The following is a 259,605-nucleotide window of genomic DNA, read 5'->3' as shown; positions in this document are numbered from 1 at the left end:
CAAACAAAAATAGGCAAAAACAAAAAAACAGAATATCTTCTGAGTGGTTCTGGCTGTGAAAAGAACAACAAAAATAGTATCTTTTCATGTAGCTCATTGGTTTGCTATTGTGACCACAGCATAGCATGCCAAATGGTATGAATGACATACTAAAGTGAATAAGAAAGTAGTAACATCACATGCTTATAAATACCCATAAAGGTCTTTCCCTCTGCTAATATGTCAGAAAGGCATTTATATTTTTAAAAGCCAAAGATCTTAAAATGTTTTCAGACCATAGAGAATACCATAAAACTTTACTGAAGAATGTAGAAGTGCTATTCCAATCTCCATAAAGATCGAAAAACTCTAAAAAGTAAAAATGGAACTTTTTCTCAAATTAATTTATAGATTTCTTGAAATTACAATACAAATTCTAGGTATAACATGTTGCGAAAATTGGGGAGAATTAATAAAGTGATTCTAAATTTAATATGTTCAAAGAAATAGCCAAAACTATCCAATAATTTTTTTAAAAAATGAATAAGATTTTGTCTTACTAGCTATGAATATGTACTCTGAAACTATAATCATCAAAACAGTGATATTACTATAAGAAATGTCTCAGAAATCAGGAAATAAGAGAGCCCATGTAGTAGGTAAAAAAAATAGTATATGATGAAAATATCTTAAATTACTACCAAAAATTATTTTTTAATAGAATATTTGGAAAATAATTAAGTTTGATCCAAACAGCTGACCAAATATCAAAGTAAATTCCTAGAATATTAAAGGGTTAAATTCAAAAGTAATTAAATGAAAAAAATAGGCAAATATGGTGAATATTTAAATATTTTAAGAACTTCAAAAACAAAGCACATCAAAACAAAAGAACTCAGTAAGTTGGCTACACTAAAATTGAATATTTTTGAATGTGAAAAAATAAAACTAAAACACAAAGAAATAAAAACACTATGACAAAGGGTTAAAGAATTCTTAAATTTATATATAAAAAATTCTTTATATATAAAAAATTCTTAAATTTCAGAAAAATGCTAATGCCTTAATAAAAAGGGGCCAGGACTCAAAAAGGCAATGCAGAGAAAAAATTAAAATTTAGAATACATGTTCTTCACTGTTAAAATGATATAGAATCACATCATAGAAGGAAAGGATGGCAAAATACCTGGAAAAAATGAAACACTGGAAAAACTCTTACCAAAAGCAGTAGTTATCAAAGATACTCCACAAAATAAAAAAATTCTTTAGGAAGTAGATACAATTCCACAAAGTAAAGCAGCACTCTCAAAATAACTATACTTTTTCTTTTCTAGTAGATAAGAACTTCAACTATAATATTAAGTGTTATGTAAATAATGGTATTCTGAATATAAAAATATAATCCCTGTGGTGAATTTGGAAAATATAGAAAAGGATAAAAAAAAATTTATCCAGGAGTCTACCACGTGTAGAAAAATCTCTTATCAATAGTTTCCTACAGTCTTTATCATATCTACATTTATACAGGCACTCACAATTTCATATTGATTTTTCTCTTTAACATACATTAGCATTTCCTTATTATTAAAACAAAGAAAAAACTCTTCATTCATAAACATCATTTAGCATTACCATACTCTATTCTATAGATGTATCCTAATTTTCTTATCACTCCCATATTGTTAAGCATTCAGGTTTTTTTCCCAATATTTCACTATTAAAAGTGTCAAGGTGATGAATTTAAATATGTAAATTTTTATATCCTAACTTTTTAGTCATTTCATATTATGTGTTTAAGATACTGTTCAAAGGCCATGAGCAGCTTTAAAGCTTTTGATGTATATGGCAAAAAAAATTTTTCACTTGAATATTGAGTCTCCTAATGATAAATTAATTAGGCAATTGGCTATATGTTCCTCTTCTTTGCTTATCTCACAAGGTCTCCCAAAGAAAAAGCCAGCACTTCAAATACACACAGCATAACAAACTAAATCTGATGAAGAAAAAGAGAGATTGAGTAGAATGACATTCTAAAGGACAAGATTTCAAACGTGAAATTATTTTTGTATCTTTATTCATTCACCGAGAAATTTTTAAAAATCATCGTAGCCTTTAGCAAACATACATCAAGCTTTTAAAATCTAGTAAGATATATTGAAATTCTACTCTTTGACTATTTTCTAGGGATAATTCAAAAAATTCCCGTGTTATGTTCAAGGAGGTTTGTTACTCATGTACCAAATAAGCCTTGCATGCTCAGCTATAGGACAGTCTAGAAGCCTCTTGAGTAGCATTAGAGGATGCCTTCCAGTGCCAAAATGGTTTAAGAAATAAACGAGGAAAAAACACATTCAGTTTAAAATACACAGAACAAAATTTTACTGTTAAGTAAAATATTTCTAATAAAAAAACTAAATATATTCATGAAGTTAACTTTTATTTGACTAGGTTCTGTTAGAATAAAAGCTTAGTTTAGGAAATGAGTAAAAAATGAGCTAATATTTTAGTTAAAAGTGTTAAAATTGGCATATGTTACTCACTGAAGCAAAAAAATATTGTGTAAGATTAGATTAAAAAGACTTTATGGTACAATATTTCTAATGAGCATATTAGTTTTGGTAAGAATTTTTCTAGGAAAGGAAGAGTTCAGGCAGTTTTTTATTCAATAGATACATAGTTCCTTTACATATCACTATATATAATTTCTTTTAACTTGCAACAATGGGCTATACATCCGTCACATTATTTCTATGAGTTTCATATGGGGAAAAAAAGGTATCATTTTGTGCTTAACAAGGGAAAATTGAATTTTACTCATAGATAATTGTCATATAGCATATTCCCTTCCATCTTCCAGTCTACTACATATCAACCATTTATTCTCTGATGAAGTTTAGAATCATGATCACTGTAATTTTTTAAAAAGTAAATTGCATATTTTACTAGAACTATTTAATGAACATTAAGTGCTAAATTATCCACATTAATTTTGATTATGTGTATTATTTCCTTGAATTTAATCCTTAATGTGGAATTATGATGAATAATTATTGTGAATATTCCTCAAAATTACTGAACCAATTTAAAGTTCCATTAGAAATGTATTTGTGAATAACTGTTTCCCCAAACTCGCAAGTTCTGACTTTTAACATTAATGTTTTTAGTGCCTTACTCACATTATGGCACTTTAAAATTATGTCCATTTCGGTTTCCTTGCTTGCTAGCTAGTAAGGCTGTGTACTGATGTCCGATCTATAGTTCTTCATGACTTGCTACTTTGTTTTGATAACTTTTCAAATTAAAATGTCGATTCTGATCATATTTATTTGTAAATATCAATGTGTAACTAACCCTACAGAGAGTGCAAGACATATCTCTGTTTTTCTTTAGTTTTCTCTAATAGTTTTCAAGTAAGATCTCCTTAGTAGGATAAGGGGAGATAAGTTATCTTAGGGAGAATGCATGGAATGAGAAAATAAGTATAGAAGTATAGTGGACATTCTTTAGACATAAAAGCTTCCCTACTCCTGTAGATACATACACCTAGATAGCCCCAGGCAAAAAGGGTCTACTGCTACCTCTAAAAATAAACCCTGCTCAGTTATGTGCTTCAGTCAGAAATGCCCTTTGATATCTTATTTTCTAAGCTAATACTTGTGTAGGGTTCTAGTGAATGAAGAAATCTGGTTTACTTGCCTTTGTGGTGCAAGGCATTTTTGTTTTCAATCAATTTTGTTTCAAGAGCATTTTTGATGGGCCAATAACTTAAAATTTCCTCAGAAAACGTGATGAGGAAGAAATGAATAGTATTTACATTCTAAACTTACCCTCCAGCTTTGTGATCATCGGCTCAAAAAGAGCTAGCTTTTAAGAAACAAATACATCTATGCTCAAAGTTTTAGGACTCTGTAGAGTAACCAATTATCCCACTTTGCCCGGGACTGAGTGGGTTCCTGGGATCTGGGATTTTCAGTTTTAAAACTGGGACATTGACCACAGGTGGTCATATAGCTCTGCCTAGGAGCTGGAAAATAAAGGGAACAGAGAGAATATTTTGCTCAGTACTAATGTTTCTACCATAAATGTTCTCATACATATTTTACACTATATGCAATATAGTGTTGTCATTATTACATATAATCATTATTATTGGTAATATACATACATTACACTGGCTGGATGTGAAGATTGTAGTGAATAGAGATGAAGAAGGGAGACTGTTAGAAAGCTATTGTGTAAGTAGGTCAACAAAGAGGTTATTGTTGATTAATCTAAGTTTGTGCCATGGAAATTGAAGGAAGGGAGTGGATGGATTCAAGATAAACTTTAAAGGAAAAGCCGACAAGACTTCTATGAAAGGACATGGGAGTAGAGATAAAGAATAACTCCCAGATTTCTGGTTTGAGCACCTGGTGGTCTTTAATTTAGACAGAGAAGGAATAGCCTTGGCAAGGCTGTTTTTCGTTTGTTTGTTGGCAAGACTTTTTTTGGAAAAAGTCTTTATTTGAAGGCAAACCAGTCAAATACATGAGAAACAGTTAAGAGCACATGTTGACATTGTGTCCTGAGTCAGACATGGTTGAACAATTCACAGCTACAGGAAATCTAGAACAAAGCCAAATCTTTTTTACTGCATTGGGCTGAAAGGTATTGAGCATTTCATTTTTTAAAGTGGTAACATGTCATTTTAACCATTTTAAGTGTATAATTCATTGGCATTAACTACTTTTACAAAGTTGTGCTATCATCACCACCTTACATTACTAAAACATTTTTTATCACCCAGAACAAAAACTCTATACCCATTAAGCAGTAACTCCCCTGCCCCCCAGCCTGTGGTAACCTCTAATCTTCTGTCTTTGTGAATTTGTCTATTACGGATATTTCTTAAGTGGAACCAAACAATATTTATTCGATTGTGCTTGGTTTATTTCACTTAGTATAATGTTTTCAAGGTTTATCCTTATCGTAGTATGTATCAGAACTTCATTGCTTTTTATGGCTGAATAGTATTCCACTGAACATATGCACCACATGTTGTTTATCCATGTATCCGTTGATGGCACTTGCATTGTTTCTACCTTTCGGCTATTGTGAATAATACTGATACAAATATTGGTGTACAGGTTAGCATTTCATTGTTAACATATTAATACTGAGCTCCTCAAGAGATGTCATAACAGGATAAACAGTTGCTATGGAACTCAGAAAGGTCTGAACTGCAAGAATGACCTAGAGAGAGCCACTAGTAGAGACTCAGAAGACACAGCCAGTGAAGTAGAAGAAAACCAGAAGAATTAGGGGTCCTTGAAGCTGGAAGAATAGTGTTTGAAAAAATGAGGGCATGGTCAACTTGTCAGATACACTGAGGTTGGAGAAATAGCAGACATGATCTCTGCTTTCCAAAGTGATCTGGCCACTTGGAATTCTCATCGACCCTACTGAGCCATTTGTACAGAGTAGTGACACCTGAGCCCCACTAAAGTGGTTGTTTGAAAAATGAGTGAGAGGTCAAAGAAAAAAATGGAATGAGTGTAGCTCTTTGGAAAAATGTTAACTCTGAAGAAAAGAAAAAGGAAAAATGATGTAAAGTCACTAGAGGGTTTTCCTAAGTTATGAGAGTCTAGAAGATATGTGTCCAGAAGAATGAATTAGAATATAGAAAGAAATTAACGATGCAGCAGAAAGCTGGGATAACTGTAGGAGTTAAATCCTTGTGAAAGTGAGGAGATGGTATCCAGAGTACAGGTAGAGGAGCTGGTTTATTCCCAGGTTACCAGGGACATTCCTGCTTTTAGCACTGGAAGTCTTGTATCCCAGGAAACACCTCAGTTCCAGGCAAACAATCAATTAGGCTAATTGGCTCTTCCTTTGGCAGACTTCTTTTCTTTCATGAATCTTCTCAAATATCACCTCCTCAAGAAGTCTTCTTTGATCACCCATAAGTAGATCCTTTCCCCATTTTCCATGATCTAAACAATCACACATTCTGTAATTACTGTTAAAATTTATTTAGTGTATCTTCTGCATTAGAATAGAGGCCCCATAAGGACATATTAAAATCTTATTTTATTCACTGTTATATGCCTAGCCTATTGGCAAAGAGTAGATGTTCAGTAGATGTGTTAGAATGAATTAATGAATGGCAGAGTAATTTGGGCACACTCAAGTTGACTAAGATGAAGATGAATCTTATTTCAATTTAACAACTATTCAGCACCTACTATTTCCCAAGTAGTATGCTCAACACTAGAAATAGAAAAATGGGCAGACATGATCTCTGCTTTCCAAATGTTCAAAATAGTCAGACATGAAAATAAATGCACCTCAGTATAACAGGTATAAGGTATAGTAAGGCCAAAATTACAGGGCAATGAACCCAACTAAAGTAAGGAAAGGCTCTGAAGAATAATTGACACTTCACTAAGTCTTCAAGGATATGTGAAATACTAGGGAATCAAATGAAATAAGCAGATGCAATACCTAGTAGCCCACTTTTCAGTGCTAACAAGAACCCCGTGATAATTCTCTGAAATACAAAAAATTACCTGTCATATCTTGCATCTATTTTTTAGAATACATGCATATTAAATAGAAATTACCTTTAACTGCATACAACTGCTTCTCTTTTAAAGTGTAAGGTTTTCTGTCATAGTTCATTCCACTTATTTAAGTGTTAATTATTTTAAGTTCAATAGTTATATTTTTTTCTGAAGCAATTTAATAAATGGCAACTCTTTAAATTTTATAATAAAGTATAAATTATATACAAAAATGGACCCATTTTAAGTTTTGTGAGTTTTTACAAATACATGCACTCATGTAACCACTACAATTAAGATATAGAACATTCTTATCACTCCAAGATGTTGCCCATGTCCCTGTGTAGTCAATTCCTGTCCCCTAGCTCTGATCCTAAGCAACCACTGATCTGCTCATTCAAAATTAATTTTGACTGTTCTAGAATGTTACATAGATGATGAAATCACACAGTATGTGCCCTTTTCTGTCTGCTTTCATTCAGCACAATGTTTTTGAATTTGTTCATGCTGCATGATTCAGTTGTTTGTACCTTTTTATCGCTGATAAGTATTCCATTGTATGGAATGTATCTGTATTTATCTATACACCTCTTGTTGGATACATGTGTTGTTTCCAGTTTTGGGCTATGAATAAAGTTTGTATGAATATTAATGCACAAGACTTTTATGTATACATGCTTTCATTTTTCTTTAATAAATATGCAGAATTAAAACTGCTGGGTGAAATGGTAAGTTGTTTAACTTTAAAATAAAAAACCTGCCAAATGTTTTCCAAACTGCTTTATACCCCTTCCAGCAATTTATGAGAGTGCCAGTTACTCCACATATTTCCTCACACTTGGTATTGTAAGCTGTTTAATTTTATCCATTCTGGTGGAAGTGTAAAAGTAACTTACTGGGTTTTAATTTACATTTCTCTGATGAGCAACTTTCCGTATGTTTAATGGTTATTTGTCACCTTGTTTCCCTATCTATGGCTTCCCTTTTCATTTTGCCAACAGTATCTTCCAAAAAGCAGTACTTTTAAATTTTAATTAAATTCAATTTATTAATTTTTTTGTTACCATATTTTGTAGTCTCATCTAAGAAATCCTTGTAAATGAGATCACTTTTTAAAGTATAAATTTTAAATATTTTTAAAATAATTTCAAACTTACAGAAAAGTAGCAAAAATAATGGTATAAACATTGACATACCTCTTAGTCATATACACCTACTGTTAATATTGTCCCCCTTTGTCATTTGTCTTACCATTTTCTTTCTCCCCTTCTCACACACTCATCCTGGCCTTGCCTCTCTGCCTTACTCCAACTTACATAAATAATTACAAAATATTTTTTCAATAATTTGAGGATAAATTACATACAGTGGTGCTTTATCCCTAAAGACGCCAGTGTTCATTTCCTAAGAATAGTGATATTCTCTTATATATCCATAGTATTGTTACCAACTTCAGTAAACTTAACAGCAGTATAATATTTTATCCAATCTACCATCCATATTCCAATCGTGAAAAGGGCTCCAGTAATGTTCTTTATAGCATGTTCAGTAATGTTCTTTACAGCATGTTTGTAACTATAGTTATAACTTAGTTATTAAGGTATAGACATACAATAAACTGCACATAAAGTATGTAATAGTCAAAATCAAGATAATGAACATACCTATACCCTCCCCAAAGTTTCCTCATGCTTCTTTGTAATCCAACCCCTCTGTATTCCTAGGCAACCAATGATGACTATAAGTCAGTTTGTATAGAATTTTATGATTGTATTTACAGGGTATGTACTTTTAAATCTGAATTCTTTCACTGAACTTACTTTTGATTCGTACTCATTACTTTTTATTACTAAGTAGCAGTCCATTGTATGGATATAGCCCACTTTGTTTATCCACTCACGTGTTGATAGACGGTTGTGTTGTTTTAGTTTTGGGCTATTTCAAATAAAGCTGCCATGCATAACTGTCAAGGCCTATGTATGGGCATATGCTTTCATTTCCCTTCAATAAATACCTAGTAAGAGAATGGCTAGGTCTAATTGTAAGTGTATGTTTAACTGTTTAAGAAACTGGCAAAGTGTTTTCCAAAATGACTCTACCATTTTACATTCTCATCAGCAATGTCTGAGATTTCCAGTTGCTACAATCCTCACCAACACCTAGTATTGTCGGTCTTTAAAAGTTTATTCGGGAGAAGTAGGTATGTAGAGGTATCTCATTGTGCTTTTAACTTGCATTTCCCTAAAGACTAATGTTATTGAGCATCTTTTCAAGTGCTTTTTGACCATGAAATCTGTATATCTTCTTTGGTGAAATGTCTGTTCAAATCTTTTGTCTGTTCTAAATTGCAAGGGTTCTTTATATATTCTAAATAAATGATTTTTAAAATATTTTTTGCACTTATTCTCAGGTCTTACCTTTTGATTTTCATAATAGTGTCTTTTAAAGGACACAAGTTTTAAATTTTGATGAAGTCCAATTCATCAATTATTTTATGCTTTTTTTTGTCACATTAAAGGAATCCGCCCACTCTAAGGTCTCTAACATTGTTTTCTTCTAGAAGTTCTATAATTTTAGCTCTTACATTAGGTCAATGATCAATTTTGGGTTAACTTTTTTTACATGTTGAGATGTAAGTATCAAGGGAATTTTCTCTCCCTCTTTTTTTTTTTTTTTTTTGCATATACCTACTGAATTTTTGAGGCATAATTTGTTAGCACCTTTGCCAAAAATCAATCGACAATATAGATTAAACAAATTAACCATATTATATGTTGATTTATTTCTAGACTCTGTTCTTTTCCATTGGGCTATACATCTTTATGCTATCTTTATGCTAGCACAACGATGTCTCAATTACTTGAAATCAGTTAGTGTAAGTCCTCCAAATTTGCTCTTTTTTTTCAACATTTTTTGGCTACTTAAGGTCCTTTGTATTTCCATATAAATTTTTGAATCAGCTTATCGATATCTATTTAAAAAAACCATGTTGGCATTTTATTTGGAACTGAATTGAATCTATAGATCTATTTGGGAGAACTTTAACAATATGTAGTGGTTCTGTCCATGAATGTGGTATAATTGTCCATTTATTTAGATCTTCTTTAATTTCTCAGCAATGTTTTGTGGTTTCAAGTGTATGTCTTGCACAGCTTTTCTCAAATTTATCCCTACATATTTAATATCTTTATACTATTGTAAATGGCATTTTTATTTCATATCCTCTTATTAGATTTTAAATCATCATTGCTATGAACATATTACTGTGAATCCTTCAACACTGACAAATTCATGTGTTAGTTATAATAGCTATTTTTGGATGCCTTTTGATTTTCTACAGAGACAATCACGGCATCTATGAATAAAGATAGTTTTACTTCTTCCGTTTCAATCTGTACATCTTTTATTTTTCATCCATCAGTGTACTGTCTCAGGCCTCCAGTATAACATTGAATAGAAGTAGTAACAGTGGAAATCATTGCCTTGTTTCCAATCTTAAGATGAAAGCTGTCAGTTCTTCAGGTTTTTTTGTAGATGCCCTTTATTAGGTGGATGGATTTTCCTTCTATTCCTCAAGTGCTAAGCGTTTTAAATAATGAATGGATGTTGGATTTTGCCAAATGCTCTCTGTGCACCTATTGATATCATCATGATTATCTGGTTTTTATATTCTAGATTGTTAATATAGTGAATTAATCACATTGATTGAATTTCAAATGTTAAACCAAGCTCAAATTCACAGAATAAGCTTCACTTGGTCACTGTGTATTGCACAGTCCATATATTGTTGGACTTTGCTAAAATTTTGTTTAGCATTTTTGCATCAATGTTCATGAGAGGTGTTAGTCTATAATTTTATTTTCTTTTAAGATCTTTCTCCAGTTTTGGTACCAGACACTAAGCTGGGAAGTAAGGCTTCCCCTCCTATTTTTTGGAAGAGTTTGTGTAGAATTTATATTACTTCTTCCTTTATTGTGTTACAGAATTTACCTCAGAAACCATCTGGCCTGGAGTTTTTCTTGTGCCAAGGTTTTTACTAAAAATTCAATTTCTTCATAGATATAGGGATATTCACATTTTCTATTACTTCTTGAGTGAGCTTTGGTAGTTTGAATCTTTTAGGGTATTTGTCCATTTGTCCATTTCATCTAAATTGTTTAATTTAGTGGTCTAAAATTGTTCATAATATTCACTAAGTTCTTTTTTCTATCTTCTAGTACACGATTCAGTCTAGGTCAGGTCTTACATTTGGTTGTCTAGAGAACGGTATTTATCAAGTGCACAAATCCTTTAAGTTGTATCTCAAACTCTAGTCACAGCTAAAGTGTATATAGGATATTTAAATGTACAGAAGATCATATTGATTTAAATACTTCCTATTTATCATGGAAACCTTAGTACTCTCTATCACACTTAAAAATAAACAAATTATCGATATCATTTTCACTTGCATTTACAAACAACTTCCCAGACTTATTTTCTTTTCCTTTTTACCACTGCACAGCATTTCTGAAAAAAGTATCAAAGTCCACGTGTTAAAGAATAATATAAATTTTCCACTACCCAAAGGTTTATTGAAGTACTGAAACACAATTTTTATTTGAGAACTTTAACCTTCTTAAGGCTGGAAGAATCATCATAAACTCTAGCAGTTATATTTAACAACCATGGGATCCTAAGGAAGTTACTACCCATCTTAGTCTACTTATCCAAAGAGAGGGAGAGGGAGAGGAAGGGGGAGGGGAAGGGGGGATGGGGAGGAAGAGGAGAAAGAGAGGGAGAGGGAGAGGGAGGTCATCAGTCCCATTTCATGACTGAAATATTGTGGGAAGTAAATGAGACTATTTATGTCACCATACAAAAGAAAAGTATTAGCAGTACTAGAAACAGACAGATGATGATCCTCCCTGGATTTCGCAGAGTGCTTCATTAGACTTGGGAGTTTCAAGGTAGTTGATTCAGACAGTTCCATCAGTTCAATAGTTGTTTTGGTGGAGGGACATATTCCTGAAACTCCCTACTCAGCCATTTTCCTACAATGCTCACCTCTCCTACAATTTTTAAAGCTGCATTTTCTTGATTCAGCACTTGCTTAGTTACTGCAACCCTTTTTTTCCCAAAGTATTGAGGAAAATGGCACTGTCATTTTTTGCTAGTGTTTAAAGATTCTGTGGGGGAATGGCATCCTGGAGTGTCTTATGCCATGAACTTGGCCAACCAGAACTTTAGCTCCCTACTATTGGCATTTGTCTGATGTTTTGGTCATGATTAGACTAGGGTAATGGATTTAGGACAGAAAAGCTGTACATATAAAGTGCTATTACATGGTGATATAGTGTTTTTCAGGTTTATCTACTGTAATGTTAATTTTAGTTTCCTTCATCCATACTGAACTCTGTGGAAGGAAGTCACTAAGTGCAGCTAACACTTAAGGAGTTGGGAGTTATAATCCACATACTTGGACACATAGTAGCTACATAAATTATTTGAAATTCTTCAGCATGGGTGGATGTATAATTTTCAACTCAGTCAATTGTGTGATTAAACCCTATCTTTCCCAATTATTGTATAACCATCATCATTGCCACCCTTGCTTTTACCATCTTACTTGTACAGCATATTACATTTTTACCAGTGTAGATGCAAAGCCACTGAATGCCTTTTGTAAGCCTACTCTAGTCAGCGCTATCAAAAAAGCCGTACAAATTATCTCAAACATGAAGACATAAAGATATTGTATTATATAACTATATCCACAATTTATGTAGACATTTTCCTGCCAATAAACATTGTTGCCAATTGTCCCTACTACAACTATTGTTGCAATTAAGCACACTTCTTATGGTAAAATTGGGAGATTTTCAATGTGATAATATTTTTCAAACAGCAGAGCGGTGACCCATCACAAACTTAATTTGGTGGATTGTGACTAGGCCTTTCCTTTTTTATTTTAAAAATGAAACAGGATAGGATATAATAGGATGTGTCAGGCTAGACTAGGCTAGGATAGAGCATACATTACATTAAGTACATTAGAAGTAGTAAGCTAATTATTATTTTGAAAAATCATGTTTTCAGTTTTCCCTATGCGTGGGTACCCACATATATGCATGTGTGTATAGAGCAGGTTTTAATGAGAAATGTATTTCAAACTATTTTATAGACAAGTTTGAAAGCCACCTCTGTAAGTGGACTGCTAGAGTAAAAGGTATTTTCATTTTTATAAGATACTGGCAAAGTGGTCATACCAATTTAGATGCCCACCAGCAATATGAGAGTCATACATCTCTACATCCTCACCATTGCCTAATATTGTCAAAATTACCTTGTGCTAATTTTGTGAAATGGTATACAATTATTTTAACTTTTATTTCCCTAATTACTTTCATGATTTCATTACTTCTCACGATTTTATTAGATAAGATAATTAGGTTTCTTATCCTTTCAATTGTCTGTTTATATCATTTCGTCAGATAGGGTTGGTGTTACTGGCCTTTTTTGTTTCATCTGTACATTATGATAACATATATATATACAAAATATGCATATATATGGATGAACCTTGTTCATGGTTACTTTTGTTAAAAAAAAGTTTTAAAGTTTAGTACAGTACAGTTCATCAAACATCCTTTCTGGATTGAGCTTTTTGTGCCTTGTATATGAAAACTTTAATTATTCTTAGTTTCATGTGTTCCTCTAACAGTTTTAAAGTTTTGCTTTTCATCTCTCATTATTTAAAATTTATTCACAGAGGGTATGAGATAGTGATCTAATTATCTGGTCATTGACTTTTGGAATTACCCAAAGCTTGGTCCTAGACCCTCCTCTCTACTCAGTATATATTTTGTATCTAAGCATTGTAAATCACACTTTTGGCTTCAGTTTCCACCTCTATGCAAATGTCTCAACAATTTATAGCTTCAAATTACATATCTAACTCCAACCTTGACACTTAGATGTTTCAAAAGCACTCAACTTGAGAATGTCTAAATATTCATGATATCCTCCAGAAGGGTACTACCTTCCATCCAGAGATGTCAAGTCAGAGGACTAGGAATCGTTCATAAAGTTCTTTTTCCCCTACATTTAATACAACAATCTTGTATACTTTGCTTCTTGAATACTTCCACTTGTCTTAATCTCCACTGTCAACTGTGTAGTCCAAGATAAATCGTTTCTTACCTGAATTACTACAATGCACTAATAGATCTCATCTATTCACTTTCTGATATATTTCCCGCACTGTAGCCAAAGTATTACTGTTTTGTTTTGTTTTCAATATGCAGATCTGATCATTTCACTCCTTGTATAAAACTCTTCAATGTTCACTCCCACCCAATTCCATAATATTACTAACAAGGTCTTCCATGAACTGGCCTCCGCCTCCCTTTTGGGCCTCATATCACTCCCCCTGGCTTTATAACATATCATCACACTGGTCTCTTTCTTTCTTCAAGTGTCCCATGTGCCCTCCTGTTACATTTCATAGATACAGTTCCTCTGTGTAGGATGCTCTCCTAACCTATCCTCCACTCTTGATCACCCCACTGACTCCTAACATCTCCTTGAGCTTTCAAACATTACTTCCTCATGGGACGTTGCAGTCCAAGTTATAAATCAAGACTTTCATTTCGGTTTGTAAAATTATATAGGTATATATCTTTGACTGTTTGGATTAATGTCTGTCTCTGTTACTTTACCATAATTCCATGACAGCAGGACAGGACTTGTATCTTTTTTCTACCATCACTACATCTCTAGCACCAACCACAATCCTAGGCACTTAGTAAGGATTCTTATTTTTGCTTAATAAATTATTTAAGATTATGGCTTCTAAGGTATATCCAATTTGACCTGTAGCCTGTACAGGCTGTGTTGCTTCTCTTTTGTATTCCTCTGCAACACATACATGATCTGTGAAGATTCAAGATACTTTCATTTAAAAAAAAAAAAGTTTATAATTAAATTCTTAGCCATTTACTATACATAATATTTCCGTGATTCAACAATCACATACTACTTATTATTACCACACACATCTATATGAAGTAATATTATTTTTCTTTAAAGAGAATAACACTTTATTCAGATCTATTTAAAAAGAAAACTTCGAATTGTTTGTCATATTTGACCTGTCTGGAAACATCCAAAATAAATGTATAACTATTAAATTTAAAAGTAGACATATAGTCATGTACCAATAAAAATTATCTAGTTTACACTTGTGGAATGCTTATCACATATCGATATTATTAAAATTTTAAGTCAACTAAAAATTTACATTTAAAAGGTTATTTGTGGTTATTTTAAGATTACTAAAACACAAAATAATTTTTCAAACAAGAAAGTGTTTGAAGTGCTTGGGAAGAAAGCAATCTTTAGAGTTCTCATCTTTAATGTATAAATATCAACGACTATCCATTCAGATAAAATGTTAACTGTAAAGGCCTAGGTTAATGCAACTCATGCTAAATAGAAAGAAAAAATTCCAACATTACCAATAAATTATTATAAATAGAGATCAGCAATTTGAATAATTTAGTGTGCTACTTCTTAAACATTTTTAATTGATAAGTAAATTCTCTAAGTATAGTGTAAAAGATATGTACCTAATGGGAAGATTGGCCAGTTGATTTTTTATGGACTTAGAAGGTCACATAAACAAGTCCATAGTTACAGGAAGTAGAATCAGGAAACTACAGATTTGTATAGGAAGTCAGTCATGGAAGAACTTTTACACAGTTTCTTAAACTCCCTAAGGAAACATTATTTTAAACCTATTTTCAACTTGCATTTCAGATCTTAGCCCTAAATAAAAGCTACTCCATTTGGGCCCTACTTAATTGTTTTTTTCAGGCATTAGCTGCTAAAGGAGTTGCTACTTATTTTGTTTGATTTTAAAAAAAATTGTCAAGTGTCCTCAATATATACTAAAATTGCATTAATAACTGACTAGTAACTTTTATTGTGTACTACATACAAGGCACTGTTTCAAGCACTTCACAAATGGTATTCATCTTCCCAATTCTGTGTACTTTCATTATCCCCTTTGACAAATGAACACAAGTGAGGCTAAGAGAAGTTAAGTAACTTGTTACAGGACCCACAGCAAATAATTGGTAGGATGGCAGTTTGAATTCAGGGTCTTTGACCTAATAAGTACAATCTTCTTTAGGAATCCCTAGTACAACAGATTTCTAAAATTCCCACTACGGAGATGGAAATTTAGTATATAAACAATGCATTTCTAATCATGCCTTTCCATGCCATTCACTATTCCCTCCTATACCTCCATTTCTCAAATTGGTTCTATTTTCAATCCCTTAGGCACATTTAGTTAAGATAAGAATCAGCAATCCCTTTTGCTCAGAAAAATCTAACAGGATACAAAATTGGCTATTTTGATAATATTTTCCTATGACTATGGATTTTTTCTTCATGGATTTTCTTCAATATTTAGGAAACATTGAAAATATTTCAGAAAAATACATAGCATTAGAACATTAGGAGGTAATGTTCTATTAAAAAATACTTTTACATTCTTGATAACTCACTGCTAACGTTTTCTTGTAACAAAAATCTCCCACAACCTCATTCAAATGAACATTTTAGCTTACTGACCCTCGATAAACTGAAATTAATGCCGACACGTAACTGCTGGCATACCTTTACATGTAAACTGAAACCAATAACCTAAGGTTATGTAAGAATGTTCTGTTTTTATTTTTCCACAGAGCTAAAGGAGATACTTTACTGCTTCAATAGGATATGTAACTTGCCTAATAGTCATAATAACTTCTACCTATTTATTTTGGTGCTTATGGAATCTGTACAACCTAAACCTTGCAAAATTGGCAATTGGTGTGTGTGTGTGTGTGTGTGTGTGTGTGAATGTGTGTACGTACGTGTGAAGAAAATAGTATCAGGAACAGCACTCAAAAACTATTGATTGAACAGCCTCTTAAACACCTCGGATTGTAATCAAGGAATAAATAATAAACGTTGAACTGCCAAACTTAAAGAGTATACTTATTATATATACTAATGCTTGATAAGGAAATCAAAATTCTCTAAGCATCCATCTTTTAAAATAACTGAGTTTCACAATCAAAACTTGGTTTTCTTGGTTCCAGCCTAAATCGATTCATCAGAAAGCTGCAGGAATTCGTGGGAAAAGAATGTCTTTGGACCTAAGGACAGATGACTTTAGTTCCTCTCATGAAATACTTATTGCTGGGGTTGACTTCCCCAGGTCGTCCAAAGTCTCTAGGCTGCAGTTGACTTTCCTCTCTAGTGATAGGCTGCATTCGATATTTTCAAGGGCCCCTGTTGTGCGAATTGTGTATTAAATCCTAAGTGTTTATGGAGCACCTAATAGTTTGCAGGCCAAGTCGAGGCTACCCGGGTATTCACAGACCAACGACAAGCCAAACCTCAGGGCTCCATTTTCCTCGCTGTGCCCCCGCCAGCTCCCATCCCCACCTTATTACAGGGCTGACCCCGGGGCGGCAAGGCCTCTAGGGCGTCAGCCACATGGCTGAGAAAGAAAGCAAGAGGACGACAGCCAGGTTCTGTGTACTACGCCGGGTACTTGCTCCACGGGCGGAGAAAATGTCATCAGAACACAGTGAACAGCGAGAAAAAGCGAAGCGCCGGAGAGCAGCAGCGCGCCCGCGAGGTCAGTTTCGCGCCGCCGCACCTCAGCGCACAGCTCCCTGGACGCTACTTTGGGCTTATCCTGCTCAGGCCCGATCTCGGAAATAAGACTTCCTCAGCGCGGAAGGGAGGACCCAGAGCCTCTAAAGCTCTGGGGCAGGGCTCCCCAATTACCCATGAAACGAAAACCAAGAGGGTATCCCTAAGCCACCACAACCACGGAACGCCCCCAAACACCTACCGGTTACGCCAGTGCTCTTGCGATAATTCTAGAGCCACACCCCCTCAACTCCACGCCCCCTCCCCTCCACCGGCCAATCGTTGAGGAGTTGGGGTCTGGGCTTTACTTTTGAACGGGGAGCGGGGCTTTCAATCCTGGTTCTCTAGCTCTGGGAACCTGCGGAGCGGAGGCGTGGCTCCGGCAGGGGTGGGCGGGACTAGGGGGCGGGCAGGCGCCACCTCTCGCGATACCGGAGACCAGGAAGACGCCTGCAGAGCCCGGCTGCTGGTGCAGCGGCGGCTGAGGCGGCGTGTGCTTCTGCATCAGGACCTTCTGCCTCAGAGCCCTGGTAAACCACGCCTGGTTTTCGAGTAGGGAGGCGGGACGGGCCCGGCTTGGCCTGAGGAGGCGCGCAGGGCCCGCTGTGGTGAAGAAGGGATTCGGGCTGCGGCCTGTCAGACCCAGTTAGGGAGGCGCCCACATTCCTGACAGGATAAGATGGCGGCTGGAGGTAGTGGCATTGGTGGTGGCGGCGTGAATCCTTTCCTCAGCGATTCGGATGAAGACGACGACGAGGTAGCGGCGAGCGAAGAGCGGCGGTCAGGACTTCGGCTGGTTCCTGGGGGTGCCCTAGATCCCGGCTCCGCGGGCTCGCTGTCGCCTCAGGATCCCGTGGCCCTGGGGAGCAGTGCGAGGCCGGGGCTTCCTGGGGAGGCGGCGGCGCTGGGGGTCAGCGGGGAGACCCCAGCCCGATTGTCAGTAGATGCGATCGCTGCCCAGCTGTTGCGCGATCAATACTTGCTGACCGCCTTGGAGCTGCACACCGAGCTGTTGGAGAGCGGCCGCGAACTGCCTCGGCTGCGCGACTACTTCTCCAACCCAGGCAACTTCGAGAGGCAGAGTGGGACCCCGCCTGGGGTGGGAACGCCGGGTATCCCTGGAGCAGCCGGTGTCGGAGCCGCTGGAGGTCGGGAACCCAGTACGACGTCGGGCGGTGGACAGCTCAGTAAGCGCATGCAGCCTGGTGCACTCCGGCGGGATTGCTGGGATTGTAAGGAGTTATACTGGGGGAGAGTGGTAATTCTGGGCGGGGTACCCAGGGTAGAAACGTTTCAGGGAGCGAGAGAGTCGGGGTGCGGAATCTTTGCGGTGGAAGCAAAAGGATCTGGCAGTGACAGTTCTTCCTATCTCCAACCGTTGCCGGGAGTTGCACTTGCTCCTGGCTCCCCTGTTTGCGTTGGTGTTTATAAAATATCAAGAATCTAGTTCACTGGCTATTATGGGACTCCAGAAGGCGCTCTGAGTGTTTCCTTTTTCTCCGGTCTCCTGCATCACAGTACCAGGAAATAGTGATTCTTAAAATACATCTTCTCAGTAATTCAGTGATTCAGGTTCTTGTTTGTCTTGCTAGAGTGCGAGCTTCTTGAGGAAAGGTGCCTATTTTTCTTGGTGTCTCATTGGTATCGTAAAGAGAGACAAAAATAAAAAATGTGGATCCCTCTGCGAAATGAGATAAACCCTTAAGGAGCCTTTGTCTTTGGAATGACTTTCTTACTCAAAATACAGGTTTTCTGCTGCACAATTTCTGTTTAAATAAAGTCAACTTAATTCCATTTCCATTCCTGAATATCAGTAGTCTCCAAAATCACAGGAAATACAAGGAGCGAGGCAGACACGTTCCACCTGCAATCTGCCTCACGGTCCCACCACCCAAGAGGCTTTTTTTTCTGCATAAGTTACAGAATTTACTTTTTTACCTTGTTATAATCATTTTTAGGAGTATAGAATAATCGTTTCTCCCGTCATCATATTTGTTATGACTTGAAAATGTACTATCAACGATGTACCATAGGATTTCCAGTTTCTCCTACTGAGAGCTGTTTTATTTTCCCATACTGATGTTATGAGGTGTTTTAATGTGTGATATTAGGCCAGCTGCAAATGTTAAATACACAATTTTAAAACTGAAGCCTAACTGATCATTTTGTTGTTGTTGTTCTTTTTCTCTCTACTTTTGAATATTGCCAGAGACTTACATTGCCAAACTTAGATGTAGTCAAAGTGCAAAGAGTGCATTTGCTCTAAAGGTTAATCTTAAGCACATTTTCCTCTTGGCCATGGAATTTTCTCAGTAGGTATAACTTATTTACTCAGTAAGTAGGATAATCTTCCTTTTCAGAAAGATTTTCTCATTGCTGCCCTTTAAGACAATACAGTGTGACAAAGGACAATGTAGCAAACTTATGATGGTTTTTTTTTTTTTTTTTTAGATTTCTAAGTTATCTGATAATGATCTTATTAATTCATCAAGACCCAGCTCAAATAGCACCCCTGTAAAGGCTTCCCACATTCCCCAGGCCTAGTTAGGTGCTTGGTTCTTTTACTATACTGCTTTAAAACTTAGCCTTTACCTCTTTTGCATTTTATTTGTTGCTGGTTATCATTTTTCTTGGTTAGATGGTCTGTTTTTGAGGGACATTTTTACATTCCCACATTTGGCATGCTGTTGAACACAATTGAGTTGTGTCTGCCATATTTTCTACTCTGTTAATGTAATAAAATGAATTCTTCTTTACTTCTATTCATTTAATTTTAAAGAATTGCTTTACCTTTTCAGTCTACCTTATTGGCTTGATATTGTTTATGGTGAAAATTTCCTCGCAGTTATAAACTTTTTGTAATGAAAGTGTTTCAGTAATTTGGACTTACTATTTTAGCGGTGTTGTAGAGTGAAAATTGATTTCTAAATGCCTTTGCATTATATATTTTATAGCTTCTTGAAATAACGTATGTCCTGTGATTAAAAATTACAAATTTCTTTGAACTACCATTAAATGTTCATGTGTTCCTGTGCTTTTCCATTATCCTCATTTATTTGGACCTTCTTTCATATTGTAGATGGAAAGTTATTATTTTTTAAGCAGTTACAAAGCAAATTAAATTCAAGGCACAAAGTTATAAAATATAGATGAGCAGTAGGGGAAATGAAGGAAAATTATCCATCTTCTCACCACTGCCTGTAACTGTCTGCTGTTTCTTGTCTTTTCTATGCTTTTTTTTTTTTAATCATTTTATTGAGATATATTCACATACCACGCAGTCATACAAAACAAATCGTACTTTCGATTGTTTACAGTACCATTACATAGTTGTACATTCATCACCTAAATCAATCCCTGACACCTTCATTAGCACACACACAAAAATAACAAGAATAATAATTAGAGTGAAAAAGAGCAATTGAAGTAAAAAAGAACACTGGGTACCTTTGTCTGTTTGTTTCCTTCCCCTATTTTTCTACTCATCCATCCATAAACTAGACAAAGTGGAGTGTGGTCCTTATGGCTTTCCCAATCCCATTGTCACCCCTCATAAGCTACATTTTTATACATCTGTCTTCGAGATTCATGGGTTCTGGGTTGTAGTTTGATAGTTTCAGGTATCCACCACCAGCTACCCCAATTCTTTAGAACCTAAAAAGGGTTGTCTAAAGTGTGCGTAAGAGTGCCCACCAGAGTGACCTCTCGGCTCGTTTTGGAATCTCTCTGCCACTGAAGCTTATTTCATTTCCTTTCACATCCCCCTTTTGGTCAAGAAGATGTTCTCCGTCCCACGATGCCGGGTCTACATTCCTCCCCGGGAGTCATATTCCACGTTTCTATGCATTTATTTTTAAAAGCAAAAATTGGATTAAACTGTTTTACATAGTTTTATACTTACTCTATGACTATTTCTTCACTAAATAGTGAATATTATTCACTAAATAATTCATAATATAATTTTAAATTTCATAATGATATTGCATTATGTAAATGTTTATAATTTATTCAACAACCTTTTATTTTCAGGCATTTAGATTTCTCAAATTTGTAAACAGATTTGTGATGAGTATCCTGTTAGCTATATCTTATCGGCCATCCAGAATGATTATTTGAAATGGAATTTCTGGATCAGAGGTTATTAAAAAATTGAGATCTTCTTATAAGTACAGGCAGATTGCCTTCCAAAAATTATTTCACTGATTTTCCTGTCTTTCATCATTGTATGAAAATGTGCTTCAAAAGAACATTCCTGTTGCTGGCTATGAAGTGAACTTGTTTGGTGTGTCAGTGGTTTTAACTAAATGACTTTTCTAAAATTTCTTCCACCCTCCCTTCCTGGTTTCCTTCCCTAGCTCATCCTTGACTTGCTAATACCAGCCTTTGAGGCCTTTTTGCCAGTCTCATGTTTTAAATAATACGAGTGAGAATAAGTGTTTCAGAAATATATTGCTTATGTAAATGGACACCCAAAGCTTTTTATGTCCTTCATTTCATCGATTCTGACACTTTTTTTCACTTTATAACATCTCTGAAATTGGAATGTGGCTTATGATCACTCATGTTGTAGTTTTAGTAGCATTTTTTTTTTAGTGGTACATAAAATATTGTGCAAGTTGCAATTGATGGTATCTTAGATTGAATAATATTTAGGGTTTATGCTTTCTGGAGTGGAGGTTCAAATTGAGGTTTATAAAAAAAAGCCACTATTGGGGCATGTAATATGTCATCGTGAAAACACATTTCTGTTATTAAATTGAGAAAACTGGCAATATTAGAAATACAAAAATTTTTTGTTTCAAACATTTTATTATAATAATAATAAGTATATTTATTGAGAACCTTCCACATAGAAAGTTCTGTTTTATTTAGGCATTTTGGTATGTTATTTAATTCTTGTAATGACCTCATGTGTGATGTATTCCAAGTTAAAAGAAGTTGTGCAATCTTGAAACTTGTTTTTATAGATGTAACCTAAGTATATTATGAGCCTTTTTTTTAACCATCTCACAGGTTAAGAAAGAAAACCAGCAAATTGCTGTATGCTTTCTGTCTTCAAACTATTGTATGTTATAGGGAAAAAGAAAAATATGGAGGAAGTAGTGATTAAGTGGGTATTTACACATTGTCTCTTAATTTTCATAGTATCTTATATTGTAGATGTAGGTATCCCCATTGTACAGATGGCAGCACTAAGGCTTAGAGAATTTCTATAATTTGATCAAGTTCATAAAAGTTATTAAGGGGTATGGTTATGATTCAAAGCCAGATTTGTCTGGCTCCAAACCTTTTGATCTTTTCTTGATCATCATTGCCTCATAAAATAAGTTTTAAGATAGTCTGTTATCATACTGGTTGTTATTAGGTCATGTTTTCAGCAGTACTTGACATTCAGCTCAAAAGAAATAAGAAGTTTATTTTATTAGTCTGTGGTGCCCTGCTGTACCTGATCCCAAGTACAGTTCATTCTAACTGAAAAGTATCTCACAATGTTTTGAAAATCTGCCTTGATGGCAGGATAGTTAACCATTTGTAAATACTACTTGACAGACACTATATTTCGCATCAAATTTGAGGTAAAATTTACATACAATAAGATGCACCCATTTTAAGTGTACAGATCAGGGAGTTTTGACAAACGTATTCAACCATTTAACAAGTACCACAATTAAAATATAGAACATTGCCGTCATTCCCAGAATTCCTTCATGTTGCTTTATACTCAGTACCCCCCACTCTCATCCCTAGCTAAATATTGATCACTATACAACAGAATTTCTCAACCAGGGCACTAATGACATTTTGGGTCCAATAATTCCTCATTTGTGGGGGGCTGTCCTTTGCGTTATGGGATGTTTTGCATCCCTGGCCTCTACCCACTAGATACCATTAGTATGTCCCTCTCCCCCAACCCCAGTCCTGGTTGTGACAACCAGACTGTCTTCAGGATTACCAAATGTCCCTGGCCCAGCAGAGGGGCACAAAATTTCCCCTGGTTAAGAATAATTTCTATAGATTTTGCCTGTTATAAAATTTCATGTAAATGAAACCATAAAACATATATTCATTTGTGTCTGGCTTCTTTTACTCAGCATACTGTTTTTGAAATTCGTCCATGTTTGTATTAGAGCATTCCTTTCTATTGCTGAGTACTCAGCGTACATACCATAACTGGTTTATCCATTCACCTGTTGTTGGACATTTGTATTATTTTCAGCCATTTTAAATAAAGCTGCCATGAACATGCTTATACATATTTTTGCATGGACATGTGTTTTCATTTCTTTTGGGTAATAGGAGTAGAACTGCTGGGTCATATAGTTAGTATATGTTTAAATTTATAAGAAACTGCCAAATTATCTTCCAAAGTGGTTGTACCATTTTAAATTCTCACCAGTTGTGTATGAGAGTCTGAAATTGCTCCATATCCTCACAAACACTTGGTATTTTAAGCTTTTTAATCGAACTCATTCTAGTGAGGATGTAGTGGTATCTTGTTGTGGTTTTGGGGGTAGATTTTTAAAAGTTTTTATTTTGAAATATTTCAAACTTACAGGAAAGTTGCAAAAACAATGTAAAAATAATACAGTGAATTCCAATATACCCCCTACCTATTTTCACCGATGTTTGCTGTGGTTTTAATTTCTATTTCTCTGATGACTAATATTGAGCCTCTTTTGCTGTGCTCAGAATATCTTTCCTGAAGTGTCTGTTCACATCTTTTGCCCATTTTTAAAATTAGGATTTTTTAAGTGTGGTTTGTGTTATTTTTGTTTTTGTTTTTGTTTTTTTTGAGGGAGGATGTCATTATTAAGTTGTAAAAGTTGTTTATTCTGGGCCCAAGTCCTTTATCAAATATGAGTGTTGCAAATATATTCTCCCAGTTTTTGGTTTGCCTTTTCATCTTCTTAACAATGTCTTTTAAACAGAAGTTTTTAATTTCATGAAGTCGGGTTTTATCAATTGTTTTCTTTAATGGTTCATGCTCTTTGTTTCCTATATTTAAAAAATATTTGCCCACCCCAAGGTTGCAAAGATTTTCTCGTATATTTTCTTGTAGAACTTTTGTAGTTGAAAACTTTTATTTTTACGTCCGTGATGACAGGAACTATATTTTAATGAAGATATCATGAAAAGAAAGAGAAGAACAGTTCTTTAAGTTTGGGCCAGATATTTATAACACAAGCTTTAGTACAGTTCAAGTACAAATGTGTTGTATATGTCAAAATATCAATGCCTGTAAATTCCTTAATCAAGTCAGAAAATAGATAAAGGCTAAAATATTTCTCCTGTAAAACTGTGCTTAGTAACCATGTTCTGAAGATTATGATTAAGCTCCTGTTCACACAAATTGTATTTTAGGAATTCTGAGAATAAATCTTTATAACTAGGCCACAGCCCTTCTTAAAGGTCCTCTGTATTAATTCTAGCATGCTAATTATTGCTAGTGGGGTTGTGATTTTTTAGTAAAGGCTCAATAAGCTCTTATTGGTTGATTATAGACACATTAAAGATCAGTAGTATGGATTATCTAAAACATTAAATTATTTTTATTTGCTTTTGTTTACATTTTGATTGGTAGGTATCTCATCTGAAAATTCAAAATATACTTCAAAATAATAAATGTATAACCTAAAAGTACTAGTCTTTATTTAGTGAGGTTTAAAAAATTTAATTTTGCAAGACTTAGTGATTTATTGCCTTAAAAAATCTGCCAACTATTTAAGGTTAATATTGTAGTATAGTAGTGCTTTTAATACATTTAAAAGTCTCTATACTGTGTTTAATCCTGTTGTTGTTTTTTTTTTTTCTTGACTGAAATAATAATCCAGATCTACAAAACATTCAAACACTAAAAGGATTTTATAGCTTTATAAATTTGTGTGTTTTCAGTAGAAGAATATTTTTAAATGAATAGAATAACTTTTAATAAATATCCTAAGGAAGTCTCTGGGTTTGATAAATTGTTGTATCATTGTAATATTCCTACTAGATCTACTTGATGCACTAATTATATACATATATATATATATATATATACACTCACATATTATTTATATTTTTTCCTATTTTTACCAGTTAAGCCAGGATAATTTCCATTTAATAATTGTTTTGCTTTGCAGTTAGAATGCAGTATACACATTGTAACAATGTCATTGGGTGACACTGAGTAGACTGTAGTAACTTAGCCAGAAGAATGCTGGTTCCAGTTGAAGCCTTAGGACCCTAATCAAAATTGGGTGGTGATTTCTTAGGTTGAGCCCAGTTCTTTGCACAGTATAAATAGTAAATGGCCAAGTGGGGGGGGCAAGTGACTTATGCCTTTTAGTGATGGGTTTCTTTTCTTCTGTATTTTCCATGCCTTCAGATTTTTAAAAAGCAGCTATTCGGGAGAGAAAAATTCATGATTGAATGTAAACATTGCACTTGAGAGCCTGCAGCCTTCTTTAGTTATCTTCCTCCTTGTTCATAATCTTCTATCTAATGATCCTATCTTTTCTCAGAACTCCTTGAACATACATCTCTCACTATGCTGAGTGTTCCTTTCTTAGTTTCACCAGTGCTAAGATGACATGATTGCTTTATTCCAAAGTTCCCAACTCTTCTACATTAAAATTAGTTCCTCTCCTTTGGGGTGGAATTGGGTTCATTGCTTCCTCTGTGTTTTGAGAGAGGAAATATCAATAGAATATGTCTAAAATTTATTAAATTCACTGTTTTTAACTGAATGAGACTTCTCACCTTGTATGGACCATAGGCATTCTTAAAAATAGCAGTTGCATAACTCATTTTTCTTGCATATGCCTTTCCAATAGTTTGAAAATTATTAATTCTTGTGAAAATGTAATCAGATATTTTAAGTGCCTAGCACAGTGACTTGAATATAGTTGTTATTCAATATTTGTAGATTAATTGATATTATTAAACTGGGCAATTAGTTAAGAGTCATTAGGGATCCAGACAAGTTTAATGCATGTCCTTAGGCTACTAGTGACAGGGAGGCAAGACTAACACATGAAAGAACTATAGAATACTCTTCTGTGTTACTGTTAAAAGAATAAAAGTTCAAATAGAAAGAAAATTGTTGTCGCTTCTGGTAATGAAATGACCTTTGTGGAGAAAATAAAATTTAAATTTTACCCTCAAGGATGGGTAAATTTTGAATTAAATAGTAACCATATTATTTAACCCTATTTAGACTCTTTATCCTGTATGAGGAAAGGAAAATAAGTTAGGATATAGGAAAGATAATGTTTATTTTATATTTTGCTTTGCTTAAAGCACCATCTGGGAACATGAAGCTTTCCGATTACTACTATCTAGCTTACTGCTTGATGACTCTATTTGGGTAGTGGTAAAATTGCAGTATGACATTTTAAGCTGTTATGGTACTCTAAAAGGAGGCAAAATAAGGATATTAATAGGGAAAGCAGATGTTATTACTGGCAAAAGTTTAAATTACACTTCCTATTTTTTAAATTAAAAAATTGGGGATGATCTTCAGAATGTTGTGGGGTTTTTTTTAACTTTGGTTGGAAAAACCTTCCAGAATGGGTATAATTTTCAGTTTTGTTTGATATTTTTAAGGCCAAAAACTAAATTTGGTTAATTTGCTTTTCTATGACTTTTAACAGCCCTTCCCCCACACAACCACTGTGGGTTAATGGTCACCAACCGGAAAAGAACTTTTACCTTGGAATAAAAATGCAGTCCATTTAAATCTGAATTACAAATATGAATTGGGAAAGGTCTTAAATGTTAAGGGCCTATTTTTTTTTCCTCACAAGTAGTTTTTATTGGCTTCTGTATATAAACACTGTGAGATTTGATGATAAAATGTGTTGTTTTTTTAACTTATTTATATACCCAAAACATACTTGCTAATATTTTAATAACAAGTGTTTTGCTATTTGGCCATATTTTGAGCACAGTGCCTGTTTGATTGATTTTGGTGGGATTTGCTTTCACTTGGGGTGGATCTGCGTCAGCCCTCTTATATGAATATTTGTTTCAGTATTGCAATTAATTTGTAAAATGGTTGCTGGCCCCATTTCACTAGACCATGGGGCTTGTCAGGTCTTTCAGACCCCTCTTACAAATACAGTTTCTACCAACTAAGAAAATCTACCTACTCAGAAAATCTACACAGGAAAAACTGAACAAGTGGTGTGTAAATTGGATAGTTTAAGAATAGATTCCTCATAGATTTCTGAGAAATGAATTACCGAGTACGCTTGAATACAGCAATGATATCTACTTAGATTTAACAAAGATAACACCCAACTACAAGAAGGATCAAGAACAATGTTCTAGAGCTGATGTGTTTGGATTATAGCAGGATACACGACTGATCTCTCACATTGATGTGAACAAATAGAGAAATATAGGCTTTATAAAAGTAGCTGTGGGAAGATGTGCACCTGATAAGACAACAGTAGGTTGATGCCATACCAGCTATAGTTTTGAATTTGTTTGAAGACCGCTGCACTTGTAGTACCAATGACTGATCTTCGATTCTGCCTTTGCCGCTTACCAGCTCTGTAACCTTGGGTAAATCAATAACTTCCTTGAGCTTTTTTGTTTCTTATCCTTTGAAACAGGAGGGTTATAATTTTTGCCCACTATTAGTCACAGGGTCTTAATGAAGTTCACATGACAGTATATATGTGAAAGAACTTCAAAACTCATTTTATAATGATTTTCTTCTTTTATGAGAAAAATATGAAGTATTGAAGCAAGACTAAATCAAATTTGCTGATGATGAAAGGATAAGAAAGATAGGCGATGTCTAACAGTACCAATTAATAGAGTTAACCTGGGTTGATGGATATATAGTGTCCTAATTAAAAGAATAACAGCAAAACCATATTTCTTACTGAAAAAATAGTTTAAAAAGCAGATACTAGTAACAGCTGTGCTTGAAATTCACATGAGAAATTTGAAATTTGAATAGCTACCATAAGTTATACCAAAGACGGGCTGCTGATTCTAAAGGAAAGGTAGCACACAATAGTGGGTTAAGAGCAGAAACTTTGAAATGAGACTACCTTGCTTGTAGCCTGTTGCTGCTGCTTTTTTATCTGGTGTGACCTTGGACAATTGCTTAATCTCTCCATTCCTCAGTTTCTTCATCTGTAAAGTGAGGATAATAATACCTACCTCATGGGTTGCTGTGAAAGTCAGCTGTTCTGGTTTGCTAATGCTGCCATTATGTAAAATACCAGAAATTGATTGGCTTTCATAAAGGGGATTTATTTGGTTACAATGTTACAGTCTGAAGGCTATGAAAATGTCCATTAAGGCATCAACACAAGTATACCTTCACTGAAGGAAGGCCAATGGTGTCCAGAAAACCTCTTAGCTGGAAAGGTACCTGGCTGGTCTCTTCTGATCCCGGGTTGTGTTCCAACTCCTCTCTCAGCTGCTCTTTATTCTTAAAAATGTTGCGCTTGGGGCATTTTGTCCTCTCTTAGCTTCAGCAGCCATCTCCAAAATGTCTCTCTCAGCTGCTCTGAGGTCCTTCTGTTTTTTAGCTCTTTGTTAGGACTCCAGTGATGAAATCAAGACCCATCCTGAATGGGTGGGGTCCATATCACCATGGAAGTGATTCAATCAAATGTTTCACCCACAGCTTATTGAGTCACATCTCCATGGAAACACTCAATCAAAGGATTCCAACCCAATCAACACTGATGCATCTGCCCCACAAGATTGCATCAAAGAACATGGCGTTTTGGGGGACATAATACATCCAGACTGGCACATCAGCTGAGTAAAATTTGTAAGTCATTGGCAGAGAGTAAGACTATGAAGTGTAAAAGAAATTATTTAAAGGCGAACATTGTTAAGATTTTGTAATGGTTCATTAAAACCTATTACCATACAGTTAATGCATTGCATTTTATGTAGGTAAAGGCATTTTACCTACAATTTAGAGATATCTTCATTTACATTTATCTAAGTTATGTTTTAAATCTAAGTAACTAACCATTGCCTCAAAACAACACAATAAGAAGAAATTAGATTTAAAACATAACTTAGATTTCTTCTTATTGTGTTGTTTTGAGGCAATGGTTAGTTACTTAGATTTATAACTAACTGATGGATAGGAAAGGAGATTTGTCCTAAGCAGGCGAAGTAGGGCAGGCATGAGACAATAGAGAGTGATGAAGAGAGAGTGACAAAGACAGTGGCAAACTGTAGAACACATGTCTTTCTCAACCAGGCACTCATTCCTCAGGCTTTAATTGCCTTGAAGAACTTAAGACTCTATTTGGCCAGAAATAAAGATCTTACGCGACATCTCCCAGTCTTAAATGTTGGTATCTAACTTCTCTCTTTTTATTTCTGTTTCTTTTTGCTTCAATATCTTGCAGGCTAAATAAACACAATGGGCATGGGGGGTGGGGGTGGGGATTAATATTGCCCAAAGGCTACCAATTTGGAACTTTTCATGTAGGATTTAGTCTTGTAGATAAATTACAGTCTCTTTTCAGCAAGCTATCACCTCACCAGCTTTGTGTATGTTTAACGGAGTTATAAGGAAAGATAGATTAGCATTCAAGGAAATCAGCAGGGCTATACAAGGAGTTCAGACCAAATTTTGTCATACTTACAACTTTGTAGCCATATACCAGTAATCCTATCATAGCTATTTTTAGACTCCCTGCCACCATAGGTAATATTGTTTTCCTGGGCTGTACTCTTTTATTCTTTACAATCATGATGAGGATTGAAGCTGATTTTTTTATTTAGATGTGTGAGTGAAGAGAATTGACCAAAGAATGTAGGATGGAATAATGAGAGGGATGAATGTACCGCCAAATCTCTAGTCACATTTTATCATCATTCTTAATGATTAATTTAATATTTGTATTTCATACTATTTAATAAATCACAATGGTAAGGATACTGATTTTGGTTTCTAAACCTCTAAACAGGAAGCCCATATCAGAAAAGTATAAATAGGCAGTTTTTGAATCTACAGTCTTTGGACTCTTCCTGACAGATTTTCTCTGTAAGTACATCATCTTCTGAGTGTAATCTTGATCAAAATATGTGTGATAGAAAGGTTGTAAGATAGCATGAACTCTTGGTAGGACCTTCTTTTGAAGGTAATTTGGCAACATATGTCACATTTTTAAGTATACATGTCCTTTAATCTCCAATCCCATTTCTATAATTTATTATAGACATACTTGTTTGCATAAAAAATAAACCTATATTTTTTTAATAGCTTTTATAAGTAAAGGTAGTAAAGACTGAAAAACAACCTAAATGTTCAACAGGAAAGAATTGGTTAATTAAAACAGAATGATCTATATATGCTAATGTGGGATGATCACCAAGGTATATTATAAAGTAAATAGATTACAGTATGCTTCCATTTATGTACAAAAAGAAATTTGTATGCAGCTAACATATTTCTAAAAGAATACATACAGAAGATTAAACAATTGTTCCTGCAGAAGAGGATTGTGGTTTGTGGGTGGTGGGTTTAACTCTTCTTTATCTTTTATATCTTACCACATGCAAAACTGGATTCCAACCCAGATCACTGACTTCAAAGTCTTTCCACTACACCAAAACGATACTTCATGTCTGCTTTAAAAAATGGCTCAAAAAAAGTTCTTCAATTATTTCAGTATACGATCAGGCAAAGCATCTTAGCTCATTCAGAGTAGTCTTATTAATTCCTTCAGAGAAACTGATCTCCTTAATGCAGAAGACAAGCCAGGTAGTACAAAACTGATCATTTGAAAAATAATCAAAATGACAAACTATAGCACCACACTAAGGCAGAAGTGAATAATTGCCCTGAAGCATCATTTTAATCAAGGTGTTTGCACAGCATTAAACTTAATCCAAATCAGGACATACATTGTTCTTGGTGATCATAGGATATCTGGACCATAGACCAGGATCAATTAAGTCTGAAATTAGAGACAAATATAGTCCTCAATTGTTCTTCTGAAGGAAATTACCTAACAAGACCCAAGTTAGAAAAAAAGTATCTCTTTTGATCTTGAAGTTTTGCTGCTTTGTGACATCTAAGTTTCTGGTCTAGTCATGGAGCATGACTAAGCCTCAAGGAGTAAACCACAGTTGCGATCATGGGTGTAGCCTTCCACCACATGTTCCCACTATTATTTCAAAAGTCCAGCAGTCAGAAATGATGTTCTTTTGTTTTTAAAACCAGCTGGTCCTGTTGTAGTGGGTAAGATTGCTCAAGTAGTGTCATCAAGTTATATGTTATTTCTAGCTACCTATTGGTTCTTTCTTGTGTGGTGCCTTGGTTCAGGCCTTTAGCTCACATCTGGACCATCAGTTAGCCCTATAACTGGTACCCGTGGCTTTAATCTCTTCCTCCATCCCTACTCTTAATTGATTTTAAAAGCTATTTGTTCATATCTCTCTAGCTAAATGAAACATTTTAAAATTGCTTCCTCCTGTCCAAAAGCCTTTTTGTTGTTAGCAAAATTATATTTTACAGAAAAAAGAATTTGTAAACCTCTTTAAGAATTTTTTTCCCATTTTGTATAGTAAATGATAAAATGACTTTAAAATATGTTATTTTGGAAATGTATAATAAAGAAGTTTTCTCTATAATTTTGCTTCTTTCTGCCTTTTGAACTATGTTATCCATATATAGAAAACCTTTAGTCTACTCACAATTTTACTTAACATCCCTTGAACATGCCATATATTTTCCTGACTTGGTGCCTTTGTTCATATTATTTTTCCTTATCTTAGAATGCTTATCCTCTGTCACTCCTTTTCTGTTTTTCCAGATCCTGTACATCCTTAGTGGAAGGTCCGGTTTATATATTTCTTCCTTTCCCTGAAGCTTCCCCAGCTAGTAGTGATCTCTAAATCCTCTCAACTTGTGTATATTTTATGTCTTCCATTTATGGAAACTAATTATGTATAGGCTTGTGAATATAATGAGTTTCTAATGAAATCCCAATAGTATTATTGATTTTTTTGTGTTAATATTTTAGCCGACTAAATTATTTTTTTAAGCCATTAGGGTGGAGTTCACATCTTATATGTCTTTCACACCTGGAAGAAATACCTTACTTAATAATAAGCAATTTATAAATGTCTGTTTAACATGAGTATAGAGAAGAGACCATGTTTTATTTATCTTTGTATCTCCAGTGCTTAATATTATGCCTCACATAGACGTGTTGAATCAATGTTAATTTTAAAGAAATAGTCTTTAGGTAGTAGTATCCTATAAACTTAGAAGTTTGGAATATTTCCATGTGAAATTAGCCTTTATTTTATTTCCTCAACTTTGCCTGAGCAGGGTGGAGTCAAGGCTGTCTTCCTGAGGTCATTCACAGTATCAAGCCCACTTTACCTGGAATCTAGAAGATCTGACCCTAGATGTTCTTACATATTATTCAAGAGAACTAATGGTTAGAGCTGAGGCTTTCATGTCAGAGTTTGAGTTCATATTTCTATTCTGCCACTTCCTAGTTGTATGACTCTAGATAAGGTTCTGTTTCCTCTTCTGTAAATTCAGATAGTAATGACTCCTTCTGCATGGGGTTATTGTGAAAGTTAAATAAGGTTATCTGTGTAAAGTATCTGGCACAGAAAATGTTAATAATTTTAAAATAATAACAACTATTGTTGTTAAATAGTAATCATCTTCTTTTCCTAATAGCCTTTCATATGGTAAAATCACCTGGCCTCGTGAAGTTAAATTTTGAACCTTTGGAGAGATTTTTATTTCTCCCTTTTAAATCAAGTTTTGTTAGTTTTGCTCTTTGAATATCAGCTGAGAGGGTTTTTTGGTTTTTGGTTTTTGGTTTTTGTTTTGTGTAATCCTAATGGTCTGTATACACTCCTTTCTAGTTTTTTTGTAATCCGCAAACAAGGTATTAAAAGAAAAAAATCACCTGGCATTATAGAAAATAGTTAGGAAAATTTTAACTTGAGTAGTTAGTCAATAAAGTTTCAGCATTTAAATCTCTTCCTAAGTTTAAATCTTTAGACTTTGAGGTTTAGCTCATTTTGGGAACATGTGTCAAAGTGAAAAAGACAGTGAACTGCAAACTGGGAGATGTGAATTCTAATCCTAGCTTGTTCACAAATTAATTTTTTAAACCCTTAACATTTTATCTGATTGTATTATTGTTATCTGTGTACATGACTTAGTTCCAAAGGCTTATAAGTGTATTTAAAGATAAGTTTTAGTGAATTTTATCTTTATACCCTACCCTCTACCCCAACCACAGTGGGTTAGTAAATACTCATTGAATACGTAAATGTCTTCAGTTTTCTCACCTGTAAAAATGAGGGTGTTGGACTATCTTTAGGAGTCCCCCAAGTTCTCAAATATTGTGAACATTGGGATGAATGAAAATTAGCCCCAGCATTGGAGAATTGAGAATCAGGAAAATATAAATGTGACTGTTTTTGCAACTGATAGAAGTAAAAAGTGCCCCCCCACCCCCTTTTTTGTTTTGTTTTGTTTTGTTTTGTTTCGTTTCAAAAAATGATGTCTAGCTCCTGGTATACCCAGAAATTCACCTTTTCCCATTACTATAGTATGTTTGTTCTTAAGTATTTTAAATCCTTCCTATCTTTATCATTAAGGTTACTACTTTATCTGTGGCACTCCAAATCATTTCAAAACTGAGCTTGAGTAGTCAGAGATAGAATACCTTTGTGGTTTTACTCTGGCATGCATAAGTATTGACTGTGATTTTGCACTACTTCCAGTCTTAATAGGTTTTCTTTCTCAGGTATTAATCTCTAAGATCCTTCTTAATTTGAGAGAATAACATTAAAATAGTTATACATGATCTCAGGTTTAAATACAGTTACTTTTAAGATAAATTTATCTTAAATTCAAATGTCTTTCTATTTCTATTTATCACAACATAGACTGTTTTAGGCATGGTTCAGTAAATGACTTTTACTGAAAGAATTGTGATTTAAAGCTAATTGTTTAACATCATTTTTCTTCCTATCATTTAATTGTGAATTAGGTACCTTTGTGACTTTTGAATAATAAAATTCCCATACTATAAAAAGTAATAGATGTCTGTCTGTGGAAATAAAAACAAACATAAACAACAAAAAATTCACAGTACAGAGAGGGGTACATAGTGAAAATTTTTAATTCTCCTACTATTTATAATTTCTTGTGTGTATTTACAAGAATATTTAATCCATATGTAAGCACACACAAACACCCCTACATGCACTGATTTATCAATATATCCATGTCTTTTAAAAAACTACTCTTTAATATTTTATTTTATCTTCCTGCTGGTAACCTACTATACAGTAGTTTCTTAATAAATGTTTAATTGAATTAATCAATATTCTTACCATTCAGCAGCTAGGCAGTTTTTAAAGTGCTACATAATTTCCATGTAAGATAACTTTGCAAGGATCTGGAATGAATTTTTTTTATAGAACTTTTACTTTTATAGTAAAACTATATTCTGCCATCAGAGGTAAAATATGAAATGTAAATATAAATAAAACTATCTTTGTATGTAATTTATAAAATCAATCTGCATACCTTATAGTCACATTATGTATAATAGATTTAGTTCTCAGAACTTGATAAAACTTACTAACAGGTTTTTCTTGTTTGTCTACTGTGAAGAAAGTCCCTGGTCATTAAGTTCTAAGTTATAAAGTGAATTATTAAGAAGTTATACCACAGACATCCTGGTATTTGAAGAAATCCTTTGTGGTTTAAAACACATCATATTAAAATATGGTAGTAAAAGTAGTAAAAGAAGTTAATTTTTCCAAATTCTTCCACTTTTATATTAGAGCATTTTGAGCACTAAAGGCATTTGCTAGCCCTAGAATAGTAATTGTGGCTGAATCTGAAGAAGCAAGCTTATCTTGGAGATATAATATTACCTATCACTAAGCTTAAACTCCAAAATCCATTTTACTTATGAAATCTGTTATAGGTGAGTCCAATCAAAGTTAAAACTACTTTCTGACAAGATGGAATGGATTTTAATGAATTAGATTTTTACTTATGTGATATCATAGTTTTTACTTAAAAAGATATCAGATCTCTTCAACAAATGGTGGTGGGAACACTGGATATCTACATGCTAAAGAATGAAAGTGGACCCCCTGTCTCACACAGTATACAAAAATTAACTCAAAATGGATCAACAACCTAAATATAAGAGCTAAACTATAAAATTCTTAGAAGAAAACAGGACAATATTTTCAGGACCTTGTATCAGGCAAAGAACTCTTAGACTTCACACCAAAAGCATAAGCTACACAAGAAAAATTAGATAAATTGGACTAACTCAAAATTAAAAACTTGTACATCAAAGGACATTAATAAAGTGAAATTTGGAAGCCATATAACCAATAAGATTTTAATATCCAGTATAAAGAAATCCTACAATGCAACAACAAAAAGACAATCAATTAAAAAATGAGCAAAGGATTTGAATAGACATTTCTCCAAAGAAAATATGCAAATGGCCAAAAAGCACAGGAAAAGATGCTCATCTTATCATCCATTAGGGAAATGCAAATCAAAACCACAATGATATATCACTTTACACCCACTAGATTGGTTATTATTTAAAAAGGAGAAAATTAGCGTCAGAGAAAAGGTGGAGAAATAGGAACTCACACGTTGTGGGTGTGAATGTAAAATGGTGCAGCTACTGTGGAAAACATTTTGGTGGTTCTTCAAAAAGATAAGTATAGAATTACCGTATAACCCAGCAATCTCACACCTAGATATATACCCAAAGAATTGAAAGCAGGGACTCGAATAGACATTTGCACACAGATGATCATAGCAGCATTATTCACAATTGCCAAAAGATGGAAGCAACCTAGGAGTCCATCAGTGGAAGAACGGATAAACAAAATGTGATAAATAATATGGTGGAGTATTATTTCAGTCATAAAAAAGAATGAAGTTCTGATACATGCTACAACGTGGATGAATCTTGAAGATACCATGTGGAGTGAAATAAGCCAGGCACAAAGGACAGATATTGTATGATTATACTTACATGAAATAAATAAATTCATAGATACAGAAAATTAGGTTACAGGTTATGAGGGGCATGTGAAGGGCAGAGGGGAGGGGGATTGGGGAGTTAATGCTTGATGGGTGCAGTCTAGGGTGATATGAAGTTTGGTAATGGATGGTAGTTATGGTGGTATAACATTGTGAATGTAATTTATGCCATTAAGTTGTATAGTTGAAAGTGGTTAAAATGGGAAATTTTGTGTCATGTATGTTACCAAAATTCAGAAATTTTTTTCCTCAGAGAATATAAAATTGTTGACTTAGAACTAATAAAATATTTTGAATATATTTCTCAATTGCCGCAATAATACCAAGTTGAAAATTAAAATATATTTGTTTTCCCTAGAGACCATCCCTATTGTATAGATGAGTTCTCTGAAACTTTCAGAGAAATAGTAACAGTGTAATGGAAGAATAATGTATCATGGCCAAATAAATAGGCTCTAATCTAAGCATGTCATGTATGTATGATCATATATTAGGAGGGGAAAAAAAGGAGAACAATTTAGTAAACTAGCAGTAAGCAGATATATTTTTTTTTAATGAAAAACACAATATACTTTATTGTAAACTCCATATAACCAATCAGTTCTCACAGAATGCTTTCATTGATTCTGCTGGACTCATGTGTCCATAGCCATTGTTTGCAGTTGACGAACGAGTGTAGTTCTGTTATGAATATTGGTTGATAATTTTGTTTATGCTAAAGAGTGAAGTTCAAACAAGACATATATTGGAATTTAACCCATTCATCAAGTGAGTGACTTCTTCACTGATTTGGATAATAGTTTCTCAATACTAGGAGAATATTCTCTCAATTGTAATATTCACATTGCAGTGACAATATTCAAGACACACTTTAAAATTTTCTCAACATTTTTTCCCTCACTTTCTTAAGTATGGACAATAAAACAATAAATCAAGCCCTGATTTATAACCTTTGCCTATTTCTGTGATGAAATTCTCCTTCCATTGTTAGTTTCGAGCAACCACTGTGATCACTGAACTTGGAGTTGGGAAGAGGTGTGCAGTAGCAGACCATTACACGGCATTTCCATCATACAGATACAATGGACCTAAATAACCACAACAGCACAGATTAATAAAATGGAGTATAATAATTAGGAATTGATAAGCTTTGAGTATTTCCTTTGCTTTTAACACTGTTTACTGAATTGTATATTTATATATTTTGGTTTTTAATAACGGCTATGCTTAACAGCCAGCTCACAATATTCCTGAAAATTTAATATTTGGCACTCAAGAGCCAGTACATACCATCTCCAACACACCACTGGGTGCAATCCTTGTATTTCAGGTAATTTTACTATAAGAAAAATTGATGTGAGCCTGAAGGGGGAAGAAAACTATGAATAGGTGGATTTTTAACATAATAAAAAATATTTATCTGAAATCAATAGCTAACACCATACTTGAATTTTCATTAAAATTAGACATAAAAAGTAAGATCTGGTGTCACAATACCTGAATATTGGTTGAAAAAGTTCATCCTATTGGGACTACATGTTTTAATTCCCAGGTTGTGGATGTAAGTATAGCTGATGAGTAGCTGAGACATGTGACTAGGAGAAGAGGAATTTCTGGATAGGGCAGTAATAACTAGATAAACTAAAACATCAGGAAAATCTAGATATTAGAAAGATGGTCAAAGGATGTGAATCGAAAATTCTCAAACTCACACACACACAAAAAAAACGCACCAAGAAAAGATAGATGACCAGTATGTTTTTCAAAGCATATTCAGGTTCACCAGGAATCAGAGATGCATAATAAAACAAAATATGATTTTTTAGACTGCTTAATTGGTGAAGATTAAATATAAATATACTGAGATTGACAAATGGTATTATATACTGCTGATGGAATTCAAATTGTTATGTATGGTTATTTTGCATATAAATATGTGTATCTACATATATGTAGACATGGGAAAGAGTTTAAAAAAATGAATATCTAGAAATTGCAGAAAAAATTTAATGATATGGTTCTGGTTTTAGTGGTACTTGGGTAACATCAAGTCTTCTTTGTACCTTTATTTTTATAATTATATGTGTTATTTTTATAATTGCAGGGGGAAATTCTTATTTATGCTGTGGTACAAGACACTGGAGAAATGCACATAGATGAATTTTTTTGAAGAACTAGAAATTTTAGGTACCATATGTATATTGTGATCCAGGAACTCCATTTTTACATTATATGGTATTGGTTATTTATCCAGAAGTGTGTTTATAGGTCACTGGTATATTCCAGTTTAGCATTTTCTGTTTTCACCTACTACTTTGGAGTCCAAATCTATAAGTAAAAAAGCCTTATAAAGTTTATCCATTCTATTGTGGAATTTACTTCTTTTCTTAGTGACTGTCACTAAGAGTGAAGCTTTGCTTCAGTTTCACAGATGGGGGAAAACACAGTAAATGACCTTTTTTTATTTTAGTTTAGCACATTTTTTCTCTTTTGTGTATTTGTTTTAGTTTTTCCAATATTTTATTATAAAAATTACAAAACTTACCAAAAAGTTGAAAGAATTTATACCTATATATCTACCACTTATATTCTTCAATTGACATTTTACTATAATTGCTTTATCTCATATCTGTACATCTCTCCAACCCTTTATCCATTCAATAATCCATCTTATTTTTTGATTCATTTCAAAGTAAATTGTAGATATCAGTACATGTGACCCTAAATACTTCAGCATGTGTATCAGAAACTAGAGCCCAATATTATTTAGAACTCTTTTTTTCTTTTTTTTTGAGGTAGATTTACCAACAATGAAATACACAGGTCTTAAAAGTACTGTTTCATGAGTTTGACAAATGAATGCACTAGTGGTAACTCAAACTCCTATCAATTTATAGACCATTACCATCAACCCAGAAAGTTCTCTCATGCTCCCTCCCAGTCAGTTCCCACCCTACCTACACCCGTGCCTCAAGAACCACAATTATGATTTTTTTCCTACCATAAATTGTTATTTCTTGTTCTAAAGCTTTATATAAATGAAATTATTCATTATGTACTCTTGTGTAAGGCTTCTTTCATTCAGCATAAAGCATTTGAGATTCATTCATGTTGCTCCATGTATCAGTAGTTCTATTTTATTGCTGTGTAGTATTTCTGAGTCAACCCAATTTTAATATGAACTATTTGAGTCTTCTATGATTACTGTTGTTGTTCTGATATTTCCTGGACTATGCCAAAAGAAACTGTTGTAATGACAGGTACTGTAATCTTTGGTTCCTATCATTTTTGTTTATATTTTCTTAAAACCTAAGTAATAGCAATTTATAATTTATCAGGTATAATTAAACTGTAGGGAAATTAAGTACTTTTTCATGTAGAAACACGGTGTTTTAAGAGAACTGATATACATAGAATTTCACTTAGTTCTCCTTAGTAGGAAGTTGAAGATAAGTGGTAATTGATAATGTCATGGCCATATATGAAGAGTCAACCATTTTCAATTGTTGGTATGTATTAATTGCTTTAAAAGGAGGAGGGAGAGACTACTGTGGAGTCCAAATCTATATTCCTATAACTTCATCCATTTGTCCGGATTGTGCTTTCTGAACACAGATAATCTATTCCCTTGGATCATTATATAGAGCTTAAGTACTATGTAAACTAGCATGGTCTAAATTAGAGCTGACCTAGCCTCTAATTTGTGTCTTTTCTGAATTAGCTACTTATGTCACCCTGGGTAGCCCTTAACATGTCTGAGCTTTGATTTCTTCGTTGAAAATAAGAGTGGTTATATATTGTTTTCTGTTCGGTGAGACTTTTGAAAATGGCAAAAGCCAAGGACTCACCCCACTACCATCACTATGCACCTAAAACACAGAACCCCCAAAGCCCCTCCAGCCACCTTTTGCATCCCATATTACAGATTCAATAAATGAGGACTTTAGAAATCATCTTGTTTTCTTTCTTTTACTTATATCCACATCCAGTTGATTAGCAGGATATGTTAATTCTACATGAAAATAACCCAAATCTAACCACTTCTCATATTTTCACTGTCACTGTTGTAGTCCAAAACCAATCATTTCTCACCTAATACCTATAATAGCCTCTTAACTGGTCTCTCTATAAACTGCTTTCCATATAGCAGCCAAAATGAACTTCTAAACATGTTTGTGTTCTTGCTGTTTCCCATTGTACTTGGAATAAAATTCAAACTCTTTCCTATGGCCTTTACACTGATTACATTGCCCTCTTTTGTTCCCAGTTCAGGCTGTCTCATAATCCTTCTCCCTGAAACCTTTTACCCTCCTGATCTTTAAATGGTTAGTCTTTTTTTCATTCTGTTCTTGTCTTTTCAGAGGGCTTTCTTTCCCTGAGCACACTAATATTATACCCCAACCTACAACTGTATACTCTTCTGCCTTTGCCTTGTTTTATTTTCTTTATGGCATTTTGAGCATAATCTGATTTGTTTACTTAATTATTGATTTCCTTCCCACTAGAATGTGAGCTGCTTTCTCTTTGAACAGGGATGTCCTTGAATACAGGATGTATTTCATTTATTTAGGTCTTTAATTTTTTTCAGCAGTGTTTTGTAATTTTCAGCATATGAGTCTTTCACCTCCTTGGTAAAATTTGTTCTTAGGTATTTTATTCTTTTAGGTGATTTTGTAACCAGAATTGTTTTCTTAATTTCCATTTTGCGTCATTCATTGCTGGTGTATAGAAACACAACTCATTTTTGTATTCATCATGTACCCTACAATTTTGCTAATTTCGTTCATAGCTCCAGAAGTTTTTGTGGATTGTTTGTTGCTAATGTATAGAAATATAACTGATTCTTGTATCCTACAGCCTTGCTGAATCCATTTATTAGTTCTAATAGTTTTTTAGTTTTAGGGTTCCCTAGGGCTTTCCATATACAAGATCATGTCATCTATAGAGACAGCTTTACTTCTTCCTTTCCAATCTGATGCAGAAAGCTGCAGTCATTGAAATCATTGTTCCCCTGTCTGTAATGTGTTGTTTTTTCTCTGACTGCTTTTAATACAGTCTCTTTAGTTTTGGTTTTCAGCAGTTTACTTATGATGTGCCTTTTTGTTGTCCTCTTTTGCCCGTGTGGTGTTCTCTGGGCTTCTTGAATTTGTGCCTCCCCCATTTTTGTCCTCTCCTACTGTTAACTCTAATTGCACATATATTAGATCTTTTATTATTGTCCTATAGGTCACTGGGGCTCCGTTGATTTTAATCTTTTTTTCTCTTTGTTCTTCAGATTGGATAATTTCTGTTAATCTGTCTTGAAGATCACTGACTCCCTTGCCATTTCCATTCTGTTTTTAACCTAACCAATCCATTTTAAATTTCAGATATTGTATTTTTCAGTTCTAAATTTCTTTTTGGGAGTTTTTATATTCTCTATTTTCTGCAAAGATTTCCTCTCCATTCTTTGTGTACATATTTTCCTTTACTTCACTGAGCATAGTTATTATAGCTGATATAAAATCTTAGCCTACTAATTCCAACATCTGGATCATCTTGGAGTTGGTCAAGATTGATTGAAACTGGGTCACATTTTCCTGCTTTTTCCCTATCAAGTAATTTTGGATTGCACTGTGAGCAATATGAGTGTTATGTTGTGGAGACTGGATTCTTATATTTATTTGAAGAGTGTTGCTTTGTTTTGTTTAGTAAGAAATTATCTTGTTTGAATTCAAGCTGCTAACTGTCTCTTGGATAGCAGCTCAAATTTCAGTTCAGGTTTGTTTGTTTGTTTTTATCTAATCAGCTGGGCTATTTGCTATATTCTCTGTTTGCGTGACACAGATGTTAGCCAGAGATTTGGGCAGGAAACTTGGGTTATTTTAAAGTAGTTTAATTGATGTGAGCATTTTAATCTTATTTTATTATTGTAATGAAATTCTTCGATCTTAGAATCATAGTTTTAATAACTGGAAATAATCGTAGGTAACTGAATACCCATGTCATGTTTTGACAATTAAATAAAAATCTGTTTATTTAATTCTTTGAATTTTCTCTTTATTATAGATCGAGCTGGGAGCATCAGTACACTTGATTCCTTAGACTTTGCAAGATATTCAGATGATGGTAACAGGGAAACAGATGAGAGAGTGGCAGGTGAGTAAGATTGTAAAGGCAGATAGATCTGGATTCTTTGGCATTCCAGAAATAATGAAGTGGCTTGAGGAATTCTCTTCTACAATTTGGTATATGAGTATAATGTATACAGTTATTGTACAAAGTTCTGTTACTTACTTATTGGCCATAGGGAACATCCCACCCCCAACTTCCTTTTCCAGTGGTGTTGTGAATTTCTGGTTACGTATATGCACAATTTGCTGAGTTCCGCTTACAGCTAAAATTATACAGTTGTAATACTAGTGCCAGGTTTAAGTTAGCCGTGGTATAGTACAAAGTTAATTGGATCTTAGCCTCTTTCTTTTGATCTTGAGTTCTCTGTCCATCATAGCCTCTCTCCAAGAACAACTCCTCTTGACTTTCCTGTGATCCAAAAAATAAAGGGCTAATGCCTGGTATAGCAGGGGCTTGAGGGCCCTATCCATTCCAGTAAGCAGGCCAATATCCTTTCTTCTTATTGGTTGCACATTGCAGTCTCCTTATCACCCTGTCCTCCAAGTCTTGCTTTCTCTCCTTCATCATTGGATCTGTAGGGACTCCAGAGGACCAATTTGTATCCCATCTGCATTGCCCACACCAGATGAGCCCTGTTAAACTCTGCTGGGGCTCCATTCTGGAATTCACCAGTGTGGGAGCCCTGACTCCTTGTGTCAAATGTCTGGTACCTTTCTTGTTCCACAAGTCTGTGGCTCCCTGCCACTGAAGTCATTCTAGAGTGGCTTGTTAGAATTGTAGCTTTCATAAGACTTTGGCTATGAGAGAGATGAGGAAAGCAGACAGACAGTTAGGTATTTTGAACTACCAGATTGGCGAGCATTCCTGCAACAGGAGGAATGTTCCATAAAACAGATGGACCTTGTGGTTTTGTATATTAATTTGTATTATTGTACAAATTGTTGTATATTTGAAAATAACTCCTATCCAGAAATTGGCCAAATAATTATTTTCTTTCCTTTAATATCCATTTGAAAATTTGCATTTTAGATTTAGTCAAATTCAGGAATTTCATCAGTATTTCTGTTATTGAGGTATTTTAGTATTTGTCTTCTAGTTAAGTAAAATATTATTGATGAAAAGCAAAATATTTAGCTTAAATATGTAGTCATTAATTGCTTGGAATTATTCTTAGCAATATAGATAGAAAAGGATTAGAAAATAAAAGTTCCTCCATCCAAATTTCACTATTTATAACATTTTCATTCTCCATCCTTTTTATTACGACTTCATAATACAAAGACTGACGCCCTCTATCTGATCTAAACTCTTTAATAGACAGTGAGCTAATAAGCTAAATGAAAAAACAGGAAGAGAAGAGTGAAGAAAGAGTAGTGAACCTGGATAACCTACAGATTTGCATAACTAAGAATGATGATTTTGACCTTATATTTTTAACCCAAGGAATATACAATGTCTATAAATTTGGACAGATTAAGCAGGTTTTCAATTACTATAGTATGCTCATATAAAAATAATTGTTGTCTTTCATCTTCATTGGAAAAGGGAAGAAGAACATTTTATTCCAAGAGAATAACTCTTGTACCATAGCCTGTTACTGATCACATATAAACCTCACTAAGAATGAAGAGACATCTAAGAAAGAACAAAACCTCTCTTTATTTTCCTATGCCAGTCTTGGGCAGAAGGAGGGCAGGGATAACACAAGTAATGAGTCCATTGTCCCAATAGGCAAATATAGGGTCTTTAACCTTTAATCAGCTATTGTTGTCAGACATTACATTTGTTGTCAGACATTTCATTTGTTACATCTATTTCTTAAGTTTAAAAATCAGGATATTTTTTCACTTCTGAACAGATTTTCCTTAAAGAGGAAGGAATTTCCAAAGGAACAAATATTTATTAAACACCTGTTCTGGGCCGGGCAGTGTGCTGGGTGCCTTATGTACATAGTATTTTATTTAATCCTGTTAACAATCTTTATTATTAGCCATTTTCCTTTAAAATATGTGAAATTTTTAAAGCTTTTCATTTTAGATGTTTTCCATTTTTTATTTTCTTTTTCATATGAGGTGTAAATTTTTATTTAAACATGATTTTAGTAGCAAACACCAAACCAAAATGAGCTTAATCTAGCTGACTTTTTTTTAGTAAAGAACTTTCTGTATGTTATTAAATAAAGCTAGTATTATTGATACATTATACAATGTACTGCTTAAATTTTCAAGTTTTCTTAAAGGTAACAAGGAACATCTGTATTCTAAATATTGGGATGACCATTTAATTTATTTTAGGGAGTTTGAGAATCGGCTGGGTGTTAGTTACATATTGGGCACTAGGTAAACAAAAAAGAAATATAGATAAGGTTTCTCCCCTTAAGGAATTTGAACTGAAACATGTTCCCATGCTTTGATAACTACGATAGGAGTTTACTGATTTTGGGTAGGATAGCATCACGGAGAAGGACAAATTTGAACTGGGCCTTGATGGATGATGAATAGGAATTTTTTTATAGAGAGAAGAGGAGAGAGTTAGTCCAATTGGTAGAAACCACGAGGCCAAAGTCACAGACCTGTAAAAGGTCCTGGCATGTTTGAAGGATACAGTTTGGTGAAAGTATCAACTGTAGAGTAACAAATGACTAGACATTAATCTGGAAAGAGACTGGAATCATGTTGAATCAATGCTTATAGGTGGTTTGTAGGTATTTAGGAGCCATCAAAAATTTTAAGTAAGAGAATAAGTGGTAAGATTAGTATTTTAGAAAGATAACTTTGGCAATAGAGTGAAGAATGGATTCATGGGAGGGGATGGAGCAACAGGGAACCAGTTGGAAAAGGTTTGCCATTTGGTTAGGCAAGACATGACCAGAGCCTGTTGGTCAGTGATAGGAAATCAGGAGTGAAAGGGAGAGGGCAACAAAAAAGGAAATTCTGACCATTTTTTAGCATCCAGTTGAGTGTTGTCATTTTGAGTCAGCTATTTTTGTTAATTCATCTTTCTGGGGAAGTTCTTCCTTAAAATCTATTTTCTTACACCAGCACATAATTTTGCCATTTTTGTATTTTTTTCCTACAATCTTAATTATTTTTAAACTTTACCTATGTGATAATTTTATAACTTCACTTATGGCAGAAAACACCTCTTAATATTAGTCACTTCCATCATATATACATATGTTATGGTTGTCTAGTGTTGTTTAGGAAGAAAAGAGCAAGCTGATGAATCAGAGGTCTTTTGGTATTGATGTACAAAGATGCTTTTGCTAGGTATGTACACTAGACCTTTAAATCCATGCACGTTATAAGTCCTTGCTAAAAAATATGTTTAATTAGAAACCAGATAAAGTGTAATTTACTTTGGACAGTAATAAACAGTAGGGCATCTCTATAGAACCAAATATTTTTATCTTTTAAAAATATGTATATCCATGGAACTCTGGTTCTTTTTAGTGGAGAATGGTATTTAGAAATCAACATCTGGGGACTAGCATGCTCCTTGCAACTAGCTTGTTGTTGCTCCTAGTCCCAGTCAACAGACAGAGCTGGGAAACTTGTGTCTCTGTGTGTGTATTTCTATATCAATCCATCTATATCTATATTAAAAATAATTGAATTCAAAAAAAAAAAAATAGATTGGGGTGATGAATGCACAACTATATGATGGTGCTGTGAACAGCTGATTGTACACCATGAATGGTTGTATGGTATGTGAATATATCTCAATAAAACTGAATTTAAAAAAAAAATATGTATAAATGGGTCTTTGTACTTTTTTATTCCTGAGATATGACTAAAGGTAACATTTGTAATTAAAAAATGGTTCTATCATACAGGAAGATGAAGGCCACATTAGAACCACCTATATCACTGTCTCAAGTTCCCATGGACCATCTTTTACATCAGTGTCCCTGGCTTTATTTGTTCTCATATCTCCACCTGTGACTCTTACTTCTGTAGTTCACTCCTATATATACTGTTAATTATGCTTTCTAATTTGTAGGGAAAGACACTCCTGAAGGCTGGTAAGATCAGAAGGCTGTTTCAGATTTATTACATATGGCATCAGGAATTGGAATACTCATTCAAGCAAATATTTGCAGAGTGCTTATTTCATATTCTAGGGTATTATGCTGTCCTGAGAGCAACAATTAACAAAATAGTTACATGGAGCCTTTATTAAGCTTATATAATCTAAAATGGCATTCAGACTTTGCCTGTGATGATCATCTGCCCCTTGCCCCACTGTTTAGGAAGCTGCCATCAGTAGCTTTCAGCTCTTAGGTATGGGTTTGGCAGTATGTATATCCAGCTTTACTCAGATTAAATAAGCCTGTTTCTCTTCTTATTACATATTTGTCCCAGTACATATCTATCTGTTCCTGTCTATTAGCACTACTCTTTTGTTTTTCTTATTTTGGACCTTACCTAAATCTTATTTTATGATTTTGTATTATTTTAAAAAGGATAGATGCTCCAGCAAGACTATAAAGAGGGTAATTAGCATTTTGAACATAGATTTTTCTTCATTTGTTTCCCATGAAGTTAAAATACACTTAGAGAGAAAAAATATATATCATTATGGTAGGTTATTTTATGTAAGCTAAAAATAGAATGACTATGGATTCATTACATTTTTGTTTGTTGGTTTTGTCTTTACTTTAGATCAACATTTCCTAAAGTATATTTCATGACAATGTTAGTTTCATAGGGGGAAAGCAAAAGTGAAAACAAGAAAAGAGAATTTCATGGTCAGATAATTTTGGAAATCATGGTTTTCTGCAGGATTTTTCATGGACTTTGATATTGTGGTATGTTATTCTAATTTATGGGTGATCATAAAGATCTGAGCCATGGCAACTGCAGAGACAATTGAGATGCATGGTTATTTGGAGAATTATTAAAGGGTTGGATTCAATACAACTTAGACATAATTGATGAGGGTTAAAGCAAAGGATAAGTGAAGAGTGATTTCTAGGTTTCCTGTTCAGGCAGCCAGGTAGATTAGTGGTCCCACTAATGGAGAAACACCATAGGAGGAAGAGAGGGAGCAGATTTTAGAGGAAGATGATGAAATTCATTTAGTTAGGATCAAATTCAAAACTTATGCAGCATTCAAGTGGGCATGTTCAGGATTAATTCAGTAGCTCTTTATCTTGGGAAAGATTTCTGAGTCTTCAGGATACTTGTGATAGATAAAATTTCAGGATTGAATACCATGCCAGGGAAGTATATAGAGTAAAGCATATGTAGAATATGTAGAGTAAAGAAGAGATAAGGGCCAAGGATGGCACCCTGAGAAACACTACCCTTGAGGATAAGGGATTGAGGCGTCTCTAGAGAAGGTTGAGTAAAAGGAATGATAATGGGAGGAAATTTTTTATGACTGTGGGAAAGAGGATGCTTTTCTTCCAGTAAGATGAATAAAGAAAAAGAAATCTCTACATTCTATGGAGGTTGCATCTTGCTTTGATTTATCACTAACTACTAAGTCATGCCTATCAGTACTACACATTTCTTAAGTCTATAATTGGCAGGGAGAATTCTTTAAACCTAGTAGGCATGAGAATGGTAGTGTCACGGTTTTTAAACATTATTATTTTGGTATGAATTTTTATGCTAACTTGTATACTTCAGAGAACAGAAAGGAGATTATTTTCCTTTCCCTAAAACTGTCCCTGTAATACTAAATAAGTATGAAAGATGGGGAAATGATATTTTATTATGAAATGAAATCACCTTGTGTGATATTCATAAAAATATCCAGAAAACGCTGACTTGAAAGAAGACAGTTTCACGACTACTTTTTGATGGCACAGTGCTTGACACAGACCTATTGATTCATACTCTTCAATGGTGATTGGGAATGGGAGTGAAAAAATGCTGGACTCAGATCAATTTTATGGAAAAGATCTTACCAAAATAACTTTTTGAATTTCATGCTGAAGTGAAGTAAGACTGGAAAGTATCTCAAGATATTATTGGGATAAATTGCATTGTGGCAGCAAAGAATTGATCTATTACTTTATTTCTGCTTTGAATTTTAACTATTTACCTTTGGCGTCTCTACTTAGTTGTACCATCTCCCAAGTAAGTCATCAGAGCACAGTCTTTAAGCACTCAAGTGTCTCTGGTAGAAATACCAGTATTATCTAATCCTGGTTGGAGAATAGTCAGCCAATTTGGAGAGGCTTAAACTGACTTAATCATTAATTTTAGGGGATAAGATTGTAATGTGTAATATTAGTAAACACCTGCATCTTTGTGGTTATTACTTTCATTTAAGTAAAATTGCATTTAGCCCTGTTGGGTGAATGGAATGAGGAGGCTGAGGGTTGGTTCCTGCAGTGTGTTTTAAAAACTCACAAATCCTCAAACATTTTTAGGAAGAATTATAATATTTGAAAAATACTTGGAGGTTGTTCTGTGCAGTGTATCACTTTACAGGATAATTAATTTTGAGCTTTAATCAAATGTTTTTAATAAAAAGAGACAAATTCAAATATGTGTAAATGTAGTAGTGCTGTTCAGAATCTGTCTTGTGAAACTATCACGTAACTGCAATTACTTGATCATACTGTGCCTTAAAGATGTCCTAGAGCTTCAAAGATATGCCTTTGTCCTTTAAAATCTATATTATATAATAAGAAACATGCAGCAGAGTGAATTCATTTTGATATGCATTATCTTTTCAAAGCATTGGTAACTTTTAATGACCTTTGACAATGTATTTCTAGATGTGCATAAAAATATAAATTCTTGCCGTCTGACATGGGTTTTCTGGCTTTCTGTGCCTTAATTATTAAGTGTTTTGTTTTGGTCACCTAAACTTTCACCAATTGAATTTGAGTTTTTCCCCGTTTGTGTTTTAACCAGTTTTTTTTCCCCCTCATTCATTTTTTTCCATATTTCTATCATTCTGGTGCAGGGCATTTCTGATCTGCAATTGTTCTGTAATGTCTTAGTAAATTGTAAATGATATTGAAAAACATAAATATGTATATTCCATTTACTTAAAGTGTAGTTAAGTATTCTTAAATCAAAATCAATTACCTACAGTTTTGAAGTTAAAAAAGAAGTAAACCAACATGCTCTATCAACCCATTCTGTACTTAGGTTACACACTGAATGTGTGCAGTCTAATTTTGAAGACAAACTCTGAGTTTACAGAAGTGTGAGTTTTAGGAGAAATGTTTTAACTTTGTTGCACAGAAATGTTTGCAGATCAGCACTGCTGACTACCCAAAAAGAAATAGTATCATACAATATCATCTGATTTTTAGTTGTGCTTCCATGTTGCTGCAGTTAAATTCTGTGCATCAAAATAAGTGGCCTTCATGTACTAGATGTGATTCAGTTACATCTTAAGTTTTTAATGAAAAAAATGCAAACTGAGTGAATCCTAAATTTTCCATGTATTTTTATAGCTTTGTTGTTTCTGATAACATCTCATTTAACATATTTTTTCTGTCAAGAAAAGATTACATCTTTAAGATGAAACCTTAAATATCCTGATTTTTATGCAGAATTATTTACTATAATTGATTAATACCCAGTTGTTACAAAGATCACATAGTTTTCCCAGAGCTTTATTTCACTGATAATGGCTTTTTACCCCATGCCTGAGCTTGCATTTTTTTTCAGCTTGCATTTGCACAAAATTGATAACATTTTAAGGAAAATTCTCATGATTAAACACTTTAAAGAGCTTATTAATATGTTTCCCCAGTATTCGTGTTTATCCTATAATTGGACTATGTGGTAATAGAAGAAAACTCTGAGTTTCATTAGTACCTCTAAAAATAAAAAAACTTATTTGAAGATTAAATTAGAAACTTTCAAATTTTCCTTTACTTGGTAACCTTACATACCTACACAGAAATATATACAATCATTTGCTTTATATTTATCTTAATTAAAAATTAAAAGGGTAACTATTTCTACCCTTTGGATTTAAGTGAAACCTAAAATAAAAGCATTGGATCCTTTTTTTAAGGTATGTATTTAACATACATAATATGTTTGTTTCTAGAAAAATTTAAAGGCATCCAAAATTTGTTAACTATTTAAACTATATTCATTCATGAAGGGATTTATTCACTAACATCTCTATTGATTTGTAACATTATTCTAGATAAAGCAGTTAAAAATAATGTTTTTTTAATTGTAAGATTTTTTTTTTTTTTTTTTTTTTTAGTGTTTTTGCTTGGGCTTCATCTAATTTTTATCTTTTCCTCTAAAATTATGTCACTTGAAAACATTTCATTGCATATTATTCCCCAGACTGGGTGAAGCACAATGAAGCACCCAGATTAATAATATTTTTATTTACCTAAATTAACCTGTGCCATAGATTTTATTTTTAAATAGAGCTATTCCTTGTCAGACAGCTAGAACAATTAATCAATAGTCCCCTGAACACTATTAAAACTATGGAAAACATTCACCAGTTTGCTTGCAAATCAACTCTGCTGCATGCGTTCACAAGTTTCATGAAGATTGCATGCTTTCTGTTTTCAATACAAATTGTATTTTTTTTTCATACCCATCCTTGCTTTTTATTTTTTTATTTTTGTTTCCCTTTTCTTGGTGTGTGTATATTCCAAATCCCTGTCCAGTCCTGGAGTTTGAACTACGGAAAGCCAAGGAGACCATTCAGGCCCTCCGAGCCAACCTTACAAAGGCTGCAGGTGGTGTACATAAAACTTTTTTTGAGACTTATCTTCTTTGACAATGTAGAAGTAGCTGAGATATTTTCAAATGTAAAAGAGTAAAATATTATTTATATTTTCTTCCCTTAGAAAATGAAGTTCCATTACAGGAACGAAAAAATTACAAATCAAGTCCTGAAATTCAGGTGGGTGAATGACAGATCTTTAAGTAACTTCCACATAAAGTGGTAGCACAGGTACTGAAGGAGAAAAACTTAATGATATGGTATCTTTCTTTTATTTTGCCTCCAGGAGCCAATCAAACCTCTTGAAAAGAGAGCTCTAAACTTCTTAGTCAATGAATTTTTATTGAAGAATAACTACAAGCTTACATCAATAACCTTTTCAGATGAAAATGATGATCAGGTATCAAGTTACCTTGGTTTGCTTTTTTTTTTAAACAATGATGTATTTCCCATTTAATTTATAATTTATGTACTTTCTCTTTAATCTAGTTTCTCTTTTATCTAATTTGCATTAGAGTAATAGTGTTTTCATTAAGATGACTAAGTGTACTATTAGTTTTTCTTTCCTACAGAACATTATATTTTTCCTGAAATTAATTATTTTCTTTTTTCATTTGTTTTATTTTGCTTTATAAGTGCTTATCACTATTTTACCCCTGAATTCTGCTGGCAGGCCTTTTCTCACTAAGTTCATTCATATTCAATATTCTGTCATTTTCGTCTTGAAAAAAATCTCTTCTGGACCCTTCTGACCTACAGTCTGACCCGATGTTACTCTGTGTTTGATGCATTGCCTCTTCCTGGGAACACTCTTTACCATCATCCTCAGAATTCCTTTCCCTGCTTTTTGAGGTGGAGCTCCTGGTCTCTATACCATGGTCCTTCTTGCTTCATTTTCCATTTTAGTGGAGCATGTCTTCCAGTGGATTCCTGAGAGTGGATAGCATAGAAGATACCATTCTCATTCCTTTTCCTATATGTATGACCATATTTGTGTGTGTTTGTTTTGTTTTTTTTTTTTTCCAATTCTAGAGGCTTTTGTGCCCTTCTCTGTATTGCCATTTGAATTTCCTGATGATGTGCCTTGTTGTAGTTCTTATTTCATTGTTTTTCTGAGCACTCACATCCTTTTAATCTAGAATAATTCTCATCACTCAATTCTAGAAGATTATTTTGAATTATTTCTCTGATAATTTTCTTTCTTTTTCTGTTTGCTCTTTCTAGAACTCTTTATTTTAACTTAAACCTTCTATATTGCCCTTTTAATTTTCTTAACCTTTCCCTGCCATTTTCCCCTCTATGTTCTGAGCAATTCTTCATCTTCATCTTTCAATCCATCTGTTTAATGTTTATTTATTTTTACTTTTATTGATTGATATCTATCTTTCGTAATTGACACTTTTCTTGTTTGGGGACCATTAGTTGTTCACTCATAATTAAGATGGAACATTAAAACAATAAAGGAACACTGGTAGAGTTCATGTATTCTGGACTTCACTGTATGTTGATCTAACTAAGCTGTTTCCTTGTAGACTCCCCCATGTTTCAGTATCTTTAGGTCTTTCTTCTTTGGCTGCCCATATCCTAAAGGGAAGGATCTTCAGAATCTTCCTGGAGTGTGTGACTTTTGACATTTTAGGAGCTGAGTGGGAGAAAAGGGCTTGTGGAAGATGGAAGGGCAAGTCTGGACATAGAGAATTTATGAACTGTCACTTAATCTTCTAATTTTTGTATGGTTCTTGGCTGTATCTGGTATCACCCAGGCTAGTATTCTATTGGCTTATAGATTTCTTTTCTTTTTTCCTTGTATTTTTCCACATAAAAACTCTTCATTCTCCTCAAGTAACTTTTTACAACTCCTCAGTAACTATATAATCCAGTTATATTTGCATGTTTTCATAAAATGTACCTTTTTGACAATAACACATTTGCTTGCTGGTACAGATTAACTTATACTTGCAAGTCTAAAATGCTTCTCAAAAACCTTTCCTATAGCACTATAATAATTAAGATAATAAATAAGTAGATAGTAGTAACTAAGAGAGAGTCTTTTAAATAAGAGTGAGGTTTTAATTTGTGTATTTCCCTGAATCCCATTTTTTTTTTTTTTATAAAATCTTCTATACAAAGAAGTGATGACTTGTTTTAACATGTTATCACCCAACTTTGACATATTTTGACTTTTTGGAGCTAATGGATCGGTTTGAATCTTGGAACTTAGAAAAATAAATATCAAAGAGTTTATTACGTAGAAATTCGGAGGCCATGATTTTCAACAGTATTATTCCTTTGGTCCATAAAGTATTCTGTGGATCTTTTAGTAAAAATAGAAGTCCTCTAAAAGAGCTAACTGTTCAATTACTCTCTCAGTTATTGTAATGTATTTGTCAAAAGTTGAATGGAATAAAAAAATCTAGTAATTTTAATCAAATGGTGGTTTTACTTACATTTAATATGTATAAGACACTAAACTAATATTCAGCTAAAATAAATATATACTAAACTATGCTAATGATACATTTTAGGTGAAACATGTTTTGTAAATGGTCAACTAAACAATGAATAGGAAAAATGTTGAATATGTGAAAAATATTGATATGCTAAGACAGGAAAAAGAGGGAAAGAGTTAAAAATAAATGGGACTCAGAAAACTTATAGCAAGATGGAAAATTTAAATCCAACCACATTAATACATTAAACGTAAATGGTCTGTCTTTCACAATTAAAAGGGAGAAATTTCAACACGCCTTTCTCGATAATTGATAGAACAAAAAAACAGAAAATCAGTAAGAATATAGAAGACTTGTACACCACTAACAATCAATTTTACATAATTAACATTTATAAAATACTTCATCCTACAACAGGCAAATACACATTCTGCTCTTTGTCTCTGAAATGCTTAGTTCCCCTAACCTCTCATTGCCATGTGCCTAGTAAATATCTTTCTCTTTTCCAAGAGTTCACAGGTCATGACCTTTCAGAAACCTTTCCTTTCCCCCACCTCAACACGGAAATTGATTTATTTCTCTGAATTCTTGATAGTACTTCAATCATAGTACCAAAGATACTTTAGATTCCACCTATTTCTTTGAGTCCCTACTCTTAACTATGAAAGCTCCTGAATGGTGACAAGATTTTACTCCTGGTGCTAAGCACAGGATAAGTATATAATAAATAATAGATGAGTAATGACTATAAAATGAACATTTGAATAATATGCATAATAGTCATTTAGTATTTTTTTTAAAAGCTGTTATTTGTTTAGCTCTTATTGTTTGTCAAGCACTGTATTAAGCCCTTTATATACAGTATTTTATTTGATCCTTACATAAACCCTAAGAGGTAGGTAATATACTCACTTTACAGATGACAGTTTAAGCCTCAAATCAGTTTATAACAGTAAATGGGGAAAGATATGAATTTCATACTTAGGTGTGATTTTCTCTGAAGCTCCCACTTTTAATACCTATCTATTTAATCCACAATGATAACTTTTCATCATTCAAAGGATTGAGAGTAGCATATTTGAAAATATTCTAATGAATATGCCATAGTCTCTTAAAGGGAGTTTTATAAATAAATTATAAGAAATCAAATTATTACTAAATAATAATGATCAGAGGAAGATAGAATGGTAGGAAAATGTATTTGCTTGTGATTGGTTACTCTGAAGCTTCATAAAGTTCTTATAAAAATCTATGTCTGGAAACTACCAAACTCCAACCCAGCAGTCTGGACTCCTAAAGACAATTATATAATAATGTAGATTACAAGGGATGACAGTGTGATTGTGAAGACCTTGTGGATCACACCCCCTTTATCTAGTGTATGAATGAGTAGAAAAATGGGGATAAAAACTAAAGGACAAATGGGATGTGGGGATGATCTGGGTGTTCTTTTTTCACTTTTATTTTTTATTCTTGTTCTGGTTCTTTCTGATGTAAGGAAAATGTTCAGAGATAGATTGTGGTGATGAATGCATAACTATGTTATCATACTGTGGACAGTGGATTGTATACCATGGATGATTGTATGGTGTGTGAATGTATTTCAATAAAACTGAATTTAATAAAAAAAAAATTTTTTTTAATCTATGTCTATAGAATTCTTAAGGTGGCACACCTTTTTGTGCTTTAATGCTAAAATTGTATTAGATTCAACTCAAGAGAATGTTTCACACACAACAAATCAAAGAGCACCTATTTGGCTTCAAAAAATAGCCAGAAGCATTCTTGATAATACAGTTTAGAATCAAACAGGTACCTCAGGAAGCCAAGCTGATTAAATTGCTTTCTTACCCAATAAAGACTATACTAAGTGTATGTAAGTTGGAATAATAAAGAAAGAACAAAATCGATACCCTCACTGAGTTCATTTATAACCTATAAATAGTAGGTACAATGATGAACTAAGATTTTTCTAATCTATACATGTTTTATGACAATGCAAACATTTAAGCTTGATTTACAAGCTTAGAGTTAAGAATTTACATTTCTGAAAGATTAGAAAAATAAGATTGTATGTGCAACATCTTTACGTCTAAGAGTTAGACCTTTTACCTAGAATGTCAGGAAACTAGGTGGACCTGCAACTTACAAGAATATTGGACAGTGGAAGATATTAAATAAGTTTAAGAATGACATTTACTTACTTGGAACATATACATACTTTGACATTACAATAGAATTATGATTATGTTGGGTTTCCAAGATATTAGCAAAAAGGAATAAAATGAATCTAAAAAATACAGGATAAAATTGTCTCATAGATTTTTTTTTACATTATTATTTTTTATATTTTAGGATTTTGAATTATGGGATGATGTAGGATTAAATATTCCAAAACCTCCAGACTTACTGCAACTCTACCGAGATTTTGGAAATCATCAAATAACTGGGAAAGACCTTGTGGATGTGGCCAGTGGAGTAGAAGAAGATGAATTAGAGGCTCTTACACCCATTTCAGGCAGCCTTCCTCCAACTCTTGAAACTCCTCAGCCTAAAGAGGTGAGAAATATCAATTAACTAATCAAGTTCACAAAGTTTCCTTAAACTATATAAAAGCATACTGTGAGATCTTGAGTTTCTGTTTTTCTCCTGTTTTGATTTTAGAACTCCTTGCTAGTAGAGAAATTAGAAGATAAAATTAGTTTATTGAATAGTGAAAAATGGTCTTTGATGGAGCAAATCAGAGGACTTGAAAGGCAAGTACTTGATTATCATTTCTAAAGAACCTCTTAAAGTTTTTAAAGAAATTGGCAGATTAAATACACAAGACAGCACTTCAATTGTAATGCAATTTTTTTCACATATTAATATTTCTGAAAGTGAAATTCTTGAAATTGATTTATATGTTTAATATCATATAGTTTTTTTTTCCCCAAAAAAGTTATTAAGTCAATTGGTGGAGGTCTTATAATCAATTATGTCAAGGGAACTAAGGAATAAGATACCTTTGACTCTCCCTACGTTGTATCAGTATCAATAAAATAACTCCTTCACATCAGTGTTTACTTTTTCCCCATATATTGTTTCTTTAATATACTTATAATAATTCTGGGAGTTAGAAGGAATCATCCCCATTTTGCAAATGAAGAAAAGAAAGTTAAGTGCTAGAATTTGATTTTTTTTAATGTTAGGATTTTAGTATGGGAAGTAGTTACCACTAATTCAGAGCAGAGTTCGTAAAGTCATTTTTATGATTCATTGTTGAGAATTTCTAGCGACATTTTTAAGTACATGAAGCAACAGTGTATGTTGCAAAGAGAAGATTAATAATTTGCCAAAATATTTTTTATTAATGTATTACTCTTTTAAAGCATTAAAACCATTAAGAGATTTATGCTGTTACCAAAGTATTAAAAAATGCAGGTGTTTTTTTTTTTGGTAATTTCTTTCTTTTTACAGTGAAATCAGCTTCCTCAAAAATGAACACTTTGCCATCCCAGTAGTTTGTGATTCTCTTCAGCCTTCTTTGGATCAATCTCCCCACAAAGACTCTGAAGACAGTGGTCAGAATTCAGCTGTAAATAGTTCAGACACGGGAAAAAGCAAGGATTTTCATCTTTCAATATCAGATGAAGTTGATTCCACTATTCCTAAAGAGAATTTTCCAAATTCCTTCCCCAAGAGAGAAAGAGAAGGATTGTCATCTTCTCCATCAAGTAAAACCACAGTCCATTTTGATAAACCCAATAGGTTAGTATGTATCCCATGTTTTGAACTGCTTTCGCAAATCATATGAGTGAATTTTTTCCATTTGGTGTGAACCTTATACATAGTAAAGTACATGTCAGAAACATATGTCACAAAGTAGTTACTACATTAAATTACATCAAAGAGGAATAAACAGTCAACCACTTAGATTCTACCCCTTAGCGAAGTACTTAAACCTGTAAGTAATATATATGTTTCTATGTGCTGTAAACTCTTTTACCCAGTGCCTCTTACCTCTTCTGTATTCTTCAATTAACATGAAATTTTAGAAAAAGTCTTTGGAGTAGAGGTGACTGGAGGGTAGCAAGACTGGGGAAAGGAAGACTGATGGCATATCTATTGGAAGAATCCAAGTAAGAAATGATTGAGGCCTGTCCTATATTGGAGCATTGGCAGTGGGAATGGAGAAAGTGCACAGATTCATAAAATATTTAGAGGGTAAAAGATTGGTGGATTTGGAGTTAAAAGAAAGGGAAGGATCAAGGTGACTAAAAGATTGGTGGATTTGGAGTTAAAAGAAAGGGAAGGATCAAGGTGACTTGAAGTTTCTGGTTGGGCACTTAAATGAAATATGTCTCCACTGAGACAATATGAGAGGAGGAACGTAAATTAGCAAACAGACTCAATCTTTGGCATACCACTCTAATTCTAAGAATTCTATAATCATATAATCACACTTTGCATGTACTAGTATCTGGTATACTAAATAAGCTATTATGTTAGTCTCTTTGTAGGTTAAGCAAGTAAAATACTACTCATAGTCATAATTTATGAATATTACTACTTAGAGAATAATGTGTTAGAAATTTACATGGTGCTTTAATCTTTTTTTTTTTATTAAACATAAATTGGTTAATAGTTTCAATTGCAAAAAATAAGCTTTCTCCAGTTTAATCCTGTTGAGATTTACCTTTAAGGTCTGTTAGGTGGGGCCAGGGCAGCCTTTGGGGTAGGGCTAATACAACCCCGTTACTGAGGTCATATCCTTGGGGTACCCTACCTGAAGACCTGAATATTTGACTCCTAGGACTCTGGGCTCTGAGGATGGCTCTGCCTTCTGCTTTCTGCTGTTTCTTTCCCCAGCTTTGGGGAGTTTGCTATCATGCATGTGCTGATGAGAGTTGGACTGCAGGCTAGAGCCTGCCCCCACCCCCAACCCCCCAAAAAACTTCCTCTAAAAAGCAGTTTTTTTTCCCACTATATGATTTTCAAGTGAAGTATCATTCAATTCATTGGTGGCTGAGAAATCGGGTTAACATTTGGGGGGATAGGGTAATGCAGGAATGGGAATTGTAGCATGTAACTTACTTTCTCCTTAAATGTCAGTGGTAACTCTTTGATATCCTCTCTTTTTCATCCAATGTTTTCTTCTAGGAAATTGTCTCCTGCTTTCCACCAAGCCCTACTCTCTTTTTGTCGAATGTCAGCAGATAGTCGTCTAGGCTCAGAGGTAAATTTTACCAGATTACTGTTGCTGTTCTCTTAAAATGTTCTGATGTTTTTCTCTTTAGTATCTCATTCAGAAGCAGCTGTGATTAGCTTTTATTTCAAATACAAATCTATTATTTAAAGTAATGTTCTAAGAAGTTGTGCCTAAAATTTTAAACTTTAAGAAAGGTAGTTGATTATTTAGGTTCTTTAGAATAAAGCTTTGTTTATTAATATTACAGTGATCTTTTGCAATCTGTATTTTTAATTTGTTATATCTTCTGAAATATGGTACATGCCTCTCTTTGGTATAATTCAGAAAACTAATTTAAGTGTGCACTTTATATTTTAGTTATTTTTAGATTGTTCTATTATTTCATTTCATTGGAAATTATTGTCTTCGAGTTGCTGAGTTCGTTAGTTGTTTTTCTCAGATCAGTTTTCCTCAAGTGTTTTGTAATTGTAGTTGCAGGCTCATTCTGAGAGAGTTTTTTTTTTTAACAATTGTTTTTCCTCTCCCTTTGTACTTATTCCTCCCTTTCTAGCTGTTTTCTGGTTTATTCCACTTAGTCGCTTATGGGCTCTGTCCCACAGTGTCATTGACAATATCAAAAAGTTAAGAGGATGACTTGGATGCAGTTCTAGTAATGCTCATTGCAAGATGGGTCTGCTTCCTTGGGCTACCCCTAGATGCAGCTTTATTAAACTATTAGCTCTGGCATTAGTTGAAGCTTTCTAGGCACCTCTTCTAGGACAAAAGAAACCCCCATTGAGGGTGCCCCAGTCTGAGCTATCCCAATTTATTCCCATAACTGGAGCCTACCAGGCCTCCCTGGCTTCACCCTTGCTTGTTTACTTGTGTTTTTAATCCATTTCTGGCCACAGACATGTTTATCCATTTGGGGACGCAGTTACCATTGTTATTATTACTATTATTTTTGTTGTAATTTTGGAACGTATGTTTGGAGCAGAGGTGGAAGGGGTGGTTCCTAAAGCATGAACTTTAAGTGCTCTCATGCAATGACATTCTCCACTATCATTTATTAACCCCATGGTTTCTAGGTGTCTCGGATTGCAGACAGCGAAAAAAGCGTTATGTTAATGCTGGGACGCTGCTTGCCACACATCGTTCCTAATGTGCTGCTAGCAAAGAGAGAGGTGAGACATGTAAAAATATTTTCATGCCTCAGTTCTCATCATGTTGTCCATTTTTTGTCATTTTGAAGTTTAGTGTTATATTTTTATTTTGTTAAAGTCTATTACTTGCAATCATATTCTTACTTTTGTGCATGCATCTCTGCTCCTAGAGAATGGTTTTACACCTCTGTCAGGTGAGTTCAGTAAAACTGCATGGTATTCATGTTTTTCAAGTTTTGCTTAAAGCATTATTAGCTTCTGCAGCACTAACTATTACTGTAGGTCCATTTATGTGCCAGGAACACTGTCCATATTTGACATTACCAGTTAACTAGTTTATCTTTGCTCTTGATATGATCTGCTCAATATGTCTACAGAAATGGACACTCATTGGACTGAAAATTAACAGGGACTAATAATGTTACCCTTTTCTTAAATACTTGCAGTTTCCTATTATGAATGTTAGTTTTATTGGATTTGTTTGGCAATAAGTTATACTTATATTAAAATGGTAGTATAGTTACAATATTGACTAAAACAACTCTAAAAGTACATTGTTTTAATAGTTAACTTGTTGAAAGATGCTTTAAATATCCAAAATGCAGGTGCAAATATTTTTAGTACACATAGCTTATGTTATAAGCCATAAATACTATAGGAAGTCATCTTAATTGTTATATTTAGCCTATAATAGATTAATGACAAGTTATCTGTAATCTCCTTTAGATGAGTGGATGATTTGTTTGCAAAACAAGATAAATTTATTTGAATTATTCAATATATGAGATAAATTTCCAATTCACAAAATTTTTTATGACAAATGGTTTAAGAACATTTTAGAATATATCATATGAGTTTCCACTGTTATTTTATTAATATTTACCACTTACTTCAATTATAATTATCAGGGGACCTACAGTATGATAGGTACATAATGCATTGGCAAATTCCATTTAAAGCTTATCTTTAATTATCTGTTTAGCATAAGAAATTTGTACTGATTCCCCAAGCAAACATAGATAGAGCTGTTGGAAATTTTATTTCTTTAGGTATTTTTTTTTTCTTTAGGTATTTTTAATTTAAAAAAAAAGATAAAGACTGTTTTCTTACCAATTATTTTATTTTACCTAATTATTTAAAAAGAGGTGTAAGATATCAATAAATGTGGAAAATTTTCTATGTCTTGAGGGATCAGTGTCTAATTTCATATTGTTTTGCAGTTCTGCCTGGCAGAATGGTGTTTGAGCTTCTTTTCCTTTCTCAGCTTGTAACATAATCCATGTAATGCATTAATGTTTGCAGCCCTTTTACTATGTTTCCTTAATATAATCTTTAAAATATCACAGAAATTTAATTATCATGAGATGCAGTTTTAGCGCTTTCATTTTAATTTTCCATATTATCATAAAAGACTACAACTGAAATCTGATTATACTGCATGAAAAAATTTATAAAATTGCATCATCAGTAATTAGATAAGTATATATATAAATATATATATATTCATACACATATATATTTAGTTTGTGGTATGCTGTTGACTTTTCTGGCTGATTTTAAATTTCTTATATTTGAAAAAATTCTTTATATACTTAAAATTTCGTGAAGAACTGATCATTTATCTTTGTTTAGTGAATCATTTTTTACCTTTTTCTATTTTATCAGAAAAACTACCATTTATAGTGTCCCAAAGTAGTATTCCCTCAAAATTACATTGATAAATGATGAAGTATATCTTGGTTTGATTGGAAACCAATTCCTGGACATAAAGGGGATTGCATCCTTTGATATTTAATATTAATTATTTAATATTTATTTACTATTTCATCCTGGTCCTTAAAATCTATATTTTTAAAAAACTTTTGTGATTGAAGGATTAATATTTTGGTTTTCTTATGTAAGTTTTATATAATCTCATCTCAGTATAAACCTTTATGTTGGTGTGTAAATATAATAAAAATGTTCTTCAGTAAATTCATTGATCATAGTAATTTCCTAGCTGATTAAATAAAGCATTAGAAACAGTTTGCCTTTAAGGTTTTGACTAAGTAATACATTCATATGGCTTAAAATTTTTAAGATATAAAAAGAAATACAATGAAAACTCTTCTTCCTCTCTGTCCCTGAGCCACCGTCCCCCATACAATCAATTTTACTAGCTTCTAGTATATTCTATCAGATATGTTTTGTGCATGTGTAAACAAACACAAATATATGATCTTTTTCCATCATTTACACAAATGACACCATATTTTATGCACTTTTCTTCACTTTGCTTTTTTTCGTGTGACATTATATTTTATATATCTTTGGATATCAGTATATAAAGAACTTTACTGATTTTTAAGTCTGCATAATATCTGGTCTTTTAAATTAGTGTTTTTCAAATTTTATTTACCCATCCTCAGTAAATACGTAATACGCTGGTATATACTTACATTTATATAATTAAAATAAAAGTTTTACAAATTGAGTCTTACCTTTACTTCATCCAAAAAGTTAAAATAGAAGATAAGCAATATCAAACACAATTTTATAAATATTTTGAAACAGAAAGAAAATTCTCTTAATAAACAATAAAAAAGAAATAAATGCTATTCATGGCCCACTGTTTTATCACCCACTGATTTTAAAGGAGTGGTTTGAAGTGTGACAAAAATTGTCTAATAAATTTTTCTAAAAAATTTGGAAAGCAAAATGAATATAGATTCCAGCATTATTTGTTTTATTTTCGTTTAACAAGAGAAAATAACCACCTCTCTCAGCCTGCAGGTCACAGCAAAAGTATACTTATGACATTTTCTAAATTCCACATTTCATATTTCAATTCCAAGATGCAGTTAATTGTAACAATTAAATATCTTTAACATAGAAAAGGAATTCCAATTATGAAATGGTATCCCAATTTCAGAGATGTTAAAAAGTGAGAAAAAATTTGCATCTTAAAATATCTGAAATAATGCTAGTGTCCTTTTACCAGCTAGTATTTTAAAAGGCCTCCTTGCCTATTCATTTTTGGAGTAAAAAATAAAATTATTGACTAATTTTCTATACATGGCTTATATAGTAATTCACTTTAATGAGTTGATGGAGGAAAGTTGAATCTTTAGAGTCAAATTATGGGATATTTTTATCATGATCTATGAATATAGTAAATATGAACTTTAAAAAGTTGATTTTTCACAGTCTATTTTAAATGAATTTGAAGGGGAAGTTCTATACTTTAAAAATAATATTTCATAAAAAATTATTTCTAAAATCATTTTAAACTAATACATCAAAACTTAACTTTCATTTTCCTTCTATGCCAAGGATATATATGCTATTGGCTAGCTAAGATGGAAAAGCAAAGGAGAAACCAGGGGTTGGAATGAGGTGGGAAGAATGGAAAAAGAGAATGGCTAGCTAATGAGTGTCGGGTTTCTTTTTGGGATGTGGAAAATGTTCTAAAATTAGGTTGTGGTGATGGTTGCACAACTCTGTGAATGAACTGAAAACCACTGGATTGTCACTTGGGGGAGAGAAGCAAAGGAGAGAAGCAATTCCCTAAAAGTTTTCTAAAGTAGTTAGTACCTTTAAAGACCTAACCCCTCTTCTGAGAAACTTAACTTTCCTCTTTTACATTGCTGTTTATGTTTGCTTCATGGAAAATAGTTTCTCCAAAGTGTTTTTTATTTTTATTGATAAGGCTATTTATTTATGGGGTTGTTATTATTGCATAATAATGTAATAATTATTATATGATGGTTATAACTCTATGAGAAAATACATAAACTAGATCCATCTTCCTTACCCAGGTAGTGGGTTTTTCGGTTTATTTTTGTTTTTTGAGTGAATCTTATGTTATTCAGCAGTATCAGAGATTTAAAATCACTTAAGTACTTCTATTAGGTTTCTTGAAGGTTGATCCCTGGGAATTGTAGATATTAATAATTCTAAGAATAGATATTTTAGCAGCCCTTGAAGTATAGAACTTTTCCAGAGGTGAGTAATCTTGTTTTCTCCTTGTGTGTTATCGTAATGTTCTTTCTTTCTTTTTCTTTATTTTATTTTAGTTATTTCTTCTTTCTTTCTTTCTTTCTTTCTTTCTCTCTTTCTCTCTCTCTCTCTCTCTTTCCCTTTAACCATTAATATTAGCATTCTGGCAAAGTGCCAGCTGGTGATGTAAATCAAAGATTGCACTCTTGTCTGTCCACAGACCTACTGCAGCTCATTGATAACATTTTATTTGGCCCACTCAATGATACTATCATGAGCTAGTTACTAAACTTAAAAAATTGAATTATCTTACCTAAAAATACAAAATTTCTGACTTTTCTTGAAAAGTCATAAATCCAGAAGTACTGGGCTTGCATTTCCAAATGTTTCTTTCAGTTGGAGCCAGTAGTTCTGTCCCCTTTAGATGAGACATGGGTTTCCAGTTAGCCGCAGTTGCCCCCATATCTTACTGCCGCTAGACATTGAAGGGGCTAGTGTTCTGTTTATAATCATGGTCGCATTATTGTTTTCCTTTTACCCTTTATTTTACAATTTTTCATGGTTATGTTACCTTCTTGATTCCCTAGACATTTGAGTTTGTGACCTACAAACTAGATAACTTTATAATGTTTCCCTATTCCAGGCCCCACGTTCTCATGCCTTTCTTGTAACAGCCAACCTTCACTGACTCTCCTTACCTAGTCTATTCCCTTTCCATTTTATCCTGAACACAACTGTTACATAAACACTTCTCAAACATTTTCATCTTATTATTCTCATACTTGGAACTTAGTTTTTCATTGTTCTGTTCTGCTTATCCTATCAAGGCATTATAGGATTCATCTTCAAGTTTAGCACCTCCCTTATCAACTTAATTACTGCCTAATTACAGGCTGCCTCAGCCAAAGAATTCCTCTGCATGTAATTTGCTATGTATTAAATTTTGCACATTTGTTCCTTGGCTTATCAAAGTTCTAATTGTCACATTATATTTGATATCTACAAGAATATTTTAGCTGTTTCAGTATGAATTTTTTCTTCTTTTTATTTTACTTTTTATTCTTCCTCCCCCAGTCATTCCTAAACCTTCCCAGTTGTTTCAGCATATGTATTTGCTTTCCTTTGGATTATTTTAAAGCATTGTATTGATTTTTTTAAAGGTGTAATTTATATATTTCATATAATGTATATTTAATATATATAAAATGATACCATTTTCAAAGCATTCTTGATTTAAAGAATACCATTTCCAGCTGAATTAAGGATGTTCTTATGGTGTGTAGATTCCCCCCAAACATACATATTAATAAGTGAAATGTTTCTTATATAATATGCAAATCAAATGAAGTTTAATCAGCTGTATTCTCTTATGATATTGGTCTCAACTATTAAAGAATTTTACTGAATTTTTTTTTCAGAGTTAGTTAAGTGAAGAACAGTAACAATATGAGGATTTTAGTTTTGGATTAGCCAAAAATTACATTGTAGTAAATTATATATTTACATTATGTAAAGTAAATATAAGAAACTTGTCAATGCTTGAGTTTAAATTATAATTTATTATTGTTTAATTCCTAGGCAAAAGATGAGATGGAACATTTAAGATTTTTAAGAGATTTGAGTTATAGGAAATAATTTCAGTGGCAAAATGAGAGCAAGCCATGAACTATAATTTATTGAAATTATTTAGTCCAATTAATCGCCTTTCTAGGATTGTGTAGAATTTTGATTCTTGACCTGAAGTACTCACACTTTGGCTTTTTCTTGGCATCTGATCAAAATCTAATGCTTCCTTTTCTTTTTGAATCCTTTCAAATCTTGAAGCCGTAATCTTACCAATGTTCCATGTTAAAAATATTTGCCTGGTCTTATTTCCAACTTCATTTCTCTCCTCTTAACATCTAATAGCTCTCACTATTTTAGATTTTTTTTTTTTTTTTCTGTTTCTGTAATACAAATACACACTAAATTATATTCTTAGGTAATTTTTCATCAAGATTTAAAATCCTCAAATGATAAAATCTTGGAAAAAACAGACTGTACCTAGGGGATATTTCAGAAGTTTGTTATAAGAGTAAGAAAGCTAAGTAAAAATTTTAATAAAATGTAAAAACCTCCAGAGAGATTTACTAGCTCTAAAGAGATTTTTTTACTATCACTAGAAGTTATTTTGGTTTACTTTTAAAAATGAAAAGCAAACTTAAATGCTAGAAACCTTTTCCATTTAATTTTGTACAAAATTACATAGATAACATAGGATTTAAGGGGTTGTGGTAAGTTTAAATAGCAAAACTTAGCTTTGTTGTTACAATTAGAAAATCAAATAAATTAAAGTAAAAAGTATTGACTTCAGTAAGGTGCCAGTTGCTACTTTACACCTCTTAGGTTAATGAATTCTGAAAGCCTTGGAAATATATTTTCTAGTGTGGTAATAAAGTGTTGGAATATTTCCTACAATATTGTACTAATTTCCTCTCTAAAGATTGGAAGGTAAACAGTTTTATAATTTACCTCAATGTGCATTTATTAATTTCTGTTCATGCCCTAATGCATGTTTTAAAATAAAGATTCTTATTGTCTTGAAATATGGACTCATCAGTTTTTTATATGAGGGAAACAATCTACCTTTTGGAAATACTGCCAAAGCCATAAGGTTATTTATTTCTAATTATTTGATTATTGACATTAGACATAAAATCTGATACAAGGATTTTTTTTTCATGTTGAAAATCCTGGAGCTCTTAGAGTCAATTCCTAAAATTTATCTGTTTTACAATACATTTCTTTTATATTTAATCTTGCCAAATCATTTTTAAAACACAATCACCTTGTCTTCTGAAGGAAATTTAGCTACCATTTTTAAGATGTTGAATTCAGAATTAGAGGAAATCTTTTAAAGACTAGACTTCTTCAGTTTGGAGAGCTGATGCCAAAGGGAGAATATTGATTCAAATCAATAACTTTATGAATAGTGTGAAAATGGTAAATACAGAAATTAGTAAACTCTGGTGCAGATGTATTAGTACTTCAGAGGCTTGAAAGAGATGAATTCATAGTAAATAAGTAACTATATTACACAGCAGATGTATGTGTACAAGAATTCAGTTTCAAGAGTGATACAGATAGAAATTATGAATAAATAATGTTAGAGAAATTAGGATATTTTGGGACAGTTCCAACTTAGCAACTAAAATCCTTCTAGTTTTCCTTACAGACCACTCTTTCTACTTTTTTGTTTTTCTTTTTTTATTTTATATATATATATATATATATACATATATATATATATATATTTTTTTTTACCAACACTTCTAGCCACCTTTGCAGCTCTATGCTGCTATAAGAGGGGAAGCCATCTGGAGGTGGAGGTTCTTTACACTCTGAGTTGCTACTATCATAGTTGTTAATGTGCCAGGATGTACCCAGTTCTCCTTGGCATGGAGTATAAATGAAGTTACTGGCAATGACTTTCAAATGTTGTTAGTTTTGTCAACAAGAAATAAAAGTGAGTGGAAATATAAATTATTACCAACCATAATTAAGAAAAGTGAAAAATATTTTTCTTCAAATGTCCTAAATTCACAGAATTACAGAGTAAAGAGGATGAGGACTAACAATAGTTTTCCTCTTGTTGATTGATAATGGCTGCTAGGAGCACTGTATTGAGAAAGATTTTTGATTCCATCCTTGATCTCAGAAGAAAAAAAATGACAGTAGTTCAGTTGAAGAAATTGAAGATCAGAGAAATTTGTGACTTTCCTTAGATTAAAAAAAGAAAAGAAAAAAACACATGAAAGGCAAAAAGCAACACAGTCATTTTGTTATGCTTGCTTTTGAGAGAAAGAAGCTAAAATATATTTGCACTAATAGCAAACATCTTAACCTTCATTTCAGAACTTTTTCTTTTAACAGTAATAGAATAGAATGAGAAAGGGAAAAAATAACATAAGAAGTAGATGCCAAGAGACAATGACAAAGCAGAAAGGGAGATTGGGAGGAAGCAAAAAAGCTTTCAAGACAGAGACCTGACATGAGGGGAAAGTTCAAGTAAAATTTTTAGGGCCTTTCTTGGATTTCAAGAACTGGATGTTTTCTCTTGTTAATATTTCTCCTGTTAATGCCTCTTAGAATAACTGCTTTCCATCCTTAAGGTTCTACTTTCAATGGGATGCCATGGTGATACAATGTTTAGTCCTCTCCTTAGTATCATCAGTCCTTCGCAGCCTAATAGAATCCACTGAGGTTTGGAATAGTCATTGGTAGCAGTAATCTCCTGCCCTAATAATGTTAAATATCCAAACCAGATAGAATTTTAAATATTTTGTAAAATGCTGTGTTTTTTTCCCCAACAAAATCAGGATTACTCCATCAATCCTCATATTAAGACTAGGGTGAAAACATTACTTAACAATATAGGATCCATATGTATACTCTGTTTCCCATTCACAGTACGAAATTATTTTCCTAATTGTTCTTTATTTCTTTTGCTTTTCAATTACTCACTAATGTAATGAAGAGTCCAAATAGGATAACTGAAAATGACAGAATAAATATTTTAATTCATTTTTACTTTCATTGATGTTTTCTGAGCTCTTATATACATCTTCGTAGCTTCAAATTTAAGATTTATATCAGGCAATTATAATTTTAAAATAGCATATAAAGACTTTAGAAATTCTGGGAAGTGGTGTCTAGCCATGCCTTTAGGCTTCAGTTTCAGCTTCCTCTAGAAACCCTATCTGTTTTTAGGGGACCATCTTTCAAAAGGGAATGTATTTCTCTTACAGTGTACACTTTTCATTCTTGCTTTTTTTCAGGGCATCATCTGTTATTACATAGTGATCAATCCTATTTGAAATCTCCTAGCACTTTTTGGTGGGTTGGGATATAGATGGAAAAGAGACATGAGGGTAGTCATTCTTTCCTTACTATGTCATAGTGATTTCTTTAAATTATTTGCAAGATAGTGTTTATAGAAGAGGGTTTCTCTCTGAAAAATTTTTATCACTTTTGGAACTTTCTTGTCATTAGATTTGAAAATCCATTCCAAAATGAAAAACATTAATATCTTTTAAATATATTTTTGTATTAAAAATTTTATTTTAGTTTAATTAAAATGAGAAGACCTTAACTTTCAAATATTTCTTTGGAAGAGGAAATAAAACTTAACTATTAGTTTTTCCTTCAAAATTTTGAATTGCCTCTTCATGTTGAATGTGCACCAAACAAGATATTGTTAAAAAATTTTCATTTCAACATAAAACATTTCTGCTGACACTGTAATAGTACTGAGAGCATGCAACACCATGGAAATGGTCTCCTTTTAATTAACCAATGGGCTAGGTGCCAAGGGTCCAAAATAGATTATAGCTAATCTTTGGAAAGGTAGATGTGTTGTCTTTGTAGAAATGAGAAGAGTTGTCTTTATTTTCTGTTATCTTTTAAGTTTTAAAATATAATGAACTTCTGCAAGTTTTGCTTTTAAAACACTTTCAAAATTAAAATTGCTATATCAGCTTGTCACATGATGGAATGTTACTTAGTATAAAAGCTAGTGGACCCTTGGAATGTACTGGATTAAAAAATCAAGGTTAGTTGAATCTAAGGTAACTATTACAGTGTTATCTGCACCTTCCACACAACCAACACTTAAATATATATTTAGTGTTTTTGATGTTTTTTTCTTGAATTATCAACCTTACAAAATTTAAATTTGCTCTTTTTAATGTTTAGGTTTATTTCACTTTAAATTTCCATTAAAGAATACTCTGGGGGGAAAAGAATATTCTGCAATGTATTTTTACTTTGAATTTTTCCATCCTCATATTTCTTTAGGAGTTGATTCCCCTCATATTGTGTACAGCATGCCTACATCCTGAGCCTAAAGAGAGAGATCAGCTTCTCCACATACTTTTCAATTTGATCAAGAGGCCAGATGATGAGCAAAGGTGGGTATGAGTACTTCACTAGGAAATTAATACAGCATTGACTTACTAATTTTATGAACTTGGCATCAGGATTATCATTTTAATATAAAAATGCCTTCTTTCTTTCCCAATAATTTTAGTGGCATTGTACTTTTCCACCATCATGGTGTCACTCCTTGATAGTTTCAAATTCTACATTTGAGACTACAGTGTTATCATCAAGAATGCTTCCCTCCCCATTCTCTTATTTAAGGTGACCTATAATTTACTACAAAAACAAGCAGATAATAGGGGAACTCACTCTGAGGAATTTAACTTATGGGTAATAAGTAAAACCCAAGACAAAAATATAAAAATATGTGCAAATCCTACTAAGATCAGAGTTCTTATCACCTACCGTATTTCCTGACAACTTTTATTGTTTAAATTTTTGAAAAGGAATTCTACACCTTTTCTTGCATAATGTTAACAGTTCCTCAAGGCTACTAGATACATATACTTAGCGAAGGATATTATCTGAATTATATTTTTGAGGAAATAATTTACAGTAAAATATATTAAATTTTAGTGAACTTCCTTTAAAATATATAAATATTATCTTATTCTTTTCTGAAAATTCCAGGATATTTATTTTGATTTTGAAAAGGTGGTCATCTATTAATACAGTTTTTTCACTTCTGGTAGAAAAAGGCTCCCAATACTTAATGACTAGGGTATGTCCAAATCCTCAGTAAAATGAGGAAGATCTCTTAATAGGGGCCAAATGGATTGTAGAGACAAATTATATATTGGGTAGAAGACAACTCTTCCTATTCCCACCATATGCAATAAACCATAGGTAGATCACATCACAGAAATTTGGGGTATATCTATGAGCCCTTAGGCATTCTAATGTTTCCAAGTTAGGAAGGACCATAGCCTCCTTCAGGGAAATAGATTTTTAGAGAAGCCTGACTTCATCTGTTTACATAAATTCTCAGTGCTGTTTTTAATGAGTACTAAGACCTGTAAAGGCAAGCAATAAAACCTTGTTAGGTTCTGAGATACCTCTTAAGGTTTACTTTATAATGAAATGTTCCCAAAGAAAGCAAGAGAAATTTTAAACCTTGTTTTTTGAGAGGGTGGATTTCTGGTTTAAAGTTGTGATGGGTCAGCATTTCTTGATATTTCCTCTCCCAACTTTAAATTTACTTTCAAGACATATAAAAGATATAAAACTAAACATTGGTGAAAAACAAGGATAACAGTCACAAATGAGAAATTTTTCTATTGCTTTAATACAAATTAAGCTGGATTAAGAAGCCCAATCTAAGACTCATGTCATTTTTACTTTGAGAATATATGTTTTAATTGGTTCAAAAGAAGGTACCACCACTCCGCCTGTCTGCCACTAGGTGAGACAACCATTACTGTTCTCCAGGGCAGCCAATTATTTCTATCCCCATTCACTTCCCCATCCGTGTCCACCTCTCTTCATCCATTCAGAAATCATTATTTCCAGTAATGAGAAATAGGGGGAGATGGGCAAGTGGTATACTTCATCCTAGAATATGTGGTTTTCTTTTGTAAAGTCCTATAAGCAAGTTGTAAAGAATAGAAATATAAATAACTTTAAAATATTTTAAAAATACAATAACTTTACTTTCCTTTGTAAAGTCCTATAACCAAGTTGTAAAGACTAGAAACAGCCCTAGAAGTACATGGCAGAATTTACTTTTTAGTATGTCACATTTGGCTGAATGAAACTCTAGACTGCCTCAAATCTTTTCCAATGTAAATTCTCATCATTGTGAAGAGAATTGAGCATTGGGAAAAGAAGAAAAACACATCTAGATTCAGCAGAAACCGCATTAAATTATTGTCTCTTTAATACCATAAATATCCCTGGGAGTGAAGCTAGTAGCAGTGGCTATTCTCTTTATCTTGTACTAAACTGGGGCTCAGTAAATTTCTTCTCATTAAAGATGAGTAAACAGAAGAAAAGAATCAACAAGGACACCACAAAAATTCCACTGTATGAGTAAAACCAAAATTACTCTTAAAATTCAGAATAAAGACACATTTTGGAAAATGATTTACTGCAAAAACCAAAAACCATTCAGAGACATTCTGTTTAGTATCCTAAAAAGTAGACAGGAATTAATGCTTAGAGGGAAAAACACTGGGATAAGAGAAGATACCAAAAGGGGGGAAAAAAAACCTAGGAAATGCCATGTTTCCAAATTTATATTAGACACAAATAGAATTAAACCTACTGGAAATTCAGACCATGTTTTAAATGAAAACCTGGACAACTACTTTCAGTCTTGAAGGCAAGAATGAAAAAGGCACGGAAATGAAAATAATGAGAAAGAAGATAGGTATAAAGTCAAGAAAGCCAATGATAGAAATTATTGAAGAAGGACTGAAAACATAAGAACCAGAAGTTAAAATTTTAAGAAAAGAAAACTTTGTAGAGTTGTGAAAATGCTCAAGGGGATCAGTGTTTTTCCTGGCAAAATTATGAAATACGACACAAAACTATTCTCTGCATTTAAAGGCTAGGTAGTTTGTAATGTATATTAGCCACAGTTTTATAGATGTTCAAGTGTGCAGTTTGTATAAGGAGTATCATTGTTGTCCAAGGAAAGACTTTTATTTACCCTACATGCCTCCCAGTACCCAGGGCAATGACGTAGTATAAAATAGTATGATTAAAATATTTACGAATAGGACAAAAACTAATGAAATATAGTAGTTAAGAAGATCTTTCATGAGTCAGTAGGAAGCCTTATGAGAAACTTTAGTGTTTTTCAAAGGGATTGTTTGTTTTTTTGTAAAAATGTTATTTTCTGTTACATCACCCCAGCAACATCAAATTCTAATTCAAAAACAAAATATAGAATTCAAATATCAGTTACTGCTCTATTCATTGTTCTCCTCCAGATTTGAAGAATTGTTTGCCCAAGTTTCCGTGGTCTCAATAATTTCCCAAAACTCTTCGATCATAACTCATAATGCATGATGATGAACAAAATGTACATATATGCACTTACATAGTATGCCTTGGCTTTTCAGTAACATGTTTTGAAAAACTGCCAATGCCTTTTTGTAATATGGAATGAATAGTAGTATATCAACGGATTGACAGTTTTGAAAGCATTTTGGAGCTAACTACTGCTTCATCCAAAAGAGGTTCAAGAAATGATGTGTCAAAAGCTCTTAGGTTTTTCTTCATGAACCTTGGTACAATCCTTTAAATTTTCCTTAAGTAATGGCACTGTCATGGCCTTGGGCATACATTTTATTCAAATCATTTTGTTTTTAAATATGAGCAAATTTGTTAAGAAACCTCTGAAAGTTAGTTCCAGTCAACTACTCAAAAGTTAAATCCCAAAGTTTCTCTTTAATTATGAAACCCTTTGAAGTCTCAAGTTATATATAAATTAATAGAGGAAAAACTTCCATATATATATATATAGTTAACAGGATACACTGGCCTCTTAATGTTCTGCATTGTTTCCATTTTTTATTCTAATAATTCATATTGAATTTGTATACTTTGTGTTAGTTATCTTTGAACTTCTAGTTCAAATATTTCCTTGTCTTCATCTTTCACTTTTGATATCGAAGAACTAAATATTCCCTCTTTTTCCCACAAATGAAGTAGACACATCATGGCCTCTTAATGGCTATGCTTCTTAAAAAATTAAAATGCTTTAATCAGTTACTGTATGGCTAAGAGAATACAGTCAAATGCCCACAACCAAGGATGGAGTCCACAGCTCTGAAATTATTGCCAGAGTAGAGAAATGGGTTTTTCCTAAGGGTAGTGAAGGGGGACAGTGTAGATCAGGGAGATTTTATTTTTCAGAAGAAAAGTGGCAGGAGTGGCTAACAGGCAGCAATGCCTTAAAGAGTAAAATCTTTAACTGCTAAGTGAAGCTGTACAAGTGTGTCCATGAATAAAACATCTTGGTGGATTGATGGGCAGGTGAACTGAGTACCAATTGGATAAAAATTGTGTTTTCCTATGGTACAATTTTCTATCTTAATGAAATAATGATTTTTTTGTTTACACTGTTGCAAAACAGTAAAATTGTACTTTATGATTCAGTAGTTTTATCAAATTTCAATACTTTATCTGATTGATATAATTTTTACCTCTTTTAAAGATGTTGGAAAATCAGAAATAAGAGTGGCTCATAAATCAAGCTCAAAATTTAAAATACAAGGAACCCCTCAACTATGAGAATAAAACAGTCATATAGATTTTAGGACCCTATAAGTAGATATCTCTTTCCTGCTCTTAACCAAATTATATTTGAACAAGTGGAGAGATGTCCTTTTCAGGATCCAGCCAAGGTATTAATCTATACCAGCAGCCCTCACATAGCCGTCAAGAAGGATTAAGGGAAATTAAATCACATCATTAGGATCAGTCACTGCAAACTGAAAATTTTCTAAGGACAATTTCTTGATACTCTAAGAAAATTAATATTTTATTTTATACTTGAAAAGTAGTATTCCTTATCTTGGTAGTTCAATTAATAGCTAAATACCATCTGTTCTGTTTGCCACGTTTAGGTTTACGTTCAATTTTACATTTAGATTTACGTTTAGATTCTCCAAGTCTTAGAGCAGCTTTCAAAGACTCTGCATGGAAGGCTAATAGTTGCCACCTGGTGGTCAAAAGTACGTATTAGCTTCACTTCAGGTCAAGATACATCAGGAATTAGCAGTCGTGCACACTTAAATCTCCTCTCACTTTACAGAAATATTTTTACTAAAATGTACCAGTCAATTAACTATACTCTATAAAATGTGAATAACAAACACAGCAAGATTGTTAAGTTATAATAATATACTTGACATATAATTATTTTTCCTTATTTAATGAATCGCAGGCTTCTTTGATAACATCTCACGATCTCAATAATGGTGCTTTTTGCCAGTTCTTTACTATCTATGGTTGACACCATATTTCTGCCTGTGTCATATAACGTCTCTCTTCAATGGTTTTCCCCTAGTAGGAACAACATTTATTTTTACTATCACAGGAACTTATTTCCATTGCTTTCTAGGCCATCTGAGCTTTACCTCTTTCAAGTGCATTTTCAGAGCTGTCATATTTCTTACAACTTTGAATTTTAACTCTGCTGACTAAAGTCTTTTGTAAGGAGTCGAGTATTTTTTCCTACTGTAGAGTTTGTACATCTTACATATAGTGATGATGACTTATTAAAGTCATTTCATTGAAGTTCTGTACAAGTGTGTACTTTTTACAAGTGTTCAAACTGCTTAAATTTTTGAAAATTCAGTCATCACAGTTATTAAATATTTATAGTACCTGTATTTACATATGCTTTCTCATTTTAAAACACTAGTGGGAAAAAAACAATTATCAGATGTTAGGAAATTTTCATTGGGAAGCAGACAGCTAGAGTGCTGCCTATAAAGCTTGGAAATATCTTTTTCGATTTTCTTTTTATTTGCTTTAATTTATTTGCTTCCTAAAGTAGGAGAAAATAGAAAACAGAAATAGAAAAGTTGAGAGAGGGGAAGAGAGGATAGCAATGTAAAATATAAAGGGGAAACAGAAAAAATTACAAGAGAGGTGGGGAATGAGAAGACATTACAGTATACAGTGAAGATATACTGGCTCAACGTTTCCCTCCATACTGTCCAGAGGATTTTAGTCTGTCATTATTCTCCTCGAATAACCTAAGCAACAGTCATAGCAAATGTGGCTAAACTAAATAGAAATTTAAAGTCATTTTGCAGTTTAAGTTAAATTGACTTCAGAAAACAGCAATACCTGGGCTTAAAATGCTGATTTTTTAATTAATATGAATAAAGCATTCTTTTTTGTTTTCCCTTGAAGTTGGGTACTTCAGAAACATCTACTGAAAACATCTCTCTCTTTTTTTTGTGGGGGTGGGGGATGTCACTGTTTTAAAGTGGTAGGCAATCAAACATGGAAAACTTAAAACTGCTTTTTAAGGTCACTTTTAATGGAACTTCATTTTGAAGAGTGAAAAGTCTTATTTAAAAATCTATACTATTTTTAAATTACAAATCTATCAATTTAAGTGAAGTTATTAGTTATTAATCTATTGCTCTGTAACACATTACTTCAAAACTTAGTGGTTAAAAATATTACACATTTACTATCTTACTGTTTCTGTGGCTTAGGAACATGCATCCTATGCTTCAGGGGTCTCCTGTAAGAAAGGCTGTAATCAAGGTGGCAGCTGGGGCTACAGTTATCTCAAGGCTCATCTAGGAAGGATCTGATTCTAAGCTTCATCACACAGTTGGGAGGGTTCACTTCCTCGTGTGTTGTTGGACTGAGGGCCTCAGTTCCTTGCTGGCTGTTGGCTAGGGGCCACCCTCAGTTCTTTGCCGCATGGGCCTCTAACATGGCAGCTTGCTTCATCAGAGAATGCCTGCTGAGAAGGCAACAGAGAAAGCCCCACAAGATAGAAGGCACATTCTTTTTTTTTTAATGCATTTTTTATTGTGAGCTTTAACATATATACATAACAGTGATAACTTTCAATTTGATTTAACAAGTAGTTGGAGAGCAAATTTCAAAGAATGTCATGGGTCACAGTTCCACAACTTCAGCTATTTCCATTATTGTAAAATATAACATGTGTCCAGAAAGGTGTTAACTTTCAATGTACAGCTCAACAAGCAGTCATATAGGTAATTTCAAAAATTGTTATGGATTAAAGTTCCACAGTTTCAGTTCTTTCCTTGTTATGCAATATAGGGTCTATACAGAAAGGTGAAGACTCAAAGCACAATTCAATGAGTAGCTATAGAGTAAATTTCAAAGGATGTTAAAGGTTACAGTTCCACCATGTCATTTACCTGCTTCCAGCTATTCCAACACCCCAGCATCTATATATATATATGTTTACGTATATATATATATGTTTATATATGAAGTTTCAGTATTCATAGACCTTTGTTAAATCTTATCTTGTTTGTTGCTACCCCTTTCTCTCACTTAATCTCTTTCATCATCTTCAGAGGTGTCTAAACAATGAGCACCCTAACTTGTTCATATTGAAAAGGGGTGTTGACAAGATGGGGAAGAGGGCTGCATCTGATCGTTGTTCTTAAAGAGGCTGTTGCCTCTGGGTTTTAAGACTTGTCTGGCAAAGGAATACTCTGGTGGACTTAAGGTTCTGAGAGATAAAACTTAGTGAACGAATCTTTTATAGAATCTCAGGTAGGGACCTAGGTATTTGGGGACGACTTTTGGTAAGGGCATAGCACACGGTGGCCATTTTGTATATCTAGCTGGAGCTTACATAAGAGAACCTCCAGGATAGCCTCTCGACTCTATTTGGAATCTCTTGGCCACTGTGACCTCAGCTTGTCACCTTTCTTTTTCCCCCTTTTGGTCAAGTAGGTATTTTCATTCCCTCACTTAGAAGGCACATTTTTTGTAACATAATCTCAGAAGTGACATCCCATCACTTTGGTCATATTCTTTCTGTTAAAAGCAAATCATTAGGTCTAGCACATGCTCAAGGAGTTAGAATTACACAAGGGTGTGAATATCAGGAGATGGAGATTATTAGGGGCCATATCAAATGCTGCCTACCACAGTTGTCTTAGATACAATATCAGAACTGCTGATAAACAAATACAGTTTTACTGCTAATATGATACCATTGTTTGTAATTATAGAAACAATGAGGAAATAATCCCTAATTGATTTAGTGGCTAGAAACTGAAGTTTGGTAGAAACAGAAGCATCAGGCAGATTATAATCTCATAATGAATGTATGAGAAGTTAATTTAGGAGGTTATGAGATTAAGCCTAACACCAACACAGAAATCTCTTCACAATATCAATAATATATTGCTACTGCTTGAATAGCTAGTCTTAAGGAACTCGTTCTCTTGGCGGCAGCCTGGTCCATTGTTGGTGAGATGTAATTTGTACAAATATAGTACATTAAGTTAATTACAAAGATGCTTCTTTTTAATCCTAAATCCTTGTTGTTCTTTCCAAAGCAAATATAAGTCTTTCATTTATTTATGTGTATTGTTTTTTAGGCAAATGATACTGACAGGTTGTGTGGCATTTGCACGTCATGTTGGACCAACACGTGTTGAAGCCGAACTTTTACCACAGTGTTGGGAACAGGTAAATAACTGAATTGGGTCTTCTGTAACTATTATATGCTGTTTTATTATAAATGTTTTAAAGGGTTTTTGAGTCATGATGATTTTATAGATTTATTTTTCTTACATTTAAAATTGGTTGCATTAATTATATAAATTATATGTTAATATATTCTTTTAGAAATGACATTAGGAAATATACAAATATAAATTATGGTGCACAGTGATTTAGAGTGATTGAGTCCTCTGGAATGCTTTGCTTTTATTCATTTGTTCGGCAAATGCTCACAAAACACTAGTTCCAGTGCCAGGTACTGTTGTACTCACTTGAGACACAGTGGTGAACAAAAAAACAAAGACATTCTAGTAGGGACTTAAGAGTGAACAAATCGTGATGTCTTATAGTAATACATACTATGAAGAAAAATAAAGCAGGTAAGGGTTAGAGACTGATGGGAAATTCTATTTTAGAAAGGGTCATCATAGAAGAACTCTTAGGAGATGATGTTTGTTTAGGCAGAGACCTGAATGAAGTGAGGTAAAGCAAATTAAAAAAACCCTAAGTTTTTTTTAAACCTGAGTTCAAGGAAGAGCCAGAAGATGTGTGTATATGGGTAGGTAAATAAAAACATATCTTATATATTATAAATATACTGTATATAAAATGCAAACCTTTGATGCAGAAGATTTTTATATTTATTATTGAACAATTTTAGTGGCAATATCTTTGTTTAATATTGAATTTTAATATTCCAGTCCTATATGGAACTCAGAATCATTGACTTTCTAGACTTGATGTTTAGGTCATTAAGCAGCTTATTTCTCATCTTAAAAAGATGTCTTTCCTATGTATGGTGATAAATTTCATGGCCTTAAAGTTCTGTTGTCAATTTCTTTGGGCATTTGTGTTTGTTTGTTTGTTTGTTTTTCAATAAAATACAGTGGCATCACATCTATATTCAGTATATAAAGTGAAAATTATAGTCTTTATTACCTTTGAAAATCCATTGTATCATCTATAAATTGTAGTGCATCATAATTTAGGGTGAGGTTCTAATCACTTAAAGTCAAAATTAACTTGGGTACATCTCAATCTTTGAATTTTCAATTCTGTAGTTATTCTTGTATACAATAAACTTTTTTTAAAAATGTGTTAACAGCACCTTTTGAAATATAGTTCATAGATCATACAATTTACCCATTTAAAGTATGCAATTCAGTGGTTTTTATATATTCACAGAGTTGTGCAACCATCACCACAGTCAATTTTAGAACATTTTCATCATTCTGTAAAGAAACCCCAACTCCTCCAATTTTGTTCTTTTCAAGATTGTTTTGGCTTTTTTGAGTCCCTTGAATTTCCATATGAATTTGAGAATCAGCTCGTCGATTTCTGCAAAGAAGCCATTTGGAATTTTTATAATAATTTTGTTAAAACTCTAATTTGTTGAAGATTGTCATTTTAACAATATTAAGCCTTCTGATTCATGAGTTTAGAATGTCTTTCCGTTTATTTAGGTCTTTAATTTCTTTCATCAGTGTTTTATAGCTTTCAGAATTAAGTTGACTCCGAACTATTTTATTCTGTTTGATGCTATTGTAAATAGAATTATTTTCTTAAATTTATTTTTAGTTTGCTTATTACTAATATATAGAAATACAATTGATTTTCATTAGTACATTTAATTTGGAGACTCACTGAGCTGGACTAAACAAATGCAAAATTAAAGTTTATGTACAACATACTTTTGACATTAAACCATTCTGCCTTTGAGGTAACTATTTCTAGATTAAATTTAAATCATAGATGTCATTTATAAACATCTCTATCATCTCTACTTCTGTAACCTGAATAAGCTAGAGAATGGTCCAGACTTTCTCCTGGCATCCTAAAGCTAATCTTTGGCAAACCCATTATCTCTGGACACCTTGCCAAATTTTCATCTTTGTTTTTTCTCTTTTTTCTTTAACAGATGACCCCTGTGACCTCATTTTTAGGCTCTCCCTGATTCCCTTATTCCTGATCCAGGTGTAGCCACACAGGAATTCCCAGAAGTGGAAAAGGAAGAATCTTCATTGCATTCTTAACGGAATTTGTGGTGAAAAGTACTTCTCTGTTGGAGGAAGGGAGGGCATGCTGTTTATGCTTGATTTATTTATTTTTTACTCTAGATTAATCACAAATACCCAGAAAGACGACTACTTGTGGCTGAATCCTGTGGAGCATTGGCACCTTACCTCCCTGTAAGAATTGTCATTTTTTTCTTTAAAACTATTTTCTTTTTTTAATAGGAGAGAATTTTGTTTTTCAAGTGCTTTGTGCATTTTGATCCAAATTCTTCTAGGGCATGCTATCCTAATAAAGGAAAAAGATGAGCCAAAAATAAAAGGCTCACATTACGGAAGATAAATGACCTTTGATACAATATGACATTGCACACAGATAAGTACATTACCATTGAATTTGCCTAAGTATAAATATTTTAAACAGAATCAATGTTTCCCAAAGTGTGGACTGCAAACCCCGAGGAGTTCCTTGTGATTCTTTCAAGGGGTTCCATAAGGTGAAAACTATTTTCATAATAATATTAAGACAGTTTTTAAATATTTTTTCACTGTGGTGACATTTGCACTGTTGATGCAGAAGCAGTCAGGCAGAACTGCTGGTACATCCGTACAGATCAAGGCAGTGGCCCCCAACTGTACTAATAAGGATTGTATTCTTCACTGTCACATACTCGCAGAAGAAAAAGCCAGTTTTGCTTAAAAATGACTTTGATGAAGTAGTAAAATTATTAATTTTGTTAAATCTTGAACCTTGAATATGTCTTTTTTAGTATTCCATGTGACAAAATGGAAAGTACTCACATAAAGCCCTTTTGCTGCATGCTGAAGTATGACAGTTGTCTCCAGGAACTTATGCAATTGTTGAAGTTGTGAGCTGAACTAGCCATTTTTTCCCATGGGATACCAATTTTACTTCAAAGAACTGACAGACAAGGTTTGGTTTTCCAGTCGTGGGTATTTGGCTGCCATTTTCACGAAAATGAAATGACATTATCTCTTTAAGGAAAACAAGTATATAGTATTTATTGCCAATGATAGAATGAGAGCTTTTAAGTAAAAACTAGAGTTTTGGAAAATTTCTATCCAGCACCATGAGCTTGACACATTCTAAATATGTAAAGACTTTTTTGATGAGATCAGTGATGATATTAACAAATGTGATTTTTAAATATTCTGTAATGAGATGTATCAGAATTGGGGAGGTTCTGCATGACTCTGTGGTCCAGTATTTCCTAAATGATTGTTACATGATGTTCAAAATCTTTCACTAAAAAGAGGCATTCAAAGTCCAAGATAGACTAAAGGAATTTTTTAAATTCAATTTTATTGAGATATATTCACATACCATACAGTCATCCAAAGTGTACAATCAGTTGTTCACAGTGCCATCATATAGTTGTGCAGTCATCACCCCAGTCTATTTTTTGAACATTTTCCTTGTATCAGAAAAAGTAAAAATAAGAGTAAAATATAAAAGTAAAAAAGAACACCCAAATCATCCCCCTCCCCCACCCTATTTTTCATTTAGTTTTTTGTCCCCATTTTTCTACTCATCTATCCATACACTGGATAAAGGGAGTGTGATTCACAAGGCTTTCATAATCGCTGTTACCCCTTGTAAGCCACATTGCTATACAATAGTCTTCAAGAATCAAGGCTACTGGGTTGCAGTTGGATAGTTTCAGGTATTTACTTCTAGCTATTCCAATGCATTAAAACCTAAAAAGGGTTATCTATATAGTGCATAAGAATGCCTACCAGAGTGACCTCTCGATTCCATTTGGAATCTCTCAGCCACAATGAAACTTTATTTCATTTCATTTCGCATCCCCCTTTTGGTCAAGAGGATGTTCTCAATCCCACAATGTCAGGTCCAGATTCATCCCCAGGAGTTATATGCTGTGTTGCCAGGGAGATTTACACCCCTGGGAGTCAGATCCCACATAGGAGGGAGAGCAGTGAGTTCACCCATTGAGTTGGCTTAGCTAGAGAGAGAGGCCACATCTGAGCAACAAAGAGGTACTCATGGGGAGACTCAGGCACAGTTACAAGCAGGTTCAGCCTCTCCGTTGCAGTAAGGAGCTTCATAAGGGCAAGTCCTTTGATAGAGGGCTCGGCACGTCAAACTGCCAGTCCTCAATGTTTGTGAGAACATCAGCAGCAACCCAGGTGAGGAAGCCCAACACCTCTGCATTTTCCCCCAGCTCCTCAGGGAGGCCCTGCATATATGTTTTTATTCTCTTAGACTAAAGGAATTTAATGTTTCAGACTTTGAAAGTTCATTATCGGTGAGCCTCATAGCATGGTTTCAGATTCCATATTGGAACTAATCTTGGCAAGTTTAGATACAAAATCAAAGTAAAATATCCATTCTTATTGGAAAAGGCTATTAAAATACTCCTCCCATTTTCAATTACAGGCCTTATATGAAGCCAGAATTTTTATAAATACTCCAACCAAATACTATCACAACAAATTGAAGGCAGAGCAGAAAGAGAGTTCAGCTATCTTGTTTTAAATCAGACATTAAAGAGATTTGCAAAAAATGTAAAATAATACTATTCTTCACACTGATTATTTTGTTTTGAAAATAGTTATTTTTCATAAAAATGTTAACATTTAATGAGTTTATTATTACTTTAAATGAAATTATAAATATATTAATTTCTCAGTTTTATTTTCTAATATGAAAAATGTCAATAAATATTCCCTACTCCAAACAAATGCCATTTGGGGTGCTCAATAATTATTGAAAGAATAAAAGGGTCCTGACACCAAAAAGTTTGAGAACCATTGGACTGTTTTCCCCTTATAGGTATCTTCTAGTAGGTCTAGAGCTTCGAAGGAGTAAGGAGAATGAAGTGGCATCACAATTATTTTAATTTAAATAACCATAGTTTAAAGCAGAGCTTTTCCCCAACCATCTGCTTATGTAAATAAAGGTTTTCGGAATGCAACCGTACCCATTCATTTCTGTATTATCTAAGGCTGCTTTCACACCACAGAGTTCAGCGGTCCCAACAGAGACATTATGTCCCCAAAAGCTGAAATATTATATTATCTGGCCCTTTACAGATAAATGACCTTAAAGGGTCATTTTTTAAAAGATCATTCTTGAAAGAGAGGGTATAGTTTTAAATGAATCCTTCCAAAAAATAAAAATTAATGCATATAACAGTGTGTATTTCCATATCCTTTAAAAAATTTTTATCCAAATTAATTGTATGATATATGGTATTCTATATCCCTGTACCAATGACTAAAAATAAGTACTATTTGACAGCCTTTTGTGTGGCTGTCTGCTTTTTAAAAATTTCTCATCTTGCTTCTTTCGGCATTTGCATTTTTTATTGTGACAGTGTTCAATTGCCCCAAAGCAAGATAGCATCTGTAGTTCTAGCCACAGTGTACTGGAGTACTTATTTTCCCATACTTTCACCAGGAACTAGGCATGATGGAATTATTTTGTTTTCCTATCTTATAAGAGAAAATTGGTGTTTTATTATTGTGATAAGTAATATATCCCAAGAGTTAGCATCTTATTGTTTATTGTTCCAAGACAAAGAAGAGTGTCCCTTGATTTCAAAAGTAAGCTATTCCACGCTGCTCCTAGAATACTGAGCAGTATTAATAATGGACATAATGTTTCCTCAGTGGACCTCTGCTTGCCCTGTAGCTCACTGTTAGTGGCAGCAGTAAAATCTCTATTCTTCAGCAGAACTTCAGTGTAGTCATGGATTAAATGGAGTACTGCCTTCTGACCTACCCTGTGGAGTCCCCATGGCTTACTAAAACTAGCTGCTACACAGTTGACTTCAGCCCAGATGTATGTGAAGCAAATACCTAGCTGAAGCTTCTTATCTTTGTCTTATCACCTGTGCTGTATACCTATCAAGATCTTTTAAGATATTTTAGGGCATTTGTAGGGCAATTTTTATCCTAAAAGGATAAATAAACAGGGTTCTACCAAAAGACATATTCACCAATATGTCCAAAATTTGTTAAAAGTACTATGTTTATGTTTCTAAAAAGTCAGAATGCAAACTTGGCCTTTAAAAAATATCTATCAAACCTTGCTGTGCATACCATATCATGCTGGAAATTTATGAAAATAGTCACATCTTCTATTTTTATTTTTCTTCTATTCCAATCATTATATGTAAAAAGGACCTACATGGGCTTAGATTTAAAGAATTTTGTTAATTGATCAAATTGCAACAATTGTACAGAGTTAGGGTAGGAGGGAATGAGTTTGTATATTGATAGCTCTATTCTAATTTAAGCCATTAATTAGAACAAAACATTCTTTAATAGAACTGTGGATAAAACTGTGAAATTAAGGCACAGCCATGGTTGATATTATATTAAATGTTAGCATATTGGAATGGCAATGCTATTCTTTTTTTAATGCAATTTTATTGAGATATATTCACATACCATACAATTCTGTCCTTTTAAAGCACTTTTAAAGTTTACTTTAATATTTTACCATCCTGTTTGAATTTTTTTTTTCCTTGCTTCTTGAAAAAATAAGAACACTGGGATTTTATAATGTTTCTTCATTCCTACTTCCAGACAAATGTTTTGATTGCCAGAGTGATTTTTGTAAACCTTCCTGTTGTTGTATCTCTCAGTGCTCTTCTCTGTGTTGAACAATAGTGATAGAAAACTCATTGTCTATTTGTAGCAGAATGTTAGCTTGGTCGATTTGCCAAAATTTCCTGCTATTGTGAGCTGTAAGGGTTAGAGGGATTTGGATGTATTTAGCAAAAATATAGAAAATGTTGACAGGTGGTTATTACCAACTGAATTCAGGGTAGATAATAATACTTCCAGAGATGGAAGGTAGAAGAAGGGATTTGGAGGACAGTGATACTTTAACTGCCTCTGTAATGTTTGTTTTATTTTTTTGATGAATGAAGATTTGAAGCAAATATGGCAAATTGTTCATATCTGTTTGACCTGGATTGTGAATACATGGTTGTCTGATGTGAATACATTGGTGGCTGTCATTTTTTATATTCTCCTACTGTGGTAGTGTGAATAAATAGTGAAAAACATGTTCTTGTTATTTTCAGAAAGAAATTCGTAGCTCCTTGGTTCTTTCAATGTTGCAACAGATGTTAATGGAAGATAAGGCAGATTTGGTACGAGAAGCTGTGATCAAAAGCCTTGGCATCATTATGGGATACATTGATGACCCAGACAAATACCAACAGGTATGTTTTTCAGACTGAACCTCATTTACCCCATTATAAAATTGAGTTATTCCAGGTCTCAGATCAGATACTAGATAATCTGTAGTAAAAGTGGTAGGTATGTCACCTTTAATCGGTTGATGTTAGCTTATAGCTGCCTAGTTTCAATTCTGCAGCTCAGGGGAAGGAAAGTTATGATTCATTTATAGTGCCTGTCATAGCCGTTGTAGCAGGAAATCAACTGCAAGCATTCCGTGTTTACCATCCCTTCTCTTTGGTTTGTTTGTCAATGGATAGGTGATTTTTTTTAAAGAAAATTAGAAAGGTAGGATTATGGATGGTTTTATTTCTTGCTTAATATTTTCTAAATTTACTGGAGTGTATATTGCTTTTAACTAAGTTTTTAAGAGTTTATTCTTTTAAAAATTTACATTTTGCCTATCTCCTTTTGGCAGGGTTTTGAATTACTGCTCTCAGCCTTGGGTGATCCCTCAGAAAGAGTAGTTAGTGCAACACATCAAGTATTTTTACCAGCATATGCTGCCTGGACTACAGAACTTGGAAATTTACAGTCTCATCTTATACCTACATTGCTGAATAAGATTGAAAAACTTCTCAGGGTAGGTGCTTCCTTTATTTATACAGCGTGTAGAAATTTAAAAGGTCTGTTCTGAATCATCTTGGAAGAATGTTGGGCAGCAGAGACCAAAAGTACCACTTAGTTGAGCATTCTAATAATTATCGGTTAAAGATTCTTGGGATGAAGCCAAGAGAGATTTGAGGAAGTTTTGCTTTGCTGAAACTGGATGAGACAGGCATGATCTGAGTTTGTTAGCTGCCATAGCACATTCATGGAAGTAACTGGTGTGTTATTCAGAAAGCCAGCTCTTTCTTATCTTTTGAAGACTTAAATATTTTACTTGAAGTATTAACTCCAGTTCTCAGAATGGAGAACTAAAAATGAGTCTCTAGAGCTTTCTTATTAACAAGGTGTCAAACTTGCTCTAGCTGTGTTTATTTCACTGCAGTGTTTCATTTGCTCACATTTTATTTTATTTATTTATTTATTTATTGGGTCCCAAACAGGGGCTTAAACCCTGGACTCTCACATTTTAAAATGAACTTTTCATTTTTCTCAACTAAAAGATTGAAGAAAAGTTGAAAAACCTATAGAAACTTCTTGATCTAATTTTGATCTTGATCTAATCTTGATCTAAAGGAAAAAAGTTACCTTTTTCAAGCTAGAAGAGAAATTAATGTATCTTTAATGCCTATTATGTACTATTAAGGTTGATACTTCATATATAAAATACCCTATTTCATTCTCATAATCCTTTGAGTTGTATTCTATTTTTTTATGTTGAAACTGAGACTTATTGATTAAATAACTTGCCCAGGGTCCCTCAGCTGTCTGACTTCCAACCCAGAATTTTAAAGGCATCTGTAAAGCATTACAACTACTCTGTAGATGGTCTCATATGTATCCACGCGTATTTTTTTAATTTAAAAATTAGACTGTTCTTTATATAAATTTCAAATGAGTATTTTACAAAAATGTAAACAGGCAGCTGGGCTGAAATGCCTCTTTTTATGAAACCTAGAGAATTTTTTTTTTAAGTGTTTGCATTCCTTCTATCTGAGAATTATCCATACTTAGTTTTTCTTGTTCCATTTTGTAACATTGCTAATTCTACATTGCCACTAAAAGTATCTGCAGTATTCAGCATAGATTGTAATTCTTCCATGAAGAAATTAATTAATTTAGAACGTGATAGTAACTAACTCTTATCTAAGGTACATGTGAAACTTGTTTTCTAATGTAGTGAAGACATCTCAAGTGGTTGAACAGCAATGAACACTTTCGCCATTACTTATCCTATTTTTCACTTTACTATTTAGTTTCTATGTACCTTACTGATCTTTTACTTTTTTGTTGTTTTTGTCTCTTTCTTTTGTTCCCTTTTTAAGTTTCTTCTCCTATATTTTATTTATACATTGAATTATATAAAGTGTTTTCAGTGTTGGCAAATACAGATGTCACCAAATCTATAAAAGGAGATAGGAAGCGGGAGAGGGAAGTAAAAGGATTGCTGCTGATTTATGAGAGTTTATAATGATCCTATAGCTCACTTTAATTTCTTTACCCTGACTTATAAAATTTCAAGAGACCCTCCCAAAAGGGAAAAAAGAAAAAAAAAAAAAGCATTATAGGACATTTCCTACAAGTGGAAATGACTGATGTTCACCTTAAAGCTTTCCAAATAAAAGATTCTGTTCCTCCTGCACTGCCTTAGTACTTCTTCATATTTTCACATATTTAGAGATATTAAAGAAAGATACGTGTACATTTCCATTATGTCTTATGCTGTGACTCCAACATAGAGGTCCTTAAATATTTTATTGTTGGCCACAAAAAGGAAGAACATCATAAATACAATTAGCGATATAATTTCAAAAGACTAAAATTAGCTTCCACATCCTTATGTTTCAGGAAGGAGAGCACGGGCTGGATGAACATAAGCTCCACATGTATCTTTCTGCCTTGCAGTCCTTGATTCCTTCACTCTTTGCATTAGTGCTACAGAATGCACCTTTCTCAAGCAAAGCCAAGCTTCATGGTGAAGTGCCACACATAGAAGGTACTGAACTTAAATTCTAGAAGGCAGATGTAGAATATTAACAGTTTAGCTTCCCAAATAATTGTTTTGATTAAAATTTGAAAAAATCACTTTGTATGATGGCATCATTACTAAAATATATATGTGCAATCTCATGATCACAGATTATATGATAACCAAGATAAACTATGTGGCTTCATCTTTTATGGATAAACCGCATTGTATTATTTTGTAATATGTATGCTTTTTTTCCTTTTTTTCCATTCTTAATCTATAGTAATCTCTAAATACTAATCTATAGTCCTATGGTGCCACTAAAATAGAGTTTTTTTAGGGGCTGGAATAAGTGTTTCCTTCCATGAATAGATCTGAGTCAAGAAAAGACTCCCTTAATAGTTTCTAGTGCCTTTTTTATTTTCTTCTTCCCAGATGTTTCATCTCATTTCCGATAGGGGAAGGTAAATGTAATTACTTTTTCCTCCTATGTCCTTTATATAGAGGAATATAAGCGTATGCAGTAGAATTTTCTTTTTTCCAAAATAAGGAACATGACTTATTTTCAGAAATACATGAAATTGATAGTTGGCGACCAGTATTTTCTTCTCTCTCTGTCCAGTTTACTAGTAAGTTATTCTTGATACATGGCAATTGATTTCCCCATGACACCTAATCCCTGGGATAAATGGCTATAGACAAGCTATTGCTATTGCTATGCATGAGATCCCTTTGCAGCTTTTTCAGATTTGTGAAATCACCCATGCCTCTTAATGGTTCTGGTAGACAGTTATAATATCAAGAACATCAACAGACACTTAATATTTTAGGATTGCAGGCGTTCAAATAAAACTAACTGTGGGTTACCTGTAATCATTGGAATATGAAACATTGTGTCCAAGGATATATGAAGCCACAGAATAAACATGGTGTTGGGATATCAATTTTATTTGGAGAATTGAAAGTAGATGGGGTGGAGTTAGTTTAGTATTTTAAAATGATATTATTGAGGCGATTGCAAATTCAAACTTGTATGATAAGACTTCATAAAGTACTACCGCTAAGACCTCAGGATCTGCCCCTTTATTCATTTAGGCATTCATCTGCCTAGGAGTTTTCCTATCTTTCTAATGCCCTCTCTTTCTCCTTCTTCCTTTCTATCATTCATTCATTTATTTATTCAACAAATAATTATTGAATGTCAATTTTTGCCAAGCATTGTGCTAGAGAAGAGATATAGAAGCTTCAAAATGACTCCTTTTGGTTGTCAGATCCTACACATAGTCCTTCTAATGTTTATGTGACCTTTTCTTGTGATTGTCTTCATCATATCAGAAATAATTTTTATTTTCAGTTCTTCTTGATTTAATTTGACTCCCTAACTTTAATAGTAACTATAAAAGTTAATGTTATTATACCTCAGGATAAAATTATAAATGAGAATTTATTATTTCCTTATTTAGGATATATATCTATATCTGTATCTGTCTACCTATCCAAACATACATAAAATAATTTGGGTATAATTTATTATAAGTGAAGATTTATTTGTTTTCTCATAAATGATGGGAATCTACACAAATATTTATATTACCTATTTATTCCACAATGTTAACTAACATTTATGTTAGGCCCTGTTTTAGACACTAGAGATACAGTCATAAACAAAATAGACAAAATCTCTGCCATCATAAAGCTTACGTCCTAGTGAGGGGAAATACTGTGAAAGATTCATAACAACTGTTATTTTCTTGATAATTGTGTTTAATTTTGTTGATAAAATGCTCATATTTTGCCAGTCTGGTAAAATGGAATTCTTGGGACTTTCTGTGTTTTTAAGACAGATGCTCAAATTTTTAAAAATCATTGCTACACAGAATAATGCTTTGAGGCTCTTGAACCATTCTGTTGTTTATCTGTAGTAATAGCTGAGTTATCCAAGGGATAATTTGTTTCCTGACATCATTTTGCTTTTATTTGATTTAGCCTTACATCTTTGGACACCACATTTCCTATAGTAAATCTCAATGTATCTATTTCACTTTTGACCACTCCATTATTTTTCAGTAATTCATCATCATTTTGAAGGATTAGCATTCATTCTACTTGAGTAGCAAATTGTGAGCACTATAATAGAATTTTGTTTGAATTTCTATCACATATCCTTTGATGTGATAGAGAAATAAGAAGTGCTAATATCCCTCACTATCCAAATATGTTCAATTCCTGGATTGAGATAGTAAAAATACAAGTAGAGAGCTCAGATAGTGAGAAATACCACGTATCTTAGTTTGCCAGGGCTGCTGTAAAAAATACCACAGACTAGTTGGCGTAAACAACAGGAATTTATTGTCCTGTTGGAATAGTTTTGGAACTAGAAGTCCAACATCAGAGTGTTGTCAGGATTGTGCTTTCTCTGATGTCTGTAGCATTCTGGTGGCAGCTTGCCAGCAATTCCTAACACAATCTCCTTCCTTCACATTGCTCTCTGTCTTCTGTCTCCTACTGACTGTGTCCAAATAGTCTCTGCTTTGAGACACCAGTCATATTGGATTAAGGCCAACACTGATTTAGATAGGACTCATCTTAACCAATAATATCTTCTAAGATCCTGTTTACAAATGGGTTCACATCACAGGACCAGGGGTTAGGACTTGAACATATACTTGTGAGGGACACGATTCAATCCATAACACCATGTTTTTCAAATTTGTTTGTTTGTTTGTTCATTGTAATAGCAAATTGGAGAGTTCAAGTAACAAAGTATTTAATCCAAAAATTTCTGAATCTATTTAATTCTTGAGTTCAGATAGCCAAGGATAACCTTTATCTGTAATTAGTATATTGTTAAAAACCTGGTGCAGCTCAAGAAGATAGTAACATTTTAATTTTGTCTTTGGTCTGAGCATTTTTTAATTAGGTGCTCTTTCTATTTCTCTTATGTTTAATAATTATCACTGAGTCATTAATAGGTTTCATGAAAATGCTACATCCATTTTTGTGTTTTTAAGGTGTTTGCCTCTATGTAGGAGTTGTTGGTCCATTAAGGTTTTCTTTGATTAACAATTAATGAGCCATTAGTGTGCATTATTCATTTAATAGCCATCCAAAAAGTATTCCCTTAATTACCTGGCATCTAATTACTATCTATTTAATGATATGGTTAAACTTTTTACAGTATAACAGTAGGCATTCATGTTTTATTTTTTTAAAATTTTTTAGAAAATTTTTTTATTTTTTAGAAATTTTTAAAAAATTTCTCCCCAAATTTAAAATATGTTATATGGTCCTTTGTTATATTTACAATATGGTTTGCCTTATGATCGTTGGCTTTACCATTTTATATTGTTAATGTTTATCAAATTAAGAAAATTTAAAAAACAAAGCAGTTAATATTGGAGATTAAATACTAAAGAAACCTGTTCAGCTCAAGCTTTAACATATTTTGTCATTATTCTATGATATGTTAAACCATTTTTCCTTGCTGTTAACCTATTAGTTTCTTACTTCCTGAAGAAAAACACATTTTATGATGGTTACTTTTTCACTGATGTCAAGTCTAAGGGAAGTATAAGTATTTCTAATTTTTTAAACCAAATTCAAATTTGTATTTTATCCAAGATTCTCATATTTGAGCCAATTTTAATTTAATGTAAATGAAAATTTATTCGTTATTAACAGATTGTCATGGCAGTATTTGTTTATTAATTTCATAGTCTCATAAAATCTTAAAATTTGAGATTTGTTAGTTTGTTTGCATGTGACCAGAATTCATTTCATAAATGTCTTTTCTAAATGATTTGATTAATATGTTTCAGTTTTATATTTAAAGTTCATAATATCAAGGGGAAAGTGCCTTATTTCCCTTTTGACAGAATAGCTAAATACCCAAACTGCCACTTTCCATGTGACTTATTTTACTTCTATTATTTATAGTAACTAGGTTCCCTCGGCCTATGTCGCCTCTTCAAGATGTGTCTACTATTATTGGAAGTCGTGAGCAATTGGCAGTGCTACTACAGCTTTATGATTACCAGCTGGAACACGAGGGTACAACAGGCTGGGAGAGTTTACTATGGGTTGTCAATCAATTGTAAGTTATTAACTGGATTCATCTGGTGCACTTATATCAGTTGAATGGCGGATAACTCATTGTATTTAACTGAGGGGCAAAAAAAACTATTAAAAATATAACATGGCATCATCTATGGTAAGCTTCCTTAAGAGAGGAGATTTACACCACTGGTTATGTAGTTATTTATCTATAAGGATGATTCTGCTATATTATGCCAATAGGACCTATCTGCTGCCTTCTTTGTTCAGTAGTCGTGATGGATTTTAAACTAGCACATGTCTAGACTTCTCATTTTTGAGGCTTAAGTGGATGCAATGTTTGTTTTCTTTTGTGTGAAGCTTAACTGAAATTTGATCCATAATCTGAGTCTCATTAACACCAGACTCAAAACTCTACCATTCAGGTTCCATATATTTTATAATAAGCAGTTAAAATTTTACTTTAAGAAGTTTGTAGAATAGAATGTAACCTTAAGCTTTTTCACAAGGTCCAAAATAACTCCTTTGTTTTCAAATTTTACTGACGGTAAGGAGCAAAACAGAAGAGGTTGTTGGATTTGATTGTTTCAAAATTGGCAAGAACACCACAATTTACATGTACTCTCAGCCTATTTTTCTTTCCTTTCATGTTCAGGTTGCCACAACTTATAGAAATAGTTGGCAAAATTAATGTTACTTCAACTGCCTGTGTCCATGAATTCTCCAGATTTTTCTGGCGCCTTTGCCGGACATTTGGCAAAATTTTTACAAACACTAAGGTAAAAATTTTTATTCCATGTTTTCTTATATGCAAGAGACATAGAAATGTAATGTGTTAAGGCTGTGACAGAGCAAATAAAAATATGAGCACTTCCTTTACTCTAATTAGCTTTGAATATCTCAGAATAATATGACAGTAAAAGAAAATTCCAGGTGGTAATAGTCTTAACTTTATTGATTCTCAGATGATTTTGACTAAACTTAGTTTGTATCCAGAATTGGACGTAAGGTCTACTCACTGTGGATATCTCAGAGGTTTTTGGCATAGGAAGTAGCAGCTAGGGACACCAACTGCAGTCCTTTGGATATGCCACTGGTACTTTACCCCCTATGAAGGTTCAGGAAGCAGCTGTTTCCTCAGGACACTTTGCTCAAAACCTCAGGCGATTGTGGAACCGCAGCAGCTTAAATGTAAGACTTGCTATAATGATTCTGCCTCTTAGAAATCATGTACCCTTGAATTAAATACTCCATATTTCCATCACTACCAAAAGTGTTACTTGTCACATTTGCATATACAAGTTATTTTGTAGTTTTAGGTATTAAAATTAGATTGTCCTTAGATCCTAATTTCTTCTTGAATCCTGTTAAACCATTGACTCATTGCATATTGTTAAGCCAGTTCTTTAGAGACCTAATAAAAATATAGAAAGATGTTGTTCTAATCAAAATTTAAAGGTAAGTGTTTTAAGTATCACATTTAACTTTAGTGTAATGCTTTACTATTAAACAGTAGCTATTGAAACATTTAAAGTAAAACAGTATGGGATAGTGGACTGGGCAAAATTCAGAAGACTTGGGTTATGGCCTTGTTATCTGTTGACTAATGTTTGTGACCTTTATTAAATAAGTTAATTTTCTGGGCTTAGTCTTCTCATGTGTGGAATCAGTAAATTATTTAGTGTCTTTTAATTCTGTAGATTAATCATTTAATTACTCCTCAATATAAGCTGAATATGTAAATTTTAAGTATAATATGCCTGACCTACCTGGTAAGAGGGAAGAACCAGAACTCAATGTTACTATAGAAAAAACAAGAACATTTTACACTTTCCACAAGAATTTAATTGTTAAACAAATATAATTTAATTTTACTGTATGAAGACTGGCAAGAGTTGTTGGACATCTCCAAAAAAAGTAGCTATTTAAAAAAAAACAAACAAAAAAGTGGGAGCCAACTTGAGCACTTAACAGTAGGTGGTTGATTTCAGTAGCTTGAGATCTGAAATCTATGGTAACTTCAATAATAAAAAATTGAAACAAGCTTTTGCTCTAACTTAAAATATTAAAGTCTGTATTTGATGTTTAAATTTTGAGGAAGTTACTATAAAACACAATCTAGTCATGGATATCACAATTAATCTGTGATTTATTGAACACCCTAAATAACTGGAATTTCCTTTTTATTCCTTTCAAATGCAGCCAACTGTTTGTTTCAAAAATTCTAATCATGTGATATCTACCTAAATAATGCTTTCTATCACTAAGTTCATATTTAAGAGGCAGTGATTTCAAGCATTAAAAATAATCTTGGTAATTATTTTAATTTAGTGAAGGAAACTAAAGACTATTCAGAAGATACTTGTTGACTTGCATTGGTTTTAAAATGTGGTATCCTTAAAAGCTTTATTTTCAGTAACTTGACTCTTCTTTTATCTTAAGCCTTTAGATTAAGATTATTACATTTCTGACCATTTGCATCAATGCTCTGAAGCAAAATAAATAAATAAATAGCAGCAGCAGCAATAGTAGCAGCAGCAGTAACAGTAGCAAACATTAGAATTATTTAATCGTTTATTGTCCTTTGCACCTGAGACATTTTGGATCTATTTTTGGGTTACTTAGGTAAAACCTCAATTCCAGGAGATTTTAAGACTGTCTGAAGAAAATATTGGTAAGTTGTTCATTGTTATGTTTAAAAACAATTGAATCTCTTTACTTAGAAAAATACAGTATTTAGTATATATGAATTGTATAAGTAAACTAGCAAGCAAGTGCATTTGATAAAGCTTATATTAAGGAGTTCTTGGTTTTTTAATTGTGTCACATCTAATAGCCTTCCCATGAGGTGGTACTGGAATTAATCCTTCTCCATTTGACTTTAAACATCTACCTCCATTGTATCTAAATTGACCTAGGGCTGAACTTCTCAAAAGGCATACTTGTACCTTTGGAGGTTTGAAGTGGCATATTCAAGACACTGGAAATTACAAACTAAATATGAATCTAATTAAATATTCATGATTTAAAACTTTTAAAAATTAAAACAAATACTCTGGAAAATATTCAAGATATACATAACATTTAGTTTTTTAATTAAACAATGAATTTCAAAGAAATCACTAGCTTAAGTGGGCAACCCCAGCACCTCTATTGAGCGTTTTCACACATCTGTCTTGAGAAGACATCATTACAGCATCATTGGCCTAATAACTTATTTATGTTGTGTCTCTGTGTATTTTTCTAGTTTCTGGGGGGAAAAAAACTGTAGAAAACATCAAAAGAAGAAATTTATAAGCCCCAAGCCTATTTTTTAATTAGAGACATTTCCTTTAGAAAATAGAGTTCCCATTTACCACCTCCCTATTATTAACACCTGGCTTTAGTGTAGTGCACTTGTTACAATTGATGAAGCAATATTATTATAATTGTACTATTAACTATAGCCCATGGTTTACGTTAGGATTCACAGTTGGTGTTGTAGAGTCCTATGGTTTGTTGTGTTTTTAAAATTGGAATTCTAGTAACATATATACAACCTTAAATTTCCCCTTTTAACCACATTCCAGTATATAATGCAGTGAATTATGAATTATTGTGAATTATGTTCACAATGTTGTGCTACCATCACCACCATCCATTACCTAAACTTTTATAATACCTCAAATAGAAACTCCATACCATTTAAGCATTAACTCCCTATTCCCTACCTATACCCCAGCCTCCAGAAACTGTATTCTACTTTCTGACTCTGTGAATTTGTTTATTCTAACTAATTCATATCAGCAAGATCATACAATATTTGTCCTTTTGGGTCTGGCTTATTTCATGCAACATGATGTTTTCAAGGTTCATCCATGTTATAACACGTAGCAAAACTCCATTCCTTTTTATAGCTGAACAATATTCCATTGTGTATACATACTACATTTTTTTTATCCATTTTTCTGGTAATGGACACTTGAGTCATTTCAATCTTTTGGCAATTCTGAATAATGCCACTGTGAACATTGGTGTGCAAATATCTCGAGTCCCTGCTTTCAGTTCTTTCAAGTATATACCTAGTAGTGGGATTGCCAGGTCAAATGGTAGTTCTATACCCAACTTCCTGAGGAACTACCGAACTGCCTTCCATAGCAGCTGTACCATTTCAATTGTTCAGGCTAGAACTTCCCATCAACAGTGAGTGAGTGTCCCTATTTCTCTACATCCTCTCCAACACTTGTTATATTCTGTTTTTTTAATCATAGCCATTCTAGTATGTATGAAATGGTGTATCATTTTGGTTTTCATTTGCATTTCCTTGATGGCTAATGGTGTTGAGCATATTTTCATTTGCTTTTTGGCCGTTTTATGTCTTCTTTGAAAAATGTCTATTTAAATCTTTTACTGATTTTTTTAATTGGGTTTGTCTTTTTGTTGTTGAGTTGTAGGATTTCTTTATATATTGTTGATGTTAAACCTTTACCAGATATGTGGTTTCCAAATATTTTCTCCATGTGGGTTGTCTTATTACTTTCATGGTAAAGTCCTTTGATATACAAAAGCTTTTAATTTTTTTTTTTTTAATTCAGTTTTATTGAAATATATTCACAAACCATACAGTCATCCATGGTATACAATCAACTGTTCACAGTATGATCATATAGTTATGCGTTCATCACCACAATCTATTTCTGAACATTTTCCTTACATCAGAAAGAATCAGAATAAGAATAAAAAATAAAAGTGAAAAGAGAATACCCAAACCATCCCCCCATCCCACCCTATTTGTCATTTAGTTTTTACTCCCATTTTTCTACTGATTTTTTTTCAATTTTTTAACTTTGTTTATCAAAAAATTAAAAACAAACAGGCAAACAACAACCAAAAAAACCCCACAACATTTCAAACAAAGCAATGGATTAAGGAAAACAAATAACCTAAAATAACTACTTTGCTTCCAATATGTTCCTACCATACCCCAAGAAAATTAACAACCCCTAAGAAAACAAAGGAATAAGAGAAAAAAAAAAAACCTAAAATAACTCTATTGCTTCCGACATGATCTTACTATATCCAAGAAAGTTTACAAACCATAATCATTCCTGAGCATTCCCATAACATTGAGATTACCCTCCATAGTTTATCTGTTCTTATTAGATTATCATTCCCCCTCCACTAATTGGTATCTCTAGGTCCCCTACATTCTACAGTATAAAACATTGTACATTTTTCACAGAATTCACATTAGTGGTAACATACAATATCTCTCTTTTTGTGCCTGGCTTATTTTGCTCAGCATTATGTCTTTTTTTTTTTTTTTTTTTTTTTAATCTTCATTTTATTGAGATATATTCATATACCACGCAGTCATACAAAACAAATCGTACTTTCGATTGTTCACAGTACCATTACATAGTTGTACATTCATCACCCAAATCAATCCCTGACACCTTCATTAGCACACACACAAGAATAACAAGAATAATAATTAGAGTGAAAAAGAGCAATTGAAGTAAAAAAGAACACTGGGTACCTTTGTCTGTTTGTTTCCTTCCCCTATTTTTCTACTCATCCATCCATAAACTAGACAAAGTGGAGTGTGGTCCTTATGGCTTTCCCAATCCCCTTGTCACCCCTCATAAGCTACATTTTTATACAACTGTCTTCGAGATTCATGGGTTCTGGGTTGTAGTTTGATAGTTTCAGGTATCCACCACCAGCTACCCCAATTCTTTAGAACCTAAAAAGGGTTGTCTAAAGTGTGCGTAAGAGTGCCCACCAGAGTGACCTCTCGGCTCCTTTTGGATTCTCTCTGCCACTGAAGCTTATTTCATTTCCTTTCACATCCCCCTTTTGGTCAAGAAGATGTTCTCCGTCCCACGATGCCAGGTCTACATTCCTCCCCGGGAGTCATATTCCACGTTGCCAGGGAGATTCACTCCCCTGGGTGTCTGATCCCACGTAGGGGGGAGGGCAGTGATTTCACCTTTCAAGTTGGCTTAGCTAGAGAGACAGGGCCACATCTGAGCAACAAAGAGGCATTCAGGAGGAGGCTCTTAGGCACAACCATAGGGAGGCCTAGCCTCTCCTTTGCAGCAACCGTCTTCCCAAGGGTAAAACCTGTGGTAGAGGGCCCAACCCATCAAACCACCAGTCCCCTATGTCTGTGGTCATGTTAGCAACCATGGAGGTGGGGTAGGCGAATACCCCTGCATTCTCCACAGGCTCCTCAAGGGGGCACTACATCTTTTTTTTTCTCCTTGGTTTTTTTTTTTTTTTTTAACTTTCCCTTCTTTTTTAAATCAACTGTATGAAAAAAAAGTTAAAAAGAAAACAAACATACAATAAAGGAACATTTCAAAGAGACCATAACAAGGGAGTAAGAAAAAGACAACTAACCTAAGATAACTGCTTAACTTCCAACATGTTCCTACTTTACCCCAAGAAAGTTACCTAATATAGCAACATTTCTGTGAACTTGCTCCTACTATATCCATCAGAAATTAACAGACCATAGTCATTCCTGGGCATCCCCAGAACGTTAAATAGCTTATCTGTTCTTCTTGGATTATTGTTCCCCCTTCCTTAATTGCTCTCTATTGCTAGTTCCCCTACATTCTACATTATAAGCCATTTGTTTTACATTTTTCAAAGTTCACATTAGTGGTAGCATATAATATTTCTCTTTTTGTGCCTGGCTTATTTCGCTTAGCATTATGTCCTCAAGGTTCATCCATGTTGTCATATGTTTCACGAGATCGTTCCTTCTTACTGCCGCGTAGTATTCCATCGTGTGTATATACCACATTTTATTTATCCACTCATCTGTTGAAGGACATTTGGGTTGTTTCCATCTTTTGGCAATTGTGAATAATGCTGCTATGAACATTGGCGTGCAGATATCTGTTCGTGTCACTGCTTTCCGATCTTCCGGGTATATACCGAGAAGTGCAATCGCTGGATCGAATGGTAACTCTATATCTAGTTTTCTAAGGAACTGCCAGACTGACTTCCAGAGTGGCTGAACCATTATACAGTCCCACCAACAGTGAATAAGAGTTCCAATTTCTCCACATCCCCTCCAGCATTTGTAGTTTCCTGTTTGTTTAATGGCAGCCATTCTAACCGGTGTTAGATGGTATCTCATTGTGGTCTTAATTTGCATCTCTCTAATAGCTAGTGAAGCTGAACATTTTTTCATGTGTTTCTTGGCCATTTGTATTTCCTCTTCAGAGAACTGTCTTTTCATATCTTTTGCCCATTTTATAATTGGGCCGACTGTACTATTGTCATTGAGTTGTAGGATTTCTTTATATATGCAAAATATCAGTCTTCTGTCAGATACATGGTTTCCAAAAATTTTTTCCCATTGAGTTGGCTGCCTCTTTACCTTTTTGAGAAATTCCTTTGAGGTGCAGAAACTTCTAAGCTTGAGGAGTTCCCATTTATCTATTTTCTCTTTTGTTGCTTGTGCTTTTGGTGTAAAGTCTAGGAAGTGGCCGCCTAATACAAGGTCTTGAAGATGTTTTCCTACATTATCTTCTAGGAGTTTTATGGTACTTTCTTTTATATTGAGATCTTTGGTCCATTTTGAGTTAATTTTTGTGTAGGGGGTGAGGTAGGGGTCCTCTTTCATTCTTTTGGATATGGATATCCAACTCTCCCAGCCCCATTTGTTGAAAAGACCATTGTGACTCAGTTCAGTGACTTTGGGGGCCTTATCAAAGATCAGTCGGCCATAGATCTGAGGGTCTGTCTCCGAATTCTCAATTCGATTCCATTGATCTATATGTCTATCTTTGTGCCAGTACCATGCTGTTTTGGCAACTGTGGCTTTATACTAAGCTTCAAAGTCAGGGAGTGTAAGTCCTCCCACTTCATTTTTCTTTTTTAGAGTGTCTTTAGCAATTCGAGGCATCTTCCCTTTCCAAATAAATTTGATAACTAGCTTTTCCAAGTCTGCAAAGTAGGTTGTTGGAATTTTGATTGGGATTGCATTGAATCTGTAGATGAGTTTGGGTAGAATTGACATCTTAATGACATTTAGTCTTCCTATCCAAGAACATGGAATATTTTTCCATCTTTTAAGGTCCCCTTCTATTTCTTTTAGTAGAGTTACGTAGTTTTCTTTGTATAGGTCTTTTACATCTTTGGTTAAGTTGATTCCTAGGTACTTGATTTTTTTAGTTGCTATTGAAAATGGTATCTTTTTCCTGAGTGTCTCTTCAGTTTGTTCATTTCTAGCATATAGAAACATTACTGACTTATGTGCATTAACCTTGTATCCCGCTACTTTGCTAAATTTGTTTATTAGCTCTAGTAGCTGTATCGTCGATTTCTCAGGGTTTTCTAGATATAAGATCATATCATCTGCAAACAATGACAGTTTTACTTCTTCTTTTCCAATTTGGATGTCTTTTATTTCTTTGTCTTGCCGGATTGCCCTGGCTAGCACTTCCAGCACAATGTTGAATAGCAGTGGTGACAGCGGGCATCCTTGTCTTGTTCCTGATCTTAGAGGGAAGGCTTTCAGTCTCTCACCATTGAGTACTATGCTGGCTGTGGGTTTTTCATATATGCTCTTTATCATGTTGAGGAAGTTTCCTTCAATTCCTACCTTTTGAAGTGTTTTTATCAAAAAGGGATGTTGGATTTTGTCAAATGCTTTTTCAGCATGTATTGAGATGATCAATTGATTTTTCCCTTTTGACTTGTTAATGTGTTGTAATACATTGATTGATTTTCTTATGTTGAACCATCCTTGCATGCCTGGAATAAACCCCACTTGGTCATGGTGTATGATTTTTTTAATGTGTCTTTGGATATGATTTGCAAGTATTTTGTTGAGGATTTTTGCATCTATATTCATTAGGGAGATTGGCCGGTAGTTTTCCTTTTTTGTAACATCTTTGCCTGGTTTTGGTATTAGATTGATGTTAGCTTCATAAAATGAGTTAGGTAGAGTTCCATTTTCTTCAATGTTTTGAAAGAGTTTGAGTAAGATTGGTGTCAGTTCTTTCTGGAAAGTTTGGTAGAATTCCCCTGTGAAGCCATCTGGCCCTGGGCATTTATTTGTGGGAAGATTTTTGATGACTGATTGGATCTCTTTGCTTGTGATGGGTTGGTTGAGGTCTTCTGTTTCTTCTCTGGTCAGTCTAGGTTGTTCATATGTTTCCAGGAAATTGTCCATTTCCTCTACATTATCCAGTTTGTTGCCATACAGTTGTTCATAGTATCCTCTTATAATTTTTTTAATTTCTTCAGGATCTGCAGTTATGTCACCGTTTTCATTCATTATTTTGTTTATATGGGTCTTCTCTCTTTTTGATTTTGTCAGTCTAGCTAGGGGCTTGTCAATCTTGTTGATCTTCTCAAAGAACCAACTTTTGGTGATATTTATCCTCTCTATTGTTTTTTTGTTCTCTATGTCGTTTATTTCTGCTTTAATCCTTGTTATTTCTTTTCTTCTACTTGGTTTAGGATTGGTTTGCTGTTCATTTTCTAGCTTCTTCAGTTGATCCATTAGTTCTTTGATTTTGGCTCTTTCTTCCTTTTTAATATATGCGTTTAGTGCTATAAATTTCCCCCTTAGCACTGCTTTTGCTGCATCCCATAGGTTTTGGTATGTTGTGTTCTCATTTTCATTCGTCTCTATATATTTAGCAATTTCTCTTGCTATTTCTTCTTTAACCCACTGATTGTTTAGGAGTGTGTTGTTTAACCTCCAGGTATTTGTGAATTTTCTAAGTCTCTGATGGTTATTGACTTCTAATTGTATTCCATTGTGGTCAGAGAATGTGCTTTGAATAATTTCAATCTTTTTAAATTTATTGAGGCTTGTTTTATGTCCCAGCATATGATCTATTCTGGAGAAAGTTCCATGAGCACTAGAAAAGTATGTGTATCCTGGTGATTTGGGATGTAATGTCCTGTATATGTCTGTTAAATCTAATTCATTTATCAGATTGTTTAGGTTTTCAATTTCCTTATTGGTCTTCTGTCTGGTTGATCTATCTATAGGAGAGAGTGATGTGTTGAAGTCTCCCACAATTATTGTGGAAACATCAATTGCTTCCTTTAGTTTTGCCAGTGTTTCTCTCATGTATTTTGTGGCACCTTGGTTGGGTGCATAGACATTTACGATTGTTATTTCTTCTTGCTGGATTGCTCCTTTTATTAGTACGTAGTGGCCTTCTTTGTCTCTCAAAACATCCCTGCATTTGAAGTCTATTTTATCTGAGATTAATATTGCTACACCTGCTTTCTTTTGGCTGTAGCTTGCATGAAATATTTTTTTCCATCCTTTCACTTTCAGTTTCTTTGTGTCCCTGTGTCTAAGATGAGTCTCTTGTATGCAACATATTGATGGTTCATTTTTTTTGATCCATTCTGTGAATCTATATCTTTTAATTGGGGAGTTTAATCCATTTACATTCAACGTTATAACTGTGAAGGCATTTCTTGAATCAGCCATCTTATCCTTTGGTTTATGTTTGTCATATTTTTCCCCTCTGTCTATTAATATCCTTTATTGTACCCATACCGAATCTCTTTAGTACTGAACCTTTCTCCAAGTCTCTCTGTCCTGTCTTTGTTTCTCTGTCTGTAGGGCTCCCTTTAGTATCTCCAGTAGGGCAGGTCTCTTGTTAGCATATTCTCTCAGCATTTGTTTGTCTGTGAAAAATTTAAGCTCTCCCTCAAATTTGAAGGAGAGCTTTGTTGGATAAAGTATTCTTGGCTGGAAATTTTTCTCACTCAGAATTTTAAATATATCGTGCCACTGCCTTCTCGCCTCCATGGTGGCTCCTGAGTAGTCACTACTTAATCTTATGCTGTTTCCTTTGTATGTGGTGAATTGCTTTTCTCTTGCTGCTTTCAGAACTTGCTCCTTCTCTTCTGTGTTTGACAGTGTGATCAGTATATGTCTCGGAGTGGGTTTATTTGGATTTATTCTATTTGGGGTTCGCTGAGCATTTATGATTTGTGTATTTATGTTGTTTAGAAGATTTGGGAAGTTTTCCCCAACAATTTCTTTGAATACTCTTCCTAGACCTTTACCCTTTTCTTCCCCTTCTGGGACACCAATGAGTCTTATATTCGGATGTTTCATATTATCTATCATATCCCTGAGGTCCATTTCGATTTTTTCCATTTTTTTCCCCATTCTTTCTTTTATGCTTTCATTTTCCATTCTGTCATCTTCGAGGTCACTGATTCGTTGTTCAACTTCCTCTAGTCTTGTACTATGAGTTTCCAGAATCTTTTTAATTTGGTCAACAGTTTCTTTAATTTCCATAAGATCATCCATTTTTTTATTTAGTCTTGCAATGTCTTCTTTATGCTCTTCTAGGGTCTTCTTGATTTCCTTTATCTCCCGTACTATGGTCTCATTGTTCATCTTTAGTTCTTTGAGTAGCTGCTCTAGGTGCTGTGTCTCTTCTGGTCTTTTGATTTGGGTGCTTGGGCTTGGGTTATCCATATCATCTGGTTTTTTCATATGCTTTATAATTTTCTGTTGTTTTTGGCCTCATGGCATTTGCTGAACTTGATAGGGTTCTTTTAGGATTTGTAGACCAATTGAAGTCCTTATCTCTAATTTATCAGATCTACAGCTTCGTGGAGTACACTTTCTCTAATTAACCAGCAGGTGGCGTCCACGAGCCACCTGTTCTCCACAAGCCAGTTCTCCCCTGCTTAGCCTTTTTGGTGAGTGGGGGAGTGAGTCTTGTGGGGTCCAATTGGTGTACCAAGCTTGCGTGTGTAGTTGGTGTTGCCTGCCCTGTATATGGGGTGTGTTTCTGGGCAGTCAGGGAGGGGGGGGTGGCCCTAACAATCAAATCTCCCTGGTGATCCTAGAGTTTTAAAGCTGCTGCAATAGTCTAATCCTTCAGTTCAGTCCTGCCACAGTTTGTCTCTGCCACTGACCCACAAGTCCTTGGTATTGGCATATGGCTCCTGAGACTTGCAAGTGGGCCCCTCTTCCAGGCCGTGCACCCCGGGTCCTCTGTTGAGGGATGACTGTGCTATGTCGCAGGTGAGTGCCGTCCCCCCAGGGCAGTTCTGGGCTGCTGGGCTGTGTAGGGAGGCTCCCGGTCTGCTGAAATGATGGCTGAATGGGGCTTTGTTCATTCACACTGCTCTACCTTCCCAACTCTGGGACAATCAGCTGAGGTTGCAGGGAAGGCTAATGTCCACGCCCAGTTTTGTGGTGTGTGCCTGTTATTTGAAGCACTTCCGTCACACTGGGTTGTCTGGGGCAGTTCTGGGCTATGGGGCTGGCGATGGGCAGGAGTGTTTCCTGTCCACCAGGATGATGGCTGTGAGCGGACACCCCCCTTTTCTTGGGAAGTTGTGGTGTAGTGAATTTTCTCAGCCACTGGATTATTGCGTTTTGTCTCAGAGCTCTCCTAGTTCTGCTCTTGACTTGACCTGCCCAAATAGCAAGTCTTTGAAGCTTTCTGTATTGGGCTTCTTAGAGTAATTGTTTTAGAGAAAGAAAAAAGGATTAAAAAAAAAAGCAAACAAACAAACAAACAAAAAAAAACCGGGCCCTCCTCAGAGATCTAATGGGTTATTGAAATGCTAAGAGACAAAGCAACCAGGGCCATTAAGGAAAGGTCCACAGGGCAGAGAGATCAGCTTTTCTTCAGGATTTGCATATGCGCCTCAGGGCCCTTCCCCTTTCTATGTTCACCAGAACTCCAAAAATCCTCCGCTTTTATTTTGGAGTTTTTCGTGTTGTTTTTTTTCTATGCCTGTCTCCTCTCTGCTGGGCTGGCTGCTCTCAGATTCTCTGGTGTCTGGTCTCAGTCTATCTATGGTTGGAGTTTGAATCAGTAGAATGAGTTTCCGATAAGGGCTGCCACTGCAGTTCTGCCTTCTCCTTCCCGGAGCTGACAGCCCCTCCTCCCCCGGGACTGAGCCTGGCAGGGAGGGGCACGGGTCCCCTGGCCGCAAAAACTTACAGATTTCGCTGATCTCAGCAGTTCCACGTTTTCATGAGTGTTGTATGAAGTATGCCCAAAGTCAGATTGCTCTGTGGTGTCCAGTCCACGCAGTTCTTGGCTTTCTACCTACTTTCCTGGAGGAGTAACTAAAACATACAGCTCACCAGTGTGCCATCTTGCCCCGCCTCCAAAAGCTTTTAATTTTGATAAGGTCCTGTTTATCTATTTTTTCTTTCTTTGCTTATGTTTTGGGTGTAAAGTCTAAGAAACCATTGTTTAACACAAGTTTCTGAAGATGCTTCCTTGTATTTTCCTCTATGAGTTTTTAGGTGTTTGGTCAGTAATGAATTGATTTTTGTATATGGTATGAGGTAAGGGTTCACCTTCATTCTTTTGCATGTGGACATCAGTTTTCCCAGCACCATTGATTGAAGAAACTGTTCTTTCCCCCATTGAGTGGACTTGGCATTTTTTGTCAAAAATCAGTTGGCCAGAGAGGTGAGGGTTGATTTTTTTTTTTTAACTCTCCAAGTGATTCCATTGGTCTATAGATCTGTCCTTCTATTAGTACCATTCTGGGGTTTTTCTTTGTTTTTTTTTTACTGTATATTTTTATTGAGATTGTTCACATGCTATACAGCTATCCAAAGATCCAAAGTATGCAATCAGTTGCCCATGGTACCATCATACATCTGTGCATCCATCACAATTAATTTTTTTTCAATTTTTAGAACATTTTCATTACTCCAGAAAAGAAATGTAGACAAAAAAAGGAAACAAATCCTCCCATACCCCTAACTACCCCTCCTCCACTGTTGACTCAGTACTGGTATAGTACATTTGTTATTGTTTATGAAAGAACGTTCAAATACTAGTAACTGTAGTATATAGTTTGCAATAGGTATATATTTTTTCCCTATATGCCCCTCTATTATTAACTTCTCGTTGTAGTGTCATACATTTGTTCTGATTCATGAAAGAGATCTCTAGTATTTGTACAGTTAATCACAGACATTGTCCACCACAAGATTCACTGTTTTATACATTCCCATCTTTTAACCTCCACCTTTGCTTCTAGTGACATATGTGACTCTGAGCTTACCCTTTCCACCCCCTTCACACACCTTTCAACACTGTTAGTGATTCTCACAACATGCTACCATCACCTCTGTCCATTTCCAAACGTTTAAGTTCAGCCTAGTTGAACATTCTGCTCATAATAAGCAACCATTCCCCATTCTTTAGCCTCATTCTATATCCTGGTAACTTATATTTCCTGTCTATGAGTTTACATATTATAATTAATTCATATCAGTGAGGCCCTACAATATTTGTCTTTATGTGTCTGTCTTATTTCACTCCATATAGTGCCCTCAAGGTTTCTTCATCAACCCATGTTTTTTAAAACGGTTTTGTTCACACACCAGATATTCCATCCTAAGTAAACAATCGTTGGTTCCCTGTATAGTCACGTATTTATGTATTCAGCACCACCACCACTATCTATATAAGGACATCTCCATTTCTTCCACAAAGAAGGAGGAAGAGTCAAAGAAGGCAGAGAGACAAAAGAAAAAGAAAAAAGAAAGAGAGAGAGAAAGGAAAAAAGAAACATGACAGCTAGAAAGCAACAAAAGGAAAGACAGCATTAACCTAAAGTAGAATAAAGAGTCAGACAACATCACCAATGTCAGGAGTTTCATACACTTCCCCTATGCATCCCCCTCCCCCTGCCATATGCATTTAGCTTTGGTATATTGCCTTTGTTATATTAAAGGAAGCAATGTTTCTGTTAATTATAGTCTCTAGTTTGCATTGATTGTATTTTCCTCCCAATCCATCGTGTTTTTAACACCTTGCAGTGTTGACATTCATTTGTTCTACGTCATGTAAAAACATATTTGTATCTTTTATTACAATCATTCAGCATCCTAGGTTTCCCTGAATTATACATTCCCAGTCTTTGTCTTTCGTCTTTTGTTCTGGTGTCCCACGTGGTCCTAATCTTCCTCTTTCAGCCATACTCACAGTCCTTTTCTGGGTTACGTAACAGTTTCAAACCAACACATATAGTGCTGGTGTATACTATATAGAAACACTACTGATTTTTGTGGTTTGATCTTGGACCCTGCCACTTTGCTGAATTCATTTGCCTAATTTCTCAGAATGGAATTTCCAGTGTAATGTTGAATAACAGTGGTGACAGTGGACATCCTTGTTTTGTTTCCAATCATAGAGGTAAAACTCTCAGACTTTCACCACTGAGTATGTTATTAGTGGTGAGTTTTTCATACATGCCCTTTATCATATTGAGGAAATTTCCTTCTATTCCTAGTTTTCTCAGTGTTTTTATCAACAAGAGGTACTGGATTTTTTCAAATGCCCTTTCTGCATCTTTTGAGATGATCATGTGGTTTTTTCCTTCCTTCTATTAATGTGGCATATTACTTCAATTGACTTTCTTATGGTGAATGAATGTCAAATCTCATTTGATCATGGTATATAATTCTTTTAATGTGCTGTTGGATTCAGTTTGCTAGTATTTTGTTGCATTTCATCTGTATTCATCAGGGATGTTAGTCTGTAATTTTTTTTTTTTTATGATGTCTTTATCTGGCTTTGGTTTGAGGGTGATGTCAACCTCATAGAATGAGGTAGAGAGTGTTCAAGGAGGACTTCAATTTTTTGGAAGATTTTGGGCAAGATTGCTCTTAATTCTTCTTGGAATGTTTGTAAAATTTACCTGTGAAGCCATCTGGTCCCAGGCTTTTCTGTTTTGGACAGTTTTTTATTACTGACTCAATCTTTTTACTAGTTATTGCTCTTTTTGAGATCTTCTCTTTCTTCTTCAGTCAATGTAGATAGTCTGTGTGATTCTAGGAATATGCCCATTTTATCTAGGTTATCTAATTTGTTGGCATACAGTTCATAGTATCCTTTTTTTTAATTCATTTTTATTGAGATTTATTTACATATCATGCAGTCATACAAAACAAAGCGTACATTCAATTGTTTACCGTACCATTAAATAGTTGTGCATTCATCACCAAAAATAATTTTGACATTTTCATTACCACGCACACAAAAACAATAAGAATAAAAATGAAAGTGAAAAAGAACCAAAGTAAAAAAGAACACTGGGTGCCTTCCTTTTTTTTCTTTTTTTTTCCCCCTGATTTTTCTACTCCTCCATCCATAAACTGGACAAAGGGGAGTGTGGTCCATATGTCTTTCCCAATCACATTGTCATCTCTCATAAACTACATTTTTATACAATCATCTACAAGATTCATGGGTTCTGGGTTGTAGTTTGATAGTTTCAGGTATTTACTGCTAGCTATTCCAATTCATTAGAACCTAAAAAGGGTTGTCTATATTGTGCTTAAGAATGCCCACCAGAGTGACCTCTCAGCTCCTTTTGGAATCTCTCTGCCACTGAAGCTTATTTCATTTCCTTTCATATCCCCCTTTTGGTCAAGAAGATGTTCTCCATCCCACGATGCCGGGTCTAGATTCCTCCCCAGGAGTCATATTCCACATTGCCAGGGAGATTCACTCCCCTGGGTGTCAGATCCCGCATGGGGGTTGGGGGAGGTGTCAGTGATTTCACCTGCTAAGTTGGCTTAGCTAGAGAGAGAGGGCCACATCTGAGCAACAAAGAGGCATTAGGGAGGAGGCTCTTAGACACAATTATAGGCAGGCCTAGCCTCTCCTTTGCAGCAACAGTCTTGCCAAGGGCAAGTCCCGTGGTACGGGGCTCAGCCCATCAAACCACCAGTCCCCTATGGCCGTGAGCACATCAGCAACCATCGAGGTTGGAAGCCCAACACCCCTGCATTCTCCATCAGCTCCTCAAGGGGGCTCTGCATATTTTTTTCATTTTTTTAATTAACTCTTTTTTTTAATTAACTATATCAAAAAAAAATTTTTTTAAAGATATACAATAAAAAAGCATTTGAAACAAACCATAACAAGGGAGTAAGAAAAGACAACTAACCTAAAATAACTACTTTGCTTACAACATGTTCCTACTCTACCCCAAAAAAATAACCTAATATAGCAACATTTTTGTGAACTTGTTCCTACCATACCCATCAGAAATTAACAAACCATAGTCATTCCTGGGCATTCCCAGAACGTTAAATTTACCCATGATAGCTTATCTGTTCTTCTTGGGTTATCTTTCCCCCTTCATTAATTGCTCTCTATCGCTAGTTCCCCTACATTCTACATTATAAACCATTTATTTTAGGAGTGTGTTTTTTAACCTCCAGGTGCTTGTGAATTTTTTAAGTCCCTGATGGTTATTGACTTCTAATTGTATTCCATTGTAGTCAGAGAATGTGCTTTGAATAATTTCAATTTTTCTTTTAAATTTATTGAGGCTTGTTTTATGTCCCAGCATATGGTCTATTCTGGAGAAAGTTCCGTGATCACTAGAGAAGAATGTGTATCCTGGTGATTTGGGATGTAATGTTCTATATATGTCTGTTAAATCAAATTCATTTATCAGATTGTTTAGGTTTTCAATTTCCTTACTGATCTTCTGTCTGGTTGATCTACCTATAGGAGAGAGTGATGTGTTGAAGTCTCCCACAATTATTGTTGAAACAGCCATTGCTTCCTTTAGTTCTGCCAGTGTTTGTCTCATGTATTTTGTGGCACCATGATTGGGTGCATAAACATTTATGATTGTTATTTATTCTTGTTGAATTGCCCCTTTTATTAGTATGTAGTGGCTTTCTTTGTCTCTCCTAACATCCTTGCATTTAAAGTCTATTTTATCTGAGATTAATATTTGCTACTCCTGCTTTCTTTTGGCTGTAGCTTGCATGAAATATGTTTTCCATCCTTTCACTTTCAATTTCTTTGTGTCCCTGTGTCTAAGATGAGTCTCCTGCATGCAGCAAATTGATGGTTCGTAGTTTTTGATCCATTCTGCCAATCTATATCTTTTAATTGGGGAATTTAATCCATTTACATTCAACGTTATTACTGTGAAGGCATTTCTTGAATCAGCCATCCTATCCTTTGGTTTATGTTTGTCAGATATATTTTTCCCTCTCTCTCTTATTGTCCTTTAATGAACCAATATTGAATCTCTTTAGTACTGAACCTTTCTCTATATATATATCTCTCCTTTCTTTGTTTCTCTGTCGGTAGGGCTCTCTTTAATATCTGAAGTAGGGCAGGTCTTTTATTAGCAAAATCTCTCAGCATTTGTATGTCTGTGAAAAATTTAAGCTCCCTCTCCAATTTGAAGGAGAGCTTTGCTGGATGAAGTACTCTTGGTTGGAAATTTTTCTCTCTCAGAATTTTAAATATGTCATGCCACTGCCTTCTTGCCTCCATGGTGGCCACTGAGTGGTCACTACTTAGTCTTATGTTGTTTCCTTTGTATGTGGTGAATTGCTTTTCTCTTGCTGCTTTCAGAACTTGCTCCTTCTCTTCAGTATTTGACAGTCTAATCAGAATATGTCTTAGAGTGGGTTTATTTGGATTTATTCTACTTGGAGTTCACTGGGCATTTATGCTTTGTGTATTTATATTGTGTAGAAGGTTTGGAAATTTTTCCCAACAATCTCTTTGAATGCTCTTTCTAGACCTTTACCCTTCTCTTCCCCTCCTGGGACACCAACGAGTCTTAAGTTTGGACGTTTTATTTTATCTATCATATCCCTGAAATCCATTTCTATTTTTTCAATTTTTTCCCCATTCTTTCTTCTTTTCTTTCATTTTACATTCTGTGGTCCTCGAGGTCGCTGATTCGTTGTTCGGCTTCCTCTAGTCTTGTGCTATGAGTATCCAGAATCTTTTTAATTTGGTCAACAGTTTCTTTTATTTCCATCAGATCATCTATTTTCTAATTTACTCTTGCAATTTCTTCTTTATGCTCTTCTAGGGTCTTCTTCATGACCTTTATATCCTGTGCTGTGCTCTCGTTGCCTGTCTTTAGTTCTTTGATTAATTGCTCCAAGTACCCTGTCTCCTCTGATCTTTTGATTTGGGTGTTTGGGTTTGGGTTATCCATATCGTCTGGTTTTTTCATATCCTTTAGATTTTTCTGTTGCTTTTGACCTCTTGGCATTTGCTTTACTTGATAGGTTTCTTTTAGGATATGTAGGATTATTCAAAGACTAATCTCTGATTTGTCAGATCTACAGCTTGGTGGAGTACACTTTCTCTAACTAAACCGCAGACGGCGTCCGCGAGTCACCTATTCCCCTCAAGTCAGTTCTCCCCAAGTTTGTCTTTGTGGTGTGTGGGGGTCTGATTCTTGTGGAGTCCTATTGGTGCAACAAGCTTGGCTGTGTTGTTGGTGCTGTCCGCCCTGAATGTGGGGCGTGTGTCTGAGCAGTTAGGGAGGGAGAGCAGCTTTAATAATCAAACCTCCCAGGTGTTCCTGGAGATTTAAGGTTGTTGCAAGAGTGTAAATCTTCATTTCAGTCTCGCCACAGATTGTCTCTGTGGCTGACCCACAAGTCCGTGGTATTGGCATATGGTCCCTGGGATTTCCAAGTGGGTCCCTCTTCCAAGCCATGCCTCTGCTTAGGGAAGGTTGTGTCACATCATAAGTGCGCATCGTCCCTCAAGGGAAGTTCTGGGTTGCTAGACCATGTAGGTGCGTTCCCAGCCTGCTGTAAGGGTGGCTGTATGGGGCATGTTAATTTCCCTCTTTTCACACAGCTCTGCCTTCCCAGCTCCGGGACAATTAGCTGTGGGTGCGTGAAAGGCTATTGTCCACGCCCGATATTGTAGTGTGTGCGCATGTCACACTGGGTTTTTTGGTGTGGCTCTGGGCTGTGGTGCCAGACCAGGCAGGAGTGTTCCCAGCCCACTGGGAAGATGGCTGCAAGGGGCATGGTTATGTTCCCCTTTTGGCTCACCTCTGCCTTCCTCGCTCCGAGACAATTAGTAGCAGTGCGCGAAAGGCTATCTTCCATGCCAGATATTGAGGCGTTCGCACAGCCCGTTCCTGCCGTGCTTCACTTTGCAGTTCTCGCTGCCGTATCTGCAGCCACTTTTGGGTTTTTTAAAAAAAACAGCTAGTCCAGCTCCAAATGCCAACCCACAGTTTCCCCACACCACAGCATGGCTGCCGGATATTCAACAAGCTTACTCACTCATTTCAGAACGCAGGCTCCCAGTAAGTGCACAGTCCCCGTGGCTTTAGCAGACCTTGTCCAGCTGGTGCATCGCTGGGACTGGTGTTCTGGGTCACTTTCTGGCTTTTATCTAGTAAAAACAACTAGATAAAAAAAAAAAAACAGAGTTGTTTTTTTGCCCTATCTCTCCTAGCCACCGTCTTAGGTTCTCCATAGTATCCTTTATAATCCTTTTTATTTTTGTGCGGTCGGAGTAATAATCCCCCTTTCTGGCTAAAGGTTTGTCATTTTATTGATCTGTTCAAAGAATCAACTTTTGATTTGTTGATTTTCTCTGTTTTTTAATTCTCTGTTTCATTTTTCTCTGTTCTTATCTTTGTAATTCCTTCCTTCTGTTTGTTTTGTTTTAGTTTATTCTTTTTCTAGGTCCTCCAGTTGTGAGATTAGGTCTCTGAATTGAGATTTTTCCTCTTTTTTACTGTAAGCATTTAGAACCATGTTTTTCCCTCTCAACACTGCCTTTGTTTTGGTATATTTTGTTTTCATTTTTATTCACTTAAAGTTATATTGTCATTTCCCTTGAGATTTCTTTTTTCCATTGGTTGTTTAAGAATACATGTTTAATTTCCACATATTTTTGAATTTTCCATTTCTCCCTCTATTGTGGTTGGAGAAGATACAGGGTATCATTTCAGTATTTTAAAATTCAGTGGGACTTCTTTTGTGATCTAAAATATGGCCTTTCCTGGAGAAAGATCCATGTGCGTTAGAGAAGAATGGGTATTCTGCTGTTGGTTGACTTTGGTTCCATATATCGATTAAGTCTAGTTGCTCTATAGCATTGTTCAGGTCTCCTTTTCCTTATTGATCTTTTGTCTTGATTTTCTATCCCTTCTTGAATGTGGTATATTGAAATCTCCTACTATTAATGTAGAACAGTCTGTTTCTCCATTCAAATCTGTCATTATTTGCTTTATGTATTTTGGGGACAGTAGATGCATATATATTTTATAATTATTATGTCTTCTTGTTTAATTGGCCTCTGTCAGTTATTAGTGACCTTCCTTGTCCCTCATAATAATTTTGGACTTAATGTCTATTTTATCTGATATTGGTATAACTACCCCAGGTCTCTTTTGGTAACTATATGCATAGTATGTTTTTTCCATCCTTTCACTTTCAACCTTGTTATGTCTTTGAATTTAAGGTGAGTCTCTTGTAAACAGCATATAGTGTTGGGTCATGCTTTTTATCCATTCTGCTAGTCACTGCCTTTTGACTGGAGAGTTTAATCCATTTTCACTTAAAGTAACTGCAGGGCTTTCTTCTGCCATTTGCTATTGTTTTTGTGTGTCTTGTACCTTTTATGACCCTCAGTTTTTCCATTAATGCCTACTTTCTGTTTATTTGCTTTTTTTTTTTTTTGTATCATATCATTTTTACTTTTTACTCCTTTCTCATTTCCTTCTATATATGTTTTTCATATATTTTCTTTCTGGTTACCATGGGGCTAAAATGTAACATCCTAAATCTGTAGCAATCATGTTTGATTTGGTACCATCTAAACTTCAATAGTGTGTATACACACACACACACACACACACACACTATTACTATACCCTCTGTCCCCCTGCCTTTTTGTTGTACTTGTTACAAATTATATCTTTATACCTTGAAGGTGCAAAATCATAGATTTGTCATTACTTTTTATACATTTGCATTTTAGGACCTGTAAGAAGTAGAGCTACATACCAAAAAATACAAAACAATAGTACTGGCGTTTATAATTATCCATATGGTTACCTTTGCCAGAGGACTTTATTTCTTTATGCCACTTTGATCCACTGTCTAGTGTCCTTTCCTTTCAGCCTAAAGAACTCTCTTTAGCATTGTTCCTGGGGCTGGGCTGGTGGTCTCATCTTTTGATTATCTGGGAATATCTTAATCTCTCCCTCACTTTTCAAACACATTCTCCTCAGATATAAAATTCATGTTTGGCAATTGTTTTCTTCAACACTTTAATATTTCATCCTACTGCCTTCTTACCTCCATGGTTTCTGCTGAGAAATTTGGGTTTAATCTTATTGGATTCCCTCATACAGAACTCATTGCATTTCCCTTGCAGCTTTCATAATTCCTTGTCCTTGGCATTAGACAGTTTGAATACTATGTATTCAGGTGGTTCTCTTTGATTTCATTCTGTTTGGGGTTTGTTGGGCTTCTTGAATGTGCATATTCATCTCTTTTGTTAAATTTGGTAAGTTTTCTGCCATTATTTCTTTGAATATTCCTTCTTCCACTTTCTCTCTTTCATCTCCTTCTGGAACTCCCATAATGTATATATTGGTATGCCTCATGGTGACCCACAGGTCTCTTAGGCTCTGTTCATTTTTTTCCCTTTCTTTTTACTTTCTGCTCCTCAGCCTGAATCCTTTCAATTATCTTGTCTTTGAGTTCCCAGATTCTTTCTTCTGCCAGCTCCATTTTGCAGTTGAAACTCTCTAGGGAATTTTTTGTTTCAGTTATTGTGGTCTTCAACTTCAATAGTTCTGTTTAGTTCTTTTTAAAAATTTCTAACTGTATTGAGATTCTCATATTGTTCATTCAGTGTTTTCCTCATGTCCTTAGTTCTTTCTCCATGTTTTCCTTTATCTCCTTGAATATATTGAGGATCACTTTTTAAAAGTCTTTGTCCAAAAGTAAAAGTTCAGTTTCTCAGTCGCACTAGCTGCATTTCAAGTACTGATTCACATGTGGTTGGTGGCTACCATATTGGCCTGTCCAAATTTGGAATATTTCCATCATTGTAGAAAGTTCTGTTAAAAAAAAAAAAAAAAGTGAAAAAGTCTTTGTCCAGTATGTCCAAAGTCAAGTCCTCTTCATTGATGGTTTCTCAATTTTGGATGGGCCATCATTTCCTGTTTTTTTGTCTTGTAATCTTTTGTTGCACATTTTACATTTTAATATTTTAAAGTATTAACTTTAGGATATAGTCCCTAAGCTCTCTGTTCTAGTTTGCTAATGCTGCGGGAATGCAAAACACCAGAGATGGACTGGCTTTTATAAAAGGGGGTTTATTTGGTTACACAGTTACAGTCTTAAGGCCATAGAGTGTCTGAGGTAAAACATCAGCAATCTAGTACCTTCACTGGAGGATGGCCAATGGCGTCCGGAAAACCTCTGTTAGCTGGGAAGGGACGTGGCTGGCGTCTGCTCCAAAGTTCTAGTTTCAGAATGGCTTTCTCCCAGGATGTTCCTCTCTAGCCTGCAGTTCCTCAAAAATGTCACTCTTGGTTGCACTTGGGATATTTGTCCTCTGTTAGCTCCTTCAGAGCAAAAGTCTGCTTTCAACAGCCATTTTCAAACTGTCTCTCATCTGCAACTCCTGTGCTTTCTTCAAAGTGTCCCTCTTGGCTGTAGCTCCTCTTCAAAATGTTTCTCATCTTATATAGTGCTCCAGTAATTTAATTCAGACCCACCCTGAATGGGCGGGCCAACACCTCCATGGAAATTATCCAGTCAGAGTTGTCACCCACAGTTGGGTGGGGCACATTCCATGGAAACACTCAAAGAATTTCAATCTAATTAACACTGATAGGTCTGCCCACAAACGAGTATATCAAAGATAATGGCGTTTGGGGGACATAATACATTCAAACCAGCGCACACTCTATTCCTTAAGTTTGTATCCAGCTCTTTAAATGACAGAGATTTTTTAAGTGCCAGGAGCTAACAAAAACAAACCAAGGCAAAAGTTGCCTTTCACAGTCTTTGCAGTTTTACTCTGCTTTGATTGGTAGTCTCCTTCAGAGATTAACCCCTCTTATCAAGATCAGCCTGAAGGGAATGTGAAATGCAGTCTCCTCTCTTATCTCATCTGAGCCTGAGTGGAGCCAGCTTTGTGTCCTGGGATTATACTTGTTGTAGCCTTAGAAATTCCCTTTTCACAGGGAATTTTACAATGTCTACTCTAGTCCCTTTGAAATAGATTTTCACCCCCTCCTCGGTGCTCTATTTTATGACTTAATGTAGGTAGTCCTTTGCCCCAAGCCACTTTGAGTTAATTATTTCTTTCATGGCTTTAGCTGTCTCAAACTTCTTCTCTTCCTTTGGGACAAATTCTAGGAGAGGAGCCAGGCTGGTTCAGTCTTTCAGGCTTTTGCCTGATAGATTGTCACTGACATACAGGCATACCAGTAAGCACACAGGGGTTGCTCTGCTCCTCTGGAATATGGCCAGGGACCATAATGAGTGTGCAGACTCTGTCCACACTGGACCCACCTCCCCCTTTTTTTTGTATAACTTGGTTATCTTTAAATGTAAAGATGATTCTTATCTAAATCTTACTATAGTGATTTGATCTGAATGATCTAGAGAACTGCCTCATTTGGCTTTCCTCCGAAGCAGTTAGAGAATGAATAAATGAATCCTCTGTTAAGTTTGTAAACATTGATGAAATTTTTTTTGGATAAATTATTCCTGAAGGCTTTTTTTAAAAAAATACCTTTTTGATGTGTTAATGTCTGGAATGCATTATTCTTGGTATTATCTTTTTAGTTAATTATTCATTTTGATGATAAATTGATGAATAATTTTTTTAATATTTTGGAAATTGATAGCTTTTGGAATTATGAGTTTGCTGTTCATATAGGAAGTGATTATTGACCCCTGAATATGAAGTCCATATCTATTAATATAACTTAAACCTGTGTTCCTAGCTTCTGATTTACATCTCTACTACCATAGAAAGAACTTTTTTTTGAAGTTGTCAATAGACACAACACAAGAAAATCTCTGTTGTTATAGACTAATCACAGGGCACTAGCCTGTGGTTGGATGCTTTCCTCTCCCTGCTTTACCTTAGCCCGATCCTTCCTCCTCCATGAAAGTAATCAGATTTCTCTCTGGTTAAAATACCATAGGGGATAATGCAAGAGAAGCTCTGGAACTAGGCTAGTACTGGAAACTAGGTAGGGTCCGGAAACAGGTTAAATAATGCATATCTTTGCCTGCTGTTGAGCTGAGTGCTTTTGCATTTTACTAAACACTACATGTCAAAAGTATAAAAATTTATAAAGACCTATCCCAACAGGTACTTGGGAGACTCTTAAAGAAAGCCCTCCTTTCTGCTTATCGAAACGAGTGTAACACCTCATTTTAGTTACTCAAGTTCCTTCTCATCTAATAGAAATGTTTATGCTAATGATTCTGCAGGAAGTATCAAGCTGTGTTTTTTTTTTTTAAGAAACTGATTAATATATTTAACTACATTAAAAAACAAACAATTGGACATTAAAAGACAAACCACAAACTTGAAGAATATATTTGTAAAATATAACTGGCAAATCTTTTCTATCCAGAATGTTAAATAACTCCCATAAAGCAAATAAGAAACAGCTCACTAAAAAAATGGGAAAACACTAGAACACTAGAAAAAACTATTTCACAGAAGACACATGAATGCTCAGTAAGCATATGAATAGATGCTCAACCCCACCATTAATCAGGAAAACACAAATTAAAATCATAATAGATACCACTAACAGCCAGTTTTGCTGAAACTGAAAAAAAAATATGACAATATCCAGCACTGACAAGTATATTGAGCAATGGGTAGAAACCCCCATGTACAGCTGATAAGAATGGAGACTGGTACAATCATTCTGGAAAACCATTGGCATTATCTAATAAAGTTGAAGAGACACAATAGCTTACAGCCTAGCAACTCCATTGCTGGATAAATACCTCAGATAAATACATAAACATATGTGTACAAGAACCATCACAGTGGCATGATTTGCAAAACCCAAAACCTGAAAACAACCAATTTGGATAAATTAATTGTGGCATGTTTCATACAGTGAAATACCATGCAGTGGTTAAAGTGAATGAATTACAAATATATGCAGGACTCTTAGGAACGTAATGTTTAGCAAAAAAACAAATCACAGATGAGTCAATACTGTATGATTCCATTTTATAAAGTTCAAACACATGCAAAACTAAACAGTATAGTGTTTAGGGATAACAAAAATATGTGACAAAACTGTAAAGGAAAGTAAAGGAATGCTACTTTAAGCTTTGTTTTTACAACAAGCAGTAAAAATGTATTTTAACCACATATTTTCCAAACTAATGATTTTTTTGTAAACCTGTTTAACATTTAATTTTAAAGATAATTTCATGGTGACTTTCTTCTTTACATTCAAAACATACTTCAATTTTTTAAATTATTTTAATGATTTCAGATTCCTCAGCCGGAAATGGGGTCCTCACTAAAGCTACAGTCCCTATTTATGCAACAGGAGTCCTTACATGTTATATTCAGGTAAGGGAAAAATTCTTATTTTCCAGTAAATCTATTTTCTATTTAAGGAGATAACTGGTGTTACGTCTTTTTAGCATTGAGTGTATGTGATAATCTTACCTATTATGGAAACAAATGTTAATTTATCATTATATTCCAAAATTATTTATAATGGCGAGCAAATTTGAATAGTAAGGCTCTGAATAGTCTCAGTTGAATGACTGAATTCAGAGATTGTGATTTTAACATTTTGTTACAAGTGTTAGATTGCATTTGTTGACCAAGCTTTTTTTGTGTTTCGCGATGAGTTTCTCATAAATAGACAAAAAGCAGAGCACATTTGTTGAGTGAAGCAAACCACAAAATGCAGTAGAACACTATACCATTTCAAGCAAATTACTTTTTAACAATCCCTGATTTTTCTTAACTGTTGCAGTATAATAAACCTCCCCAAAACATAATGGCTTACCACAGTCATTTTATTTGCTCAGAATTCTGCGATCTGGACTTCATTCAGCTGGACATCTCTTGTTACTGGAGGTCACTTATGTTCTTACATTAAGCTGGCTGCTCAGCTAGAGCCTCAGCTAGGACTGCTGGGCTCTGCTCTCCATGTAGTCTCAGGGCCTCTCTCTCTTTCTGCACTTAAGCATCAGATCCAGACCGATTATGTGGTGGCTTCCAACAGTGCAAAAGCAAAATCTGCCGGGTTAAAGTTTAAGCCTGGAATTAGAACAGCGTCATTTCTACTGCATTCTGTTGGTTAACGCACATCACAGGCCCAGCCCAGATTCAAGAGGAGGGAAATAAGCAAGAGTGAATCAGAAGGCAGAGTTCATTAATGGCCACCAATGTATCAGATTTCCGCACTTCACTTGATGTAAATAGTACACATGATGTGTAACAAGGCATCTTCATCATTTTTTAATTTGTACCCTGAAATTATTATTGTGCATTTTTGAGACATATTTCTTATGCTGTTCTTCCAAAACAGGTTTGAATCATCTTACATTATTAAAATATAGTTCTACAGTATCACATGTTATTTCATAATAGAAACTCCAGTTTTTCTACTTGTTAGAGTAGTAAAATACACTTTTAAACTTTTCTTTTTTATACTAGTTTTTAAGACTACTTCATAATATGGATACATACAGAATCCCTGCGTATGGGATAAATTTAAGTCATGTATCGCGTTGATAGATTGTGCATATTAAATCCTAGCACAGTGCTAAGCACAATAGTATGCATGCTAGCTTCCTCTCTCTTTGGAAACTATTCTAGCATAATAACAAGTGTATTGATGTCAATATGTTTCTTTTTTTTAACCTCTACAAGTTTTGTTAGCATTTCTCTTACATTTTTGACCATAAATATCACTTTAAAAACATAATAAAATATCTTCTGCAAGGTGTAGTTCATAATAGATCTTCAATATAGTTTTGTTGAATAAGTGAATAAATAAGGACATGTCTTTTGAGTCATTATGTGTAGTTCAAATATGTCATACATTTCTCTAAAGAGATAACTTTTCAACCCATTGTTATAAAACGTATAGTAAGTTGAGAGCAATCACAAATTTGCCAGTGTTGTTTTAGGAAGTACACACTAGCAGTTAATATTTTTCTTACTAAAAATTTCCTAGTAGGGCAAATTGCAGCCCTGTTTTCTTTTGCTAAAGAAAAACTGTTTTGAATCAAATACATAAGCAGTATTGTTTTGTGATTTCAAAAATTAGAAATAGGATTGTAGTAAATTATTAAAATCTAAGGAATCCATGCTCATTTAGAAGTCTAGTTTATAACTCTTATTTCACTCTTGGATTTTTCCAGATTTACTGTTTGTTTTCCAAAGATATCTCTGCTCCATGTTTTATATAGCAGACAAGTAAAACTGAGTGCAATCTGTCCCAATTTAGCTCCAGTGTTGGTCTATCAGTGTGCATAACCCTTTTTACCAATTAGACTCTCATGTTTTAAAACTGCTATATCATCCTTTATTCATACTGATCATTAACTTTTGTCAGTCCTTTATGTCAACCTGATTCTAAACCTATGTAGAAAAAAATGGTAGGAGGTAATCCAGTTTCCCTTATGTTTCTAGTGATAATAAATTCTATAGATGTTTACCATTGACCTCTTCTATTTCTAGTGAGAAAAAACATGACTTTCATTTGTTATATGTATTTCCTAATAGAATGTCAAGTTCCCTTCTCTTTTAGGTTCAGGTTAATTTAACATACAAAGTTACTTTTAATCTCTTCTAATTCAGAAAGCTTGCTTTTTCTAGCAAATTTCTTAATGTGGTGCTGTGTTTTAAAAAAATGGAAGATAAAAACAACACAGAAAGGGAAATTTTCTGATTATGGAAGTAAGAATGGTTCATTTAAGAAATTTTGGAAAGATTTTAAAAAAGGACTTAAAAATCAAGGGATGCAATGCTTTCTTTTAAGAACACTATATTCTGTAATTCCTCAAGCATGTAGAGTTTCTCACCACGAGGATGTTGAAAGATGATTTTGTGGAAGTCAGCTTTCTACTTTTAAGGGATACTTGTTTTAGTAGGTTATTTTTACATATATATAGCCAAAATGCATCAGAATTAAAAATGGTAAAGTATAATAGAAGAATAATTAGGACTGTCCAAAAATACCTTCTGTGATAATAGAAAGATTTTACATCTGAGTTATCCAGTAAGGTAGAAACTAGCCACATGTAGTTAATAAGCAGTTGAATTATAGCTAGTGCTACTGTGGAAATGAATTTTTTATTTTACTTAATTTTTTATTTAAATTTAAATATAAATAACCACATGTGACTTCTGGCTACCATATTGGATAGTGCAAATCATACCATTTTGATCATAGTATAAATATGCAGAGTAAATACCTTTAATTAAAACAGCTTCCATATCAGGGTATTTCCCTCTTATTTTGTAACATATTCTAATTATAGATAGGTTGTGTATGCTTTTTAGTTCTTCTTAATTTCTTCGAAGTTGATTAACAGTCTTTATCTTTTGTAGGAAGAAGACCGAAAACTGTTAGTTGGATTCTTAGAAGATGTAATGACCCTGCTTTCATTATCTCATGCTCCTCTTGATAGCCTGAAGGCTTCTTTTGTGGAACTGGGGTAAAAATAATAGCTTCTAATTTTTAAAAATATATATAAAGTTTTTAAGCTGGATTTGTAGAATACAATTATTGAGTCTAGAAGAATTGATATACACACCAAATCTCTGGATTTTAAGATTTAAGATAGGTTTTTGCTCCTATGGTTGCTTTTGTTTTGCTTATTTGTATATTCTAAATATTTATAATTAATGCATTGTAATTTAAAAAAAGATGGGGGAAGGGGTACAGACATGTTTTCTCTGAAATATTTGGAAAAACAAAATCAAGTACAAATCTATAGAAAATTCAGTTTCCCAGAATTGAAAAAGATACCTCAAAGTGAAAGCTAGCTTATTAGGCTCCTTTTTCCATTTTGCTTGCTTTCCTTAGTCCTGCTCATAATCACATCATCTGGCTGCTAAGTAATTTTTATCTGTCTTTATTGAAAATAGCCTCATGCATTTATTACATTGCGATAGGCTTTATAGTCAACAGACCCTTGCATATAGATGGTTTGGGTTGATTTTATTTGATCCTATAACAATTACATGACATAAATAGGACATGTATAGTTCCCCAATTTTTATAGATGCAGAAACTAAGACCCATAGTGGTTGTAACTTACCCATCTGACATCTGATTCTCAGTCCAGAGTTCTTTCCTGATTTCTCATAGAGGAATTTTTATTTTTCTTCATTTCTTTATAATTTTAACTTTTATGCTATTAGAAAGAGTTGAAAGTTCCATCACAATTACAAATGCTGAGAGAAGCTAAAAGTGTAATTTCTGAATACACTAAAAGTTTGTGGGTTTTCGAGGTGACTTCCTTTTGTGATACATTACACCATAAAAAGCAATTCCATATATTTTGCCAATATTTTTATCTTTAATATTCTAAATTTTTCAGGATTTCACTAAGGCATTGCAGCTCTAAATTTTAACATTATTTTTTTTCTTCCAGTGCAAATCCAGCCTACCATGAGTTACTGTTAACTGTTTTGTGGTATGGTGTTGTCCATACTTCAGCACTTGTGAGATGTACTGCAGCCAGAATGTTTGAGGTATGTAAACAAATGCTTCTGATTACAGTGAGTTTCTTTGAAATAGGGAAAGGAAATTTTTTTTTTTGTAAAAAGACTTTACACCCCATCCTATGTTGATGTATATTTTATGGCATTGAACATTATTTGGTTGTGTACTGGGTGATGGGGCAGAAGTTAATAATTTAGCTGTTTACCTATTTAAAAATGCTTTCTACCCTTATTGGTTCCTTGAATCTTAATCTATGTTCAGTTCCATTCCTCAAATTCTTTTTTAATTCTAGCCTTTGTAAATCTTTCTTACTATGTTTCTCTATTTACTTAAGTAAATGACTATTAAAATAAACTAAAACAATAAGTGTATCTTTCAAGTTGTAAAATAGAGTTGGAGTCATAAGTAGTATTAAAAAGCAATTATAATAATTATGGAAGTATTCATTGATTACTACTGCTTCTCTATTCCCTCACCTATCATATCTGGAATAACATCTCTATACAGTAACTGCTTATAACCTTATGAGAGAGGATGCTATTCATGTAATTTACCTACATTTTCTTAGAATGCCTTCTACCCAAGAAAAATATGAGAATTGAAATATCTGTCTTTTGCATCCATTGTATTATTATTATGACATAGCCTAGTGTATTATGTATATAGATATTTATAGAACTTTTATTTGAGGGCGAAAATTTGTTCAGAATATTTCTTGTTGGTATCGGTTCTTGTCATAGAGCTGCATTGTCTGGGTTCAGTTTCCATTTCTTCCACTTCATAGCTTTGTAAATTACTTGACAGCAGCTTCTAACTTCTTCATGCCTTTGTTTCTAATTACAAAATGAAGATGACAATAATGAGTACCCATCTAAAGGGTTTTTGTTAGTATTAAATGAATTAATACTTATAAAGCCCTTAAAACAATGATATATAGTAAGAGCTTAATAAATGTTAACTATCATTATTTTTTTCCATCCATACTGTTACGTCACAAAATAAGATAAAAAGGGACATATACTTATCCAAATGAAAATGTCCCTAATATGCATGTGATTCTTAAAATATCTTAAAACACTTGTATCCATTAGAAGAATTAAGTAATTTAGTTATTTCTGAATTTCTCCACAAGATAAATTGCAATTAGAAAAATAGGGCATTGGTATATTTAAAATGTATGGGATGCCATCTCATTTTAAATATGTAAAATAGATTCATAGAATCTAAAGAAAATTTCACTGGTTCCAGAAAGGGGAAAATCTTCTGTCCATGTTATTCCCTCAGTTATTTTACATATTTGATTTTTAAAAAAACTGTAATCAAGACATCTCTGTCAAGGTAAATGCCAAATTAATGTCTAGCACAGGTTCCTTCTGGGTGTAAGTAATTTCTGATTATTCAATATGCTGAAAAGAGGCATCACTATGAAAGACAGTGTACCCCCTCCCAAAAGAAAAATGAAGCCTACTAAATGAAAAGCTGTTTCTTTAATGTACTCTTTCTAAGACCATAAAAGCCATTTCTTTTTCTTAAATTCTTTGCATCTAAAATGTATGTTTGCAACGGTAAAACATACCATATGAATGCAAATAATTTAAGTAAATAAAATTAAACTTCCTCCCTTTTTATGTGCTTTTTATTTTTTGCCTTAATTCTCATATGTGGCTTTTGTCTGAGTTTGGTTTCTGTGTTTGCTTTCAGTGCTCATCTGGAAACTGTACTTGTGCTTACAGAGTTTTCATAGTTCAGTTGACTATGAACTTCCAAGTCTTTTTTGAGAGACTTATTTCAATATTTTTTCCTAATTTTTTTATGATTTAAAAAAATGTCACCAAGCATATGTCAGTATAAGTGATTCATAGGAGAAATTAAAGCTACTATTTTGACAATGATCCTTATTTAGAATAAAATTGTATTAAAAGAATAAATATGGTTTGTAATATTTCTTTTGATACTAACACTTTATAATTTAGAATTATCCCCACTTCTCCCAAAAATGAGTTAATCAAAAATAAAAACATATAGAAACAAGATAGTCAAAATAATTACCAAAAAAAGAAAAAAGGTAAAAGTGCGACCAATAACTCTGGAGAAGAAATACCAGAACCTAATGTGAGATACTTAACTGAAATTGAACACTAAACTTAGCCCTGAGTTTTCAGATGGCAGGACAAAAAGGAGAAATCCAGTCATATTTTTCTCAGTGTTAAATAAAAGGCAATATATTGCTTCTTGAAGTAGCAAATTATTAATGGAATTAATTTATAATGAGAATTTATCCCTCCCAGTGTGACATAATAGATTTTTGCAAAAGAGGCAGAAAAGACCTTCATTTAACTATTTCTTACATCATCATAAGGAAACTGAGCATGTACCATTGAACCTCCACTCAAAGAAGGCATGGATTTTGTCAGACATAACTGAAACCGTTTCCAGCTCCACTAATTACTGGCTCTAAAATCCTGAACAAGTTTTAATTTAACTTTTCTTGGCCTCGGTTTCTTCATCTGTTCAAATATTGATCGTACTTGTACTTACATCCTCAGATTTTAAAGATCAAAAGATATATTGTGTGTAAAATGCTTAGAGAATAATTTTTAATGACTGATCTCTTAAATACATTGCTCTCTGGTTTTCCAGCTTAATAAAGGAATTGACCTCAAAAACCCTAGAGCAATGAAAAGTTAACTTGTCCCCTAGATTATCTTTTATTTTTTTAAATGCAAGACACCAAACATTTCAAGATACAATCTACTGACTTAAATTCAAATTATCTTATTTATAAAATGATACACAGAAGAGAGTGGATTTTTTAATCTAGGGTGTTAATAAACATGTTCACGTATTTTTAATAAATAATGTTTGAACTTCCTTTTCCTATTTCTTTCTACCTGATATCTGTAAATTTTAGGGTAATAAGAAAGGATCTTTTCTCGTTTTATTCCTCCCAAATTATCTTTGATCCTTTATAAAAGTTACTTCAGGATTTTGAAGTAGATTTTAAATTGAATTAGTTATTAAATGATAACCAATTATTGCAACATTAGGAATCTTCAAATAGCATGGGTATGCCTTCTCTGATATGTAGGAAGACTCTTATTGACTACACAGTGATGGGTTTTTGTTATTAAATATTGCATGACATCTTATATCTTCTGTGAGGACTACTTCCATTACAAGGTGAACAGATTAATTACCATTTAGTATTGACTTGTGCCTACATTCTGAAATTGAGAAAGTATGATTAGGAGGTTGCCCTTTTGTGTTTAACTCATAAATTTATTGATATTTATAAAACAAATACATATTGTTCACTATTGTCCTCTTGTTTTGTGATTTAGGGTTGATTGCTGAATTATTTTTATGATACATTTTAGCCATCAGTCTAAATTGTACTCATTATATTGTTTATTCTGAAATTTATTTATGCTTCTAGAGAAATGTAAAATAAAGAGCTGTTTGTAAAATGTTAACTGCATGGTCCAACCAAAATTTAAAAAGTTAAGCAATTTCTTTTTCCAAATATAGCACTGATCTTATACTTTTAGGATGGTTATAATAATAAAACTATCATTTCTTGAGTGCCTGTTCTTTATTAGGCACAGTATTTAGGTATTTTCTGTGCAAAGGACAACAGTCCTTTGAAGTAGATGATAATATCACCATTATCAGATGAGTAAACTGAGTTCCAAGAGATTATAAATTGTAGCTAATGCTACATGGCTAATGAGTAGAGAGCCAAGTCTGAACTCAGTCTGATCCCTACGGGTGATACTTTCTACCAGACTGCATTATGTCTCTGTACCTCAAAAGAGAAAGCTATATGATTTTTAAAATGGGTAATTTTCCTTTGTGAATTATAAATTTACTTGCCATAGAGCTATCATAAGCAGTTTAGTGGCCGCTGCTAGCCATTTGAGTTTGGTTAAAAACAGTCCAGTTTGTGCCTCGTTGGTCATAATAAAATCACACCAGATTTACTTTGAGAATTTTAACCATAAAACCCAGTGTGTATCTTCTTTTTAGCTCCTTAAAAAAAAGAAAAAAGCAAAGCCATCTTTTAAATTGCATTTTAATTGAACATGGAAATTGTGTTGATGATATGACCAAAAGTACAAACTGCCTCTGAATTGGTGACAAACTCTGTTTTTGTGACCTGCTAGGCTATTTAAGCTTTATTTTCCTTCTAAGCATTCTCTGCCTTTATAAAGCACTCTGGTAGCAATATTTGCTTAGCTTCTAATTTTGGTTTTGCTTTTGTGTTTTCTCTCTTTCTCTTCGTTGTGCCTTTCTTCTTCCCATGGCACTGTGTTTGCTCTTTCCGTGAATCACCTGTGAATACCCCCTGTGCTGACCAATCAGCTGTTGGTGAAGGGGGTGAATGAAACTTTGGTAGCTCAAAGGGTTGTTCCTGCTCTCATTACTCTCTCCAGTGACCCTGAAATGTAAGTGTCATACCTACCTTTTACATCCAGCATCCCTTTCAAAATTTGCCTGTCAAGAAATAACCATCAGCTCTTAAATTCACGGAAGAGTAATATTTCTTAATAACATTGGATTATGCTTACTTGATTTTAAACTTTATTATATTACTATTCATATATTTTTTTTAAGTCAGCCCTCACAATAAGCCTTCTTTAGAGAAGAAACTGTTGAAAAAAATAGTAGTAGTAGTATCAGTCCTCAATAACTATTTCCAAAACCTAAAACATGCTGATGGACTATTTCTTCCCAAGCCAAGAAGGGATGCTCTGCTAATCTCACTAACAGGTTGTTACCAGTAAGTGTAGTGGCATGAACCAAAGGCTTAACATTTTAATGTCTCGTGTGGGTGAACAAACCAAGAAAGGCCAATGAGTCTGCCTGCCCATCGTCAGTCACAGCTAACCCAGTTCTCATTCCAGTTTACCAAACCATTTTTTATTGCATGTTGACTGGTTTACAGCTGACTCTTCGAGGCATGAGTGAAGCGTTAGTTGACAAGCGGGTTGCTCCGGCCCTTGTTACCTTGTCCAGTGATCCTGAATTGTGAGTTTCACAGACTGCAACCCTAAGTTATCCTGTCTGTCTTTTTGAGCATTCTTCTTGGTCTGCTTTTTTTTTTAAACTTTGTCATTGCTAGAGACTAATACAGTATATTTACCTTATACTTATTTTGATAAGCATTTTAATAATACTCATTTTCATATTACAGAAAGTTTCAGTCTCTTTAACTTTTTTAAATTCTAACAGCTCTGTCAGGATCGCCACAATTCCATCCTTTGGCACTATTATGGAAACAGTTATTCAAAGAGAGGTAGGTAATTGAAATTTATTTATATCTATGTACTGTTGAAGTGATGGCAACACATTACCATACAAGTCCTTTTAATTTGATTAGTTATGAGCCAGGGAGAATCTCAATATTTGAAAATATGATAGCCTAACCAAGGCATATTTCCATACCCTAAGAAAATCTCTAGTCTTTTTTCTCAGCTGGAAAATTAAGTATAGGGCAGCCCTCAAATAATTCTATTTTAAGTCCAGCTGGACATTGCAGTCCTGAATAATCCTTTAAACCAGATCCAGTTCCAAAGACTTCCATTATCCAGTAGACTTCTGGGCCAATCTTCATAAATTCCTGATTGCCAGTTTGCACAGATTTGAAGACTGTTTTGCTATCTAGCTCTAGGAACACAGACATCTCAGTTTCACAAATGGAGGCTATAGAAGGTACCAATATTCTGATAACTATGTCATTCATATCAAGCTAAAGAAATCTTCTGGAGGACTGGTACCATCTTGTAGCACACATCACTGTGAAAAACCCTCTGTCATGACTACTTCAGGAGATTACCAAATAGTTCCTAAAAGTATATTTTGATTCTGAAACTGTGATCTCATTCACATTTGCTAAGTTCAGTCTACAACATTAACTATAACATATTTCTCAAAATTAGTATCAGACTTTCATTCTTTGTTGTGAAATTGTACAGGTCCTTATAAAAATGAAAAACCCTGTAGATTAGAAAATAAATTATTTGCTATTACCTAGTCACATTATCAGATAAACACGGTTTTCCTGTCCATTTAATAAAATAGACATTACACTTTATAAAAACTTACTCTTTTAAAAATAAAATTCCATTTTCATATAGATTTTTTTATTATAACAAAAATTAAACAACTTTTTTAGTTATGGAAAGAAATGTTTTCCATTTTTCCACTTAGATATTTCACGGGTGAAGTAGAGTAAAAGAGCACAGCATTCTGCAAAGTTTGCAGTCTTGGCAAAATTTCAACATGTTCTTAAATCCTAAAATAAAAATGTCTTTTAGGGAAATGTGAGTAAGATGTAAGTCATCAATGAGTCATTGCTTTCAGAAGGTGAATAGTTGGGTAACTTATACTGTAATTTTTTTTTAGGAATTATAATTTAGATACAAACTCATCATAAATTCATCTCCTTTTCCCTGAATATTGTTGGGATTTTCTTTTGTTTTTACAATTTGTCAGGGAATATTTATATTTCTCAAAAACAAATCCAAATAAACAAACAGCTTATGAATTAATAGGCATATATAAAAATGTAAAATCTTTTCTGAGCTAGAAAACCAAATAAGTACTTATTGAATTCCAAATTTCTACTATCATGTTGATATAAATTGTTCAAAATCCACTAGTGCAAGCCATGTTTAATGTGTATCTTTCTCTTTAACAACCACTTACTTTTCAATATTTTATAAAATGTACAATTTCCGATTTTAAGTTGCTGGAAAGAGTGAAAATGCAGTTGGCTTCTTTCCTGGAAGATCCTCAGTATCAAGACCAGCATTCTTTGCATACAGAGATCATAAAAACATTTGGTAGAGTTGGGCCTAATGCAGAACCCAGGTTCCGAGATGAGTGTAAGTTGCATCTTTCTATCTTTTTCCTGACTTGTAATGTAAGATTAAAGCCAGAAGCTTCTCTGAACATTTGTCATATGTTAAGGCCTTGCTGCAATTTATCTTTGTTGTATTAAAAGCTGAAAGTGAAACAAATTGGTTATTGTGAATTGAACAGTATTACTATCAGTAGGCAAGTAACATGGTTTCTTATACTATATACTGATTGCTATAAAACATTTGAAAAATAACTCAAACACGGTTTCAAATCATTAAAAAAATTCTTAGTACCTATTAGTTACAAAATACTATGCTGCCTTATATTTAGATCTTATTACTTCTTATTTTTAAGGAAATTTTAACTTGTTTCTAACCATGTTCCTACTAAATGCTTCTCCCATTTAGCATGCCATTCAGCTTATGATATATCACTTTATGTTTTAATTCACAGCTTATCGATCTGCTAAATGATCTGCATGATGATCTGCTAAAACATTTTCTTTAGTTTCCGTAGTATCCCTTTTTCTGTGGGCTTCAACCTTTATGACAACAGTTTCTTGAAGTATCGTCAAGGCATCCAGTAATTATTACTCCAAATGCCTATCGGTTAACACTGCTATATTTTAGCCCTTTTATTTTTAGCAGTTTGACATGCTCTAGACAGGGTCACAAGTTTACTCATGTAAGTCAATTTGTTTTCTGGTACAAAATTGGTGTCCCCAACAGTCTAATTATTACGACATATCCAGCCTGGTATTATCTCATTTCATTTTTTAAGTAAGACTCATCTGCAAAAATATTATTTTTATTCTGAAAACCTTACTTTCTTCACTAATAAGAAAAAGCAGTATAGGTACAAAACGTCTTTTCAGAGTGTGGGCACTTAGTGAATTACAGGAACATAATCATGAGATTCTTTTTTGTTGTATTGGTGACATGAGGAGATGGAAAAAATAACATTTCGTAATTAGCTAACCAATGAACAGAAAAATGTTTGATGTTTTAGTTAACAGCAAATATTATAGTTCCACATTTTGTAATGTCAAATACAGATGATCCTAGGACAAGCTCTGAAGTTACTTTGATTAACTTTGTTTAGGTTGTAATTGCTCAGAGGCAAGGAGAATAAGCCCTGGCTCCTGGATCAAGAGATAGGCTAAATAGGTCTTGGATGTGTGCCATGTTGTTGAGTTAAGGTACACTATGTCTGCTGGTCTCTTTTGTTATATAGCAGCCATTGATCTACCTTAATCTGTTATTCTATTAGAGGTAAAATACTGATATTCTTCTTCATTTATTAGCTGGAATACTTCTATGAAAAAAAAAATTTCTCTCATCAAATATTTGGGTACCCTGAAATATACAGTTCTGATAGAAAAGGCAGAATAGATGTTTGGTTCTTTTCCTTCATTTACTTGTTTTGAAAAGAATGTGTTTGTTCTCTAGCATTCTGCAAAGGTGACCAGTAAAGGAGAGTTGGTTAGTTGGTTGTAGTATAATTAAGAACTCACGGATTTAAACATAATTAATCTGATCCAATCCACTGCAGTTATTTTTCTTACCAATATTTAAATTGACCCATTTTTGGCAAGCAGGAACCTTTTCAAGTTGGCACTGACATAACTCCAGTCTTTTGATAGTTTTGTTGTCTTCTGGTATTAAAAGGTATTCCAAAATAATCTCACTCATATCTTTCTTAGGCCTGGAATTAGTCATTTCTCTAAGGAACCCTGGATTTAGTGGGAAATGGTATTTAGAAAATGCTACTAGGCACTAGAAGTGTTCATTGCTGCTGAATTGACTGTTGTTTCTAGGGTCATTGGTTTTATTTTAACAGTAGGTTGTCTATATTCTTGAAATTATTCATTTTTCTTTGAGATATAGGATACTAAATCCATTGAGTGACATGAAAAAGAATTTGAGAAGTTAAAGGTAGTAATCGTTTTGAGGGAGTGAAGAGTAAATAATTTGTTGCTGAAAAAGAATACTGTATTTATCTTTTGTATTATAGCAATAGTGATAACTGATTTTTTTGTTTAAAAAAACTTATTTTTAAAGAAATAACTCAAGATGTAGACTTAATTGTTTATTTGGCTTTCGTTATATATGTAGGGAAATTGAAGCACAGCAAGGTGAAATGACCTATACACATTCCCTTAATTAGGTTATAGAGTCAATGCCATATTCTGTTTCTCCCAAATCCCAAGTCGTTTTTATTCTGAAAACCTTACTTTCTTCACTAATAAGAAAAAGCACAAGAAAAAGATAATGCTTTGAAGTTATCCAGAATTAAAATGAAATTTGATAAATTGAGATTATAAATTATTTAAAAGTACTTGAGTCTTGTATATGATTGTTTTGGATGAAAATATAACAATTTCTTTTTCTTTTTTTCAGTTGTTATACCACATTTACATAAGTTGGCCTTGGTGAACAACTTACAAATTGTGGATTCTAAAAGACTGGATATTGCTACCCATCTTTTTGAAGCCTATAGTGCACTTTCCTGTTGTTGTATCCTTATTTCATTAATACATGTCTGTATTTATATAACCAGTCTTACAGTGGACTTCTGTTGTTAATCAATGACAAGTAGAATTGTTTCTTCAGCTCACTTATCATTTTTCTACTGATCTGTCCTTATACTGGATAAAGGGAGTGTGAGCCACAAGGTTTTCACAATCACATGGTCACACTGTGTAAGCTAGTTATACAGTCGTCTTCAAGAATCAAGGCTACTGGTTGCAATTCAACAGTTTCAAGTATTTCCTTCTAGTTATTCCAATACACTAAAAATAAAAAGGTATATCTAAATAATCATAAGAATAACCTCTTAACTCCGTTTGAAATCTCTCAGGCACTGAAACTTAATATTTTGTTTCATTTCCCTTCCTCTTTTTGGACAAGAAGGTTTTCTCAATCCGACGATGCTGGGTCCAAGCTCATCCCCAAGAGACATGTCCCATGTTGCCAAGGAGATTTACAACCCTGGGAATCATGTCCCACGTAGAGGGGAGGGCAGTGAGTTTACCTGCAGAGTTGCCTTAGAGAGAGAGGCAACATCTGAGCCACAAAACAGGTTCTCTAGGGGTGACTCTTAGGTACAATTTTAAGTAGGCTTAACCAGGGACTGACCAGGTTATACACAAACAGGTCAGCATCTCAGAATTTAGAGTTAGCCATTACAACTCAGAAACAGATGTAACTGCTGTAAGAGCTTACAATCTAGGAACCTTTACCCTAAGCCTCCCCTTGATAACCTGTGCTCTCAGATCAATTCTCAGAGTTTGCACATTATAGTTAGTCCATATTAGTGAGGCCTTTTAATGTTTGTCTTTTCATTTCCGGTTTATTTCACTCAACATACTGTCCTCAGCCACTATATTTTATAAATGATTAAGCCAAGGCTTAAAAGACATTAGTGATTTCTTCTGATTTCTTTATAGTTGAAAGCAAAGCTAGACTAGAACAAAGAACTTTAGCCATCCTGTTAAATGTTCTTTTTTACTATCCTGTGCTAGGTCCCTAGTAAAATAAGATGAAAAAGAAAGGAGAGCTAAAGATGGGAAGTTACTTTCTTCCCTTCCTTCCAGGCAAATTGGACTCTGGCCTGTACGTTCTCCCCTTAAAAGGCAGAAGAGTTCAAGAAAGGGGAAATAAAGAGATTGAAAGAAGAGTAAGAAGCTAAATACCCAAATAAAACTATAAAATTGCCTGCTAGACAATACAATCAAAATTATGATTGTGATGGTAAAATAATCACAATTTTTTTCCTCCTTTCCTGGAGGGAAGTTCCTAGTGATTCTTAGGCTAAAATAGAGAACAAAAGAAGAGTTTTAGGATTAATACTTATGGTTTCACATTGTTATATACCAGTTTAAAGTAATAAGCAAAGTGAACAGGTAATTTTAAATAAGATAAATATGTTTCTAAATGCCACTGAAACTCATTGGCACTGGATTCTTCATTGGAACGTACCAATGAAAGTTAATTTTTGTGCAGAATAAATCAGATAGGGAGGATAGAAAAATAGAGCTATATGTTAAGGAGCTATTTGTCTTTTGGGAAATGTTGAAACTTGACATGGTTGAGAGCATTCTACTTTGAAAATCTACTACAAATTACCTAATGATATGGGTGATATAAGCCATGGTTTTTTTGTAATATAGATTAAAGAGTGGACAGATATACCATATTCTAATAACTCGTAATAATAATTACATACCTCAACTATCCATATATCTTCTATAAGTTTAGTTCCACTAAAAGCAGAACTTACTGTCATTGCTGATTTATTTTGTTCACACTTTAAACTTATAAAAGATAGAGGAAGCAAAAAAAGGAACTGATACTCTGAATTAGCAAGGAAGAACTCTTTAGTAATGGAGAAGTTACTTACTAGAGTCCTATAGGACTCCTGTAAGAAAGTAGTACTGGCATTTTAGAGTTTATATCTCAAAGAAAGAAAACACTGGTAAGTTTATTCGTGTTCCCTAGACTTTGGGAAAGTAGATATTTAAAATGTAAGCACAAGGTGATGAATAATCCTATATGGCAGAGTTTCTGAAACTCTCACAGAAAATGGGAAAATCAAAAGATCAAAATTTTTAGCTCTAAAAATAAATTTTCCAACTGGGAAAAACAGTTGTTCCTAAAGAAATATAGAAACCCATGTAAAAGGAATATTATTGTGCATTTGGATATGCACAGAATATTGCTGGAGTAAATACACTAAAAAGTCTTTGCACCGATATAGTAAGAGGAAGAACCATCTTAACAGTAGTCCCTGTTCAAGTACTAAAGTATCAGTTCTACATGACTCAGAACTTATACATGAGTCTACAGAATAGTGTGACCACTAATCAAATCACATTGTACAAATCTGTTCAGAACAGAGCTGATCAGAACACAACAGTCTTCCATTTAACACCAACATAGAAAAACTGCATTGTGTAACTTTCGGCATATGTAAGTCAGGAAATCATGTTTAAGAAAAGTTTTAAGGAATTTAAGAGATGCTTAACCTGGAGAAAGGATGACTTGGGGATGAAAAGATAATTTGATAATTATTTTTAAAGTTATTATGTAGAAGAAAGGTTAGGTACACTTTGTAACTAAAATGCAGAGCTAACACTAACAAGCGGAAGTTACAGAGGGGCTGATTTTTATTTTTAAGAAAAAATTTTAATTGAGTTATCTAAAAATACAGTGATCTCTGTTATGAAACTGTGAATGTCCTGTCAATGTTAGCACTGAGAGGTCTTATGACAATCATTCAAGGATGACATAGACTTGATTCCTACTATCAGATAATACTAAATGATCTCTATGGTCCCTTCCAACACTTAAGATTCTGTGATTCCCTATGGAAAAATGTAGGACCAAACAGTGAGTAGGAGGAGAAGAAAAGGAGAGAGGCCTCCTCTTATCTCCAAATAAAACATCTTCAGCTTCTCAAGTCATGCCCATGTTTCTCTTGGTCATACTTTTAACTACTAATCCAAAAGTCACTCCCAGTTATATCTTGGTGGGACCTCACCCACGTCTAGTAAACAAGACTGCATAACCATTAGGTTGCAGTCCCAATATGTATAAAGGATTTGGTTCAATCAAATGATCTCTGTATTTTTTAGTACCACCTATTTAATTTATCACTCATTATAGGAGCTTTAATTAGAGATAATTTTCATTTATAACGATTTGCAAGGTAGTAGTTATACATTATACTGATTTTTAATGAAATTCATTATGATTAAGCTTATCACTTTTTTCCACAAAAAGAATGATGAAAACTCATCTTTATTAGGAAACTAGTTTATTGGCATGTTCATTTTAATATGGTAAAATATTAGATGAAGCTATTTTGAAAGGGCCAACAATTGTGATAAGGTAAGAATGTGTCAAATTGATGTAAATGAACAAGGTGACTTGTTTTCTTGAGAAATACCTCTGCTTTCCTGATTCTTTTGAATATAAAGTTAATCAACTAAAACCAAGACTATAATTAGTACTAAACTTATAGCAAAAGTTCCCTTATCCACTTCTTTCAAGAGCATTTGTAGGCCATTTTAAAAGGATTGTTAATATAAGAAATGAGGGAAATGGTATACATTTAAGATAAAACATTTTTGATACTGAGTTTAGAATTTTCTAGGTTTTTATACTTTTCCCAGTCTTTTATGATTGTCTCACTTAGACATAATTCAACAATATTGTTCCAAACAATTTACCTTTATCATTTTTTTCTTAAACTCTAAATTGTCATGGAAATAATTGTTTTACTCTTCATACCCATTTTATACACATTTGAACATCCAATTAAATTACGATTCAATTTTCACACTCCTTATTTCATACATTTACATAACGTAATCAAACCATGTAATGTTACAACGACAGTACTACTGACATAAATATGTTTGGGGGAATAAACACAGTTGACACTTCATAAGTAACTAAACAGGTAGGAGGGGAGCCTATTTGCTGCAAGCAGTCAGCATGCCATAGGCATCATTTATTAAGGCTTCTTTAGATATGACCTCTGTTGTTCTGTGGACATATCCATTTATTTTAATTCCCTTAACTACCTTTTCTCAAGTCATTTCAGAGGATTTAATGGTTAATCACTTTTTACCTGGTCTCAGATGTTTACGGACTGACATGGAACATCTTTCTCCAGAGCATGAGGTAAGTTGTGATTGCTCAGCCACTGTGATTGTCAGTTCTATGTTCATGATTTGATATCTGCTGTAAAGACTTTCTTTCTGTATGTGGAGCTCATTATGATGTGCAATTCTTAATTTTTAAAAATCCAGTTCAATATCATTTTATAGATATGTTTATGAGTTGTCAGTGCTTAAACATGCGTTTAACATATTTGAGCCTCAGTTTAATTCTTTCAAGTGGTAATAACATACTCCACTGAATGTTCTGAGAATTTAGTAAGGTAATGTGTATAAGATGGTTTGTAACCATGATGTGCTATAAAATGTCAGTTATCTTTGACCATCAGCTTTCTCAGAAGCAAAGGTATTTTGTCTTCTTTCCCTCTTAACTCTTTCATTCCATTCCATCTGTCTTCCTGCTTCCTCATGTTTCCTCTAAATCCTTCCTTTATTATTTATTTCCTGTTCTGTATCTTCAGCCTGTTTTTGTACCAGCTTTCCTTCAACCTATTATGATGCTTAACTCTCCCCTCCTAAATGAAATAAAAGCAAAAACTTCCACCACTTTGTCCCTTTGCAAATATCTTTTTCTTCCCAATAGTTTGCACTCACTCTCTCGCTTTCACACTATTGATACATCTTATTCATGACTGTCACACTACTCCAGTGAAACTGCTATCCCTAAAGATCACTTGTGAAATTGTCACATTGAAAGGATACTTTTTAGACTTACTAGCTCTAGGTCTCTGCAGAATTTTTTATTTCAAAACTTCTTTGCCTCTTGTGATACTGTTCTCTTCCTATTTTTTTTCCTACTTTTCTAGTCTGTTCTTCCCAGATTCCCCTTCTCTCTTGCTTTACATTTAAATTTTGTTTTTTTTTTCATTCATTACAATTACTCCCTGTAGAGAACGTCACTCACGCTCATCATCTAACTTGCCACCTATGTATGTAAATCTTCATCATCTGCCCTGACTTCAGTCTTGAGCTATAAAACTTCATGCCCAACTGCCTACTGTACATTCCACCGGGATGTCCCACAGGTATCATTTCAAATTCAGGATAGTCAGTTCCCCCAACCAAAATAACCAACCTATTACTCTATTTTCCCCATTTTTGGCTGTTGGCTCACTGATTTTTGCCCAAGTCAGATTCATTTCTCTTAATTTTTTCCCTCTGTTCTTCAGATTACATCATTTCTATTGAGCTATCTTCAAATACGCTCATTCTTTCTTCCAGCAGTTTAAATCTGTTGAACCTCTCTAATGAATTTTCTACTATAGTTACTGTACTTTTCAACTACAGAATTTCCATTTGGTTCTTTTTTTAAAAAAAATTCTGTCTCTTTATTGATTTTCTCTAGTCAATATGACACCATCATAGCTTCCTTTCCTTTAATTGTGGTTTCCTTTACTTCTTGAACATGTTTGTATTGGCTGTCAACTACTTTGAAGTCTGCTAAATCTAACATCATATTGCTCTCACAGTTTCTGTTGCCTGCCTTTTTCTCTTGATCCCTCTTCTTTCTGTAGCCACTGTCCCATATCTTTGCTCCCCTTTAGAGCAAAACTTCTGAAAAGAATTGTTGCTGCCTCTTTCTCTAACTCCTCTCCTTACTACCTGTTCTAGTTTATTAATGCTGCTGGAATGCAAAACACCAGAGACGGATTGACTTTTATAAAAGGGAGCTTACTTGGTTACACAGTTACAGTCTTAAGGCCATAAAGTATCCAAGGTAACACATCAGCAATCGGGTACCTTCACTGGAGGATGGCAGTGGTGTCCAGAAAACCTCTGTTAGCTGGAAAGGCACGTGGCTGGCATCTGCTCCAAAGTTCTGGTTTCAAAATGGCTTTCTCCCAGGACATTCCTCTCTAGGCTGCAGTTCCTCAAAAATGTCACTCTTAGTTGCACTTGGGACATTTGTCCTCTCTCAGCTTCTCTGGAGAAAGAATCTGCTTTCAACAGCCGTCTTCAAACAGTGTGTCATCTGCAGCTCCTCTCTCGGTTCCTGTGCATTCTTCAAAGTGTCCCTCTTGGCTATAGCTCCTCTTCAAAATGTCACTCACAGCTGCACTGAGTTCCTTCTGTTTGTTGGCTCATTTATATGGCTCCACTGATCAAGGGCCACCCTGAATGGGTGGGGCCACGCCTCCATGGAAATATCTCATCAGAGTTGTCACCTACAGTCGGGTTGGGCACATTTCCATGCAAACAACCTAATCCAAACGTTCCAACTTAATCCCTTCTAATATGTCTGTCCCACAAGATTGCATCAAAGAATGTGGCTTTTTCTGGGGGACATGATACATTCAAACCAGCACACTACCCTAATTAGGCTTTTACCATTAAAACTCCTTGTTGTAGTCACCAGTATCCTCCACATTGATAAATCTAATGGTCAATTCGCAGTCTTAATTTATTACCAGCATCATTTTGACACCGTTGATCACTCCTTGAAACACATTCTTTCATTTGGCTTTCAGAACAACTCACTCAGGTTTTTTTTCTGTCCCTCCTGAGCCCATCTCAACTCTTGCTGGTTTCATCTCTGTCTTAACTTGGAGGACTTAGCTTTGGATCTTTTTTCTAATTCATTCCTATTCCATTCTCGTAGCTCTAAAACCCATCTATACCTTAATAATTCCCTAATTTGTATCTCCAACCTGGACTTGTCCCCTAAATACCATATCCATATCCAATTCCCTACCTCATCGTATCTTTCCTTGAGTGTCTAATAGCCATCTTACACTTACAATTTACAAAAATGAACTCCCAATCTTCTCTCCCAAAACCATCTCCACTCACAATCTTCCAGATCTCAGTTATGGCAACCCTTTCTTTCAGTTATTCAGGTTAATACTGTTGGAATCATTCTTGGCTTCTCACTCTATTCCAGTTTTCAACATCTCCACCACCACTTCGTTGGTCTAGGCCTTATACTCTCCCTTTTAGAGTAGCTTCCTAACTGGTTTTTCTGCTTCCATTCTTGTCCCCTACAATCTATTCCTATTACAGTAGCCAAATTTATCCTATGAAAATATGTTAGATGATATCATTCCTTCGCCCTCCCCATAATATCAATAAAAGCCAAAGTCCTGACCATAATTTACCACGCACTATAGGATCTACTCCCCATCCCCCATTACGTTTTGAACCTCATCCCCTACTCCTTTGCTCACTCTGCACCCACCATTCTGGCCTCCTTGCCTAGAACATTATCAGCATATCCCACCTCAGAGCCTTTGCTCAGGCTCTTTCCAGTGCCGAAACACTCCGTCTCCTTCAAGTCTTTGCTTACATGTCATCTTCTCCCTGAAGCCCACCCTGAACATCTCATGTAAATTGTAACAGTCTTCACTTTGGCCTTCCTAGTACCCCTTATCTTTTCATTTTTTACCAAAGCCATTATTACCTTCTAAAAATACTATATAATTTATCTATTCTTGTGTGTGTTTATTGTCTTTCTCCCTTACCAGAACATAAACTTCACAAGGGGGGGAATGTTGTCTGTTTTGTTTGCTGTATGCTCAGTGTCTAAAAGAATGCCTGACACTCAGTTAATATCTGTTTAGTGATCTCCATGCCTAAATTTGGTACCAAGAATATTCAGGGGTCATTGAATTTCTGTTGTGGTTGCCAGCAATTGAAATAGCACTTTAGATCCCTCTACCTCTTCCATCATTTAGTCTTTCTTTCTGCAAGAATAATGTTAACTTTTGTATCCAAAATTATTTTTTAATAACCACAGATATGTATCTGGGCTTGGCTGTAGAATTAAAATAGAGCACCTTGCTTTTTGCAACCTGGAGTAAGGCAAAGGGACATGGAACAGACAGCTTTCACTAGGAATGTATATGTATGACCATCGTGTATATATGTTAAGTCTATAGAGAAAGATAAATTTTACTTTTATTATTAGATAGTTGTGTAAGCTAAGGGAGTTTGGAAGCCAAATTTGGAGGGAAGGTTAGTGAGAAAAATGAATTATATGATGTGATTGAGACCTTTTATAGTTATTGCTACACTTAGTCTAGCAGTCTAATTGAATTCCTTTAACAAAGTAACTGCTGAAATGTTACATTTTAATTAACATATTGACTTATGGGAATATTAAAAATTAAATTAAAACTTTAGATTAAACTTTAGTATGTCACTACAGAAACTGTATGTCACTAAAGTAATTTTTTTTAATCAGGTTATTTTAAGTTCCATGATAAAAGAATGTGAACAAAAAGTAGAGAACAAGACTGTCCAAGAACCTCAATGGTAAGATATTAATTCTTTTTTTAAGATTTCATGTTAAACTTCGTTTCTCTAAGTTTTCCGTGGATGAGTGTATTATTTGTATTTTGTGTTATTTTGTAGTCATGTGTTTGAAGGCAAGAAAGTGATTTAAATCAGCGGTTCTCAAAAGCTGATGTGTGAACCATCTGCATCCACACTGTCTGGGGAATTTATTTAAAAAGCTCATCTCTACCCCAGGCTCTGTGCTGTATTCTCGTTCCAGTTCAGCCTTGGGCTTTGTAAGTGTTTAAGAGCTTCCAAGGGGATTTCTGAAATGTAGCCAGAGTGTCCGAACCCTTTCTTTAGCGTCCCAGGATGATAGACTCTCTTCTCCATCCATACTTACCATTTTAGCCATGAGAAGTTAAAATAATAAAAGTACTTTGATAGGTTTCTGTTTTGAACATAAAACCCATAAAATTAGCACCAGAGAAAATACTTCTATTAATTTGTCATACAATTAAATGTCAAGATTATTTGATGTCTTCAGATTATTGGTTTAAAATGTGAAAAGTTTTGGAACAAAATTAAGAAAGACTACATGTTCCAAATACTCTAAATGACATTTCATCGATTAGCATACAGGAATTCAAAAAGAGAAATATCTCTGTAGCTTCCTAAGATTGCTTCCATTATATGACCTTCAATTAAAAAAAAAAGTTATTTTTATAAGCAGACTTCCCAAGTTACTCAAATCTTCTATATTTTCACTGATTTTAAACTTCTTATTGTAGAGAATTTTGAATAAATACCAAAAAAATAAAAGCAGAGTAATTTAATGAATCTCCATGTACTTACCACCTACTTTCAATAATTATCAATTTATAGTCAATTTTATTTCATCCATACCTCCACTTACTTCCCCCTCTTATATTCTGGAATATATCTCTAGCAGATAAGCACTACTTTTTAAAACATAGACACAATATCATTATCACACCAAAATAATGGCTCCTTAAACTACCCAAACTTTGTTCAAATTTCTATTTGTTTCATAAATGTAATGAGTGACTTGTATGTTTTTTTAAATTTACAGTTTGCTTCTTTAAATCAGGATTCAAATAAGTTCCATATTTTGCAATTGGTTGATATAGCTTTTAAGTGTCTTTTAATCTATAGGTTCCTCTTCAATCTCTTTTTCTCCATGCAATTTACTTGTTGAGAAAACTGGGTCATTTGTCCTATAGAGTTTCCACAGTCAAATTTTGCTCATTGCACCCAACTTTGTATCTGTCATTTAGGATGTTCCTCTGTATTTCCTATAAATTGGTAGTTGGATCTAAATCTAGAGAGTTAATCAGATTCTGTGTGTGTGTGCGTCTGTTTGTCAAGACTACGTATAGAAGGAGATAAGTTTTCATCATGAGGCATTTTGGTTCTTTCTCTTTTGGTGATGTAGGCAGCTATTAATGATCAGTGCCTAGATCCACTAATTCATTATTATTCCTTCTGATTTATGAGCCAGAATATTTCAGTGAAGAAAAATTTCCCCGTGTCTACTGCTCTTACTCAATGGTATAGTTTATATAGGAAAGGCAAGAAAAATGCTTGAATCTTTCTCTTTATTTATCAGTTTTGAAAATAATGCATTGGTTCACTTTCTCTGTCTTTGACCAGCTAGATGTTTTGTTTCATTTTGTTTTTAAGTATCATTGTAAACTCATGTATTTGAATGTATTTGATGTAATTCAGTATATTGCATTTATCAAGTTCTCCCATCTTTGGCCAATATGAACCTTTTCAAGTTGACTCCTAAATTTTCTTAATATGACATTCCTTGCCATCTGGTATGACAGGATCATAAACATACTTTTAAAAAATTCCTTCTTTTGGAGAGTTAAGAGCAAGAGACGGAAACAGTTATAACTTGGTGTCTGAATTGTTCCTAGTGCTTAAAAGAAAACTGTTTTCTTCATACAGACTTACAAGTCTTAATGACATGGATTTTTTCTTTAACCTTTTTTATTTACTTTTACACTGTAAAAGAAGTTTTTGGAAAAATTTGTATTTATATAGTTAAAGAGCATTCTGTAAATATGAGGTAAAATAAGAAAAGTACCTAAAATTTTACAATATTATACCCATTAATCTTTTAACTTACTACTTTCTGTAACAAAAGCTTACATGTGAAAAGATTAATCATGTTATCAGTTATCAGATACACAAATAACTGCTTTGCTCTTAGATACAAGAGGGAAAGAGAAGAGTTGGGGCATGATTCCTTCCATCAGGATGCTTACAGTCTTGTAAGAGTCTAGGCATCTACGTGAATTTAACAGAATAGACTTTTATAAATACTAAATAAATGATACGTACAGTAAGTATACACTGTTGGAATCACAGATCATCCAGTATAATTTCCCGCATGTATGAATTTCAGTTCAGCAAACAATTATTTAATGCTTGTACCAGGTAGTATGCAGGGAGTCCAAGATGAACAAGTAAATAAAAGTAAATGATACAGTTTTTGCCCTCCGGTAACTAATAATGGAGTAAGACTAGGCAAGGTATGTAAATAGCATTACAGTCACATGTTACAGACAATATAAGAAATCACGTGTAATAGATAATCTAACCTAGGATGACTGGGGAGGCTTAATTGAGGGCTTTGGGTGCCTCAGTTATGCCATGCTTCTGCTCTCCACAAGTCTTTACACATAGGATTCCTTCTACCAGGAATATTCTTACTCTTTGATAGCTAGTTCCTATTCATTCTCAGGACAAAGCTTAGATGTCACCTTTTCAGAGAAGTCTTTCTTGACCTATCACATTCTCCAAAGTCTATTATTGATCAATAAACACAAGAGGAAAGCTTTGAACAATAAAGGGACTACTTCTGAGATGAAAGGAAAAGTGAACGTAGATGCAGATTAAGATATTAATATCTGTAAAGTATCCTGCAAATTGATGTTATGAAATACAAAGATGAAGTATATGTGGATTTCATCTTCAAAGAACCTATGATTTAGAGCTATGCTTTTCAAACTGCAGGTTATGACCTGTTAGTGCACCATTAAGTTAATTCAGTTGGTTGCGATAAGCATTTTCCCCCAAGAAATAGAATTGAATAAAAATAGAAGAGTGTATCCCATGTAGTAAGGTTGAGTGTTGCTTTATGAAACTTTGGTTTCAGTCATGTATATATAAATGCATGTTATTGGGTCGTTATGTAAGATGTATCTCTTACCATGGGTCTTGTGAAAAGTGCTGATCTGTAGGCAGAAGATATATGCTCTTATATTCATTCAGCATTCAGTAAAATTCACTGAGAACTTATCCTGGGCTATTCACAAAGATGAGCATGAGAAAGGCATAGATCGTTCTCTCAGGGTGTTCACAGCTGAATGTGGAAGAAAGAAGCAGTTTACAAAGTACACATAAACACCAAAACAATGCCTGCAAATGTTCTCAAAGAAGAAGGAATAGAGGGAGTCTTCAGGTATGAACCATTCACCCAAAAGACAAAAGGCAAGAGAGGGATTATACCAGAAATATCAGCAGTATGCAAAAATACAAGAATTACAGAAAAGCATGTTTAGGAGCTGTAAGGAAAGCTAGAATACATATATTTGTGGGAGAATGATACAGCTAAGTCTGTAAAGGTAGGCAGGCACCAGAAAAAGAACTTTGTATACCACACTGAGAGGTTTGGACTTTATCCCATAGGCAAGGGGTCAGCAAATTTTCCTGTAAAGTTAGCAACTATTTTAAGCTTTGTGGACCCCTTATGGTCTCTGTCACAAATACTCAACTCTGCCATTGCAGCAGGAGAGCAGCCATTGACAATGTATGTGTAAATGAATGGACATGGCGGTGTTCCAGTAAAACCTTATTTATAAAAATAGGCAGTGGGCTGGATTTGGCCTGCAACCTATAGTTTGCTGACCTTTAGGAACTTTGGTTTTCAGACTGTAGGGTTCAGCAAAAACACTGGGAAATTGCTGGACCCCATCCCAGAATTTTTGATTCAGAAGTTTTGGGGTGAGGTCTGAGAATTTACATTCTAACAAATTCCCAGATGATGCCAATGCTACAAGTCCAGGGACCACACTTTGAGAACCACTGCTTTAGAAGCCAGTCTTTAGTGAATACTAGAAAATGAGAAGCAGATGGAACAGATTGGAAAGCTATTATGGTAATCCATGATGAGAGTATGGAGGGGGAGATAATAATAATAAATAACATTTATATAGCATTTACCATGAACTAGACACTGTTCCAAGCATTTTTATATATTTACTAATCATCGTTAACAACTGTATGAAGTGGTTACTATTACTATTACTATTCCCATTTTTTAAAGATGACACAGGGGTTAGGTAACTTGTTTAAGGCCGCATAGCTACTAAGTAAAGGAGCCAGAATTCATATCCAGGCATTGTAGTTCTTGAGACCATGGTCTTAGCCACCATGTTATGCCTATATTTGGCAATGAGTGTTCTGGTTTGCTAAAACTGCCGGAATGCAATATACCGGAAATGGATTGGCTTTCCCAATGGGTATTTATTAGTTGCAAATTTACAGTTCTAAGGCCATGAAAATGACCAGATAAAGGCATCAAGAGGTGGATAGATTCCTTCTTTGAGGAAAGGCCGATGGCATCCCCGTTTCCTCTGTCACGTGGGAAGGCACATGGCTGCTCTGCTGATCCTTGTCTCCTGGGCTTAGCTTTTGGTTTCAGTGGCTTTCTCCAGAATGTCTCTGGGCTTCTGCCTCAGCTTCTCTGAGCTGTCTCCAAAATGTCTCTGCCTTTTATCCTCTCATAAAGGACTCCAGCAAGGGGAAGACCTACCTTGAATGGGCAGGGTCCCATCTCCATGGAAACAACCTAATTAAAAGATCCCACCCACAATTGGTCTACCCTCACAAGATTGGATTAAAAGAACATAGGCTTTTCTGGAGTACATAATAGATTTAAACCGGTACACGGATTATGAGAAGATGGGTCACAAATATATTTAAAATGTGAACTTGATTAACATGGCAACAGATTAAGAGTGAAGGAGAACAGAATCTAAGGATTTCGACCTCAAAATTTGGGTTTCTGACCTGAATATTTAAATGGATGATGGCACAATACAACTATTCTGAGGATGAGTTTGAAAACTTTGAGGTATAGGTGGAAAAACACTGTAGGCAGTTCATTGAGATTTATAAGCCATTAGCATATAGGTGGTAAATAAAGGCTTGATGTGAGCATGAGTAGATTATATCACTAGGAAAGGGAGTTCTAACTGGGAGAAGAAAGCCAGTCTTTGAATTAGAGTGAAGATCAATGTTTAAGATGCAGATAGAAGAGGAGCTTATTTTAGAAACATAAGGCCAACCAGAGTGGTGTCATAAATCAATTAGGGATTTCAAAGAGGAGAAGGAGTGGTCTTATATTTGCAAGATGGAATGGACTGAAGAGAGATTCCAGGAAATAACTAGTTTTAAAGAAGCAAGGTAGATCTAAGGGGCTCTACAGATTCGGAAACAATAGGCAGCTGGTTTGATATGAGTTGCAAAAGAAAGATCTATGATTTCCTTGAAAACTTGCAGTAAGAAGACACATTTCCTTTCAAGGCAACCCATTTCATTTTTAACAACTTTTTATTTTTTTTAACTCCTCTCATCCTCTAAAACAGGTTTTTTTATCATTTGGGGGTTAGGGAGTTGAGATAGACCCCATTGTAAAACTGTTAAAAATTTAAACCCTCTCCCCAAAATATGCCGTGGTGCAGTGATTCTTTACTGAAATTACCCTAGATGGAAAGAATCAGAATCACTGGGGGTTGGGCCTAGGCATCTGCATTTTCAAAAAGCTCCCTAGTTGATTGTGTATGTACAATAGAGCTATACAGATACATAAAGCTTTACAGATATATGTTATATATCTCATTTTTTCATATATAACATACCGTTAAGTCTCCTAAATCTCTTCTCCAGACAAAACATTCTTCATTCCTTTTAGTTTTACCTCTTATGGTTCCCAGACTCCTAAACACCATTGTTGTCCTCTTCTTAGAATATCATTAAAACTTAATACTATCTCAAGTATGGTTTGATCCATGCTTCCCCTTTTTCTAGATACAAGTGAATATCATACCTCTCTTTTGACTTACACTGAGTTTTCTACAGAAAGAACAGCACTGTAAACCTAGAGTGTCAAGGAAAGGCACCATGGATAGGACATGAACTGGACTAGGCACCAGGCAGAAAGATAGAAAGATATTTCAGGTTGAGGATGTTTGAACAATGAGCTAGGCAAAACTGACGGAAGGATTAGGGGGATGGGCAATGATGGTTGATAGAAAAATAAGATGTAGATTGCTAAATTCCTTGAATGGCATGCACTTTTTATCTCATAGGTAGTAAGTGGCCACTGAAGATTTTTGAGCTGGGGTATGAAATGAAGAAGAGATTATTTCAGAAAGTTACTATGCTAGTGCAAGAAGACCAGATCCAAGACAGTTCAAATAGTTCAAATAGTTCAGTTGTCTAGTATTGGCAAGAGAAATAAAAGGAAAAGATAGAGGAGATGTTTCTTAGAATAAAGTCACAGGATTTGGTGATTGGTTAGAAATAGGAGAGAGGGAGCCGTTATACTTACGCTGGGAAGAGCAATGGGAAGAAGAGATTTTGAAGGTGGAGTCATAGTTGGTTTTTTACCTGAGTAGTTCATGAGGCACACATCTTAAAAGACTGCACAGAACCAGAAGCCCTTGGTGGCAGCACACACTTCATGTGCACATTTAACAAACATCTTTAAACTCTTGCAGCCTGCCATTCATTGTCCTTGACAAACACATTATCTTTTTTATTCTTCGGGGTATTTTTTTAATAGGAATTGCAGTCTCTGTTTTATGAATGAGGAAACTATGAATCAGAGAGGTCTAAAGCACCTTGGCCAAAGCCACACAGCCAATAAATTGGCTCCTGAGACCATTAAAGGACAGTTGTTGGGTCACTTAAAAATTGTGCTTGATCATTATTTTTTTCAGTATTGTGATAAACCAATAATCTTTATTAGTCTTTTAGATTGTGTTTTACTCCCTACAAAGCAGATTGTCAAAAAGAAAGTTACGAGAAATGGGTTTGAAACTGTTGATTAAACAAATGCAACTGGTAATTCAGAACATACTTCCCCTCCAAAAAAGATAATAGATCATAGGATTGTTGTCAGCATGGTACAAAACCTCACTGGGATTTAATTTACTTATTTGTGAAAATAGGAATATCTGTCTACCAGGGTTGCTGTAAGAATTAAATGAAATGATCTTGATAATAAAAAAAATAACTATTAACACAGCGATTATGTGCCTGGTACCATCCTAAACACTTTATGCTCGTTTAATCCTTAGTAGCCCTATCAGGTAGACACTAGAATTTTCCTCTTACAGATAAGGAAACAGAGATAAAATAACTTACCCAAGTCATACAACTGGTAAATGACAGAGCCAAGATTCATTCTAGTTCCAAACTTGCTCCTAACCACTACACCATACAGCTTCCTTTAATATAAATGACGAACATAAAAGCTCCTAACGTAGGATGGTACATAAAAATGCCCCTTTGTAAATAATAGCTTCTCTTTTGGGACACCAATTCAGAATGTGTTTATTAATGACATGCTGCTAAAGACATGAAAAAATAGATATTTTAGTTTTATAGTTGCTTTACATGAATTTTGAAATTTCTTTCCTAGCTCAATGTCAATTGCTGCAAGCTTAGTGAGTGAAGATACAAAGACCAAGTTTTTGAACAAAATGGGCCAGTTGACAACATCAGGTGCCATGTTGGCCAACGTGTTTCAGAGAAAGAAGTAAAAGCAGGAAGGAAGCTCCCAGGAAACACTAAGATGGACCTCAAGCAAACTGGTTCCTTGTACTTGAAGTACTTGCCTTTTTTATTTCCTGTGTTTTATGTTCTTGCATTATAGTTTTATCCTAACCTCCAAAGATATTTGCACTGCTTTTGATTATTGCTGTATATCTGTTAATTTGGGGGTTATAGCTGTGGTGAGTAAAAATTGAATTGATGGTCTGTACCAAGTCCCTCTTCTGTGTTTTTGTCTTTCAGAATAATTTTTATATATATATATGTATATATATATAGTGAAGAGGTTTTTTTTTTAATTTTTGGATGGGGTATTAGCAAATATCTGTATTATACACTGAGCTATTACAATGGTACTTAAAATAATGTAAATTTGAAGTCATTGTTATAAAGTAATAAAAGTGGAGATTACTTAAGTATTTAAATTATGAAAGAATAATGCAGACTTTTTATTGTTTCTTAACTGACTAGAAAGAGCCACCAGCATTACTCTGTGCCTTTTGGACTTCAGTTTGTGTGTTCTGTAGGAATTGTGTGCATTCCATTCACACAGTATTTATTTATGATACTGTGATGAATTTGAGTTACAAATCCTGCAGTAAATAGATAACGATGATGCTTTCAACATTTCAGAGTTCTCATGAATATTCTTTCAGTGCTATTTAAACCTCCCAGCCCATACATACATGAGGAAAGATAGCACATAAGCATGGGGAGTGGTAACCAAGGTGATTCTACATACTGGGGTATAGTATATTTAAATGCTCAAAATAAATGTAATTGAGAAGAGCTAATAATTGTGAAATTTTTCCCAAATTAAAATATAGAAGAAAATATGGTTTCACCTGAAAGTTAACATTTTTATCTATTTTATTTAAGATACTATTTTCTAATGATTTTAATTTCAGAAATCATCATTTCATTACAGAGAAGTACTGGAAAGTTAAGGACATTTAGGGGCTGCTTTCTTCATGAAAAATAACATTGGCTAAATTATCATTGGTTAGTTCCATGTTGCCCCTTAGAGTCAGTGACTATTATTACATTTGATACGTAGAGTCTTCAGTCAATGTTCAATTCCACTGGAATTTGACAGTTCTGTAGAGTAATACAACTTGAAGTGGAAAAAAGTGGTACTGGAAATAGAAGGGGGGTGATTGGTTTGAAGGGTTAATGTGAGGCCTTTTTGAAAGATGGATATTTTGATAAAGAGAATTCTCATTTGAGCACAGTTGATGCACGTAGGCAATTTTGTTGTATAAACTGTTTTAATATACTTGGGAACATAGTTGGAATATATTCACTTCCTGGGAATGCTAGCTTAACACACATTCAGCTTATAAAAGAATGTGCCATAGGCAAAGCCGTTTAAAAAGTTCATTCTGAAATTATTTCTTTCACCTACAGTGAAATAATTATTGACTGGCTATCCCTTCTGGAAACTGTTGGATTCTAGGCATTCCTGAGAAATTGAAAGTGGCTACCTTTCATGTCAAAAATGTTGATCTGTTATAAATAAAATGTTTTGCATAATTGTTTTGGTTTTGTTTTTGACTATGTGTTTACTTTCATTTTGAAACATAAATCCCATATCCAAGCAAAGGAAATGAAAACGCACATATTCATGAAAATGTACTGATATTTTATCTTAGGAATATAATCTACATGAGCTACTTATTTTGATTTAATTTTACTTAAGAGATTGTAGTGATATGAAACTAAAACATTTCAGAAATGATTTAAAGAGAAAGGTTTAACTCTGATTGCTTTAACAATAGGAGAAAAGTATAGGTTTGTTACAAGATGAATGGATGTAATGTACTTTTTGTGTGTGCATGTGTGTGCGTGTGTGTGTATGTATGTGTTGCCACTCATTATGTTTGAAAAATATATGTGAATTAGCTCTTAGCATAGTGCCCAGCATATGATTAGATACTTACGAATGTCTTCAAAAATGTTCCTTACAAATTCTGAGATCGTAGAGTTGATTTTTAAATTGACTTTGTACTTGATGTTAGTTTTGGTAATACCACATGTACAAGAAAGACTTAGATACAAATATTTTACTCTATTTACTAAAGCTACCTGGAAATCTCTAGCTAATATAGGTGGATATGTTACAAATCTTGGAGGAATTGAACCAGAGCTGAACCTTGGAGAATGGAAGCCATTAGATAAACACTAAGGAGAATGCATTTCTGGAAGGCATTCTATATTGTAATATACTTTTTTTAATGTGATGATTTTTATTAGTGAGTCCATGTATCTAAATGCTAATGGTTTTTAAAAAGTCAATAGCGAAGTTAAGTTTGCAAAGCTAACTTGAGGTTAAAATTTTTCAGCAATCCTGAAGTACCGTAGTTGCTAATGTAATTGAATTCTTCCTACAGTGATGCTTGAATGGTAACAGTATCTCTCTCCGTGCATAGGTGGCCTGATCTTCATTTGTTCATATCACTCACCCCTTTTGAAAGATTACTTTGCTAACCATCAAATTGATACAACCTGAATGAAGTTGTGAATGATTTGAGTCAAGCCATCCTCATCACAGATTACATTTGGAATATGTCAACTACTCTATGCTATAATTTTTATGGTGTCTAAATTCAAAGTGCTATAGAATTCCTTTTTTCTACAGAAAAAAAAATGGCTCAAATACTTCCTGATAAATTTTGATGATGTCAAATCAGTATATATTGAATTGTCTTTTCACACACCCCTATATTCAAGACAGCCTATTTTGGATCATTATTTGAACTTTACGGACATATCTTTCTGTAGATAAATCTTGTTGACCATGAACTGTGATTGCTAACTACATTTTCAAGGGCAAATATTTTATGCTAGTTGCCAGTTTCTTACCCATTCTTTGTGTAAAAATATATACTTAGAGATGTTTTTAATTAGTAGTTCTAATTCCTAAAATTCTCCAAATTGGCCAGGTAGCAAAATTCCAATGTTAATGTCGGATGTTAACTCTCTCATAAGCAAACTATGAAACAAATTTAGCCTTTCATATGATTAGACATTTGAAAATTCTAATATAACTTTACAGTGTGCTGGTTTTTGTTATTATTTTAATTCATTACTTTTAAAATTAAATTAAGACGCTCCACAAATCAAAGATAACAGTGTATCAGTAAATTTATTTATTTTGCTTATTTGAAAAATAATTGGATTGCAGACTATTTTCTTACTATCCAAGTACATCTGTCATGCATTTCATCTCATGTGGGCCTTGGAATCAGTGCTCTAGACACAATCTTAGAATGGCACATCTTGTAATTCCTATTTTTCCTTCAGGACTTTTAACAGGAAACTTTGTTTTAATTGCCTTCTTTATTGTTTATTTTTTTGCATGTTTTAGAGAATCTTAAAATAGAGGTTCCTCTTCTCTGAGACCTAATCATAAAGTATATAACAGTTAATGTAAACTTAACCCAATACAAAAAGACTTTATTAGTTTTTTTGATAGTATATAAATCATCCCTTCGGTTAACTATTGGCAAGGAATGTAAGTTATTTGCTTTTCTCTAAAGACTCCTCAGTAGTATCTAGAAAATTCTATCCAAAATATATCTACACAGAGTATTATATTAATATTTTAATTCTTTTATTCCATTAAAGACCAATCCATTGTATGTATTACAATTAGGTCATTGCATGAATATATTTCTTAAAGGACTTTAATGCAGTAAAATTTATTTCATTTGTGTTGTCTATGAACTAGCATTTTGTTTTGTGTGTTAAGGTATTCTTAGTGAAGGTTTTTAGCGTTGTCATTTGTTGGTAGCAGTCTGCTTTTTTAATAATTTTGTTAAACTACTATCTTACTGGAAAAGAAACACTGTCTTAGTTCTGTTGGCATTTTCAACCTTAGGAAGATGTTTTCAAGATACACATTTTCAGTAAAGCTGAGAATATTACCAATATCTATATAAAATATGCATCTCTGGTAGTATAAATTTAATAATTTCTCAGTGACTTACTTTATGATTTCATAGAGGTTTTCTCTCCATTTCTGGTAATTACCTTTCTTTAAATTTTTAGCTTCCTCTGCTCCCAAGCCTGTCTGGCATTTGTTAAATAATGAGGTTTCTAGTGAATACTTTCATAATGTAAATGTTTTCCTATTTTTATATGGAATTTATAAATATGGTCACCTGTCTAACAAATCCTTTTGTCTTACCCTCAAAGAGCATGGGAATTGCAACATGCTCTCAATCCTTCACAGGACTTGATGAAAATTATACAAATGTAAACCTAAAAGCACTTTAGCACAGAAAGTATTATGAAAGTTCAAGGTGTATTTAGAATTTTTAAATCACTGAATAAATAAAGCCATGACAAATCCCCAAACCCCACCTCATATTTTTATTAGATCTAGTTCCAATAAAAAAAATAGATTAATATTGCCTAAGCATGATTTACCTAAAGTTGCAGAAGGAAAAGATAGAAACCACTTTAGATTGTTACTTTTGCCCAGGGTTTCTGATGTAGTGAAAACTAGTTAAGGTCATTTTACTTATATTATACCAAAACTTGTGATTAAACTGAAAAGTCAACTTAAAATTTCTATTAATTTATTTTGGTTTTTGAAAAATATTTTACCTGTTGCAACTTCATAGTATCTGTTAGTATGCATTTGATTCTAACAGTAACTAGCTCTTCCTTTGTTATTTAGTTTGAATTTCAAGACTTCTTTACCCCCTTGTAAGTAAAGTTTTCATATTAATGGGAGACAAATAAGAACTGATATTTCCTGCAAATAATTGGCTCAAAGTGTTACCTAAAATAAAGAAATTCTTCATCAACCATTGGCCAATAATGAGAAAAGTTGGAATCCAAGCTTCTTAGTGAGGCTTTAAAAGTATTCAGGTTTTAGAGGGTCAGTGCTAAATTTCAAATTTTGGGATATTAAGCCCATTTTGTTTTCTTTGTCGTACTACTAAAACACAACATTGTAGTGTAATTATTATCCTTAAGAAATCATGGAAAGGTGACTGAAGATTAGAGATGGAAAAATGTCTTGATTTTCAAAAATGAGAAATCAGTAGATTTTGCAAAATGTGGATAACCATTTAGTTTTCAATCTAAATAATGCCTCTTCAGGTAGGCCTTTTCTGACCACCCAATCAAAGTAATCCCCTAGTCACTCCCTCAGGTCACTCTGGTTTTTCTTTTTCATGATTACTCTTACCACTACTCATTTTTGTCTTTCTCTTTCACTAGTCTCAGCTGCATGAGACAAAATGCTGTCAATCCTTTTCAACCAGTGTCTCTCCAGTACTTAGAATGTCTGGTGTATAATGGGTACTCAACAAACTGATTAAAGGAAGTGATGAATTGTTGAGCTTGATACCAATTCCATGCAAGATTGCTGATTAGATTAAAAGGATTAGATTTGAAGTTCCCTGAAACAGTATGAGTTTACTTAGACTACATGCCAAACTAACCTAATTTTTTTTTTTTTGGTTGAACCTATGTATTTTTTTTTATTCAATTTTACTGAGACACATTCACACACCACACAATCGTCCGAAGTGCACAACCGTCCACAGCACCACCACACAGCTGTGTACTCATCACCCTTTGAACATCCTCGCTGCACCAGAAAAAGTGAAAACAAGAACAAAAAATAAAAGTAAAGAAGAACACCCAAAATACCCCCCCCCACCCTTCATCCAGTCTTTTGTCCCCATTCTTCCACTCATCCATCCACCAACTGGGCTGCAGCCCAACAGCTCCACGTATCCACCTCCAGCCACCTAATGTCCTTTTAATAGAACTATTATACTTGTTGATCATTTAATAGAAATATTACACTTGTTCAAGAGAATTGTGTCATCTTGTGCTTCTTGACTTCAGTACAGTATTTGACTGTTTTTCTTGTAAGTCCTTATTTATTCCCAAGATAGAAAATATGGGCCAGATGAAAGTGCAAATAAGGAACTGTACCATGTGTGTAGGGTCTAAAAAGCCATACAAAGTGTACATTCAAATCATCTGGCTCTCTTGGCAGCACCCGTGATCAACAATCTTCACCAAGTTTTCCAAGTGATTTGAAAACGTAGAGGAGCCATACTTCCCAAAGATTGTGGAGTCATTCATCATTCAACATATTTTTATAGAGGACCTCATAGGCATGCAATAAATAAGACAGACACAAACCCACCCTCACAGAGTTTGCAGCCAGGTAAGGAAGCAAACAGGTTGAGAGAATGCCGGAGGAGGGCTTACTTTGGTTAGAGTGATTGTCTTTATGGTCTACTTTATGGCCTTTCTGAGTTGACATTTAATCCAAGAACTAGGAAGAATAGGCTTTCACCATGTGAAAATAGGAAGAGAAAAAAGAGCAGTATGTGCATAGGCCATGAGATAAGTGTGTGCTGTGTTCAAGGAACTGAAAAAATACCGATGTAGCTGGAGCATACTGAGTCAGAGTATCAAAAGATGAGATTGGAGAGAGGGGGATGACCAGATCAACAGGGCCTTGTGCACTATGTTTGGAAGTTATAAAGGAAAGCCTTTAAATAGTTCAAGTAGAGAAGAGATTTAATCTATATTATGGTTGGATACACAACCGTCTTTAGAGAAGGGCAAGAGTAGAGATTGAAGGCAGAAAATGCAGTAGTCCAGACAAAAGATGATGGTGGCTTGAATGAAAACATGACAGATTGGATATGAAGAGTAAGGGAAAGGGGAAAACCAAGGATATCATCTAGGTGTCTGACAGGAATAACTGAATAGTAGTCAGTGACGCCAATAGTAGGGAAGTGAAGTGGAGAACAAGTTTGGGGAATTAATCTATAATTTTGTTTTAGATGTGTTAAACCTGAGATGTCTGAGAGAGATCTGTGGAAATGTCAAATAGGGTGTTAGTTATGCAAGTCCGGATCTCAGGAAAGATCAGGGTTGAGATCTAGATTACAGAGTCATCAATATTTAGATAAAGCTACGGGAGTAGATGGGATGGCCTAAGGAGAGTTACAGTGAAGATGTTTCAAATCTGACTCCCAAGATACTCCCATATTTGGAAATTGAGCAGAGCGAGATCAGAATGAGAGCAATGCAGTGGGAGGGAAACAAGGAGAGTGTGGCATCATGGAAGCAATGAAAGAGTGTTCCAAGAAGAAGGTGCTGGTTAGCTATGTCAGTTGCTACTCATCAGTCAAATGAGGATAAATCGGAAACCCATTGGAAGATTAATGCCATTGATAGCTTCAATAGCAATTTCTCTAGATTGGTGGAAATAGATGCCTGATTGGAGGGGGATTTGCAGAGACAGTGATTAGAGATGAGAGCATTCAGGAAATTTTGCCATGAAGGGGAGCAGAAGTACTGGTAACTACCAGGGAACATGGGGTCAAGGAAGGTTTTGCTTAGGATGTGTGCTTTGTTTTTTGTTCATTTGTTTTTCGTAATGAGGGGAATTAGATCATGTTCATTTGATCTCATGAGAATAAGCCAGTAAAGTGAGAACAGGTGATGAGGCAGCAGCAACAGTACGCAACAACTGAAACTGAAATCATTAAGGAAGAGGGGATGAAATACAGAGCACAAACGGAGGACTGGTCTTCATTGTAATGGGCTAGAGAAAACAGAACAGATACATTTTCAGGTAAATTGGTAGAGTTAGTGTTGGGAAGATTAGGGGGTTTCCATTTAATTCCTTCTATTTTCTCAGTGAAGCATGAAGCAAACATTAACTTGGCTGGCATAGGGGAAGTATTGGAAGTTTGAGGAGAAAGAAGGTAGAAATGTGTGTTTTCAAGAGTGGCAGAGTGAATTATGGAAGGAACAGTAGGATTGCCAGGCAATTTTGAAAGCTCATTTGAGAACACTGAATATGAATATAGGGAGTCCAGTTAGCACAACTGCATTTTTTCTTTTCTACAGCCAGGATCAGTTATTCAAGAACAGATGTGAAATATGCAGAGTAAAGTATAACCGGGGCTGGATTTTTTCAGGGGTAAAAAAGGACAGGGGTCTTAAAGGTGCTTGCAAAGAGCAATTAGTAATGGGCCACAGAATCCAAACTGGAAAAGGAGAAAATGAGTTACAGGGGTGAGTGGTGGGGGAAAAAATAGTTTAAGGGATGGGTCTCAGTAAGTCAAAAATCTGTTGGAATGAGAATATTCAAGTATGTGAACTGGAAAGATACTTTCTTTGGAAGTAGATATGAATAGCAAATAAAATACCTCTTCTACCTCCAGGCTTTAAAGCACAGGGGTTTGTGAGAAGAAAAAAAATCCTCCACTTGAAAGCAAAGCAGAGAAGGTAGTGTCCTTAGAGGTAGCCAGGATTCAATTTGTACATGAAGAAGAGAACTTTCAATGACGTTGAGGATATTGGTGAGACTGCTAACAGACCATAAATTCCCATTGGGCCCAATATGGAGTGGGAAAAGGTTAGAGATTAAGTTACTTTAAGGATGTTCAGAGTAGCTTGGGGGTAAACGATCAGGTCAGAAGAAAGCTTAGGCTTCTTCTGGTGAGTGAATTAAACTGATTCGTGTGATATGATGGGATTAGACCTGATCATCTCTGAGAAAGTAGGTAGTTCATTTAAACTAGAAGTTTGGGGTCCTCTGGGCACCTATTCCATCCTACATTTCAAAATGGTAGACTGCCAAGGGAAGTGAGTGAAGTCCTTCTAGGATGCCAGTTTGATATTTTTCCCTTTGTAAATGACTTGGTTATTTCTTTCTGGAAGTTTTTAGAATCTTCTCTTTAATCTTTATGTTCTGAAATGTCAGTGTAATGCTATAATACTAATAGAGTCTTTTTATTAAACTTGGAAACTCATCTTTATTCCTGGAATGTATGGGCCTATTTAAAAATCTGGAATTCTTTGAGAAAAAGGTGAATACAAGTACTGGGGAAAAGTAACAGACTCCTTCAAAATATCTCCTTTTTTCTTTCATATTTTCCACCTTTTTCATTTGTTCTATTTTCTGGAAGAGTTCTGGGACTTTTATCTTTCAAGCCTTGTGTTTTAGTTTCCTAGTCTGCTCAAAACATACCATGAATCATTCAGCTTAACAATGGAGAATTATTAGCTTACAAGCTTAAAATTCTGAGGCCAAGAAAAATGTCCAAATCAAGTCATCATCAAGGCAGTGCTTTCTTTCCAAAGATTGGCTTCCAGCAATCCTTGGCTCCTCTGCAACTTGGCAAGGCACATGACAGCATCTATTGGTCTCTCCCTTCTCTTCTAGGTTTCATTAATCTCACCTTCTTCCATGGTGCATGTGCATGCACAACCTTCTCTCTCTGTATTCATTCTACTTATAAAGGACTCCAGTAATAGGATTAAGAGCCATCCTGAATGAGATGGGTCACACCTCAACTGATGTAGCCTCATCAAAAGGTCCTACTTACAATAGGTTTACACCCACAGGAATGAATTAACTTTAAGAACATGTTGTTAAGGGGTACATACAGCTTTATATCATTCCACCTGGTACTGATTATTTTCTTTTGGCATTTATGTTTTCTATTTCCAAGAATTCTTTTGTGTTCACTGATCCTTTTTCTTAACCTTATGTTCTTGTTTCAAGGATGCAATAACTTCTTTAACCTCTTTGAGGATAACAACTAGGATTAATTTTTTCTAGTTCCTTACATTATGTTTCCTTTAGTGTTATTTTTCTATTTATTCATCTTGGTCTCTTTCATATTGGTGTTTGATATTTTCCTCAAACATCTGGTCACCTTTGGTTATTCATCAATATTTAAGAGTGAAATTGGAAACTCATTGGGATTTTTGTGTATTAGATGTTGGTAGATAATTCTCCATACATCTCCAGTTTTTTCATGTCTTACGAACAAAGTCACTTACTGCCTTAATTCTGAAGTATCTTTTCAAGCATGTAAGAAAATAGAGATAGTGTCTTCCTTGAGAACAAAGAACAAAATTGTTTACTGCCCATTATTACAGATTCAGGTTCCTTAAGCTCAGGGTTCCTCTCCTGTAATGTGTGTTCAGGCATCACGTGCCCCTGTTTGCATCACTCTGTGGGAACTGGAGTTTGGAAAACAAAACAGTGCTATAATCTGGTTACAGCTGTTGCTATGAGTAATAAATTGTCCTTTGTCTCTGACCCAGGATCCTGTGTCTTCTGCCATCATCCATTGAAACAGAACAACTTGTTAGCTTGTAAGTAAGGTAAAATCTCAGGCCCTTCACAGTTTTTGATGAAGAGTAAAGCTTATCATCTGCCAGGCCTCACTAATACTGAAGCCCGAGAGAAATTTCTCCCATGAGTCCTCATGAAATGTTGTGGTCTACTTCTTCAACAACAACCCCTATAATAAATATGATAGTAAGCTTTAGGTTATCATTTCTTATAATGGCCCTCATTATAAAGTAAGAAAACTAAGTTCAGAAAAGGCAGTCCATAAGGAACCAAAAGAATGCAGTCCAAGTATATCAATCTCTTATTTGAATTAGTGCCAAAATTTACAGGAGCTTCATCATCAAATAAATTTGGAAAATGTTGTATACAATAGCCCTTTCTTCTCCAAAACACACACGAGCATATTAAATTCCAAGAATTTCTTCTCCATAAAAAAAAACACCTGTTTAACTCTGTTTAATCAGCCTTTCTCAAACATTTTTTTTCACATTACTGATTTTTAATATTGATTCTGTCTCAAAACAAAGACATTTTGGATATATTGATTAAATAAAATATATTATTAAAACTAATTACACCTGCTTCTCTTTATTTAGTGGGGCTATGAGAAAATTTAATATTATATAAGTGGTTTTCATTATATTTCTGTTGGACAGCACTGATCTAGAGCTGGGGGCAGCAAAACACAGCTTACAGGTCAAATCTGGTTTGCCAATTTTTTTTAATGCATTTTTTTATTTGTGAAATTTTAACATATATACATAACAGTGATAACTTTCAAAGTAGGATTTAACAAGTAATTAGAGGGCAAATTTCAAAGAATGTTATGGGTTACAGTTCCACAATTTCAGTTATTTCCATTATTGTAAAATATAAAATATATACAGAAAGGTGTTAACTTTCAAAGTACAGCTCAACAAGCAGTTATATAGGTAATTTCAAAACATGTTATGGGTTACAGTTCCATTTCAGTTCTTTCCTTATGAAATATAGGATATATACAGAAAGGTGACAACTTTTAAAGCACAATTCAACAAATAGCTATAGAGCAAATTTCAAAGAATATTATGGGTTACAGTTCCACCATTTCAATTATTTCCTTCTAGCTATTCTAATCCCCTGGCATCTAATTATATATAAAGTTTCAGTATTTCTAATCCTTTGTTAAAACCTATCTTGTCTGTTACTACCCCTTCTTCATTTAATCACTTTCTTGATCTTCAGGGATGTTTAGGCAGTGACCACCCTAACTTGTTCATATGGAAAAGAGGTAACAACATTATGGGGAAGGGGGCTGCATCTGATTGTTGTTCTTAAAGAGGCTATTGCCTCTGGGTTTTAGGACTTGCCTGACATAAGAACCCTATGGTGGATTTCAGTTCCTGAGAGATAAAATTTAGAGAGTGAATCTTTTATAGAATCTCAAACAGGGACTGTTCAGGTTTGCTAGAGCTGCCATTATGCAAAATACCAGAAATGGATTGGCTTTTATAAAGGGGATTTATTAAGTCACAAATTTACAGTTCTACGGCCATAAAAGTGTCCAAACTAAGACATCAATAAGAGGATACCTTCACTGAAGAACGGCCAATAACATCCAGAACACTTCTGTTAACTAGGAAGGTTCGTGGCTGGCTGCTCTTTCTTTGCTCCTGGGTTGCATTTCAAAATGGCATTTTCCAAAATGTCTTTGGGCTTGTCTCTCTCTTAGCTTCTCTGGAACCATCTCTGGACTAGCATTTCTTAGCTAAGCATCTCCAAACGTCCTGCTATCTACATCTCCAAGCATCTCTAAGCTTCAGCAAGCATCTGGGTCTGCTCCTTTTAAAGGACTCCAGTAAACTAATCAAGACTTACCCTGAATGGACAGGGTCAAATATCCATGGAGACATTCAATCAAGAGGTCACACCCTAATTAAAAGGTTAATCAATCTGCCCCCACAAGATTGCATTAAAGAATATGGCTTTTTCTGGGGGACATAATATATACAAACCGGCACAGGGACCTAGTTGGATTTCTATATAACAGCAATAAGCTATCAAAGTATAAGATTTTCCATATGGAATAATACCATTTAAAATAGCATTAAATATCTAGAAAAAAAAAACTAATTAAAGATGAGCAATATCACTGCACAGAAAACTACAAAACGTTGAGAGAAATTAAAGGAGGCCTAAAAAAATAGAAGAATATACCATGTTTATATATTGGAAGACTCAATAAAGACATCAACATTACATAATTGATCCAACCCTCTCCCAAAAATATCAGTAAGTATTTTCGTGGAAATTAACAAGGAGATCCAAAACTTATTTGGAAACTCAAAGGGCCAAGAAGAGCCAAAATAATCTTGAAAAAGAGAACAAAGTTGAAGGATTTACATGACCAGATAGCAGAAATTAAGACAGTGAGGTACTATCTAGCATGGATAAACAAATAGATATAATAAACAGAATAAAGAATCCAGAAACAGACCCACATATACACAGATATTTTATTTAAGACAAACATGGCAAAGCAGTCAGAAAAGGAATGTCCTTTCAATAAATGGCACTGGGTCAAATGATAATCCATATGGGGAAAAAGAACTAATGCATTGTAGATCCAAATTTCAAAGGTAAAACAAAGTTTCTAAAAGATGACAGGGGAGAATATCTTTACTATCTTGTATTAGGAACAACAATTTAAAATAGGACATAAAAAGCACTAACTATAAGGAAAAGATTGATAAATTGGAGAACTTCTGTTTCTCCAAAACCCTATTAGAAGAGTTCAAAGAAAAGCCACAGAGTAGGATAATATATTTATAATACATATAACGACAAAGGAATCATTTCCATAGTATATAAAGAATTCCTACAAATCAATAAAAAAGACAGGAATCCTATAGAAAAATGGGCAAAAGGCTTGAACCAACACTTGACAGAAGATGATAGCCAAATGGCCCAATAAACACACGAAATGACACTCAACCTCGTTAGTCATCAGAAAAAATTCAAAATAGAGCCATACCATGATATCACAATCCACCTACTAGGACGGCCAAAATTTAAAGGCTGATAACATCGAGTGATGACAAGGAGGTGGAACAACTGGAAATCCTCATACACTGCTGATAGGAATGAAATTTGTATAAACATTTTAGAAAACTGGCAGTAGCTACTAAAATTGAACATCAGCATCCCTATAACCTAGCAATTTCATTCCTAGGCATATACCCAACAGAAATGCATGCATATACTCACCAAAAGATACCTCTATGAATTTTCATAGCAACTTTATTCTAATAAGCCCAAACTGAAAATACTCCTACTAGCCTTCCCAGTAAAATGATAAATTGTGATATTCATTATGAATATCACAATTTATAATGAATTTATCAGTTACACAATTGGAACATGGATGAATCTCAGGAACATAATATTGAACAAAAGTCATGAACTTTTAAATGATACATACTGCAGTATATGAGTCCATTGATACAAAGTTCAAAAGTAGACAAAACTATGGTATTTTAAGCATTATCTTAAGCCTTATTTTAAGCATTATCTACAAGGATGAGGAGTAATGACCAGAAGGGAGCATAAAGGGGTTTGGGGGATACTGTTAATGTTCTACTTCATGGTCTAGGTGCCGGCTACAGATAACGTTTACATTTTATAATAACTCATGAAGCTGTACACCTATGTATATTATACTGCAACAACATTATTACAAAGAAGTCATTCCATCTCAATCCACCCAGCAGCATCAGTTTTCTACTGAGACCAGACCAGTCTGCGTGTAAATCTTTACCATCACCCTTTGGGAGAATACTTGTCCTTCTGTTCATGTGTAAGGGGCATGCAGCCACCTCATCCAAATGTGGCATCAGATCATTAACACTAGTGAAGAAGGAAGAACACAGAGGAGATGCAAATTATATCCCCATTTCCACTTGAAATTATTTTATCTGTAATGAAATATCCAACGAGTTTCTGATTATTACTAGTTTTTACCCCTATAAGTTACAAATTCATTTATTTTGAATACCAATTGTGTGGAACTAAAAAAATTCTTGTCTACCAAAGCAAGTCAGATAACTAGTGCCCATTCATACAGTTTAAAAGTTTTCATATTATGGTTGGGTGCCATTATGAGATAGTACTGTATTTTGATCTATCTTAGTCAACACTGATTTATCAGTGATTTATTTTTATTTAAAGTATTTTATAGAAGAGATAAAAGACAAAGCAAAATATAACAGGGTAGGTAATAAAAACATTTCTATTTATCAGTAAGTTTTTTAATACATTTTTATTGTGAAATTTAACATATACATAATAGCGATAACATTCAAAGTATGATTTAGCAAATAGGCAGAAAATTTCAAAGAATGTTATGCTACAGTTCCACATTTCAGTTATTTCCTTATTGTAAAAGGTAACATTTATACATAAAGGTGAGAACTTTCAAAGTACAGTTTAACAAATAGTGATGTAGGTAATTTCGAAGAATGTTACGAGTTACAGTTCCTCAGTTTCAGTTCTTTCCTTATTGTGAAATGTAAGGTATATATAGAAAGATGATAACTTTCAAATTACAATTTAATGAGTAACTAGAGCAAATTTCAAAGAATGTTACGGGTTACAGTTCCACCTTTTCAGTTATTTCCTTCTAGCTATTCTAATACCCTAGCATCTAAAAAAAATTCATATAAAGATTCAGTATTCATAATCCTTTATTAAATCCTATCTTGTCTGTTGCCACCCCTTCCTCTGGTTTAATGTCTTTCTCCATCTTCAGGGGTGTCGAGGCAGTGACCACCCTAACTTGTTCATATTGAAAAGGGGTATCGACATTTTGGGGAAGGGGGATGCATCTGGTTGTTGTTCTTAAAGAGGCTGTTGCCTCTGGGTTTTAGGACTTGTCTGGCATAGGGACACTCCATTGAATTTAAGTTTCTGAGAGAAAAACTTAGTAAATGAAACTTTTATAGAATCTCAGATAGGGACCTAGGTATTTGGGGACTACTGTTGGTTAGGGCTTGTCATACTGTGGCCATTTGGTATATCTAGCTGGAGCCTGCATAAGAGAAACCTCCAGGACAGTCTCTCGACTCTATTTGAAATCTCTTAGCCATTGTACTCTTAATTTGTTACCTTTCTTTCCCCCCTTATGGTCAAGAAGGTATTTTCAATCCTTCGAGGCCAGGGCCAGGCTCATTCCTGGGAGTCGTGTCCCACGTCACTAGAGAGAGTCCCTCCCCGGGAGTCATGTCCCACGTAGGGGAGAGGTTAATGAGTTTATTTGCTGATACGGGCTTTGAGACGGAAAGAGCACATGTAACAACAAAAGAGGTTCTCTGGAGGTGCCTCTTAGGCATAATTATAGGATGGCTTAGCATCCCTTTATCAGTAAGTTTTTACTGTAGGGAAGACAGATTTCGGAAGTCTTATGTTTAGCTAATTACTTTAAGCCTTTTATGCATTGACGTTAGCTCTGTGCTCAGTAACAGAAACTATTTTTATATCACCATGTGAAAAAATTATGCAAACTGATTCTTATTTTTGCTGACATTTATAAGCATTTCTTTTAAAAGATCTTACCTATGTTTTTTGATGCCTACATCAAGATCTGTTAAAATGTAATTTAATAACTACAACAGATCCACTAGAAACAAAAATAATGGCCACATTTTCATTTTACCTTTTTGATTCTGAAAGCTTAAAGAGATCATGCAGAAGTGGGAGAAGTGGGGATTTCCAAGGTGAGATGCACACTATCCATATAATTTTATATAAACCTATGAGTCCTGTATATATAATGTGCTTTGTTTTGTTTTTTCCCCAGTACAAATAACAGAATTTATTGTCAGGTGATTACTTTTTCTAAGTTGGAAACATTTAATTTTAATAAGTATTAAAGCATCTATTGTTTAAAATGTATTTTTGCATTTAACACACATAACCAGAATTTAATTGTGTATGTGTTCATAAAAGTGGATTTTTAAAATCACAAAAAAAAAACATTTAAGCTAGTTTCTATAAATGATGAGCAACCACTTCAGCTCCAATGTGTGCATTCTTCATTTAATAGAAAATAGCATTTTAGATAACTTACGTGTTTCTCATAATAATGCTATTTCTGTAGGAAAGATGGCATCTTCAAGTACATTTTAACAATTTTGTTATTAAAAATGGGACTCTAGATTAAAACTTATAAAATATTTGAATTATTTGAGTGATAGTTAATATAGAAATAGTAAATATAATTATATAATAATAATATAGAAATTGTAAATATAGAGTCTTTAAGGAGTAATTTAATTTTTAAAAATTAAAAAAGAAAATCTTCTTAGATTTAATGTGTTAACATGGGTATTCCACTGTTCAAAGTGCTTCCAAAACCAGCACACTCACCTCTGGGGCTTTCCAAGCAGAAGTTTTAAGTCCCCTAATCTTTTTTGAAAACAGAAGGGGGAAATATTGGAAATGTGCCAGGAATAAGCCTAGGTATTTCTCATGAAGTGCCACAGTGAAGTAGCCTCTCCCACAAGCCAGTTCCTTTTAGCAAAATTATAATCGCATTCCATTTTCACAAGCATTGCCTTTTCCCAGAAAGCCTGTCTTCACTCAAGATAATAGGCCAGATACTTGATATTATTTAATCTGTATTTGCAACCATTTCTAAATTTACTTCATTCAGAGTTTTAACATCATCTACTAACCAAGTTAATATAATTGGCATTTAAAATGCAACAGTACTTTTTCTTCAATGTACATAATTTAGAAGTATCATTAACAAAATTAGTTATTTTTCCTTCCCATTCTGCAACTCACCTGATGTTAAAAATCTGGTGCTTAGTTAGGCAGAAGCTCAGATTCCAGAGCCCAAGAGCTTGGGTTTGAATCCCAGTTCTGCCACTTATTGGCAAGTGACCCTAGGCAAATTATTAACCTCTCAGTGCCTCAGTTTCCTCATCTGTAAAATGAGATTTATAATAGTATTCCTTACAGGGATGTTGTGAGGATTAAATGGGTTTGTAAATGTGAATACACTTTTAGTGTTTGGTATTATTATTATCTTTTCAGAAACTTGCTTTGCTTATATAAGTACAATCAAGTTTATTATTGTTATTTACAAACATGGGATATTATTCTGTAACTTGTTTCTTTTATTTAATATGTCATGGGCATCTTTCCAAACCCACTTAATTTTCTTAAATAAGCTGTACTATATTCTATATGCTTAATAATCAGATTATCAAATGTCAAAGACAAGGAGAGAATTCTGAAAGCAGCAAGAGAAAAGCGATCCATTACATATAAGGGAAGCTCAATAAGACTATAAGACTATAAGTATGATATATTTAAGATACTGAAAGAGAAAAACTGCCAACAAAGAATCCTATATCCAGCAAAACTGTCCTTCAAAAATGAGGGAGAGTTTAAAATATTCTTAGACAGACACTGAGAGAGTTTGTGAAAAGATACCTGCTCTACAGGAATATGAAAGGGAGCACCATGTGCAGATAGGAAAAGACAGGAGAGAGAGGTTTGGAGCACAATATTGGGTGATAGTAGCACAATATTGTAAGTACTCTGAACAAAGATGACTGCTGGTAAGGTTGAAAGAGGAAGGTTAGGGGCATTTAGGACACCAGAAGGAAAGATAGAAGATAAAGACTGGGACTATATAACTTAGTGAAACCTAGAGTGGTCAATGATTGTGATTAAATGTACAAATACAAGAATGTTTTTACATGAGGGAGAACAAATGAATGTCAACTTTGTAAGGTGTTAAAAATGCGGTGGTATTGGGAAAAAAATACAATCAATGCAAACTAGAGACTGAGTTAACAGTAACATTGTAATATGCTTCCATTAATTGTAACAAAGGCAATTTACCAAAGCTAAATATCTATAAGAGGGGGATATAAAGGAGGGGTATGGGATTCTTAGCATTGGTGTTGTTTTCTGACTTTTTATTGTATTTTATTTTAATTTTCTTTTTTTGCTTTTTAGTTGTCTTTTTTTTAAATTTATTTTTCTTTTTTCCTTTTTCTTTTTTCACCTCTTCCTCTTTCTTTGTGGAATGAAACGTCCTCAAATATGTAGTGGTGCTGAATGCATAACTATGTGATTATACAGGGAACCATTGATTGTTTACTTAGGATGGAATGTATGGTGTGTGAATAAAACCATCTCAAAAATAAACAGAGGGATACTAGTGCTGGAGAAAATGTGGAGAAAGGGATGTACCTAATCACCATTGGTGGGGAAATAGAATGGTGCAGCCCATCTGGAAGGCAGTGTGGTGGTTCCACAGGAAGCTAAGCATGGGGTTGACATATGGTCCTGCAACCCAGTTATTGGGTATATACTTGGAAGAACTGAAATGGATATTTGCACAGTGGGGTTTGCAGTCAATGGAGGTGACCTAAGGGTACATCAACTGATGAACTGAATGGCAAACTGTGGCATATACATACAATGCAACATTGAGCAGCTACAAGAAGAAGTGAAGTTGTGAGGTGAAGGGACATTGAGTACAGTAAATTGAGTGAAATAAACCTGAAATGAAAAGAAAAACATTATAATGCCTCACTAATATGGACTAACTATAATGTGCAAACTGAGAATTGAGTCTGAGAGCACAGATTATCAGGGAAAGGTTTATGGTAAAGGTTCCTAGATTGTAAGCTCTTTCAGCAGTTATATCTATTCCTGAGTTGTAATGGTTATTTCTAAATACTGAGATGCTGACCTCTTTGTGTATAACCTGGTTGGTCCCTGGAACTTTGGGTATCTGTGTGACACCTGAGACTCAGAGCAGAGTCCAGCAGCTATGAATGTCAGCATTACCCTATACAGCAAATGTTAAAGAGTCTGAAAAAAGAGATCAGACTTCAATTAGAGATATGAACAAAATGGGCTTGGTTAGGACCAAGGTAAATCAGACTAAAGGATAAAGGACAATATTGACAGTGTTTTTAAAACTTCAACTCCTGCGTGAGACCAAAGGAAAAGGTTTATTAGGTGCAAAGTCTATATTTTTTGTAACACTATATAATTTAACTTGTATGGTCGGTTTATTCAAACACCATAATTACATAGAACCTTGAATAGGGGGTGAGATCCGGTTGGTTTATACAGGTTAGCGTGAAGCCCCAATACATCCTAGAGTAATCGGGCAGAGAATAAAAATGTATTTGTAAAGCCCCCTTGAGGGACTGGGGAAAAATGTGGAAATATTAACGACCCCACCTGGGGAATTCCTGATATTCTCACAAGTATTGGGGACTACAAGTTTAGTATGCGAAGCCCTCGATCTTGGGGCTTGCCCTCATGAAGCTTGTTACTGCAAAGGAGAGGCTAAGCCTACTTATAACTGTGCCTAAAGGTCACCCCCCGAGAACCTCTTTTGTTGTTCAGATATGTCCTCTCCCCCTAAGACAACTCTACAGGTAAACTCACTGCCCTCCCTGCTATGTGGGACATGACTCCCAGGGGTATAAATCTCCCTGGCAACATGGGACATGACTCCTGGGGATGAGCTTAGCGCTGGCATCATGGGATTGAGAAAGCCTTCTTGGACCAAAAGGGGGAAAGAGAAATGGAACAAAATAAAGTTTCTTGGGCTGAGAGATTTCAAATGGATAAGTCATTCTGGAGGTTATTCTTATGCATTATATAGATACCCCTTTTTAGTTTTTAGTGTATTGGAATAGCTAGAAGGAAATATCTGAAACTGTTGAACTGCATCCTGGTAGCCTTTATTCTTGAAGACAATTGATTAACTATATAGCTTACATGTGTGACCATGTGATTGTGAAAACTTCGTGGCTCCTACTCCCTTTATCCAGTGCATGGACAGATGAATACAAAAATGAGGACAAAAAGTAAATGAATAATAGGGAGGGATGGGGGTATGGGATGTTTGGCGTGTTCTTTCTTACTTTAACTTTCATTCTTATTCTTTTTTGTGTGTGGTAATGAAAATCAGAAATTGTGGTGAGGAATGCATAACTCTATAGTGCTATTGTGAACAAGTGATTGTACACTGTGGATGATTGTATGGTATGTGAAGATATCTCAATAAAATTGAATTAAAAAAAAGTACAAGGATAGAATGTAAGCACTATTCATAAGAATGGTGGAGTGGTTGTATTCTTAACACCAAAGAAGACTTCAGAACCTGGAATATTACAAGCAATCAAGGAGGACATTTCATAATGATAAAAGGGTCAACCCATCAAGAAGACATCATAATCCCAAATGTCTCTGCCTCTACTAAGAGCTTCAAAAACATGAAAAAACTGATAGAAGAAATTTGTTGGAAATTTCCGTATCATTCTCTCAGAACAGATAGACAGAAAATCAGTATGGGCATTTCAACTAATTTGACCTAATTGACACAGAACATTTCACCAAAAAGCAGAACATGGTTTTTTCAAGTGCACAGGGAACATTCACCAAGATAGACCAGGAGCTGGGCCAAAAGTAAGGCAAGTAGACAATTCTGGCACTTCAGCAATTCAAAATCGAATACTTTCTGTAGATGTAGGACAAGTATTTTCACATAGTTTCCTTAAAAAAAAAAAAAGAATTATGCATCCAGCAGCTACCTAGAATGTATAGTTCAGTAAGGGAAGACATACCTCTAAGTACTAAAAGGGAAGACATACCTCTAAGTACTAACAACTGACAATATGCTGTGCCCCAGACATCTGGCTAGTAGTTCCATACCCGAAAGGCGATGGTGGGAATGAGGCAGTGGGGAGTGGGAGGGGGTAGGGGCAGGCAGGTGCTTGGTGCCAACCTGCACAGTTTGACCGAGGCTGGGTAGGGAGGGTGGGAAGACAGGCGCTGTGGCTGGCAGCCTGGAGAAGAACCTGCAGGACAAGACGAGGTGGCTGAAGGCTGGAAAAATTCCCAAGAAAGAAAAGAGCTATTCAAAAGGAGGATTTTCTGAAAGAGTAGCGGACAGTGTATTGTGAGTGAAATCTCCAATAAAAGATCCTATTCCCGTAAATTCCCGGTGTTGTTGCACCCCACAACCCCACCGCCTTTTGGAAGGGGAAGGCTGAGCGCCCCGTCGGAAGGCGGGCGTCGGACCGAGCCAGGCCGCCCGGGATGCTGTGCCCGTGGGAAGCCGGCCCGGCAAGCCGAGAGGGCAAGCAGGGACTGTGCAATGAACGTGAAAGATACTTTAGGTCAGGACGCAGGCAAACCTGTCTGAACGGGGTGCCCGCTGGCAGAGTAGGACCCCAAGAGTCAAGGTCTGGCAGCTCCCCGGCCAACGCACGCGCCGACTGCCGAAGAGGAGCTGGGCGCCCAGGGCGGAGAGCGAGACAAAGGAGGCCTTGAGCGCGGCGAACGCTTCCTTCCCACTTCCCTGTCACCTCCCTCACCTCCCCTCCCCGCATCCAACCCAGAAAGCAGAAGCGGGCCGGGCAGCCCCGCCCTTGGGACCCTCCTCGCGGGCGAGGCCGGGCGGGCCGCCGGGGGCGCGGGGCGGGGCGCGCGGGGCGGGTCGCCGGGCGGCCGAGGGCAGCCGCGCCGCTGGGCCCGCAGAGGCCGCGGCGCCCAGCCCGCCCGCTCCGCGCCATGGCCCCGCACGCCCGGCGGTGCCGCCCGCTGCCCGCGCTGCTGTGGCTGTGCGCGCTGCTCTCCCCGCTGCAGGTAAGGGGGCCGCGCCCGCGTCCCGCGCGCCCCGCGCTCGCAGACGGGCGCGAACGCAGCTCCCACGCGCGCCCATCCCGGTGGCCGGCCGCTCGCCGCGCTGCTGTCGGGGGCCCTGAGGAAAACCGGTCGGGGGCTGCGAGAAGTCCCGAGACCCGGGCCCAAGACGGCCGCCTCCTCAGCCTCCAGGGAAGCCGCAGCTGAGGATTTGCGCGCGGGGCCGGCGGGGGGCTCCGGGAGTTGGAAGCAGGGGAAGGGCGCGGGAAGGTGAGGCTGGCGGGACCCGGCTCAGGTGAAAGCCCCGCCCAGTCTCAGGCTTTGGTAATGTCATTTAGTCCCTAAACATTTCTTGAGCGCCTACTAAGTGCCTACGCAGCGTGGCTGCTACTGGACGGGGTGTAGACACGGCGCCTACACCGCGAACGAAATAAGCGAGGGAGAAAAATGCAAAGTCGCGGATAATGCTCTATTAATTAGATAACCATTAATAAAAACACTCTCCTCAGGTGCTTTCCTTTCCTACTCTTTGCGTTCCTCCATTGCCTCTAACTTGGACTGATGCCCTCTGTCTGTCTCAGTTTCTTACCCGAGGAATCACAGAGATGTTTTGAGCATACATTGAAACAACTTGGAAGTTTCTTCAGAAAAGCTGGCATAAGATTTCAGTTTATGTTCCCCTCCTTGTTCTCCCTCTCAGACCCCTGACTCCCCTCACAGACAGCTTTAGGTCCACCAGTTCAGGTAGATCCAGAATAACCATAGAACCACTTGTTCTCAGAGATCCTTTGACCATGTCCCTTGACAAAATATTTTTTGCAACTGGAGAAACCAAGGTACATGATTTGCGTCAAGCTGGGAGCACAGCCCGGTTCTCCTCGCCCTCAGCCTGACAGGGACTGCGCAGGAAGGCGGTGTGGTCGCGGTTAGCCTCACGCCCTCCAAGGGCCTCCTGGAGCTCCGGGGGTCACCCAGGTCCAAGTGCAGCCCTAAGGAGGAGGCCAGTCTGTCCTGGAGGATTCACCCTCTCAATGTCCACCCAGAAAGAGCCCTCGATTGCTGACCCTGGAATTGGGCGGTTGCCTTTTATCCAGAACCCCGTTAGGGGCTGTCCCCCACCACCCCCGAGCACCTCATGGCTGAGACAAGGGCTCCAGCAAGATGAATTCCAGGGATGCTAGAAATTGGGTGTGTTCCCAGATACTTGTTGCCACTTAGTTCTCTCAGAACAGATTTCTTTACCAGATCACTCAGCACAGTTACCAAGTAAATAAGGTCAGTTACTGGTTTTCTGTCCTCCTGGAGGAGAGCTGTGGTGCAGCAAACCCAGCACAAGAGATACTATAAAAATCATTTATACTTGAAAGTTCCTCAGAGGGAAGGTCAAATGCTGGTGGTTTTGTTGGTTTTGGCAGTTTCAGGTTGACCTTCTCCATCAAAGTTGGCTTAGGCTGATGCTAACTTTCTGCAGCATGGCACAGACCCTGTGAAAACAGGGAGCTCCCGTGAGAAGGAGGGGACGCCAGCCTGGGAATAAAACCTTGGCACAAAATGATGGGAATGTACCATAGGCTGGAGGGGCTGGAGCAGAAAATTCTAATGAAGATTTGTTTCATTCGTGATTTTATGGGTCTCTTGGAATGGTGGAGGGAAAGAAGGCGGAAAAACCTAATGGAATTTTTCTTTTAAACACTTCAGGTGTTGCCTAATATGCTCAACAGGTTGAACAGGGCTTCAGGGAACAGCTAGCCACCTAAGAAAAACCTGCCCAACTCCACATAATGAATCTGTCTTTTCCCAGATGACCCCATAAAAGTATCTCACATTGCTTTTGCAAAACTATTTGCTGATACTAACAGTGAATACTATCAAAACAAGTTTATTTTTCAGAGAGACCTTTCAACAAGGGCTTTCGCCCCTCCTTTTCCCTTGAAACCGCTTTAATTGTGTGCATTTTTAATCATCCCTAAACAGGAACCTTCTGCAGGGGTCAGTTTCAATCAGATGATACTGGAATGCCCTCATGCTTATTTTAGTTTGCTCCCAGTCTCCCAGTGGAAATGTAATAACTTTGAAAGGTGGCATAGATGCACTGTTGCAGTATTCTCCCCAAAAGATGTTGCAGTTGCATGCACTCTGTGTGCTTAATTGCTGCTTCTTTGACCAACCTATTCTATTAGTTTAAAATTTAGGAATCGCAATGGCAATCACTTATGTTACTAATGATTACTCACTGGGCAAGATTTGAGGAACTGCTACCAGGGAAACTCGTTTTGTAAAGTAGGTGGCAAAAACTGCCTCTAGAAAGTACTGTATCTGCAAATTAGTATTTTGTTTCTTCAACATTATATTAGGTAGATTTAAACTTACCTGAGAAGCTTGCAGATTTGCCTTCTTAAACATTTCTGTGATTATATCTCTGCCTGCCTGTATTTGTGAGGGAATTTATGTTCAGACATAATAAGAGTATTAGCCTCCAGGATAAAACATTTTGAGTTTTTATGTTGCTAGTCCTGTTGATCATTCCAAATAAGAAAATAAGGAAGCATACTGTTTCCATTTAGGTGAACTGCTTATACACAACTCCTCTTGTGTAAGGTTCCCTAAGACCTAAGGATACTTGCCACCCAGGACAACAAACTCCTCTGGTGCATAAAACATTGTGCTAGGTGAGAAACAAAATTGAAGACATAGCCTGTGTCTTCAGAAAGGTCATGCTCTAGGGAAGAGGAAGAGGCTGGTGATAAAGCAGATAGTGGTAGGAGAAGCCCAGAGGCGGGAGGAGAAAAAGAAGGAGTGAGTAGAATTGAGGAAATCAGGGAGGACTTCTTGGAGGAAGGAGTTTCTTTTGTGGGCTTTAGAGGATGGATGGGAAATCAAGGGTCTGAGAAGGAATGATTTCAAAGGAAGAAAGCTTTCTAGGTAGACAGGTTTAGGCATAAAAGAATCTTGGGGAAAAAAAAAGCAAACATTTTATGGCTTCTCAGGTAGAACAAAGCACTTCATTCAGGATACCCCACCAAACATATGGGACTCTGAACTTTTATAGTTTTGAGATAACTCGTGTATGGCCCTTATGGAGGGGGTAAGGTAGACTAATCAGAACAGATGGGCCATGGGACCAGGGAAAGACTCAAGAGGAGACCCCTCAGAGGAAATCCCCAAGTGTGGTGGAGGGTGGGCTAGGTGCTCTGGCACCTGGATCCCATCCCGGAGGGAAGATTTGGCTACAGATTAATGCATTGTTTAGAGAGCCACAGTGGCACAGAGCAGTGGACTTTTCCTTCATTTTGTTGATAACAAATGTTTCAAATGCCTCCCCCATGATTTCCTTTCCACCACTACCCCCTCAGTGGCAAATCTGTAAACTGAACACATTCTCTGTTGATAAGGAAATATGAGCTTGCATTTTCAGTTATCTACCAGAAATTCTTACACCAGGAAAACTGGAACAATGAAGATGTGTCTCTGAAGGTCAATAAATCAGTGTTTTATGAAGCCATGAAAAGGGGAGTTCCACAGCAGGCCTCCTTTGCAGAGAGTGTTGTTTGAAGAAGGTGTTGTGTGAGCTTTATCTGCCATTTCGGTATATTAAAACTTCCCCCTCTGTATTTCCCTAGTTCTGAAGTGCATGGGTGGAGAAGAATGAGTGTTTTTCCCACATGGTGTGTCTGGGCTGTTCTTTTGCTGATGTGGGGGTTCACTCCCTGGGTTGTTGCCCCACTGGCTAGGTGGCCACCCCTGGGGGCCTCCCTGCAGCCCCCCAGCCCCATCCGCAGGGCAGCACAGGCCTCCCCGACACACCCCCGGGCACCCCTGAACTGGCAGGGGAAGGATTCCGTCTGGCAGGCGACTTGCCCTCCAAGCACCTGCCCGTGTGTGGGAAGTCGTTCTCCCTTTCTAGTGGCAGCGTGTGGGCTTCCTTCGTATCCACTGTGTAAGAAACACGGTTTAAGTCCAGCTCATCCTTTCTGACCCCAAGCGCTGAACTTGGAAACACCAAGAATGAGACAGTAGGCTTCAGCAAAGGCGACTCGTCCCTCTGAGGTTCTGAGTGAGCCTTTGAGGTTTACGGCTGAGTGGGTGTGGAGTGAGCTTCTGCAAAGTCCCCTATCTGCTGCCCTGATTCCGAGCGGCCCCGCAGTGGGTTTCCTGCCAGAGCCGCCCGGCAGCCTCCCCTCCGTCTCGGGCACCCGAGCGCCTGGCCGGGGCCGCGCTGCCTTGTCACGGCAGCAGGTTCTAATCACGCTGCGCTCTCCGACCAAGAGCCTGATTAACCCCCATCAGCAGCTTCAAGTACATTCTTTATGGCTGCCCGATGATAACTTTATATCTGTGCTTGCTTTGCTGGCCACCAGCGAGTCTGCTGCTTTCAGCCTTTGATTTCTGTGGGCATGGCATTTCATGATGAGAGATAGAACTGAATTTTTGCCAAATGGATTCGTTTATTCCAACATATTGAGCACATGTGAACGCTCTGCAGTGGGCTGAGGAGACAGAGCCCTAGACACAGCTGCTGACTGCAGGGAGCACACAGTCTAGACCTGGGCAGACAATTAAAATGCAGAAGGATGATTGTGTTACTGGAAGCGTCTTCAAAGAATGGTGGGCACACAGGACAAGGGGTGCTTATTCTGCCCGCAAGTGTCTGGAAAGATCTGCCTTGTAGTTACATGTGTTTAAAGTGCTATAAAAGTGGGGCAGGTGAGAAAGCAGCACTTGGGCCAGGGGTTAGAGGATGGCGAGTGCCTTGGCTGTCAGAGGAAACAGCAGAGAGGCATGACGGAAGGGGTATTTCCAGGGAGCTGTAAAAAAAAGTACATTCCTGGACTCTCAGGTTGTGGGGAGAGAAGGAGGTAGGAGCCAGAGCTCAAGGGCCACATGTGCAAGCAGAATAGCTTAGATTTTATCTTGATGAACTGTGAGCTGTGTATGACGTGACCAGATGTGTGTGTTTCGGGGAAGAGTGGATGGATGGCTCCCGAGGTCCAGTCGGGGCCACTGCCTTGGTTCAGGGAGGAGCTGGGAAAGCCTTGAATCCAGTAATGGCAGTGGGGAGAGAAAGGAGAAGCCAAGTGCAGAAATGATTTCAGAGCCAGCAGAGCTGTGCTGGGGACAGGATACAGGGTCAAAGGGTGTGGGCTGGTGAGACCAATTATTAAAAGAAAAAAGATGGTCGACGTCACCTTTTATTTGAATAGCCAACCATTTATTTGAATGACACTTTTCACACTAAGATTTGGACTAAGAAATTTGTTCAGGTTCAAGTGAAGAAGGATTTTTGAATACAGAAACAAAAACAGAAGGATGAAGCTTGAGCTATTGGAATTGCCGTTTTGGGGGATTAGTCCTTTGGGTGGCAGAGACAAAGTTCCTTGACAGTGTAGAGGTGAACAGTCTAAAAGCCCCAAGGCATTGGAATCAGCAGGAAATTTGTATGCTCTGGAATTTAGAGAGCCATTTCCTGACCCAAAGCTGTCTTTGAATCGAAGTTCAGGATATAGCCAGAGCGGTAAAACTCACGGCTAACGAGAGATAAGCAGCCAGTGATCCCCAGGGTGTCCGGCATCAGAGCAGGTGTGACGTGACCTGTGGCCACCCACACTGGTCACCTGCTCACAGGGGGCCGTGTTTATGTTGGACCCTTAGCTTGGCAAAAACTTTTCCCTTGTGTGACACACAGTTTCCCGCTGGACTGCTATTGCCCAAGATGCATATCTCTATTCCTCTCTGTGCAGCTTCTCTTATGCTTCCCCCACCAAAAAAAACCCCTAACCCAGCAGTTGTCAAGTCCCAGAGCTGCCAGGTTTCCAAGTGGCAGGAAGAACTGACTGCAAAACTACCCTTTCGATTCATCAGGATAATAATAATAACTTACTACATTTCCTGTTCAGAGGGTTGAGAGTACAAGAGCCACTTCCTTAAGCTGCCAGAAATTTGAAGACTTTCCATTAAAAATGAGGAAGAAAAACTTCGTTAGCTTCTGGTGAATGTGATGGCTAAATGGGGCTAGTGGGAAACACTGACATTTGGTATTGGATAAAATCCTTTCGGCACCACAGTGCTGGCCAGTTTGGGCTTGATGAACTCCCATCTGATGGGAGATGAACCACCTTCCTACTTTACTGAGTGTTAAAAATATTTGTAATTTTTTCTAACAACAAACTAACTTAAAAGTGTATTTCTTCATAGTACAAGCAGCCACCAAATTCATATCCAGCTGAAAAAGAGACTTTTAACGGCCCTTATGATCCCTTCCCCACCTTCCCTCAAGTTTATACCCAAGTATAGAAGCAAGATCACATCTAAAACTTTCAGAGATTAGGAATCTGGTCCATTTTTAAAGCTTAGTAGAGATTATTCACATTTGCCCTTGATAACCCCTTTCATTGTTTAATAACTGCTAATGTCAGGGAAATATTCCCTGTAGCTAACCTAAATCTAACATGTCACAATTTGACCCCATTTCCTCAAGTTTGTTTTTTAGTAGGGGTAAAGATCAGTTGATCAGTGTCTTCTTTATTTTAATGTTTCTATTGTTGAAGATTGTTAGCCCACAACTTCCCCTTCCCTGAGGTTGTTCATTCCAGTTCCTTTAACCTCTTTTTGAGCTTTTCCCCTTCAATTCAACAGATAATTATTTTGTACTTACTGGCAAAATAAAGGAAAAACCAAACAACCCATGAGGGTTTGTGGAAAACATCAGTCTTGGTGGCACAAGCCTCAGAGCCTGGAGAGCCCACAGTCTGGAAGGGAAGGAGAGATGTCCCCTCCTTCCTTCCTTCCTGGGGTCTGACGTCTGTGAATCCAAAGCCCTATAGAAGAGGAAAAGTGAGACCTGTGGGAAGACAGAAGCAGGAAAGCTGACTTTGAAGTGGAGACTTGGGCAGGAGGTGTTTGCTAGGGAGGTGGAAAGACGGGTGGTTCTGAAAGGCAGAGACTGCAGGGAAGGGAAGGAGCAGAAGTGGGGACCAGCAGGGCTGTCCATGAGAAAATCATGTCCTGTCTGCACATCTGGGGCTCAGGGACTGTGAGCGGGACCCAGGAAGGATGAGGCCAATTGGGGAAGTTCTGTGGATCTGAGTCATGAAGGGCTGTGTGAACAAACCTCAGGGGTCGGGCGCGGGTCTGTGGGCCTGTGGTTCCCAGTGTGCTCCCTGGACCCAGCATCAGTATAACCTGCCAACTTGTTAGAAATGCACCTTCTCAGGCCCCACCCTGCACCTGCTGAATCAGGAACCCTGGGAGTGGGGCCCAGCAATCTCTAACTAAGACCCTCTCCAGGTGATGCTGATGCACTCTAAAGTTAGAGAACTTCTGCTGTAGACCATGGGATTCCATGAATAGATTTCGAGCTCAGCTCTAAGTTAATAATATTATATGATTAATTTATTAAATGTACCTCCCATTTGTAGAATGTGCCAGGCATGTGCTAGGTGTTTTACATAAATTATCTCTACTCCTCACTCCATCTTACAAAGAAGATTGCAAAACTGATGCACAGAGAGGCCGAGTAACTTGCCTAAGTTTGCACAGCTAGTGAGTGGCAGAGCTGGGACTCCCTCCCAGGTGTCTGCTCCAGCAGCTGCGGTCTCAACCTTAAGGTAACCTGCTTATGCATCTGGCTGTGGGATGGGGTAGGGAGTAGAGAGAGAGTCCTCCAGGAATGGTGGGATGGAAGGAAGCTTTTCAGTGAGTTGGGAAATATTGTAATCAGTCTGTGTTTGTGGGGTCTGTGTTGTCTGGTCAAGGATATAAGCTTATTAAGGGCTTTCTAGAACTGCTACTAAGCAGAAGTAAAAATGCTGTGTCTTTAAGGCTAATCAAGATAAAAAAGACAGGCACCCAGTGCACCCTCTGGGTTGGTGTCCCATTTGATCCCTGACTCAGGAGGAAAAGAAGTGTGACATATTGAATCACCACTGCCACTTCCTGAGGCCAAGGCAGCTTGGACTCCTCCCTGGTTCCCACCCCCTGCCAGAAGCTAAATGCCTTAGCTCAGCTCGCTCTCCAGCCTATTACCTGCCCGGGTCACGACAACACGGGTTCATACCCTCTTGCCACCCGCCAGGATCCAGGGGTGGGAGAGACAGGTCTTCATCGGGTTTAGGAGGTCGTTCTATTACATTTTAAAGGTAATTTATACCTTAGTATTGCTATAACCATGAATCTGAGGGTTCTACCCTTGACCAAGAAGACCTGGGCTCCAAATTTGCTGAGCCTCTACCATGACACAAATTCAAATCATTTTTATTACCTGCGTTTTTCAATTCCTTGAAAACACTCCCCTAAGTAGTAGGAGAAAAATTTGGAGAAGAAACAGGATCAAAACATATCTCATCTTCTGGTCACTGTCCAGCCTCAAGCTCCTACTCAAATGAGAGTGGGAGCTGCTGGCCAGTTTTAGACAGAGGCGGGACATCATGTTGCTGCTAATGCACGATAGTGAGAAATCTAGAAGCCTGTGTTGACGGATTGTGACATGCAGGGGCAACTAAACTCAGTGGGAACACGACTGGGATCCATGTCTTAAACCTGAATCCACTAATTTCTATCAGTCACAAGGCTTAGAAATATTAAAATGAAACCATAAAAGCCCCTCTGACAGGCTCAAGTTTTCAGTGCCCCAGTCGGTGTCCCGGTGATCAGGTCATTGAGGTCCTGTTTATGTGCAAAATTGCAAAGGGCCAGAGCACAAGAATGCTCCCAACGAGGGGGTGCAGACATGATAGGAGCTCCTGGGGGTCCAGAGGGGTTCGGGTCAGAGGCCCATGAGGGGCCCACAGTTCCCAGGTGTGAGTGATGGACATGGAGAGGCTGGAGCAGCTGTGTTTTGTGTTAGTTAAGCAGCACTGTTTCCTGCCCCTGTTTGAAAAGAGAATTTGAGCCCAGGAAGAGATTTCTAATCTTGATTTTGCAACTCGCTGCCCCCAGGGTATCTCTAATCTTACCCCAAATTGGCAGAATCTTTCCAAGTCCATGCTTCAGAGTGTGGATTTGATTCAGAACTAGTAGGAAACTGTTATGGTCTCTGCAAAAGGAAGTTACGAGGTCACAGGGGTCCTTTGGGAGAAATCGTTCATTAATTTAATGAGAATTTAAGCATCTGCTACCTGCCTAGCACTGCTCCAGTGCACTTAGCATAACCATTTGAGCAAGTTGCTTCATCTCTCTGGTGCTTGTGAAGATGCAGTAAAAGAAAGAAGGTCTCTAGAAAAATGCCTGGCACATAGAAGTTGTTTCCTAAGGGCCAATTCTCCCTCCACCCCTCAGGAAAAATGGTGATGGCAGAGATGGGTCTTGATGTCCATTATATAGATGGAGATGAGTGTACAGTGTTTGGGAATATTAGAAAGTTCTGGCTCTCGGTATTTGAATGTCTTCTCTGAACTTGCTAATCAAAGACTAGCAGCACCACCATCACCTGGAGCTTGTTAGAAATGCAGAATCTCAGGCCCTGCCCCAGACCTCCTGAATCAGAACTTGCATTTTTATAAGATTTATAGATTCCCCAGAAAAGTTTAGGTCAACTGTGGCTGAGACAACTGAAGTTAAAGACCAGTGGTGTTAAAGTAAAAAGGAAGGAGGGGAGTCAATTCCAGAGAGTCCAGGATAGCGTTGGTAGCCATTTGCACGTGGAGTTTAACATCTCGAACAGCAGAATAGATGAAGGGGTCTTGCATGGGAATGATTATTCCAGGGGCACTTGTGTTCCAGACCCCCATCCCGGCCACTGTTGGGGGGAGGTCTCCCCACAGCATTCCCCACCCAGGCCCAGTGTCCTCTGAGGTCCACTCAGGGGCCAACACTGGCTTAGTTCTTCCAGGACCCTGGAATAGGCATCACCCTCCTCAAAGAGCTTCCAATCTAGTGAAGCCCTGAGTGTGGCCATATGAGGACACTGGAGGATGTTAACAGGTGGGATGCATTTGTGTGGTCTTACGTCAGGAAGGGTAGAGGGTCTCATGGGCCTGAGCTCTCGGGAAAGGTTCCTCAGTGAAGGCTGGGCATGGGCCAAGACAGGAGGACAGCTGGGATTTGGGAGGCAGAAGCCTGTGTGAGCAGAGCCTAGAGGTGGGGTTGACACTGAGCAGGTGTGGTGAGTAGATGCATCTGTTGCTGAGAGCAGACAGTCAGTGGGCACAGGTAAGCACAGGTTACAGGGCTTGGAATGCAGCGAGCAGAGAGCTGACTGAGGATTTGGAGCAGGGCAAGCACTGTAGGGGCATCTAACTGACATAGAAAGGAACGGGTGAGCTCAGAAGGACAGGGGTGGTTCGCTGAGGGCCTAGTTGCAAGTTTAAAAGCTACCACAAAGCAACCACAGAGCACCAAAGGGTAGGGAGAGGAGAAAGTACAGGTGGCCATGAGATCATCTAGCCAGAGTCTAACCAGTCCAAGTGTGACAGAGTCTCAGGCTAACCCAAAGGGATTAAACAGCAGCAAATTGACGCGAGAGTGGAAGGTTAGGGGGACCACAAGAGTTGGCCAGAAGAAGCAAGAGGCAGGGGCTGGAGGTGGTTCCAGGCCAAGCTTCCTCGGCCGAGCTGCGAAGGAGAAGAAAGGGGCTGTCGATGATACTGAGCAGTGGCGAGACTGACACGTGTGCGGTGCCTGGTGAGCCTTGTGGAGGAGCCAGACTTCATCCTGAGGGCCGGGGGCAGTAATGGAAGAGGGATTATCCCATTCCCTGGTCCCTTTGGGGCGTGTCACCTCAGCAGCTTGGTGCACCTGGGAGCAGAGGGGAAGCCCAGGAGGGTCCTTGGCCACCAGGAGACCAGGATGATCTTGAAAATCAAGCAGGAGGGTCTTAGTTTTTACCACTGGAAAGAGGAAAAAGTGGTTCTGATTTCAAATGAATAAAAGTTAAAAAAAAAAAAAAAAAAAAGGAAAAAAAAATAGCAAAAGGAAAAAAAGAAGCTTTCGCTGCTGTGAGAATAAAGAGGACATTCATTGGAGCTTGTGGAGCTCTTGTCAATTGATCAAGGAGTCCAAGTCATCCTAATTACCATGTTTAGGAAACAAACCTTCCTTGCATTTTCCTTTCAGGTAGCCCACAGCTGTAAACTTTTTTTTTTTTAAACTATTTATCTCACTTGAAGACAAATTTGCAATTAAAGTTTTGAAATGCAAGGTTATTTCTTCATTTTCCCCTTGGGCCATATGTTTTCTTTTCATGGAGCAGAGATAATAAATCATTGTGAGGAAAGTAAGAAAGAGGGCTGCACAAAGATCAATAGGCCTTTGATATCCTCCCAAGAAATTGCATTGCTTTTTTTCTTCTCTCTCTCTCTTTTTTCTTTAAAGAGCGTATCTGGAGTCAGGGGGAAAAAAGCTGATGGACCCAAATAAAAGCAGCTCTCAAGATAGGTTATAGAGTCAATTGCTTAAAACTTCCTAAATCAAAATGGTGAATGTGTCAAGATCTCTGATGGACCACAGTTACTCTAAATTTTTAAGGTGCTTATTTATCACACCTGACCTAAGTCAGACTGTTTGCTGTTCATGAAATCTATTCCAAAAAATCTGTGCCAAATGTAATCCCTGCCTGATAATGAAATAGCCATAAGTGCTTATTATTTAAACCTTTATGGAGTAATAGCAGTGCCCTCAGGTGATCAATAGCACCTCATCCTGATATCGTGGAGTGTATTAACTCATGATTTGTATAAATTATGTCATCGGTTGTGTGACTTTTGTACCGCCCTCCTGTCACTCACACCTGTTGGTCACGCAGGCCTCTTGTTTTCCTTTATGCTCCCTCCACGGACCCTTACAAATGCTTTTTACATCCTCCTTGCGTATTCCACTTCCTAATATTGGTTATGAATTTGCCTTGTTCCCTAGCTTTGTGTACATCTCTCCTCGAATGTCATCTTCTCCAAGAGGTACCCCCTCACAATCCATCACCTTATCTGTTACTTTTTTCATAACAATTATTACAACCAGTTATTATGAGGACTTTCTCTGGAGACTTGAAATTGTCTCTGGCACATACTATGTGTCCAGTTAATATTTGAGGAATAAATGAATGTATGTTTAATTTGTCCACCTTTCAGTTGTAAACTCACTGAACACATCTAATTTTAAATGCTAAAACCCCTAGGTTATTTTCTAGACAACCATGCAGTGATGATGTTCAGAGTGGGAGCATTTTTCTTAAATAGGAAAATTGAGGATTTCTTTCAGTATGGCCCAAGAGCCCTATAGCATCTGATGCCACTCTTAACCCATATGATGAGTCTGTGCCATTAATAACTAAAGCAGGTCCTGTGAACTGATCCAGGCAAACTTAGGTAATCACTCCAAAGATTTAAAAAAAAAAAAAAAAAAAAAAAAAAAGCATTTAGAGAACAGGTAATAAAAAGAGCCAATCTTTATATTTCATGATGGGAGGCCACCCTTTCTCACCTCCCTGAAATACTGAACTGCATTCTTTGTCTCCTGCAAATAGAATCCATGCTGCAGAGTTGCCACTTAGTTGTTGGCTCACACCAGCTCTTTCCACATCCATTTCCTCCTTAAGATACTGGTCTGGGCTCTCTTCATTGTCTAAAAGGATTTGGCACCTTCTCATCAGCCTCTCAAACTCCACTAGTCTTTACAATATATTTCATGGTGCTGCTAACAAAGAACCCCTCCTCCTTCCTTCTAGAACTACCCAGCTGCACTTTCTGCAGAGCCCTGAAGCAGCACCCAATCTCTTTTCAGTGTCAGTGTCAAAACACATTGCTGGGCTCCCAGGAATGACGCTCAACCCTGCCCCTCCTGGTCTCCCCCTTTCCTCCATCTTCTGCCTCCCACCTTGCCCAAGCACCATTCCCTTTTTTTCTCTCCCTTCTGCCTCTGCCCCTTAGGTTTGCCCTCTCAAACTTTGTGCACCTCCTTTTGTGACTCCTTTAAAATCCTCATACTTTTTCCCTTCTTCGTGCTGCCCTGCAAAGGCAACAAGAATGCAGGCATCACTTTGCCCTGGGCTGCTCATTCCCTCCCCTTGGCTCCCAGGATCAGTAAGGATCAAATGCAGGACCTTAATGAAGCTGGGAGTTTTCTAGTGCATTGTTTCTTGGATTGTTGCATGGGTCCTCTCTGTATCTGTGGCTGTGTCATCTGGACTAAAAGCTTTGAGAGGGCAGGTATGGGCTAATTTCTTCACTTCTGCACCATACAATACCATGCACAAATATATAATATATGACAGCTCAGTAAATATTACCACAATGGCCTGATGACAGCAAAGCTTAAGAGACTGATGCTTTCTACTATTAAATCTTAAAGTAGACCAAAATTTGTCTTCTGGTAGTAATTATGTACAAAATCGTTTTACAAGGTAAAGAAAAATCATTTTACTCAGACAAGGGAATGACTGATTCTCCTCTGTTGTTTGCACAGTGAGTGAATAAATTCACAACCCCTTTTTGGGGGCTGGTATGTATGTGGGTTGATTCATATTTGTAATTTTCTATGAGACCAGTAGGAGTTCACCAGCTGTGATACATGCCTTGAAGTAGGAGTTTTGAATACTCTTTATCAATGGAACACATTCATAAAACGCATTTTGGAATGTGCCAAATCCTTTATTGGCAAGTCAGTTATAATAGCTTGTGATCAGTCATCAATTTCTTTGCAGCCTTCTCAAACTAACTAGACACATCTTTTCTTATTGCACTTTTCACAGAATACTTGGGCCTCACTTTTGGCGGCAGAATTTTTTTCAAGAGCTGTGTGTAAACTATGTTTTCTGTGAAGTGAATTGTATTTTAAGCACTCAGGGAGTTTTCTGTTTAAACCCTCTGAGTCTCTGTATCCACTTCCTTTAGGACTTAGGCCAAGTGCCTTGTGGTATAACTTGGGATCTCCAAGTCTTTAATGCATTTCATAAAGTGCAGGGGACTCCCAGGTGGGGGGCATTGCCCCAGGGAGTGTGCCAGGTGATCTATTAGGGTGCACGGGGAGATGCAAAAATAAGCAGCCGCTTTATCCCATGTGACTCTTTAATTTGTAGCATACTATCTTCATAGGTGCCAGAATCTAGCAATGTTGTTCTTAAGCATGAAATGTGAAGCCTTGGTTTGTACAGAAGAAAAACGAGTCCAATATTTTCTCTGTAAATCTGTACCCTTAAAATCCATCTCTCAAGTTTATTTAAAATAAGAATATCTAGGAGGGTACTCAGTCATAACTCGATTATGTCCTATTTAACAAAAATCACTGACAGATCTAATCTAGCAGCAGCTTTATCAGCAGACGTACTGAGTGAACTGTTTCTCTGCCCACACCCAAGCGTGGCTCACCTACCTGAGGAGCCCCAAGACAGAAAACCACAGACATCACTGGGACCCCTTGCTGCAGTCCAAGAGCGATGCCTCGAGTTTCCAATCCCATGAGAACATACTTCTTTATTTGAAATTGTACATTTTTTTTTTTTTTTAAATCTCTTTGAACAAAAACAGTATTTTTCATTGCCCAGCTGAAATACTTTGCCGCACAGCTTTTGTCTGCCATTGGCAGGTTAAAAGTAAACAAAGGGACCACACTCAGGAAAATGCTCAGGCCTTCCGAATTTTCCTTTGGGTCCCTAGTCTCTCTTTTCCAGTCTTTTTCCCTTTCTGGTGATACCCTCTCCCCTTTATTGTCTCAGGGAACGATCTGATGGAAGGAAGGGACACTTGCTAATTCTGCTTACCTACCCTCTACTGGAGGCAGGCCCTGTGTGCCCCCTTGCTGAGCATTTGGCAGCTCAGGTCACTTGATTCCCCCAACAACCTACTAGAAAAGCATTTAGTTTAAAAGTGAGGAAGCAGAGCCTTGGTTTTTATCAAGTATTGTTATTCCCCAGTGCTAAATCATTTACTTGAATTATTGCATCTGAGCCTCAATGCTGTGGAGTGGGCACAATAATTAGCCCCATTGAATGGCGGAGGAAACCAAGGTTTAGAATTTCCTTTTTCTTTTTTCCTCAAATTTTTAAACGTAGGTTTTTTCATTAAAGAAACGTCAAGCATTCTTCCATCCAAGCCAAACTGGCCTTACAGAGGCTGCTGAGGCCCGATTCCGAGACGTGCCCTGGGTGGAAAGGCCTTCCTGACCCGGGCACCCCCACCCCCACCCCACCCGTCACCCTGCTCTGGGGGTGCCCGCCGGCCAGGCCTCTCCGACGCTTTTCACCAGCACTCGGGGACCATGTTCCCCGTCTCCGACTCCTACTCTCCCAACCCCTGCATCCGCTCTACCACAATTCCTACATTTGGGCATATCAGACTTCATTTTCATTAATATTTAATTTTTCTTTTTCATATGCAAACCTGCTATATCTGAATTCTGGGCTGCAAATGATTCCTGTATCATTTCCACCTCCAGGAAATGAGATTTTAACCAAGAATCGTGATGGTGGAATGTTTTCTTTCCATTAACAGACGTATGGCTGTCACATGATCAAGAATAGAAAACGAGATAAAATAGAGAAGGGCAGGTGGCTCTGGAAGCCTTGGGAGAGAAGCACCTGAGAAAGGTGCAATCCTTACAGGTCCCCCGAACATCTACATTTCAATGGCCTGCATTTTTGACTCACTAACTGAAACATTTGTGAGGGGAAAAACCTAGGCCCTCTCTCTGGCCAGTCTTCTCAGCTGGTGGGGAAAAACAGCTTTCAAAGAAATGGACTAAAAGGGCGAGCATTTGTTGGTAGGTTTTTCTGACCTGTTAGTGGTACCTTTTGTGTGTTTTGTTTGCTGTTTATTTGCTTCTAAGAACAAAATGTTTCAGGTAGAACCCATTTCTTAGTGAGAGACCATCACAGTTAAAGAAGCTCTCTTACTGTTCTGTGGACACAGGACCCTGGTAATTTATTTTTACTCTATTCTGGGTAGGATCAGTTTCAATAGAGATTTTTTTAAGCAGGGCTATTAAGCAAGGTGTTACTTTCATATTTAATAGTTTCTCTCTTAATAGAAACCACATCTCTCAATGTGACACTCAGAAATTTGATACCATCCTACTTAAATTATAGCCAAAGTCTCAAATATAGTCATGCATGATATTTTATAAAATAAAATCTATGGAAAACCCCTCATTGTTCTTCTTGGTTAGGTTCTTTTCCCCCTTGATTTGACAGTTGGGGCCAAGCCTCCTTCTGCTTTGTTACATGTCAGCTTGAATTTTTAGTACAGCAAGAAAGTAATTTTAGTATCCATAATGACATTCACTGCAATTGGGTTGATTAACAGAATGAAAAATAAATATTTAAATCAGCCTTCCCTGGAGATTCTAAATACAGACTGTGGTACATTGAATCCCATACTCCAACAAAAGATACGTTCTTAATTTTAATCACTGTTCCTGTGGGTGGGTATAGTATGCTTTGAAAGATGTATTATCAGTTAAAGTGTAGACTGATTTATGAGTAGGATCTTCTGAGATCCTCTTTACATGTGGCCCAGCTACTGGGGGCAGGCCTTGATCTATATTATTGGAGGCCTAATTAGAGAGAGCCCAGAAACTAGAGAAAGCCACAGGAGGAAAACGAGGACAGAGATCGCCACGTGGTGGAGGATGGCCAGCCCAGAGCCTCCCCAGCCCAGGAGAAGGCATGGCCCTGCCAACACCTTGATGTTGGCTTCTGTCTGCCTAATGTGAGCCAAAAAATTCCTGTTGTTGAAGCCAGCCCGTACTGTGGTATTTGTTACAGCCATCCTGGCAAACCAAGATACAGATCCACTAGTCTCTGTAGCGCCTCTGAAAGAAATGTTGTGTTTCTTCAGCTTATGGTTTTTCATAATATCCAACATGGATCTAATCCATGTAGCTTTAAAAAGAGAATTTTGGTTTACAATTCATTATCCCTCCCTCCCTGGAAGCTTGTCCCACACTGTGGATGTGCTCATTCTAGAACAGTTTGTCCGAAGTTAATATAAACACCAGCCTGTAGTCCCTGAAACAAACACAAGACACAAAAAGACACAGGAAAGTTAGGCATCAGAAATCAAATACATTAAATGTGCCATCTTGCCATTTTAACTGTTTTTTAGGATTAGCAAGGAACTGTAAGGGGGGTTGGGGAGTGTAGAAGATTTTGCCGTAAATAGACTCTAGTGTTCCTTATCAATTCAGGGTAAGTCTATAAGAAAGCAAAGGGCAGTTGATGTAAATTCTTTGAGCCAATCAGAATTTTTATAGTTTATTGAGAGCAGTAGGACACTGTCAATGCTGTTTGTTTTTGTTTTTGTTTTTTTAACAAGATTTATAAGTACCATAAATTGAATTATATTCCTCAATTCACAAATGCTATCAACAGATCTGATCCCAGCTGGCTTCCAAGGCAGCTGTTTTATGGAATGGATCACAAACCAGTTCTTATATCTCCAGAAGGATATACAAGAAAATTACTGATACCAGTAGTTACCTATAGGGAGGGGTAGCTGGGAGAAGGGCAGGAGGGAGACTTTTCCCCAAACAGCCTGCTGCACCTTTCGAATTTTGTATCATATGACTATATTTTATATTCAAGAAACATAAATTTTACAAGAAGTTCTGCTTTATTGCTTTGACTCTACTGTTTTAGAAGGAAACAAGTCAGTCTTCAAGGCAAGCAAAAAAAATCTAGATAACTAGAAGTTTGTACATCTCAACTCAATTACCAAAGGCCTCCCACAGCTCTTGGGGAGAGAGAGGAGACTGTAGGTGGCCACAGAATTACCCCATTAACTAGAACCTGCAGCCTTCTGCCTATCCCCACCTTCCCTGGGAGAGTACTTCAGTAACACCTAAGTAGGAGCTTGTTTTTATCAAATTACTGCTTTACTAGCATTGCTATGTAAAATAGCTATGGTCACTCCCGCACAGCCTTTTTGGAGTTTGGTTTTGGAGGATGGAGTTAGCTGAGACCCTGAGGAGTTGGAGGGGAAGAGCCAGAGAGGGTGGGGGTGGAAACTGGACCCAGGAGGGTCCTGAGCAGCCCTGTCAGATCTGGAATCCTCTAGGCAAAGGAGGGGTCAGGCTGGGAGGGGCAGGGACCCTGCAAGCTCTGGGGAGCCTCAGTTTCCTCTGAGAGGGTTCATCCTGCAAGTGGAGGGGAAGACAGTTGGAAGCTGAGATCCAGAAAGGAGGAGGAGATGGCCAGTAAAGGCAAGTGTTGCCTTCTCCAGGATGTGCAGACATCCTAAAAAGTTTTCTAGATTTTTTCTTTTTTATTCCCAAACCACATTTCCTTAAATATATATGTATATACATGCATGTATGTATGTTGCCTTTTAAGTTGTGTATATAATCTATTGGCATTTGAAGGTTTGAAGGTATACTGCAAAGTATATAATGTTACTAGAGAACAAGGTAGGTTTCTGTTTAAGCTGCACATTAAATTAAATTAAAATCATAATTTTCTGCCTTACTACAACAAATATTTCCCACAGCAAAATTGCTGCTGCTCCTTAAAAGATCTATAATCCTATAGCTGTATCAAGCAGACATGTCAGTTTTGGGGTAGAATTAGATAGTGGTGATGGTTGCACAACCTGGTGAATATATTTTAAAAGACAGTGAATTGTACACCTTAAAAGGATGAATTATATGTTATGTGAATTATGTCAATTAAAAAAAATCAGTGTGCATAGTCATAGTTAGATATAAGCTTAGGAGAGAGAAATGGATTCTTAGGAGTAATCTGGGAACACTTGTTTAAAAACCAGACATCTGGTCACTTCTGAGAGCAGTGACTTCCCCATTTGCACCAGGAGATGTAGAGCTCCAGGGTTAGATGAAGGATGGATTGAATGACTCATAGCTACAGTCCTAAACATGGAAGCCAGTTATCCACATGTGCCCATCAAATGATGCTCAGCTGTCACCGGGGTTTGGAGTCCAGGGCTCAGCAGTGCTCATGTGTAGCTGCTTCAGGGGTAGCCCTCATACCAAATTCCCCTAAAAAGTCCCTTTCACTGTGTGTAACACAGACAAGCATGCGCTTATCTTAGAGAGACTGTTTCAGCTTTCTTTTGGGTCAGAGGCAGTTGATAACCTTTATCGTCTAGATATAGCCCCAACCACATATTTGTCTTATTTGCCTTTATCATCAGCATTGCAGTAGTGTTCACACATTATTAGGCTCAGATAAATCCTATTTGTTTGGCAAAATTTGCATTGACCCCATTCAGTTTTACTATTTTGTCCCTGTTCGTCTTTCTCCCATGTGCATCTGTTACAGTGCTAGACACAGAGAAAGGAAGCATCTGCCTACCAAGAAATGGGTTCCTATGAAAAGCAACGTGAAAAAGAGACCAGAAGGGAGAGATGGGGTGGTTTCTAGTAAGTCATTCATCCTAGTTTCCACTGGGCTCCCTGCGATGTCCGTCCAGTGTCCACCGGGAGGGTTAGCCCTGTCAAGGGTACAGGTCCAGCATCACAAACAAGTCCAAATACAACCTTCCAGCACACATCACCCTAGCAACACCATGGTACCTTCTTATCAAAATAGCCATGTTCCTGTCCCCAGCCTTCCGGTCAGCCCTTGGCTTGACCAGGGTGAGATCAGAATGGTTCATGTTGGCTGCACCCCCACTTGGCTGGCCTTGGGTCTCCTGGTTTGGGTTCTTTACAGACTTCCTGCCATAACTGAGGTATTCCGAGGATGAACGGCTTCCTCCAGGCTCTATTATTTCTACCCCCTCCATCCTCGCTCTTAAATATGACCATTGAAGCCCTCCATGACCCTGGCTAGCTTTGTGTCCCGTCTCCCACCAGCCTTCTGGTGACACTGTGTGCTCCAGCTGTCCTCCAGTTCTCATGTTCCCACCCCACCCGGAAGGTCACTGCAGACCTCATGGCCTCTGTCTGAACTGTCCACTTTGTCTACAAAGTCTTCCTTGTCTCTCCCCCGACTTCTAACCACCAGTTCCTATTTCCTCAGCTGGCTAATTTCTGTTTATCCTGTAAGACTGAGTTCACTTATCATGCCCTTTGGGAAACCTCCCCTGGCTTTCTTCAGCTGGGGTGCGGGGATACCTGCCTTGCTCCCATAGAATGCCGATCATGCCTCCATGGAAGCACACACCCCAGCTGTGAGCTTACCACTAGGCTCTTCAGTCCATGGAGGGGAAGGTATGTGTATTTTGTAACTTTGTATCCCTAGGACCTAGCAAGGAACTTGAGGTGTTGTGTGCCATGTAGTATGCATAAATTGACCTCTGCTCAGCTAAACCCAACTGTGCAGTTTCACTTTTCATTTCCAGCATGACTGCTTAACTGAAGTGGTTGGTTGGTTTGGTTTTTTTTTTTCCCCTTTTCTTAAACTGAGAAGGCTGATGAGGAAAAGAGTTTTTCTGTGGCAAACTGATAAGAATCTCTCAGTGATTATAGGGGACTTGTTTTTTCTTTGTTTTATTTTGTTTTGTTTTACTTAGATGGGCAGATTCGGAAATTAGATTTGCATTAGAGTCGTACAGTTTTGAACCAGAAAGGATCCCAGAGACTCAAAAAACTTAAGCAGCTTGTCCAGGATCCCCCACCAGCAGATGCCAGGGACTCCTAATACCAAACCCACAAGGATCCTACATTTCCTTGCTGTTTTTTTTTTTAAATGCTTATTATTTTTTAATTAAGGTGAAATATGTATGACAGAATTTGCCATTTTATCCATTTTAAGTATACAATTCAGTGGCATTAATTACTTTCACGTTGTATAATCATCCCCAGTGTTTATTTCCAAAACTTTTTCATCACCCCAAACAGAAACTCTGCACCCATTAAGCAATAACTCTCTTATTCCCCTTTCCCGCAGCCCCTGGTAGTCTCTAATCGACTTTCTGTCTCCATGAATTTGCCTAATTGAGATATTTCATATAAGTGGAATCGTACAATACTTATCCTTTCATACCTGGCTTATTTCACTTAGTATAATATTTTCAAGGTTCATCCATGTTGTAGCAAGTAGCAGAACTTCATTCCTTTTTATGGCTGAATAATATGCCATTGTGTGGATAGACCACACTTTGTTTATCCATTCATCCATGCATAAACCTACCTTTTGTCTATTGTGACTAATGCTGATGTGAACACTGATGTACTCTTCCCACTTTAAAAAATTCTCTGCATATTAAAAGTAAATTTTTAAAAGGTAAGCAGTATTAAACATCTCTTGAAATTCAGAGATAACTTGTAAAACCAAATTTAACATCCCCTGGAATGATCCCATCATAGGGTCTCATTATATTCTCCTACCATTTTATGGCCCAATTTGACAGAACATATTGTCCACCATATGTTGACAAAGAAGTGGGACCAATTTTCTGTGTAAAAGCAGTTTTCACCAGTCTGTATACAATTTGTAAATTTTCCTTTCATCCATCATATTATAAGGATTACCAAGATATTTTTTTAATTCTTAAAAAGATGTTCATGACAGTATCAAATGGTTGTATACATTCTTAGAGGAAATTAAGCTGGAATGAGAAAGTGACCCTTTTTTGGTGATATTCCATAGAGTACTTTCAGAAATATGTATGGTATTATGGTTTTCAGAAATATAATTCGGTGACTCTCTTTTTGTTTTAACCAGAAAAACTTGTGCATGACCTTTACCTGGTGTCACTTTTTGTTCCCAGGTGACTTTTCAGATCACTGTTCTGTGTCCCAGTGAGAGGCATTACGAGCGGTTTGGACGATGCTGCAACAAATGTGAGCCAGGTAAGTGGTTCTGAGCCACTGTCTCAGTTAGCCAGGGCTGCTGGAACCACCACCACAGACCGTCTGGCTTAAACCACAGGATTTACTGTCTCACAGTTTTGCAGGTAAAAGTTTAAAATCAGGGTGTCATCAGGACCACGTTTTCTCCAAAGTCCATAGCATCTGGTGGTGGCTTGGTGGCAGTCAGTCTCCAGCTGTCACCTACTCATCCCTACCTCTGTGTCCACATTTTCTTTGCTTCTAAGGGCTCCAGTGATTCAGTTTGGCCTCATCTTAACTAGCAATAACTTCAAAGATCCTGTTTACAAATGGATTCCCATCTACAGGACTGCTAGTTAGGACTTGAACATGTCTTTGTGGGAAACATGATTCAATCCCTGACAGCCACTTTTCATTTTCCCTCAAAAGTGGGTGGGAAGTAGAGTTTTTATTTATCTTTCTAACCTAAGGAACGATATCTGTCTTGCCAGGTGTAAAAAGAAGTTGGGTAGCTTTTTCACAGTAGTGGCAGGTTGTAATGTCTGTCATTCTGAAGACAAAAATCTTTCTCTCAACAGACAAAACCACTTAAAAGTCAAAAGCAATTTCAGAAACTGGTTCTTAATTCATGCTGGAACATAATTTTCCAAAACACTATTTCTTTGAAAGGCAAGAAGGTTTTTAAAACCACATTTTAGCACATTGTGATGCAAACCCTCAAAACATGAAGTGCAACTCTTATTTAAGATTATTATTTCCATGGAAAATGTCTTTGGAATAATCCTAGTAGGATGGTGTGCTGCTGGGGACTGCCTAAACTCTCTGCACTTCTCCCCACACACCTTCTGTGGAGCAGAAGGACACTGGTTACCACTTTCTAAAAGTTAATCTGCCCAAAGTGTGACCAAGTATTTCTGCAGCTCCAGTGTTGCTCAGGTCCCCTGGTCCTCACTCTCTCAGCTTCTGGGGAGCAGAGAGTATCTCTGAGGAGAAAGGTAAAGTTATCTTATATCAAGACCCTTTGAATATTTTGACTACAAATATTCTCTTGGATATGCAGAACCAAGACCCAGTGATTTTCAAATGTGTGTGTGTGTGTGTGTGTGTGTTTATGTGTGTGTGTAGGACCCTATCAAACTAGTCAGCCGTGAGCCCACGGTGCACGTGGGACAAAAGAGACTAACAGTCCAGAATGAAGGCAAGGGGGAGTTTGAAGATGGAGGGGACATAATAAAGCTCCTTTCATTTTGTCCCCTTTTTTCCTGCAGGGGTTCCAGGGAACCGTTAAGTTCTGAAAACCAGAGTTCTCCTCCTCCATCAGTAGAGTTTTGAGGTGGAAAGAATTGTCTTTTACTTAGGAGAACTAAAAAGCTGCTGTGAGTAGACACAGCAAACCCGGGAGAGGTGATTTTAGCCAGACTGGAGGCCCGAGGAGCCCCAGGGCTCTGCTCTCAGTGTGCACGTGCCCTTGTCCTGCCTGTCATGTCTTTGGGAAATTTCCTGGGATCATGGTTCATGTAGATTTATGCATTGTTTTCCCTTCTAATTTAAGGAAAGTACATGTCTTCTAAATGCACTGCTACCTCTGAAAGTGTATGTCTGCCCTGTGGCCCAGATGAATACCTGGATACCTGGAATGAAGAAGATAAATGCTTGCTGCATAAAGTTTGCGATACAGGTGAGTTAGTCTTGTCGGCATGTCAGTGGGAATTGTAGAAACCAAGTGTTTATCTTCTCCTTAAATCTCCTCTCCTATATAAACCACATTTTTAGGTACAGCCAGTGCTGTCTTTAGGGGCACAGGAAGAGGTTATGACCACAGACTTCCAGAAGGATGTGCTTCAGATCTCCCAAAACCCGTGTTAAAGATCTTCATGTAGAACTTCTGTTCCGGAATATGTTTACGTTGCATGCTAATCATGGAACACATTTTACAGCTTACAAAATTTTCTCACATATGCTGTATCATTTAATCCTCTCCAAAAGCCTGCAAGGTAGCTGTGATTATCCCATTTTAAAGAGGCACAGATTCAAACTCAGAGAGATCAAGTGACTTCTCCCAGATTAACACGTGCAAGCATGACTCAAAGCTGATCTTCTGCCTCTTAAGTGTTTCTCCCCATTGTAAAAATTTTGCCAACTCTTAACCAGACTGCCATATTTTTTGTCTCAAGTTTTTTTTTTTTAAATTATAGTTTATTTGTAGGAATCAAGATCAAAACATGGCTCTGAAGTCTCTTTTAACCTAGAGGCTCCTTTCCCTCTTTTTCCTTTCGCATTTAACTTATTTGTTGAAGAAACCCTGTTGTTAGTCCTTTGGAGTTTCCTTTGGTTTCATTTAACATGTTCCTCTGTCCCCTATATTTCCTGCAAATTGGTTGTTAGCTCCAGAAGGCTGACCAGATTCTGGTTTGTTTTTGTTTTGTTTTGTTTTTTTGATTTTGGCAAAACTCCTTCATAATTGGTATAGTGGACTTATGTCAGGAACCATATAATAGCTGCTTATCTAAATTTTTTTGTGACTTTTGCAGCTGTTGATGATCATGGCCTAAATCCAGTTTCATTAGAGGCTTTGAAAAGGCAGTGTTCTAATTCTATCATTCTTCTCATTTTTTAGCTGGAATGCTGTATAAAGAGAAACTTCCCTCGTCAGCTATTTGTTACCCTTAAGTACAGTACATATAGGAAAGTCAAGATAAGTACTTGGTTGTTCACCTTTATTTACCACTTTTCAACATAATACCATAATTACACAGCTTTCTCCAAAGGATTATATTAATATTTTAAATTCATGAATTTAAACCTATTTGAAGTGGCTCATTCCATTGCCATTATTATTCTTATTAGTGTTCAGATTGTCCTATTTTTTATCCAGCAGGAACCCCTTTAGTGTAGCCCCCAAGTCTTTTTTGTTTTGTTTGTTTCATCTAATCCAAGTCTTTATATATATATGTAATATATATAATATAATAAGTCTATATATATAAGTCTTTACATATATATTATATATATAATATATATTTAAGTATTTTTAATTTTTTTATTAGAGAAGTTGTAAGTTTACAGAAAAATCATGCACCAAATATATTCTGTTAGTCTACCCTATAATTAACACCTTGCATTAGTGTAGTACATTTGTCACAATTCATGGAAGAACATTTTTATAATTATACTATTAACTGCAGTCTATTGTTTAAAATAGGGTTCATTGTGTTGTACAGCCCTATGCTGTGTTGCTGTTTTTTAATTTCATTCTAGTAACATATACAACCTAAAATTTCCCCCTTTAACCACATTGCAATATATAGTTCAGTGCTGTTAATTACATTCACAATGTTGTGCTGCTATCACCACCACCCATTACCAAAACTTTACAATCAACCCAAACAGAAACTCTATGCAATTTAGCATTAACTCTCCATTCCCTATGCCCACCCCGGCCCCTGGTAACCTATATTCTAGATTATGACTCTTATCAGTTTGCTTATTCTAATTATTTCATATCAGTGAGATCATACGATATTTGTCCTTTTGTGTTTGGCGTTTCTCACTCAACATGATTTCTTCAAGGTTCATCCATTTTGTAGTATCCATCAGGACTTCGTTTCTTTTTATAGCTGAATCATATTCCATCAGATGTATATACCCCATTTTATTTATGCATTCATCAGTTGGTGGACACTTGGATTGCTTCCATCTTCTGGCAATTGTGAATAATGCCACCATGAACACTGATGTGCAAATGTCTGTTGAGTCCCTGCTTTCAAATCTTTTGGGTATATACCTAGAAGTGGAATTCTCAGAAAATATGATAATTCTATATGTAACTTTCCAAGGAACTGCTAAACTGTCTCCCACAGTAGATGCACCATTTTACATTCCCATGAATAAGGCCCCCAAGTCTTTTGATACAATTCCTCTCATCTTGAAAAGTTCCCTTGCTTCCAAGCCTTGACATTTCCTGCCTCAAACTTGGAATCAGCCATTTCTCCAATAATTCTGGGTTGTTTTTAGTGGAACATATTATTTAGAAATTTCAGTGTGGATGCTGGGGATTCATTGGCACTAGATTGGACAGAACTAGGAAATAATTTTTTTAAAGCACCATAATTTTTCTAATGTGTTGGAGACAGCTGGCATATTTTGGCTGGAGGAAGCAACATGGGAACTCCACTGAGCAGAAACATCTGATCAAGTCTTTTTTTGTTTCCCATTGCTTAGTAATGACCTTGACTCATTGCTGTCTCTTGGAAATAAAGATTCATTCTGTCCACTGCTAAAATTTATTAAAGCCAAAAATGTAGTGCGTTTAGCTATTTTAAAACATGTCAAAATTATCCATTGCCAGACAGGCTTACATTCACTTATGTTTGAGTTGGATCCTGGTATAATTAGAATTTTTCAGGGAAGTGACATGTATCCATGTATGTTCCTGTGTGTCATGGACATGTTTATGTATACTGGTGCAGCAGAGCTGACCTGGTCTTCAGAGAGTGGACATGGAAGGGAATGGGGATTTCTCCAGGTTCCCCATGCTCAGGTCTGGAAAGAATAGGAAATGTCCCTTCCTGCTGGCTGTAACATGAGAAAATGAAGGAGGGAACAAGTTTCTGGTTTGTTTTTCCCTTGGAATTCCTATAAGTATTCAGGAGTATAAGGTGCAAGGGCCATTTGGACGATTTGGACAATCAGGTGAGATGGGATCCTACAAGGATAGAAGATCTGTTTTAAATAATGTTATCATTGTGTATCATATAGATAGGTAGATAAATAGTTATAGAAACATGTATTTATCTAGAAATATAGAAATATATGTGTGTATGTGTGTATATATGTATGCCATGTACAACAGATCAACTCCATTCTACATTTTACCTGTATTCCATAAGAACTAAAATGGGACAGGAGATTTGAAGTAAGATAATTTGCTGTGTTGTCAAAAAAAGAAAAATTACAAATCTGTTAATCTGTTATCCTAATATTGAGAGAGAGGTTCATTCTCAGAGGATGCCATCAGGCCCAATCGCTCTACTTTCTCCACTTTTCACTTATCTCATTACACAACTATCCCTGTCTTCATAACTGAATAATCCTGTGGCCCTTCAAGATCCCAAGGTGAATCCCAAATCTCCAGAAACCCTGTTCTCTTAGGTCCAGCCAATGTTAGCCTTAAGAATAGTGACCACGTTTGAATTTACTAAGAATTAAGAAGCTGTGTACCACGTCTGACTGTTCTGCATTAGCCAAAATATTCAATTATCGTTAACTCCCAGCCCTTCATCTTCCTTTTAATGGGAAAATTGACTTTTAAAAAACCACAAAACTCTTAATTATTAGAGAGGAAAAAAAATCTATGGGGATATTTTAGTGTCAATGCAGGAAGTGTGAGGAGGAACTTGACAGTTCCTCAAACCTCACGTCCCGAATGATTCATTCTTCTAAGACAGCGAGGCGGGCTGCTGTGTCTGGAAGGTGTGCACCGCGCTTCCTTCTTCTCATCGCGGAGGATGCCCCACGCCTTTCTCCTCTCTCCTCCAGGCAAGGCTCTGGTGGCCGTGGACCCCGGCAACCGGACGGCCCCGCGGCGCTGCGCCTGCACCGTCGGGTACCACTGGAGCGACGACTGCGCCTGCTGCCGCCGCAACACCGAGTGCGCGCCAGGCTTCGGCGCCCAGCACCCCTGTACGCAATCCGCTCCGGGCGGCTGTCTACACTTACTAAATCGTTAAGTTGAACAGAGGGGCAGAGAGCTTTGAGCGGGTTAACGGAGTCTTTGACGCTCGGGGAGCCAAGGGGGTGCTGGAGGAGCCTGAGGAGGATCCTTGATTATCTGTGGGATACAGCGGCAGGCAAGGCTCAGAGTAAACTGCACAGTTCAGGTCCTGGAAAGGGGGTGTAAGTCATCGGTCCACGTGCCTTGTCACGCCAGCGCGTCCTTCCCCAGGGGGAAGAGGCAGTCTGCCTCCAGCAGCCCTGAATCCTTAGGATTCCCACTTAGGAGGAAAAGTTACTATTGCAGAGGTTCTTTTAGTTGTGTACTCATGGCAATTTTAAAAAATTCAATTTTATTGAGATATATTCACAAACCATACAATCATCCACAGCCCCTGGCACACTTTTAATTTGACACCTACAACTTTTTAAAATTATAAATGTAAATAGTTACTGAGGACTTCATTTGCAGCGAATTATAATGGCAGTAACACTTTTAAAAATATTCAATTGATCTAAACACCATAGCAATTTGATACCTACCATCATCCATTGCAGAATGCACTTATCTTCTTTAATTTGTAAATTTTACATAGTTCCTTTCTTTCCTTAGATTCATATCCATTCCACTTTCTCCACAGAATTTTATCCTGTTACATTTTTATGCTTGGACAGCTTTTATGGATCTCCTTTTCATACTCCTTTACATCAAATATATGCACCTATTTGAAATCTTAATTTTTAAAAATTTCCTGTGACTCAAAACACATTTCTTCTGGACTGAGTTGTCATTAACATTATTATTACACGCTTGATCAAAAATGAATACACTATATTTTGGTAAGTTATAAAAATAAAAGCTTTTGAACTTCATAATGAGTGGGATTTTTCCAATTAATTCATATATTCATGAATATTATTTATTGCTAAAATGCAACAGGATTTGTCATCATTCTATTTCCACTTTTTGTTCACATAACTAAATGGCTACGGAAGGACTTCTGTCATAGCAATATCACTCAATTCTTTCTGCAACTTCTGCATTACATGATCACATAGTGTTGTAATATGAAAAATTGTTTTTAACGACCTATCAATTGAGAACTTGATGGTGTCTTTCAATTTTGTTGAAAGCAAAGAAATAGAAACTACCTGATTCACAGAAAAATTTCTTAGTCATTTACTTTCCCATCTTACAGAAAGTATACCAAAGCAGTTTTCTCAAGACCTAACAAATGATGATTAATTATGCCTGTTAGTCTTTCACTTAAAAGCATCTTGTTTAAACCAACATACTTGGACAGGGTTGGGAGAACTGAAATTATATTCATTTCAATTTATATTGAGCAGACTGACAATACCAGAATCTAGCTGGTATTGTCAGTCCTCTTTTTCAACTGTATTGACTAAATCAGATGTGCTGTCTCTTGGAAAAAGTCAGACTTGATTTTTTCACTTATTAAAGTAAATGTCCCTATGAAAGCCCTCTCCCTTCTGAATTCCGATTCTAAGAGACAACGTCCGGAGCCTTTCTGCGAGTTTGCCACCTGGATGAAATGGGGTACTGCTGTGTTCAGACTTTCTCACCAATGGCCTCTCTGCCTTTTCTCAAGGACCCTCCTTGGGGAATGATGCCTTCTTTGATGAGAGGGGGAGAAAAGAAGGGGTGAGGTGGGTGAATGAAATTTATCACTCCTGCCCACCTTGCAGTGTATTTGAATTTAGAACAGCTCAACATGGTCCACAATGTCCAATTCATATTGCCACCCATTTGCCCTTGGTAGCTGGGGGAAAACAACTCTGCTGTGGTGCCCTGAATTCAGGGGCTTTGCTGTCATCAACTTGTCACTTTCTTTGGCCTCCTAGAGTTGTGGCACCATGGCAAGATTTGGGATGCATAAGAAGGGTGCCTTTCTTTGGAAAAGTGGGAGAAGCATGATTGTGAAAGGGGGGAAGGGAAAGGAAAACGTATAAGTAGCTGTGGAAGTCAATGGTGTGGAAATCAATGCCCTTCAAAGCTTGTATTCCTTGCAACCCAAAGGAAGTGTCTTTGTTTTTGAGGAATATTCATTTAGACAGTGATCATCTTTTAAAAGGCTGTTTGAATTATGAGAGTCACTAGATGTTAGCTGGACTTTCGTTAATAGAGTTTCGAAGCAAATCGAAATTGCTAGAACAAGGGCAGGAACCTACTTCTCAAGTTAAATTATAGAAATCAAGAATGTACTCCTACCTGATGTTGGAACAGGAACATTTAATTCCTCTTTTTAAGCTTTATTCATGAAAATAGATCACAGGGTACCACTAATTTCAAGAGTAATTTGTGGTTTGGGGAGTAGCCAATTGCCAGATTATGGTATCACGTAGTAGCCAGTGTCCTTCTTCATTACCAAAGGGTCCTTATGTGCCAGTTGCAGTGGAGGTAATAGAAATATGAAATCTGATTAATTTGTTATTTTAATAATGTAGTTTATGAAGCATATGAGAAAGATGAATAAACTTACTAACCAGGATCAGCTCCCGCTTTTAGCACTGTGGCTGATGGGTCCCACCTCTAGCCTGGCACCTGTTTTTGTAAATCAAGTTTTGTTGGGGTACAGCCTTCTCATTCAGTTATCACATTCTGTGATTACTTTTGTAATAGTTGTGGCAGAGACTGAAAAGCCCACAAAACCTAGAATATTTACAGTATGGCCCTTTGCAGAAAATAATTCACCAACCTGTGGTCTAAGGAAAAGACACCTGTAGGGATTTTTGTTTTGTTTATTTTTTATTGAAAAATCTTCATTGTCACTCCGGTTCTCAGACTGGTGAGATTAAGCTGGCCGGAAGGGGTCAGGACAAGAAATTTCCCTCAAGAGCCATAATAGGGCTGCTATTCCCTGCAGATGAAGGCTGATATAAGCCATAAAGGTGGGAAGGAAATAGCAGACAGGTGCCTGGTTAGGGCATGGGTCAGTCCGCAGGTTCTCATTTATCGGTGACCAGGACAGGGTCTCTGAGCAGCCAAGGGTCAGGACGGAGAGTGGGGACCTAAACAGTGGAGAACAGTGCTAGCGCCCGGCATAGAGCTAGTTATCTTTTGTGAACTCAATTCCGGAGCTCATTGCTGGAATCAGAACTGGTTCTTGGGTCCAGAGGGGCTGGAACTATTGAGGTACCTTGCAAGGGGCAGGGATGGGGGAAAAAAAGAGGTTGAGAGAGGCAGCTCGTGACCTCTGGTCCTCGGGAACATCCTGGCTGATCTCTAAGTGTTCCTTGTTTGGTTTTTGTATGTTCTTTCTGTTTGTTTTTTTGACAGTGCAGCTCAACAAGGACACAGTGTGCAAACCTTGTCTTGTCGGCTACTTCTCAGATGCCTTTTCTTCCACGGATAAATGCAAACCCTGGACCAAGTAAGTGACAATGAAAGGAGCTAAGAGAGGCTCCTAAAATCAACTGATTTTTAAAGAACTTGACCTCCATTGCTGGAAGCAGACTGATTATATTTGGTTAGACTTCCTCTGTAAACTCTGTCAAAATAGATAAAATCTGTCAGTTCAGCATGGGGGAAATAAACCAATCAAACCAAGTATTCAACTCAATGTATGCTGCAGCTTTTTTCCCTTTTTTAACTTTATTTAGTTGAAAATGATTAAAGACGTTTATTATCACCCACTCGGCACTCCCTCTTTTCCCAACTTCCATCACCACTGGTTTATTCTTCCAGAGGTTTGTGTGTGTGTGAGTGTGTGTTTTTGTGCATGCACACTGTGTATGTACATATAGAAGCCTCCTGTTTATATAAATATTTGTGTACCATTGACACTTTGGTTTTTCTTATTTAGTGTATTTTGGAGCTGATTCCATATTCGTTCATTTAGATCTTCATTGCTTTTTACAACTGCATAGTATTTCATTGTATTTGTATAGATGTATCTTAATTTATTTAATAAATTCCCTCTTGATAGTCATTTAGGTTGTTTCCAGTCTTTTGCAGTAATAAACAATTTTGTAATGAATAGTCTTATAAATATACTTACTATTTCACTTATGTGAGTGTATCTATAGTTTAATTCCTGGGTCTTTTCATTGCATGCTTATGTAATTTCATTGTTAAATACTAATAATCAATGTAATGATTCTTTCAGTTGCTTATATAATAATTCTTATTAAATATTTATTTTCTGATCTACTCTATAGTTTTATGTTGAAAAAAATTTCTTATTTTCAACTTGAAAAGAGTAATCATAAAAATTTATCACTTAGCTCCAGTGCTTGAAACCTTTGAAATATTCTTTACTAAAGACATCAATCTAATCTTCCTGATCACACTGTCAGAGTAGTTCTCAGAGAACACTGGCAGCAGTTACTTTTGTTTAAGAAGGCGTGACTTCCTCTCCCGAAGGAGCTAGCAATCCAGTGATGTGGAACTTTGTAGCTTTTTTTTCTTTTTAAATCAAAGCACTTAACTACTTTTCACCCCACAGTTGTACCATTCTTGGAAAGGCAGAAAAGCATCACGGGACTGAGAAATCAGATGTGGTTTGCAGTTCTCTGCCAATGAGAAAATCACCTAAAGGTATTTAAAAAGAGCATGTTGGTTGGTAGATGAACCCCACTATAATAAGTTCTTCTAGATTGTCTTAGAGGGGTTCATCTTTCACTTTTCTTTTCATCCCATCTCATCCATGGTCAGAGGCAAGGCGGGAGAGCAGGAAACCAGGTCAGGTAAACCCAGAGCAATGAAGTGCTTGAGTGGGAAGTGAAGAACAGTGGATGAGTCCATTGTGTTGTAGAAGAAATACTGAAAATGTCTCACAGTGTGGCTGTGGTTCCATTCTCATGACCAGCAAAGCCCTGGTGCCATGTGATTATTTCGAAAGAGATAGGATAGGGGCCTTCCTTTTGCCGGCAGAGGCCACCCATCTGGGGCTATCAAGGTGTTCTCTGTGTAATAGAGATGAAACCCAATGGTGCAGTGGACATGGTAGAGTTGTCCAAAGAAGAACCATGTGATGAGGGTTCCAGGCTGGCCTTGGTCGGAGCGATGCCAGCCAGAGCAGGGCTGGGCTGGACTACAGATTCCACCCTTTCAAATGTGAGTTCTCTCTGATGATTGTAGAGTCATGACTGGGAGCTCCACTGCTTCTGTTATTCTAGACCAACATCATTAATCTGGGAATTGATTTGAAGAGTTTTGTTTTTAAACTTATAGAGTAAAATTAAATAATGTTGAATTCAACTTTTCTTGTTTTCTTCCTATACAGAATCCCAAACGTATTTGCCCAGCTTAATTATTCTGCTTCTCTTCATATCTGTGGCATTAGTTGCTGCCATCATCTTTGGTGTTTACTATAGGAAAAGAGGGAAAGCACTAACAGGTATTGTATCTACACATTGGTGGTTTTTGATAATCAATCTTAAAGGAAATAGATACATTTATAGGTATATGCTTTGGAAGATGGGTGGATTCTCCACTGATTCCTGTGGGATCTGCTTAAAATAAGTGCCTTGAGCTGGTCGCAATTAAACTACACTGAAACACTCTTTATCTCATTCCTTGCTCTCTGGCAAAAATCATTCTGCCTATTTGTGTAAAAACAAACAAAAATATTCTAGCATTCGGAAAATCCATGACTTATAAGCCACGTGTTGATGTATAGTTTGTGCAAATCGGATATATAAGGGGTCACATTTATCCTGGAATACAACCATTTTAAGTGAGCCTACTTAGGGACAAAATGTTCAAGTAAATGGTGGGGAGAAGTCTCGATTGGGGTGTTATCTTGAAATATGAATCCAAAATTATGAAAAGTTGATTGTCTTATATTCAGTAAAATTAAGGTGCTCATTCTTAAGAATAAACCAAAAAAGTATTATTTTGTTTCTCAGGAATAATTTTTCTGAAAAGTTTTTTGATAGTGTCTTAAGACATCACATCATGTTTGACTTTTACACAACAGAACTAAAAAAGTATGATTTTTGCCAAAGGATTCAAGGCTTCATCAGGTTTCCTCAAAACATTCCTTAATCTTTTGGTATTCTAGTCATTCTTTTTTGAAGCACCTGTTGTTTCACCATCCTTTACCATTTTCAGTTCCTTGCTTGTTTATCTGGTGCCCTCTGCTTTGATGTGATGTGGTCAGTTCTCCTATATCACATTCATGGACTTCATGAAACCCTGATGTCACACTGGCCAATTGAGAGATTAATCAAACAGTGAAGATGGTGGTTGAAGATGTCCAATGTTAAGTACAGAGCAATGTTTCAGTAGAGATCAATTTTTTAAGTGTGTTCATCATTGAATATTTTTATTATCTACAACTGTGTGTCCGTAACAACCTTGTAACTGAGGATTTGCATCATGCCTGTCCAGACAATGAGTGCCTGCCCGTGTGGGCATGTTTGTGCCAGATAAACAGACTTCCCAATGTTTTGTTCTTTAATTTTTTTTCTCTTTGATAATATTTTACTGCCACATTTTGAAAGACAATGGGCCTAACAGTTTACTCAATCAGGAATTATGACTCCTAGTTTTCTATTCATTCATTCATCATTCAGCACATGTATGGGGCACCAGGGATGGTCTGGGCCCTGAGCAAACACCAACACTGTCAGTATCCTCGGGCTCACTGACACGTGCTAGTGGGCATCGTAGGAGTTAGGGCCACAGTGTGAGGCCGAATACCAAAAGGGAAGGTACCTCCAGGTGAGCAGATGACACAGGCTTGGGCTGAGTCGGAAGGCCGTTGGAACTAACTTGCTCAAGGGGGCCAAGGAAAATCGAAAGCATCTGTACAGAGAGAACAGTGTGATGGAGGAAACATGGTGAGTTGGGGGGTTTAAAGGAAGGCAGGTGCTGCTGGAGTAAGGAGCACAGAGATGAAACTGAGCGGCGGGCAGGTCTCATTAAGGACTTTGCTCCTTTTTAGCAAAGGGGAGCACAAACAGCCCTCTGGTTTTAGTGGAGAAAACAGATTTGGGGGTGAGTGAGAGCGGATGCAGGCACACCAGTTCGGTGGGCTTTTGCAGTCATCCAGAGGAGAGGTTACCACAGTAGTAATAATAGTACGAATGGTTATCAAATACAAATACAAATATTATTCAGTTATCAATTGCATGTACAAATATTTTTTAGTTCTATTCCTAATTGTCTAGGACTGACTCCTGAAGAGAAAGAGCTGCAACTTTCTTTTTATTTTGATATGATTTTGAAATTATAGAAAAATAGCAAGAATGATGATGATGATGGTAGCGATAGCTGACATATATTGAATATTTAGTATGTGCTAGCACCACTCTATGCATTTTACATATACTAAAATCTTCACAACAGTGCCATGAGGTAGGCATTGTTATTTTCCCCACATTATGATGAGGAGACTAAGGCTTGGAGAGGTTAAAAAAGCTATGCAAAGTCACATAATAGTCTGTGCCATAAATGAGATTACGTGTGTAGACCGCTTAGCACAGCCTGACAACATGGGAGTGTTCAGTAGACGGGAGGCCTCGTTAGCTGTTTTTATGGACTGTGATTATCTGCCAATGGAGCCTTGATGACCTCCTAACTACCTTACAAATTATATTAGTCTGTATTGTGAATTTAACATTAAATATTCATTTATGGCAGTGTAAAATTTTATCTTTGTATCATATAAATTCATAGATTTTTTTTAATTCACAGATTTTACTTTTTAGGTTTCATCACTTGTACTTTTAAAATTAGTGATGTGCTTTGAATAGGCCATGGAACATACTGTTCTTTCTTTAAGAGGCAGCAGGGTCTTGTGGACAAGGATTTGGAACACAGCTCGGTCTGACATGTAGCCTTCCTGCTTGCATTTTGCTTTCACTGTACACAGACCGGAGCTAGTTAACTGGAACCTCCATCTCTTAAATGTGTCATCTTTGGTCCCCTTTGGTGCCCACCTAGGCCTTCATAGTCAAAGAAAAGTTGCTAATGGAATGAGAAAGGACATAACTGCCACATGGACAGCACCCAAATGTGCCCAGGTATTTATCGGAACATCAGTGACAGTTTTTGCTCTACAGAGAATAGGAAGTTCTGTTTTTGATAGGAGGAGTAAGATGCCTTCGTAGTCTCTAAATCAATTGATTTGTTTTTAAATATTTTCACTCCCAGGACTATCAGTACACGACTTGCAGAAGATTATGTGTAAAGATAATAACAGACTGACAGAATAGTCAATAATCCTGTGTTTAAAATAGGAAATCTCTATTTTATTGACATCAGCATATGACACCATTATTTTGCTTTGTTTTTATAGCTAGTTTGTGGCACTGGGTCAGTGAGGCATGCGGCGGCCTAAGAGGAAATAAGGTAAAGTTAAAGCCCTTGAGTGCTTCCTTTATACTTTTAACAGTTAGGTCGATATTACTATTACTGCCAAAATTAAGCCCCATTGTTAAAGGGTATTTTAATGAGAGAATCAAATCTCAAAACCCAGGAAGCCCAAGTCCACACTCCTCCTAAATGCCTGTTTTCTTTGTATTTCATTCCACTTCTGCTATCTCTGTATACATATGTGTTATTTTTTGGTACCAATCTTGATTGTTTAATACAGATTCCCGGAAGGAAAGAGCTGCATCTTTCCTTTACACTGTAGTTATTTCGGTAACTTTTTATTTTGGTATAATTTCAAAATTATAGAAAAGTAGCAAGAATAGTACAAAAATTCCGTATGTTCTTTATTCAGATTCACCAATTGTTTGCATTTTGTCACGTTGCTTTATTATTTGCTATATTTTTTCCTGAACCATTTTAGAGTGAACAGTGGACATTGGGCTCCCATGTCCGTAAATATTTCAGTGTTTATTTCTTAAGAACAAGGACATTCTCTTACATAACTATCGTAGGTATATCAAAATCAAGGAAGTTCACAGTGGTACAATACTATTTCCAATCTACGTTTGATATTAAAACTTCAGTGATTATCCCAGTACATCCTATAGATCTATTTTCCTAGATATAAAAATGTATGAATTTTAAACCATGAGTTCATACTGATTTCTCTAGTTCTAGTCCCAACATCACAGGATTCATTCTCTTCCCCTTTTCTGTATTTGAACCTTTCCTTCTCCAGTAGTGTGAAATCTGCTCCCATTAGTCTCTATAAGTATATTCGCTCATTTATTCAATTCTCGAATACACAGAAAGTGGTTTCAGAATTGCTAACCCACTTCACAGCTAAAAACAAACCTACTAACTAGAGTTCAATATTTGTTTACAGTTCTTTTTGCCTTGAGTTGGAGGGTATATGGTAAAAATACTGTGCTGAGAAGTTATTTGGGTTAGTTCTAACTTGCTGCAGTGTAATTACGCTGTTCATTTATTCACTCTAAGTATTTGTTAGAGTCATTTGTTTCTGGCTGTGTTCATTTTAGGGTTCTTCCCCACCCTTAATGATTTGAATTTATTTTATTTTTTACTCTAATATTAAATGACACCATGAAGTGCTATGGTGAATGTTCCATCTGTACTTGTTAGAGGGAAAAATAATTAGTATAAATACCATTTTCAGCAGCGTTGGGCAGAGCTGTGTTCGATCGAATAAGTCTAGGCACTAACACGCCCACCTTCTGAATCTCCATCAGCAGGAGTCCCCGGGCGACAGTTTCAGCCGCACCCCGGTGGCAGCCACTAGCCAGCGGGAAGCTCATGAAGGTGCCTTCCTGCTGACTCTGGAAGAGAAGATGTTTTCCGAGAACATGTGCTGTCCAGATGGCCATGGAGTCCCTGGGGGTGTGGGTGCCAGAGGAGAAGATGCCCTGCTGCTCTCCGTGGTCAGCGAGGTCCAGGGTGACCCCTTCGGGCAGGTTCCCATGGAAGACGAGTATGTGGACAGGCCCTCCCAGCCCCCAGACTCTCTCCTGTGCCCGACTCAGCCCGGAAGCAAATCCACACCCCCTTTCTCTGAGCCCCTGGAGGTGGGAGAGAATGACAGCTTAAGCCAGTGCTTCACTGGGACAGAGGGCATGGTGGATGCAGAAAGCTGCGATTTTGCTGAGCCCCTGTGCAGGACTGACTGGATTCCTGCCTCCTCCGAAATGTACTTGCAGAAGGAGGTGGAGGCTGGGCATTGCTCAGACTGGGCAGCCAACTCCACCTGGGCAGGTGGCTCTGCAGACTGCAGGAACCTTCCTGGGGAGGACCGGGACCCCATCTTGGGTTCCCCCAAAAGTGGACCCTTGCCCCAGTGCGCCTATAGCATGGGCCTCCCCCTGGAAGAAGCAGCGGACATGGCAGAGGGGGGAGACCAGCCCTTGGGTGGGGCTGATGGGAAACTGCCAAGCTCAGCCAGGGGAGGAAGCCCTGGTTCCGGAAGTTCCTCCAGTGACCACCCTCCTGCATCTGGTAAGTGACTTCCCTGGTCTCTCAGCCCTGAGCCGAAAGGCTGGCTTTTGGTGCAGTGTTTTGGGGTAGGTTTCACAAACCAGTTAGGGAACTGGGGAAGTAAGCTGAGAACAGCTCAGCTTGTCCATTTTCTTTTGAGAAGCTTCTTGACAGATGGGTTTTGCTTCAGTAAACACGTTGGGTCTGTGGATGGTGCCCACTGCCCTGTGACTTACCTTCTGCTTCTGGAGCTGTTTCTGTGTTGGTACATGCCCCGTTCCCTTTTGTGTTCAAGCTTCGTGGGATGGCGTTAGAGAGTTGATTCCTCAAGCAAAACCAACATTGTCCTCAGAACTGGCCACAGTGAAACCATTCCCAGAGATTTCTGAGTGTTTTTGGTTTTAAAGCAACCTAGGATCCTTTAGTCTACCCCAAGAAAGCACTTACAAATTTTAGGAAGATAAACAAAATTGTTTAATTAATCCTTAATGAATTAATATTTATTGTGAGTCGCATGTTGGTTCTGTGCCAAATTAATGATGCGGTAAAACTGTCCTCTGATGTTTATATGAGAAGCCCCTTCTATAACCACTTTGTGTAGTAGATTTATGGAACTAGGAGGATAATTTTACAATTTAAAATCATTATAGAGATTTATTGCTGCAACAATGCTTGAGCAGGGACAACCCACCAATTATAATATTATGACTTTTCTTCACTAGGGTAAAATACCATCTGTTTTATTATGTAGTCACAAGGAACTTTGCAGCTGATGTCCCAGCTTCCTCCAGCTCTGGAGGGGTTGGGGACACTTAGAGAATCTTATGAAAGCTATAGGCACTCTGTCCAGAAAAGTGAATATATGGATATAGATTATATACTCAAAATTTTTCCTTCTATTTAGGGAATTCACAAAGTCCTCTCATCCTCAAAAATAAATAAAAGCCCATTCATGGACCACCCTCTCATTTCAAGCTGCTGCTTTCTTGCCTCTTCATTTAGGCTCAGGTAGCACTAGCAGCCTGTCTTTGATTTATTTTGTAACCCTGCCCATGGATTTTATAATTCATGCCCTCAACACAGGGACTGTTCTGCCCAGTGGAGATGGGGACTCTTAGCTTCATTTGGTAGAACAGTGGTACTTTCATCTGTTTTGTGGTTTTGCTGCAACCGATAGATTCATGGATGTACAAATTCTGTAATATCCATCCTCAGTTAAACTGGAAAGGGAAAAGATGTTTTGGGATATTTTTCAAAGAACTGGTATTTTTTTTTCCTTCAGAAGACCTCAAAATTCTTTTTTAAAATTTTAAGGTATTTCTGTGATTGAAAAGTTGGCTCTATTGTTTGTCTACATTGTTCTATTTCTTTGCTGGCATTGAGTTTCTTCCCCTTGGAAATGAGGCACGTGGAGCACTAGTCATCTGGGTTGTGGGGAGTGGAGTGGCCTATGTTTAGTCTTGGGCAGACCAGGTTTTCAATTGGTGACACCAGGAAGGTGGCATTTGCCACTGCGTGAAAATCATCAGCAGTTCTTAGAAGAACAGTGCTGGCCTGCAGCTGCTGCTGCTGCTGCTGCTGCTGCTTTTTTTTTTTTTAATTGTGATGGAACTGACAAGCCTGGTAAAATGTCAAATGTTCAGACATTTTAAAATCAGCGCAGTTTTCTTTCCTTTTCATTTTTTATTTTTACAAATAAACACTCTCTCTTCCCTTCTCCCCTTCTCCCCTGCCCCCAGCCTCTAATCTGCTTTCTGTGTCTGCACATTTGCTATTTCTAGTCATCTCTTGCAAGTGATATTGTACAGTTTTTGACCTTACGTTCCTTGCTTTTTTCACAGAGCCTAGTGTCATCAAGGTTCTTCCATGTTGCAGCATGTCTCATAACTTCATTCAACCTTATGGCCAAATAATATTCCATTTTGTGTGTATACCACATTTTGTTTATCCATTCATTTCCTGATGGGCACTTGGGTTGTTTCTGGCTTTTGACTGTTGTAAATAATGCTGCTATAAACACTGGTGTACTAGTATCTGTTTGAGACCTTCTTTTCACTCTCTTTGGGTGAATATCTAGAAGTGGAGTTGCCGAGTCATATGGTAATTCTATGTTTAACTTTTTGAGGAGCTGCCACATTGCTTTCCACAGTGGCTGCAGCATTTTACATTTCTGCCAACAATGCACTACAGTTCCAATTTCTCAGCATCCTCCCCAACATTTGTTATTTTCCTTGTTTTTAATAATAGCCATCCTTATGGGTGTGAAGTGGTATCTTGTGGTTTTGATTTGCATTTCCCTAAGGGATAATGATGGCTAATGATGTTGACCATCTTTTCATATATAAGTTGACCATGAATTATCTATTCAAGTCCTTTGCCCATTTTTTAATTGGGTGGTTTGTCTTTTTGTTGTTGCATTGTGAAAGTTCTTCATATGTTCTGGATATTAAACCCTTATTTGATATGCGATTTGAAATTATTTTTTTCCCATTTTGTAGGTTGTCTTTTCACTTTCTTAATAATTTCCTTCAATGCACAAAAGGTTTTAATTTTGATGAAATCAAATTATTCTTGTTTCTTTTGTTGCTCCTACTTTTGGTATCATATCTAAGAATCCATTGCTGGTTCATGAAGATTTGCACCTATTTTCTGAGTGTTTTAGAATTTTAGCTTTTATATTTAAGTCCTTGATCCATTTTGAGTTGATTTTTTGTATTGTATGAAGTAAGGGTCATTTTTCTACATGTGTATATCCAGTTTTCCCAAACCATTAGTTGAAGAGACTATTCTTTCTCCACTGCATGTAATTAGCATCCTTGTCAAAAATCAATTGACCTTAGATATGTTGGTCTATTTCTAAACTTTCAATTCTGTTCCATTGATCTATTTTCTACCTCTGAGACAGTACTACACTCCTTTGATTACTTTTGCTTTGTAGTATAATTTGAAATTGGGAAATGTGAGTCTCCAACGATATTTTTCTTTTTCAAGATTATTTTAGCTATTCAAGGACCCTTACAGTTCCATATTAAGTTAAGGATCAGTTTTTACATTTCTGCAAAAAAAAAGGTGTCTGAATTTTTTTTTCTTCTTAGTGTCATGAAACCAAAAGCCAAATCTGTACTTTCCCCTAAAGAGTTAAAACAATGGCGTAGACTGTTTTTCTTAATCTTTTATTTCTCCAGCACTAAACATCTAGGCATAGAAGAAAGAAAAGAAAGTGTCATCAACTAAGTAGTGTTAATTTACAAAAAGGTTACACTGCTTTTTCTGTCTTTGTCTGGTGCTTAGCTATGCAAAACATCCGTGGAGTCTGCCCAAGAACATCAGGAAGCGGGCCAAGTTAATTTTCGCCTGACTAGAAGAAGCCAGATTGATTTTATTTTTTTAATTAGAGAAGTTGAAGGTTTACAGAAAAATCATGCAGAAGATATCGAATTCCCATATACTTTCCTCTCCCACACAATTTTCCCTATTATTAACACTGCATTAGTGTGGTGCATTTGTTATAATTGATGAAACAATATTATTATAATTCTACTGTTAACTATAGTCCATGGTTTACATTAGGGTCCACTGTTGTATAATTCTGTGGGATTTTAAAAAAATTTTTATTCTAATAACATATATAGAAACTAAAATTTCCCCCTTTAACAACATTCAAATATATTATTCAGTGGTGTTGATTTCATTCACAATGTTGTGCCACCATCACCATCCTTTACCAAAACTTTTCCATCACCGCAAACAGAACTCGGCACCAATTAAGCATTAACTCCTATTTCCTACCCCTATCCCAGCCACTGATAAACTGTATTCTAGTTCTGTGTCTATGAATTTGCCTATTCTAAATATTTCATATGAGTGAACTCATAGAATATTTGTCCTTTTGTGTCTGGCTTATTTCATTCAACATGATGTTTTCAAGGTTCATCTATGTTGTTGCATGTATCAGAATGTCATCCCTTTTAATAGCTGAATAATATTCCATTTTACATATGTATATACCAAATTTTGTTTATCCATTCTTCTGTTGATGGACACTTGGGTTCCTCCATCTTTTGGCAATTGTGAATAATGCTGCTATGAACAGCAGTGTGCAAATATCTATATTCAAGTCCTTGCTTTCAAATCTTTTGGGTATATGCCTAGAAGTGGGATTGTTAGTCCTATGGTAATTCTATACTTAACTTTCTGAGGAACCATCAAAATGTTTTCCACAGTGATTGCACCATTTTACATTGCCACCAACAATGAACAAATGTTCCTATTTCTCCACATTCTCTCCAACAATTGTTATTTTCTATTTTTTAAATAGTAGTCATTCTAGTGGTGTGAAATGGTATCTCATGGTTTTGCTTAGCAATTCCCTAATGGCTAAAGATGTTGAGCATCTTTTCATGCGCTTTTTTGGCCATTTGTGTATCTTCCTTGGAGAGCTGTCTATTCAAGTTCTTGGGCCATTTTTCAGTTGAGTGGGTTGTCTTTTTGTTATTAAGTTGTAGGTGTTATTTGTATATTCTGTATATTAAACCCTTATCATATATGTGGTTTACAAATATTTTCTCCCATTCCGTAAATTGTCTTTTTGCTTCCATGATAAAGTCCTTTGAAGCAGAAGAGTTTTTAATTTTGATGAAGTACCATTTATTTCTTTTTTCTTTTGTTGCTTATGCTTTGGGTGTAAAGTCTAAGAAACCATTGCCTGGCACAAGGTCCTGAAAATGCTTCCCTGTGTTTTCTTCTAGAAGTTTTATAGCTTCGTTTCTTATATTCAGGTCTTCGATCCATTTCAAGTCAGTTCTGTTATAGGGTAAGACATAGGGGTCCACTTTCATTCTTTTGCACGATTTGTTGAAGAGACTATTCTTTCCCCATTGAGTGAAGTTGGCACTCATCAAAAATCAGTTGGGGGGAACCACGGGACAGAGACCTGGGCGGCGGGCGACGCACGGCCCCCTCCTTAGCTGTCTCCCACTAAGCTCCAGTCAAAACCTAAATTCAGAAACAGGTTGCGGGCGGAAGGCGCGGAGGATTGGCCCCACCCGGGACCCCCGCCGCCCCGGGGCCGGCCGGCCCGAGGGCACTATGAGCCAGGTGCTGGGGAAGCCGGAGGAGGAGGACGAGGAGGAGGAGGAGGAGGAGGAGCTGGTGGGGCTAGCAGACTACGGGGACGGGCCCGACTCCTCCGACGCCGACCCGGACAGCGGGGCTGAGCAGGGAGTTCTGGACTTCAGCGATCCCTTCAGCACTGAGGTGAAGCCAAGAATCTTGCTCATGGGCCTGAGGAGAAGTGGCAAGTCATCTATTCAGAAAGTTGTCTTTCACAAAATGTCTCCCAACGAAACCCTGTTCCTGGAGAGCACTAACAAGATACGCCGGGAAGATGTTTCCAACAGCTCCTTTGTTAATTTTCAGATTTGGGACTTCCCAGGGCAGATTGACTTTTTTGACCCTACATTTGACTATGAGATGATCTTCAGGGGAACAGGAGCACTGATATTTGTCATTGATTCCCAGGTAAAGCTCAGAGTCTCAGCCATGTGTATGGGCAGCTCTCCATGTTAAAACAAGTTCATTTCTGATGGTTTGGGTTGGGTTTCGTTTTTTAAATCTGCAATAGGCTTTTTGGCAAAACAAGTGTTTCTGAGTGGGGGCTGTCAGACTTTACGAAGGGAAAAAAGCTTCCTCCATCAAGCCCTGACCAACAACTGACCATTAGGGAGCTTTTTATACCTCAGCAAATCATAGACTTAGGAAACTTCACAGATGGAGGGGACCATCAAGGCCAAGGACAGCAAATATGTGTCATCTCCCCTTTCGTAACCTTGGCAGACATTGATGAAAGATCACAGCTTCTCTGCAACAAATATGTGCGTGTGTGTGTGTGTGTGTGTTTTTTATACTTTATTTCCTATGAAGATTCCTATAAAGTGCTAAGCATGAAATTTTTTCTTCTGAATGAAATTCTAACTGTTACTAGTATACAATTTATTAAATATATCTAAATGTATTTATAGTTAAATATAGTGGGTACTTTTATAGATAATTATTGAATATAAAAAGTAAAATTTGATTGGAAGATTAAAAAAAAAAATCAGTTGGCCATAGATGTGAGGGTTTATTTCTGAGCTCTCAATTTGATTCCATTGGTCTTATATGTCTGTATTTGCACCAGTGCCATGCTGTTTTGATTACTTGGCTTTGTAATAAGTTTTAAAGTCAAGGTGTGTGAATCCTCCAACTTTCTTCAAGATGGTTTTGGCTATTTGGGCCCCTTACTATTCCATATAAATTTGATGATTGGCTAGTGTCCTTTCCTTTCAGTCTGAAGAACTCCCTTTATCATTGCTTGTAGGGCAGGTCTAGGGGTTAAAAATCCCCTCAGCTTTTGGCTATCTGGGACTGTCTTAAACTCTCCTTCATTTTTAAAAGATAGTCTCACCATATATAAAATTCTTGGTTGACAATTGTTTTCTTTCAACACTTTAAATATTTCATCCTACTCTCTTCTTGCCTCCCTGATTTTTGATGAGAAATTGACCCCTTTTCTTTTGCAGCTTTGAAATCTCTCCTTGTCCTTGGCATCCAAAAGTTTAACTACTATGTGTCTGGACGTGATTCTCTTTGAGTTTATGCTGTTTGGTGTTCATTGGGATTCTTGAATTTGCATAATCATGTCATTTGTTAATTTGGGAAGTTTTCTGCCATTATTTCTTCGACTATTCCTCTGGCCCTTTTTCTCTTTCTTTTCCTTCTGGGACTCCCATGAAGTGTATATTGGTACACTTGACGGTTTCTCACGGGTCTCTTAGGCTCTGTTCACTTTTTTCCTTCGTTTTTCTTTGCGCTCCTCAGCCTGAATCATTTCCATTCTCATGTCTTTGAATTCACTAATTCTTTCTTCTGCCAGCTCCAATCTGCTGTTGAAACCCTCTAGGATTTTTTCATTTCAGTCAATGTGGTTTCAACACCAGTATTTCTGTTTGGTTCCTTTTTAAAATTTCCTCTCTTTATTGAGATTCTTATATTGTTCATTCATTGTTTTTCCTGACTTACTCAAATGGTTTTTCTGGATTTTCCTTTATCTCCTTGAGCATATTGAGGACCATTTTTTTAAAAGTCTTTTCCTGGTATGTCCAAAGTCTGGTCATCTACATTGGTGGTTTCTGGATTTTTATCTTGTTTCTTTGGATAAGCCATCATCCTGTTTTTTCCCCTATCTTATAATCTTTTGTTGCACACTGTACCTTCTAATATTTTAAAGTGTTAAGTCTGAGACTTGGGCCTTGAGCTCTGTGTTCCTTAAGTTAGTATCTAATTAGTGATGTGACAGTGATTTCCTTTATACCAAGAGCAACAAAAGCCAAAAAATCACCGCACCAAGCAACTTTCACAGTCGTTGCAAATTGGCTCAGCATTGGCTCGTGCTTTCCTTCAGAGTTTAACCCTCCTATCAAGAAAACCAGCCCAAGGAGAATAAGTGCAGGGTCCTCTCTATCTTTTCTGTGCCTGAGTTTTGTCCTGGGCTTGTTCTTGCTTATGGTCTTAGGAATTGCCCCATTTATAGGAATTTGAATGCTCTCACTACTCCCTGTAAAATAGAGTTCCTGAGGGAAATCTCCAAAAAGCAGACATAGGCTTTTAGTGACAACCAACCTTAAAGAGCCAGAGGACTTCTCTGTGCCAGGAGGGGGAGCCCAGAGGACCAGGTGCTGTCTCTGGCCAGTGGGTGAAGCTGGGGGGACCATGGACTGGCCCTGAAGGGGGGCTTTCTGTCCCTTTTTCTCTCTCTCAACCTGGGCAGCTCAGTGGAGAAAGCCACAGCCATTTTCAGGTCACAGCTCTCTGACCCAGACAAGGGTGGAGATAGCAGAGTCAGAGAGATAAAGAACCTACTTAAATGTTGATGATCGTTCCCTAGGGCTGTATCTTCCTTAAGAGGAAGGAGGTGGTGCCCAGCCCTACTACCAGCCTTCCATTCAGAACCAGACCCCAGAGCCTGGGAGAAAACAGCCAAAACATATACTAAGGACTAAGGGGGCCACACCCCCTTTACACCAGTCAGGAGCAACAGGATGACAGGTACCACCTGCTGGGCAGGTTAGGAAAAGCACAGTGGCTTGAGGACTCACGGGTGTGTCAGTCTTCTAAGACACAACCTCAGGGAGACCTGATACTGAATATTGCCCCCTTCTGAGATCTGAGCCTGTTCTGGTCTGGGAATACCTGATTGCAGTAATCAAGGAACCCAGATGCCTAGACAACAGAAAAACTACAACCTACACTAAGAAAAATGAAGTTATGGCCCAGTCAGAGGAACAAACTTACACTTCAACTGAGATACAGGAATTGAAACAACTAATGATAAATCAATTCAAAAAGTTTTGGGAAGTTGTGGCAAAAGAGATGAAGTGTATAATCAAAACCCTGGGCAAATATAAGGTAGGAATTGAAAGTTTGAAAAAACAACTAGCAGAATCTATGGAAATGAAAGGTGCAACACAAGAGATGAAAGACACAATGGAGACATACAACAGCAGATCTCAAGAGGCAGAAGAAAACACTCAGGAACTGGAGAACAAGGCACCTGAAATCCTACACAGAAAAGAACAGATAGAGAAAAGAATGGAAAAATATGAGCAACATCTCAGGGAACTGAATGACAATGTGAAACGCATAAATGTATGTGTCATAGATGTCCCAGAAGGAGACGAGAAGGGAAAAGGGGCAGAGGCAATATTAGAGGAAATAATCAACAAAAATTTCCCATCTTTTATGAAAGATGTAAAATTACTGATCCAAGAAGTGCAGCGTACCCTAAACAGAATAGATCTGAATAGGCCTACACCAAGATACTTAATAATCAGATTATCAGATGTCAAAGACAAAGAGAGAATCCTGAAAGCAGCAAGAGAAAAGCGATCTATCACATACAAAGGAAGCTTGATAAGACTATGTGAGGATTTCTTAGCAGAAACCATGGAGGCAAGAAGGAAGTGGTGTGATATATTTAAGATATTGAAAGAAAAAAACCACCAACCAAGAATCCTATATCCGGCAAAACTGTCCTTCAGATATGAGGGAGAGTTTAAAATGTTATCTGACAAACAGACAATGAGAGAGTTTGTGAACAACATACCTGCTCTACAGGAAATGCTAAAGGGAGCACTACAGACAGATAGGAAAAGACAGAAGTGAGAGGTTTGGAACACAATTTTGGTTGATGGTGGCATAGCAATGTAAGTACACTGAACAAAGATGACTGTGAATATGGCTGAAAGAGGAAGGTTAGGAGCATGTGGGACACCGGAAGGAAAGAGGAAAGATAAAGACTGGGACTGTATAACTCAGTGAAACCTAGAGTGCGCAACAATTGTGATAAAATATACAAATATGTTTTTGCATGAGGGAGAACAAATGAATGTCAATCTTGCAAGGTGTTAAAAATAGGGAGGTATTGGGGGGAAAATACAATCAACACAAACTAGAGACTATAATTAACAGAAACATTGTATTGTGCTTCCTTTAGTGTATCAAAGGCAATATACCAAAGCTAAATGCATATAAGAGGGGGACATAAGGGAGGGGTATGGGCCTCTTGGCCTTGGTGATGTTGTCTCTTTATTCTACTTTAGTTTAATGCTATCTTTCCTTTTGTTGCTTCCTAGCTGTCATGTTTTTTTTTTTTTCTTTTTTCTTTTCCTTTGGTCTCTCTACCTTCTTTGACTCTTCCTCCTTCTTTGTAGAAGAAATGAAGATGTCCTTATATAGATAGTGGTGAGAGTGGTGAATACATAAATACATGAGTATACAGGGAACCATCAATTGTTTACTTAGAACAGAGTGTATGGGGTGTGAACAAAACCATCTTTAAAAAACGGGTTGATGTAGAAACCTTGAGGACACTGTATTGGGTGAAATAGGTCAGACACTTAAGGACAAATGTTGCAGGGTTTCACTGATATGAACTAATTATACTATGTAAACTCATAGACATGAAATATAAGTCACCAGGATATAGAACAAGGCTAAAGAGTGGGGAGTGGTTAATTATTATGAGCAGAATGTTCAACTAGGTTTAAGTGTTCGAAAATGGACAGTGATGAGAATAACTACCATTGTGAGAACAACTAACAGTGCTGAATGGTGTGTGAATGTGGTGGAAGGGGGAAGCTCGGGGTCACATATGTCACCAGAGGGAATTTTGGAGGTTGGAAGATGGGAATGTCTGGAACAGTGAATCCTGTGGTGGGTAGTGCCCATGATTGACTGTACAAATATTGGAAATCTCTTTCATGAACTGGAGCAAATGTGTGACACTGTGACTGAAAGTTAATAATAGAGGGGCATATAGGGAGAAAAGTATACCTATTGCAAACTATATGCTACAGTTAGTAGTCTTCTAACATTCTTTCATCAACAGTAACACATGTACTATAGCAATACTATGAGTCAATAATGGAGGGGGTGGTGATTAGGGGTATGGGAGGATTTGAGTTTCCTTTTTTTTTTTTTTTTTTTTGTCTTTATTTCTTTTCTGGAGTAATGAAAATGTTCTAAAAATTCAAAAAAAAATAATTTTGGTGACGAATGCACAGCTGTATGATGGTACCATGGGCAACTGATTGTACACTTTGGATCTTTGGATAATTGTATGGAATGTGAACAATCTCAATTAAAAAAAAAAATCACACAGTAAAACAAAAAAAAATAGAATTCCTCCCCTCCTGGGTGCTCTTTTTAATGACCTAAAGCAGGTAATCCTTTGCTCCAGGACACTTAGACTTACAATTGTTTCTTACAGCACTTTAGTTGTCTGCCTGCTCCTTCTGCCTGCAGGACAAGTTCTGGGAGGGTGAGCCTAGCTGAGTCATCTGGTTCCATCCTTCAGGCTGCCACCCCATAGATTGGCATTAACATTCAGGCACCCCAGAATGTGCATAGGGGCTACTCTGCTCTCTCTGGAGCAAGGCCAGGGGTTCACAGTGGGAGCACAGGGCCAGGGGCTCACAGTGGGAGTGCAGACTAGCTCTGTATCACACTAGGGAGGGGACTGGGGAAGAGCCAGCAAGGGCTCCCCAACCTTGTCATACCATTTTTAAAGCTGTATTTGCTTGATTCGGTCCTTGCCCAGTTACTGCAACCCTTTAATAGTTTTTTCAAGAGTTTTGTGGAAGATGGCTCTGCCAGTTTCTGGTAGTTGGTCAAGAATTCTGTGGGGGAACAGAACACTGAAGCATCTTAGGCCACCATCTGTGACGTGAGTGGTTGCGATGATGGGAGTCAGATTCAGAGGTTCTTACCCAGGGTCCATGGAAACATGTTTCAAGGAATGTGAAAAGTTCATCAAGATTTTTAAGGAAGTCCATTCCACAAAAAGATCAGGGCTCAGGGACAATTAATTCGTAGTTGTATCTAAGAAAGAAGTTTTGAAGCTGGGAAAAGTCCAAAATCAAGGCACGGTGATGCTTTCTCCCCAAAGTCTGTAACGTTCTGATGCTGGCTGCCAGCAACCATGGGGGTTCCTGGGCTTGTATCCCTGTCCCGTGTCACATAGCAGTGTCCTCTCCTTTCTCTCCCAGATTGATTTTTGAGGCTGTGCTATTCTCTCCTCAATTACTTCTACATAAACAGGCCTTATGGTTTGTTGTCAAAATGGCCCTTCCTCATTATTGCCTTTTTTAAAGAATTGTCATGATTTACGTTCTGTAAAATGTGTGAAAGTGGATGGAGCTTCGGTGAGAGAGAAAGTCTGATGCGTTATGAGTTCCTAAAAGCCACTGTGCTCTCAGGACTTAAGGGAGGTGGCCTCTCTTGTTGGGTTTTGGGATTGTTATATGTGAGCGCTTTTGTTTTTGTTTAACTTTACAAACACATCAAGTGGTTTCTAGAGAAATGACAATGAATGGGGACTTCCTTATTAGGCAAGATGTCTCCTGTGGGGCCAGCATCCCTGAAGACAATGGTGGTTTTTTAAACAGTTCCAGTGTAGGCTAGTCTTTAAAAATAATACCCTGTGTTGTTAAAGGTTATTTTAACAATATTATAACTCTTAAAGAACAACAAAAATTATTAGCAAAGACAAATGAAGGGGAAAAGCATATTTTGGTTATGTCTTTAAATAATCATGCCTTAATTTATGTCTTAGATTTTGCCTAATCCAGATGATAAGATGGTAGTTACCTTGGTTATAAGTCCTCTCACCTGGAGTTTGGGGAATTCTCATTGTGCCATCTAGAGAATTTATTTCATGTGAAAAAAATAACAACTACTTATAATGAATGAGTCTATAGTTAGCCACTGACTTTTAGGCCCCTGAAGTCATTCATTTTTTAGCCACTTCTGAGCCAGAGAGAGTTGTTTGTTTATAGGGCCTATAATACTTCTTGATGAACACTCTCTACATTTTTGTTTTTTTCTATCAAATCTTTATTGAGGGTCCAGTGAGCCATGGAGACTTGAAAAAGCTTGAAAATCAAGTAGGGTTTGATGCCGGGATATGTACAACACAAAAAGAATTAATTTGAGAAATCAAGGCCTTCCATAGCCTGCCCCTCTTTAATCTGCAGCTGCTTGTCACCCTCTACTACTCACCCACCTAAGTTTTGGCCAAAGCCAGCCCCTGTAAGTGTGAACACCTCTCTCTTTACTGCTTGTGCATTGCTAACATGCTTCCCCTAGTGTGAGCACCCTTTCTTCCCACTGTCCCCCTCTCCGTACTGCCCAGCTCTCCCTGCCCTTCAAGAAGTGGCAGATGGTATATGTCCCTCTACTCGCATAGTCTGACGAGTTTGGAATCTTTCTCACACCCTTCATCAGCAACACTGCTCTAGGAGCCACAGCCAACCAGTAAGAATTTCCATGGCCTTGTCATACTTGATCTTTCTATTACCAGCCAACGCAGCTTAGTCACAGAATGTTAAGTGAATAAATATTTATAAGTCCATTCATTCATTCATCCAGTTACAAATAAGTAGATGAACAAGGGACCAGTGTTCCCTGTTCATTACCCAGCCCACCCTGAGCTTCCCACTTCTTTGATCTGCTCTAGGGAGCTCAGGAGAAGCAGGGATGGAAGGTGTGGCATTAACTGCCCCGGGCAGAGGTGGCAGGAGGGACAGACGCACAGGGGAGCAGGTTTGTCCAGGTGGTGTAGCAGATACCTTGGAGCCAAGGGTGCCAGAGGACAGAGGGCTCCTGCCAAATTCCACATTTTCTCCCCCACCCTCCATCTCCCATCTGTGGATCCCACCCCTTCTGAAATAACTATCCTTGACCATCCGTTTCCATCCTGAAGGGACACAAAAAGGTTTTCCTACCCACATTTTCCTCTCCTCCTTCCCTTCCCTCCCCTTTGCCCAGCAATGAACTGTCCTCAGTTTCTAACTTTCTTCACTCTCCAGTTGGACTGCTATCCACTAACTTTTACCTAGGGATTATAAGGGTAGATATGAATTCATTGACCTAGAATCTTTAAATTAAAAATCATATTTTATAATTCAGTTATTTAGTAATAATATTCAGCATTCAGTGCATTATTGCCTTATTTCAAAGTATATGCAAAACTTGTTCACCACATATTTTGTTTAATTTAGTCCTACTGCCCTTCTTTCTGTACTAATTGGGCTCATTTTGAAGGGCTTTGTTTGTAAGCCTTCCTAAGTAATTTTCATGTGTGATTCAGAATGGAACTATTAAATACTGCTTTCTATCCTTTTCCTTATCATCATATACCCAGTTTCTTTCAAATGCCCAAAACAGGACTTCCATTTCCATAAAAAGGAAAATCACATGAGAAGCAAATGAGTTAAATATATAATAAGTTTTTTTTTTTTAAATCCCCAAAGAACCCAATATAGCCTGGATAATTTGAGTGTATTTGCGTATATTTTTAGTTCTGTTCCTTGGAAGAAAATCTACATAATAATTTGGTTGTATTATTTGCCATTGTTCTTGTGATTTAATATTCATATATGTTACGCATTTTAAACAACATAATAAGCTTTCAAGAAGAAAAGCATGCATTACCTTGCTTAAAAATGTAAGTTTTGTCAGGAAGTGAGTTTTTAGAACTAGGCTTGTTCTCTGCCTGAGAAATAGATTCCATGGAGTTTACCAAGTGTCCTAGTCTGCTAATGCTGCAGAATGCAAAACACCAGAGATGGATAGGCTTTTATAAAACGAGGGTTTATTTCACTACACAGTTACAGTCTTAAGGCCACAAAGCGTCCAAGGTAACACCTCAGCAATCGGGTACCTTCACCGGAGGATGGCCAATGACGTCCAGAAAACCTCTGCTAGCTGGGAAGGCAGCTGGCGTCTGCTCCAAAGCTCCGGCCTCAAAACGGCTTTCTCCCAGGACACTCCTCTCTAGCAAGCTTGCTTCTCTTCAAAACATCACTCCCAGCTGCACTCTCTTTTCTCTCTTTGAGTCAGCTCATTTATATAGCTCCACCAATCACCCCGAATGGGTGGGGCCACGCCTCCATGGGAACATCCCATCAAAATTATCTCCCACAGCTGGGTGGGGCACACTCCAAGCAAATCTAACCAGCACCAAAACCTCTGCCCCACACAAGACTACAAAGATAATGGCATTTGGGGGACACAATACACTCAAACCGGCACACCAAGTAAGGAAGGTGTGGACTGAGCAAAGTATAAACATCTTTCTGGAATATGATGGGACACTTCCTTTGTTCATTGTTTCTGTTGACTTAAATGCAATTTGTAACTCTAAGTTACTTGAAAATTTTTCTCATTAAGTTGTGTTAAATGTTAATGTTAAAGTTAACTAACCCTTTTAAATGACAGACTCTTCAAAATTCATAATTTAATTAAAAAAAATCCTTGTGTCATTCTGGCTTTCAAATCATACTTTGGGTAGCCTTCAAATACAATTCTATCAGTTGCATTGTGTTCAGCTAACTCTGAACTGGTTACAGTTTTATTAGTGACATTGTAGGTACTAGTTACGAGGTGCTGGCTAAGTGCTTTGTGTGCATTATCTTCTTAAATCCTCACAGAAATCCTGTGAGGCAAGTTTCTTATTCAGCAATACACAGCTAGTAAGTGAGGAAGCCATGAGCCACATGTCTGATGGTGAAGGCTGTGTCTCTAACCACCACACCTTCACCCTTTAAATTGGTGCCAGGGATATTGACTTCATTTGCTTACTGTGCCTTGGAGAATCCTCAGTGCACCACAGAATAAGAGGACACTCTGGCCTGTGATAATTGAGTGGCTGCTCTGGCTGAGCATGGGGCAGTGGCCAACCAGGGCAGCCTCAACTCTGCTCCAGAAGGTTCCACCAGAAAGGATTCTAGGATACATGCATAGGTGATGGCTCCATTGGCTATAATAAAACTCCTCTCTTCTGCCAGTTGTATCTGGAAATTCCTATATTCACCTTCACTGATTCTCTTGTGGAGAAAATCCTTTCTTCCACATGTCTCAGACCCCATCTTTTTTTATAGGTGAAATAAAGTTAACATTAGTGCAGGGACAGCCTTTATGGGAAAGCTGTCAGCAAGGCAGCCTGCGGAGGGAGAGGGGAGTGGTGGAGCCCCTTGCTGTTTGTATTCCTAAAGGCTCTGTGGACTGATGATATCTAAAAGCCCCAGGCTTTGTTAACCTCTTTGGAGATAGCCTCCTCTGCTTCATTCCTTCCTTTTTCCAGGCCAGCCACCAATAAGGGAGAGGTTCCTTGACAGGAGACTATCTGGGAGGTTCCTTAGCACTCAGGGGAAAGAGTTACTCTTTCAGGGGCATGTATCATCTGCAGAAACCAGGCAACCATGCTGGAAAGAGGGCCCCACAGCACCCACCTGCTTAGGCAGCTTTCTGACACGGCCACTGTTGGTGCCGCCATCCCAGACCCTTGCCCCTGTCAGGTCGGCTGGCATGACCACGTAAAACCCTTCCATTCTGAAATAAAGAAAGCAACATTTTAAGGAATTATTGCTTTTAGTAAGGACAGTACAGAACTGAGGTAAATTATGGGATAAAGAGATTATCAACTCAGTCTACACCTTGGTCTCGTGTAGTGCTAGTTCAGCTCACAGCTGACTTGCATGGTGAGAAATGAGACTGTCGTGTTGGGTGTAGAATTGTATAAATGAATCATAACGATTGACTATTTCAGCCATGAAAACAAATGTGGGTTAGTTGACTATTTCAGCAACGAAAACAAATGTTTGTTAGATTTGAAAAGTGCCCTTTCAGTCTTCAAGACACATTCAGATCCTCCAACAAGACAGGGATGGAAAGACAACATCACTGCTCAGTACATTTCACAATTCCCTGTTTCCTTAGGAGTTTCACGCGCAGTCAGTTACATTCTGGTAGTGGTGAGCTATTGCATCCATGACTAATTCTTTGCTATTTACCACACATTTTCAAATCCATCATTTCATTTGACCCTTATGCCATCCTGCCGAGTGTTTCTGCCTTCATTTAAGAAATATTTAATGTGTGTGTGCTCTGTGCAGCTGCACTCTGCCAAGCTAGCAGGTCTTGATAATTGATGCTCGTTTCTTAAATAAGAAAACTAAGATCTGGGGAGTTGTTAGGTGGTTTGCCCCAAATTCTCACGGTGCTTGAGGGGTGAGCCAGGACGAGACCAGAAAGCTGTTCTATCTACCATGTTCCTCTCACTGTCCCAGGCATTTCTTACCCTTTCTGTACTCAGTCAGGCAGCCACTAAACCACTGTTATTATAGTCACCAGTTGTGCACTTTCTGCTCTTCAGAGATTGAAACACCAGGATGACAGTGACATTATTATATTACTTATAAGTGAGTCTGGATTATGACAAGCCATGGAAAAAGAAGGCTGTTAGACAGTTTTTATCCTTGAAACAATGTCAGTCAATAGAGAAGAACAAAACAGTGGAATGCTCACATGCAAAGCAGCTGCAAGCTAGTATTTGTAATGAAGCCAGCCTGGCAAGTCGAGAGCACCCAGGAAATTCTGGATTTGGACTGATGCCCACAGGGTACTGACTACTCACAACTCTGAGTGCCCAAGCCCTTCTGCTCCCACCCAAGCTTACTAAGAATTTGTGGGTGTTCACAGTTCCTTGAGTATGAGCCGATCTTGTAATTTAAAACTTGATTAACTATTATGTTAACTGGTAAAAAATAAATTAGTGCAATAAGCATGGAAATTGCTTTTATGAAAACCACTGAATGCTTTGGGAAGATTCAAAGAATGAGTTGCTGAAAATATCTGCTATCGAAGTTGGGTTGGGTGAGACGATTGTGAAAGGATTGGGAGAATAAAACTCTAGAAGGATTCTGCCCTTAGACTGCTTGGCAAGTGACTTTTACTTCTCATTCCACTTTAAAGGAACCAAAACTGGAAATTGTAAGCAAAGCGTGAAATGTGCCTTTGGCACAGTCAGTAGATCCATTCCCAAAGGGCAGGCCTTGGTTCTACATCAGAAAACTGGTTTTGAAAGTTTTACAGCAAGCAGCAGATGACTTAAACATCAGAAAAATCATATCATAGGACCTGTATTTTAAGAGCACTGGTGGATAGCTTCTGCAACTCAGTTGTTTTCCAGAAGATTTAGTTCTTTATCAATAGGGAAAATTTGATTGGCAAACACTTCTTCAGTATTGGAACATGTCTAAATTATCCATATTGGAACATGTCCAAATTATAAGTTGTTACCTCCAAAAACAGTTATGCCGATCAAAGCATCAGTGGAGAAAGAACCCAAAGCAGTACTCCCAGTGGCTGCCAGCACTCAGAACCAAGAACATAATTTGCAGAGCCCAGGGGAAAATGGAAATGCAAGGCTCTTTGCTCAAAATTAATAAGAATTTCAAGATGAAAACAGCAGACATTATACCAAGCATGGGGCCTTTCTGTATGCATGGCTCTGTGTTCCTGCACAAGTCACACATCCACAAAGATGTCCCCGCTGCCACTTTTTGTCATTGGCAAATCAGTAGAACTTAAAAAAAAAAAAAATTCAGTTTGTACCAGTTTACTCTCTCTCACAAAAGTCAGCGTGGATGGAATGGACTTGGAGTAGATGAAAGATTATTTTTGTCATCAACTGTACCTTTGGTAAAGAAATACTTGAAGAATAAACTTGTCTGAGAATCTCATACTCTTTTTAGGTAATTTTTCTTTACATCCCATTTGTTAAGAATTTAAAGTTCTTGGTTTTGTCCCCCCTCCCCCCACCATGACCCCCCAAGAAGAATATTCTTGACCTAATCTATGGATCAAATGATTCTGGAATATTTAAATATATCACTTAGGTAAAAAGTTTTGAGTTCCATTTTGAAAAAAATAGAAAACAAGACTTAGAGCGTATAGACTTTTAAAAATATCAGTATCAAAGACATTCTTTGCTATAGGGCAGTGTCATGGAATGAAATTCTTAAAGTGGGAATTTTTTACCTGATGTAAAAAATTTTGCCTGATGTGAAAAGCACAGGTTTTTACCTGAGCTCAAATTGATTTGAAGAAGAAGGTAAACAACAATGGATTCATGATGATGATTTGTTGGAAAATAAAATTTATATGACGTAGCAATCACATATACCATGACAGAAACAGATAAATCTAAATATGAAGAGGATGAAAAAGAGATGAGATTAAATTCAAAACCATAAATCACTCATGCAGTGGCTAGAGATGGCCTCTGTATACATCATATTGAAGAAAACCAGAACCAGCAGTTGATGTAATAATTAAAAAGTGGAGAAACTATGGGGAGAAAAATCATACTTACAAAAAACTTAACCAATTTTATTAAATAAACACGGTATGTTTTAAATTAGAATAGAAAGTTTATGGTATTTACATATTTTTTTTTATTTCCCACTTTGACTTTTTCTATTAAACTAGCTAGTGATCCCCACATACATGACTTCTCCTGCGCTACCCTGGCCATTCATTCTGAGACTGCTGCTACAGTAGAAACCCTTGTATTTGGGATGAGTAGTTGCTGAGTTACTTGTAAAAGTCATTTAAAGCAGAGAATTATTTTAAAGTTCATATCTTAAAGCATTTTTTAACTTAAAACACATAAATTCCATTCACACACTATTTTTTAACATAGGGCCATATGTATTGGCTGATTAGTTTCCTGAGCCTTTTTTACATTAACCACAATGTCTTAATTTCCAGTTTCTATTTCTTTAGGGTGGAATGAGAAATTACAGACATTTGCAAAACAAATTTGCGTGCACAATCCTTCTGAACTTTTAATGGTTTTTTCCTCCCCTTTTTCTTTTCTTTTCCTTTTTTTTTTTTTTAACTGCCTTGCCTGCACCAGTTCAGCAGTTTGTTGCTGTTGTTTTCTTTTGTTTTGTTTTGTTTTGTTTTTAGTGGCTCATTTTTATTGGTGTTCTTGCAAAGAATTCACTTTAGCTTTCATAGAAACTTTTCCCAATGTTTCTGCATATTTCACCTCTTTACATAATATATATTAATTAACTTCCCTAATAAGTTCAACTGGTAAAAACAGATTTGAGAACTCACTTGGTAACTGGGAGGAGCAGAAAGGCGTAGCATCCTAGCGAGTAGATTCCTAGCGTAGAGTACGCTGTGTGTTACGGCACCTGTCTGTATATTTTAGAGGGAATGGAGAATGTGGGTCGGTGTGACTAGTTGGTAAATGGAAATATTAGCTGGCCTCCGCCACGTTGCTCAGGGGGATTATTAGGCAAACAAATCCTTGCCACTACCTATCTAGGAGCATACCTCATATAACTACCCATGGGACAGACAGCATGAGTCACAGATCTCCCCGTGTGAACTTTCAATTTTGCTCACATTTGAAATCACTGTGATTTCACAGCTTCTCACTGTGCGTCAGTCTCAGCTTCCTGGGAGGCACCCGTAGGTGGAGGTAAGCTCCTCAAAAGGAGTTTCCTGGGTGCCTGTTGGTATTTTAGTCAGACCATCCAAAAGGTGCCTTCCAAATTTGGAGAAGATCTCTTCATGTAGAGTGGTGACAGAAACTTAATTGTATTTGTTTATATAACAAATTTATATAAATTATTATTAAGCTTGTTCACAATAAAGAAGAAAAAAGATGAAGGTGAATCATGAGAAGCCATTTTGATGTTCACATCTCCAGGTCAGACTAGAAGAGTCTATTTGTTATGTCGAGTATTGGGGTGTTCTGGATCTGCTTGGTTTGTGGCACTTATTTTAGCCTGGAAAATTTCTAGAGCATTGGTTTTTAAAGTAGAAGAATAATATGAGGTAGCAGGTTTCCTAACATTTGCTGATCTTTCTATTTTTTTTCAAGAGGCCCATTAATTAAAGACTGGCCAAAGCTAGTCACATTCAAAGAAATCATGATAGAAGCCCCTAGGGACAAAACATCCCTCGGGATCAGAAGGAAAGAGTGATTTATGGGATACCTTTTTTTTTCCCCCAATTTTATTCTTCTGAATCTCCTTTTCCCAGGAGTAAGAAAAAAAAAAATCCATTGAGAAAATAAATTAACCTCTGCTAAATACTGAACCCACTTGGCCCCATAGCTCCCCAGGGCAGAGCTCTGTTAAGGGCATCTCTGGAAGGTGAGAAGTATGAAAGCACCAGGGGGTGAAGGAGTCAGATGTGAGAGGTGGGTCAGAGAGGAGGCTTGACTGTGGTTTCATCAGGCAATAGCCTTCCTTCCTGCTGCCTTCACTTCCCTTCATGATATTTTTGACCATTTTAAGTGTACGATTCAGTGGCATTAATTACATTTACAATATTGTGCTACTATCACTACCACTCATTACCAAAACTTTTTAATCACCCCAAACAAAAACTGTCCCCATTAAGCAATAACTCCCTATTGACCCCAACACCTCCAGCACCCCCTCTTCCCAACCCTTGGTAACCTTAATGCACTTTCAGTCTCTAGGAATTTGCTTATTCTAGATATTTCATGTAAGTGGACTCACACAATATTTGTCCTTTTGTGTTTGGCTTATTTCGCTTAACATAACAAGATTCTTCCATAGTGTAGCATGTCTCAAAACTTCATTCCTTTTTATGACTGAATAACACTCCATTATATACATATTGTAAACGTTTTGTTTATCCATTTGTCTCTTGATGGATCTGTTGTTTTCACCTTTTGGCTACTGTGAATAATGCTGTTGTAAACATTGGTGTGCAGGTATCTGTCTGAGTCCCTGCTTCCAGTTATTTGGGATATATACTTAGGAGCAGCATTGCCAGGTCATCTGGTAATTCAATGCTTAACTTTTTGAGAAATCATCAAACTATTTTCTACAGTAGCTGTATCATTTTACGTTCCCACCAACAATGCACAGATCTTCTCATTTTTCCACATCTTCATCAACACTTGTTATTTTATAATTTTAAAATAATAGCCATCCTAGTAGGTGTGAAATGGTATCTCATTGCAGTTCTGATTTGCACTTCCCTAATGCCTAATGACATTGAGTGTCTTTTTATGTGCTTTTTGGCCATTTGTATATCTTCTTTGGAGAAATGTTTATTCAAGTCCTTTTCCCATTTTTTAATTTAATTGGGCTCTTTTTGTTGTTGAGTTATAGGAGTTTTTATATATTCTGGATGTTAAACCTTTAGCAGATACATGATTTGCAGCTCTGATCTCCCATTGTATAGGTTCTTTTCACTTTCCTGATAATGTCCTTTGATGCACTAAAGTTTTAAATTTGAGGGGCTGCTCCTACAGCCCTGTGAGAGGAGTGGGGACGCCGTGACCCCCCTTTTCATCAGGAAACTTTCCTCTCACAAGACCGAGTTCTCACCACGAATGTATGAATCACCCCTCTCCTGTTGTCTCTTCCTCTCCCTTGCAGGAAATGTGACTGGAAACAGTAACTCCACGTTTATTTCCAGCGGGCAAGTCATGAACTTCAAGGGCGACATCATCGTGGTGTACGTCAGCCAGACGTCGCAGGAGGGCGCCGCGGGGCCCGGCGCTGGGGGGCCGGGGGAGCCCGCGGGCCACCCGGTGCAGGAGGAGGGCGCCGGCCGCAGGGCCGCCTTCGCGGGGCCCGGCCCGCGCTTCCCGGACAAGGCCGCCGACGAGCCGGCGCCCCCGGGGCCCGCGGAGGCCTCGCGGCCGGTGCAGGAAGAGGGGGCGCGCGCCGCCGTCCAGCCCCCGGCCGCCCGTGACCGCGGGGACGGCGCGGTGCCCGCATCCCCCGCGCGGGGCGCTGGCGGGACGAGGCGAGAGCCCCCCGGTGGCCCGGACGCACCCCCCGGGGACCTGCACTTCCGGTCGCCGTGAGCGAGTCCGCAGGCTCAGCCGCGGGTGCCCCCTGCCTGCAGAAGGGACCGGGCGGGGGACGCCCGAGCCTGGGAAGGACAGCGCGGGAGAGGCGAGATGGGGGCTGGCCGCCCTCGGGCTCGGTCGCCCTCCGGAGACATAGCAAGGATGGCCGTTTGGCTGGTTCCAAATCTGCTGCCTTGATGCCCTGTTTATTCGGTACATTTGTAGAAGATTACATGACCTTTTCCCCCCGTCTCTCTCTTCCTGGAAAGTTACTTTGTAGAAAGTAGCTTTATTATTACTACTCACTGATGTCCACAACCATTTATCACCCAATTACACAGGTACCTATTTCTTCCTTTGGTCGGGCCATGTTTTGCTTTCTTTTATGGTTTTTCTCTCTCCCCACTCCCAATTATCTCATCAGGAATTTGTCTCTGTGACATCTGTTTTTCGACTGTCCTGTTCCATTTGGATCTTTTTTTCTCTCTATTTGTATTTCACTTTCAATTGTAGAGTATTGCTTGAGACTTTTTTTTTCCACTTTTTTGACTGTGTAAGGGTGTTTTTGTTTGTTTGTTTTTTACATGTTTTCTTCTGCACCCTTTCTCACAGGTCACCGCGTGCCTGTGTTTGGGGGGTGGCTTTAGTCTGGGTGTCTGTACTAAGCGCTTTGGAGAAAGCTTCAAACATGAAAACCCACAGAAAGGGCTAGGGAAGGTGGAGGGACTTTTATTTTCTGAAAACTTTTTTGTTTCCATTTTTTCTAAAAGAAGGAAAAAGGGAAGGCCCATTTTTTTTCCTGAATATTTTTAAATTTGCATCAATCCTTCAGCAGAACTAAAATTCATTGTGTGTCCTTCTCCCCTACACCATCCCAAGGGAAAGCTTCCTAGGGTGAATTTATTTATCCACTCTTTGGAAGAGACATGGAAAATGAACAGGACACCGGTACAATCTGCACACAAATTAAAAAGGAGGTGCTGGGGTAGTTAAGAAAGGGCGAATAAAGTTGAAATATTATTTTGCATTTTCTCTTCCTAGATAAGTATGGCATAATGTTTTTAGGCAGTAGGCCTTTTTTTTCTCCCTGTGTCTCTGATTTAGCCTTGTATAAGTGGAAAACATTACAGCTATTTTCCAATGCATTTAAATTAAGGCCCAAATCTTCATATTGTGAATATTAGAAAACTGTCATAGAGGTGTTTTTCTCTTGGTGAGGAGACACTGTGAGTCAGACTGAAAGGACTCAGTTGGGTGTTCCCCCTTCTGGGGTCAGTGAGTATTGGTTCTCCTCAAATACTCAGAGGAGAAAAGTTAAAATACCTAAGCAAATTAAGGTTAATTTTGTGGATCTGGTAGGTTATAAGAGTGGTAAGATGGTCACTGGCCAGGACTTTAATGGCCACAAATGACCAGTGAACGGAAGGGCTGTAGATCCTTAGTTTCTCCTTACAAGTTGCTGTTCTCCTGAAACTCCACTGAGACAGAAGCAGTCAATTACAATTTTAACAGAGAAGCATAGGGCAGCTCTATAATTGATGTGAAATCTGTAGCTGACATAAAAAACAAAACAAAAAAACCACTGCAGGAAATAACTGCATTGCCAGGTGAGCAGATGGCTTTAAAAGGGCAGACCCTTTTAGATGTTTTAAAAGGGAAGAGACCATGATACCTTTTAATATGGAATATATTGAAATATAGTTCACAAAGAAGGATGCTGAACTAAAAGCCCAAGTTTCTGTTGTGACACCATCATCTCACTGATATTACTGTGCCTTTCTGTGCTTTCATTTTTCTTTCTATATAAAGGCAGTAATTATCATTTTTACTAGTTTCCCTATTCAGAGCTATCAAAAGGACACTAGAGGAAATGTAAAGTATATACTTTGAACTCCTTAAATAAAAGATGCTATATAAATACATAAAAATCTATTTTCAGAAGAAGGTAATTATTCTTTCCCACACTGATCCCTACAGATTCTATATTGATCCAAAAAAACTAAATGATAGGAAATGAATAAAAAATACAGGTTTGTGTGTGCATGTTATAGAGATGTATGTGACAAATGTAAACAGAATGAAATGAAGGCAATAATGAAGAATTGTTTGGAGGAAGTGATAAAGAGATTATTAAACTCATATTTGACCATAAAGGATTTTTCTTCATAGTTTGCTCAAATAGGGCTCTTAATGGAATAATGATCGGACTTACTCCTGTTTGCTATGGTGTGCTGTGTTATCAATCATTGGTTATTTTGTGTCTTATTGGAGGTGCCCTCCACAATAGAGTTGGGACAGAAAATGCCTTATCTGCTGTTAATCTTATAAGAAAATTCTTTAAAATGTTCCTACCCAATGAAAGAGTTAAATGGGAAATGGAGTCTAATGTATCCTACCCACGTTTAACTCCACTGCCATGAGAAAGAATAATTAATTTCTGTCTCTACCTACAAGAGCAGTACGAATGCCATTTATCAGAGGTGGGGGTGGCGAGGAGGGGCTCTTGCTGGGTAACAAACCACCCCAAAACTTAGCAGCTTCAACCAAGAACCATTTATTTAGCTCACCATTCTGTAGGTTGGCTCAGCTCGGGTGGTTCTTCAGGCCTGGGCTAACTCAGCCGGGCTTAATCAAGCCAGTGCAGCTGGCTGGGGCTTGGCTGGGGCTTGGCTGCGCCCTTTCCCCACGCCTCTCAGCCTTCCAGCGGTCTAGCCTGGGCTGGCCTGCACTCTCTGCGTGCCTCTCAGCCTTCCTAGCCTGGGCTGGCCTGTGCTCTCCCTGCACCTCTTAGCCTTCCAGCAGTTTAGCCTGGGCTGGCCTGCACCCTCTCCCTGCACCTTCCAGTGGTCTAGCCTGAGCTGGCCTGTGCCCTCCCGGCACCTCTCAGCCTTCCAGTAGTCTAGCGTGGGCTGGCCTGCACCCCCTCCACACGCGCCTCTCAGCCTTCCAGCGGTCTAGCCTGGACTGGCCTGCGCTCTCTCCCTGCACCTTCCAGCAGTCTAGCCTGGGCTGGCCTGAGCTCTCCCCATGCCTCTCAGCCTTCCAGCAGTCTAGCCTAGGTTTGTTTTCCTGGGAGTGGCACGGTTCCAAGAACATGCCAGGCTCAGACCAGCATCATTGTCACTTCTGCCGCATTCTGTTGGCCAAAGCAAGTCATGAGGCCAGCTGGATTCAAGGTGTGCAGGGGCCAGTGCTCGGGCCCTCAACATCCCTGAGAAAGGAAACCATCACCGGCCAGAGTCCTGAGCTCAGGAAGACTGGGACACTGGAGGAGGCTGCTGGGAAGCGCTTGTTGTCTGTGGAGCTCCTGACTGGGCTGTCTTGGCAAACAGACCACCTGGCAACTCCTAAAGCCCTAATGAAAAAGAGATGGGGACCTGAAATTGGGTGACAGTGTGGCCAGCACTAGGCATAAGCAGAGACCAGCTGACATGACTGAAGCTGAGCCCAAGGGCAGGGAGGAGGTGCCATCGCCTGAAAACTGGACTGGCACTCCCACAGCGGCCCTGCTAGAAAGCTGCCTCCCTCGGGGCAGCCCCAAGTCCCACAAAGTGTGAATGAGGTGGAGCACTGAACAAACTGCAGGAGGGGAGGGAGGCCTGGGTGACTCCTGCCTGTGCCTGTCTTTGCCCCCTTCCCCTGGTTTCTCTTGGCCATTGTGATTCTGGCTTCCTCCCTCTCTCACCACCTCCCTATGCCACAGTTATCTTGACCCCAGGAAGTGACCAAAACCCATGCTTGGGTAACACCACTGTCCTTGATTCCCCTCGGTAAAACCAACATGCAGGGACACTTTCAAAAAATGCCCATTTAAGAACAGGATTTCAAACAGCATAAAGATTTAAATTCAGGTCTCTTAGAGTAACTTCACTCTAGCCCCAAGGGCTGGGTAGTTACCCTATTCTCCTAGAACAAGTTTGACAATCAGATCTGCATTCGAAACTCAGTCCTGGGGCTTATTGATTTATCTTGTGCAGTCGCATCACTTCTTAGCCTTATTTTTCACATCCATAAATAACTGAAGATAACAGTGCTTAGTTTATGGGGCTGGTGTGAGGATTAAATGGGATGAGATACAATCAAACTCCAGTGGAGTTCCTAGAAGATACCAGTATAAGAAACTGCTGAGAGCTGAGCTGAGCTGCCCCCGTAAACAAGCCACAGAGAAAGTAACAGTCAAAGCTTTACTCACTTATGCCAGTGGGTGAGATGTCAGGGTCATCCCACAGCTGAGGGAACCCCAAATAAGAGGTTCTTTCCATTTTATGGACCCATGGGCTGGGGGTGGAGGGGCAGGGCTCAGGGTGGAGAAGTACTCAATACTGGAGCGGAGAGGTATCTTCAAAGCTGTCCCCTGCCTCCTGGTCTCAGCAGGGGTGCCCAGGGAAGGACCCCCAATGAGGAAGCCTTTGGATAGAGGTGCCTGGCCTAGGAAGGCAGATGTGCATAAAACAAGGCCAGCCAGATGGGCCTGAGTCCTTGAATGCAGATCCCTCCAAGACGGCCATGGGCTGGCTGTGCACCAAGTCTGATGTAGGGAGGACAGCTTTCTGCGTGAGGCCTTCCAGGGAAACCTTTGAAATTGCCTGTGATTGGGCCTGAAAGATCACATGTAGGTCTTTGACCAGGAGCTGGACTCATCAGAAACCCAGCTGTTATACCTCACCTTCCCTCCTCGGTCTCTTACACCTTCCTCCCCATTTCCAGTGGGTGGGGGTTGTTCCATTTCTGCACACGGAGGCAATCTCCAGGCATCATGTTCCCTTCCTGAGTCAAACCATGTAACTATAATCTAACTCTACCATCCGCTTAGGACACCTTCCCACTCCTTGAAATTCTATCCAAGGGGCATGCCTTTTCCACAGTCAGTTGCCAAGACTGTGTTGGTTGACCCAAAGTTGTCATTTTCTGCTGACATCACTCACAGAGGGAAGTGGGCTCACCCAATACAACTTCGTAATATGCTACCATCACAAGACAACACAATTAAAATTGGCATCGGTGGTCCTTTCTCTTGAAGCCCTTGACATTTGGGGAGCATGAAGGGTACTGGGATGTGTCAGTTTAAGGATCCTAGTTGGTGTCTGTGATGCCTCTCCCATTTTGGGGAGAATAATAAATTACAGGCCCAAGCCCCTTCAGGAAGGGTCTGGAGTCCCAAAAAGGTTTGCGTTGTAACCCAGGTTCCTGACTTCTCATGGGCAGGTATAGCCCAGAAAACAAAGGCTGCATGGACATTGAAATCAGAGGAAAAACTATATTCTCATGAGACACTTAGAGGGTGCCTTACATTAGGCAAAGACAGTAAAAGATCTTGTCCTAAAGTGGAAAAGCAAATTTGTTTTCATTGGCTTTTATGGCCCATTTCAATGGCAAAGAAACCATTAAAAAAATGTCTTAGAAGAGCTTTACAATTTCAGTGGGAAAATAAACATTACAGTTTTTTATGTCAGGCTTATTGAGTTTATCATTTATATGCAGGAAAATTCACCCGTTTTACATATACAGTTTTATGAGTTTTGACAAAAACACACTTGTATAACCAGCACCATCACCCCATTCAAGATACAGAATATGTTTAGCACCCCAAAAAGTCCCCTTTCCCCTTCCTCACTTCCTGGCAACCACTGGTCTGTTCTTTGTCCTGTAATTTTGCCTTTTCCAGAATGTCACATAAAGGGAATCCCACGATAGGCAGCCCTTTGAGTCTTTTTCAACATAATGCCCTTGAGAGCCATCCAAGTTGTTGGGCACATCAGTAGTTAATTCTTTTTTTATAGCTGAGTAGTATTCCATTGCATGATAGGCCAATTTGTTTATCTGTTCACCAGTATTTGGGTTCTTTCCCGTTTGGGGCAATTACAAATAAAGCTATAAAAAACTTATGTTGTGGCACTTTGCTACAGCAACCCTAAGAAACCAAGATACCATTTCCCTCGGAAAGCGCCCTCAGGTACAAAGGGCAGGGTTTGGACTCATAACTCACCATTTCAGCCTCTGGCTGAGCCTGTGGCTCCGTAGCACGGTTTTTAAAGTTGTTTTCTAATCCCTTAAGCACTGCTCAGTGATAGTTGAAACCAACAATTATTTCTGACTGCCTTAAAGTTTGGTGCAAATGTTTCAGGGCCCAGGAACCCACTCAAGTTACATCAGGTAAATCCAGGGAGGGCCTCAGGGAACCAGGGGAAGACAAACCTCGGAATATTGGAAGGGCAGGAACAAGGTAGCTCCAGAGACTGCCCCTAGATTCTTTACCTCTTTTTCCTTATTAAAAAAAAAAGAGATCATCATAAAATCATAGTCGTTATTTTAACCATTTTTTTTTTATTGTAAATATGTTATTTACTCAACCAAAATTTTGTAATTTTACTTTCCTGGTTTAATGGAAATAAACACATCAAAAACATTTTTTAAAAATATGCTTCTGAGTTTATCTGGTTTTCAATTGAGAGAATTAACATGTTTGAGAATTTCTCATGACCTCATGACAATCATAAAATTATTTTTTAACATTTTTTATTGTGAAATATCACATACTTACAGAACAGTGATAAATTTCAAAGTACAGTTTAACAAGTAGTTGTACAGCAGATTTCAAAGTATAGTGTGGGTTACAGTTCCACAATTTCAGGTATTTCCTTCTGACTGTTCTAATACACTAGAGACTAAAAAGAAATCTATATAATGATTCAGTAGTCATAATCATTTGTTGAATCCTAACATCTCTCTTATAACTCCTCCCTCTCATTTGATCATTCTCTCAATCTTCAGGGATATTTGAGCAATGACCATTCGAACTTCTTCTTCAGGCATTTTAACCATTTTTAAGTGTACATTTCAGTGGCGTTAATTGCATCCACAATGTTGTATAACCATTAGCACCATCCATTTCCAAAACTTTTTTATCACCCCAATCAAGCAATAATTCTCCATTCCCCCTCCCACCAGCCCCTACTAATCTCTAATCTAATTTCTTTCTCTGTGAATTTCCCCAGTCTAGATATTTCATATAAGTGGAATCATACAATGTTTGGCCATTTGTGCCTGGCTTGTTTCACTTAGCATAATGATTCCAAGATTCATCCATGTTGTAGCATGTATCAGTACTCCATTCCTTTTTACAGCTAAATAATATTCTATTGCATGCATATGCCACATTTTGTTTATCTGTTCATCTGTTGATGGCCCCTTGGGTTGTTTCTACCTTTTGACTATTGTGGATAATGTTACTATGAACATCTGTTTGAGTCCCTGTTTCATTTCCAGGAATGGAATTGTGGATCGCAAATTGTTGGGGATCGAATCATGCCCCGCACCAAAGGCCTGTTTAAGTCCTAATTTCTGTTCCTGTGGATGTGAACCCATTTGTAAATAGGACCTTTGAAGATGTTACTATTAGTTAAGGTGTGCCCAGACTGAGTGAAGATGGGCTTTAGTCCAATATGGCTGATGTCTTTATAAGCAAAGGAAATTGGAAATGGAAAATGAGACCATGGAAGTCAGTGAGAACCAGGAAGAGAAAGGAGAGGACATCACCATGTGACAGGAAAGCCAAGAAACCCAAAGATTGCTAGGCAGCCAGAACACTACCAGCCCTAGGAGGCAGCAAGCCTTCCAGCCTCCAAACCATGGGACAATCAGCTCCCACTGTTTAAGCCAGTCCATGTGTGGTATTTGTCATAGCAGCCAGGAAACTAAGATACATGGGAATTCCATGTTTAACTGAGAAAATGCAAATGGATTTTCACAGTGTCTTTCCCATTTACATTCCCAACAGCACACCCCTCGATTCTTGCTCTCTCAGTTTTTTGTTTTGTTTTGTTTTGTTTCTCTCTTAGTCTCACAAGTTTCTCTCTGTCTCCCCTCATAACTTCACTGCACAGTTTGCACATAATGGCTGCCCTATTTCCAAGCCTTCCAGCTTCAGTGTCCACTACCTACTGTCTCAGTTTATCCATTGCCAATTCCAAATTCCAAAAGATGACTCTGGTTAACTCAACATGACTTTTGAACCAGGCTACCATTTGTAGATCATTGGGTCAGTCCAGTCAGCTGTGGCCAAGGAGAGCCACTAGCATCAGACAAGGCCATTCGGGACAGCAGGCCTTGGGCAGGGCTTTGTCCTGCTGAGGGTGTTGGGGGAGGACCCCTGACTCAAGGCTGGTCCCAGATGCCTAATAAGAAGTGCAAATACAGCAGGGACAAGATCATTGTAGGAGTTTCCTCTTTTCCAATTTCTGCTCTATCTGCAATATCTCAAGAAAGCACACATTTTTCTAGTAAAGCCACAACAACAAGCAGCCTCAATTTAAGGTCCTGCTCTGAAAAAGTTGGGAGTGGGGAGTGGGGCTATTTAGACAAGCATTCTTTGGGTGTGCTGTCTTTCCTTTTTTTGAAACAGGCATTTTTATTAAGCCAGAGCTGGCTGTTCAGAAGGACAGAGCAATAATTCTTGACAATGAAAAACAAATCTTAGCCCTGCAAGGGTTCAGATGACACGACTGTGGTGTGATGTGACGACAGTGCCAGGGGCCCTGAGTTCTGAGCCAGGATCCTCACCTGATGCTGAGCTGTTATTTGGCTCAAGCCAGGAGCCTTTGCTGAGTCAAAGTGACAGCAGCCTCTGCTCTTGACCTTAAGTTCCCATTGTAAGTAAAGGGACTTGGGGCTGCCCACGGGGAGGGGGCAACAGCATCACTCACAATTCTGTTCTTGAAGAAGACAAGAATGCGGGTTTTATTCAAGATAAAGAGAGTGCCTTACTTTCCATCAATTATAGTTAACACTTAAGCAAATAATTACCATTTACTAAAGCATCCTAAGAGATTTACATTTCAATTATTTCATCATCACAGCAAATCTATAAGTGAAAAGGAAGTAGGCTCAGAGAGGTTAGTGAACTTCTATAAGGTCACAAAACTACTAAGTGGGTTTTGAACCCAAGCTCCCAAGTTTGCACTCCTACCCTTGGTTATAATGACTTTGTAGATAAATGATCTGTTTTTCTTCCTTCCTCTAAGGCATTCTGTTTTCAGCTGTAGCAAACGATGTACACTGGAGTTGAACTGGTTTAAGCCAAGGGAGTCAATGTTGGGAATAGTTTTAAAATACCCCAAACCTTTTCATTAAACTCAGATTTAGTTTCCCAAGTTAAATGGTGAGCCCTAAAACTTTGCGTTAGCACATTTATACCCTTGGAATATAGTCTGTTAGCCCTATGTCCCCAAAAGAGGTTCAGTATCATTTCTGTGAGTAAAATGATACTGAGTTTCCTCTTTTAGCACCAAGAGCAAGTGTAGTCTCGTGCAATGTCAGAAGCGTTACCAGCCCCACTCGCGGTCCATTGTTGCCTCCCACTGGGCGTGTGACAGGGTCCTGTAGATCTGTGTCGATGTTGACATGTTCATTATAGCATTTACTGTGAATAATGAAACAGCGCCAGGACATGGTTGAGAGCTACTTCAAACCAAGCAAACAACTACAGACCCAGCAGTTTCTTGATGCTTCATGTCCAGACATCCATGGATGGTATGGAAAATGATCAGTGTTCATGGGGTAGAGGACAATTACCAGGAGAGACAGATGGCCCTGTGTCCTGCTAAGACAGAGAAAAGCAGCTATTGCCCAGCATCTGGGCAGGATATTTGAAGAACAAAGGAATCATACCTGCCTCCTCCCCTACCTACCCACCTGTCCCATGTGTGCTTGCATCAAGAGTTTCAAATGAAAGTTTATTTCACATCAGTGTGATTACTTAGGAAGTCACAACCTGACTCGTTCTAAAGTCAGTTTTATTAAGATATAATTTTTAGGTCTACAGTTCTTTGAATTCTGACAAATGCATTTTGTCATATAACCACCACCACAATCAAGACCGTAGAAGATTTCCATCGTTGCAAAAAGTTCCCCCCTGCTCCTCTGTAATCAGTGGCCTCTTCCCACCTCCAGCCCCTGGCAACCACTGATCTCATTCACTGTCCCTGAAAGTTTTGCCTTTTCCAAAATGTCACATAAATGGAATCATACAGTGTGTAGATATTTGAGTCTAGCTTTTTTCATATGACATCATGCATGCTTTCAGAGCTGTCAGTGGTTTGCTCCTTTGTATTGCTGAGTTGTATTTTTTTGCTTAGATAGACCTTAGTTTGTTTTATTCACCAGTTGAGTGACATTTGGGTTATTTCCAGTTTTGGGTAATTGGGAAAAAAACCACCGTAAATATTCACATACATGTTTTTGTGTGGACGTGTTTTCGTTTTTCTTGGGTAAATACTAGGAGTGAGATTGCTGGATTGCATGGTAAGTGAATGTTTCCATTCTAAGCGTTCTACTGTTGTGCATTCCCACCAGCAAAATGAACAAGGGATCCAGTTGCACCATATCCTCACCAGTGCTTGGTGTTGTCCACAAACTGACTCTTCAAAACAGAATTTAAAATAATTGCTAATTATGGGCAGTATTTTGTTTTGTTCCCTCAAAGTAAGGCTTCTACTGGCTTTAGATCTTCTCTCCAGATGTTAATAATGAGATCAAGTTTTCTTCTGGGTAATTGCACTCTTAAGTTATAGCTTTTTCCCTCTTGTATTTAATCAAGAATCCTCGATACTTAAGCAGGAAGTAGAATAGACAGTTTGTCATATGCTCAAGAGGTATTCCTAAACATTCAAATGAGATTGCATTTTCATTAAAAGGAGGCTTTTAACTTCTTTAATGCTGTTTTGAAAAGGATGTGAAGATTCCTGTGCTATGCAGGAAAACCAAAACCATACGGGTAAACCAAAACCATAATTAGAACAATGGCAGCCTTGGACTGTTCTCATTTCTCTTTCAGGAAATGGCTCTTTTTTTTTGTTTTTTTTTTTTGTTTTTTTTTTCAGACACATCCATGTAATACATATGGATTATCTACTTCTAGAATTATGCATCACCAATTTAGGGATCCTGGATTGTCCTGAATTTCCTCTAAATCCCTTCACAGCCCAAGTCAATTGCTGTTTGTTGTTTTGGTTTTGTTTTTTCCATTCTGTCCAGGCTGGCTACAAACTAATTTTAAATGATTAGCATTAGTCCAAATGGACAACAATTAAAATATTAACTCTGTAATGAAAAATAATTATATAAACCATTATAAAGACAATACAGCTTGACGCATTCCTCTTTGGAGCATCAGTTTTGCAGCCCTTCCTTAGCCGGGGAAATGGAGAATAAAATGAAAATGTGTCAACACCAGTCTGAGAAGGAAAGACCTGCAGGAGAGCCACCTGGGCAGCCTCTTCCGCCTGCCCCTACTCCCCCTCCCCCCATGTCCGAAAGCACTGTACAAGCTGAGGAATCACGATTTGTAAAATCAGCACTTTACAAATAAAACATAGAGCCTTTTGTGTTGTTGAGTGTTTGAATTGCCAGGTGGGCACGGTGGGGGTGGGGGTGGGGCAGCTACTGATTTGGTCTGGCTGGAAAGGGTCCTGGGTATGTCCCTTGAGGTCTTCAGGCCAAGCAGGTAATGAGGGTCAGTCCTTGACTCTGACCCCCTGAAGTCCCAGAGAAGGTGAAAGTTGGAAGTTTTACAAGGGGCCATATTGTTCACTGTATCTTAGAACACCAGCAAAATGATCTGCTTCCTCTACAACTGACCACAAATAAAAGACGGTGGTATGAAGAGAGGTGTGAGCAGTTATGTTGCTACCATGTGCTAATCGTTGAGCGATGGTCTGTTTCATGCCCAATGAACCACCTTCCAGAAGGAGGCATTATCTCCCGCAGCTGCTTACAGCTGGAGAAGCAGAGCTCAGGGAGCTCAAGGAAATCATTTGTGTAGCTAATTAGGTGTCAGGTTGGCAGTGCCCTCTGAGTATTATCCTGTGTAGATGAGTCTGGAAGGTAACACATCCCTGAGGACGACAGAAGGTTCAAGTTTGGGACCCTCTCAGATCCATCCTATGCAGCAGTTCCTTTGCCCGGTTCTGATTTGTATAGTTTTGCTGTAATGAAACTGTAGTTGTAAGGATAGTGCTTATTTGACTTCTGTGAGTCGTTCTAGCAGATTCTCGATCCTGAGGGAGTTTGTGGCAACCCCAGATTTTAACCAGCTGGTCAGAAGTGAGAGTGGTCTGGGGTCTGTCTTGTGAGGACTGTACCCACTTTGTAGTTGGACCTAACTTCGGGTCCTGGGGCACGTTAGATTATTGAAGGTTCTAAGAACTCCTACAGAAAAGTCTGAGGTTAACTTTCTGGAACTCAGACATTGTTAGTGTTTCTGAAGGCAGGTGTTGAAGCCCCTTTCCTGCTGTACTACTGGAAATCCAATCCTTTGTCAGGTTCCCTTTGTGACTATTTCTGGGAATCCTCAAGCCATGTTTACCTTTTTTTAAATTCTTTTTTTAAATATTCTGTATCTCAGAACAGGGTGTTTCTAGCACTGAGCCCTCAGAAGTGTCACCACAGTCAGTCTCTGGGCGGGGCTGTGCTCCATTGTCTACAGTCATCTACTCATCATCACCTCTTGCTACTTTGTTACCTGCTTCCCCAGGCTGCTGGGCTCTCCATATGGATTTGCCTCAGCAGAGACTCTAGCTTGCTGCTTAATTCCCCTTTTCCACTACAGAAAAGACAAATATTGCATTGCAAACTAGACAACTCCCAGAGCCAGTAAGTCAAACGCTTGCACAGTGTCCCCCTGGCAGTAGTGTGCAGGTAAATGTTTAACAACTGGCTGGAAGGACTGATTCCTGTGTCTCAATTCCTGGTATGTAAATACTCCCAGCAAGGGGATTTCCAGCGACCAACTGTGATGTCACATCACCAACTGTGACGTGAGAGTTGGGAAGAGATGTGCAGTAGCACACACTTATATAGTGTTTCCACCATACTGCCACAGTCAGTGTAAATAACCTCAAGAGCATAAAAAATAGAGAATGTACTAAAATAATTATGAAGTGATGATTTTGAGTATTTATTACCTTTGAAAGTATGATTAATTGTATTATTATAGATAATTATATTATTTATGTAATTTAATGTTTAGTGATGGCCACTCTTATCAATCATTTTGGAAAATTCATGAAAATTTAACAGCTCCTGCAAGGCCATAGCGCTAGCTCCAGCATGCCATTGCAGCTTCCAGGGTAAATTTCTCTTTAGCCTTCAAGCTGTCTCCAAATTGTAAGGTCTTTAACTCTCACCCCCCCCCCCATCTGTTTCTCTCACTTCCCACCCCAAGCGATGGGAATGCACTTGAAGGCACTTTTTCCCTACCCAGAATCCAAGTCCCACATACTTCCCCCAGGATAATCTGCAGAAGTGGAAATCTGCCATTAATAGGGCAAACTTTTTTATTATCAGAGTAGTCCCTTTATCTTGAGTCACCCAATTTCAGAACAGGTTATTTGCTTTACTTTGCAAAGGGCAATACTGTATTTATGCCAAAACAAAAGAATAGTCTTCCCTCAAAGCAGATTTCTGGTCCCTGGCTGCAAGTCAGTGCATTGGAGAACCATTCAGGCTTTAGAATTTGGAAGGGGTAGAGGAACTTCCTCAAGATTTCAAGGATTTTAGGATCAAATCCCCGAAGGGGCTCCAAGTCTCTTGCTTGGCATCCCTTCTCTTCAATCCCTGCTGAAGAAAAGATTTTCCCAGACATACAGCCTATGGTGGGGTACCCAGCAGCAAAGAGCTATCACCCACTTCCAGAATCCAAAGAAATTCAAGCAAAAGAGGACACCTCTAGGAAAGTAGGTTTCATGAGGTGGTCCTGTGTTTGTTCTGGAAATCTTTGGTTTGCCTCTCTGGATCCATACTCCATCCTTCTGTGCCAAGGCTGACACAGAATGGACTGTGCGGGGACTGAGCTTGTGCCTCGACTTACCAGGCCTGGGCCAGGGGACCTGATCACCCCCTGGGGAGGGTAGTAGGTACGGGCGTGAGTGCCCTCTGCAGCCCCCCCGAGCCTGAGGAGCGAGGTCAAGGCAGCTCCCTTTTCCTCACCCAAAATGCCACTGGCAGGGGAGGCTTGCCGGAGGAAACCGCCTTTCTCCCAACTGCCCTTCCCCCACTTCCTTATCTTACCCACTTACTCCCTGGTGCCAAGGCCGCTCCTGCCACCGCCAGCGCGCATGCACCGTGGCCAGAACAACCCCCGCCCGCTGCAACGGCTCCTGAATCCTCTCAGAACCAATCCTAGCCCCTCTCCCTTCAATATTGCCATTTTAGGCTACTTCACCTCCTTTCCAGCCCTGCCCCTCTTACCAGCCTATTTAACCTGTAATCACCCCTGAATAAATCTCTTTGGCGCATACCCCTACTGGATGAAGAGTGTTTTTGTCCTTATCGCCGCCCTCCTTGCACGCCTCTCGCCGAGGACTCTGGCCAACGTCCTCCGCCTCGCCCTCGCCTCCGGGAAAGAGCCCCCGCCGCCGGTAACCTTTAAGCAGCCCCGAGAGCAGAGGGCTCGGCTACCGGCCGCCACTCCCCCTAGAAGCAGTAACCCCGACCGCAACTGGTGCCCCGTGTGAGGAACGTCTCCACACGACAGTTTGGCAGGTCACCCGCTCGCCCGGACGCCTCTCCAGCTTCCCATTTCCTCGCCTGCAAGGTAGGGCCGCCTCTCCCTCGCCGCTTCCGGAGCCGTGGGAGGTTCCTTGCTCCGAAGCCGCTCCTCCCTTCCCCCACGCTCTCTTCATCCAGTAGGAACTCCTCCCTTCCCCCACGCTCTCTTCGTCCTCTTGTATGCGCACTTCTATGACCCCCGTTCTTCCTAACACTCTCCCTCTTCCCCTCCATTACTTTGCTGTAGTTCTTTGTATCTTTATTTCCTCATTTGGCACCGTGTGCCTCTTTGCAACTGCCCCCCCTGACTGCTCTCGTTGCCAAAGGGCACTGCTTTCTGCTCTCGCCGTCTCCTTCGGCCTTGCAGCCACAGTTTATCTCATTCTCTCTGCTCGATAAACAACTCCTCCTTCTCCTCCCCGCCAGCCGGCCGGCCCGGCTCGGGAACAACTCCCCCTCCTCTCCCCTCAGCTATGGGTAATCGTATATCTACATGTCAGGCACCTCAAGTTCGTGCTCTGGCGGGTCTCCTAGACACGCATCGCTGTAAAGTGTCTGTCCGGCAGCTGCAGATATACTGGGATCTCCTGCTGCCCTTTAACCCATGGCTCACCACTTGCCATCTTTGGGACCCTGTTACTTATGATCGCCTTATTGATCGAGTCACTAATGCCATGGAACATGAGAGCAAGCGTTTCCCTCCCGGCTTGCTCCCCACCTTAATAACCATCCGCTCCTGCCTTCAAGGCTCCCTCCCCCCTGATAGAGGCCCCGTTAAATCCAAAGAGGCCCTATCAACCCAGCCAACAGACTCAGATAGCAATACTAATTCAAATCATGACTCAGACACGGAGTCCTTAGTCGAGCAGATTAACAACGCGCTCGAGGTGACTCCCAAAAAGCAAAATAACACTGCGCCACGCCAAGATGGCGAACTTCCTCCTTCTTCTTCCATCGAGGGGAGGAAATGCTCCGGCGATGACATCAGCCCTAAGCTGGGCCGGAAACCGCGTATGCTTTACCCCGCCCTTTCACAGGGCGGAGCTAGTCCACCATCTTATGCCTTGAACCCCGCCCTTTCACAGGGCGGGGCTGATCCACCATCTTGTGTCTTAGCCACGCCTACTGCGCCGCCATCTTGCGACGCTTGGGGCCTCCCACTCCCGCCTCTCCCTCCGGCGAGCTCCCCTTCGGAGCCGCTGCCGGCAGCTGCCGCCGCTCCTTCCACCCTGCCGACTAACAACCCCTGGCTGCCTTCTACACCTCAAGGCAATCCTTGGGGCAACGCTCCCCCTACCCCCACTCCCGCGCCAAGTCCTCTGCAAGCGTGTCCTCCTTTCTCTCGTGCTTTTCGCTGTTTTCCTCTTAACCTTGCCCCCACCCCACAGAGGCCGCATGACTGGTATCCCATTGACTTAGATACTATCAAGCAGCTTCGCAAGGCCGTCAAGGAGGACGGGTTAGGTAGCCCATATGCTTCCCAAATACTACAGGATCTCGCCATGAACTATTGCATCCCCCAAGACTGGGCCTCGCTTGCCCGTTCAATTTTTAACCCCGGTCAGTTTGTTGACTGGCGTGCTCACTTCCAGGCAGAAGCAGCTAAGCAAAGTGAGCAAGATGCAGCCATTGGAGTCTATCATCCCCCCGAAGCCTATTTGGGCACTGGAGCGTTTCTAAATGCGTCTACTTATATTAATGCCCCTGCTGCCTTCTGGACTGTCCTCAGAGGCATCGCCTTACGCGCGTTTGCCAATTGCTCTGCCCGTCAACCTAATAAATTCACCAAGCTCTTCCAGGAGCCGAGTAAGCCTTTCACCACCTTTGTCTCCAGAGTCGAAGAAACCTGCGCTTGAAAGGTAAGTGATCCCCAGGCCCAATATTACATGTGCCCATCCTCAAATCCTGGAAAATCGTACTGTAATTCCCCCAACAAGTACTACTGTGCATACTGGGGGTGTGAAACATTAACCACTAATTGGAAGCCTCCTGTTCCTAATCATTACCTTACCCTAAAGTGGGCCCCTACAGGGTGCAAACTCCCTACAGTTAACTGGCTCGGCCAAGAAAGTGAGGGATCCTGCACACATCTTAATCTTACAGTGCAGCTCCCCACTGATCCCTCCTGGTTACTCGGTCAAACCCGAGGCTTCAGAATCTATGAGAAAGGAGCCGACCGAGAATCACTTATTCTAATAAAAAAGGAGGCTGTAAACCAACCAGGCCAAAATACTGCTTTAAAAACACCCTCTGACATTGGTCCCAATAAAGTCATTAACCCCCTTTTTCCACAGCTCTCCAGCCTCACCTCAACTCCAACCAGCTGCACCTCAGCTGCCAACAGCGCATCGCCAACCCCACCACCCCAACCTTTTCTGCCCCCCTCTCGTTATTCCTCTCCCCTCCTCAGCCTCATCCAAGCCGCCTTTGCCTCAGTGAACTCCTCCAACCCCAATTTTACCTCCTCCTGCTGGCTCTGCCTCTCCACCTCTTCCTCACTGTACGAGCCCGTTGCCTCCAACCTCTCCTTTTCAGAAAGCACAGAAGACAGCCCCTCGGAATGCAGTTGGAATACCTCTGCCGTCCCCCTGACCTTTCATTCAGTCTCCTATACGGGAAAGTGCGTCCGTCCTCGCTCCAGTAACTCTCCCGACCTCACTGCCTGTGCCAGCTACTCATCTCCCAGTAGCTCGGCAAAATTTCTCATTCCTCATAACTCCTCCCAATGGCTCTGCTCCTCTACAGGACTTACCCCCTGTCTCAGCACAAATATCATCAGCGAATATAAAGAAACTTGCCTCCTAATTGTCCTTATCCCTAGGGTCTTATACCACAGCGAAGAAGACTTCTTCCTCCGTCTGGAAAGAACTGCAGCTCCTGCCCTACTGCAAAAGCGAGAGCCCATCACCGTCCTTACAATTGCCTCCCTCCTAGGTCTTGCCGGCGCTGGCACCGGAATCGCTGCGTTAACCAGTCAAGGCTCCGCCCTAACTCACCTCAGGGCGGCTGTTGACGAGGACATTCGTCACCTACAAAACGCTATTTACCATCTAAAAAATTCTGTCAATTCCCTCTCTGAAGTCGTGCTCCAAAACCGCCGAGGTCTTGACCTTCTCCTCCTCAAAGAAGGAGGCCTCTGCGCCGCCCTAGGAGAAGAGTGCTGTGTTTATGCCAATTCCACAGGTCTCGTCGAGGACAGCCTGAGAAGGGTCCGAGAGGGACTGGAAAAGCGTAAAAGAGATCGTGAAGCCACCAGTTATTGGTCCAGTTTTTTCACTCTCATCCTCCCATACATCCTTCCTTTTCTTGGCCCCCTATTAATAATTATTCTAGCTCTCATCTTAGGACCCTGCCTCATCCGCAAAATTGTCCAGCTTGTAAGAAAACAAACGGATGCCATTTTTTCCTCGTTCGTGCAAATCCAGTATCAGCGACTCGCCACCTCTGACGCCCCCCACTCCAAGATGACAACCAACCCTCCACGACCTCAACGCCACCGGTCGACCCGCCGACCGCGAGGCCCTTCTCAATCACCTGAACATCGCTCTCACCTCGAGTTCCAGCTTCTCTGAACCCCTGAACTTTAAACCCCTGAACTTTAAACCCCTGAACTTTAAACCCCTCACCTTCGCCCAGCCCGCTGCAGCGAAGCCCTTGTCAAGCGCCCGGGCACCACACCAACACTAAGCTCCAGCCTCGCTGAGCCACCGTCAACCCCTTTTTCCCTTCCCTTACCTCCCCCTTCCCTCACCCTTAGCGGACCTCTCCGGTAAAGCCTCTTCCTCTAATTAGAAAAGAAAGGGGAATTGCGGGGACTGAGCTTGTGCCTCGACTTACCAGGCCTGGGCCAGGGGACCTGATCACCCCCTGGGGAGGGTAGTAGGTACGGGCGTGAGTGCCCTCTGCAGCCCCCCCGAGCCTGAGGAGCGAGGTCAAGGCAGCTCCCTTTTCCTCACCCAAAATGCCACTGGCAGGGGAGGCTTGCCGGAGGAAACCGCCTTTCTCCCAACTGCCCTTCCCCCACTTCCTTATCTTACCCACTTACTCCCTGGTGCCAAGGCCGCTCCTGCCACCGCCAGCGCGCATGCACCGTGGCCAGAACAACCCCCGCCCGCTGCAACGGCTCCTGAATCCTCTCAGAACCAATCCTAGCCCCTCTCCCTTCAATATTGCCATTTTAGGCTACTTCACCTCCTTTCCAGCCCTGCCCCTCTTACCAGCCTATTTAACCTGTAATCACCCCTGAATAAATCTCTTTGGCGCATACCCCTACTGGATGAAGAGTGTTTTTGTCCTTATCGCCGCCCTCCTTGCACGCCTCTCGCCGAGGACTCTGGCCAACATCCTCCGCCTCGCCCTCGCCTCCGGGAAAGAGCCCCCGCCGCCGGTAACCTTTAAGCAGCCCCGAGAGCAGAGGGCTCGGCTACCGGCCGCCACTCCCCCTAGAAGCAGTAACCCCGACCGCAGGACTGCATCAGCAGGCTTCCTTGCCTTCTGGCTTCAGGTAGGGTTCAAACAGTGGGGAGCCACAGTGGGGAAGACAAGAGGGAGAGAAGGAGGGAGGAAGGTGAGCTCGGGGCATTTGTTCCTCTGGCTCCCTTCCTGTAGGGTAAACCCTTGGCTGAAGATCACAGCTCTTATCACTCTTCACCCAACCTCTCTGTGTCCAGACTCCACTGCCTGCTCCCACCGCGACCTCTTCAGACCTAAGGGTGGTAATGGCCCCCAAATCCTCACGATTTCCCCAAACCTTGCCTACACCTTTGTAAAGACTCCTCTCTTAACCCTGGTTCCCCCCAAAGTAGACAAGGGTTTTCAAGCAGGTAGTTTCTTTGGGAAGTGATCCAGGAAGTAGGAGTGGAGGACCAAGGAGAGTGAAATTGGGACAGAGGGAAAGCCAGTGTAAGAACGGAGCAACCAGCCCTCAATTCCACCAGGACCTTCTGCGGAACCCTGGGACTGTGAATCAGCGTTGTCCACCTACAAGACAAAAGCAACAGTCATTGACGGACTCCTTGCCTCGTTGGCTGAGCATTGCCCATGGGGAGTTAACTCCCTGCACCCCTATGGTTGTACATGCCAGTTGAAGGGGAGCCCTCACAGGCCAAGGGCAGGGATGCGGGCAAACCTGCTGGGAGCCGGGTGCTATTAGCACCCAGCAGGCTGGAGCCTGCCCAGAACTGTTCACTGGGTTGGTGGCCGGAATCAGAGGTGGGGCAAAGAGGATATGACTCAGGGTTACAAGGGGAGGAGATACACAACCCTTAATTAAATTCTCAAATTACCCAATTTGTGTGGGCCATCTGTTTCCTGCATAGATGCTGATGGATTCGGAAGTCAACAGGACATTGTCCAAACTGATTTGGAGAAGGGTGAGGAATTTACTCCCAGCTTCTCTGACTGTGGGTCAGAGAATCAGTGCTGCTCTCCCATCCATTCAGTAAAGAGCTTTTTTCCTCCCCTCTATTTATGATATTTGGGGAGTAAAGCAAGTGGGTCTGGGGATGATTAGGGTTCCAATGAAGGGGTTTACACCCCCCAAATGTTTGAGAACCACTTCACCACAAACACATCTCCAGGACAATGATTCAGTCTGCACACCAGCCTTTGACAGCAGCAGGTGAATGCAAGCACCATCCACAAGGATTACCAACTCGGGAAGGAATTATCTTCAGTGGCCAACATAGGCTTGAAAACATAGGTTTCCAATCAGCTTTTCCAGCCTGCAGAAGAGATGGGGCAACCCACGTAATGCCCCTCACAGACGGAGGCACCAGGGAGGCTGGGACGCCTGCCTCTTGTCTTCCTACTGGGGACTCAATGCTTGGAAGGATTTTCCAGGAATCAGCTGACCCCTCTACATAATCAACCCCCGGGTTTGCTCAGTCCTGATCTTAACTTGTCCTTGATTTTGTAAACAATGCAAATGTGCACTCGCCTCTACTCCAAGATTTATCAGTCCTCAGGCATGCCTCCTACCCCCACTCCTAAAAATCACTTCTCAGTATGGCTTGAGAGATCCAGAAGTCTCAAGATTTGAAGTGATTTATCTTGGAAATTCCTAATTTGATTTTTTTGTTTCATAGCAGATGTTATATAAATACTTGATTATCGATAATAGTCTCAATTTGCATAAATGTTGATGCTATGTCAAAGGAGATGAAAAGAGGAATTGCATAATTACTGCAAACTAATTTATTAATAACTCAGAGCATGACACTACTGTGAAGGGTTTCAAAAGATCTGTGGCGCGAGGACCTGTGTGCTGAGTTCTAAGTCTTCGGGGTGCACAGTGGGGTGGGCATGGCGGGCAGCACAGGGGTGGGGGTGGGGAGCAGCTGGGTTTCCTTCCCTGACAAATCCAGTGTCAGTGCTGTGGCTGAGACTTTCCCGGCCCCAGCTACCAGGCCTGTCCCTGTGTCTTCTCTTCTGATCTGGTCATCCACTTGCAGGTGGGGCTGTGCCATGACCGCTAGAGGTCTGCGTGGAGCGAGAACTGAGCTGTGCTAAGCTCAGAGGAGTTCACCGTCTGAAAGCCGCTGTGGCAGTCCCACACACATCAGCCCTCACTGAGTTGCAACCCAGGTGTTTCCCAGCCTGAGCTCCGCTGCAGGGTTTTGTTTCACTCTCTGCCTTGTCAGTTCTTTTTGACTGCTTCTGAAATTCCTAAATTCACGATCCAATCATCTGGGAACCACTGGAAGAAAAAGAATTCTCCAGAATTCTGGCCCTAAATGGCTAAACCTGAGTGACGGTGCCTCTGGTAGGCTGCTACGTTAATGAGCTCCCATAACTCTACCTTCCCTTCTCTAGGACCTTGGGTAGCCCCTCCCACACTGACGCTAGCTTGGCCATGTGACACGCTTTGGCCAATGGGCACCAAGCAGAGGTTTGATAAGCACCTGGGTATTGGGGCTTGCCCTGTGGAAGCACCAGGAGACGCCACAGGGGAGACGACTGAGGCCCCCTGGCCAATGGCCCCAGCCGCGTCAGTGAGGCCTCTTACACCCTCCAGCCGCCTCCTGAGTGACCACCAGCAAGACTGCCCAGCCGAGCCCAGAATTGTGAGCAAATAACTGATGCTGTTTTAAGATACTAAGTTTGGGGGTTGTTTGTTAGTTGGCAACAGATGACTGAAACACTGCCCTTGATCTGGAGAACTGTTTCTTTTCACTCACTCTGACACACTTCCTGAGCACCTACCATGTGCCAGATGGCAGGAGGGAGACAAAAATGGTCATAGACAGGGCCCGTCCATCGAGTAGCTAAGGATCCAAGACGGAATATATGATATCCAGCCGGGGATGCCAGGAAGGGGTTCACGGAGAAGGTGGAATTTCCTTCTCCACCCCCCCCCACCCCCCGCCTTCTTTCTCTTTTGCATTAAAGACACGTTTAGTGAGCTTCCCTGCGTGCTGGCGTCTGCGCTGGGCCCAGCAGTGAATGCGAGAGACAAGACTGCAAGGCTGGGGGAGGCAGTGGATTTGGGGTAGACGCTTCCATCCCTGCGCCTGAGCCCTGGCAGGTGACGCCTGCCTGTTTTACCACACACAGAGATGGACAACTGTCTGGGGTCAGGGAGCAGGGGGAAGGGACACTGACCCCATAATAAGCACTTTAAGGCAAGGCACTTGTATCAGCACACACACACACGTGATTTATTTTAAAGAATTGTCCCACGCAATTGTGGGGGCTGGCATATCTGAATCCGAAGGCCAGGCCATAGGCTGGAAATTCCCAAAAGAGGGGATGCTGCAGTCTTGAGGCAGAATTTCTCCTTCTCTCTCCTCCTCCTCCTCCTCTCTCTCCCACTCTCCCTCAACCACGAGTGAGTGGCCTCAGAAGTGTGGACCAGGCTGGCGTTACTTTAGGAACCCCCAGCTGGGGGCCGCAGAAGGGTAGCTCTTTGGGGGTACCTCCCTAACCGTTTCTAGGGACTGGTGCCATCGAAGGCTCCCAGACCAGGTTCCCCGGGAAGGAGGCTCTGAGACAGGTTAGGGTGCTGGAAGCTTCCTGGGGCGTGCTCTGAGGACCAAGGTCTGTGGAAAGGAAAGGAAGGAAGGAAGCAGGACTAGGCAGAGGAGAAGCTGGAGAAGCAGCCTCAGCCAAGGCCCCAGCTGACCCCACAGACAGCTCAGAAGCTGGCGTGGCCCTTCCAAGTTGTCTCCATTCGCTCTCTGTGCCCCTGAGTCAACCACTCTTGGATATGGCTGCCCAGGAGGAGCAATTATCTTGGGCAAAGTGGTTGTCTTCAGTAATTCCTGAAGAGGGGTGGCAGCTGAGGGCTCTCACTGGGAGCAGCCCCAGCAGCTGATGAACTAAATCCTTTATTCCTGAAGGGAACCTGCATCATCACATCCACCACAGAGAAGGAACAGAATCTGTCCTTGAGAAAGCAGGAATAGTTTTTCTGTCACTGCTAAATTCTGCCTTTCATGCCTTCTTTGAGGCCAGTCGATCCAGTATAGAGGTAACTGGCTCTATTTCCTAGCTCTCTCTCCCATTTGACCATTTCAAAATAGAAACGACCATGGTGGTGATACTGAGGAAGGAGGAGGAAGAGGAGATCTGATTCAAAAGATACAGGACTTCATTTTAAAAATTCAAATCATCAACCCTTAATTATATTTGTGATTCAGAGACTGACTAGATGAACATATTTAAAGTAAATATGCTTAGTATGCAGCAGGTACACTTTAGCAGACCCAGGCTTTGGCAAAGGGGCCAGTTTCTGTGCTGGATCCCAACCTCCTTGGATACACAGTAAGTTGGACAATCTGAGGATAAGGAACCAAAATCTGTATGGCCCATGGAAGGGATTGAGGTGCTCAGTTGCTTCAGTGGCGAGTGTGACAGTAGCCAGGAGGTAACAGTTCAAGGTGAAAGAATGTGTTTAGGCCCTTAAGCATATATTGGAGCTGGTAGATGTTTGAATTCACATTACCATGCAATAAAACTATCCCTTATTTTCATCAAATACAAAATAAATTTTCAAACCAGTCACTATGAAGAACCCATTAAAATAAAAAGCTCTTTATTATGGAAATTCTCAAATATACACAAAAGTAGAAAGAATGATCTAGTGACTCTCCTATGTACACACTGCCCAGCTTCAATAGTTGTCAATATTTTGCAAATCTTACTTCACCTATCCACTTAGTTTTTTTCCTGGAGTATTTTAAAGCAAATCCTAAACACCATGTTACTTCCTCAATAAATATTTTGGTATGCTTCTCTATCTGATACACTTTTGTTTATTACATAACCAACCTTGCGATATCATATTAAATATTTGCAATAATTTCTTAATATTATCTAATAATCAGACCATGTTCAAACTTCTCTGATTGTCTTTAAAATGTCTCTTTAAGGCAGGTTTATTTGAATTGGGATCTGTAAAAGATCCACACATTGCATTAGATTATGATGTCTCTTAAGTCCCTTTTCCCCATTATGGACTCGTTTCTTTGTTTTTTTTTCGTGCCACTGATTTGAGAAAGTAGGTAATTTATCCTGCAGAAGGCTCCACATTCTAGATTTGGGTGGCTGCTTCCTTATAGAGTCATGTCACCAGTTACTACTAAAATGATAATTATATCTAGAGTCTTGATTAGATTCAGGTTTAATTATTTTAAGCAAGAATATGTGATAGCTGGAGGTGCCAAGTGTATTTCATCTCGTCCTGAGGTGAGTTTTGTCTGGCAGCCCTACCTTTTCTGATGCTAAAGTTGATCAGCACATTTGGTGGGACCAGCCAGAGCCCTCCAGTATAAAGTCCCTCACCTTTATGACGCTCTTGCCCGGGCATGTCACCCCCTGCCCTCAAAGCTCACCTAGTGGTTTTAGTACCCACCAATGATTGATGCTTAGATCCATTATTTCATTAATAACTGCCCAGTGGCAATTATTAAATTCTGTTATTCCTTCTGCACTTACCAGCTGGAATTCTTCTATTAAAACAAGCAAAATTCATAGAAGCGAAGAATTCATAAAATACCCAATAACCAAAGGTAGAAATAACCCAAATGTCCATCAGCAGATGAGTGGACAAACAAAATTTCGAGTATATATATAATGGAATATTATTCAACCATACAAAGGAATGCAGTTCCGATAATGACACAGCATGGATGAACCTTGACAACACAATGCTAGGTAAAAGAAGACAAACACAAAAGACCACATATTGTATGATTCCACTTATATGAAATATCTGAGTAGGCAAATTCATAAAGACAGAAGACAGATTTGTGGTTGCCTGGGGCCAGGGGAGGAGGGAATAGGGAATGACTGCTTAATGGGTACAGGGTTTTCATTTGGGATGATGAAAACATTCTGGAACTAGTTAGTGATGATGGCTATAATTAATGTTACTGAATTTTACACTTAAAGTAATGAAAATGACAAATGTTTTATATACATATTTATATATATGATATGTAACTATATATATTACTACAGTTAAAAGACCCACAAGCTTCCTTCATCAATTATTGGGCAGGGATCCATTTTAATGCCATGGTTGAGTACATGATATTGTTCAATATTTGTTTACCAAGTTGCCCCTAAAGAAAAGCCTGCTTTAAGCAGCTGTAACAACAGTTTTTGGTACAGCCTGGTCTTTGTGGCACTATTTCCTATGCCATGCTCTTCTTCATGGTTTTTCCAAGGTTAAGCTCTCCATTGGAGCTTTTAATCACATTTCATCCCACATCATTTGGGACCTAGCTATAATAATTATGTTCTTTTATTTTATTTTAGTCTTAAAACTCTTTTTCCTGATAGCTTCTATCCTCTATCTAAAAAATATAGTAGTTTCCCTATTCTAGAAAAAACGAAGTCCTTCTCTTTTATTTTAATGTCCTAACTCATCAGCCTGGCATTTGTGTTCCTTCCCCAGCTGGGGCCAACCTATCTTCCTAGCGTGGTTTCCCTCTTCTGCTTTTGTTGCACCTCATGCCTTAGCTAAGAGAATCCTTCCTTCCCCAAATAGGATCTATGCATTATTTCCACCACCCTTTTACTCATAGTGTTTCTTCTGCCAGTAATGTTCTTCCCACATCTGTCAACCCCCCCCCCGAACATAAAGACTCAGTTCAAACGCCATGTCTTCCTGAAGCCATTCGTGATGATCCTGCTAGAAGAATAGACCCTAATCCTGTTCACCCAAAGTAATGTGTACCTCTTTGTGATATCATCTATTAAGCTTTTTATTTTGAAATCATTTCAAACTTACAGGACAGTTAAAAAATACAAATCCATAAAGAAAATTCCAGTATAACCCCATCCCCCAATACCCAGATCCTTCATTTTTTAAATTTTGCCATATCATTCTATCAATCCATCTGGCTCACTCTATTTATGATGTATCTATTTTCTAAACATTTGAGAATAGGCTGTATGCATCATGCTTCCTGAACACATAATATTTCCATGTACATTTCCTAAGAAGAAGAATATTCACTTATGTAACCACTTTAGGTACAGTTATCAAGTTCAAGAAAGTTAACATTGATATAAAGCTTACAATCTATATTCCAATTTTTTTCATATGTTCCAATAATGCCCTCTTGACCCTTTTGTCCTCCATCATTAGATCTAGTCCAGGATCATGTATTGCATGTAATTTTCATTTTCTCTTTAGTTGCTTTTTTTTTTAATTGTGGAATCATGGACAATGTAAACTTTCCCATCTCGACTACTCCCAAGTGATGAATCACAGTCACAGTGTTGCACTACCTTCACCACCATCCATTGCCAGAACTTTCCCATCACCCCAAACAGAAGCATATTCCCTATATGCATTAACTCCCTATTCCCCTTCCCCCGTGTGCCCCAGGTAACCTGTATTCTATCTGTCTCTATGAGTTTGTATATTCTAGCTATTTCTTATCAGTGGAATCATACAATATCTGTCCCTTGGTTGTCTGACTTATTTCACCAACACAATGTCTTTATGGTTCATCCAGGTAGTGGCAGGAATCAGAACTTCATTACTCAGCCTTTTTAAGGCTGAGTAATATTCCACTGCGTGTATATACCACAGTCTGTTTATCTATTCATCTGATGATTCATCTATTAAACTTTTAATAGAATAAATCTTAAGAGAATTTAAAGAGATCATAACAGACACATACAGAATTTAGTAACTAGAAAATAAAGTTTAAGGAATAAAGAAAATGCAAACATACTAACATAATGTTGCATTTAACAGACTTACTGTGACTGAGCTGCAGTCTGAGCTTCCCAACAGCATGAGAAAATGAGAACAATGCTGAAATTCTGTGGTTTTCATAATTGGAAGAAACCTCTTCAGTTCCTTGAACACTGGGGAAAATTTTTCTTGGCCCCAATTTCTGAAATAAATTTTTAGATGTGGTTTTTATATGAGTATTTTAGTGGACAATTTTAGCAACTACAGAAGCAAATTTCATATAGCTATTTCTTATGGCAATGCTAGATAAAATCTAAGGCAATTAAAGATAGTCTTATGATAGGCTAATCTGATAAGGCTTAAATGTCAGGGTTTCTGATGTTCTGATTTGATCAGAGGATGAAATTCAGAATATTTAGAGGAATAAATAGAATGTAACTCTCATAGAGAAAATCATTTCTGTTTATCATTTCTCCAATCCAGTGATAAGAGCTAGGTGGAGGATAGTTTAAATTGAATCCATTGGTGAGAGTCTCAAATGCTTGTCTTCTACATTGCCACATGGAGGAAGTTGCATATGATTTGAAAACCAAGTAAGCAGATGGTCGGACTGATAACCTACTATGGTAGTTGAGAAATTGATCTGTGTTCTCACTCAGATGGAAAGTTATTCTACCTGTAGTTAGCCATAGATAAAGCCAGGTGTTCCTTATAAAAAGGCATGTTTCATTGGCTCCTGAAATTGAATACAAGAATACCTAGGAAAAAAATCATGGTAGGGCCAGAAAATTTACAAAGCAGTTTTTAATAATTGCCCCATCATGATACACTAAGACCTCAGTAGTGTTCTTGTAGGACTGGTTCTGTACAATATGGTTCCTGTCTGCCTCCCAGGAAATACTGCCATCTGGTGGAATGAGGAGGTGTTCTTTAAAGGAATGTATTTCATGCCATCCAGTTAGAGTCCATCCTTATTATTCAAGAATTATATATTTGCTAATTTGCTTACTCTCTATAGTTTACTTGTAACTCCAAAATAAAGACTCAGTACTTTCATAGTCAATTGTGGACATGTACAGATTGGCAAAAAATTTGAGTCACTCAACTCTCACATTCCCAGCTGAAACTGAACAAGACGATGCCCTGCCTTATTGTTTCAGTTCTCATACTGTAAACAACTATCCTTTTTGCAGTATATTTAGTGTCACATTTTTGTGCTTTTTCCTGGTGATGTCACTATTTAAAATGGCCACCAAGTGTGGTGCTGAAGGGCTGTCTAGTGCTCCCAAGTGCAAGAAGACTGTAATGTGTCTTACAGGGAAAATATGGGTATTACATGAGCTTCATTCAGGCCTGCGTTACAGTGCTGTTGGCTCTGAGGTCAATGTTAATGAATCAATGCTATATATTAAATATAACACGGTGTCTTTAAACAGAAACACACGTTAAACCAAGTTACATATTGATTGGTTCAGGAAAATGTGACCAGAAGCTCACAGGAACTTAACCCTTATTTCCCCCAAGAACAGTGGTTTCATATTTGCTAACTCAGTGTTTACCGTGACTTTATAGAACATAACCACCAGGGATAACAAGAATTGACTGTATTTAACATTGGATTTTGTAGCATATTTGACAAAAATGATGATTTGTTTGCTTTAATTTTTTTTTTTTTTTAATTCTGGAAAATGCCATAATACACAAAAGTGAGACAAAAGTAGAAATAACAATGTAATAGACCCCTATGTTTGTATCACCCAGCTTCAACAATTATCTACATTTTAATTTGCTTGTTTTTAATTCTAACAGCAGTGAGCACAATAGTTAAAAAAAAAAAAAAGGAAAAAGAAAAACCAACCAATACCACAAGACATTAAATTCAAAGTCCCTTCCACCAGCCTCCACTGTTGATACTTAGGCTTCCTGTCTCAAGATAACCACTGCTAACAGTTTCTTGAGTATTCTTTCAGGAATGTTCTTGTCATACATGTATGGTGTCCTAGTTTGCTAATGCTGCAGAATGCAAAACATCGGAGACGGATTGGCTTTTATAAAAGGGGGTTTATTTGGCTACACAGTTACAGTCTTAAGGCCATAAAGTGTCCAAGGTAACACATCAGTAATCGGGTACCTTCACTGGAGGATGGCCAATGGTGTCCGGAAAACCTCTGTTAGCTGGGAAGGCACGTGGCTGGCGTCTGCTCCGAAGTTCTGGTTTCAAAATGGCTTTCTCCCAGGACGTTCCTCTCTAGCAAGCTTGCTCCTCCTCAAAACATCACTCACAGCTGCACTGAGTTTCCTCCCCCCTGAGTCAGCTCATTTATATAGCTCCACCGATCAAGGCCCATCCTGAATGGGCGGGGCCGCGCCTCCTTGGGACATCTCATCAAAATCATTACGCACAGCTGGGTGGGGCACACTCCAAGCAAATCTAACCAACACCAAAACTTCTGCCCCACACAAGACCACAAAGATAATGGCATCTGGGGGACACAGTACACTCAAACCGGCACATTCCACCCCCTGGACCCCAAAATGACATTATCTTTCCAAATACAAAATACATCCATCCCATCACAATCTCACAAAGACTTACATCATCTCAGTAACAATAGTCAAGTACAAAATCCCATCAAAATCAATTTTGGCATGGTCAGTCCTAAGGCACAATTTTTCTTTAGCTGTGGATCTGTGAACTTAGCACAAGTTATATGCTTCCAATATACAAAGGACAGACATTCATAGGATAAACATTTCCATTGCCATAAGGAGAAACAGTAAGGAAAACAGCGTTAACAGGACCAAAACAGTTCCTAAAACCTGCAGGACAAACTCCATTAGATTTCAAAGTCTGAGAGTCATTAACAGAACAACGTTGCATCCTTGGGGCTTGAGAGAGTGGGAGTCTAACCCTTCCTAAGGGCCTTTCTGGCAGCTGTTTCCTCTCCAAATGCTTGGGTGAGTGCTCCAACATATCCACACATTGGGGAGACCACCTTCTCGGCCCCACCCTCCTCAGACATCGGGGCAGCTCCCGGATTCCCTTCCATCTCCGGGGCACACGCTCAACCCCTTCAGAACAGTGTGGTGGCAGCCAGGCTCTCCCCAATTCCCTGGGAATGTGCTCCAACCTCTTTGGGACCTGAGGTGGCAAAACTCTTCCAGAGCATCGAGGCGGAAAGCCCACCCTCGACCTCCAGGGCAAACTCACCCTTTCCATGCATGTGGGCCACTCCACTCTC

General features: G+C 37.4%; 2 protein-coding genes across 10 annotated transcripts; both read left to right on the top strand.

Annotated features, from left to right (window-relative positions):
* Positions 1 to 17,663: 17,663 nt before the first annotated feature.
* RELCH (RAB11 binding and LisH domain, coiled-coil and HEAT repeat containing) lies at positions 17,664 to 149,454 on the top strand. Of its 5 annotated transcripts, XM_037805633.1 has the most exons (30): positions 17,664 to 18,403; positions 42,310 to 42,399; positions 50,993 to 51,064; positions 51,176 to 51,231; positions 51,338 to 51,451; positions 55,857 to 56,060; positions 56,166 to 56,257; positions 56,961 to 57,251; positions 58,644 to 58,719; positions 59,760 to 59,855; positions 60,005 to 60,028; positions 69,648 to 69,760; positions 77,798 to 77,888; positions 80,039 to 80,110; positions 85,012 to 85,152; positions 85,587 to 85,751; positions 87,623 to 87,770; positions 91,680 to 91,836; positions 92,452 to 92,575; positions 94,422 to 94,470; positions 118,083 to 118,162; positions 121,166 to 121,272; positions 122,215 to 122,314; positions 126,648 to 126,730; positions 127,518 to 127,581; positions 129,034 to 129,172; positions 131,549 to 131,665; positions 135,750 to 135,838; positions 140,015 to 140,085; positions 147,791 to 149,454. In XM_037805633.1, exons 1-30 carry the CDS (start codon positions 17,896 to 17,898, stop codon positions 147,909 to 147,911), a joined length of 3,654 nt encoding a protein of 1,217 aa, XP_037661561.1. In that variant the 5' UTR covers positions 17,664 to 17,895; the 3' UTR covers positions 147,912 to 149,454. The 5 variants fall into 5 exon arrangements, 4 of the variants coding, with proteins under 4 accessions (XP_037661561.1, XP_037661563.1, XP_037661562.1 ...); XM_037805635.1 differs by lacking the exons at positions 60,005 to 60,028; positions 126,648 to 126,730 and adding an exon at positions 127,231 to 127,313; XM_037805634.1 differs by lacking the exon at positions 60,005 to 60,028.
* A 20,161-nt stretch (positions 149,455 to 169,615) lies between these two features.
* On the top strand, positions 169,616 to 231,818 carry TNFRSF11A (TNF receptor superfamily member 11a). Of its 5 annotated transcripts, none has more exons than XM_037806273.1 (10): positions 169,616 to 169,729; positions 191,320 to 191,401; positions 192,933 to 193,058; positions 196,919 to 197,062; positions 200,394 to 200,487; positions 201,562 to 201,653; positions 202,342 to 202,455; positions 205,363 to 205,415; positions 206,693 to 207,449; positions 229,247 to 231,818. In XM_037806273.1, the coding sequence occupies exons 1-10, from the start codon at positions 169,655 to 169,657 to the stop codon at positions 229,678 to 229,680; spliced, it is 1,971 nt and encodes a 656-aa protein (XP_037662201.1). In that variant the 5' UTR covers positions 169,616 to 169,654; the 3' UTR covers positions 229,681 to 231,818. The 5 variants fall into 5 exon arrangements, with proteins under 5 accessions (XP_037662201.1, XP_037662200.1, XP_037662199.1 ...); XM_037806272.1 differs by having other exon boundaries at positions 206,690 to 207,449; XM_037806271.1 differs by having other exon boundaries at positions 196,919 to 197,104.
* The last annotated feature ends 27,787 nt before the right edge of the window (positions 231,819 to 259,605 follow it).

Source organism: Choloepus didactylus, chromosome 16 (genome assembly GCF_015220235.1).
Source record: "Choloepus didactylus isolate mChoDid1 chromosome 16, mChoDid1.pri, whole genome shotgun sequence".
NCBI lineage: Eukaryota > Metazoa > Chordata > Mammalia > Pilosa > Megalonychidae > Choloepus > Choloepus didactylus.
This window is presented reverse-complemented; position numbering and strand designations above follow the sequence as displayed.

What these genes read in the sequence shown, in the direction of transcription:
- RELCH (XM_037805633.1), top strand. Translation starts at nt 17,896, where the DNA reads ATGGCGGCTGGAGGTAGTGGCATTGGTGGTGGCGGCGTGAATCCTTTC. An exon ending in ATAGTCGTCTAGGCTCAGAG is followed by an intron (nt 58,720 to 59,759) that starts GTAAATTTTACC and finishes CATGGTTTCTAG; the next exon opens with GTGTCTCGGATTGCAGACAG. An exon ending in TACCACAGTGTTGGGAACAG is followed by an intron (nt 77,889 to 80,038) that starts GTAAATAACTGA and finishes TTTTTACTCTAG; the next exon opens with ATTAATCACAAATACCCAGA.
- TNFRSF11A (XM_037806270.1), top strand. Translation starts at nt 169,655, where the DNA reads ATGGCCCCGCACGCCCGGCGGTGCCGCCCGCTGCCCGCGCTGCTGTGG. An exon ending in AATGAGAAAATCACCTAAAG is followed by an intron (nt 201,654 to 202,341) that starts GTATTTAAAAAG and finishes CTTCCTATACAG; the next exon opens with AATCCCAAACGTATTTGCCC. An exon ending in GCGGCCTAAGAGGAAATAAG is followed by an intron (nt 205,416 to 206,689) that starts GTAAAGTTAAAG and finishes AATCTCCATCAG; the next exon opens with CAGGAGTCCCCGGGCGACAG.